Source organism: Carettochelys insculpta, chromosome 17, assembly GCF_033958435.1.
Source record: "Carettochelys insculpta isolate YL-2023 chromosome 17, ASM3395843v1, whole genome shotgun sequence".
NCBI lineage: Eukaryota > Metazoa > Chordata > Testudines > Carettochelyidae > Carettochelys > Carettochelys insculpta.
Window position 1 is genome coordinate 22,752,150 of NC_134153.1, and position 286,118 is coordinate 23,038,267.

The 286,118-nt window shown below is 46.6% G+C and overlaps 6 protein-coding genes across 22 annotated transcripts; 3 read left to right on the forward strand and 3 right to left on the reverse strand.

Moving 5' to 3' along the window:
* Positions 1 to 20,542: 20,542 nt before the first annotated feature.
* YWHAB (tyrosine 3-monooxygenase/tryptophan 5-monooxygenase activation protein beta) lies at positions 20,543 to 45,380 on the forward strand. Of its 4 annotated transcripts, none has more exons than XM_075011443.1 (6): positions 20,543 to 20,627; positions 32,469 to 32,770; positions 33,343 to 33,466; positions 36,074 to 36,237; positions 37,770 to 37,865; positions 38,386 to 40,262. In XM_075011443.1, the coding sequence occupies exons 2-6, from the start codon at positions 32,477 to 32,479 to the stop codon at positions 38,440 to 38,442; spliced, it is 735 nt and encodes a 244-aa protein (XP_074867544.1). In that variant the 5' UTR covers positions 20,543 to 20,627; positions 32,469 to 32,476; the 3' UTR covers positions 38,443 to 40,262. The 4 variants fall into 4 exon arrangements, with proteins under 4 accessions (XP_074867544.1, XP_074867547.1, XP_074867543.1 ...); XM_075011446.1 differs by lacking the exon at positions 38,386 to 40,262 and adding an exon at positions 44,573 to 45,380 and having other exon boundaries at positions 20,588 to 20,653; XM_075011442.1 differs by having other exon boundaries at positions 20,588 to 20,653.
* A 2,086-nt stretch (positions 45,381 to 47,466) lies between these two features.
* PABPC1L (poly(A) binding protein cytoplasmic 1 like) lies at positions 47,467 to 71,772 on the forward strand. Of its 12 annotated transcripts, none has more exons than XM_075011727.1 (16): positions 47,467 to 47,505; positions 53,330 to 53,541; positions 55,331 to 55,524; positions 56,112 to 56,227; positions 57,180 to 57,319; positions 58,389 to 58,483; positions 58,862 to 58,999; positions 60,078 to 60,173; positions 60,847 to 61,113; positions 63,005 to 63,095; positions 63,520 to 63,648; positions 65,743 to 65,882; positions 67,601 to 67,694; positions 68,980 to 69,110; positions 70,586 to 70,676; positions 71,059 to 71,772. In XM_075011727.1, exons 2-15 carry the CDS (start codon positions 53,349 to 53,351, stop codon positions 70,667 to 70,669), a joined length of 1,908 nt encoding a protein of 635 aa, XP_074867828.1. In that variant the 5' UTR covers positions 47,467 to 47,505; positions 53,330 to 53,348; the 3' UTR covers positions 70,670 to 70,676; positions 71,059 to 71,772. The 12 variants fall into 12 exon arrangements, 10 of the variants coding, with proteins under 10 accessions (XP_074867828.1, XP_074867830.1, XP_074867831.1 ...); XM_075011729.1 differs by having other exon boundaries at positions 71,071 to 71,772; XM_075011730.1 differs by having other exon boundaries at positions 71,298 to 71,772.
* A 5,598-nt stretch (positions 71,773 to 77,370) lies between these two features.
* Positions 77,371 to 89,077, reverse strand: TOMM34 (translocase of outer mitochondrial membrane 34). Its single transcript, XM_075011739.1, has 7 exons — positions 88,899 to 89,077; positions 87,916 to 88,015; positions 85,888 to 86,040; positions 84,198 to 84,367; positions 80,716 to 80,863; positions 79,678 to 79,804; positions 77,371 to 78,511 (listed from the first exon to the last, which is right to left on the reverse strand). Exons 1-7 carry the CDS (start codon positions 89,017 to 89,019, stop codon positions 78,407 to 78,409), a joined length of 924 nt encoding a protein of 307 aa, XP_074867840.1. The 5' UTR covers positions 89,020 to 89,077; the 3' UTR covers positions 77,371 to 78,406.
* Positions 89,078 to 92,816: 3,739 nt separating this feature from the next.
* Positions 92,817 to 182,258, forward strand: STK4 (serine/threonine kinase 4). The gene is made up of 11 exons (XM_075011821.1): positions 92,817 to 92,914; positions 98,262 to 98,342; positions 104,964 to 105,092; positions 111,538 to 111,652; positions 112,174 to 112,338; positions 112,763 to 112,930; positions 113,989 to 114,126; positions 115,285 to 115,413; positions 119,382 to 119,568; positions 138,544 to 138,701; positions 178,747 to 182,258. The coding sequence occupies exons 1-11, from the start codon at positions 92,883 to 92,885 to the stop codon at positions 178,903 to 178,905; spliced, it is 1,461 nt and encodes a 486-aa protein (XP_074867922.1). The 5' UTR covers positions 92,817 to 92,882; the 3' UTR covers positions 178,906 to 182,258.
* A 15,171-nt stretch (positions 182,259 to 197,429) lies between these two features.
* KCNS1 (potassium voltage-gated channel modifier subfamily S member 1) lies at positions 197,430 to 226,835 on the reverse strand. 3 transcript variants are annotated; one of them, XM_075011643.1, is made up of 4 exons: positions 226,618 to 226,835; positions 219,247 to 220,239; positions 205,878 to 205,973; positions 197,430 to 202,154 (listed from the first exon to the last, which is right to left on the reverse strand). In XM_075011643.1, the coding sequence occupies exons 2-4, from the start codon at positions 220,210 to 220,212 to the stop codon at positions 201,699 to 201,701; spliced, it is 1,518 nt and encodes a 505-aa protein (XP_074867744.1). In that variant the 5' UTR covers positions 220,213 to 220,239; positions 226,618 to 226,835; the 3' UTR covers positions 197,430 to 201,698. The 3 variants fall into 3 exon arrangements, with proteins under 3 accessions (XP_074867744.1, XP_074867745.1, XP_074867746.1); XM_075011644.1 differs by lacking the exon at positions 205,878 to 205,973; XM_075011645.1 differs by lacking the exons at positions 197,430 to 202,154; positions 205,878 to 205,973 and adding an exon at positions 216,332 to 216,584.
* A 35,183-nt stretch (positions 226,836 to 262,018) lies between these two features.
* LOC142022129 (antileukoproteinase-like) lies at positions 262,019 to 267,620 on the reverse strand. The gene is made up of 4 exons (XM_075011646.1): positions 267,530 to 267,620; positions 265,942 to 266,094; positions 263,159 to 263,311; positions 262,019 to 262,496 (listed from the first exon to the last, which is right to left on the reverse strand). Exons 1-4 carry the CDS (start codon positions 267,597 to 267,599, stop codon positions 262,453 to 262,455), a joined length of 420 nt encoding a protein of 139 aa, XP_074867747.1. The 5' UTR covers positions 267,600 to 267,620; the 3' UTR covers positions 262,019 to 262,452.
* Positions 267,621 to 286,118: the final 18,498 nt, after the last annotated feature.

The following is a 286,118-nucleotide window of genomic DNA, read 5'->3' on the forward strand; positions in this document are numbered from 1 at the left end:
TCCTACAGCCTGACCCCTCCCAAACTCCCTCTCAGCACCTGCACTTGAATCCCCAGCCCTAATCTAGAAACTGCACCCAGATCCCAACCTCTATCTCAGCCTGCACCCCAGATCCCCTCCTGCACCTAACTTCCTTTCCAGAACCTGAACCCCTCCCCATCCAAACTCCCTCCTAGAGCCTACACCCCAACCAAACTCCATCCCAGAGCCTTTAGTGGGGAGGGATGCGGGGAAGGGACTTGGACCTGTCCTGGGCCTCACCAAAATTCTACAAACATGCTGCCCCTGTTTAGTAAGATCCCTTTGTAACTCTTTACAATCAGCTTTGGACTCAACTGTCGTAAATAGTTTGGTATCGTCTGCAAAGTTCACCAACTCACTGTTTATCCACTTTTCTAGATCACCAACATCAGTGTGGAAAGATGCATGATGCACAAGTCAGGGTCCGGCTGCAAAACATCCTGGGAGGAGGGGATGAGATCCAGGCTCCTGAACCTGGCTGTCACCAAGATCAGCTGCTCCTTTCACCTATTGTCCTCCTCCTCTTCCTCATCCACCATGTCCTCCTTGCTGTTGCCAGAGGATTTCTGAGGAATCTCTACAGAGGTATCCACAGATTATTTGGGGACAGTGGTTGGGTCACTCCCTAGAATCCCATGCAGCTGCTCATAGAAGAGACATGTTTGTGGCAACGATCCAGAACACCCATTTGCTTCTTCTGTTTTATGGTACTCCTGCCTGAACTCCTTTATTTTCATGCAGCACTGCTGAGTATCCCTGGGGTATCCTTTTCCTCTCTGCCTTGTGAGATCTTGGTGTATATGTTGGAATTTTGGTGCTTCATAGTTTTTCCAGCACATATTAATAACCTCACCCCTTCCCCACTCTCCCCACAGCAATAAGGTCCTGGATCACCTGCATGCTCATTCTGGAACTCATCTGTGACACTGGGAATTCACGGCCACATGTGCCGCTGAGTTGTGTTGCCTGCTTCGCTCACCACTCTGGCCAAACAGGAAATGAAATTCAGTTTTTCGAAGACCATTTCCTGCACACCTGGGCTACGTCTACACGTGCACCCAACTTCGAAATAGCTTATTTCGATGTTGCGACATCGAAATAGGCTATTTCGATGAATAACGTCTACACGTCCTCCAGGGCTGGCAACGTCGATGTTCAACTTCGACGTTGCTCAGCCCAACATCGAAATAGGCACAGCGAGGGAACGTCTACACGGCAAAGTAGCACACATCGAAATAAGGGAGCCAGGCACAGCTGCAGACAGGGTCACGGGGCGGACTCAACAGCAAGTCGCTCCCTTAAAGGGCCCCTCCCAGACACACTTTCATTAAACAGTGCAAGATACACAGAGCCAACAACTAGTTGCAGACCCTGTATATGCAGCACGGACCCCCAGCTGCAGCAGCAGCAGCCAGAAGCCCTGGGCTAAGGGCTGCTGCCCACGGTGACCACAGAGCCCCGCAAGGGCTGGAGAGAGAGTATCTCTCAACCCCCCAGCTGATGGCCGCCATGGAGGACCCCGCTATTTCGATGTTGCGGGACGCGGATCGTCTACACGTCCCTACTTCGATGTTGAACGTCGAAGTAGGGCGCTATTCCCATCCGCTCATGGGGTTAGCGACTTCGACGTCTCGCCGCCTAATGTCGATTTCAACTTCGAAATAGCGCCCAACACGTGTAGACGTGACGGGCGCTATTTCGAAGTTACTGCCGCTACTTCGAAGTAGCGTGCACGTGTAGACGCAGCCCTGGAGAGCAGAGGAGCTGAAAGTGGTGGCCAGAGTGGTCACATTGGGGCACTGTGGGACACCTCCAAGTGGCCAAGGATGTCAAATTGCACATTGCTCTGTCTGCACGACCCTAAGGCTGACCAAGCAAGGTCAAATTTGATGTTAATCCTTGTGAAAAGCAGTACAAAAGCAGACCTTAGGAGCCCTTAAAGTTGATTAAATGAACCCCTTTATGTGGACTGATTCCTTAGAAATTCAACCTAATCTCCTAGCCTGCATGTATCCTAGCAAGTTCTTTTGAAAAAACGGGCCTTTTCCAGAAGAACCCATGAAGCATCTACACACAAAATGCACTCTTTCAATCTGTAATCAAAAGAACACAGCACTTTTTCCGGAGGCCCTCTTCCTCTCCCAGATAAGGAAGAGCGCCTTTTTCTGACAGAGTCTTCTGGAGAAAAATGAGTGTAGACGCCGTAGTCCTCACAGTGCTGGATTTTTCAACCCCTGGCCCATTCTTTTGAAAGAGCGGAGGCTGTGTGGATGCTCTCTATGGGAAGAATGGATCGATTTTTGACCTGCTTTTTTGTGTGTGGATGCGCTCTTTTGAAAGAAGTTTTTTTTCCAAGAGATCTTCCAGAAGAACTTCTTTTGAAAGAGTGCTGTAGTGTACATGTAGCCCTCGTGTCAACCAAGCCCAACATATCTTATATGAGTCTGGTCACTCTGCCCTTTACTATAGTTCCATCCAATCTCCCTGGTACTGAAGTTAGGCTTACCAGCCTCTACCTGCCAGAATCAGCTCTGAAGCTTTTTTTAAAAAAAAAATCACTGTTACACTAGCTTTCCCCCATCCTCTGATACAGAGGTTAATTTAAGTGATACGTTACATGACACACTGAATACAGGTTGAACCTCCCTAGTCTGGCAACATCCATGGTCTAGCATGACTTTAGTTAGCTGGATGTCCACTTATCATGGGTGTGGCCCAGTTTTCCACCCTATAAAATTTGTTTACAGCCACCAGTCCTGGCTCTCAGTGTTCTGTGATGTTATTTAGATCTAATTTACCCCTAAATGTCTTCTAAGAACCCAGTAAACAGTGGGAGTGTTGGCAATGTGCTAGACAATATTGACCTCCTGTGGTCCAGCAAATTCTCTGGTTCAGCACCAGTCAGGTCCCAAGAGTGCTGGACTAGAAAGGTTCAACCTGTAGTTCTGCAATTTCATATTTGAATTCATCAGAACGCAGGTGACTACCATCTGGTCCTGGTGACTGATTACTGTTTGACGTATCAATTTGTAGCAAAACTTCCTCTGTTGACACCTCAGCCAGGGACAGTTCCTCAGATTTGTCATTAAAAAGAATGACTCAGGTGTGGGAATCGCCCTCACTTCCTCTGCAGTGAAGACTGACACAAAGAATTGACACAGCTTCTTCTTAATGGTCTTGTCTACTTCACTCATCAAAACATATCTCACTGTTATTGTTTAGTATCAGAGGGGTAGCCGTGTTAGTCTGGATCTGTAACAGCAACGAAGGGTCCTGTGGCACCTTATAGACTAACAGAAAAGTTTGCTCAAAACTTTTCTGTTAGTCTATAAGGTGCCACAGGACCCTTCATTGCTGTTATTGTTTACTATATCCATCTTCTGCATAACCTGCTCTATACTCAGATCCACGATATCCAATACATCATGCATCTGACAAAGCGGGTCTTTGCTCACAAAAGCTTATGTTCCAAAACATCTGTTAGTCTATAAGGTGCCACCGGACTTCTGGTTGATATCGAGTACGTTCGCCTCTCACCACATGTGGCAAACAGGGCACCCCTTTGTGGCGAATAAGGCTCTGAACACCCCACAAGAGGCCTGAGTAAGTATAAAGGGCCAGTTAACCTGAGGCAGGCTCTACCTGGAGGAGAGTCAGAGCCGACAAAGCTAAAACAAGAAGGTAGCAAGGAAGAAGAGATGGACGGGATTACCAGGAGTTAAGCAGAAACATGCGACTTGCTACTGACTTCCTCATACTATCAGGGTAAAAAAACAGGTAACAAGGTATGTAAGACGAATCGAGAAAACCAAATCTTTTTAGTTATGGGAAATTAAATTACAGCTGCACAGTTAGGTGTTTCCATCTGTGGATTTGGAATTGTATGAAGAAATGATAGAAGGAAAAAGCCATGTTATGGCCAATGACATTTCTGAATTTATTTATGAAAAATGGGTCCAGTTTTGTCAAATCTATAAAGATAAATCAAAAGATGACAACCAAGGAGAATGCAAACAGCATTCTGTGTTCCTTACCTTGGAACCCAGAAATCTAAAAGGCTATCCAATTCCCTGCTCATTCTGATGGCTGAACGAGTGGTGATAATGTTAGCACTAACCTGGATTGGAGCTGTGTGACCGGCAGCAGCTATAATTTTATCTGATTCCTTGTCAGGCAGTATGACAATAAGAACAGGGTCTCTGGAAAGCAGAAATGACAGTAAGTGAAATAATGTTCCTAACTACAGAAATATTACAAGCAAATATCCGTGTAACAACAGCAGGGGTTCTGGCACACACTGGAATATTTGGAAATGAGATGGCTGACAAAGCAGCAAAAGAAGCTCTAAGAAACGAGAAGATGGATATTAAGAAACAGGTAGAACCTCTCTAGTCTGGCATTCTCTGAGTCCCACAGCATCCGTGGTCCAGAATAATTTTTGTTAGCCAGATGTCCACTTACCATGTGTGTTTTCAAGTTTCCCGTGGTCCCATAAAGTTTGTTTACAGCCACCAGTCCTGGCTCTCAAGGTTTTGTGCTGTTATTTAGCTTTAATGTACCCTGAGAGCCCAGTAAGCTGTGGAAGTTTTGATAATGCTGCTAGACAATGTTGACCTCCCATGGTTCAGGAAATTCTCTGGTTCAGCCAGTATCAGGTCCCCAGGATGCCAGGCTAGAGAGGTTCAACTTGTACCTATAGAGTAGACAGAGTTTAAAAGTGTGGTCACTGAGAGCTTGCGAGGGAGAAGCAAAAACAATAGGATCAGCATAGCTGAAGATGAAAAAGGCCTTTCTTGAACACCCAGGATGGGATATAGACTCCTGATAGTGGGTATATAACTGTCTTTGTTCCTATTGAAAGGCCATGAAAATTGAATCTCATGAGAGCCCAAACTATTATAAATGATGCTGGGCATATTCTCCCCACAGGGCACTGATTTATCACATAGGCCTGATAGAATGACTAAGCTCGAAATTGTTGCTAAATATGACGAAATTGTAGTTAAGAAGAAAGACACAGGGAAAGAGAACGATAGATGTTCCTGCCAAGGAAAACATTAATGAATGGCGTCTTAGTGATGGCTTCATTATTCCTCTGCTTGTTCATTCTCATTGCATCCTAGGCACAAAGGACGCTACCTAAACTTTCCATTCGCTAATGAAAGGAAATAAAGGGGAAATAAATAAAACAAAATAAAGGAAATAAAAGCCACCTCTTCAGCTCCCCTCTTAGGTTGCTCCTTGACCCATCTATTTCCATCTAAATCTTGCCTATTGGATCACTGTGTCCTCACCCAGAAGAGGAGAAGAATGAATAACCTGCAACAAGTTGTTTTCTGGATCAATGTAGTCATGGGTGATCGGTGAAGGCTGGGTTTGAGGGAAGCGAGTCCCAGCCCCCAAAGGGCCAGTGCTCTTCTTTCAGGCTATTATATCACCCCACCCCAGTGCTGGACAGTGCCAGGTTAACCCAGACCCTGGTCTGCAGCTGTAGCCAGATAAGCAGCCCTGCAGTCTCAGCCCCAGCAGCAGCCAGGAAGCTGTGCATCCCCAGCCTGGCTCCAACCCATCATGGGTCCAGCCCTGGGGAGCAGCTGGGCAGCTGCAGTGCAGCCCCCATCCTTTCCAGCCGGTCACAGTGTAGTGGGCGTGGCCAGCCAGATATTTTTGTGAAGGCAATGCCTTCCCTGGCCTTTCTTACCCACCACCCATGAATGTAGCCTCCTTTCTGACTGGTGCCAGATGAGAGAATTTGTTGGATCAAGGGAGATCAATATTTTCTAGCACATTACCAACACTTCCACTGCTTGGGGGCCTCTTAGAAGACATTTGGGGTTAATTACAGCTAAATAAAAGAACACTGAGAGCCAGGACTGGTGGCTATGAACAAACTTGAAGGGACCACGGGAAACTTGACCACACACTTGGCCATAAGTGGTCATCCAGCTAACTAAAATCATGGATGTTGCCAAATGAGAGCACCTCCAGATGTTTGTTAAAATCTCTTTTCTGTAGAACACAAACTCTCAGGTCTTTAACAGAATGGCCCACTCCCTGAAAGTGCTGGTTTACAGGTTTGCATACTTGGGAGATTTTTGATGTCTGCTCTATGTCCATTCCTTCTTTGGCAAAGAGTGTTTGCAGTCTGTCCTATATACAAAGTATGTGGACATTGTTAGCACATGCAAGCATATATGACACTGGTTGAGGAACAGGCGAATGTACCAATGATTCTCTAATTAACGTGGTTAGGTCCAGAGATGGTATCTCCAGAATAGAGATGTGGACAAAGTTGGCAAAGGGGCTTGTTGCTAGGAAAAGTTCCAAGATTAGTATCATTGTGGTATAGCCTGCGGTTGCTAGTGAGAATCCTCATAAGTTTGGGAGCTGGTCTATAGGCGAGAACAGGCCTGTCACCTAGTGCCTTCTGGCTTTCTGGAAAGGCATCATGATTTAGGATAGGTTGTATGTCTTCAATGATGAATTGCAGTGGTTTGAGTTGGGGGCTGTAGGTAATAACGAGTGGTGTTCTTTTATTGTTTTTTTTGGGCCTATCTTGGTGTATTTGGTTTCTGAGTGTTTGTCTGACCCTGTCAATTTGTTTTTTTACTTCTCCTGGTGGGTGATTAAGGTTTATGCATGTTTGGTAGAGAACTTGTAGTTTTCGGTCTCTGTCAGTAGGATCAGCCAGCGCTTTAATGGAGTGGGCCATTCTGTTAAAGACCTGATAGTTTGTGTTCAACAGAAAAGAGACTTTAACAATCGTCTCTAGAGGGAATGTTCAGTACTAACATTCATATTCAAATTTGACACATTTACACGTGGTTTGTACAGGGACAGCAATTACCTGGCCCATTACAAGGACTCTTTTACATACTTTGATGTTTGATCTAACACTTACTTCCCCACCCCACAACCTCCCCTCTTGCTCTTCTATCTGATTTGCCAATAATGATAATATTTTTTCTGATTTATGAACCTAGATAAAAATTCTTGGAGCGCTGTTCTTTATATATTGACTCTGTTCTGGTAAGACTGTGATCTGAAGAAGTGGGTCTGTCCCATGAAAACCCATCACCTAATAAGTTATTTTGTTAGTCTTTAAAGTGCTACATGACTGCTGTTTTGTTATAATGAATGATAGTGGAAGAAAACAGATATATTTTGAGGATGCCGAAATAGTTCTGAAATAGAACATTTAAGACAATATCATGCAGCTAAGCTGTTCTTTAAAGGACTGTAAATTTCTCAAGCTGGGGATGGATCTGATTTGTCCTCTCATCCCTCTCACTCATGCTTTCATGTGCTCTCATGGGGCAAGAAGCATTAGTGGCTCCATTTCCAGTGTACTTGGTAGCAAGAGAAATCTCTAGCTTCTGAGCCTTTTTTGTTTTCCTCCGGTTTGGTGAGTTTTTCTCCCACCGACACATGGCTTTTGCATGAGGGTTCATGAAAGCAGGCTCATCCTTAAAAGCAACTGAGCCTTTCTAATCAATGTGCTAAACATAAATGCAGGAGCAAAGAACTGCGGAGATATAAGAGATGTACCAGGGAGCGTATCACAACAGCTAACAACGAAATCACAGATTAAGCATGTAAAATGCAAAGCTACAGAAAATGGCATTTTCCATGTAGCTCAACACTAAGCATTGCACACGGCTGAGCTGTGATAAATTATCTTTACATCAACCTCCTGCCTGCTCTCCTTTGCCTCATGCAAGGGCACCACTTAGGGAGGGCGGTGGTGGGCTAAGGCGACAGCCCTGGTATCGGGATGCTGCTTGCTCTTTATCCTGGTCCCCTGACTACCTGGGAGCAAGGGGAAAGAGCAAAGAGTCTGTGAATTATTCCTCTACCTCCTCCCCTCAGTGGCCAGGAGTGAGGGGAACACACACAAGCCACGTACGTTCCCCTCGCTCCTCGATATCAGGGGATGGGGAAGATGAGCAAGCAGCATTCCAGTATGCTCAGCTGCTGCCCCCACTCGCGCCCTCCTGATATGATGCCCTTGGTTTCACCTTGCTTTCATCTACCCGGCTAAATGCTGAGGATAAAGGTTTGCAGGATTCAACTATAATATGGGGACACCCAGTGCTTGAGCTCATTATTGCATGTCATTACCTGATCTGAGTTCTTGCCCTGCCACCTACAAGGAACAAGACAGGAAATGAACTAAAAACTTAAATTAGCTCACTCCTTGAGCCATTGAAAATAAGGCCAGAGATTACATCATTTCTAGACCCTACATATTTAGGGGGTTTATATCCTTTTAAATGTTAAGCTTTTCTAACTTGGGGTGGGGGGATCTCCCACGGTACATTTGATTCTTTACCAGTTGCTTCATACACCTGTATTTCTAAGTATCACCAACGTAGCTGTGTTAGTCTGCATCTTCAAAAACAGCAAGAAGTCCTGTGGCACCTTATAGACTAACAGAAATTTTGGAGCATAAGCTTTCCTGGGCAAAGACACGCTTCATGAAGCAGGTCTTTGCCCACGAAAGCTTATGCTCCAAAATTTCTGTTAGTTTATAAGGCACCACAGGACTTCTTGCTGTTTTTGTAAATGCATTAACAAATGCAATTTGGTAATGCACTAGCAGTTCTAAAGGTAAAAACTTTAATTCTTTCACATGTACTGTTCCAAGCTTCTCCGCCCCGTGGGTTCTGACACCTGGTCCCTGCCTTCTTCTCCCACTCCCTCTTCTTCATTTAATTGATTTAATTGAGTTACTGGTACATAGCAAATGCCTAGGAAATGAAATGCTCCAGGGGGTTGGATTCTGCCATGCTGGCTCACATTGAGTAGTGCCCTACTTTGTGAGGAAGCCCATTGAAATTGATGGAACCACCTGAAAAGTTAAATATTTTTCAGCCTAAGGCTGGCAGAAATGCATCCTATGTGAACAGGTTCTACATCCCTAGTCCAATGTAAATGAGAATAAGTGTTCCAATAGCTGTGTCTACACTTGTATTCCTCTTTCAAAAGAGGCGTGCAAATGAAGGAAATCATAACTGCAAATGAGGCATTGATTTGCATATCTTGCACCTCATTTGCATAATCTCATTTCAAAATACCTTCTTTTGAAAGAAAAAAAGCACTGTAGATGGGGCTCTTTTGAAAATAAACCTCATCTACAAAAGAACCCTTCTTCCTATTTTGTTTCAGGAAGAAATGCCACAGGAACATTACTCCACCTCTCTGAGCAGCTTCTGAGAGCTGGAGAGGTGCCCAGAACCATGCTTGGTGCAGCACTACGGACTCACTGCCTTTGGCCCCGCCCCTTTTGTTTGAGGCTCCACCCCTTCCTGGGGTAGGGAGTCAGGCCTGCCCACACCTTGACCCCAAGTCTGCAGTAAGCTGCAGAGCTGATCTCTGGGCAATCTAAGGTGTGTCACTGGCTATGGGGTGAGTGGCTACTGCCTGATTGGTGGGATGGCTGAACAAATCAACTCTTAAACCCAGCAGCAGTCTGGGGCCGAGACAAAGATGGATTATGTGGGGTGTGCAAGGTTCAGGAAACAGCTGATCATTTTCTGTGGAAGTGCAAAGAGAGTACCTTTGAAAGAAGATATTTACATAAAATACTCAGGCCTGAAAGGTCCCTCTGTGGCAATTAGCCAAGAGGGTCAGAGACACGACCCCATGCTCTGGGTGACCCTGAGCCTCTGGGTGCAAGAAGCTGGGACTTGAGTCACTCGATAACTGGATCACTCAATAATTGTTCTGTTCTGTTCATTCCCTCTGAAGCACCTGGCATGACCACTGTCAGGAGACAGGTTGCTGTTCTTGGTGGTGGGAGTGAAAATGTGGGAATCAAGGGTTTTTTCCATTTGTGCCAGAAATACAAATATTATACACGTTTGAAAATTATTTTCTCTTTCATTGTCAATGGCTTGCCATTCAATATTCCCACCACATGTTAACCTGAATCTTAGCTCGAGATTATTGTTGTCAGTTTACCAGCACCACTTTGCTTTAGAACTGTGCAAATTGATCAGATCTTGTTTTGCAAATACTCACATGAAAAAACCTGAAATTTTTTTAATGAAATATCTTGTTAATTTGATCCAGGACAAAGCAGTAAAATTTCCACTAACATATGCAGTTTTGCAAGTGAAATCTTGCAAAGGTCAATGTAGTGCGTTGTCCTGAATTTACCCCAGGGAGAATTTGTATCATCTTTCTAGCAAAACAGATTTTTAATCAGGAAACAGCAGGTGGCCAGGGTAGAAACAGTCATTCACTCTCAGAAAAAAACAGCAAGAAAAATTCCAAGAAATCCTAACAGCCCCAGAAAGCAGTCAAAGATCTGGAGCCAGATTCCACTTTCATTTATAATGGTTTAATGGTGGTGTTCTTGTATTCACAGCAGTTTTAATTAATTTATGGCTGGGTATTGGATCTCAGATACAAGAGTTTAAAAACCAGAGACTAAAAATAAAATAATAAGGAATTTTCCTACTGGGTTTTTTCAGGAAAGCTTGAGAAATCCTATCCTGGAACCACAAATAGGCTATTCTGGATCAGATGAAGAGTGAATTCCTAAGTTCAGCAGCCCTCACAGAGAATGCCCTGCGAGCAGCTTCCCCTCATTTATATTGACAGGCTGCAGCCCAGTGGGTCTGCGGTACTAAAGTATAGATCAAGGAGGATCCAGATTCATTAAAGCTTAGTAGCCCCATGAAAGTTGCATCATTCCTGCCAACAGCCTGGGTCCTTCTCCAAGTCCTGAGTTCTTGAATTGCTTCCCCAGTAAAGTAATCCAGGTAAGCCACCCCCAAGAAGCTGTTGGAAGTGAAATACTTACCCATAAAACTAAGGCGATAAACTGTTACGCCCAAGGGAAGAAGTGTAGAAGAAGAATGTATTCTTTCCATCAGACACTTTTTGGACTGAAATTGCATTTCAGAGGTATTTATAACAACAGATGATTCTGCAAGCAAGCCAAAGCCCATTTTCACAGAAAGTTCCAAACAGCCTAGATTTATTGTATACACTGTCTCAAAAGATCTTGGATCTATGTTAGGATCGTTACTGGAGACCAAGACTTGAGAGAAATAAGACCAGCGTGCAGAACGCTACTGATACTTCTTGACAATAGATACATAAGACATCTCTCTCTACGTATCTCTTGTCATGCAACCTCATAATAAGGGGTCTTGCCAGAACAACTAGTAAATAAAGTATACAATTTGAGAAGTTCCCCCTGATTCCCTCTGCTTCCTGTGGTTTGGAAGTTTGTTTGAGGTGCTGCCTTGGCTGCTTTGAATAACACTTGTACATTTCACAGTTTAAATTTCCCCAAGCATTACACTGGGTGGTTTGCACATAATGTCATCAACCATAAAAGTTAGGGTATCTCTTTCGCTGTCATTCATCTTTCTGTTTCACTGAGGGCTTTTGCTTGTTAAATACAATGATACTGTTTAGCAACTTGAACATGATTAGTCTGATTTAACTCATGGAGATGAGCCAACCAAACTTCCTCAGAATCAATAATCTATCCTTTCTGTAAACCTCCTTTATCAACAGTGCTCTCCAAGAGCTGACTTCTTTCTTATCCTACCAAGAAAGCCATACCACTTCCATTTCCTATCATTACATTGTTTTCTAACTGTTTGGGTCACTTATAAACCCATACTCTTGCATCTATTTCTGCCATCAGAGTGTTTGATTAAATTATGCTTTTAGCACTGGTCTATTAAGGCACCTTCAGGCACCTCCAAATGACAACCATGGTTTTGCTTCAGACCAAGATGTATTTGGAATAGAAACTACTAAGTAGTTAATTGCATTACTGGGACTGAGTACACTCCAAACATCAACTATTCTGTTATTATTTTGCTGCCCAGATCCATGCTCTTAGATAAGATCATTGAGAGTCACAGTGTTAGTGTATCTTTAACTGAAAGTTAAAAAACCCCCCACAAAACTGTAATGTACTTGGCCAACTTGCTAATACTATACCATCCCATGTGGGAAATTTATTTAGAATCTTAACTCATAATCAGTCTGTGCCTGGAAGCAAAAGTACCTGTATCTTCACAATTCATATCTTAACTAGTCTGATTCCAACATTATCTCTGCAACAACTACCGGCTGCAATGTTAAAAGTAGTTTCTACACAGTCAGAAAACAGGAGACAAATATGGAATTTAGAACATTTCCCTTGGGGCTTTTTCTAACAGCAATAATAGTCTGAACATATTTTACATTTGGTGCTGCGTCCTTTCATTCCCATTCCTCTCTCTCTTGCACAACCCCAACCTTCACCATTGAATGACACTCCAAATGTACCTAACCCACCGTCTGCTAGACACCTAATTCATTGATCCCAAAGGAGACAAGGTAGCTGTAATGACTGCCATTAGCCATTAACTCCATTACATTATTTAGTGACCTGTGAGATCAAACTACAGAATGAGAGCACTCATGAAACCTAAAAGACTGTGGACTGCGGCAAGAAAAGCATGCAGAAGGGACATATACAGGCATGTGCTGGAAGTGCTGTGCTGAGGGAAGAGTGCAGTAATTGAGAAATAGAATACATGTAATAGAAAAGTATCAAATAATGGAGTGGTGTCCGTATTTTTCTTACGGCTGTGAAAAGGAAACCCTTTCCACCTCACCTATTCAAACACTACTGAAGGTCCCCAAAGGTTTGAAGAAGTGGGTCTGTCCCACGAAAGCTCATCACGGAATAAATCATTTTGTTAGTCTTGAAAGTGCTACATTTCTGCTGCTTTGTTTTATTCAAACACTGTTAAGTACAAAGAGAGCATGACAAACTGGGGGTTTCATTCATCTTGTTATGTTGCATGTGATTTCTGTTGTCCTATAGCAGCCCCCAGTGTGGGTCTCAGTGTCCCTGGGCACTGCACCCATACCTAGATGATGATCAGAATTTTGAAAGAGACTCCTACTGAGGGAGGTTGCCTATGCCTCCTGCACATCCACAATGGCTGATACTTTGAAACCTGAGCCCAGGAGGGGTACAAACAGCTGACACCTTTTGCTTGGGAAGCTGAACAAAGCCCAGAAGAGGAGCCTGGCTGGGGGTTGGGACCAGGAGCTGGGGCTGAGTCACTCTCTACTGGCTTGGGGTGCAAGGGGAGGGACAGGTCCTTGGACTGGTCAGGTCCCAAAGTGGATTGAACTGGCTGCTTCTGATTTCTGTGCTGACCAGTTTGTTCTACACTGCTCACTGTTGGCTAATAAAACTTCTGTTCTAGCTTCTGTCTAAGGCTTTGTCAACACTACATCAAAAAGTCAATTTAATGCACTTAGCTCAATTTTGCAATGTGACTGTCTTCACTGCAAATACTATTAAGTCAATTTTAAGGGGAGCTAAGGCTGACTTTCTTGTCCTGTCCCTCACAGGTGGTATAACACCAAGCTCGAATTTAAAAGGTAGTGCGGAAACAGTGTTATTTTAACTTGATTTTGTTGGCCTCCAGAGGTATCCCAGAATGCCCCACAGGTGTCTGTTCTGGCCACTTGCACCTCCGCTGCTCTCCAGGTGTGCAGGAAGTAGGTAAACAGAAAGCCTGGGAATTGGAATTCTTTTTCTTTCTGACCAGCATGGGTAGAACACCTCAGGAGCAATCACAGCTATCCATCATGAGTTCTCAGGGTTCTAGTTCTGATCAGAGTTCTCAGGGTCACAAAAGAGCCCCAGCCTGGATCCATCAGATCCAGGATCTCATTTTTATGTGGGGTGATGAATCTGTCTTGAGCAAACTCCGAACAAGCAAAATAAATGTGGACATTTATGAGAAGATTTCCCAGGGCATGGTGGAGAAAGGGTATACAGGGACACTCAGCAATGCCAGGTCAAAAGCAATGAGCTCAGGAAGGCATATCAGAAGGTAAAAGAAGCCAACAGGTGATCTGGGACATTTCCCAAAACAAGCTGCTTTTATGAGCAGCTCAATGCGATTCTTGGGAAGGACCCAACTACGGTCACCAAGAATTGCATGAACACCTCAGGAGACCATGTTCAGCAAGGGTGAGGAAGAGATGGAGCCCAGTGAGGAGGAAGACATCACCAGTCAGCAGATGCCCGAGGAAGCTGACCCTGCCAACCAGATCTTCCTCTCCCTGGAGCCAGTTCTTTCATCAACACCCGATACTCTGGACTCCATCGGTGCTGGAGCAGGTTCTTCTGGTGAGCCCAGTGACTTCCCAACACCTCAGTGAGAGAGAGCACAGATTATAACACATGATGTATGGTCTGTCTATCAAGTGTCTGCTTTCAGTATCTGTATCGTCTGTGGTTTTTTGTTTAAAACAAGCACCAAAACATTAAGGTTCCGTTTTTGGAAATGCAGCTTTACCCAGTGGTGTGCTAGAAAGAGTGGCGTTTATATATGCTGAAGCAATAACAACATAAGAGTTTGATTACACTAAAGCAGAATTTTTTTCACATGGTCCAGGTAAAAATTTAAATATGACAGATTTTATTCTCATCTGCTTTTTATTACCTGCCACACACCAAACCCAGCAATAACACAACCAAATTGCAACAGTGCTATGCAAAAAGAGAAGGAAAAGAAAAATTCTCACAATCGAGTTGCAACAGCTTTGCTTCATTTGTCCCTGCCCTTTCCTAGACAAACAGCTTTTGGATTACACATAAAGCTAACAAAGAAAGTAGTCTGCAAGACTTGCCAGTATAATCAGAGCCCTGGCACTTTCCCTATTATCTCAACCAAAAGATGTGCCACAAAGGCCTGTTTGTAAGAGAAAGGTGCATCATTTTCATTAACATAATTTTAAAAGCAATGTAGTTAGTGGACACAATTGTGTAGGTTCTCTTGCTCCAATTAAAACAGAGTTATTTTCAGTTATCTGAAGTAATTTCCTAATCAATTTAAACTAACCCCAATAAATATATCCCACTTAGCCATTAGCAGTAGTCGAACTAACTCTGTTGGAAAAAAAAATAACTTTTTCACATAGCTCACTCCCCTGGCTTATAAACCCAGCTTCTCTTTTTATGCAGCTCACAATCTCATGTAGCTAATGGTTAAATGGCAATAATCAGCTTTCTATTATGAACAGCTTCACGGCGTTCCACTTGCAAATCCTTTGATAGTTGTAAAAGGTGGACCCCCCGACTTGTGGTTAACTTCCTTGCAGCAAAGTGCTCCTGCCTCTCTGTGGGAACGGAGCAAGGGAAGGTATGCATTGCTCATGAAGATGTGAGGAGAGTGTAAGGCAGTTGCAGGGCACTGGGACATTGCCAAATGCAACTGTTCATGTTCCTGACCCCTCTGTGTGAGCTTCTGTTTAACTACAGGAAGTTTGCAAAGCAGCTTGTGGAAACCTATTTGGGAGGGAATTAAATTTGTCTTGTCCTGTCTTCATTTCTACAGTTGCCAGCATGATGGAGCCAAACCTGGGATTTAGGTGTTGACATCTGAGACATAAATGAGAGTTAGGCACGTAGCCCAGATGCACAGAAATACTTAGGTGCCTAAATCCCAGCACTCAGTAACTAAGTCTCAGATGTAGGCACCTAAATCCTAGGTTTGGCTCCACTATGATCCATAAAACTACCCTTAAATTCCATAGAATTTTTACCTTGCTTGTTTCCTAAAGTTTCCCTGTAAAACTTCCCTGACTACCTACGGGCATGTTCACTCCCAGACCTTGATCTTCCACCTAAGCCCCAGGGCATTTCACAAACCGAGGAAACTAGATATGGCCACCTAAGTCTCCTGTGGGTCTAAGTCTAATAGACATGTTCATAAGCTGCCCACCGACCAGAGCCTGTTTAAAATCTTGCTGGAGTATGAGGAGCTGCTGCTGTCAACTACCTTTTCACTTCCCTGAGATGGGGGACATTAAGGTTTAGTTTCCATTTAATTGGCAAAAAGGTTTTTAAAAAGTGTCTGCCACCTCTCAGGATAGAGCTGTAACCACTGATTTCTGGGACCAGGTGCCTGGTATCTCCTGCAACTCTTATGATGAAGCTGTTGCACTATGTATCAAATAAATAAGTAACCAATGGAGAAGGGGGATTGGAAGCACGGCTTTCCTGCCTCCCAACTGAGTGCCCTGACCACTAAGTATATAACTCAGTCACAGCACAGACAGGCACCTCCCTGCAGTTCAGATAGGTGCCTTAGGTTAGGACATACCCCTCTTGTTGCTATCTCCAATTGGCTAATTTAGGTGATTCTCCACCTAGCACACTGATGTCCATCGATCACACCATAAAGTGCCTCTTTTCGCCTTTTATTATACAGCTGGGGTTGGGAACCTCTGGCCTGCGGGCTGAATCCAGCCCCTTGCTTAATTTAATCCTTCCTGTGTCAAGTCTCCACACCACGGGCTGGAAGCCCTGAGCCTTGCTCCTCCTCACTCACTGGGCTAAAGCTGTGAGTACAGTTGCTGGTTTATGGGGACCAGGAGAGCTCTGCACTCTGCTTGTAGGCTCTACCCCTGCAGCTTAGGGCAGTGCACAGAGCCATCTGCCCACTCCCATGGACTTCAGGGACATGCTGGCTGTCGCTGCTTGTAGGAGCAGCAGTGGTTGGGGGTCAGGGCTGGCAGGGAGCTTGCCTTGGCCCTGCTATGCCACCAAATTGGAGATCCCTGATATGTATCCAGCACTATATCACTCCTACACTAGGATTATCCCCTTTGACCTTTTAAAATAGAGGACACCCCTGTGATGAAGTGTGTCTGCATCATCAGTATCTACCAACTCACATTGGATTAACGTACTATATAACACTACAACACATTACTACAATGTGACTTGGCAGAAACCGATACTGATACACGCCCTCACAGAGGTGTCTTCTTTTTACATGGTAACCCCCTCCTACACCCAGCTATGGGCCCCCTCAGACTCCCACCCAGACCCAGCACTTCTACCCCATCCTCCTGCTCAGAGCCTCCTCCTGCCTCCCAAACCCCTCATCCCCAGCTCCCGCCAGAGCTAGCACACCCTGTTGGAGCCCTCACCCTCTCTCACACCCTAGTGTCTGCCCCAGCCTGGATCTCCCTCCTGTACCGAGTCTCCACACCCTTCCCCTTGTGGAACTGTATGTGGCCTGGGACTGATGTTTTTCTGGAGCTCAGTGGCCCCTGATGGGAAACAGGTTCCTCCTCCCTGTTGCATAGGAAACCTAGGTGCCAAAATCTGCTTTGGAACTGCTTTATTTGTGTGATTTTCTAAGCCCCTACCACATAGGTTGGCAACTTTCTGCATATGGTCCATCAGGGTAATCAGCTGACAGGCGGCCAGAGGTTGTTTACATTGACCCTCTGCGGGCAGAGCATCCCCACAGCGGAGTGGCCACAGTTCATCATCTCTGGCCCATGGGGGCTCCGGGGAGTCCCTTGTTGGCTCCTGCCCCTCATCGGTTATGAAAATCCAAACAGGAGCCTATCTACTTCTTTACACATCTAAATAGTTTTAAAAATCAGGCCTAGATCCTTAGAGGTAAAGATCAGGAAATTGAATTAGTGGCAGAAGTGAAGGCAGAGCAGGGACTAACAAGGTTTGAAATGGTCAGAAGAGTGGGAGAGGCAGATGAGCTTGATAGTGCAGTTTTAAACGGAATGGAGGAGTATGAGAGGTACACTGGGTGGGCCAGAGAGGGGCATAATTTAAAAACAGATTAAAAAAAACAAAAAATCCATCAAAATAAAAAAGCAAGCAGTGCTGTAGCAATGTAAAGACTAACAATTTTATTTATTGGGTAATGAGCTTTCGAGGGTAAGACCCACTTCATCAGATTCTTGTTAGCCTTAAAGGTGCTCCAGGAGTGCTTGTTTTTTTTGCTGTTGTTGTTGTTTTGAAGCTACAGACTAGCACAGCTATCCCTCTGAGATGATTACCAAGTCAAGGACAAAAAGAGTGTTTGATTCTTTTGAAAAGTGTTTTAAATTTCACTGGATGACCTCTATCCATTCCACAGCAGGTAACCACGCATCTAAAGAGAAATAGTTTAGCTCCCAAGCAGGTAGATAAACAAATCAGCTAAGGCAAGGATCTGGGTACTCTGCTTATGGGTCTTGTTCTCCACAAATACTCACTTTGGCTAACAGGATTCTCTACACTCTGATGGATGATTCTCTTCAAGTTCTTGTACAGTGCTCAACCATAATACCTGAGTAAACAAAAACTAAGATTATTAACCAGTATAGGTACAGTGTTCTGCTCTAAACTGCAGGCTCATTTTTACACCTTCCGAAGGCATTATACTTCCTCAAATGCCTTTTGTTACTGAGAAAGGTCAGCACAGATCTGATTAATGTATAAGACACTTGTGCCATCTGCTGGAAATCGCATGGATCAGCAGTACTGCTTACAAACACTGTGTATCTTCTTTACATATGATAGCAACCTACCTATGATTACAGGACTATTGTGTAATTTGATCATTGCTATTGTTAAGCGAAGTTAGTGACAAGGAAAGGCACTAAAGATCCTGTAGACTAACAAAAATAGGTTACATTACTGGCAACAAAAGAACAAATTTCTGTCCACCTATACCACTACAAACAAGTGTTTTGACCATTTCCTGAGAAAGGGGTCAGAGGTCTGACATTATATACAGTTACTTGGAGCACCACACAAAGGTATTTTCAGGCATACAGGTATACAATGCTGAATTGCTCTACTTTAGTAAATATGCAGATATTATTAATACTGTATGCAAATTACGGATTAATATCTTTCTTGATGTACTGCTTTCACAGATGAAGCATCTGGGGGCATGTGGGGTCACGTGTTTGCCTAGATAGGTCACACGCCCCCTTAGATTTAATTGCTGAAAACTTCCTCTGTTTTGTATGTCTTCTGACAGTTACAAATTGCACAAAGTGGGAGGCGGCCCCCCTAGGGGTGGGGAAATTTAGTAAGCGGGGTCCAGCATGGTTGGGTGCTGGGTCTCAGGCTCATCCATCTCATTAAAAATGTTGAAATATATTACTGTTTTTATGTGTGTGTATTCACATTCATATACCAATTAATAACATTTTTACATTCAACATACTTATTTTCTTACTCATGCCGAAAGGGTTTTTTTTTTTTAATATGAACATAACTGATATTTCCATCAGTTTGGATGATATTGGACAGGTTGGTCGGACCCCCCTCAACCACAGGAATGAAAAGTTGGGCCCATTGATGTAGACAATTCATTCCAGGCTGAGAGGAGCTGCTTCTGCTACAACTCAGACAGTGACATCCCTGCCATCCTCCACACTTTTCCTATACTTCCACCCCATCTTGCTATTACTCTTATAATACAGCAGTGGTCAGGAGCCCTGACAGAATCAATGCTCCTCTGTGCTGAATGCAGAACAACCATACAGGACATAGAGTTTACAATCTAAACAGAAGAAAGACTGTGTATGTAGATGAAGAACATAATGGAGGTAGGGAAAAAGGTGACTACTAGGAACATAATGTTGATTGTAGCACAGTGCTCAGTTTGAAAAGTTTAAAAGAAATAGCAAGAGATGTGATGTTAGTGAATTGCTAAGAGGACACCTGTCTAGCCATTATCATTAGGCAATTTACCAAAGGAGTTGCATTAGAAGGATTTGGAAGGAAAATGGCTACACAAATCAATCTGAAGAGGGCTGTTTATACATATAGGGCAGCATGGCAGACTTATGGGAGAGCAGACAGGCAGCTAATGGAGTTTGCTAGCTCTGATGGAGTGTATGAGACAGTTATAAATGAGCTCAGAAAATAATAAGTGGGGGAGCTAACTTGTGAAGAGCCTTGAAGGTACAGACTTTCAACTTGTGTTTTTATTTGATGGAAACGGGGAGCCAGGGGAGGGATTTGAAGCTTGGGGGAAGGGAAATAAAAGAATTGAACCAGGAAGATGGTTGAGCAGCAGTGATCTGCATGGAGTGAGAGGAGTAGGGCTGAAGAAGGGGAGGCCAGATAAGAGGCTAAGACAGCTGAGATGGGAGAGGATGAGGAGCATAGGCAGAAGGGAAAGGCCGGAGACTGGACACACTATTAAGGCACAGGGAAGTGGGCGGGGGAAGAGCGTCGGAAACAATGTCCAAAGCGCAGGTCTGAGTTTTGCAGATCAGTGATGTTGTCACCTCCTTTTGACCTCCACAGTGTCTCAATCACCCCAGCCCTTCCCAGCCCCCCCGACTACCCACTCTTCTCTACCACCCCGCTACTCCTTCCACATTGACCCCTTTCCACTTAGCCTCCCTAAAACCCCATCGCTTCCCTGCTCCCCATTGTCCCCCCTCCTACCCCACCCCTCAGCCTCCCTGCCCCCCTTATCCCACTCCTCTCCCCCACTCAGCCTCCCTGCAACCCCACCTCTTCCCTGCCCCCCATTCCCCCCTCCTACCCCACCCCTCTGAGCCCCCCCAGCTACACTCTCCCCGGCCCTCCCCCGTTGCCATAGCTGCCGAGAGGTTTCCTCCCCACCCCTGCACGCACCCAGCACCGCGGTCCCGACAGCCCAATAGGGAGAAGAGGGTGTGTCCCGGCACCGGAAGGGGCGTGGCATGGTACCGGAAGTGGGTGCAGGAGCCGCAGGGTGTGTGTGGGAGCGCAGCGGCTGCCGCGCTCGGAGTCTCCTGAGCTGCTCGGGACCGAGGTGTGAGCCCTCCCCCCCCCCGCCAGGTGAGGGTCTCGGGCCCATCTCCGGAGCGGCGCACGGTGGCGGGGGCCACGAGGACATCTCGGAGCCTCGCCCCTTCTCCTCACCCCCCGCTGGGGGAGGTGGGTGTAGCGTGGCCCGACAGGCCCCGGGGCTCGCGGAGGTAGGAGGGGGCCGGTCCCCCAGCCTCGGCCGGCCCAGCTCCTCCCTCTCCGGGCTGGAAGGGAGGGGCAGGCAGCGGCGGAGGCCTTCAGCGGGCGCGGAGCTTCGCAGGCGCCCCCCGCCCCGGGTCTCTGCGGGGAGCCGTCCAGGTAACGGTGTGCCCTGCTCCCCCTCCCCCAGACTGCTGCAGGGCCGGAGCTGGCACTGGCGGCACCGCCTTCCGAGTCCAGCCCCACCCAGGCTGAGTCACCCTCTCCCCCGAGGGCGAGGCTGGGCTGGCTTCGCACACCTGTGTGTGTGCAGCAGGCGTCGCTGGCAGGGGCTGTTTCCTTGGCCGTGATTACAAAGGCCCTTCGGCTCCTGCCGGCTGGGAAATGAGTCTCTCCCTGGCAGGGTCAGTCCCGTTCTAGGCCTCGCCTTCCAAAGGCTTTCTGCGATCTCTCTGCCGTGGGCCGCGATGCCCAGCAGCGTGCGCAGGCAGCCCCCCTCCAAGCTGCTCCACCCAGGCAACGCCTGCAGCTTAGGAATCTGATCCCCCTTAAATAAAATATTCCTGCTGTGTTGGGGAGATGGAAATAATTTCCGTGGCACTTCATAGTATCCTTTTTACGTAGGTACTTATGGTGTTGTCAGCCAAATAGGGAGCAGGTAAGGGTGCTATCCTGGCATTTTTATAGACTCGTGGGCAGGTGTAGATGCACAGATGCTATGCCTAGTCCTGTGGAGTCCTGGTTCTTGAGTAAGTCTCCTAGCTGCTACAGTAATACAAATAATAAAGATGGTATGTTATTTATTACTAGTCTCTTCTGTAGCACAAAGCAGAACAAAATATGGGGAGGGCAGTAGGAGGAAATAGTGGGTCAGGCATGAGGCACAATTTGTAAGACTCCTTAGATAAAACCTATAAACTGCTTTGATCTAGTCTACAGATGTTCTCTTACAAAACACAAGTATCAGTGATGCATCACTAATGTGCTAGAAGTAAGAGTATATATCCTGAGTGAAATTCCAGCTAAACTATTAATGTATTTCATTTGGTCTTTTTGAAGTTCTTAACAAGGAAGCAAATTGAACAATATATAATATTTTAAAAGCCAGATAATACTGCACATGTAACTTCAGTAGTTTGCAAACACTTATAAGGCTGTAAAACTTTTATAGCTTTAGGTGTGGTTAGGTTACCTAAATTAGAAATCTCACAAACTGCCTCAGTGCACTTGATTTAGAGGATGTATATTTTTGATAGTTCTCCAGGACAGAGTCCATTTAAAAACAAACAAAACTTGAAGGTATAAATTCATTCTCCCTCTTATATTCCAGGGGGAGACAATACCATTTATTTTTGTGTTTTAGATCCAAAAGCAGTAGGCACTTTGCAAAATAGCTGATTGCAAATGAAGTATTCTAGTCATATCACCATATTTAGATTAGATTTTGCATTTGCGATACACAGCTTTTGAATTTGGAATGAATGAAGTGTAGTGGCATTAAAGCAAAAGTGGTCCAGTGCAGACTTGCACGTTTTTGTTCGTGCACCAACTCGTGACCTGCAATTTTGGTTCTCACAATATTTGAAACAGAGGACGTTGTATGTGGTTTTTGTTGTGTGTTCAGACAGACTAGGAAACTGAGTTGCAACATAAGTAAGGTTTAGAACTACGTTCTTGGTATCTAAAGCTAGGACTCCAATATACATTACATTAAAACTAAAGCATTGTAGCGTTATGACTTTATTTTTCCCTAGTCTTATCCCATTCTGTAGTGTAAATACTTTTATGTTCTTATTAACAAAGGTGATTTATTGTAATATGAAAATATTTATTTTGGTATGTTTACACCTGAAGGAAGAGGGATTTGTTGTTGTTTTTTGGAAACTTGCTGCTTTCATCTGGACTGTAGTCAAAAATGATTGTGGTAGTTGGAACGAAAATCTAATGATGTTAAGGACACTGTATGCCTTCCTCTTTCCACTTGCAACTGTACTTTATTTATCTAGCACTACAGATATGCATGATAGTTTGGACAAAATGACTCCAAGGAGTTCTCAATCTACAGATTTGGCTGCATGGGGAAATAGCCTAGAATAGCTAATGTACAGTATCTATTCTGCGCTAGCTCCACATGTGAACATTTTTACTGTGTTGATGGGGTGCCTTTGTCCAGTTTTGCTTAATTGACTTTGGAAGTACACACACAGCTGCAAAAAGACACTCTTTTTGGTTACACTTACCAAGTGCTGGAGATATTTGGCTGCAGCACATGTAGCCATACCTGGTTCTAACTGACTTATTAAAAATAACAGTGAAACGGCAGTGAGATGGGATCATCACTTGAATGCGTATCTAGTGTCTTGGAGGGCTTGCACTCAATGCTTAGCCTATGCTGACGTGACTCTTTAGCTAACTAGCTAGATGAAAACTAGTTTGAGTATGCCTGTACATAGAGCCCTGCAAATCTATGGGTATATCTGTGGATATCCATACCTGTGATGTGGATATCTGTGAACTGTTGCTGTAGGTAGCGTCTGGGTGCGGATACAAATTCTGTACCTGTGTAGAGCTCTTGACTGTAAGAGTTCATCAGGCAGTTCTGAAGAACTGGGGCTTGTATCTTCCCCTTGCCCTGGGTGGGCCGCCTGGGGGGCAGGTGCAGGAGCTGGGGGCTGATTGGGCCCTATGCACAGAGTAGGTGGATGGTCTGCAATGGCTCCCCAAAGCTCTTACTGTGGCCAGGCTGCAGCTCTGAGCACTCCTTTCTCCCTCTGACTCCATGCCAGAGTTAGGATCTGGGAGAACCATACTAGCAGTTGTAGGGTGCCTGGGTCCCTCCACCTCCCATAAGTGGTGGGGGTAGAGTTGATGGTCTGCCACTGCTTCACACAGCTGCCTGTATGGTTCTTATTGTGGCTGGGCTGCGGGTCTGACCCACGTCACCAGAACCTGCTTGGGGAGAGCTGTATTGGGAGCTGGTGTCCCTCCACTTGCGGTAGACAGAAGTTTGGAGTGGGGGATGTAGGAACATGGCGAGGGATTGATTAGGCGCCCCCATCCAGAGCAGGTGGAAGGTTTACCACAGTTCAGCACAGATGTCTGGCTGGCTCTTACCAGGGATGAGCTGCAGTTCCCAGCAGCCCCTGGTCATATCCAGATTGGAGAGAGCTTTGATGCCGACTATGGGATCTAGGGTGGACCTTCCACCTGCCCTGGGCTGAGCTCAAGCAACCTCCTGGTGTTTCCACAGGTCTCCCCTATTGTCTTCTGTCTGGGTCAGTGTGGAACCCAGCCAGAGAACTGTGGGGGAGCCACGGAGGACCTTCCACCTGCCTCTGGGGTGGGGAAGGGGTCCAAGAGCCGTCCCCACTCCCCAGACTTTCTGCCTGGCTGAGAACAGGTGAAGGGTCCATGACTCTGCATGGATTGTCCACATGACTCTCCCTCTCAAATCCCCATGGACACCTACTTGCTTGTAGGCTCCCCCCCCCCCCCCATCGCTCCCACTGACTGTGAATCGTGGCCAAGGAGAGCACTGGGGAGCAGTGCCTGTAAGTGTGGCGTGGTGTGGCACAACCTGTGCCACTGCCCCACTTTCTCTGGGAGTTGCGCTGCATAAGTGCCTCAGTACCCTTCCTGCAGCCCACTCCTGCTCCCTCTCAGCTTGTTCCCTCACACTGAACCCCTCCTTTTTGGCCACACCCCAGAGCCTATGGAGCCTCACCTAATCTACTAGCTCTGCATCCCCAGAAGAGCTAATCCAGCCATGGTGTAAGCCCTGAGCATTGGCCCTCCCCGCATGGGGCTGGAGCTTGAGAGGAGTGAGGTGAGTGTATCTTTATTTTTTTCCTCTCACTTGGGGGCCTGATCAGTGAGGGTTTTGGTCTAGTTTTTTGCTTCTCATGTGTATCACCTGGGTCAGTGGCACCTGATCCAAAGGTTCCACACTCCTGCCCTAAGTGGCGGTCACATTGCAAAGCTAGCTGAAAGAAATGGGATTTGTTGAGGGTTTTGGAAGAGTGAGGCTGCATGACACAAGGTTGAGCAAGATATTCCGTGTGTTGTGCTGCCTGTTGAAAGTGGTGAGGTGCACAAATTGCATCTTACTGGTCAGTTTGACTTTGTGATGATAGAGGAGAAGTGTAGCTTTCTGTGCTTGAGTAAAATCTTCCTGGGAATGTACAATTTCCTGTTATGTCACATTCTACTAGTATATAAAAAGGAGCACTCAATTTTGCCATTAGCTTGGAATGATGAATGGAGATTTTTCGATTGTGGAAGGAAAGGAATGAGAAATGCTGATGTCAGAGCGTAACCTATATTTAGTTTCCAATGTTCTTCATCACCACTCCTACATCTCTAGGCCAAGATAGAGAACACAACTCTAGCTAAGGAAGAAACCTGGTATTAAAAGGCAAATGAGCTTTTGTATTTAATTTGTTATAGATGAGGAACACGTTGATTCCATTCCCTTCAAAGAGTACCCATCAGCAGTGATGCTTGTTTTGGGAACTGCATGGTGGATGTCATCTGTATCATTCAGACTCTCTTGTCAATACTGCAGTTGTTCTTCCATTAACCTGAACATGACTGACTCATGAAGGAAACTTTTCCATTTGTTTTGAAGGGAGCTGTCTCCTTTTTGAATGCACATCTAGTCTCCAAATTTATGGAACTGGAGTGTGGGATGTGATGTAATTAATACACTTTATGTTGGGGTGAATTGCCACGTTAGTGTCACTAGTTAAAAATCAAACAAGATATGGGGAGGTGCTGTTTGCATTTGGTAGACAGACCTGCCAATATCTTCAGTATTAGGCTGCTCTTCTTGTCCTAAATCTCATAGGAGTTTTGTGATGAGAATAAATGGAGATGAGTCTGAAACTAACAAACCTACACGGTGATCAAATATGGATTGAAATGAATGTCTCCAAAAGTGAAAGGTTAGTGCATTAACCCAGAGGTGTGCAAACTGGGGAGGCGGGGGGGAGCACACACACACACCTGGGGGCCCCCTGTGCTGCTTCCCCATAGCTTCTGTGCACAGCTGTGCTGTGCTCCTGTGCTGCACTGCCTGCCTCCCTGCCCCAGCAGTCTCTGTCGTAGCCAGTGGATCAGCATCATTTTCCCCCACTGCCCTACCCTGTGCTGTGGCTGCTGCTGCTTCCCTTCATGGCCTGCGTTGGCTCACTTGACCTGTGCTGCCAGCCCTCGAGCTCCCTGGGGTCCACCATCCACTGGGAGCACTGGAATATCCCAGCCACATTCCCAACCACATTGTCAGCGTCTCCCAGCAGGAGCAAGATGAGACTCATGTTTCAGAGGCACCTGAGTGGGATTAGTTTTTACTGGGACAACCCCTTGTTTCAGCTTCCTGAGAGAGAATCTCAGCGGCTTGCTCTTTTTTTTAAGTGCAATTATGTTGATCTTTAGTTCAGCTTTAAAGGGCTGCCTGGAGCTACTTGGGACTGCTGGAGAACTAGTTGGGTGGGTTCTTTAAGCGTGAATTTTCTGTTTTAAAGGTTACCTGGTAGGGCAGGTTGTTCAAACAGCAGCCCCTATTCTCAGTAAACCACTCAGTTCAGCGCCAGTCCTGTCATTCAGGGTTCTTTGGATACTTTTACATAGGCAGTCACAAAAAACAAGCATCCCTGTAGCATCTTACCACAATTATTTATTAGGTAATGAAACTCTACTGGCCTCCTCAGGCCCCACTCCAGAGCCTGCACCATTAGCCAGAGCCCTCACAGCCTTGCACCCCAACCTTCTGTCTAAGGCCTGAGCCTCCTTCCACACTCAGAACCTCTTGACCCTATCCCCACCACGTGAATTTTGTTATTTGCACCATTATGAAGGTGGCGCGTCATACCTGACCTCCATATTGTTGCACATAACACAATTAATTCTGAACAGAGTTAGGAAAGATTTAGACGGAACACTGTGACTCCTTATTGACACATTTGTCAAACCAGTTATTGCATTCCTTTTTTCCCCCAAATCTCTTCTGATAGAGAAATGTTTGTCTAATTATTTCTAAATACCAAGCATTAAAACTCTAAAATATGGATCACTGGCCGACTGAGTGTTAAAAGAAGTCATTGAAAGCAGACCACAACAATGAAGAATTATTGCTGTTTTGCCAGTTCAATATGTTATGTAAGTTAGATATTTTTTAGTGCCAGTTTTTTTATCTTCCTTCTAAAGTGTTTAAATGCAGTTACCTCTGATCTGATTTGATGGTTAGTCTCAACTAGCTCCTGAAGACTGAAAGCTGTAAAACCTATAAGTGCAGTAATGATTGCTGTCAAGTAGCTTGGGCTCAAAATGTAGTTTATCGCAGAGCTGTCGTAATCTGGTGACAAGTATTGAGTATCTAAATGTTTTCTCACAACTGTCATTACAGTTTACATAAATCCAAAATTCCCTGCTTCTGGCCTTGCTTGCAAGTCCTGTGGGTTTACTTTGACCTTGAGTGCTCTTTTTAAAATGCTTGTGCCTTTCTCCTTCTCACTACCCTCTCACCCAAAGGAGTCTGGGGCAGCTACAAGCCAGTGCATTTTACGGATGCCTACCTATGGTAGTACATTTATTAGAAAGAAATCCAATCCAGCTCACGTCTCCATGAGCAAGAAAACGCAGCTGAAACCTTTTAATTGCCTCGTAGACACATTTCAGTTCCTTTGAAATCTTTTGAGATGGTTGTATTGTTGGAGCCTAGGCTAGGCAAGATGTAGATGTTTTCCTCAGCTCGCAGGAATGGGAAGTGGATGATAGCTTCAGTGGTTAATACATGGGAGTATTAGATTCAAAGTTCTGGTGTCTGAGTGCTTACTGGCTTTAAAAACACAGCTTGCTGGCATTCTTGGTCAGAGGCAGTATCCATTACCTTTTGGAGGGGTTCTAAGCACTGGTTTGTCAGGCTCTTAACTCAGAATAGCAGAGTCTTGAATATGACCACTTTCTGCTAAGAAATAGCAAGCTTTGTTCTCAAACTCTTCCATGATCATCTTGCGACAGCACCCCTCACTCCTCCCGTAAAAGTACAGGAAGGTCACAACATTTGTGAATTTAACAATCGCAAATTCAATTATTGAATCAGTTTCATTTTTCCTGTGCTGGGCTCTGAAGGCAGAGCAAGCTTCTGAACAGCTCTTCTCCCCGTCTGCCCAACGTACTGTTGAAGGGGCCCACATGGGGTCACTGACATGGCAGAGGGGTGGAGGCCGGGGACCCCGGACCCACCAGGGCTGTAGGCGGAGTGGAGCAGCATGGCGGGGAGGCTGGGTCATGAGGCTGTGGTATCTGATCTGGAAGTCGACCTGGCTTATGTAGAGCAGAGTGCCCAGCAGTGTCTCCAGCCGGGGGTATGGCCCAGCCATTGAATGGCTCCCTGCAGCCCTGCCATTGGGCTCTGCCTCCCCCACTGCTGCCCAGAGCCACCCGCATACCAGAGCCTGGGAGCCTGCCAAGTCCCGCTCCCCTGGTCACCCGTGCTGCAGGGTGGGAGAGATGCTGGGCAGTGTTGGGAGCAGCTCTGGGGCCCATGGACCTTTGAGGTGGGGACCTGCAGCAGGGCCAGGGAGTATCCTGAGCCCCAGCAGGTGTTCTGTATTCGTGAAAACTGAACATTTGCGAGGGTTCTCAATGCTAAACCCTTGCAAATGTCACGACCCTACTGTATCAATGCTACCTAAGGCGATTCCTGTCACTCCCACTATAGTTGTTGAATATACTGCTCTTAGTTTCAGATAATTGCCACTGGTGACTTCCACTTGTAGCCTAAGAAAAAGTCCAGCTTATTTTATAGGCATCCCAGAGATGCATGTTTCTGGCTATGGTATGCTAATCTATTGTTATGAAGACATAACTTCCATCTCCTTTCTGGGAGGGACCAGCTATAACTGCTAGTGGCTCTTTTTTCAAATATCACTCCTTTCCTTGTGTCTTTTTTCTTTCTGGCAAACACTTCCCTCTTATGGAGCCCAAGTCATCATAGCTCTGCAAAGCCCTTCTCCAAGCTTCAAACAAGGTAAGCAATGGAGAATCTAGATATTGTGTTTCTTTATATAGTGAACCCTTGAATAAGAATAATGGTAGGTGTGTACTGCCATAATACTCACATTTTGTGCCTTTCTTACTGGAAGACAACTTTGTGGTTTTTGAATTATGTAAAATTTGATTCATCGAACAGCACTTCATACTTTTGTAGCAACCCTATGAACAATGACAGGTTCTAGGACAAGTAGAAATAGTCAAATCAATGCATAAATTGAGTCTCCTGTACTAGAATCCCAAATGCTGATGAAATATGCACAATTAATGAAGTTCTTCCTGAGGAAGTGAAACACTTTTAGTGAGTAGTGTGAGCTGTCTTTAAGGTGTATACGCAATTTTTTCAGTCAGATAACTAAGAACAGATAACATGTTCTGTGGGTCTTGCCCTAGTGTTTGAGCTGAACTGTCCATATTTTCAAAGTTTCTTCTGTACTTGTCTATGTTCCCTTCTTTGCTTTCCCTGGTGTGCCCCAGGTGAGCCCACTGACTGGTGCGCAGGGAATTGTCATGTTGGCATCATGTTAATAAACTCTCCTTAGTTCTTAATCTGAACTCTGCACAGGTGATTTGTTTTGTGGTTCACAGTGCTACTTGTGCTGTGCTACTTGGCAAGTACAGGCAGAATATAACTCAAAAATTTTAAATGACAATATGGAAACTGCCTTACTGATTGACTTGTCCATGAGAAGGAAACTGGCTTGTCCCTAAATTTCAACATGCAGTTTATTTTTCAAAACAAACACTTATATTGTATGATAACGGTATTGTGTAAACTGCTTGAAAACCAAGAGGTGCCTGCAATGAAAATGTATCAAGAAGCAGTGCTGGTTTTGAGGATATTGGAGTCATACAGTTAAGTGAGGATGTTTTAGTACTTATGGCTGGCTTTCATAGAGTATAACATACTATTTTATAGACATACTTTGATCTTCAAGGTAGCTGAAAGTTTTGGGAATTGGGTAAAAGCATGGATCTCCAGTTATGAACTAGTTAGTTACTGTGTTGTGCATGTGGACTGAATTCGTCATTTCATAATTAAAGGTCTAGCAGTTCGGGATGTTGCAAGAAGGTGGTAGATGGCTGTTGACTTGGAATACAGAGCATTGTATCTCTTCATTGCTTGTTTTCCTGAACTGGTTCATGCTGGTAATAAATATAGGTTGCACCTCCTAGTCCGGCACCCTCAGGATCTGAGTGGTCCCAGACCAGGGATTTTGCTGGACTAAGAGAGGTCAGTGTCCATTGCTGGCCTCTAACCATGGGCCCACCCCTAGCCTCAGCCATTTCCTGGCTTCATCTGGCTCCCTGGCCACCAGCCTGGCCTGACTGCTAGCTAGCCCCCACTCAGGCCACCAGGGCTCGCTGGTGCAGCAGGACCATGGATGTTGCTAGAACAAAGAGTACTAGATTTTAGAGTTGCAACCTATAGTGACCAAAAGATGTTTCTATTTGAATAATCTGTCTTTTCAACCTACATTTTTACTAGGCAGTGTATTTATGAAAGCTGTGTCTACACTCCGGGCTTAGGGGTATGATTCCCTGGCTCATGTATTCATGCTTGTGCTAGCCCTTGTCAGGCTAGGACAAATATAAACAGCACCAGAGCTGCAGTAGAATGAGTGGCAATGGAGGCCTGGTTTAGCTGTTTTGAGTACAATCCATCTGAACCTCATGCATGCCTCATCATGGCTAAGTCATGCCTCTGCTGCCGTTATCCATGCTGTGTGTACTCAATGAGAGCTGCTCATTCTCCATGCAGGTATATTCAGTGAAAGCTAGCAAAGCATGTGTACGTGAGTAGGGAAATCACACCTCTAGCTTGTGTGTGCATCCCCCCCACCCCCACAAAAAAATCCCTCTGTTGGCACCTTAGTTGTCTTTTGTGTTGCTTAGGTAGGTAGCCACAACTACAAATTTATAGCTACATTTGATCTCCTGTGAGATGTCATGATGCAATTCAATCTGCATCAGTCTTCTGACATAAATCAGGCCTCACTGGTTCCTTGGGAGGTTCAGGGACAAGCTCTCTTGTAGTCTGCAGTAGCCAGTGATACAAACCAACTATTGTCTCTCCCTAGAGCAGATTCTTCCTGGTAAAGACAGAGCTATGATGATGAAGTAATGTGAGTGAACTCTGTGCTGCTACCTGTTTGTCTTAGGGGAGAGTGGCAATCTTAATATCAGTTTGGAACCTTAAATCAGTGGAATTTGTCACTTTTTAAAAAACCGTGCTGGAGCAGAACTAGACTTAATGCAGAACTTTAATTACATGTGGGCAAGAAGACTTCCTTGTCTAGGGTCAGGTCTACATTAGGAGCTAAAATAGAGTTTAGATACGCAAATCCAGCTGTGAGAATTGTGAAGCTGGAGTCGACTTATCTAAAATCAGTTTTTGCCACCATCCACGCAATCTGCAAAAAAACTCTCCTGTCGACGCCTCCCTTACTCCTAAATGGGGGACGGGGATATGGCACAGGAATACTGGTGCTGGTGCAGGTGCTCTCAAAGTTGGATTTAGCGTGTCCCTGCTGGGTGTACTGAATCGAACTGCAGAAGATGGACCACAGCAAGGTTGATCTTCCCTGTAGTAAAGACATACTCTAGGATTGCTACTTTCAGCAACAAATCTGTATAGATCCAGTGGCTCATGGAATAGAAAATCCATAAGGTGTCGGGAATACACCACGCAATTCCTTTGCTCAGACTTAGGTGTGTGCATGTCACCATATGCTTTGTATAGAACATAGCAGTGAGGAAAAGCAATTTTCCTTATTAATTCAGCATCTACTGTTTTCAGGCATATGTTCTTAAACTGTGCTCAGTGGAGAGTTGGATATGCCTGACCTTTTTCCAGCTGCTAAATTGAATTTCAAAAGAGAGGAATGTCTTTGTTTCCATATAAGCAGTTATTTCACAATTGCATGCTAGGATGGGGCCGATGTGACATTTTCCTTCCATATCTGTATTAAAATGTGATTGACAAGGAAAATGTTGCAGGATATCAGGGTGTTTGTCTCAAAAATCTCATTTGTAGAGGAACACAGATATAAAAATAATGTTCCTGGCATGGCAGTATAAAAACATTTTTTCTGATGCCAAACGCTCTTACTTTATTTTGTTGTTTTCAAGTATCAGCCAAAACATTGCATTTTACAAAGTGAAGAAGGGCTGGGCTGTTCCAGGACACCAGGAGCTGTCCAGGATTTCAGATACTCTTACTCTAAGAACATAATTTCTGTCATGAAGAGTACTGGGTGATAAAGTAACATGAAAAAGTTCTGGCTTTCTTTTTTGACAAGCGTTTGAATGTGAGTATTGTTAGATGTTGTGGTGATATGAGGACTGTAGAAGTCTAACCAGATAGGTCTCTCTCCCAAACAGACATTAATACTGATGTTATGTCCCATTTGAGAGGATAATGATTGGTTGTGATTTGTAAATGCATGAGAAGATGCTGCTTTTAGTGAAATAACCAAAATAGAAAGTTAAACTCCTGCTAGTAACTCGCTACATTGATCAAGAACACAACAAACATCCCACTCATTAAAGATCAGGACTTATATCACATACCTTACATTCATTTACTACAGCCTTTGCAATCAAGACAAATTATTTTTTCTCTCCTTTTTAGGAATAGCCATGGATAAAAGTGAGCTGGTACAGAAAGCCAAACTGGCCGAACAGGCAGAGCGCTATGATGACATGGCTGCTGCTATGAAGGCTGTCACTGAGCAAGGACATGAACTGTCCAACGAAGAAAGGAATCTGCTCTCTGTTGCCTATAAAAATGTGGTTGGTGCCCGTCGATCTTCCTGGCGTGTGATTTCCAGCATTGAACAGAAAACAGAGCGGAATGAGAAGAAACAACAAATGGGGAGAGAGTATCGTGAGAAAATTGAAGCTGAATTGCAGGATATCTGCAATGATGTTCTGGTAATAATCCAACATCAAAAATAATAGCAATTAGCATTGCAGCAATTGCCAGGGAGGCTTAAGGATATCAGGGCTGATTGTCTCAAAAATCTCATGTGTAGAGATCAATATGCAAGCGCTGTCGCCTCTGCTATTCATAGATGTAGACAACTTCATTGCTGTCCACAGTTTTAAACAGCAGCAGTGAAAGTCCTCGGACTTATGTAATGCTCCCTGGCAAACGGCAGCACAGTTACGACAAGCAGCGGAGGTGCTGGAGCACTGTACCTGCAGACTCCTGAACACAGCACTGCATCAGTTAACTTATGAAAGGTTGTCCTCACAATCAGGTGGTTTGTCAGCTTTTTGAGAGCTGAAATTCTGCAGAAATGAATTGTATAGGGCCAGTTTTCTGCTTCCTAGTGGATTTTTCTCCAAACATTGATAGCACGTAACATGCTTTATGTGCATACACTTACAAGTTGCATTAACATGTTAAATGCTCTGCTTATTATGGTAGTTAAAGCTTTATCATGCCTATGATTTTTCTAGACAAATACATTTATGTAATTCTGTGATACTTCCTCTTTCAGGAACTCCTGGATAAGTACCTTATTGTCAATGCCACACAGCCAGAAAGCAAGGTCTTCTATTTGAAAATGAAAGGCGATTACTTCAGATACCTTTCAGAGGTGGCATCTGGGGACAGCAAACAAAGTAGGTGGACTTAAAATATTTTTATATATATATATATATATATATATATATAAAAATATTTTATCTATATACACACACACGCACATAGCAGATCAGAAGTCAAAGGCCGCAAAGCAGAATGAAGTATGAAGAGAAAAGTTTGCCCATGTACAGTGGGGATACTCTTGTCGTGCTGTTGGGAGTCCCTTCTACAGGGCAGACTGTCTAAAACCAGGGCAGACGCCTCAGGCTGGTGGTATGTTCTATAATTAGATTTCATCAAACCAGTGACAAATGTGAGCTACTAGGTCACTGTAGAATCTTACCATGGAGTTACAGATAGACTGGAGAGCCTAAAGGGACTATCTTATCACCCAGAGAAAACTGGACTTTGTAATAGGAGGTCTCTAAAATCAAAAATCACACCACATAATCTCTGCTTTGCATTTGATAAACTTCCCTATACTAATTCAAACATGCAAGATCTTTCTATCAGTCCATAGTTACAGCTTCTCACAGAAAACACGTTGACAGTGTCACTACCCATGCCTCTTTTTGGACATTGCGGAATGCATTTTAACTCTCTGATTGCTGATCATCACACACAATGATCACTTGCTTTGGGGTTAACTCTTTTCTATTAGTTGTTCGTTTGCATTCTAGCAGGCTTTTCTCATTTGATGGGTCATTGAGTTACAGCGGTATACACAATGTAAGTGTTTGCTACTACCCTATATCAGGCTACAGATAAAACAATGTCAGTAGCAGCCATAGTTCCCACCCCTGCTTTAATGCTTCTGAGATGGTAACATCCAAGACTAAATATCCTCTTGTACTTTTAACAATCACTTTGAGCTATGCTAATATATAAGTGAATAGGCCTGGCACTTCAGCATGAGCTGGTGCCTAGTCTGCCAGTGTCATAGCAGCGATCAATAGCCTCACATGTCCAAAAAAAGTATTAGCTGGGTCTCCAAATTACATGCCAACCACACTGCCATCCCTCAGTCTACTCTCCTCACAATTGTCTCTCACCCCATACCTGAAAAGGCTTTGCCAGCTGTCTGAAAGTTCAGTAGATCCAAGGTCTGGTAGCCTGAGAAGAGGAAGACAATATTTTCCCATGGAAAATGTCCTACCAGTAGCACCCTCCTAATTGTATTGGGATCTAGCTGAAGTAACTTTACTGATTGCAAATGTGGTATCATAGTTTGATAGGTGGATTCTCAAGTTCTACAACAAGTAGAGTTCTCTAGGTTAAAACTAACATCTTGAACTCTGCCTGGAAGTCAGTGGGCAGTCAGTGGAGCTCATGAAGCAGAATCAGAGGGCTAGGCATTCATTGTAGAGCTTGCTGTGCTACCCATCAGATTGGGCAAAGGGAACTCACATTTCCAGTGTGCTCACAATTTTTAACCCAAGGAGCTTAGGACAAGAGGTTGCCTCTTGGATGCTTCCTTGTTAGCAGCATTAAAGCATGGGTGGGAAACCTGTAGCCCACAGTGAGGCTTGGAGCTCAGCACTGGCACTCCAGCCATGTCAGGGGCGCCATGGCTGGAGCACCTGCACCAACTGTCTTGTGCCACTATGGAGCAGGAGCCCCAAGGCTCATGGGCCAGATCCAGGCAAGGCATGGATGGATCCAGCCTACAGACTCTGCCTGGTTGGGGGCAGGGAGAAGCAGCTCCTGAGCTACCAAGAAGCACTTCATGCCAGAACTCCTCTCTCTCCCTCCCTCTCCCCCATATGTCCTCCGTTCCTATTGGTTGAATCGCAGACAGTGGGAGAGGTGGGGGGCGGTGCTGGTGGGAGCACTTTTCTGAAGCATGGAGAACCATGCAAAGCAATGTGCATTTGTTCCAGTCCCCCTTCCCTTCCAGACTTCACACCCCCCAAACTCCTCCTGTACCTTCCTTCTCCAGCACCCCCTTTCAGGCCCCACACCCTCATCTCAAGCCTGCTCCCGCAACCTATGTCCTACCCAGAACCAGCACGTTCACTCTCAGCCCACTCCTGCATCCTGTCTCCTGCCAAACCCTACATCCACACCCCAGCCCACTCCATGTTACCCCATCTTGTGCACTGACCCCTTCATTTTTTATATCATACCAGAGCCCGAGGGGGCTGAGATCTCTACTAGCCCTGGCCCCTCAAGCCTCTGGGGTGGAGCTTGAGGTGAATGTCTCCTATTTCGGCTTTTCATTTGGGGGCCACATTTGCAAGGTGGAGTTTTTTTTGTATTCATTTACCTACCACACCTTTCCTGTCCCTCTGTTGGCATCTAGTTTTTAAACAAAGGCGGTTTGAGTTCAACAGGAGTAACTACAGGACTTATATGATGATTTTTTACTCTTTGTGTAAATTATTGCATTTCAAATCTTCTGAGCACTCCTGCATTAATAGCTTAGTTTATTCAGGGACATTTACCACTAAAATTATTGTAGGTAATCCTTCTGTGCTTGGTTTTTCCATGTAGATATTTATTAAATTCTAATTGTTACCTGATGTCCAACGTTTCTAAATTGCACAGGCTAAGGTGTTAATAAACCTTGCTTTAAACACAAGAGGCTAAAGTAAGAGATGCAGTGACTTACCATGCATTAATCTTACTAAAATCTCTTTTTGCAGCAACGGTATCAAACTCTCAGCAGGCTTACCAGGAGGCATTTGAAATTAGCAAGAAAGAGATGCAACCTACACACCCCATTCGGCTTGGTCTGGCTCTCAATTTCTCTGTCTTTTACTATGAGATATTAAATTCCCCCGAGAAAGCCTGTAGTCTGGCAAAAACGGTAAGCAGACTCATCGATATTTTTGTCTGGGGGAAGGGGAGGAAACTATTGAAGGTGACAGTTATTAAAGGTGTATAGTACTACCTCTGATGGTAGATTTGAGTGATCTGTTTTTGTAAAAGCAATTAGATTCTCCCTCAAGAGTATTCAGTCGGGGGCAGGGTGCCTGCCTCAGAGGTGCTGGCCTCCTTTCATAGTCATATCTGTATCTTAATATTTTTTCACATTAGGTAGCAGAAACATAATACTCAATTGACTGTTGAAAGTGGCCCACTGAGGATTAAAACATGCCGCCCTCTTCACACTCACAGGATTGTCCCAGGAAGTACTTGCTTTGGAAATTTAATCTAGAGCTCCCAAACCTGCAATTAATAAAGTGTCTTTAGTTGAGCATACTTCAAAAATGTGATAGGGCCACTTTTCCAGCATGACTTTACCAGTACTCTTGCATAACATCCAATTTCTCTTTCGAGGCCAAAACCATTTTGGCTTGATTGGTGTTAAACTATTTGATGGTTCACTTGTGCCCAAATAGATGGTAAGTGAGTTAATTTTGTCTTTTACTTTTTCCTAAGGTTAGACCGAATCTCTTTGTGAGAGCTGAATAGCTTCATGTAGTACTTTTGCCACTTCACCTCTACCTGCTTCTTTTGAAAACCTGTCAAATAATGGCTTGAATGATGATGGCATTAAGAGTTAGTTAGCATATATGTACAGTGTATTTGCTTAGGGTCCTAGTGTGTTGTAACAAGAAGAGATTTTTCTCTTGCATAGCACTTGGTGTTAGTTCCGCTTTTGAAGTTATTGGGCTCTAAATCAATCTGCTTAAGAAATGTGACCTGCTAGAAATAGTTACATAGAAAAAAGGTGCCTAAATTTATGGCAGCTGTGAAGCATACCACTTCAACAATGATACAAAATTGTATAAAACAAGTTGATGGCAACTGTGGTCATATTAGTCTTTAGTGAAAAGTACATTTTCTCCCACTGTCAGACTGTTTGCTATTTCTTTACTCACCTTTCTATATGCAGCAGATACGACCCTGAAGATGCCTTCGGTTTTATCCTTACTTGCCCCCATCACTAACTCAAACCTTTGCACACTCCATTTTTAGTGAAAACACTGTGGAACTTGTCTGACAATGCTGCTGTGTAATTGCCTGGATTGTTTTTGAGCCACCTGGAACAGTCCATTCTGTGGGAGTGAGTGCACTCACTTCTTGGGTGTTTTAAGCTGACTTGGAAATTAGGGCTGGTTCAAGAATTAATCTTAAAACTCATGTAATGAATCAAATATCAACTGGAAGAATTCATTACAAGTGGCCTGGTCTTCACCTTTTTGTGGTTAAGCCTGGGTGCTGCTGTTCTCTTTTGGGTGCTGGAAAAACACTCCTAGTCAGTGTTTTTGTCACTGAATTTTAAATGAAATATCAGCGAAAAAATATTAGTGTAAATGAAATCAAATGCAGATGAGCGCAGAATGTGAAAATCTGGTGCCTTTGTTCTTTTAATCTGTCTCTTGCTTATTTCAGGCTTTTGATGAAGCCATAGCTGAGCTGGACACACTGAATGAAGAGTCTTACAAAGACAGCACTCTGATCATGCAACTACTTAGGGACAACCTTACTGTAAGTATCATTGGAACCAGCTACTATGCTTTAAACATGTCACTGTTATAAATGTTAGACTTTCAGGGTCCAATTAATAGGCTTTGTCGTGAGAGTTTTATATGTTTCTCTGCTTTACAAGCCACTTCTGTTCTGAAGAAACAACCACACCAACGTGATGTAATTGGACCTATCTGAGAGCCAAATCCTTTGTTACACCAAACAGCAGTTGCTGTACTAGCACTGGTCCCTGTTCCTTTTTTCAATAACAACTGATTGCAGAGAACCCTTTTGTTGACAGTTCCCCAAAAGCAATCTTTCTCCAGTGATACTGCCTATGAGTTTCATTTGCTTCCTGTTCCTAAGCCTCTATCCAGCCTTCTGTGTTTAGTTCATTATTATTTGCCATTTAGTTTATCATGTAATACTCTTCCATTAAGAAAACTGCACAACTTACAGCTAATTACCCCCATCTCCCCTTTTCTGACAAATGTAATTAACTGCATGCTTTCAGCATAAACATGTTTGTATTTTCTTACAGCTATGGACATCGGAAAACCAGGGCGATGAAGGGGATGCTGGGGAGGGAGAGAACTAATGGCTGTCACGCTTCACTATATGTTCAATGTCACTCTGTATCCTACACATATATCCCTTTGTGCGACAAGCAAAAAGAATAGTACATCGACTTTCACAACCTCAACGTAGCAAAAACTGTCTGTGGGGTAAAAACAATTGGTTGGTGTTCTGTGTACTTAAAACGAAGATTGGTCATACAACTTCATTCTGAACTTTCTGATTATGAACATTTGCAATTATGATTACTGTCTCTCTATTTTTAACTCAGCACTGTGATTTATGGGTTTTGTGATTGCAGTTGACTTTACAAAACTCTTCCTGGTAGAAACTAGACATTAAGTATGTAACTCTGGAAAGCTTAATCTGGCTCTCAAATAGTCGAAGTACAATTCTGTTGTAAAGTTGTACAGAAAGTTATAAAAATTATATTGTGACACTGGAGCATGGAAGGAAAACAGTCCATTGTATGGCATTCCAGTTCAGTAACACACTTCGGTGAGTTAGTTTAACATGCACACTCGGAAGACATTTTAATCAAGTTTTGTGCACCACTTCAGTCAAAAGCTCACTTTAATTAAGCTTACTCTTTCGAGGGTTCAGTTGTTGAGAGGATAGCAGCTTGATTTCTAAACTCTACATTGACAAGTAATTGGGGTTTGACTTTGAAAAATGGTCCAGTGCAGTGCTCCTATAACATGCATGACTTAAAACCCCTTTCCCACAGCAATAAATTACCTAGTTATTACTTGGACTGTTCTTTAGTAGTGAAATTCCTTAGTGCACTACTGTCAGTTTGCAACAGGAAAAGACCAATGTTGTATAAATGGCCTTATAAGTTTTTGGATTACACTGTTTAAAGTAAAAGCATGCAAAGATTGCATTTCGCTTAGGAGAATTAAAAACTTAACTTGGGTATTCCCACTTTGAACTCTGAGAAAAATTTCTAATATTTGACTGTCATCTTTGAATTCACTTTATAGATATCTTCCTCCCATTGAATTGATGTTCATCCTCACCCTCTCACCTGCTTTTTAAACTTCATTACAAATATTCTGGACTTCTACATATGTTCCATTTTTTGTAGGTTATAGGTGATGTGAGGGTGATGGAGAGACATGAGTGTGCTAGTGAATGACAGGTGTCTCGGACATTTGAGAGTTGCCAATGCTGCTGTAATCTTCAGATCTTTGTCTGCCACTTTGAGGTAGTACCAGGATCTGGCTTAAATTTTCAAGATTTCCCATTACTTCTTGCTGGAATGTGGACCGTACAGATTTATAAGGCATATTAGGAACTTGTGATATCAAAACTCAATGTTCTCATTTAGTTGTGTTCCCAAACAAGTCAAATTAAATAAGACCTAATAAGAGTTGCATGAGTGATGCAGTGGAAAAGATTACGATTAGTCATCTATCAGTCTCGCAGTATCATCCCTCTACCACTTCACCTAGTTATAGAAGCCATCTGTTTATCCATCTTTCTGCTGGAGAGAGAATTTCATGCACTGATTTTACAACTCCCTTCTACTAGCTGAACAAATAGTGCAGTTAATACTTGGCGCTTGATAAATGCAGTAGTGATGAATGTGGAACCGAGCCTGTCTGTATATCTGGTAGCTCTTTTCGCTTTGTTTTTACTGACCAGTATTCTGCCTAAAGTTTGCTTCTGTGATGGTTATATTGCTAGCACACGTGGTTGTAAGAATAGTATAGCAAAAAGAAATACCTGGTTATTGATGTACTAGATTTGTGTATGTCTTTTAAACAGTTCTGGTTTCACCTTACACAAAATAATCAGGAAGTGTAAAAATTCAAAAGTGAATAAAAAAATTTTCAGTTCCTTTTGGTCTGTTATCTCTGTCACATTTGTGGCAACAGAAAATTGTGGTAGCAGAATCACCACCTCATTATAATTATATCCAGAATTTGAACTCTATGTGGCCTGTTGACTCTTGTGGAATTAAGTAGTACAAATACTAAACTCATTCCTTTCACTAAGAAAATGAAAAACTCTTCTACAGCACTCGCGTTGTAGTAGAGATCACTGTTAGGCTCAGGCCTGTGCGTTTTCATGCTGGGGGGACAGAAGGGTGGAAAAAATGGAATTACAAACATCCTTATATAACTTACTGTGAGTCATTGAATACGGTAATGGTTGAAAACACAATATATGAACAAAATCTATTGCAATAACCTCTTCAGTTGATGGCTAATACACACAAGATACTGCCCTGGGTACTAGTGTTAGGTTGCTATCTGACTTGTAATGACGCTGGCATAGGAGATGCTGAGAGCACTGTATGCCCTTATGAGTCAGTCTCTGGGAATTTCAACAATATATAATCTCCATCACAAAAGCTCTGCAAGACAGAGCTCAAGAGTTTTGGAAGGGAGGGAGAGGTCAGTCAGTCGAGGGTATGTTTATAAGTTGAACTAAGAAATTAATAGTGTTGCTTTTCCTTATGTTTCACATTTGTGCTAGCTTGCCTGAATGCCTGGGTGTAGTGTAATTCTTTCTTTCCCAAATTATATTATGTCACATACTTTGCAATTACACTACTTCGTACTGTGCTAACCTAATGATCTCTCAGGATAGACGTTTGTACATGGAGTTTGAATCTCTGGTCCCAAACAGTATGTATTGGGATATTCATAAACATGATTAAGCATTTTTGATAATTGTATAAAAGCATAATTCACATTTTCATAATTCATACTTGTCATGGTTCACCCAATCTTATAATTGTCACCCAAAAAAGAAAAAAAATCTTTCCGTTTCTTAAATCCCTCTTCTGCCCACAGTCTCCTCTACTCATTTCTGGTGTGATCAGTAGCATAAGGTCAATTTTTCAAGTGCCTATGTGACTGGGGCATAAAGGCACTTATTTCTCTATGAAAGAAACTTGAGCTCTCTACCCAAGTTACTTCAGCACTCCAGACGTTTTTTCTGGTATCTGGAGATAAACAATTTCTGTTAAGGCAAATGGCCTTCCTTCCCCTCCTCTTTCCTCACGGCTGACTAGACCTATGAAGCTTTATATTGCGAATAATCTAAAACTCGTAAATGTAGGGCGTGCTTTCCAACTGGGCCTCAACCAGGCTTCTGTTTGCATTTTTGTACATTGTTAGCTGTGTGCACATCTAATAAAACTTGCAGTACACGCAGGCATCCGTGGTAATGCATGAAAATTAAATGTGCGGGTGTATGCACAACATTAAATGCAAATGGAGGCCACTTTCTGAAAATGTGATGCTTTAAGTCCTACTGAACAGTAACAATCAAATTATTTTATGATCTGGAAACTCTGGAAGTAGCTTGGCTAGGAATGGAAAAGGCAGTCCATCCTACTTTATCTTCATAACTGTTGTAACAGCCTTTTTGCTATATAAAAGATGGAACTAATTTGGTGTTTACAGATGCATGTGACAAAATTGTGAAGGGCAGAATGTCTCTTGGCAAGTTTTTCCTGAAAGCAAGGTATAGTATTAGTGCTGGAGGAATTTTTGATGTTACAGCTCAGCATGTGCTACTTTGGAAGTATCAGGGGGTAGCTGTTAGTCTGTATCCACAAAAATGAGAAGTTCTGTGGCACCCTATGGATTAATGGAATTTTTTTTTTTTTTGAGCCTAAGCTTTTGTGGGCAAATACCCACTTTGTCAGATGCGACTCTTTTGAAAGAGTATTGGCATATAAATTCCATCCACGTACAAACCATCCGTTGTATTTGTACTGTTCTAATGTTTAGAACATTAGGGAGAACAACAACTAATGGGAGACTCAAGTTACCTCAGCTCCATTTAAAAAGAATTCTGTAGGTGTATGAGTTCGCAAAACAATTCTCCCTCAAGTCTCTGAAGGTCCCTTTCTCAAAGTGCTGTCTCAACATACATTCACACTCCAAAGGGGAAGAACACTAGTGAAGTTTATTCTAAATCTTTTATCCTTGTTTCTTCCCTTAAACTTCAAGGAAATTGAGTTGACTACAGGGGAGAGCTAATGTGGCTACTAGTGCTGCCATGTACAAGTTTTTCTTTTGTGTCCTTGAGGATTCGATATAGTAGATTCAGTTGTAACCGCTGTAGTTATAACTTTAACATAAGGAGAGGTTTGAGAAGATGCAGAGAACTCCATACATTTACTTTTTGAGGTTCTGTACGCCTTGCCCATTAAGATAGGCAGTCTGCTTTAACACTTTCTTGTCACACTAATGGTACTGACCTGTCTTTCCCTCTCCATTCACTTACTCTACCTTCTCTACTAGAGAAGCACAGTGTTAAAATCTAGCTATTTGTGGGCCAAGCACTAATTTTGCTTTGAATGATTTAACAGTATGTGTAACTGGAGTTTCAGGTATTCTGTCAGTTTCTTCACCCTTTATAGGTACGTCTGGGCTTACATCCCCAACTCTTGCTGCAGCATTTATACGGTCTACTTCCTACTTTTTACCCAGATAAGTGTAGCTATTTTTAAGTAGATGGCAGAGCTTCATAAGTGTCAGCTACTGCTGTTTGCTGGTGCTGATCTGCCTGTCTCATGAATGAGACCTTCCCAGCCTTGCCCCTGGGAATCTGAGACAGCCTTGTGAGGGGAGGCAGTGGAGCAAACAGGTATGTGGTGGGGACAGGAAAGTAAATGTATTTCAATGGCTGTTAGCCAGGATGGGCATGAATGGTGTCCCTAGCTTCTGTTTGTGAGAGGCTGGAAATGGGCGACAGGGAATTGATCACGATGATAACCTGTTCTGTTCATTCCTTCTGGGGCACCTGGCATTGGCCACTGTTGGAAGACAGGATACTGGGCTTGATGGACCTAATGACTTGACGCGGTATGGCAGTTCTTAAAGTATGGGAGGAGAAACCGGGGGGGGCGGGGGAGCCAGCGGTATTTTCCTTGCTTTAAGTCCGTAGACCTGCAATGGCTTTCAAGAAAAGGGAATTCCATGCGTCATTAAACCATAGTGGGAGGGCTTTCTTGTTACATGGCCCCACTGATCCCTTGGTCCTTGTACACCAGCCTAGGTCATGGTATGAAAGTGGAGATGTGAGCAGCTCGGGCTGCTCTGTGCTGAGCTTGAAGGAGAAGCCGGTTGTTCTGCTGCTATGGCTCAGAGGACAGGAGATACCCTTGCGGAGCCCATACAGAACAGTTAGGTTGAGGATGTAGGCAAGTGCTAATGCACCGCTGTCATCCCTCCCTCTCCTGCCTGCTTTTGATCATTCTTAACTGATGCACCTTATCGCTCAAATACTCTCCAGCTTCACAGCCAGCGGCTCAAATTCAGAATACCAGTTACCATGCACACTAAGTTCTTCACTGCTGAGCTCAAATGCACAAGATGAACTTCACTCTCAGTGCTGGATTAAGATGTATTACCTGGAGGCGTAAAAGTAGGGGGTAAAGTCTTTATTGTGTTTATACAGGAAAGGTATGAGATGAAAGGGAAATTAGGTTGTGTATTGTGATCTTGCACATACCCAGTTCATGTGTTGGCTTGTTGCCTGGAAGGGAGTTAGTTATGAAGCAGAGGTGTCAGATTGTGTATAGGTGATAAGGTGTAAATTATGTATTGCTACCTGGGTTTAACCACTTCCTCTCTGGAGTTTTAATGGCTGTTCTTACTGGCAATGCATTTGAGGAGTTTTACCTAGATATTGTACATTGGCCACAAATATCAAGCCGTGATAGAATTAAAGGTCAAAGGATTGTCATGATACGTACCTAGTCTGATGAACTCTGCATCGCAGGCCACAAAACCTCACCTATCCATGCCTGTAATAGACGCTTACCCACTAGCTTAGTTACGGCTATCATTACTGCAGTGTGAATGGGTTGGACTGCAGCAGTACCTTGTCTCAATTTTTCTTTTAAGAAGGGAAGAATAACTCTTCAACCGAGGAGGGACAGCTCAGTGGTTTGATCATAAGCCTGTCAAACCAAGGGTTGCAAGCTCAATGCTTGAGGAGGGCCATTTAGGGATCTGGGGCAAATAGATTTAAAAAAAAAAAAAAAAATGGTGGCAGGGAGAATGCTGTTTGGTCCTGCTAAGAGGGCAGGGGACTGGATTTGATGACCTACCAAGGTCTCTTCCAGTTCTATGAGATGTTTATCTCCATTTATATATTTAATCACTCTCTTCTTGTTCTGGCAGTCACTTAATAACAAGTACAATGTCTTCATGTCACCCTCCTATTTGTGAGTCCATTGATGGTTGACCAGCCCAGTTCTGAGGCCGCATATCTTATCACAGAACTTCCAACTGCTACTATAGGTGCAATTGTATCAATACTGCACATTCAGTGGCAGGACAGAGTCACGACCCTGGAAGTCCGTGACAGAGCAGGAACCACAAGTATTGAAGGCATCATTCTGAAACCCCAGCTTCACTGGACAGGGCACATCATATGAATGGAGTCAAGAATCCCTAAGCACCTCCCCTATGGAGAACTCTCCCAAGACAAAAGGAATCGAGGTGGGCCTTGCAAGAGGTATAAAGACTCCATAAAGGCCAACATTGCTCATGTTGGATTAAATCCAAAGCAGCTAGAGCAGTATGCAAAAGACCGAACAAACTGGCGTGCTCTTGTATGGCAGGCGTATGACAACTTCGAAGAGCAGCAACTCATACACCTGATTGATGGACGTGCGAGGAGGAAAGCAACAGCAGCAGCTGCACTGACAAAGCCAGGACAATTCCCTTGCCTCTACTGTGAATTTCCATGCTTTTCAAGGCTTGGACTCTTCAGCCACATGTGAGTCCACAACCGATGAGCCTGTGCAAGCTCAAGATGTCATCGTGGAACATGACGGACTACCAAGACTCTTTTCAAAAGGCCTTTAGGATCTAATTACAGGTGCTGAGGAACTTTGTGTATGACCTGAAAAATGTAATTACTGCCTACTAAAACCATGTAGTGTTAAATTTCTTGTTTATACTATTAAAAATGGGAAGAACACTGCTTTATATTACCAGCGCCTCCTTCTGCAGCGTTTGGGCTTTCCTTGTCATGTACACTGCAGGCTTAAACCTTGCTTATCAGCTCTGTCAGTGTCAGAGGCCAAAGCAAGATTTGTGCAAGGAAATTTAGCAGCAAAAGGTCACATAAAATCCCTACAAACTTCATTCATCCCAACCATGTTCTTCCAGTTTTTCAGGTTGAGAGTTTCCTTCCTCCACTGCACCATGGCAGACAGCTACAGCCTTGGAACAATATCCTTGCATCTAAGGTGAAGTCTTGAAGTAAACTCCCAAGATTTTTTTTTTTTTTGTAGTTGCACCTAAGAGCCCCACCTGCAGACCCGGTCTGCCCAAACCCAAAACAAAGACAGTTTCTGCCCTAAAGAGCTTGCAATCTAAGGAAATAAATATTGGTCTTAATAAACCTATAATTCTCTATATGCCTTTTCTGTGACAATTGAGAGGAGAGTGTTCTTTTTGCAGCTGTCATTCACATTTTCTCAGTCTTAGCAGACTGTTGTCCCTTTTCTTCATGATCTTAGCGAAATGTAACCCAAAATTTGATTTGGAGCGCCAGCTGCTCCCATTGATTTCAGTGTTTTTGGTATCTTCTATAAAGGTGTTATATTTAAATGTGGATTTTCTGCCCTGCTTTGTTTGGTTTCTCAGAATATCTCTAGTCATACATGGCCTTCTCATGAAGGAAAGTACACACAAGCCAGTTCCGGCAGTGGAGTCGATGGCTCAGTGTCAATGGCACATTAAAGCTCTGCTGGAAGAAACTCAGATCATGTGGTTCAGTTTCATGTTTCCAATATCTTGGTATGTCATTTACAGTTGACAAATGTGAAATGGCTACTGAGAAAAGATCAGCTGGGTTCCTAACTGTTTTATTTGTCTCATATATTTAAAAAATATGGCTCCTCTCACCACTGTACCTAATGCCCTGTTACCACTCAGTACAAGAACAGAAAAGGGGTATGATCCTTGTTTTACAGATGGGGAGCCAAAACACCAGAGGGAGAGCTGACTTTCATTAAGGTTGTGGTGTGTGAGATAACATCTTTGATTAGATCAACTCCTGGTGGTGAGAGAGGAGCTGTTTGGGGTCTTCTGTGCTGTATTTCTCAAGATGAAGCAGGATTCCTGGGGCATCAGGTGGTAGAACCCAACCTCTTCCGCAGCTCGATCAAAGGAGTGGAAGGAGCCCTGGGAAGTCATGGAGTCCAGTCCCCTGCAGTCATGGCAGGGCCCAGCACCAGCTTGATCGGGGTGTGCAAAGTAGGGGGTGGGCTCGCTGAGGGAGTGAATTTTTTAAGGGAAGGGAGCTCAGGCTATCCATGCCATTCAAAAGGCTGAAATATGTGAGGTTTTTATGCCTGTGTATTCACTTTTGCACACCAAGTAATAGTTTTTGCATTCCACACCCTTCTTTTCTTACACCTGCCGCGAGAGGTTGGCTATTTTTTTTGCCTTCTCATACGGGTGTAACTGACATTTCCATGGGCGTGGATAACTGCAGGGATGAAAAGTGGGACCCCAGGTAAAGAGCTCGTTCACCATTAATCTAGATCACCCCTGACAGGGGTTTTTCTTACTGGCTCTTAACAGCTTCAATGACCGAGATCCCACAACCTCCCTTCCTTCTGACTGCTCCCCCCAAGCCTCTCCCCGTAGCATCAGAAGCCCTCCCGAGCGCTGCTCCCCGGCAGCTTTCCCCTTCATTTTCACCATCCAGGGATGCAGTACGTTTTGGGGTCCCGGCCGTGTAGGTCTGTGCTACCACGAGACGCACACTCTGCTGGCCGGCGGCGCTCTGCCAATCAGCCGGGCAGCACCGGAATCTCTCTGGGAACCCTGGTTGCCAGCCCAGGCTCTCCGACCCCGCTCCCTCTTCCGCTCGCAGAGCTGTGACCCGGGCGGGGCTTGGAGCAGCGGGCGGTGAAGCGCCACGCAGCCCGGGGAAGGGGCGACCGGGGGACCACGTGCAGCTGGCAGCGGCCAGGCGGGGGAGTGGCCGCCGGCCCCGCCTGGGGAAGGGGCGGGGCCCGGGTGCCCTGAACGCTTCGCTGGCTGCCGGCCGCTGCCGCCTGCGCTGGAGCTGCTGGGGGAGCTGACGGCCGCGCGTGAGTGGGGGCGGGGTAGCCCAAGGGCTGGGCTGCGGGGGGAGGCGTGTGCCGGGGCTCCCGGCGGCCGCTGCCACGCGTGGGAAGAGGCTGCACGGGACGCTCCCCCCCAGTCTATTGTTAGGAGTACAGAATTCCTCAGCGCCCCCCCTCCCCGGGCACCCGCCGCTCCTTGGGGAGCCGGCGGCGCCCTGGATGCTGAGGCTGGGCTGGGGGCTAGTGGGCAGGGGCGGCGTTGATCCGGGCCTGGAGCTAGTGGGAGGCTGCTGCTGAGCCAGCCAGCCCGAGGGAGGGGCGCGTTTTCAGCCGGAGCGAAGGGGTGGGTGTCCCGCGTCCCGCCCGGTCCCCTCCCTCTTTCCCCGCGAGAGGCCTTTACCGAGTGCAGAAACGCGCCCCGGTGGGGCCTCCTCCAGAAGCGCCGCTTTGCAGGAACCTCATTGAAATGCCTCAGAAGCTGGGGAGAGTCTGAAAGCAGCAGCAAAGGAGGTTTCTTTGGTTTCCTTGCGCCATAGACCAGTGGCTCTCAACCAGAGGTGCCTCTGCCCCAGGGGTACTCAGAGCTCTTCCAGGGGGTCCATTAACTCTGTGTTTCTCAGCCTTTTTATGAATGAAAATGACTTATTTTAATCTGATTTTTTTTAATTTATGCTTTTTGCACAGCCATAAGTATGTTGGCAAGTTTTTTGCTTATAGACTATTCCTTTGAACCTGCCAGTAACAATTACTTTTTTTTGTGTGCCTGAACATTGTAGGTATTTTATTTTATTTTTTAAAGGGGGTACTTTTATTTTAAAAAAAGGGCTGAGAAACACTACGATAGACTGTAAGAGAATGAGCAGCACAGAAATGGGAGGCGAGTTTTGGAGGTGGGGGCTGAAGTTATTAAAAGCGCCTGCTGCTGCTCAGCTATCTGAGATTTTTTTCACAGGCAAATTAATTGCTTCTGAGGCTTGAGTGGTCAGAAACAGGTAGGAACCATTCTGTTGAACCACACCCATTCATTATTAATAACAAAATCTTGACATTAACGCAAGATTTTAGGGGGAAAATGTCAAAGGCACAAACAGAGGTTGGGCACAGTTCTGACTGAATGTCGGTGGAAGTTGTATATCTAACTGCCCTTGTGACATGGATAGTTTCATACTTTTAGGAACCGTGGGTCAATTCTATGATGCTTCATTCCGTGTGTGATTCCCCCTTAAGGTACATCCTGGTGTAAAATTTGAACCTTAAATCCCACAGTGGGCCCTGTGATGGGTTGGTGTATTGAGCAAAGGGTTTATTACAAGGATGTAATATCGCAGAAAATTACGTTGAACCTGGTGTTCTAACTCCTCAGACCTCTCCTTGAGCTATAAAAATTAAACTCGTATTATACTATCAAAAATCTGGCAGAATCTCAGATTCTTCAACAAATCCACAAATATGAAGAAGTTTCCTTTTAGACCTGGTTGCCTGAAGATCCTTCAGAAAGGAAGAAAGCCCTTGGAGGGAAGCCATGATAATTGAAATGGTTCAAACAGTCAAATAAATAAAAACTTGTGTGCACAGAGATGGTAGACATCTCTGTCTCCAAAATGGAGGTTGTCTAGGTGCATATAAACTTATCTAAGTTATGAAACCACAAGGCGGGTGGCTGGTCTGCAGTGAGTGGATTTGAGGGAGAGAGAATGCAACTGGCTTTGATGAGCCCTTGATGTTGAGAATTTAAGCAAGCTGGCTTTGAGAGTCCCAGTCCTACAAATCACCTATGCCAGGCTGAGGTCGAATGAGAGTGTGATGCAGACCATTTTACAAAAGTAAATTCTAGCTTCGCACAATGCTGGGTTATACCCCGTCCCTCCAGACACTGCTCCTGGGCCAGGCCCTGTCCAGTTCTCTACTGGAAGAGTTGCGAATGTGGCTTTGAACTCTTCCCTAGCTGACTCACTGTTTCGTTTCCACCCTTTAAGCAGAGAGTGATTTCTGCTAGGCCTTCCTCCTCTACCAGAGGTGAAATGTTCACTGGTTGGAATGTTAGCACTTGAGCATCCTATCCCCAGCTATGCCACTGACTTGCTCTGTGTCTATGAGCATATTAATCTCCTGAGGTTTGCCTCAAGTGATAATACTTCCCTACCCCAGAAGGATGTTGAGGCATAACTCATGGTTTTATAAAGTGCTTTGAAATTCTCTGAGCAAAAGAACCAGAGAAGCACTGGGGACATTTGTTTTGCCTGCCTGCTAGGCAAAACAGAACCGTATTTCTAAGAGTTAGCTCTTGTGGGCTGACACAGGGGAAAGGACAACCAGGGGTTTAAATGCGATGCTCAGTGGATAGGCAAGGCCAGAGCGAACTTCCACTTCTGGGATAGTGAGGGTTGGGATCACGGCTGGAGACTAGAACTCCAAAATTAGTACATGTTGTAGTCTTAGTCTATACTGCTGTTTCACTGTGGACTAAAGACCAATTCTGAAGGCATGCGGGCCAGGTTTCTTGTTTCCAGATGAAGATTCTTTCCTGATTGCCTGATCTTCCAGCATGGCTCTGTTGTTTTGATGGCATGGGAACCCAGTCTCCGCCATCTTTAACTTACTTGTTGGAGGGGTGAATTTTAGCTGCTGGCTCCACTTATAGGGCAAGAGGATGGCAGACTGACTTTTTTAATGGTGCAAAAATGGTGTTGGCTTGTTTATTCATAACATTCTCAGGCAAAATCAGTGGGTTTGGAAAGGCTTTCTCATTGCCTTGCTTTTCTCCCTGTCCCTCTTTCCCTTCCCAGTGTATTGATTTATTTGTTTAGGCCATGTTTCCCAGCTTCAGCCACACAGGCAAAGAAGCTTGGGCCAGTGTGGCTGTCTGCAGAATTTGAAGATTGAACTGTCATAAAGTTCAGGAATTGCCATTTACTTCCTCTGCTTCTTGGGTATCTCAAATGTGCTTTCTGCATTCCCTTTTCCCCTCATTGCTGAAGGCCTTTCAGAAAAGCAGCCTTCTGACCACCTATAGAGGGTTGTTAACACTTCCTGCCTGCCATGTACTTGGAGCTGGTGACCATGTTAGTACTGTATGAGGGCCAAGGGAGGTACTTTTCAGTTACTTCAGATGTTAGAACCTCTTGGTAGGTCAAACCCTGGCACTGAGTTTTGGAGCTGATGCAAACCTCTCCGGAGATCAGCATTTGGCTATGATTCAAAAGTATTTAGCATACAGTAATCCTGGTGTGAACTATGTACATATTTATTCAGACATCAGTTTGGCACCCATCACTGTGTTATCCTACAGAGCCTTGTAATATTCAAGATGGGCCCTAAAAATCTCAATGAGCAAAACCAACATAACTCTCCCCTGTGGTTCATATCTTTAGCAGACAACCAGGATATAGTTGAGTGGGAAGGGTTGGGCCAAGGCACTTATCTTGCAGCTCTGGGGACGAGGTAGGCTGCAGGGATTGAATACCAGAAACCTGAAAGTGCCGCCAAGGAAATTCTGCCACTAGCAAGAGTTGGTCATCAATTTTTTTCAAAGTCCACATTTCCCAGTCGAGGTCCAGTCTTCACAGAAAGTACCACAATAATGTAAAGTAGATAAAAAAGATTTCAGTCCATTCAAATGTTTGACAGTCTGGAGTTGGCTCACAGAGTCCATCTGTTGATTACATCTGCTCCAGAGGTGCATTTGCAACTTGGGTGAACATCCCCATAGCAAATCTGTATTGTCATCACTTCATTCCACTGCTGCTATGCTTGTCTGGGATATTTCACGTGACTCTTTGTGCTCAGATGCTCTGATTGTTTCCCAGTCAGTTGCAGGAGAGCTGGTCTGTTCTTTGGGGAGAACTGTGGGAAGGGGTTTGAAGGTCTATCAGCACTCCAGTGATTTGGAGTCGCAGGGGGGGGGGGGGGGCGGCGTTTGCATTCTCACTGGCTATACCTCTGTTCCAGCCAGAGTTAAAGCAGAGCTCAGCTCTTTATGCCCAGCCAGATTAGCTAGCCTCGGTTTACGACACTGAAAACCGATATCAGAGTAAAAACAATGAAGAGTCCTGTGGCACCTGAAAGACTAATGCATTTATTTGGATGGTAACAGAGAGGTAGCTGTGTTAGTCTGTACTCCAACAAAACAGCAGTAGAAATGTAGCACTTCAAAGACTAACAACATGATTTATTTGATGATGAGCTTTTGTGGGACAGACCCACTTCATCAGATCCATTGATTTATTTGGACATAAGTTTTTGCAATGAAATGAGCTTTGTAATGAAAGCATCTGCTTGAATAAATTGGTTAGCCTTTAAGATGCCACAGGACTCCTCCTTGTTTTTGGTGAAACAGACTAACAAGGCTACCCTTCTGAAACTTGTCGCCATGTCCCAATGCTTTGTGTGGCTGGTAAGCAGTGAAGGTTAACACCTTTGTAAGAGTGCAGGTTAACCATGCGGTTGAAGAGAGACCCACCCCCAGACATCAAAATTCAAAACTTTTGATCAGAATAAGTGATGTGATAGATTGGCAGTGAAGGGTTTCATGCAACTGAGAGCTTCCTTCTGTTCATGCTGTAGAGCACCATGATACCTGGATAGATGATGGTTGTACAATGTCTAAAATGATTGGTTATCCTGGGTGGAGCCTCATCAGCCATTTTTGTCTCTTCTTTTTTTTTTTTTTTTTTTGCTATTCCTCCTGAAAGCCCTCTTTTCCTTTTGGCTAGTGTCTGAGTGGTACGTGGAATAGCTTATTTGGGCCCGAGTCCTGTGAAGTGAGGGGCTGGGGTGTTTGCGGCACTCCTGTGACTTTTCCTAGCCTTTTCCATTAAGGATCCCTCTTGGATAGGGCAGTTTTAGTCACCTCTGTTATGCAGCAGGAGAAGCACAGAGTGTGTGACTCACTCAAGTTTGTACAGGCTTTGGCAGAGTTCAGAGTAGACCCTCAGCATCTTGACTTCTAAGTTCTGCCACTTTGACCTACTCCCCACATCCCTTAAGAGGTCATTGCCCAGCTTCTACAGCATTTGTGTCTGTCCTATATCCTCCCAGCTCTCTGACAAAACATGCATGCTGGCTCCCAATGCACTCTTGTGGGGACTTCAGCAACACTGAATCTAGCAGTGTAGTGTCACCCTGGGACAGTACAACATATGGGGATACCAAAAGGGATGCTGTCATTGTACGAATGGCAACACCATTGTAGGAAATGTCTATCGCAGGAAATGGTCTTTGGATTTTTGTCTTCTATCTGAAGGAGCAGCTATATAAGGGGTTATAATATAAATGCACCGAGTTGTTTTGGTTACTGTGGAACGAAATTCCTTTTGACATCTCTTAATAATCACAAACAACATCCCACCTGAGGATCTGGTTGTCTGTACAGTTTGTTTGAGATGGGGGATGGGTTCTGGTAATGTACATAAACCCTTCAAGCTTTTGATTATCAATATAAGTGGGAGCAAAGTCTTATTGAAAATACTGGATCTGTGGTACACCTGGAGGGCAGTTGGAGGAATTTTAACCAGTTAGCCAATCAGTATGAGTTTGCAGTACGCTTCCTGGTTTACTGACCCTTTGCAGCGAAAGCTGAGTTAGAACAGTTAACTGGCCGAGCGAGCACTGTTCTTTAACCAGTTAACTGTTTCGGTACCCTTAGGCAGTTCAGTCCAGATGTTACGAGCAAGAATGTTATGGATTCTAGTCTCTGCACTTCAGCCAATGTCTTCCTAGGCAACCGGGGGTTTGGGATGAAACTTTAGTTGGTGGTATTGCGTGTAATAAAAAATCCACATTCTGTTATCTTGGCACACAAGTATCCTTAGTGCCGCAGTAAGTAACTAGGTCTTGCTTCGCTTTAAAGTTAAGCTTTGAGGTCGACCATGAATGCTAGTGGCCCTGGATATCCATTAGCTTCTTTGTATGTGGGAGATCTGCACCCAGATGTGACCGAAGCCATGCTGTATGAGAAGTTCTCACCTGCAGGACCGATCATGTCCATCAGAGTTTGTCGGGATGTTGCTACACGTCGATCACTCGGTTATGCCTACATAAATTTTCAGCAGCCTGCTGATGGTAAGCCTAATAAAACTGAACCCCTGGAAAGTTGTTTTTTATAAATCTGGGTTGGGATGTGGTGTGAGAGCTGATTATATAGGTCATGTTAAGGCTACCAGGTTTAAAATAAATACCGATTTAATGCTTAATGTTTTCTCTTGAATTTGGTCTAACCCTATGCTGGATTCTTACATGGTGCCCATAAGCGTGGCATCTGTGTCTCGCATTATGTGTATGTCTAGATAGAGGGTTGGGGGAGACATCAAGGGCCCTACAGTTGTTTTCTAGCCAGGGGAAAAAGTCAACATGCATGAATAACCTTCCTCAATGATACATTTGCCGTGACCAGCCTCCTATGAGAACAGAGCAGGGAAAAGCATTGTAGCTGTGTCTGTTCAGGAAGGCCAGGATAAACTATAGGGGACTTTGATTTTTGAATCTGGCATCAGAACTGGTATGCAGGAATTTCTTCTCATTTTAACTAAAATGATGCTGAAGTCAGTGGCAAAACCTCCAAGACGTTTTTTGATTTTTTTTGTAAGGAGGTTAGACTTAGCAGCAGGTCGATAGCACTGGAGACTTGTCGTGAATGAGTGCAGGTAAAGGGTTAACTCTTAGAGGGTCTCTGTGGTGGGCAGCCAGCTAAGCCAAGGGGTGGGGAGAAATCCATTTTGTGAAAGGGCACAATTGCAGACTGAGAGGTCTTTATCTGGGTTCTGCGAGAGACCAAAAATGCTGATTAATCCAGTAAAGATCCTGGCCACACCATAATCAGAGCATGGATATGTAAGTAAAAAGGAAATGTTTAGTTAGATGCAATCTGGTTATTTTTATTTTGGGTCTGGTGTGGAATTTCTCAGGCTGGCTGATGATTTTTTTCCCCCCTCTATTCTGCAACTTCTAAGCTGAATTGCAGGGAAGTTATTCTCTGTGCTCTAATATTAGTAATCTTTAGTGGTTATAATTACATCTAGCAACTAAGTACTCTAATTTACTTTCTTGGTATTTTTTCCATCTTTTGTGAATAAATTATCTTTTTTAAGGCAATGATATGATTTCTGTGTCTTGTGCTCTCCGTGTATGCCTGCCTAAAGCAAGGTCAGCTATCAGATTACAGCTCTTTGTTTCCAGGCTATCTTCTAAGGGAGGGGTGAAGCTAGGTGTTTACCCCACAGGAAGATATCCTGTTTCTGTCTGGTTTTAAGGGAGGGCTTTTCTCACTTGGCAGCGGTGGCAGTTTCCCCAGGTCTGGGGATCTGTGACCTTGGGGAGATTTTTTTAAAGCAGAGCCTGTAGAGGCAAGGTGTGTTTAAGGGTTTTTGCAGGCCCCCACTTTTGCACTGGGAGTGTCAGAGTTGGGAGGGAGCCCTGCTGACACTGTACTCCTCTGTTGCTCAAAGCAGAACCACCACGGGAACCACTGTACTGTGAATGGCACATGGGGAGTTTTCTTCAGCTCTGTTGAGCAGAGGGATTCCTAGATTCCTGCAGATGAGCTTTGGGTGGCGATGTGAACAGAGCCCCTTGCCTGAGTCCTCCATTGTACATGTCACTAGAGGACTGTCTGCTGGGGGCTTGGAACCTGACTTGCAATATAGGTTCTTGGCAGCTTCTCTGGTTGTGGTCTATTTGGGGTCTTTTTGCCAAGTCTGGGGCTAGAAAATGACACTTCTCTGCTCCTTGTAACAACCTGATCGTACAGACAGCTGGTGTTACAGTAGGGGGAATACTGGGCCATGTCACGCTTCTTCTCTCCTTGGAATTGTCTCTTCACTTGTTCACAACAAATGTGCATGTTCCCTGCCAGCTGAGAGGGCCCTGGACACCATGAATTTTGAAGTGATCAAAGGTCGGCCTGTCCGAATCATGTGGTCCCAGCGAGACCCTGGACTCAGGAAATCAGGGGTTGGGAATGTCTTTATCAAGAATCTGGATGACTCCATTGATAACAAAGCCTTGTATGATACCTTCTCGGCGTTTGGAAATATCCTTTCTTGCAAGGTATGTATGTTTTTGCTTCAAGAACTAGATTTATCCTACAACTTGCCTGCATTTTTTCTTCACTAGGGAAGTCAAAAGGGTTGGTATCTAGATCCTGCTTGCATCGCTTTGTCCCCGTTTCTTTAAATTTCACTCATTAAATGAATAGAAGCCCATGCTTGATGGGCTGTTGGGGAGGATCTTGGCTATCTTACTTCCGCCAGCAAAGGAGGCTGGATGGAGCTGCCTCCAGAGCTGACACATACTGACTCAGCTCGCAGGGTCCCCTAGGAGCAGTGCTCACCCCTTCCTATCCCAGGGCCTCAGCATGTTTCCTCTGTGGTGTATCAAGCTTTTATCAACCCTGAGAGCTGAGCTTCTGACCTACACACTCATCTCCCTCTACGTGGCAGCATGTCATGAGCATGGGGATCTAGGCATTATAGCTGGGGGGGTGGGGAAAGCAGATGCTGGTGAGGCTGAATGTTCCTTGGTGATGGGATGTGGGTGGGTGCGAGGGAAGTCGGCCAAGGCCGGAGGAAAGGGGTGGGCTGCCTTCTGTTTATCAGCGCTCTTGAGCGCCTGGCTCTGCGCCTCTCCCTCGGCAGGTTGTCTGTGACGAGAATGGATCCCGTGGTTACGGCTTTGTTCACTTTGAGACTCATGAGGCAGCGAATCGGGCTATTGACACCATGAACGGAATGCTGCTCAATGACCGCAAGGTGTAAGTGTGTGTGCCGGCGTGGGATCCTCGTTTTGTGCTTCCCTTCTGCATACAGCCGCTCAGCTCTTGGTTACCAGTGTTGGCTCGGCGTGGTGGTGTGTAGTCAGCGGTGTGTTGGTCACTCTGCTCAGTGGGAAGACGTGCTTCTTGTTCGCACCAGTGCTGTTCTGCCCTTTTTTTTTCCACTGGGCTTTAGAAGTATGGCAGAGATCCTATGAGGGCTGCATTATGGAGGCTGCGAACTGCTGGCACAGAGGGAACACATCCCTAGTCTGGGCACAAGCAGGCATAGAGATGCAGAGCTGCCGATGTCTCTAGCTCTGCCTGGTCCCTGACAACCTCAGAACGTGCATTCGGATCATGTAGCGGAGCGAGGGGTTAGCCTTCTCCAGGCCTCCCCTTCCTCCCTGTGGAAGACCTCCGTGTTCTTGGATCCAGCGAGCTGTCTCTAGATTGCTACCTGTGCCACTTCCCCCCCAGCTGGGGTGCAAGGGTGTGGGTCCACTGAGGATGGAGCTGGCACTGGTGGGAGGAGGGGCAGACCATGCTCCATCTAGGAGGGAGAGGGTGTGTAATTCCTTAGGATCTGCTTGAGTGGGTGGGATCCCCCTCAGCAATGCCTGGCATGGGATGGCTCTTAATTGCAAGCTCTGTGAAGCAGGGACTGTCCGTTCTGTATCTGTACAGCCCCAGCAAAGGGGGGTCCTTGTACTTAGTCTGGCCTCTGGGTGATGCTGCCTCATTAACGTTCAGCACCAACAGCCAGTGTCTCAGTGGGATGTGGTGGTGGGAGTGGGCGAGTTGGATCTGCTCAGGTCTCTGAGATGTAAAAATACACCATTGTGATGACGGTCAACATTGGCGTGACTCTGCTGACCAATTGGCAGCATGTCTCTCCTCTGCCCACTGGATGGATAGTGAGGATTCACGTTCCTCCATTTACTTCCCGCAGCTTTGTCGGCCATTTTAAATCCCGCAGAGAGCGGGAGGCAGAATTTGGGGCGCGTGCAATGGAATTCACCAATGTCTATATCAAGAACTTCGGGGATGACATGGATGATGACCGACTGCGGGAAATATTCTCCAGGTTTGGTGAGTTGTGTTCTATAGCAAGATCTGCCCAGTGGATGGTGAATAGGAGGCCGTGAGACTGAGGAGCACATCCCCGGGGGGAGAACCCGAGTGATGAGTTAGATCTGTCTTATTCATATAACTGGCTTAGTGTGAGCACCACTTATAGCACAAACCCAGCGGAGAACCACACCAGTCATTCCAAATGCCTGCAGTGGTTTAGAGCAGCTTTGCAGAAGGGTCGCTAATTTCATCATGGATTACCCACTCTTGACTGTGACGATGGTGGGTGACTGCTTGCTTGCTTGCTTGCTTGCTTTTCAAAACAAGAAACAGTTGCCTTCCCCAGCCAAGTGAGCGAGTAGGACGTCTCAAAGTTGTGCCAGAGCATGGAAGCCTGTTACCAAAAAGTAAAAGGCTTCTCTCAGTTTAAAAGCAAAAGTTATTCTTTCCTCTGGGTCTCCCAGTGGGTTGTGACTGTCTCCTGAAACAAGGTCTGAGCTTGCTGTTGGGGCTTGAGAAATACTAAATAGTCTGACATTTCTGCAGTGCCTCTCAAAGGCTGCATTTCTGTAACTAGATTCCTCACACTAAGCAGACAGGGATACTTGTTCATCTTGGTTTTATAGATGAGGAAACTGAGGCCAGGGAACATGTGCCTTACCACATAACCTTGGGTGTCAGGAGTAGAACCCACATCTGCTGTGCCAGCCATAAGTTACATTGGGTCGTGACTCACTGGCTGGATAGGTCCTGTGGGGACCTTGCTAGGGGGTGGGCTTAAGGAAGCCAAACTAGTAAGCTGAGGAGCCGGTATACCTGCTGCCAACACTGTCACACCTGTAAGTCTGGATGTCTTTGCTGGCGGGGGAACATCCACGCTGCAAATATACTGGTGATTGTCCTGAATCAGTGCCCTTGTATTTTTGGAGTCACCTCAACACCTGCCATTGCTGCAACATCACTGGCTAAACCTCTAACGAAGTCTTTGTTAGCCAAAGCGGGGGATGTTGGGGCATGCTGTGAACAGAGACCTTGGTAGACGGTGTCTTTCTGGTAGTTCTCAGGCACGGCGCTCTTCTGTTTGCAGGCAAGACGCTGAGTGTCAGAGTTATGATGGATGATACCGGTCGGTCTAAAGGGTTCGGGTTTGTCAACTTTGAGAAGCACGAAGAAGCTCAGAAGGCAGGAGGGTCTTTGCTTTTGTATCGTATGTTGAATCGGGGACATTCAGAACCCTTTGCTCTCATGAGCAGGGGCAGACTGGTGCCAGCTTCTGAAAGGCAACTGACTGATCTGTTCATGTGAAAGATGCATAAGTCCCGTTGCTGTCGCGGCTTGTGAACACTGTGTGTTTGGGTCGCTGGGGTGCAGGCACAGGCAATTGCCCTATGTAAAGAGAAGTTCTTATCTGCCCTGGAATCTGAGCTGGGAAGCAAAGGCTGCTTTTGTACCTTTTATTGGGAAAGTTCTCTAATAGCAGTGGGGGGAGGGGAAGTGAAGTCTGCCCAAAGCAGGGCTGGGAGGCTGCTGGTGTTCAGACTTGGGATCATCTCCTTGCAGGCTGTGGCAGACATGAATGGGCAGCAGATCAATGGCCGGATGGTGTACGTGGGCCGAGCTCAGAAAAGGATGGAGCGTCAGAGTGAGCTGAAGCGTAAATTTGAACAGATCAAACAGGAGAGAGTGAGCAGATACCAGGTAATGGGAAAGAAGTGGAGGGGCCTCAGGCCGTGTGCCTGTTCATTCTCAGACAGGCCCACCAGATGGGGTACCAGCGTGGGAAGCCTCTGCTGAGGCAGGTCTGTGCTACCCTGGAAAATCTAGGATTGAATTAGATGCACATTTGTGCATGCATGGGTTTGGGAAATGTATCCCTTTTTTATTCCTCCTCATGGGGAGTCCATACAGCCTACCTCTTTGAGATGAGGTCTACCTATTGTATGTAGAGTGCCAGTCATTCTTCAAGCTGAGGAAGTGGGTCTTACCCTGAAAGCTCATTACCTAATAAATTTGTCAGGGAGGTTTACACTAGACCTGAAAGACGATCCTAGATACACGATCCCAGCTATGCCAGTTTTATAGCTGGAATCGGCTTATCTAGGGTCAACTTATTTGGCCGTCCTCACTGAGGGAGGTTGATGGGAGAAACTCTCCCATTGACCTTCCTGACTCACGTTAATGAGGGTACAGGGGTTGACTGTTGAGTCCTGATATTTCGATTTCATGTGTCCATAAGTGCGCAAACTCAAACCCGTAAGTCTCCCAGTAAGCGTAGATATACCATCTCCCAGTCTCAAAGGGAAACTTTCAGACATCCCAGTACAAAGGCCTGACCACTGCTAAGTGAGAACAGTTGCTAATCCACACTGCAGCCAGTGCCTCTCTCAGGGAAAGAGCCTCCTTGCTTGCCCAGCGTGCTGGGGTTTCACAGAGCTGCATTTGTAGGACTGAATCCTTAAAGGGGCCAGCCCGGTTCCTTGCATTTACACGCTCCTCTGGGAAAAGTCTTAAAGGCAACAGCTACAAGAAGGAGCATGGAAAGCCAGTGTGGTCCTAAACCATGGCTGTGTCTGCCACATTCTTTCATGCCCCTGAAAAAGGTGAATTGGTAGGAACAGAGTAGTTTGCAAATATGGTCTTTGGGGGAGGAGTCGGTAAGACCCAGCTGAGCAAGTTCCTGTGCAATGTTTATCGTTGGCCTTCTGTAGTCCCCTGAATTTTGGGCCCCTTGCTGTGCTTTTTGGAGAAATCTAGTTCGTGCCCTCTCTCTCCTTAGGGTGTGAATTTATATGTGAAGAACCTGGATGATGGTATTGATGATGAGCGGCTGAGGAAGGAGTTCTCGCCGTATGGTACCATCACTAGTGCGAAGGTAAGACAACTGGACTACCACGGGGAGTTGAGTTCACAAGGCATTAGATCATAAGCAGTTACTGATCTCTGGGTCTGGCTGGGCTTCATGTGGCACTGGCACTGAACACGGGAGGTCCCAGACCTCAGACCTTCAGGAGTCTGAACCTCCTGCACATGAGCTGTGACTTGCATTTTCCACCTGTAGCTTTTCGGGTTGTTTAATCCATCACTGCTGATACTCCCAGCTGCTGTGGGAGCCTCTTATCTGCAGTGCTCGCAGCCCCTGCTAGTCTGGGGAACTGGGGTCAGGAGCCCAGCTCTGATATATCCCCGCACCACCCTCAAGCGGCAGCATACTGGGTTGCTGCTAGAACAGTTGTTGTGTTTTTGAAGTTAGCTGGGAGGTGGTACCTAGAAAAAAAACACCCTAGATTATTACATGTGACTTGGCTTGTATGAGGGGAGCACTGAGGGCTCCTGCCTCCCACCTTTCTGGAAAGAATCCAGTCCCATGCAGCCCCGAGAGCCTCATGCCACCATGTTGGTAGCCTCTGAGTCTGGAGGCTGGCAGCTGTCCACTGAGCCGGTCGCCCTCCGGGCTCATGTCCCCACCTGTGATGTCTGCTCTGTGTGATATGCAGATGGTGTGCCTGGCATTCAGTGGACTTTGTTGTGTTCTAATCTGATTTTAGGTGATGACAGAGGGTGGACACAGCAAAGGGTTTGGGTTTGTATGTTTTTCCTCCCCAGAAGAGGCTACCAAGGCCGTGACAGAAATGAATGGGCGGATTGTCAGCACCAAGCCTTTGTACGTCGCCCTCGCTCAAAGGAAGGAGGAAAGAAAAGCGATTCTCACCAACCAATATATGCAGAGACTGGCCACCATGAGGGCCCTGCCTGGCCCTCTCCTGGGCTCCTTCCAGCCACCCACGGGGTACTTCTTGCCTGCCATCCCACAGGTGAGGCCCCATTCAGCCCTCTGAGAGATGGATCAATATGGAGTCTGAGGAGCTTGCCTAGGTCCAGACCCTCCTGTCTTAGAGGATGAAGAAGCAGAGTTATTTGATTCTTTGGCACCTCCAGCACTGAGAAGATTTGAACCCAATAACTTGTTTTGGGCCCTTAGAGGGGAAAACCTGACGATTGCTATTCTGGGGATGTCAGAGCTGCAGGTATCATTCTAAGTGCTGCATGGCTCTGTACGCTCAGCCCCTCCATCGTTCCACCCCATGATGCAACCAAGCTGATGCAGAATCAGTTACTATTAGAATTTGTCCTGATCATTGTGATGGGGTTCGGGGGTCCCCCAAGCTCTGCACCCCGTCCACAGGCAGGAGTGACTCTCACTCAGCAGGAGAACAGCGGGTTTATTAGCCGACAGGACACAGCGTCGTACAGAGGAGTCAGTGCAGCCGGCAGAGACAGCCAGTCCCATCCATGCTGGGGAGAGGAGGCCCCGAGGGGCCCCTGGAGCTGGGGTCTTGCCCCCTCCTTTGTCTTTCTCTTTCTCCCAGCCCAGACTCACTGCTTCCAACTCCCAGTTCCAGTTTAAACCCTTCAGGCTCCACCTCCTCCTTTGTTTGCAGTACAAAGGTGTTACCTGGTCGTCAAGGTTGCCCTCAGCAGGAGCCCCACAGCCTCTGTGAGCCACTCACGTGTACACACACACATCTCCCATTCCATCACAATCATCTGTCCACTCACCTGGTGGTCGGATGGGCTGTTGTGCCACACTTCAGCTGACTCATCTGCTTGTGGCTAGTTGAGCATCCTCAGCATAGCCGGCGTTGCAGACATCAGTCTCTGCCCCCAGGAGCTTACAGTCTTCACGCTGAACTGTGTGCAGTTAAACACAATGGGCAAGCTTTTCTGAACAGGGGGTCTAAAACTGACTCTTGAGTCCATGTGTTGGCCCTTAAACGAGCAGACATTGGTCTCCCCAGACGTGCTGGGAGCTGCTGCCTTCTCAGTGCTTCTGAATATCAGGACGTCTAGTTAGGTACCTAATGTCAGGCACCATTTCAAAGAAGTTTTGGCCAATGTGTATAGACAGGGAGGTTTGCAGGGATGACAGGGGCAATATATTTGCCAGGCCCCTGCGCAAGGTGAATGGGGTTGGTTCTACACCCCTGAAAAGGGCAGGTCCTGGGGCAGAAGGGCTGGGGGCTGGGGGCTGCCCTCCCACCCCCGGCCGCCTCAGTGCCGCTTGGAACATGCCATCCGAGGTCCAGTGGTAAGCTGCGGCTCTGGCTGCCACAGCAGTAGAGGAGCAGACGAATGGGATGGCTGGAACAGGGGTACAGGCAACAAGAGGGGAAGCAGCAGGAAAAGGGGTCTGTAAACTCCCCAGGAGATGGCACTGCACGTGGGATAAAGGCCGAGTTCCATTGGCATGATTGGCATTCTGCTGAGACGCTCGCTGATTGCATCTCTAAATTGTCACGGGCCAGTTCTCTGCTTTGGACCCCAGAGCTGTGAGCCCCTCTGGAGGCTTCACTGGATTTGCATGTGGGGTTTTCCCCTTTTGTCATTGCGCAGAAGTTAGTCATGACTCCAGCCCCTCAGGGTTTCCTTGTCCTGCCTGGGGTCCTTACCTGAGTACTAATATTTTTCTGGGCTCCAGACTGGGCATTAATAGGTCCTGGGTCTACAGACTTGCTTGTAACTTATGGAGGTGTTTCGAATCTTGCTGCTGCCAGTTTCATGGGGGGATGTCTTGCGCTCTGCTTCAGTCCACTCACCCTATTACGCCTGTGGGTGCCTTGTCACAGTCTCTGTCGCTGCTGCTAGAGGGTTGTAATAATTGGCTCAGGCTGGCGAGTTGGTCACTGTGTTCTGCTCCTTTCATAGCCGCAAACCAGAGCTACTTTCTACAGTCCTAGCCCAATTGCCCCGGTCCGTCCTGCCCCTCGGTGGAGCACACAGCCCTCCAGACCTCCCTGTGAGTGAGTCAGAATCTACTGTGCCGCCTCCTGCCCCCACGGTGGGCAGGCTGTGTATGGTGGAGGGAGCGTCCCTGTGCTTTTGTGTCTGCTCTGAGCAGCCTGGTGTGTGGTTTTGGTTTTTCCCTTCTGGTGCTGGGATAATTTTAGGACTGAGTGTTCTCTCAAAGAAGCACAAGCCATGCAAGGAGGGGGAACTGCTGTTCCAATGTTGCTGGTTTGTGGGGCTCCTGGAGGCAGTGCGCACTGGGAGGCTAACCGGTTTGAATTGCACAGAGTAAGAGAAAAGGCCTGTCTGTCTCCCAAACCCTTTGTCCTCTCACCCCACTAGTAAACGCTGCTTGTATGGGCTCACTTCCCAGCACACGTGTTCTTTACTGCTCTTCCCCATTGGGAGGCTTACAACATGTTCATTTGTTACAGCCGCCTACCACACGGCTACCCCAATCCTGAGAGCCGCTGCTCCACCCCGGCGCCTGCTGTCCAACATCAGCACCATGAGACAGGCATCCACCCAGGTCCCACGAGTGCCACCGCATGCTCAGAGAGTGGGTAAGTCAAGGAGGCAGTGGGCTGGAGGTATCTAGTGAACATGTGTCCAGGAGGGCATTCGCCAGTATCTCTCTCTCTCTCTGGCTTGTATGGTTGTTTAGGGCTTGGAAGGATTCAATTTTTGTTGGTAAATCTCGATTTCACAGCACACACAGACTGTCGGAGAAATTGCACTGATGCCGATCCAAATTTGCAGAGAAGCAAACAGAGAAATGCCACTTGAGTGCTTATTACAATTTTATTTCCAGTTACTGACTTTGTCTGGTTTGACATGCAATGTTAAGTTTGTGTTTTAATGGTTATAAAACTTTGAATAGCCGCATGTATTGTCATTAAATCCCTGCCTGAGGGTCCTTGTAACTTCCCCCACCTCTGCAAATTTCACTCTTTCTCGGTAAGCACTGATGTTACCTGTCACCATTATGAAAATAGAAAATTGTGAACATTTTACCCTCTCCCCCTTTAGGTTGGAGGGTGGGTAAAAAACTTAACCCAGCACGCTACAGCATTCTAGTGAATGCTTTTAGGGGGCAAGGGACTTAAACACTTCTAATGTTGTGCAGTCCGGGCACTGCCTACACTAAAGCACCCTGACTCTGACCAGTCCACTGTGTGCTGTTCAGTAGTAATGACAACACCAAGTCCTAGATGGCCTGAAAGTTTGTGTGTTCCAGGCAAAACCAGATTGGAACAGATTCCCTGGACAAAGGAAACGATTCTTCCCAGCTCCAGTTAAACAACAATAAAGGTTTTGATATTCCAAGTGAAGCGCAGCTTGCCAGTGCTTGTAGTGGAGACAGGCAGGAACTCATGGGCTAACAATGCTCCGCACTGATCTTGTGCCTGTAGATTTGATTTGGCTGTCACGCTCAGGGTTTCCGCTAAGCAATGGCTTCCTGCCCCTGTCTCCATCTGGCTCATTCCCTCTGGGCTCATCTGCTGACATGCAGCTCTTGCTTCTGCAGGGCTGGAGAGTGGGGTTTGACTGTCTTGGCCTCTTGTGCTAGGTATTCAAGTCAAAGGATACCTAGGAGAGAGACTCAGTGGCTTGGCAGTCAGTTAACCTACTCGCTTTTCACTAGCTGAAGTGATGTGGTAGAGAATTGAGCCAGTTCAACAGCAGATTCTAAGGGCCAGATTCAGAGGTGATGTGTGTGCAGGACTTAATTGCCTTCCCTTGCTGCTCTGTCTTTGACTCCTTAGTGTGAGAGTTACACCCAGTTAGTCTGTCTCAGTCAGATTTACCAGCTCGGATCCTCGGTGGTGTGGAAAGGGTGAGGCAGCAGCTGTAAGTTGGTGCGAGGCTGAAGTTGTCTAAGACATGTAATTTTCTGGCTGGGGGTGCCAGGAGAGAGAATAAATCGCAATGGCCTAAATTCTCTCTTGCGCTCTTGTTTTTGTGGCACTTAAACCTGCTCCCTTGGTCCGTCCTGTGCTTTAAATGAGCAGGAGGGGTGAAAGGGTTGGTGGCAGAGAGCCTGTGTTGAGCCCGGCTCTGCTGAGCTGGGTTCTGGGGCTTGCGGCAGCCCATAGCTGAGGGGAAGGGAAGTGTTTCCCCTGTGGCTTGGGAGCAGGCTGCACTGAGAAGTGGTAGTGTTGCTCCCATGTGGTGAAGAGGGAGTTCTGGTGGCCCCGCAATGTGTGTGGAATGGGGGCACAGCCCATGTGCATGGTGGGACTTGTCGATCCGGTCTCTTTAGTTTCCTCTTGCCTTTTTTTGGTTCTTTCCTTTGTGGAGTTGTGCCTGCTGCTCCTGCCCGAAAGGCTGCATGCTGTCTGTGGCGCCTGCTGCGAGCGAGCGAGCCCCGGGCAGTCCCAGCTGATGCCTTCACAGTCGGAGTCCTGGAGTAAGCTCCTAGGGCCCACTGCTGTCCTTCAGCTGCTAAGCATCAGTCTGTGGGTGGCAGGTGGGAAAAGATGGGTTGATTTTGTGGAACCCCCCCCCGACTTTTTGAACTTGACTGGTGCCTGCACGTTGTCGTGGAGGGTGTGTGTTGCCTGCCCTGCTTGGCTCTCCTGCTCCTCGCAGCTGTAGTGCTGAAGTACCTCTCCTACCGGCACATCTTTCTTGCCAACGTTCCTCTGTCTCTCCAGCCAACATCGGGACCCAGACGCTTGGTGCCCGTGCACCCACCTCTCCATCCCTGCTGCGGGGAGTGCCGCAGTACAAGTACTCCTCCGCGGTGAGGAACGTCCAGCCGATAGGCAGTGTGGCACCCGGGCCGGTGCAGCAGGTGAGCCATTGACAGGAGGTGCTGGCGGCAGGGCCAGAGAGTTGCAGCAGGGAGAAGTGCAATGGGATATTGAGAAGCAGCCACCCCAAACGTAGCCTGTACTTCCTGAGCCCCTGAAGGGCAGACATGATGGCCAAGGTCTGACAGGCCTTTTGTGGTACCCATCCGCATTCGATGAGAGCTCTGCTGCTGAGAGAGAGAGAGTTTCTGGTGGGCGTGGAGGAAGGATGGAATCACACCATTCGAGAGTTGTTATCCTGCATGGCCCTGTTAGAGGAGGGGTGGCTATGGCTTTCCCCACTGAGCACTGCTGTCCGGCTGTTCCACCTGTGAATGGGAAAGTGGAGGGTCTCTGGGGTTGGCAGACACTCAGTCATATAGTGCTGCCCCTTGACCTCACCAGCCAGGCAGCTCAGACCAAGTCAAAGCACTGCATGCTGTGTCCAATGCCTTGCATGGAGGCCTCCTCTACGTGTTCCATTTTGCTAATGTTGGTGCGGTCCTCACCCTCCATGGACCAAAGCTGGCCAGCCCCGATACCAAGAGCCCTGAGGAAGGGTGGGGACAGGAGATGGAGTTTAGTCTCCCTCCTGAAGCAAGTCTATTATCTGCTTGTTCGGAAGCTGCCAGGCTCTTGGCACTTAGCAGAGTTGGTTCTTAATGCTGGTGGCAAAGCTGGAATCGAGCAGCTCCTCTTCCATGGGAATGGGGAAGCTCCTCCTCAGGTGTCAGACATGGGACTCCGCAAATGGGGTTCAGAATTGCTTAAAAACAAGTCCTGAGCCTTTTGGAGGGAAGCTGTGAGGGAGCCTCTGGGCATGAGTGGCCCTGAAGGGAGCCAGCGATTTAACGGCGTACTCCAGCAGGAAGCTGCGTGGCAGGAGAGGGCAGCAGGCAGAACCCTTCACCCACAGACAGGCACTCAGGCTGCTGCCGGGTAAGCTGGTCTCCCCTTGCTGCCCCCCTCCCCCCACCTCCACCTCTTTGTTAAGGGAACAGGCTTCTGTTGCTGGCCCTCGTGATGGGGCTGATAGGCGAGCCCTGTAAGGGACACAGGTAGTGGCACCGTCAGCTGCCCTGGGCCCTGAGGCAAGGGGTGTGTGTGTGCGGGGGGGCGGGCCTGGCTTTGTGCCCCAGAAGGGGTGTGGCCAAGAGAAGTCAGTCCTCAGCGGCACAGGGACCCCCCCAACCCTGACAGCCTCAGGCAAGCAGAGCAGCACTGCCGCAGCATTTCAAAGGAGCCAAAGTGGCAGTGGTGGCAGCTAGCACTCCCGGCCCCTTTGAAATGCTGGGTCCAGGGGCAATTAACCCCTTTGTCACCCTCACCTCCCTCCACACCCCCGTCAGCAGGTCTGGGCACAGGCCACGTCCGTTCTGCAGCGGCACAGGAACAAAGCTGTACTCTGCAGCACTGGAGTGCAGAAGGGGCTTTTTCCATCCCTGAGTGACCCAACTAGGTCAAGCTACATTCTAGGGGCAGACCAGGCCTCTGTGTCCCGCTGTGCCGAGTCCCCGGATTGCCTTACTCCAGCCCCGCCATGCCTTCCAAATGGGTAAGGTTAGTGATGAAAAGGGGCTGTAACTACCAAGCCTTGTTAATAGACCACGCCCTTCTTCCCCGACTCCATACTTCTAAAACAGGGACTCATGCACCTCGATTAACCCACACGCTACTTCCTCGCCTTTCTGGGTGACTCTGTCTCTTGTGCTTTGCTCAGGTTGGAGAATCCGCTGTTCATATTCATGGGCAGGAGCCACTGACTGCATCCATGCTCGCTGCAGCTCCTCCGCAGGAGCAGAAACAAATGCTAGGTGGGTGCCAGTGCAGCTGTTCCTTTACACCCGGGTAGGAGGAGATTAACCTCCTGGAGCTGTTGCTGGCTGTGTTGCTTCGCTGTGTGTGCATTGCATGTCAATGAGCACAAGATTTCTTCCTACCCCCCTATGTGGCACTTGAGGGATTTTCACAGCCCTGTGACTATTTTCTGTTGCCTTGGAGACTAACTCTTGTCATGTCTGGGCTGTGTTGTAAGCTGCTCTTGCCTGTAGTCCTGCCTCTCCACGGCCACACAAGGCCCTTTCATACTGTCACCTGAGGGAGTGGTACACTGGATCACCGCGTCCTGGGCCAGGTTAAGGGAATGCCTGAGAGCTCTGGCCGGGAAGGTGGGCCAGGCTACAGTGGGGACAATGTTTCAGGCTCCCCTGAATTCAGAGACACTTCACAGCAGGGGCTTAGCTGGGACAGGAAGTGTGGATGGGCCCAGCTGTCAGGCAGACAGGCAATGAGCAGGGTGGGGGAAGGAGGGAAAGGTTCTCTGTAGAGATGGTGGAGAAGTGGGGGGGTCTGGGGCCCTGGCAAGATGGGGCAGGAGAAATGGGAGACCTGCCCGCCCCCCCCTTGCTGATCAGGGGCACCTGGAACACCCGAGGAGCAGGACACGCTGATGGGGAAGTAGAGGCGGCTTGATATCCTCCACCTACCCCCTCTAACCTCAGCTCGGCGTGGGCCAGCCCAGCTGCCTTCCCCCTCCTGGTGGTGTGCCATGGTCGGCTGCCCCTGACTTCCCCCCATGGGGCACACCTCAGGGCTCGCATGGGGCCAGAGACCGGGGCAGCAGGGAGGCACATGCTGTGCTTGGCACTGAGGGGGTATTGGCAGAGTTGGGGAGGGGAGCACTGACTGGTATGGATGGAGCTGGGAGTGGGTGGGGGACAGACCTGTGCAGCACCTGCCTGATGAAGAGTCTTTGTTCCTGGCCCCTCATCTTTTCATCAGATTCCCTCTCTCTAGTTCAGTGTAAAGAAAGATGTTAGTGATTGTGCATCTGCACCCCACAGTGAGGGCTTGTAAGCTCTCTTGGAACAGGGCGTCTGCATGTAACTCTGCAGCAAGACATTGGTGTGTGCGTGGGAGGCGGGGGGGAGTTTGTCCTTGTTCTGCCCTGCTCAGGCTTGGAGGGGGCATAGATGACAGCTGGGACGTGTCCTGTGCAGGGGCAGGAAAGGTGGGACTCGGAGGCAAAATATTGAAGTCGTTTGAAGTCACCTTGGGTCCTTCTGTAATGTGCGAGGCTGTCCTTGCTGCTGTTCCCAGGTGAACGCCTTTACCCCCTGATCCAGGCCATGCATTCCTCGCTGGCTGGGAAGATCACAGGAATGCTGCTCGAGATCGATAACTCGGAGCTGCTGCTTATGCTGGAATCGCCAGAATCCCTCCACTCCAAGGTAGGCAGTAGCTGGCCTGCTGAAGAATTAAGACTTATGTATGCAGGGCTATCCTTAGAAAAGCCACTTGGTTCTTAGTTATTTGATGGGTGCCCAGAACCTGTTGCTGGTAGGTACTTGGCAAGCCACAGAAAGCAAATGGGCAGAACCGGTTAGAGAGAGAGATGGGTATGTGGTGGGCTGCATATTCCCTGAGCAAACAAAGTAACTCTGAGGTCCCATCTCCTGAAGATGAGATCATTCTTTCACCTTGGAATCTGTTTGGAGATTCACGGTGGACTTGATGCTGGTTTAAATCTTGGATTCCAAGGTCCACAATCGTGGTCAGACTGATGCTTGTATTTGTGTAGAGGTGAGTTCCTAGAGATGCTGTGACTCTGTTGTGCTAAGAAGTGCCAAACTATTGTCAGTTTGTAGTAGTACAAGATCTTGGCATCTTTTCTTGTAGTCATTGAGCAACATGCTCTCCAAAGGCAAAGTGTACTGTAAGTTATTCCCTTTAGCACTTTTTAGAAGCTGTAGGTCATGGAAATCTACATATTTTGCTTTCTCCAGTCCTGTATCATCACCCTCACCCCCTTTTCCTGCACAATAAGAGAGAACCCGTAAAGGAGGCTGGCGAGCATGAAAATGAATTGGCTAAACCTGAGGTTTCTGCAAACTCTGCTCCTGTCTGACACATTCAGTCTGAGCAGTGACCCCCCTGTTCTGAATTTGAACTGGTAAAATATTGTCCCTGTAACTTTTTTTTTTTTCTTGCACATCTGGTTTGTGTTTGGCCACTGGGTCCCACAAAAAAATTCTGTCCTGAACTGATTGGCTCTATTCAGTTGCAGCTGGAGGCAGGATTAATATTTTTTTAGCTGGGTGTCTCCATTTTTAAAGTAACAGGGGCGGGTTATCAGGACAGATTGGACTGCTGGTTCACCTACTTAGGAAGCAAGTCTCTGTGGTCAATTCTAGGCACTTTAGAAAACATCAGTGTGCCCCTGATGCACCTGGTCAACTGCACAGAGCTATATGAAGAGGGAGGTGGGTTGCTGTCTGCTGTGTAGATCACTGGGTATGAGGGATGCAGGTCCTGAGAGCTACTGCATTCTGTTCAGTTAGAACTGATGTTGACTGTTCACATTGTGCTCTGCATCGTTTGCGGGGGGGACTCCTCTGAAGTTATAACAGATGGCGGAAACTCCATGTTGGCCTTGGACCTATCTACAGTAAGGCTTATCTAGAATCAGTAAGACGTCTGGGGTTTAGAGGCACTGCACAGTCAGACTTGCAAATAATAATACTCCAATCCACATGCAATGTTGGTGGACCCCAGCAGCCCTGTTGGGTAACTTGCCTCTTGGAAAGGACATCTGTCCTAGGATCAGGTTGGCGTCAGCGTGGAGTATCCCGACTGTTGCCTGGGTAGGAGTTTCCAGATATCGGAGCAACTAAATGTCTCTCCACCTTGTGTTTTGTCTTGTGAGATCGAGGAAGCAGTTGCTGTGCTCCAAGCACACCAGGCTACTGAATCGTCACTGAAGAGCAGTGCTGCCACATTCCTCCTGTGAGACCCAGGTAGGTGTGAAAGGCTGTGCAGAAGCTGGTCTCCTGGCAGGGTCCCTTCCTGCCTGAAGTGTGAAAAGTGGAGAAGTCTTGTCTCAGTCAATTAAGTGGGACTTGGGAGAGCAGTGAGCGTGTTATGTGTTTTTTTTTTGGTTTTCCCCCCCCCACCTCCTGGACCTGTACTTGAACCTTAATTCCTATATATGAACCAATACCTCCTGCCATTTTCCAAAACTTGATGATTGTACTGGGGACAAATTAATGCTAAGTGGTTAATGATCATGCAAATCTGGGGAGGCGACTTGGAGGTGGAAAACAGAGGAATCTGCCTTTCCTTATAGCCCTCCTGCCTCCACATGAGAGTGCAGAATATCTTATTGTATAATTCTCTTAGAGAATCTTCAAGCCTCTAATCTGGAACTGTTGGCTGTAATCATGTCCCATCCCAGTACAACTCCTGCAGAAGCTTCAGCTGGGCAACAGAAAACAAATGTGCAGAAACTCCGGGCATCCCTTTGTAAGATGAAGTTTGGTCAGGCAGTTTTCCTGTTCTCACTGGTTATTTAATTCAAGTTCAATAAGTGCGAACATCTAGGCTAACTTACTGAGCAGCTGTGTGTAACTTGTCTACAGTGTGTATTTGTTGTAGGGGAGGGACTCTGAAGAACAATTGGCTCTGAAGATAAATCAACTACCACCCTGGCATGCATCACCATGTGTATTGAAAGTGTTTATTTTCTTCTGGGTACAGATGGAGACATTGACTTGCATTCAAAGCCCAGCCTTACTTTTCCTTTGTGCATCAAAAATCCTGCAAAATGATTTTTTTCCCTATAAATCAACTGCATCTGTGAAACACTATCCATGTGAGCTCTCTTCTGGCAACCCTCATCTCTGAGAGTAGGAAGTGAAAACATTAACGGGGTTGGGGGGAGGACACAGGGTAGAATGAAAACCTCTCCTTGTGGGGGAGATTTGACTGGTTCAGTTGTAGGGTTCCATGAGAGGAGTCATCAGAGCTTGTTGTTTTAGTATGTTCTTTGGGTTCTGTAATGTCTTATTTGTTCCTGTATTCGACACTGTAAACAACTGATGATATCCACCACCACTATGTGCTCTTCGGTGTCTTTCTTTCAAGAAGAAATGCTTCCTTCCGTACAAATGATGTCATGGAGTGGTGGGGGGGGGGGTCCCCAGGCCCTGCACCCCCTCTGCAGTCAGGAGTAATTCTCGCTTAGGCGGAACAGAAGGTTTGTTAGGCGACGGGGACGCAGCTTAGAGCAGACTTGTCAGTAGAGCAACCAGAAACGGTGCAATCCATTTTGGGGAGAGGAGGCTCTGAGGGGGGTCCCTGAACCAGGGCATTGGCCCCCTTTTGTCTCTCTCCCCCAGCCCAGGCTAATTGCCTTACAACTCCCTGTTCCAGTTCTAAATGCCAAGCCCTCACCTGCCCCCTTCATCCTGTTTCCCAGGGAACAAAGGTGTCACCTGTGAGTTCATATTACCACTATTCCTGATGCTGCCTTAGTCAAACTTAGGGGAACTACAGGGCATCAGAAAACGCACACCATCTAACCATAGGAATAAAATCCCCACCCACCCCACTTTGTCACAGGCCATAAAAGTGATTTAGATCTAAGACTGAGCTGTAGCGAAAATGGAGGGATGAGTAGTTGGAGACCTGTAATGTTCCTAAGAAATTGAGAGAGAGGAAAAAAAATAGGAATCGTCAATTTTCATCAAGGCACAAGGCTGACAGTGGGCTACCCCAAAGGTCTGTGTTAGGTCCAGTGTTTAACGTAGCTCAATAATGATTTGGAAAATAGGGGGAGCTCTCAAGTATTAAGTCTGTTCTGGTGTGGCTATGGTCTGAAGAAGTGGGTCTGTCCCATGAAAGCTCATCACCTAATAAATCATTGTTATTCTTTAAAGTGCTACTGGAATGCTTTTTTATTTTGATAGTGTATAGACTAGTACGGCTATCTCTGTTACTCTGTCAGTATTTGTAGATGACAGTTGTTGGTTAAGTAAGAACTGGGAGGAACTTCAGAGACATAAGTCAAGCTAGGTGAATGGGCAGCTGGAACTCAGTGTTGACAAATGCAAAGGTAGACCCAAGTAAGATAGTGATTTAGTTTTTGCCCTTCTGGCATACATCACTTTGCATCTCCTATCTGGAAAGGGACCTGTCAGTCAGTGTGTACTGTTCCATGTAGAGATGTCGTCAACCACCCCCAAAAAATATGGAAAATATTAAGGTGCCATTATTAAAAGGAGATCAAGCAATGCTGCCTGTAATTAGGGTTGCTTGACACATTCCTGCAGTTTGTGTAACTTTGTGAAGCTATAGCTCTTTGGTCATGTTCCATGCTGCGTGTCTGCCTCTACTGAATGCAGTTTGGGGGCGGGTCGGATCAGGTACTTGACTAATAATCAGCGTGGACTGATTTAAATCAAGGCTATTTAATTTGATTTAAATTAAGTTACTTAAAAAAAGCTAAGACTGTGCTTAGAGTGGGATTAATTTTGGAGTAAGCCCCACTGATTTATTGGCACTTTTGTTTTTTGAGAAAAGTATAGAATGTGGTTCTCTTGCAAAAGCTGAGTTATCCTGAAGTAAAATAAGGAATAGAATAATAGACTCCTAGGGCTAGAAAGGACCTCTGGTAGGTCATTGAGTACAGCCCCTGTCCAGAGCAGGATCAACCCTAACTAAATCATCCCAGCCAGGACTGGTCAAGTCAGGACTTGGAAACCTCTAAGGATAGTGAGTGTCTCACCTCTTTAGGTAACACATTCCAGCACTTCACCACCGTTCTGCTGAAATTTTTTTTCTAATATCCAACTTACACCTCCCACTCTGTAACTTGAGACCATTGATCCTTGTTCTGCCAGGGGTCACTACTGAGAACAGTCTGTCTCCATCCTCCTTAGAGCCTCCCTTCAGGAAGTTGAAGGCTGCTATCAAATTGCCCCAACTCTTCTCTCTTGCAAATTAAATAAGCCCAGATCCTTCCACGTCTCCTCATAGTTCATGTGCTGCCAGCCCCTTAATCATTTTCATTGTTCTCTGCTGGACTTTCACCAATGCATCCACATCCTTTCTACACTGGGGAGCCTAGAACTGCATGCAAAACTCCAGGTATGACCTCACAAGCCCTGAATAGAGGGGAATAATAACTTCTATAGATCTGGTGGAAGTGGTCCTCCTAATACACCCCCATATGCTGTCAGCCTTCTGGGCTGTGATGGCACACTGATTCATATCCAGCTTCTCATCCACTGCAATCCCCAGGTCCTTTTCTGCTACACTGCTACTTAGCCAGTGGGTCCCCAGCCTGTAACAGTCCTTGGGAGTCTTCCATCCCTAATGCAGGACTCTGTGCTTTGTCCTTGTTGAAACTCAGTGGATTTCTTTTGCACCAATCCTCCATTTGACTAGGACACTCTGGACCCTATCCTGTCCCCCTAGCTCAGTGTCATCTGCACATTTGCTGAGGGTGCAATCCCTCATCCAGGTCATTAATAAAGATATTGAACAATCCCAGCCCTAGAAGTGATCCTTGAGGCCCTCCACTTGAAACCGACTGCCAACCAGACATAGCACCATTGATCATTACCCAGTAGGCCTAATCATCTAGCCAGCCTTCTATCCACCTTACAGTCAATTTATCAAGTTCACACTTCCTTAACTTGCGGGCAAGACTATTGTTTGAGACTGTAGCAAAAGCTTTGCTGAAGTCAAGGTGTATCATGTCCGCCACCTTCTCCCCCCATTTGCAGAGCCAGTTACTTCATCGTAAAGCTAATCATATTGGTCAGGCATGACTTGACCTTGGTGAATCCATGTTGATTCTGATGACTTTCCCCTCTTCCAACTGCTGCAAAATGAATTATTTGAGGGTTCTTACCATGATTTTTCCAGGGACAAAGGTAAGGCTAACTGGTCTACAGCTCCCTCTGGATTGTCCTTCTTTTCTTTTTTTAAAGATGGGTGCTGTACATGGCTTTTTTCCAATCATCTGGGACCTCTCTATCTCCATGAGTTTTTAAAGACTTTAATTCCCTCAGAACTGGGAGGGAACTTAAAAGTTCATCAAGTCCAGTCTGCAGAACCTATCAGCATTATAGTCTGTAGCCATGATATTCAAAAATAAGGAGCAGGTATTATGTAATATAAAACTAGAAAATGACATTCACTGGCAAGTCTAGATTTCTTACTGCAGCTTTCTTCTTTGTATACTTGACTGATAGATTGTAAACCTAGTTAACTAATCAAATGAGCCATAAGGATTAAGTAAGCTACAATTTTTTTTTTTTTTTTTTTTTTCTTGTCCAGCAACATCCATTACAGCAAACAGCTTGGGAATTTACTTTGCAAATCACACTTTTAGTACAAGGTGTAGAGGAAGCTTTGAAAAATGATGCATTGCAAAGTGAATTATTTAAGTTACTAACCTGTTGATCCATTTAGCCATATCTACATAATTTTTTCCTAATAAACAGTTTTCCTTATTTCATTCTTGTAACTAGGTCCTGCATCTATTTCTTGTGCTGCTTGTACTTGATACATTTTCCTTTTATTTTTAAAGCACAGACTGAATTTCTTCAAAATATTCCCAGCTATAGTCTCTTACAGCCACATGTCATGACACTTTTTGGCTGTGTCTACACTAGCTCCAAACTTCAAAATGGCCATGCAAATGGCCATTTTGAAGTTTACTAATGAAGCGCTGAAATACATATTCAGTGCTTCATTAGCATGCGGGCGGCCACAGCACTTCGAAATTGACACGGCTCACTGCTGTGCGTCTCGTCCTGACGGGGCTCCTTTTCGAAAGGACCCCGCCTACTTCAAAGTCCCCTTATTCCCATCTGCTCATAGGACTAAGTGGACTTCAAAGTAGGCAGGGTCCTTTCGAAAAGGAGCCCCGTCAGGACGAGCCGCATGGCGGCGAGCCATGTCAATTTCGAAGTGCTGCGGCCGCCCACATGCTAATGAAGCGCTGAATATGTATTTCAGCGCTTCATTAGTAAACTTGAAGTTCGGGGCTAGTGTAGACACGGCCTTTCTGTAGCAAAATGTTGAAGGAATATAGGAAGCTATGTGTATATTGTCTCTATCTTTAAGACAACGTCTTAACTAACTCCTCTGTGTTTGACCAAGATCTACTACCACATAGGCACAGAATAAAGACAATCCTATCCATCGTGTCTGTTTTTTTGCACCTGTTACATTTTAGTCCCCTGAGAAACAAATTGAAAGCCTGGAACTTTTGAGAAGCAAGAGCCTGGTACTTATGGCTCTAGTCTCTCTACCCTTAATTCATTTTTTGAGGCTAAAGTGCTGTGTACAGTACAGTTCCCTGTTTAAAGGGGAATGCAAATAAAGTGCCAGTTTACATCTCATGCTTATTTGCATAATCACAAGAAAAACAGTGTAGAGAAGGTTCATTCAAAATGAAATCCTGGAAGAATGGTGCTTTCCAAAGAGGGGTTTCCTTTTGAAGGAATACTATGTACACATCAGCACTTCCAAAATGGTGGGTAGCTATTGTGCAAATGAGGCACTGACTGTGCAAAACATCTCACTTGCATTTTAATCAATCATGTTTGCCTGCCCCTTTCAAAAGGGAGGGTCAGTGTAGACATGGCCTAAGTATATGTATAGCATATTTGTGATGAGATTTAATTCTAACTTATTTTAAAATTAAACCTTTAGGCCGTGTCTACACTGGTCCCAAACTTTGAAATGGCCACGCAAATGGCCATTTCTAAGTTTACTAATGAAGTGCTTCATTAGCATGCAGGCGGCTGCAGCGCTTTGAAATTGAAGTGGCTCGCTGCTGTGCAGCTTGTCCAGATGGGGCTTCTTTTCAAAAGGACCCTGCCTACTTCAAAGTCCCCTTATTCCCATGAGCAGATGGGAATAAGGGGACTTCAAAGTAGCCAGGGTCCTTCTGAAAAGGAGCCCTGTCAGGACGAGCTGCGTCAATTTTGAAGCGCTGTGGCTGCCCACATGCTAATGAAGCACTGAATATGTATTTCAGTGCTTCATTAGTAAACTTCAAAATGGCCATTTTGATGGTTGGGGGCTAGTGTAGACATAGCCTTAGTATTTTACTTTTTTTTTTTTTTTTTTTTTTAAATCTGATTTGAATAGATAAACTGATTGTTTCTTCCCCTCCTAACAATGCATACTGACATGGCTAAATTGTCAACCCTAATTCTGGAGTTCTTGATTCTGCAACCTAAACCACCTTTCAACTAATTGATTTTCCCTGTAACATTTTACTGGGGGCAGGGACAGCCCAGTGGTTTGAGCATTGGCCTGCTAAGCCCAGGTTTGTTAGCTCAATCCTTGAGGGGGCTATTTATGGATCTGAGGCACATATTTAATGTAATAATTAATCAGGGATCATGATAGGTCCTGTTGGGAGGACAGGGGCCTGAACTTGATAATCTCTGAAGGTTTCTTCCAGTTCTATGAGATTGGTAGCATGTGCAAGCATCAAAGGAGAGGCAGGATTAAAAGGCTTGGCAGGCCAGGTGTGGGCTGTAGGCTGTATCTCACCTGGCCCTGCCCAAGGCTCTAATGACAAGTCAATAATACCTTATAGTAGTGGAAGCTTGATCTTCCCTGTCAACCATCACACCTGTAGTACCAACATACACACCGCTTACTGTTACATACCCAATTCTAATAAAAACACACTGCTGTAACATATGCTGGCTTTTAATAGAAGTTGCATTGTTCATACAGTAGCTTTGCCAAACAAATCCTCTTGATACCTCTGTCTCCATATTAACTCATTTCCACCACCAGATGGGAAGCAGCAGCGTATAACATGCTCTACAGCTGTGATAGCAGCAGACCATGTTTCACAGAGGCCCCATGTAGGATACCATTGTACATCCCTCTTGCCTGCACCACTGGTAATAGCAGCTGTCACCAAGACACAAACTAAAGCTAAAATGCTTATTCATATAGAAGTTGTGAGGGTTCAAAGCACCAGGGCCCCTAACTTCAGCAGTGCATTGACAATAGTCCACAACTACAGTATCAAGGCTGTTTTAAGTTAAAGGCTGGGTGGCTCTTTTGGAGAAGGATAAGAGCGATATGAAAGCAGCTGCAAGCTTCTGAACAGTTATTCTATACAAAAGCTGCTCTAGTACAATAGAAAACCCCTGAGCCACTGATTATTGTGGAGGTCTCACTCTCACCTTTAAAGGGGCCTGGAACTGTACTAAGGCAATCCTACCTTTAGTTTCTGGTGTACCAGCCCTTGTAAGTGGCTTGTTTATGCAAGTAGCAGCAGTATACACACAGTAGGGCTGCTTCTCTCCAGTCTGAATACATTGTACCATACATTTAGGTTACTGCTCTTGAAGACAACCTCAGCCATGAGAGGGGAGACCTGTCCCCCATGCACATCTTTACAAACCGATTAACTTAAATAAACAATGGGCTTACAAATAATTGCTTTATACCAAGGTAATTAACCTGAACACTTCTCCAAGACAGGGTTATGCAAAACTTTAAAAAGATCGTATAAGGAAATAACAGTTTTAATATGATATAAGTTAACCTACATGTGAGTAAGCAGCACAGAACTAGCTACTACTCAGCAAATGAGGATGGGGAGATTTCAGAGCTAGCCCTATGGTGTTTGGCTCCATAGCGGTATTGAAATGAAAGCCTGTCTTCTGCAGTAAAGAGCAGACAAATCTCATGCTCCTTTTTATTTTAAGTTCCTGTTCAATTCTTGCAGTAGCTTCTGTGCAGCTGTATTCTTTGGTTCAATTTTCAGGAGGCTGGTGATGTCGGCCAGGCTTGATTTGTAATCCTAGGAGCAGAACACATTTATAGCCCAGTGAAAATGCAGACATTTTAGAAACTTGGCTTTTAAAGGTGCACACTGGGAAATGGGTCTTACCAGTTCAAGTGCTGTGCAACTGTGCCTGTCCCTTCTACTTCACATGTGCTTCTCACAACTACACAGCTGTTTTGTAATGTGCATAAACAGGGGACTGGAAAGGCACTCAGTTTATACAGGAGGTGCACTCAGGAGACTGATGTTTCTGTGTTAACCTGCTTCAGTCTCAATTATTCTAATACAGGTTGAACTTCTCTAGTCCAGCACCCTCAGGACCTGACTAGTGCCAAACAAGGGAATTTGCCGGATCACAGGAGGTCTAGCAGCATTACCAACACTTCCACTGCTTACTGGGCTCTTAGAAGATATTTAGGAGTAAATTAGAGCTAAACAACAGCACAGAACACAGAGCCAGGACTTGGGGCTGTAAATAAACTTTATGGGACCATGGGAAATTTGGTCATGCTAACTAAAATCATGCTGGGCAATGGAGATGCTGGACAAGAGAGTACCAGACTGGAGAGGTTCAATATGTATCACACCAAGACAACATACAAGTAATTTAATACAAGCTGCTTTAATTGATTAAATATTACAGAACCTCACAATTAGCTGTAATTGAAGATGTAGGCTCTTCACCAAAACTTTTGGCTAGAGGCATTTGCAGTCCCAAACACAGGATCTAACTGTTTCCAGGAATTTCAGGCAACTCAATATTGCAAGAGACCTGAAGCTAGCAAATGACAAATCCACATGAAGGTGAAGGCAGCTGCTCCTGACTTAGTAAGGACCATGACTCTATGTTTTTGGTAATGTAAGCATTGTTTCCAGAAAATCTGACTTGCAGAACAGCTACAGAAAGAAACACCCTGATTCAGGTTTCCTTGTTCTCCCAAAGAGGTGAACATCGTTTCCATGCAGCTGTTAGCTACTGAAATGACAAGGAATCTCCCTTTACTATGCACCAGACCATAGCCTAGCCAGGTAGCAAATTTGAAGTTATTTTGCCCACAGGTGCATTATAAAAAGGCTGTGGAAATTCTACAGTCACTGTTTCAATATTCAGTGATACTGGTGAAAACATGGCTGCTCTAACCCAGTTCTGAAAGGGATATGAAAATTGTTTTTGTACTTACCTTTAGTTCTTTAAATGCTTGAGCACGTCTGTAAAATGCCTTAATATTTTTAGCATCTAACTCCAGAGCCTCTGTGCAGTCTTGTATTGCTTCCTTGTACTGCTTCAGAGACAAGTAACAAAGAGCTCTGGAACAGAGACAATAGTGGTTAAAGGTATTAGGCATCAAGTGGTGAGCTCCAATGATCCCTGCTTTGGTGCACTTTATTCAATCTTAGCTAAATTTCTTTCTTGGAATGAGTCACTGTACAAACCCTTCACTGACTGGGCAGCAGACGGCTGTAAGCCTGCCATCTAATGCCCATGCAGCTCGATGTGCGGCACATGTATCCTGGGCACATAGCCTGTGCCCAGTCACAAACTGCCCTTTAATGAAGGGGAAAAAAAAAAAAAACAACTTTATAAGCTTTGTTCATTTCATGTACTATCAATCAAGGATCTTCTCGTTTCCTGAACTCAAAACTGGTTTTGGTTCAAAAGGGAGAATAATTGCTCCACATATCTGCAACAATTAATATTTTTCTCAAAAGTTTTTCATTCCCCCAGCTGTCACTTTAAGAATTTCTAAGATAGTAATGTTTACGTATACATGCACTGGAAAGTTCTCTACAGCTGCCTTCAGATGCACCACAAGTAGTAAAGGTTTCAGGTAAATCGTTATACCATGGAAAACAGGACAGTCTTAGCAAAACCAAAGTTTTGAGGGGTGGGGAAAAGCAAAACAATTTTAAGCTTTCAGTTTGCATACAGGCTCTTCAAAGCCACTTTGAAAGCAACACTTAAACAGCAAACATCTGTTATGCAGAGAAAACTGGCCCCCAGACTCCTATAAGCATGTACAAAGCTATATATTCTGATCAGAGGACAACAATGACAGATGTTAAAGGCAAAATTCTACCTCATGCATGCATATGGCTATACGTGGGAGCTATGTGTGTGCATCAGACAGCAAGAGTTGGTTCCTATTTGGAAAGAGTTACAACAATTATTTAAACAATGTGCCAAAGGCAAATAGGGTAAACAGGTGCTTGTACTTTACCTATTGGTGTAAGTTGCACTTTCCTGATTACTGAGTTTTAGACTCTCGCTGTACTTTTCAATAGCTTTTTTGTAGTTCCCTGTCTTCACAAGTTCATTTCCTTCTTGCTTCAAAGTTTTTGCTCTTTCAATCATAGCAGCAGTAGGCACTGGAAGTTGTATTTGAGAGAACATAGTGCTATGTAAAAAAGAGCTGAGCAGTCACATTTGTTAACAACTGTGATCAATACAGTTAATAAAAGCTTGGGTTTGTAAGTATGACAACTTAGGTAACCACAGAAATGCTTCAGTTCTCCCAGAAAACTCTGCACTTTGTGAAGTTTATCTTTGGATAGAAACTCACCTAGATATCTGAGTGCTGCCGCTAGGCACCATACATTTACTAACAACGAGATGACTAGACATGCCTGAAGGGCTGATGCCACAGGACAATGATCACAGAATCATAGAAGAGTAGGACTGGAAGGGATCTCGAGAGGCCATCGAGTCCAGCCCCCTGCCCTCATGGCAGGACCAAGCACTGTCTAAACCATCCCTGAAAGCCATCTATCTAATCTCTTCTTAAATATCTCCAGTGATGGAGATTCTACCACCTCCCTTGGCAATTCGTTCCAGTGTTTGATCACCCTGACAGTCAGGAACTTTTTCCTAGTGTCCAACCTGAACCTCCCCTGCTGCAATTTAAGTCCATTGCCTCTTGTTCTATCCTCAGAGGCAAGGAAGAACAAGTTCCCTCCCTCTGCCTTATGACACCCTTTTAGATACCTGAAAACTGCTATCATGTCCCCCCTCGATCTTCTCTTTTCCAAACTAAACAAGCCCAATTCCTTCAGCCTTTCTTCATAGGTCATGTTCTCTAGACCTTTGATCATTCTCGTTGCTCTCCTCTGGACCCTCTCCAATTTCTCCACATCCTTCCTGAACTGCGGTGCCCAGAACTGGACACAATACTCCAGCTGAGGCCTAACCAGCACAGAGTAGAGCGGGAGAATGACTTCTCGTGTTTTGTTCACAACACACCTGTTAATGCATCCTAGAATCATGTTTGCTTCTTTTGCAACAGCATCACACTGTTGACTCATATTTAACTTGTGGTCCACTATAACCCCCAGATCCCTTTCTGCTGTACTCATTCCTAGGCAGTCCTTTCCCATTCTGTATGTGTGACACTGATTGTTCCTTCTTAAGTGGAGCACTTTGCATTTGTCCTTATTAAACTTCATCCTGTTTACCTCAGCCCATTTCTCCAGTTTATCCAGATCCTTTTGAATTATGACCCTATCCTCCAAAGAAGTTGCAACCCTTCCCAGCTTGGTATCATTTGCAAACCTAATAAGTGTACTTTCTATGTCAATATCTAAATTGTTAATGAAGATACTGAACAGAACCAGTCCTAAAACAGACCCCTGCGGAACCCCACTAGTTATACTTTTCCAGCAGGGTTGAAAACCATTAATAACTACTCTCTGGGTACAGTTATCCAGCCAGTTGTTCACCCACCTTATAGTAGCCCCATCTAAGTTGTATTTGAGTAGTTTATTGATAAGTATATTATGTGAGACCGTGTCAAATGCTTTACTGAAGTCTAGGTATACAACACCCACGGCTTCTGCCTTATCCACAAGGCTCGTTATCCTATCAAAGAAAGCTATTAGATTGGTTTGACATGATCTGTTTTTAACAAAACCATGCTGGCTGTTCCCTGTCACCTTACCACCTTCCAAATGCTTGCAGATGATTTATTTAATTACCTGCTCCATTATCTTTCCTGGCACAGAAGTTAAGCTGACTGGCCTGTAGTTTCCCAAGTTATTCTTGTTCCCCTTTTCATAAATGGGTACTATATTTGCCCTTTTCCAGTCTTCTGGAATCTCTCCCGTCTCCCACGATTTCCCAAAAATGATTGCTAAAGGCTCAGATACCTCTCCTATCAGCTCCTTGAAGATTCTAGGATGCATTTCATCAGGCCCTGGTGATTTGCAGACATCTAATTTTTCTAAGTAAATTTTAATTTGTTCTTTTCTTATTTCAGCTTCTAAACCTACCCCTTTTTCACTAGCATTCTCTGTCAGGCATTCCTTCAGATTTCTCAGTGAAGACCGAAACAAAGAAATCATTAAACATCTCTGCCATTTCCAAATTCCCTGTTACTGTTTCTCCCTCCTCACTGACCAATGGCCCTACCCTCTCCTTGGTCTTTCTCTTGTTACCAATGTATTTGTAAAAAGCCTTCTTGTTTCTCTTTATGCTTGTAGTTAGTTTGAGCTCATTTTGTGCCTTAGCCTTTCTAATCTTGCTCCTGCATGCTCGTGTTGTTTGCCTATATTCTTCCTTTGTAATTTGTCCTACTTTCCATTTCTTATACAATTCCTTTTTTATTTTGAGATCATGCAAGATCTCCTGGTTGAGCCAATGCAGTCTTTTGCCATGTTTTCTGTCTTTCCTACACAGCGGGATCGCTTGCTTTTGGCCCCTTAATAATGTTCCTTTGAAAAACTGCCAACTCTCCTCAGCTGTTTTTCCCCTCAGTTTAGCTTCCCATAGGACCTTACCTACCAGCTGTCTGAGTTTACCAAAATCTGCCTTCCTGAAATCCATTATCTCTATTGTACTGTTTTCCCTTCTACCCTTCGTTAGAATTGTGAACTCTATGATTTCATGATCACTTTCACCCAAGCATCCTTCAACTTTCAAATTCTCAATAATTTCCTCCCTATTTGTTAAAATTAAATCTAGAACAGCTTCCCCCCGGTAGCTTTTTCAACCTTTTGGAATAAAAAGTTGTCCGCAATGCAATCCAAGAATTTATTGGACAGTCTGTCCCCTGCTGTATTAGTTTCCCAACATATACCTGGATAGTTGAAGTCCCCCATCACCACCAAATTCTGGGCCCTGGATGATTTTGTTAGCTGTTTAAAGAAAGCCTCATCTACCTCTTCCACCTGGCTAGGGGGCCTGTAGTAGACTCCTAGTAGGACCTCATCCTTGTTGAGATGGCTTATAGACTCACATGTCTTGTTTAAGTAAAATTCAGAGACTAAAATCAGGTGAAGCTGCAATTTCGTCCATTCCTTGTTCAGCAGAGTTCAAGAATCCTGAGGTGGTGGCTCGTCAGCAGTAGGACATAGGTGGAGTAAGTGGTTTATTAGGACTTATTACATGTATTAAAGCTTACACATACCAAGCAAAGACAGTACCCCACTGTACAAGCTCATTGTAAGAGGCAGTCTTTGCCTGAAAGAGCTTCCTATTATAGACAAATGGTAGAAGAAAGGAAGTATTATATTATTCCCATCATAGAGCCAGAAAACTGAGGTACAGTCAAGTGACTTGGCCAAGGCCATATGGGGAGTCTGTGGCACAGCCAGGAACTGAGACCACTTTTCTTGAGATCAAGGCCAATGCCTTACACAGCAGACGCCGTGTACTTTACTTGTCTGAGTCCCACAGCTCCACAAGCCACTGAAGATAGGAAAAGCTTACCTTGTTTTTCCAGAGATGCGGGTTCATTCGGCTTGTGTTTTTGGGCAGCCTCCTGGCTTTCTGCAGGAGGAAAGTCCCATCTTCGCTGAGCAGAAAGAGGAACTGGAGGGATTGGTGGGAGCTTCTGGCGCCACTCGAGGCCATCCTTCTCCAACAGGGCTTTTGTCATTCTGGAAATAGAGGTATAGGCTATGCAGCTACCAAGGCTGCTGACAGAGCAGGCCATCTTTCCAGGACTGTCAGTTTCAATAGGCAAGCTCCTAACTTAACATTTGCAGGGAATTACTGCAACTGCTATGCTTGTCACCCGCTAACGGCATGCAGCAAGGAATATGTGCTTTTAGGGTAAGCAAACCTGTCATTTCTGTCTCAGTGGGTTAGCTGTGTTAGTCTGCATCTTCACAAAACAAAGCAAGCAGTCCTGTAGCACCTTAAAGACTAACAACTTTATTTTATTCAGTAATGGGCTTTCGTGGGAAAGATCCAGCTCAGGTCTGCTCCAGAATCTAAAGAAGTGGGTCTTTCCCATGAAAGCTCATTACCTAACAAAGTTGTCAGTCTTTAAAGACTGCTTGCTTTGTCATATTAGTGCTTGCCATTGAGTAGTTCAGTTATTTAATGTCTTGAGCCTCATGTACACATATGCACAGGTGTCTCTACATGAGGCTTTTTCCTTTACAAGTGGGAAAACTGAGGTCTTGCAGTTAAATGACTTGGCCCCAAGGTCACATAGTGAGCCAGGACTAGAATCTAGGCCTCCTGACTCTCAGTCCTGAGTCTGAACCACAAGGCCGTGATTCTTCAAAAGGAGATCTAGATATTCTGGGAAATAAGTAGATAAACAGAGAATGTTTGTGGCTGTAAAGACATTCAGAAATGATGCTTAAAAAAGAGAAGACCATTCAGTTACCACACAGAGCAGTTTTTAATCTGCTGGTTTATACTCTTTCACAACAAACAAAATACCTTTACAACAAGCTTCAGTCTTTACAAATTCTCCATATTTCCTGTCCAGAGCCTCTTTTGCCAGCTCAATTGCTGAGGAAAGTTTCTGTCTCCTTTTATGAAAATCAAAGCTAGGGTCTTCCTACACGAAGGGTTTCAACTAGAGTCTCTGCTCAGTATCGACAATACGAAAAGCAGGAAGATATGGCCGGAAGGGAGCTATGAATTTACTAGAATACACCAGTGCTGTGAACGATAAGAAGATATGGAGCAGCACAGAGGCTTAGATGCCTTTTGTTCCTCACAAAACTGATTTAATAGAACATACTGTGTTCATTAGGATCCCATCACACTTGGGAACAGAAAAGTACCAAGGAGACTTCAAATTTCAATGTGGCCACTTATAATTGGTTAATTGACTAAATAGAAGCATTATGCAAAACATGTGAAGACTTGCATGGCCAAATGGAGTCATCTCCCAGCTATAATAAAGGGAAATAACAGCTTGATGGGAACAGACAGCTCTAAAGCTGGCAGCAAATATTACCAAAGAACTCACACCACAGAGGTAGTGTTTGGCCACAAAACAATTGGATCTGTGCCATGTGTGAAGCATTCTAATGCACCCAACCTGTTCACAGGCAGTCATCACAGTTAAGTGGGACTGAGATTCAGAAAGGCAGTCGAATGAGTTCTGCTGCCTGTTCAAGGCTTCATTCTGATCTGTGTAACAATAGAGTGTTACCTGTTGACACCATCATGTGCAGCCTGTACAGTGCAATCAACCTGTAATACAGTCTTGTAGTCCACATATGCCAGCTGGTACCTCTCCAGGGCTTCATAGGCTGCTGCCCGCCTCAGTAGGGGTTTGATTCCAAAAGGGACCAGGTCCAGTGCACTAGAACAGTGGCAAGAAAGCAACACAGCTCACTGGGCCACTTGAGCCAAACTCATCAAAAAGGTAGTCAGATAGTCAAATTTTTTAAGAGCAAATTCCCCCAAATGGGAACCATATCACCGTATCAAGTTTCAACTTCCTATGACCCGCATTTTCAGAGGCACAGTCTTGAAATATGTGACAATATTTCAAGCTGTGTTCATATACTGCATTGTAGGGAACAAATGCTGCAGTATTGGAGATGCAGTGAACTTTTCCATTTCTAATTCTTGTGATGGTATACCCAGTGGAACAAAATATTCATCTCGTCTCTCAATAACTGTGATAAAGGCCCATTTAGGGACTATCCTAATTCAAAAAAGGGCTAATGCCTGTTTAACAAAGAAAGGTTATGCTAAAACCATAATTCTGCTCCAAATAAAAATTAAAGCCTCACTTCCTGCTGCAACAGGTTCTCGCCATACATGAAATAATTCCATTGTCATTATAAAGTTTTTGAACTTTGTTCCCATGAATGCATATAACTATTTGGTTGCATACTAAACACACTAGGTTAGGCAGAAAGCTCTTAATGAATCCACACCAGAATATCTATCTGAAAAACACTGGCTCCACTGTCATATTTTAAGTTTAGAGAAACAAGGTAGCTACTATAATTAATATCTTTACTAAACCAACTTCTGTTGGTGAAAGCGACAAGCTTTCGAGCTACTCTATGTGTAGTTAAAACAAAAAGCAGTCAAGTAGCACTTTAAAGACCAGCAAAATAGTTTATTAGGTGAGCTTTCGTGGGACAGACTCTGTCCCACGAAAGCTCACCTAATAAACTATTTTGCTAGTCTTTAAAGTGCTACTTGACTGCTTTTTGTTTTGATAGTGTATAGACTAGCACGACTTCCTCTCTGTTACTAAGTGTAGTTAATACACGTTGTGTGCTACATGCTTAAGCACAAGGTGGAACAGATTGTTAACTGTGACTCTCAAAGTACCTTTCCCATACTTGAAAAGCAGCTGTGTGTGGCTTGAAAGCTTGTCACTGTAACCAATAGAAGTTGGTCCAATAAAAGATGTCTCCCCTCACACGTAGCCTCTCCTATATCCTGGGACCAAGATGTCCACACCACCACTTCAAACTTTCCATTTCTAAGATTTACAAAGAAATCTTGATGTGTCAACCAGAGAACCACTAGCTGGGTAGTAAGCGGTTTCAAGAAGAACCTTTTGTTACACAGGTGTATATACATGTAGTACACTGTTGGTGCTATGCAAACTGTTGCCTAAAAACAAGAACCTCTGACTATTGTTTTCCTGTAGAGTTGGAGGAGACAGACTAGGATCATGTCAAGCTGCTGTGCAATCACTGTTACTTTAAACCAGAGTTAACTCAGGTTAGCTAACCCAAGTTACTTATAAGCACTTTATTGTAGCAGAGCAGTGAAGGCATAACCTAGCTGAGCCATGTGGGCTTTTCCAAGCCTGCCTAAGATCTCAGGGCCTTAGTCTTAAATTTCCTACCTTCCGAGGAGGAAGTCTCTGCTATATCATATTCCATTACAAATGTGTATCTGGGAAAGAGGCACTTGGGGACGTGACGCAACCAGAATCCTTGGCCGAACTCTTCATATATTATGGGCCAACTCTAGTTTGTGGTTATTTGCGTGTGTATACAGATTCACACCAGTATAACAGAGAACAGAATCTGCCCATACTTGACCCAACTGGGTAAAAATATTCATAATGGATTTGAAGGAAGACCAATGAAGACTAATTAACAGCCTTATACCAGGACACAATATCATCAGCCACTAACAGGGGACATAAGCATCGTCTATCACTCAAGACAAAAAAAGTTCTCTGTATATAGAAGACACTTACACCGAACAGTCCTTAACACAGAGACTACAATTTCCATCCTTCAAATAGCAGGCAGCTCGATTTGAATAAAGGACGCTCTCTTCCTCAACATTCTTCTCTCCTAAGAGCACAGACAGAAAAATCAAACTGAAATGTGGCACAGAATTCAACAGACCTTAAAGCCACCTCATTTGAGGTTTCCACTTGCTGCAAAAAAAACAAAACAAAAAAAACACAAGACTCCAGGGCTGTGGAGATCAGGTACTGAAGTCATGGCTGGAGAAAGAGAACAGAAAGGTTTATTGCTGGTATCACTACCAGTACTAGCAATAATACTCAGCATTGTTCAGCTCTACAGTATTAGCTAATTAATCCTCAGGGCTGCTGAGAGGTAGAAAAGTCTCATCGTCCCTGTCCTGAAGATGGGGCGAGGGAAGGCGAAAATGTAGGGTCTGATCGAGGCTTGGCACTCAGGCCGGCATCTCTCCCACCTGTCCATAACGGAGCCCCTCCGCGGGTGCAGCGGGCACTGACGCCACGTGGTGGTAGCTGGAGTTGGGGAAATGCCCTGGCTGCAGAAGAGTTTGCAGAAGCACTAGTAACTTCACGACAGGGCACGGTCGGGCCTAAGGAGCTGCAGCTGCGTTCCTATCCCGCGCGCCACCCCAGCACACACGCCCGGCCACAGTGCGGGCGCACAGAGCTGGGCTGCCCAGTCTGGGGTCACCCCGGCGCTTCAAGCGACGCCCATTTGCAATCTGCGGGAGACTTATTTTAAGCCACGCGGAGCGGCTGCAGCCCTGCGGGCGGGCGCCCGGGTAAGCCGCGCCGCTGGGGCTCGGCTAACGGGGTCGCAAGGCAGGGGCGGCCTCCCCTCGCCAGGCACGTGGGTCAGCGTCTTGCCCGACCCGCGGCCGCAGCAAGCGCCGCCGCCACTCACGAGCTAGCGAGAGCAGCTCTGCGCGGGCGGCGGCAGTTGTACCCCTTCCCCCCGGGCCGGGTACCTGCCGCCTGCAGCAGCCGCAGCGCCTGGCTGTAAAGCGCGGCCGCCTGGCTGTACTGCCCGTTGCGGAACTGCTCGTTCCCGGCGCGGCGCAGCTCGGAGACCCGGGCCGCGGGGGCCATGGAGCTGGGAGAGCGACCGGCTCCGCTCCAGAGCTTTCCACCGCTTCCTGCCGGCCGGCCGGCGCCGCCGCACAGCACCGCGCCACGCCCGCTCCCCGCCTCCTGCGCCGCGCAGCCCGGCCCCTTCCGCGGGCCGCGCCGCCTGGAGGCGCCCGGTGAGGGAGAGAGACCCGAGTTCCGGGCTGTCACCGCCCCCCCCATAGCCAGAGCGCCCCGACCGCCTGCCCCCAGCTCCAGGCTGTCACCCCACCCCCATAGCCACAGCGCCCCGACCTCCTGCCCCCAGCTCCGGGCTGTCACCGCCCCCCCATAGCCACAGCGCCCCGACCTCCTGCCCCCAGCTCCGGGCTGTCACCGCCCCCCCATAGCCAGAGCGCCCCGACCTCCTGCCCCCAGCTCCAGGCTGTCACCCCACCCCCATAGCCACAGCGCCCCGACCTCCTGCCCCCAGCTCCGGGCTGTCACCGCCCCCCCATAGCCACAGCGCCCCGACCGCCTGCCCCCAGCTCCGGGCTGTCACCCCACCCCCATAGCCACAGCGCCCCGACCTCCTGCCCCCAGCTCCGGGCTGTCACCGCCCCCCCATAGCCACAGCGCCCCGACCTCCTGCCCCCAGCTCCGGGCTGTCACCGCCCCCCCCATAGCCACAGCGCCCCGACCTCCTGCCCCCAGCTCCGGGCTGTCACCGCCCCCCCATAGCCAGAGCGCCCCGACCTCCTGCCCCCAGCTCCGGGCTGTCACCGCCCCCCCCCATAGCCAGAGCGCCCCGACCGCCTGCCCCCAGCTTCGGGCTGTCACCCCCCCCCATAGCCACAGCGCCCCGACCTCCTGCCCCCCGCTCCAGGCTGTCACTCCCCCCATAGCCACAGTGCCCCAATCCTCTGCTCCCAGCTCCAGGCTGTCACCCCCCCATAGGCACAGCGCCCCGACCCCCTGCCCCCATCTCCGGGCTGTTACCCCCCCCCATAGCCACAGCACCCTGACCCCCAGCTCTGGGCTGTCACCCCCCCATAGCCACAGCACCCCAACCCCCTGCCCCCAGCTCTGGGCTGTCATCCCCCAGCCACAGTGCCGCCAAGCATTCTGACATCAGCGACAGCACCCAAAGCCTCTTGCCCCTAGCTTGGGACTGTCACCCACCCAGCCACAGCACCACCAAGTTTCCTGCCCCCAGCCACTGGGCCCCCAAGCCCCGTGTCCCCAAATCCAGGATGTCACTTGCCCGTCACAGCACAACTGAGCCTCCTGCCTCCCAGCTGAGGGCTGTCACCCCACAGCCACAGTTCCCCTGTGTCTCCTGCCCTCAGCTCTGGCTCATCCCCTCAGTCATCCCCAGCTCCCCTTACCTCAAAATTTGGTCAGGGTGTGGCAGCAGCAGCTACTGGGGGTCACCTTTCCTCATTCTCTCCTCCCCTGCACTCACCACACCGGAGGAATGATCAGCAGGCTGCTTTGCTCTGTTGCATTATGCCTAGTCGGCCTTCTGAGTCCTGCTACTCTGAAGGCATCGGGGAGCAGAGGTTGCTTCCCGCTGCCATGGAGAATGGGGCTCAGCAGGCCGGGAGGGGGCTGCAGAGCAGGCTGCCACTTGCATGGTGAGTGTGGTGGGAGGTGTGAGGGGAAATGACTCCCTGCAGTTGCTGCCGCTGCTGCCACACCCTGCTCCAGGTAGTTCTTCCCCCCTTCTATCTGTAGAACAACTGGGGTGACTGCTACTGGTTGTAATGTAGCTGCCCCAGTTTATTCTATAGAGAGTTTGGCTCTGTGCCCAGCACTCACCAGCCCCTTCACTGTTCCCTTGCTACCTGAATACCATCAGCCCTCTTGCCACATCTTGTGGGTGCCCAAAAAAAGCAACCCATTCTGGCATCGATTAGCAGGGTTGTTGTAAACAAGACATAAGAGAAATCATTCTGCTCTGCTCTGTATTTATTAGGCCTTAGCTAGGGTACTATGACCAGTTCTGGGTACCACATTTCAGGAAAGATGTGGACAAATTGGAGACAGTTCAAAGAAAAGTAATGAAATTGTTTAAAGGCCTAAAAAAACATGACCTAGGTGAACAGTTTGAAAAATTGGGTCTGTTTAGTCTAAAGAAGACTGTGGTGGTGGTGGAGGGACATGATTACAAACGTTTTTAAGTACATAAAAAGTTCTTACAAGGAGGAGGGAAAAAAATAGCTCTCTTTAGCCAGGCTGGCATAAGAACCTCTCCTGAGAGGCCACAGAAGGGCACATCTCACAAGGAACAGTACTTATGGGCAGCATCCACTGACTACTTAGACACCTTAAGAAGCATTGGGTACTGCTAGGAGTTCTCTGCTCAGGCTGCCCTTCCAGTGCCCTGACTTTTAATCTTTAACCAACTCCAGAACACATTTTTTTCATTTGATGTTCCCAAAATATACTTGGGTTCCATAACCCCTCCACACTGGTTGAGTGCCATTAGCTCTTGGCAAACTAAGGTCCCATGTTCCTCTGCTCCAGTAACCATAACCATAACCATGTACAGCAACAGTTAAAAAAGAAAACAGTTAAGAATAATTAAGAAATGGGTAGAAAATGGGATGGAGAATATTTTATTGCCTCTGTATAAATCCATGGTGCTCCCACACCTTGAATACTGCATGCTGATGTGGTCTCCTCATCTAAAAAAGGTATCTTAGCATTGGAAAAAGTTCAAAAAAGGGCAACAACAATTTTTAGGGGTATGGAATGGCTGCCTTATGAGGAGAGCTTAATAATATTGGGACTTTTCATCTTGGAAATGAGACAACTAACAGGAGACATTATAGAAGTCTATAAAATCATGACCCATGTGGAAAAAGTGAATAAAGAAGTTATTTACTTCTCCTAGCACAAAAACTAGGGGTCACCAAATGCAATTAATAGGTAGCAGGTTTAAAACTAACAAATGCAAGTACAAGAAGTCCTGTGGCACCTCATAGGCTAACAGATATTTTGGAGCGTAAGGTTTTGTGGGCAAAGACCTTCACACAACACACAGTTAACCTGTGGAATTACTTGGAAGTGGATACTGTGAAGCCCAGGACTAAAACAGGATTGAAAAAAGAGCTGGATAAATTAATGGAGGATAGGTCCACCAATGGCGATTAGCTAGGATGGGTAGGAATAGTGTCCTTCGCCTCCGTGTGTCAGAAGCAGGGTATGGGTGACAAGAGACAGATCACGCCATGATTACTTATTCTGTTAATTCCTTCTGGGGCACCGGACCTTGCCTACTGTCAGCATACTGGGCTAGATGGACCTTCGGGCTGTCCCAGCATGGCCAATCTTATATTTGGATGTTAACAGGTTGGAGGCTTGGCACACACTGCCGGGAGGGTTGACACTGGTGGGGAAATCAAAGGCCTGGGCTCTACGTCCAACTCCCTGGGCACAGCACAAAGGGATGGGGGCAGTTCGTCGGGCAGAGATCAAAAGGGGTTTGGAGCCTCAAAGGGATTGTCCAATGCAATCAGACTAACACGCACTGGATCGGATATTTAAATATATGCAAATTAGTATGCAAATAGAGGGGAGGTGGTGGGGCTGCTGGGAAGTTGTGGCCCCAGCTCTCAGTACACGCACTGCCTCGGGGCTCACGCCAACGCCTCCTATACGGCGGAAACTGGACTTCTGAGCGGGGTGGGAGGGGGCGGAGCCAGTGGAAGGACCCCGCCCTTGCTGCCGCGGAAGGCGGGCGGTGCCGCCAGCTTCTAGGAGTCCATCCAACGGCGGCCCCGCCCCTTGTGCAGGGGAGGCGGAAGTGAAGCGGAAGTGCTATTGGAAAAGCGCCGAGAGTGAGCGGCCGGAGCCCTGGCGGAATGAGTGTGTCCCCTGCCCGGCTTCGCTAGGGTGCCATGGAGACCGTGCAGCTGCGCAACCCGCGCCGGTGAGAGACCCCGGCTTGGGGTGTCGGGGCTAGGCTGGGGGGGGGGGGGTCGGTGTGGAGGTGAATGAGGGGGTGTGTTGATGTGGGGGAGACTGGGAGATGAGGGGGTGGGTTGGTGGGGGGAGGCTCGGGTTGGCTCATGCAGGGAAGCCTGGGGGTTGAAGGTAGTGGGTTGGTGTGGGGAAGACAAGGATGTGGGGTTGTGTGGGTGTGGGGAAGGCTGGAGGGAATGGGGATTTGGTTGTGGGGAGGCTGGGGATGAGATGGACTAGCTAGTGTGGGGATGGTGTGGAAAACGTAAATAAAAATTTTGCCCACTGAAAGGTTAAACCCACTAAAATCAGCCCAGGTTTGGGGTGACTCATCCTTTAGATATACCAGCTTTTCCCAGGGAGAGCAGGGACCCGTGGGATGGGTGACATAGCAACCAGCATCACAGGACTCTTCTCCACAGGCTAAAAATCCCTTGAAGCCGCATGTGTCACTATAGCTTCACTAATATTGGTGCACTACCCTACTGTAGTGGGGGTGTTAGAAATTGATGGAGAAGGGATAAAAAAATGGTGGGAAATAAATGGAAAGTGAAGGGAGCCCAAATGTAATAATTACATGGGTAAATGATAAAAGGCTGAGCTTATTGAATACATAGCAATGTAGGGTACATTGCATCCATTAGGGGTAGAAGGGAAAGATTTAGATAATGGAGTAGCAAATTCTATTGTTTTTCCCTAAGGTAAAGCATGCAGCATCCAAAACAAGGTGTAGGAGTTTGTTCTTTACAATCTGTGGGAAGAAATGTCATTTTTGTCAAATAGATTTGTGTGTGGTTTCAAAGACAACAGTTGTATTTATGAATTTTGTTGAGCCCATGACCAGCACTAATGTCTTCTAAAATATTAGCATCACAATTTTCAATCTTTAATATCATGTTTTAATACATTAATTTCCAAAATTTCCTTTTCTTAAAGAGGGATTAGCTACATTTAACATTAAGCATGGGTTCCGTCAATTTACTCAGACTAGTAACAGCATTATTTTAGGAACCTTAGCAAAACTGTAAGTCCCAGAAAGCTTAGACTAGGATCAAGCTGGGAAAGAGTTCAAGACTTTTCAGTAGGTAAAATATTATAAAACAAAGATGCAATCTAGAATAACTGCAACTACTTGATGATGTAAATGTGGTAAGCATAATAAAAGAGTGGCCATATCAGGTCTAGTCCAGTATCTTGTTTTCTGATTACTGCCGATCCTTTGTGCTGCAGAGGGAACGAACAAAACAGGTAATCAACAAGTAATCCAACCCATTGCCCATTCCTAGCTTCTGGCAAACAAAAGTTGAAGACACTATCCTAGCAGACTGGAGACATGATAATGTAATCTTGAAAACAAAAGCCATATGTCTTTCAGACATGACATGTATATTAAAATTGTAACTATCTTCATTATGGTAGAAGAATCAAAAGTCTTGTCCTGAAGCATTTACAGTCTAAACAGACACCCAAAATCACAGTGTGAGACCAAATAAATTATCTATAACACCTTTTGAGAATGTTTATTGTATTAAAAAGAAACTAAAAAAAAATCATAATGTTCTGATTTAGTGGGTACCAAGAAAAAACAATTTCAAATACCCTGGGCGCAATTATATAATGAAACACACTAAAACTGGTATCTTATTGTACCCTTTTGTTGTAATCCAGTAGGAAGACTATACTGGCTGGCATATTGCTATGTGTATAGTCTTTCTCTTGTGCATGGAACATCAGTTAATTAGGAAAGTATTTTGCTTGGAATTGCTAAATTATTTCATGGAGGACAACAAACCAAGAGACTTTCCTTTTGGTGTTGAATTCTGTGCTACACGATGGAATAACTGGCTATGTCTGTCCTATTGGTTAGTCACAAGTAAATTTCAGTCCACATTTCTGTGCATCGTGAAACTGAAATTCATTTTCTTAAGGGAATATCTGGAGGATTTTTATTGTTAGACATTTGTTCCATCATACCTTTCATAACTGCAATGTTTTGTCAACAAGTAAGCACTTAGAAGTCAAGAAGGTAGGCACTTTAAAAATAACTTGGAAACAATTCTGCCAGCTTGTTGTGGTGGCCATTATGGGTGATGTGGTAACTTGCTGTTTCCATGCCCATCTCCCCCGAGATATCACACAGGTTCATCTTTTAGCCCAGATTTGCTTGGTCTGCATACAGTGTTCTTATGGCCATTTGAAAGATTAAGAACCTTAGACAAAACAGAGAGATCTAGACTACCTGTGGAAGAATACAATCAATGGCAACACTTTGAATGAACAAGGAGCATCCAGTTGCTTTAAAGAGACTCCTGTGGGCTGAAGTCTGAAAGTATTAAAACGTTGACTTTTTTTTTTGTCAGTAGATTAGTTCAGTGGTGGGCAGAGAAGAATTCATGAAAAAAACTTTAGCATAACTAGGCCTCCACCCTTTGAGGAAACCCTATCAAGTTGTGGAAAAACAAATGACTCAAACCTTTTTTTTTGAAAAATGGTAGCATATGTTAGACACTCAAAAAAAGGCTCGTGCTAAAAGATGTCAAGTTTGCTAGTGTGCTGTCAGGTTGCTTTTTAATGGATTTGGGCGGTGGAATTGGGCATAATTAGTTAATAATGAAATAGATGTCTAATTGCTAGTATGTCTTTCCTTCCTAACAATGAGTCATACATCAGTAAATGGTTGTGTATTTGGCAAAAAATAAAATCATGTTAATTCTTTGCTCTCCTGGCTGTTCAATTTAATGGTCGAAATGTTTAGTTGCATTGCAAGCTAATTAGCATGACAAGATATTTATTCTTAACAGCTGTGAACAGATCCCCGTATTCTGTTACTTATGTCCCTCAGTGTTCTTTATCTTTCTTTTGTCAGGTACAGTCATGCCTGTTGGGTGTGAAGGCTAGTTATATCTTAGGAACTCAGTGAAATCATTGAATAAAGGTGTTATCTTCCTATCATTTCACTGCAGGCTGTACTTGAGCACCCCAAGATAGGGAATAATTTAGCGGCATCCCAGCAATTGAATGAAGTTTCAGTTTGTCAAAATACTATCGGTGGCTTGCAGCTGCTTCTAACGGTATATTTGAGTGATGGACCAAAGAGGCAGCTTCCTTTGTTCTGTGGCATAGATAGTTGTTTTTTTTTGTTGTTTTTGTTTCTTTTAAAAACGAGAGAGTAACATTTCTATCAGTACAAATGTGTCCATTTATTATATAACTGTTTATGCAAACATTTAACTGTACTTGACCCAGACTGGAGTGTTCATGTCCACACAGGGCTACTAGTTTTGTAGTTCTAATCCTCTCTAAAATTGCACATGGTAAAGTACAGGGATGGGATCACTCATCATTGACTCAGAGCTTTTTAGTAATGCTTAAATAAAACTTGAATTTCTGAATTAGTTCAGGATCTGAGTATTTTGGTGGTGTAAGTGAAATTAGAATTTGAGTTGGCTTCTTTTGAGCTTGTGAAGTGCTTGGAATTTCTAAATTTCTATCTTGATGTTTTATGGCTTGGCTAATATCAGACACTTTTATTATCAAAACAAAAAAGCAGTAAAGTAGCACTTTAAAGACTAACAAAATAATTCATTAGGTGAACTTTCGTGGGACAGATCTGTCCCACGAAAGCTCACCTAATAAATTATTTTGTTAGTCTTTAAAGTGCTACTTTACTGCTTTTTTGTTTTGATAGTATATAGACTAGCACGGCTTACTCTCTGTTACTAATCAACATGCAAGACACTTCTTTTATTATATTATCTGCCCGTTAGATTTCCATATTTCACACTGCTTGGAAATGGTGCTTTAAGTGGTGACTATCTACTGATCTCCCCCACCCCCTTAGAACAAGTAACATGCTGTTGGTTTAATGCTTATCTTTACAAAGAAGCTAGTGACTACTTTCAGTATTTCGCCATTTCCTGAGTCTGCTTGTTTGTAATATTTTCTTCATTTCAGGAAGCCATTGTACGTAACACATGAGCATACTGCTATATTACGTTTGTATATAAGTATACATAACTCATGAGCTGCTATATTTCTTTTTTATATAAACATAATAGAAATAATAGAAAATGAAAATGAAAATAACTATTCCTTGTTATCAAAAGCTTCATCAAAGCTTTTACAATTTTTTTAAATAGCGACTGATGAGCGACATTAGTTACACAAATACAAAACTAGTATTTGCTGTCTTGATGTCGATTAACCCCATCTTATAGAAATGAACAGATCTCTGTGTAAATTATAGGCATGCTTTTCATTACCATGGCTCCAGCGGGAATCAAAATTGGCTGATAACTGGGGTCATGCTTGTCTTCTGGGACCACAGCTGTGCTCTTTTAGTTTGCAATGGAGGCAATGTATATTTCCTTGCAGGGCTGTTAAATGTTACTTAGTGGACTGTGAAGGATCGGACTTTGGAGCTTATGTCTTTAAGGACAGTTTGGAACCTCATAGAGGTTGTATGTGGCTTTTGGTAAAGGTAAACTGCGAAGATCAGCTTCGTGTTTTTCTTGCTGCATTGTGATGAATGAAAAGTTTTTCAAAGGCCTTTTGGAATCTTTTACAATGGCATCTTTGCTCCTAAGTGTTACATCTATAAGTGTTGTACCTTTTTTTTGAAGAGGAAACTTAAGCTAGTCTGATTAAAAAAATAATTTTCTTGCTCCGTTCCACTGATTTTCTTTTTTATTTGAAGTCACTATCCTAGCAATTTTCCAGTGATTTGTAATCTTCAAGATGTACAAGAGATGAATTTCTAATATGAAAAATAAGCAAGGAAAAAACCTCCCTACCATCTAACCTTTTTGTGCACCACAAATAACAACAACAATAAAAAAGCATAAAATATGTTAGATTAAGATATTTGTCTGTTTGGATTCTTGCTACAAACTTCTTTCTAAATTGTCCTGGGTTACAAGACTTCAAGCTTGTTGAAAATTTGCTCAATAAGTGTTGATATCATGGTGTTCAAATTAGTGCAGAAATGATCCTGGATATATTCGGATACTTCAGGCATTTGACTGTTTCCTGCCACTGAGAGGAAATGTAGATCTTTGTGATAAAACCCTGCCCCACTGTTAGACTCGGACCTTTTATAATAGTAAGCCCAGCCAGGCATTTGGATAGGATTAAATGCAGTTTACTTCATGGTACATCTAACCACTTATTTTACTCCTCAACTAGATTAAATTGTATAATGTTAAGATAAAATGCATTTTTGTAAATTTGTTAATTTTACTTTAAAGTTCTGTTCTCATAAATAATGAAATTACAGAATCTTAAATTTCTTCATTTCTACATCCCTATTTGTATAGGCAGCTAAAGAAATTAGATGAAGATAGTTTGACCAAGCAACCAGAAGAAGTATTTGATGTACTGGAGAAGCTGGGAGAAGGGTGAGTCTGGACAGGTTTATGTTCTTTGCATTTTCTAAGAACAATTACATGTAATGGCTATTTGTGAAAACCATTTAAAAAAATCTTGTTTGGATCGGGGGCAGGTGGAATTTTAATGTAGTTCTTGGCATTGGAATACATCTAAATCTAAAATCTAAGGACTGTAAACTCCTGTTTTAAATTGAGGAACAGTAAAAAATGGTGACAGGAAGTAAAATCTACAATTCTTTATTCTAGCTTAAGTGTAGCATATTTCTTTGGATGATCGAGCCCTAATATAAACAATTTTTTTCTTTAATTCATTTTGTTAAATTGTTAAAGGAAAGCATTTTTGGTTTTGATTGCGTTAAGACTTTTCCACATGAAAACAGGAGTCTAACAATGTGGATTTGCTTAGGCTCAAAGTAGCATTTAAATACCAGTTTTTGTTGGAGATGGGAAAACACCTCTTTGTGGTGTAGCAGTGACCCCACTGTTTGAGCTGGAAACACCTTGCTTGTCAGGATTAAGCAGAGAAGGAGTGAAGAAGGAAGCAGCACCAACTGTTAATAGAAACTAATAATAGCGGTGCTGCAAAGTAAAGAGTTGAAAAATAGGAAACCATACCCTTTGCCTTTCCTCCAATCACTCACCTTTTAATGTCTCCCTTAAGAAGTGTGAATGGGAAACTCCCAGGAAATACAATGCCTTCACTAGCTAAATATGGCTGAACCATCTTTGTTTTATTTAATATCAGAACGAGTTTTAGATATACCTACAGCTGTTTCACTACAGTAAACCCTCAATTTAACGCATACCCCTTCCCCCATTAGTCTGTTAATGCCAAAAGTCCGTTATATCTGAATGCTTCTTATGTGTGATGGGGCACTGACCTTCCCAGCCCATCACTCACTCCTGTCTTCTGCCCCCGCTTCCCTTCCCCTCACACCTCCATCTTCTTCTCCCAATTACCAGAAGAGGAGCTGAATTTCGACCTGGCTCCTTCCACCTTCTGCAGCTCTCAGCACTGCGGCTCCTCCAGCCCCTCGGGTCCGATTTGCCTGCATAAAGGTAGAGTGTGGCTGCCCCAGCCAGCCAGCAGGCAGCAGCAGCCTCTGACACCATGGCTGCTGCTCAGCACCATTGCAGGCAAAAGCGGTGGCTGGGCACAGACATGCGCCACGCACTTGGGGCTGGGGTAGGAGAGCTCCTGCATCCTGCCGCTGCCCCTCCCCCAGGTCCTCTGGCCCCAGTGGCCCCAGCTGCTACAGTGGCTTCTCCAGCCCTGGCAGCCTCCGCCATTCTGGCAGCTTTCTGAGGCCCGGCAGTGGCGCTAGTGAGTCCCTGGCATTTATTTAATGGGGATGGGGGCGGGCAGACAGCGTCTGTTATTTCCAAAGTCTATTATATCATGGTCCGTTAAATCGAGGGTTTCACTGAATGAAGATACAGTAAAGGGACTGTGGCTTTGGAGCTGCATTTTTAAGGATACTTTTCAGCAGTGATCTAACTGTGAATCAAAGTAGACAGAACTAGGGATATAAAATCTAGTTTAATTAGTTAACCAGTTAAATGTGAAGTGTAACGAGTTAATTGATTAAACGAGGAGGGTTTCCTGGTTTAGCTGCAGATCAGGGCAGCCCTTGCCTGGCTGGAGCACATCCCTTCCCTTCCTGCCTGTGGCGGGCCCCATGGCACTGAAGGAGCCACCTACCTGCAATGATGGTTAACCATAACTGGTAAGCCTCTGTTTAGGATGAGGCTTGCTGGCTGACTGTTACCATTTCTAGAAACAGCGACTGTTCCTAATGGAAGTTATTGGAACTCAGAAAACATAAGCTGTTGTAGATTATCTGACATTTTTGTTATCAGCTCTTAGTCCATGCATTAAAATATAAAACATAAAATGAATAAAAGCAGAATGAAGCTATTGAGAATAAAAATGACCATTTCAATTGTTGGATGTTATCCATAGTAACCCTTTTTGTTTGCCCAGTTTTGAATATACAAGCCATCGCTAGAAAACATCACCTCCTTATTGAGGGAGAAAAACGAGCAATTAACTGTAAATGAGACAAGCAAAACATACGTAACACTAGCATAACAAGAGTGGGAGAGGCATATTTCCCACAAAGTGTAGGATGGAAAAAACATTCTTCCCTGCTCCAAGTGGAGAGTTTTGGAAGAACTTTATTGATGCTGAATAATGAAAACTGAAATTAAAACATTCTCCTTTTTGTCTTAGACTCTCTTGTTAGAAGTTCAGTGGGACATGAGGTGAAGATGCTAACTAGAAGTAACATAAAAATTGAGTCAAGTATCGGAGGGGTAGCTGTGTTAGTCTGGATCTGTAACAGCAACGAAGGGTCCTGTGGCACCTTACAGACTAACACGCAAAATGCTCAAAACTTTTCTGTTAGTCTATAAGGTGCCACAGGACCCTTCGTTGCTGATAAAAATTGAGAAATAACAAGCGGTTCTGTAGCACCTTAAAGGCTAACAAATTTATTAGATAACGAGCTTTGGTGGGTAAGACCCACTTCTTCAGATAACGCTTCATATTCTTCAGGTCTTACCCATGAAATCTTATTATCTAATTAATTTGTTAGTCTTTAATGTGCTACTGCTTGTTATTTGTGAAGCTACTGACTAACAGGCTACCACACTGAAGCTATAGAAATTGAGATTGGCTTGCATTTTGATGCTCAGGCACTTTTTAAAAATCTTATACTGTGCCTATATATGTGTAAGAGATGTTGACCAAATCCATGAGAGACAAATATGCGACTGAGTTTAGAGAAACTATTTCAAGATGTACCCAAGAAACTAACACTACATTTGTGCACAGTAGCAATAGGTAGTTCTGGCACAAGTAATGGATTGTAAATTCTTACTAACTGGCCTGTAGTTAAGTGCTGTGTAAAATTCTAAAACTGTAATAATTGTCAGGAGTTCAGAATTCAGCATTGTGTTTGATCTAGAAACTTCTGCTTGAAAAGTTTTTCTTCATCAAGATAGCTAGAACAGAGTTGGTCTATTTGAATTACAGTATATCCCTGGAAATGGACAAGCTTTAGGGATACTATGATAGCTGTTGTGGGCACTTAAGTGCTGGTGGAGAAATTTGGAGATGAAAATGGAAAGCCTCAGAGAAGAAAGACAAGTGATAGGCTTTTTGTGATTATTTACAGTTTTATAAGACATTTAAAACTTGTTTGTCCTAAGCCCTTCTGTTTCAAAGGAAATATTTTTTTCAGCTCCTTTTCTTTGTAGCAGTAAGTGATTTAATTTTTAGTGTGAGAGGCTTAACAAAATACCCTGATTTTGTAGAAAAACTTAATATTGGTGTATAGGGCAACACATCTCAGTTCTCATTTGTCTTTTAATTTTACTTTATCTCAGAACGGCCTATACAGGGTCCACCTCTCTCGGGACCTGACTGGGTCCGGATGAGGGAATTTGCTGGATGAAGGGAGGTCCCCTGCTCTGGCCACCCAGTCTGCTGCTGGCTTCTCTTTGCCCCCCCCGGCCCCGCCAACATCCCTAGTTCCAGCCCCAGGGCCCCCTTACCTACTGCCTGGACTTCAGGCCCTGCTGGGCTGACACTGACCTGGCTGTGGATATAGCTCCAGCTGCCCGGCCAGCCTGCCAGACGTGTCTCAGGCCCCGCGAGTGCTGGATCCAGACACAGCCATGGCCAAGGCCATGTGATGCTGGCTCAGCCCTGACTGGGCTGCTGGCAAGGCCCCCCAGAGCCAGTGGCTGGCTGGCTGGCTGACTCTGACTGCAGCCTTGCAGAGACCAACCCTGGCCCCGCAGAAACTGGCTCTGGCCCCAGCCAGGCCGTCAGCACAACTCCAGTTCCACAGGTACCAGGTGCAGACCCGGCCCTGTGGAGGCCAGCTCTGGCTGGCTGTGCCTCTGCTAGGGGGACAAGCCCTGTTGGGGCCCCCTGCCCAAGGCAGCCAGAATCTCCCTACTGACCTCCCACCCCAGTATCTCTGGTCCAGTAACATCCATGGTCCTGCTGGCCAGATGAGAGAGTGCTGGTTTTGGGAGTCTCAACCTGTATAATGTTTGCTGTAAGGTAACAAGAACTCAGCTGTGAAATGCAGAGACTTGCTATGCTATGTCTTCACCAAGCCTTGAAGATTTCTCTATATTAAGGTCGTAGCATTATTTTTTGGGAATCCTTACTGCTTTTCATTCATCTAGGAACAAAGCCCTTTACACGTTATCCTATATTTCCTGCATTGTTGAATTGGCTGCAGTGCTTTACTTCAGTCTGAGAGAACCTGCATACCCGCATAGTATTTAATGAATTAGATCTATATAAGCAAAGGGTTGGTTTTCTCCCTTGTTCCTGCAAGTTTATTGCCATGACATCCATTCATTTCTCAAGAGCTATTCTGCATGCGTTACAGGAAATTGTAGCTGTACTGTATTTGCAAAAAATTAAAACATAATTTTAAGCATAAAAATATAAAACTTATGTGAAACTATGTGCATATATATAAAAGTACGTAGTATAATTCAGGGTTATCTAAACTCTGGGATGAGGACTGTGGTTGACAGCTTCCCACCTCTGCACAATGGAACTCTCCAACAATAAGGATAAAATTAATTGATGGGAGATGGAGCTGTCTCGTCTTAGTCCAAGACACTGGAATCAATTCCCTCAGACACTAAGGGCTATCATAAATCTCACCATCTTCTGTTCCAAGTTCAAGGCTTATTTATTTCACCTTGTCTTTTCTAACATAACCATGTAGCAACTGGTTATTTAAACAAACAGAAAAATATAACCAAAACAAGAGACATTGTGTGTGAGCTGGGGAGAGGATGAGGGAACTAACATGTGACAGAAGTTTAGGCATGTTGCACCAATATTGTGATGACGAGCAAAGTATAAAAACCTACGTAGAACCGTGTTCTACTTTTTTCATCCTTGGGCAGAATGAACTTCATGTGCACTGAGGCGTGTGCAGCTGTGCACCGCCAATAGAAACACATGATGCCCAAGGTGGGTGGCTGTGGGTGCTCTGCTAATCAGCTGGGTGGCACCTGACTCTCTCCTGGCTGGCTACCCAAGCGCTCATCTAACAGGGAGCACTGATACAGGCCAGTTAACATAGACTATACCTCAGTTAAGGGTACGCCTTCAGAGGACCTAACCACATCAGCCCCACCATCAGGGGCTCATACACCTGTGCGTCCACTGATGTAGTATATGCCGTCATGTGGCAGTAATGCCCCTCTGCCATGTAAATTGGACAAACTGGGTAGTCTCTGCACTATAGGATGAATGGACATAAATTTGACTTCAAGAATAACTACAGCCACATACCTGTAAGTGATCATTTTAACCTCCCTGGACATCAATAAAGGATTACAAAAGTAGCCATTGTTTTACTACAAGATTACAGAGAGAGCCACCTGACTTGGAATTCATTTACAAGTTGAACACCTTGGCCTGAATGGAATGCTTAACTGGCTTATTTATCACAAGGCCAACTTCCCAATCTTTGATATTCACAGGAGCAAGACATATCCAACTTAATTTGCTTCATTAACTGGTCCCACTCGTGATCGATAACTCCCTGCTCTGCCCACTATAGGAAACCTGGATTCTGTTTTTCCATTCCATTTCCATCTGAAAAAGTGGGTTTTACCCTTGAAAGCTCATGACCTATTAAGTTTATTTCTAAGGTACCCTAGTACTGCTTGTTGTTAGTAAAAGCTGTGTTATCCAGCCCTATACCAACTGAAAAGCTTTGTAAACCTCATTTCTGATTTACAGTGACAGTCAGGTTGTCATTGTAGTCTAGATGGTGTGTGTGTCGGGGGGAGGTGGCTACTTGGAAGTGGCGACATGTCCTTACTCCTGGGTAGAGGAATGGCCATGGGGGCTCTGTATACTTGTCCTACCTTTTGCCCTGAGTGCTGGCTCTGCAGTTTCCATTGACTAATTGGATCTGTGGGGACAGCTGCTGTGGCCAGAAGCAGTGTGCAGCGCTTGCATGGAGCTGCTTGAGGTGAGTGCTGCCTGGATCTGGCTTCCCAAAACGTCTTCTGAGCCCTGCACTCCAAACCCCTTAGCCTGGAGCCTTCCACCGCACCTCAAATCCCTCATCCCTGGGTCTACCCCAGAGCCTGCACCCCCAGTCCAGAGTCCATCCCCTGCCTTAGCCCCCAGCCCCTCATACTCTAAACTTTTATTTAACCAGAATATTTACCTAACCAGCACTCCCCATTCCCCCACCATGCTGGATACCAAAGGTTTTATTGTATTTTGAAAATAAAATAGAGAAATGAGTTCGATGGAGTTTGGGTAAAAAGATACTTTTAAGGTTATAAGGAATGTGGTGATTGACATGTCTTCTGTTTCTTTCTCAGTGTTACTAATAACACCTGTAGGTTAACAGATTTTGCAAATACTCCTCTTTTTCATGTCTAAGTTGTTCAGTGTTCAAAAATCACCTAGTAAAATATTCTTAGCAGGAGAGGTTATTAAACAGCATTCCTCCCCTCCTCCCCCCCCCCCCCCCCCGATTTTGATGTACCTCTAAGCGTAAACCAGAAAGTGCCAGTTTCTAATGCTATATTGGTTGTATTTATTATTTCACATTTTGATTATTACAGATCGTATGGCAGCGTATTCAAAGCTATTCACAAAGAAACAGGTCAAGTTGTTGCCATTAAGCAGGTTCCTGTTGAGTCCGACCTGCAGGAGATCATAAAGGAAATATCCATAATGCAGCAATGTGATAGGTAAGTGCACGTCATGAATCCTGCCTCAATCCCTTAACTGCTTGTGATCTGCTTGGCAGTTGAATCTAAGAAATACTGTGTGGTATTAAACACTTCTCAGAAGTGAGGTCAGACACGGACATCTCTTAGTCTGAGGTGGACTAACCAAAAGTTATTAAAGAAACATGATTTACTTTGTGTGTTTTTTAAAAATATTTCTCTTCCCAGTCTAGTTTAATAGATGATAAATTTGTTTACAAGAAGTTCACTTGGGAAAACCAAAAAGCTGTGTGCGCAGGAACACACACACACCCCTCATTATGTGTTTCATGTCACAGATGCACAGGCTAATGTGTTGTCTTCAAAGGTGACAGAATTATCATTTGCAGAGCCATCATCAGCACTTGCAGAGTTTAGTGCATTAAAATGCCAGACTAAAAGTCTACACTGGAAAGTTACAGCCCAGTAAATCAGCTCCCAGCACTGTAACTCCTGAGGTGTCCAGTCTGGCAAGGCATTTACTGTGCACTAGCTCTGCTGCTTCTGTGCTCTAGGTAATTCACTTGAACTCGGAGCATAGAGCTTACTGCACTCTGGATCCACCACTGGGGTCCCAGGGTGGACACTTGAATTGTCTGCTGTATTCAGACTGGCCTCCAGAAATGGCACATAATTGCTCAAGTCCCCTCTGTTCCTTGGTTTGAACTCAACTGTCTGGTGTACAGGCATGAACACCTCCCCTTTCAGAGCTCCGTTTCAGACAGCTGCATGCTCTGCTGATTTGCTCCCAGACACAGATCAAACCGGGTGATATGCTGCTGCTCTTTAGCACAGAGGCAGGCACCTGTGTGTATGAGTGAAAGTGATTGCTATGCAAAGAGCAGGGGCGGGTTGGGGGTGGGGGGACGAAATGTCAGGGGTTTCCTGCTCTCCCTGCCTCAGGACAGGTTCCCTGCCCTGATTGAACTTACAAAATAGCATGCTGACATCTCCCAAAACACACTGGGCTTGTCTACACTACCTTGGAAGGAAGGATGGCAATTAGGGTGTTGGGAGTTTACTAATGAAGTGCTGCCGTGCATTGGCAGCACTTCGTGAAGCAAATTGCGCCCCGCGGCAACTCCAACGTTTTAAACTTCGAAGTACCGGCATGCGTCTAGCCGTGGTGCACCTGCTGGTACTTCCAAGTGCTGGGGCCACTTCGAAGTCCCCTTACTCCTTGAGTACGCGTGCTGGTACTTCGAAGTTTAAAACTTCAGAGTTGCCGCAGGGGGGAATTTGCTTCATGAAGTGCTACCTATGCACGGCAGCACTTCATTAGTAAACTCCGAACACCCTAATCACCACCCTTCCTTCGAAGGAAGGCGGTAGTGTAGACAAGCCCAATGTGTGTGTCTTCTCCTCTTCCCCATCCCCCGGACTTCTGTTAAAAATCAGCTGTCAATGTAACAGATTGGGAAAGCTGCATCATGTGACACTGACCCATGTGGCATGGCAAACCCTTCCCAAAGCTCCAAGGGGCCTGTTGCATAGTGAGATGCTACCACAATGCACTGGTGTCCGTGGTATTGCAAGAGCTGCTAATGTGGACATGCTCCACCGTCACCAGGAGCATGGTGTGGACATGCAACACCAGTTTCCCTGTAGTGCTCTGAGCAGCTCTGTGACTGTCAGCACTTTAAATCTGCCAGTGTAGAGATAACTTAAGCTCGATCACCCTCAGAATTACTCTTGCACAAGTGGAGTGGTTGTATTTTGAAAGTCAGGCCTTGTGTGTCCCTCACTGATTTTACTTGTTTTCTTTTTGAAATGTTGTCTGAGCAGAAAAGCTTTGAAGAGATCCCATACACAACTGCCCTCCTGCTACACAAGGGTTTCCTTTGGAAAATATTTGAAAGCTACATGCCATTTCCAACTCCTTACTAATTCTAGTGTTTAGCTTCAAGCCTGAAATGTTATTTCGTTAAACTACAAGCAAGTAGAGACGTTCATATATCTGGGGAGCAACATGATGTATGTGATCTAGACTGTAAGAAGGAAATAGTGACTAGAATAGTAAAAGCAAGAGTGAGTTTGAAGGTGATGGATAAGATCTGGAAAAGCAAAGCAATTAGTTTAGGAACAAAGTCGAGTGTGTTTAAAAAGTGTTTATTCAGCAGCATGTTGTATGGATGTGAGATGGGTGATAAATTAGAAGAGAAGGATATTTGCGTTTGAGAGGAATTGTTCTAGAATGATCCTGAGATGAGGATGGACACAGAAGGTCACTGATGAGGAATTATGTAGGAAGATACAGCTGAAAGAGAACCTACTGCAGAAGGTTATACAACAGAAGTTACAGCTATTTGGGCATATTTGCAGAATGAACAACGAACAAAAAATCAAGACCCTGGTATTCGGCATAATGAACGGTTCGAATAGGAGAGGAAGGTCCTACAGAAAATGGGAAGATGATATGGTAGATTGGTGTGGAGCTAATCTACAGAAACAAAGCCACTTTGCACTGGACAGGGAAGGATGGAAAGAAATAGTGAGGAGGCATCAGACACCAATGGATGCTGAGCCCATGGTGGTTGATGATGATGATGAAGCAAAAAAGCTTAAAATGAATGAAACTTGCAGTACTAAAACATGGACCCAATGATTTATAATTAGTGTTGCTGGCTTTCTAATTGCACAAAACTGAACACACTTGCCCTGCCTCTTCTATGAGGCCTGCTCCCAGTCACTTCAACGCCCCTTCTGCTGTCACTTGCTTTTTCCCCACCTTCCCTCACTTTCACTGGGCAGGGGATGCGGGTTTACGTTCCAGTTGTGTGTGTGAGATCTGGAGATGTGGGGTTAGGGATGCAGGAGGGGGACTCAGGACTGGGGTTGGGTGTGGGGGATGCAGGCTCTGGGAGGGGGCTAAGGATGAATGAAGGAATGTGGATTCTGAAGGGGAGTTAGCAGGCAGGCTCTAAGAGGGAGATTGGGTGTAAGAGAGGGGGGTCTGGACTAGGGCACAGGGTTGGGGTGCGAGCTGCAGAGCTGGCACTGGCAGCAGTAAGTGGGCCTTCCCTAATTATGCCTCTGCCTAGGAGGCACAGGGACATGCTAGCTGATTCTGGCAGCTGTGCAGAGGCAGGGCAGGGCAGGCTGAGAACTTGTCTTAGCTCTACAGCACAGGCAACTGGAGTTTTAAAACTGGGCACCTGGCAACACTGTATAATGCTGCTGAGTATATTTCTACAGCTGTTCCCTTTTCCTTTTGGAAATTATCAGTCTAAATAAAATACAACCTTTTTAGAATCTGGTCATAAAAGTATTTTGTGAAATAATTACAAGCTTCATTAGGCTTCTTCGAGCATTTGGTATGTTAAGAAGGAGTAGAGGGCCTAAAAAATGGGACCTTTCCTTTTTATCCAGTTGCACAACACTTGGCAATGATCTTGGAAGAATTCTGTTCTTTGCACAAATATTTTAGGTGACTCCTTCACGGTGACTAGTTTTTCTGATGTCAAAATTTAAATCAGGCATGTCGAGCTCAAAGCCTACTGAGGGCTGAACAAACAAAAATTGATGGCTATCAGGGTCACCAAAGAAAATGTACTTCTACCAGAAAGTCATGATTATTGATGATTATTAGATCATAAATTAGATATATTTTTCAGGTCTTGTTTGAGTGTAATACAATAAGTTTAATTGAGAATTTAATACTTAATATGAATTTTGTTTATAATGTTAATATTTCATAAAATCTGTATAAAATTATTTGGTCATATATAATTTTTAATTTAAATATGCATTTAAGGTACTTTTAAATTATTTTGATATGATACGTAACTTGTTTTATTGAAATAAAAACCAGCATAAATGTACTTCATCAAATAAAGTTTGAGATTTTGCATAAATATATCATTCATGCAATTGCAAAAATGGACATACATTTATTGATATAAAAATCACAATGTTTTATGTTAATTTTATTTGGGAAGAAATAAAAATAAAATATAAAATCCCATTTTTTTAAGTATTCAGCCCTGAGAAGCAAATACAACAGTAGCATATGTATAAAATATAAGAGCGTTAAGTTTCCAAATAAAACCTGCAGCATTTCAGTCCAGCGTATTCTTTCCAGAGAACTGACACCACTTTTGTGATACCAGTTAGTTTTCAATATTTTTATAGCACATAAACCAATAGAAAAGACACACGTAGCAGTGAGGGAAGAAAGAAGTTGAAGACACTGATGATAAAAGCAGATAAAGGAAAAAAGCCAAAAATATCTCAAAGGAAGAAGGGACAGGTTGTTTTCCAGTGAACATGCAAAGCCAGGTGTCAGGATGGCTGCATTCTACGGTTAGCTCTGCACTCTCTGTGCTGCCAGTTTCATCATCTCCAAAAGTGAGGTTAAGCTACCACACAGGAAATTCATGAATTACCAACCTGAATGAATGGGCTTTGAGATTTGTGGCTGGAAGGAACAACAGTGAGAGTTAATTTAAAGAAGTGGTATTTGAGGGGAATGGAGCTGTACAGACTCAGAAAATGAAGATTAGGGTTGAGAGAAACTGATCACCACCGACGCCCCCGATGTTATGTCGCTAAAGTTGTACTTAGGTTTCCATTGTACTGGGTTTGCATTGTCAGTCTTTGTGACTAGGTGATGGTTTGGCTCTTATGTATTTCTCTCTCACCTTTCTACAGGGTGGGTGCAACACCCTTGAAACCCCTTCCCTGCCCCAAGAGCAGCCTCTCTCCCCATGTGGAAGTTTGCATATCAGGGGGGCCATAGAAGACATCACATGCCAACGTTTTTTTTCCCTGCATACAGGAAGCAAGGAGAGAGAAAAGGGGTACAGGGTGGGACTGGGTGACCCCGGTAGGGGTGATGAGGAGAGAGACCAGGTTGGGATCTGTGGCTGTTGTCCAAAGTCTGGAAAGGAGATTTCCTTTCAGTTCCGCTGAAGGGGATACATTGCACTCCTTTCCTCTTAGACCCCCTACCCTCAAGTTTACACTGCACCCTCCCAGCCCCCCAGTTTTTCTGCACTTCCTTCTCAGCCATTCTGGGGTTTATCCTGCAGTCCCCCGTTGCACTGTGTTCTCTCACGCCTTTCAGACTCTTTGGGGCTCGCACTCCCCCCGCTGCAGTGCATCCTCCATTGCACCACCCCCTGGTCTCCTGAGGCCTGCACTGTTCCCCAGTACAGTTCAGGCCTCATTGCACTGCCAACCATTGCAGTGTAGCCCCCAGTGCACCTACCCCCGGCTGCTTGAGGCTTGCACTGCCCCCCTTCCGTGCACCAACCCCAGGCCCTTTGTGGCTTGCACTGCCCCACAGAGCACTACCCTCAAGCCCTATGAGGCATACATTGCACCCCCTTATGCCCTCCCCATATGGTTCTGGCTTGCACTCCTCGGCTGCCCCTTGCTCCAGCCCTCCTCCCTCCCCGTGGGTCCCTACCTGCCGCTGCCCAGGCAAATGCCCCTCTTTGCCTCAGCCCATGTGTGTGTCACTGCACTGCCCACATACTCCTCCCCATATTACTGTGCCTTGTGCACCTCAACTGCCCCTTGCTCTGCTCCCCTCGCCCCCAGCTCCCCACCTGTGGCTGCCCCAGGCAGGCACCCATCTCTGCCTCAACCAATGTGGGTTTCACCATCCCTCTTACAAGGGTCATACAGCTTTCTCTGGCATGCACAAATGGCAGGGGAGGGACAAACACCAGTCCCTCATCCTTGGGCTGTCTGTGTCCAGTGTGTGCATATTAAAACCCTGTAGCTCCCTGGGATTCGAATATGCACATGCTAGACACGGACAGCCCAAGGAGGCAGGACTGATGTTCGTCCTGCCCCCTGCCACTCCTGCATGCCAGAGAAGGGTGTGTGACTGGGCGGGCCACACCAAGATGTTTTATTAACATGTAGTCGCGGGCTGCAAAAAATATCCAGGGAGCCTCATGTGGCCCCCTGGATGAGTGTTTGAGATGGCTGATTCAAATTCTTGCATTAGAGAGAATGTCATTCATAGAGTACAGTGAGTTTATTTTTGGTCTTATAACTTCAATTTTTTAAAGCTTTCGGCTCTGTCCAAAGGACAGAGGGTCATTTTTATAATCTGATACATTAATACAGATTAAGTTATTGCTTCTTTGGCTGCCAGGCAGTAACTGTAGGTAAGATAAAATGACCTACTGTACTGTAAAGACCTAATTCTTGTTAAATGAGTAAAATGCCTCATGTCACAGAACTAAATTGCAGAACTAGGAGTAATGGTTATTATGGTATTTTAGAGGAAATCGCCAAATGGAGGATATGAGCACTTCCTGCAAACTCTTAACCTTGTAATATATTCAGCCTTAAAGCGGGGATACCAAGTCTGACCCTGAACTCCTAGCATCTTTTTGAGCTATGCTGCGTGCTCCTATTTATATAATTGCTGTCACCAGCAGGATCTGAATCTTTCTCTAATTTTTCATAGTCCCCATGTTGTCAAGTATTATGGCAGCTATTTTAAAAACACAGACCTGTGGATAGTCATGGAGTACTGTGGAGCTGGATCAGTGTCGGATATAATTCGATTACGAAATAAAACGGTATGTCCTTTCTGTCTTACCATCTATATTTGTACTATGCAAAGATTGAAATAGCCAGTCTAATTATTGCTTATTATGTGAAGTAGCTTTGTAGCAGTCTATGTGTAGTTCTTAGGTCTGTTTTCTGGTTTTTAGAGCATCCAGAGCTCTCAACTGTTCATGAGATGCAATTGTCCAGCTCTCCTGAAAATCAGGATGTTTAAATAGATAGCTAACTTGATCCTTCAGGATAAACATACTCCAACTGCAATTACTTTTCCGATTAAAAGATATAGTTGACCTTGTTGCGTTCTTTCATTGGTCACGTAATCGCAAGTTATCTCTGAAAGGGCATGCACACGAAATGCACAATATCTATGAAGTAAGACTGAGTAACTCAGTTGCACTGTGTATAGATAATAGGGTATCTTGGCAAGTGAAACTGTATTTTATTTTCTGCTAGTTCGTTGGCGACTTTTTGTATTTCAAGAAAATGTTAGTCTTCAGCCTGAAATGCCAGTCTAACTGCGTTTTTTCTTCAGTTGACAGAAGAGGAAATAGCTACAATAGTACAATCAACTCTCAAAGGACTAGAATATCTGCATTTTATGAGGAAAATACACAGAGATATCAAAGCTGGGAATATATTACTAAATACAGAAGGACATGCTAAGCTTGCAGACTTTGGGGTAGCAGGCCAACTTACAGTGAGTAAAACTGTTACCTAAGCCGTGTATGTAGAAATTTCTCATTCAACGTACAGTTACAAGTGAAAATTTACTGGTGTGAATTCAGCTGTTTAGCTCTTACATGAAAGAGTCGCATGTGCAGTGGGGCCCAGAAGAGGAACAAGCAGACTGACACTTTCTGGCTTTCTTATTTACAGAACTAAAGCACCAAAGTAGCTGGTTGTGTGGTAGCACGTATGGTAGAAGCCCCTACTGCTTTCTGTTGAGTCGTCCACAATTCTGCCAAAGCATCTCAGTCCTGATATGCAAAGTCCCTAATTTCAGTCTAACTTTTGTGTGTGATCTTCAGGGACGGTGTTAATTATTAATGAATAACTGGCAGACTTGTTTCTTCAGCTTTCCAAACTTTGCTCTTCTGCTTCCCCTTCCCCTCTTGTTTTAGGATACCATGGCAAAACGGAACACAGTCATCGGAACTCCATTTTGGATGGCTCCAGAAGTGATCCAAGAAATCGGGTATAACTGCGTAGCCGATATCTGGTCACTGGGAATCACTGCAATAGAAATGGCTGAAGGGAAACCACCATATGCAGATATTCATCCAATGAGGGTAAGGGCCAAGGCCTCTTCAGTTACAACTTTTGTAGAACGCAGGAAGCCTCTGTTGGCAGTTAGTATCTTCTACGATGCTTATTCAGCTGAATAACTTTTTAACCTAAAAAAATGTGCAAATTCTTTCTTTTTTTAACCTGTGCTTTTTAATATTTAGTGAAATGGAAAAAAAAAATCTTTGCAGGAAAATCTGCCAACTGGATTCTTTTTTTGCCAAGGCATATGACATTACCAGGTTTGTTCAGAATATGCCCGGGCAGAGATGAGCAGCCTTATATATTTGATCCAAAGTAAATCTTTTAGTCACAGCCACCACCAAGCAGTCTTATGGTCCTCATCATAGCTTCTTGGTCCAAAATCTGGTATTATCACATATCTTACCTAATTTCTTGGGAGCACATCATCTCAGCATTCCAGTCTTTTTGCTTAGGGCTTCCACAGTCACCTCTGTGGTCATTCCTCAGCTTCCATTTGTTTTTATTGTTTCCATTTTTTGTCAACCTAATTTTCACTTGATTTAGTGCACACCAGTGTTTTTGTTCAAGGTCATTTCCTGTAGGAAGATATTCTGAAGGAACCAGACTCTCCAGGATCACTGGTGATTCCTACCGTTTTGTTACTCCATAGCTTTCCACCACAGTATTCTTGACTAAGGGATTTTTCAGAGACAAAGCTCTTTGGGAGTCCTACCTCTTGAGTGGTGGAATGTGGCCATGCAGTGAGCATCCTGTATTATGCAACCATTTCTCTCCCCTTTTTAATAAAGGACTTTTAATAATTTAAAATGGAAAAATGTCACTCTCTGAACAAAACAGTGGCTTTGTCTTATGAAGAAACACCTCTGCAATGTGGTGTACAAACCTCTTGTTCTGTTTGGAGGGGAATATACATAGGATTAACGCAAACACTCAAAGTCACAGAAGGGCTAGGTACATGAATAACTTTTCAAATGTCTGTTTCTGTGCTTTCAGTAAATGTTTGTCTGTTCTAAGTTATCTTAAAGATTTCCAAAATCAATGAGCACTAGAATAATATTTATTTTGTTTTTATTCTCAGGCAATTTTCATGATTCCTACAAATCCTCCTCCCACATTCCGGAAGCCAGAACTCTGGTCAGACAACTTTACAGACTTTGTAAAACAATGTCTTGTGAAAAGTCCTGAACAAAGAGCCACTGCCACACAGCTTCTCCAGGTCTGGTGTTTGTTATCTGGCGTGCTCTTAGCGTACCTGTGTTTAACTAGACAAACCGCAGTGCAGGCAAGGAGTATTTGTGCAATTTGTGATGCTGGTTCCCCTTCATACGTTGTAAAATCCAGTTGTATGAGGTTTTTAAACCTTTTAGTTTTTTCTTTAGAAGTTAGAGTAGCTCCTCCTGCTTTCTGTTCCCATACTTAGTGTTTCAGGATTTCAAGAGGAAAATCCTGACACTTAACAGTTAAGCCTTAGCTGACTCTGTGCTTAGAAGAGAGCCATATTTAATTATATTAATGTCAAAGTCCCCCGTGTCCTAGTTGTCCCAGTTTGTCTCTAGTCGCTCTGTTACCTCAGAGGATACTACTTGCAGAGTTACAAGCAAAGCTAGTCTATTTCTAAAGGACTCTCTGGGTTTTAAAAACTAATGTTCCATGTGCTCTCTTTGAGCTGCCAGATGTTACCTGCCATTTGCACCAGCTTAGAAGAGCCACAGTGCTTTCCTGTAAAGCACCTCTTCCTTTGTGTAACAGAGGTCCATCTTGGTTTCTGAAGCATTGTCTGAGGGATTGGCTCTACAGCTTCTCAGTTCATCCTTAAAATGTCAGAAGCAGAAAGCAATAAGTGAGACAGACTGTTGGCCTCTTATTGGAAAGTGCGAGCCGTGATGTTATCTTGAGTGTTATGAATTTACCTCATTTTTAGATTAGGGATGTAAAATTCTGTTTAATTAGTTAACCAGTTAAACATTAGGGGCTGCTCCAGATGGCTAGAGCACCCTGTCTGCAGCTCTGTTGGCATGGTCTACCTCCATGGGGCTGGAAAACCCACCTGCTGCAGGCAGTGGGGGTTTGCTCCAGTTCCTACTGCTTAACTGTCACCAGTAAGCCTTGTCCATTTAGGGTTAAATGTTAACATCCCTATTCTAGGTATGAGCATTCAGAAAACAACTATGAGTGTAGGGTCGTATAGCAGTGCCCTTTTTGTATGACTCAGTACAGGTCTCTCATTTGCAGTCACTAAAATAATAAATTAATGAATAGAAACTTAATTATAAAACTTTTCATTTTGTTGTGTACACCAACTGTAATTCAGCAGAGATAGGCATAGCTCTAAGTAATAGAGTTTTACTGCTTATATAGCTACTTTTTTTTTTAGCATCCATTTGTTAAAAGTGCCAAAGGAGCATCAATCCTGCGGGACTTGATTAACGAGGCAATGGATGTGAAACTGAAACGTCAGGAAGCACAACAGCGTGAATTGGATCAAGATGATGAAGAAAACTCAGTGAGTGTTTAATGACTGTAATACCTTAAAATGTTGGTACTGATATATGAGAAAGTAGGTGCCTTTCCCAAGCTCTTCTAAAAGAGTCCATAGATTTGGTAGAGTTAATAATTCCTCTCTTGATTATTGTATAAAGGGAGGTTTAAGATGGACTTTAGGAAAAACTTCCTATCAGGGTCGTCATACACTGGAATTAATTGCTGAGGAAGGTTTTAGAATCTCCATCATTAAAGATTACACAAACACAGGTTACACAAGCACCTGTCAGGGATGGTTGGAGGGTACTCGTTGCAGGGGACTGGACTTGATGACTTTTTGAGGTTGCTTCCAGTTCTATGATCTATGATTGTTGTTTATATTACCGTAACATGTGGGAGCCCTAGCCTTAGACTGGCTGATTTAACACACAGGTGAGCAATACTGAGTAGCGCTTAGCTCAGCCACTGATCCCAGCTTTGATTCTGGGATTTTCTAGCTTAGGACTGCTCAAATCCTGTCCTAGAGCTGCTCTCTATCAGCCCGTTCCCGCCTGCTTTACGTTCAGGTGGGGTATCGGGCTACTGCCTTAATGTATCAGTTGAACATAAGGGCCACACTTGTCACAGCACAGTTACTAACTCAGCAAAAGTACTTTAAGGATATGTACTACATCTGTATAAGATTTTAAATACATTTGCCCAGCTGGATCAAATTTTGTTGTTTGTATCTTGTTTTCTTCATACTATTTTCCTGATTTAGAAACCCCTTTATAGAAACTTCATACTGTACAATAGAAACAGACGCAGATTTAAGGTGAGGGGATGTGTATTTAAACTTCTTTTGGCAGTATAGTGCTGTGAGTTTGAGTTCTGTGGGGTTTTTTTTAACTGATGGACCAAGATTGCGGAGTTGCAGACCAAGTAATTGCTTGCTCATACATTATGTTTTGACTTTTGAATAAGTGTTGCAGTGTGTGTGTGTGGTATTTTTTCAATCGCATGTCAAAAGCCAACTTGAAGCATGCTTTGTCAATTTCAGCCTGACTGAATAAACTGGACAACTGATGGTCATTGTATAGAGCAGTGGTTCCCAGCCTTTCACTGGTGCAGACTTGCAATCGCCTTCCCCAAACCATTCGTGGACCCCCATCAAAGCCAATTCTATTTTCTCTGATAATTTTTATTTATCTTTTCATGGACCCCCTGCAGTACCCTCGCAGACCCCAGATTGGGAACCACTGGTAGACAGCAAGCCTATTCTGAAGATATATTTGAATAGCATACTTTGCTGTGAAATATAGGGATGTTAAAATCAGTGTTGCCTGACTATTAAGTTAAGGCTGCATGATGCTTTGGAGTGGAGTGATCTTTACTCATGTTTTTAACAAGATGTTGGCTTTAAGGTTATGTGCTGTTACTTGTATGCTTGCGTTTCGATAGCATCACTGAGAGCTGGTTCCAGATTGTTGGAGGGGTTTCTCTAGGGTAAAGGTTTTCCCATGGCCTCTCTGCCTTCATGCATAACCACTGCTAGCAGGAGAGAGTTACCCAGAACTTCCGTGGTGCTGTAGGGTTTCTGATGCAGACTCTCATTGTACTGGAAAGAGGGTTCATTGCCCCGCAGAAACTTTCTGTAGTTTGTCCTTTTCCCAGTTTTGGTTTGGTGTTTGTTTGCTGGCAGCCCCACAGCCAAGGGGATCCCAAGCCAGGGCACCTCACCAGCAGCCCTGCAGCCCCAAGCTTGGGCCAAAGGGGACCCCAGCTGGGGCTGGGGGGAATCCTAATTGGGCTGGAGGAGACTGTAGCACACGAGTGGGTAGCTGGCATCCCACAGGTCCTGGCTGGGCTGGGAGAGACCAGTGGGCCCAGGGCAGGGAGCTGCCTGGGGCACAGAGCCCTGCCAGCAGCCCCAGGACTGTGGCTGGGCCAGAGCAGACAATGGCCCATGGGCAGGAAGTCCTGCCGGCAGCCCCCAGACAACCCCCTGTCCCACCATCAGCCCTGTAGCTACCCACCACAAATCCCTCTGTCCTACAGACTGCCCCCCAGCTGCCCACGGCAACCCCCCCACCCCCTCGGCAGCCACCCACCACAGACCCTTCCACCCTACAGGCAGTCCCCTCCCTTCCCTGCCCTCAGTGACTCTTACTGATCTCCACGTGGAGCAGGCAGGAAGCATGGTGAAAGCACAGGCGCTGTGTGTGCCCCTCCACCAGCTCAGAGGTGGAGCTTGCCAGTCCCTCTTTGCTTTCCCCCTGCATGGGGGAAGGAAGGGTGGGGCTGAGCTCTCCGGCGTGCCACTGAAAAGTGGCTCATGTGCCAACCATGGCATGTGTGCTGGGGGTTGCCGACCCCTGTGCCGCCACATGTTGACAGCTGTGAGCCCTTGCATTGGAGCTCTGCAAGAAGTATGTGCCTTGTGACACTAAATCAGACCACAGACTACCATCACATACACACAGCACCTGGGGACTCACAGTACATGGCTTGTGAACATAGTGGATTATGTTTTAAGTGGATGGCAATGTTGAATATTGATTTCTTTTGTACAGAATATATCTGCCTGTTGAGTTTCCCCCAGCCCACCATGCATCTGCAATTTTTTCCAACAGCCGGGAGACAGAAGCAGACATCTTTATTCACTGGTCTCTTGCTTAGTGCAGCTCATAGCACCTGGCAGGCATTGTGCTGGAGCAGTAGTTTGGGGATGGGATGGGACTTGATGATCAGTTTTATGCAAGGTATAAAACTATTGTCAGCACCACAGCTGCTTAGCTCATGCGATGTGAACCACACTGAGCACAAGGCTGTACATGCCCACTTCTACTTCCTTGCGATCAGAAAAATAGAAGCAATTTGTCCTTGTCCTGCTCCCTTCTTACAAGTGGCTTTAAGGCTTTACAGCTTGTGACCTTACACTGTGATGTACACAGCAAGACAGCCTGCCTATGGACCAGTGCCTGCCTGTTGCTTTCTTTCCAAGGGCTACAAAGACCATATTGCCAGCAGATACAAGTTAACACATAGTTCTTTCTAAGCAACCATCTTTATTCTTAAGGTAAAAGCATTACAGAGAAAACATAGACGTTTCTATGTGCATGCTCCAAGCTTACCAGAGGTCATACATTAGTCTTTCTGGCCTAACAAGGGTCTATGTCTTTCCCCAAGAGTTGGGCTGCCCCTTTCTTAGAGAGTCCTGTCCCTTTGCTGGATCAGAGAGAAGGCCAAGAATCAGTTTAAACACAGTGTTATAACAAAAGCCCTTTCTTTGTTTGGCCTCTGGAATACCCACTTTGAACTAACATCTGCAAGCCTTCCCAGGGTTGGTACCTCTTCAGTGCTGTTTACAGTCTGAGTGACTTTCCCCCCTTTAATTACCCCACTCCCCCCACCACAAACACTGTTTTTAGTTCCTGGTGACACTACGCAACCCTCTTGCCCTCTGGAGTTGTGTACAGTCCCTTGCCCACAATGATACATGATCCAGTCATATCCATTGTACCATATGTTTCCCTCAAAATACTGCATGGGATTGCGACATGTGTCACAATATTAGCATGGTAAGAGGGAAGAAAATACTCTCTGAAAAAGATGACAGGTTTTGGATTTTAATGTACAATTCTGTTTTGTTTTAAAGCCTTGCAAATTCAATTCATTCTAATTCCTTAAGAGATTGATTATTCCTAGATATAACCTATTTTAAATATTAGCTTTTAAAGACATTATCCCCTTTGGTCTTCAGCATACACATACACTGAATAGTGCTGCCATCTAATATTGGTCAGTGATTTCTAGATAATGAGAATGGGATTTTAGTTCAATGTTCCTGTCTGGCAGAATTTGTTACGTGTTGCTGACTTTATAATATTTCTGTAAGATTCTCAGATGCTAAAGAAATATTGGAAGCTGATACCACTTCCCCTTGAATGTGACCACTCTTCTAATAAGATTGCTGTGATCAGTAAATGCATTTCTTAAATCCACCCACAGGAAGAAGAGGAGACAGACTCAGGTACCATGGTTCGAGCTAGTGGTGATGAGACTGGTACCATAAGAGCTGCTAGTACAATGAGTGATGGAGCCAATACTATGATAGAACATGATGGAACCCTGGAATCCCAGCTGGGTACAATGGTAATAAACACTGAAGACGAGGAAGAAGAAGGAACCATGAAGAGTAAGAACACCTTATTTTCAATCGTTATATAGTCATTAATTCACATGGCGGTTTAAATACAGTGATAGAACAGGGGAAAACAAAACAGGTGTGTGGTCAAAAAGTGCAGTGAGGCTATACCAGGAAGAAGTGTTGTCAGCAGAAGGGAGAAAGCTAATGTAAGGGAAAGTTAAGACATTTATTGTAATAACCTTCTCTATGGCAGCTAAGGATGTTTTAATTAAAGTGAGTAATAGTTTTCAGCAGGCTGGTCCGCCAAGGGGAGCTATTAGTTTTATGGTAATTTATGTACTTTCACTAAGCTATTTATTGTAGCTACTCTTAGTGTTGCTCTAAATTCCCTTGACAGTACTACCAAATAATTATAAATTACCAATTAAATCCCAACCTGGGTTTACTAATTATGAATTCACTTGGTTGTTTTTTCTTTTGTTGTGGCATATTTACTTCACTTCCTGTTTCTGAGGAGTTGCTATTTGTGCTAGTGCTGCCGGATAGCACCCACAAGACATGCTGTCTGAAGTTAGGAGGTGCTCTCTGTTGTTATAGCTCCACTCAGCTGAAGAGAGAATTGACTTCTAGAAAATGAAATACTATTGATTATAGGTTATTTGTATTGTGGTAATACTTTGTGTTCCCATTCATGAGTAAGGGTGCATTGTGCTAACGTTTAACAAGATTCCTGACCTGAAGAGTTTTCAGTCTGAGTATAAAATAAGACAACTGGTGGAAATAACATACAGGGAGAACGCAAGATAATGACAAAACCAAAACTGGTTAACGAGACAAGTGGTCACAGCATCTCTGGAGGGGTGGGGGCTGAGGTAGCGGTTTCTGTAGGTATTATGGCAGAGAAGCGATTTAAGGAGGACAATGCAGTGGCTTTGTAGATGTTTACAGGGAGTTCGTCCCAGACACGGAGATGACATAGGAGTAAGTGCATCGGTGCTTGTTTTTTAAATTAGACAATGAAGGTTGGCATTGGTGAAGGAGCAGAGGTGGGGGGTCTCTAGGTTGATAGTGTGATAGATAGGATGAGAATAGGCCGTGAGGGCCACCAGTGAAGATGAGTAGCTTGTGTTTCAGCAGGGAGAACCAGCGGACTGGAGCAAACAGGTGTGAGTGATTGGGGTGAAACAACAAAGCAAGAAAACTACTTTTGCATTCACTTTTTTTCAGTGGGTATAAATACAGATAGATTGCATTGACCTAGAGGCTGAAGTAGAAATGTAAGATGTGGACCTGGATGAGGAGATTTAGCTGTGGTTAGGGAGAGGAAAGGCTACATCTTCATGAAGTAATGTGAAAAGGGCTGGCAGTTCCTTTTTGCCTACCTTTTTAAATTGGTGTGATGATGCCAACTAATATTTAATTTCTTGTATGCTTGTATTTAAAACGTGATGGTTTGAGAAATCCTGGTTCAAGTGGGTAACACTTCTAGCATAATCAGGAGTTCTGGAGGTTCAAACTCATGCAGGCCTGTGAAAGATTTCTCTGTTGTGGGGTTTTATGGCCCGAGTAGAAACCTGTCTTCATCACCTGGAAAATATTTCCCACTCCCAAGAATGTTTACCAGGCTTAGCAATGCAGTCCGTGAAGGAGGTGTGTCCCAGCTTGCTTGTGGCTTTAAAGATACACTGATTCTTCATCATCATCAACAGCCACCATGGGCTCAGCACCCATTGGTGTCTGATGCCACTCATGATTTGCTTCCATCTTTCCTTGTCCAGTGCAGAGTGGCTTAGTTTCCAAAGACTAGCTCCGCACCAATCTACTATATCATCTACCCATTCTCTGTGTGGGGTGGTCTTCTCCTATTTGAATGGTCCATTATGCCGAATACCAGGGTCTTGATGTTTCCTTTGTCATTCATTCTGCAAATATGCCCAAATAGCTGTAACTTCTGTTGTATAACCTTCCGCAGTAATACAGTATTTAGTAGGATTTTATTATCTATTTTGACTTACAATTGCACCAGTCAGTTCTTAGGAGGCAGTGGCTACTGCATGTTGCGTAAGCTTCAAATTACAGATGGCCCCAAAATTAGCACTAGGTAAGGTGAGCAGAAGTTATACCGCACAGATACAAGTGATGGGGAAAATTTCTTCCTATTTCAACTGGCATGATGAAATTTGTTTAAAATGCAAATCATCTTTGTAACATTCACATGTCTTGTGTGTCATTGTCACTTGTTCATGACAGTAATATGAGTACCTGGAGACACTCAGAATGTGTAGTAATGTGTATACTTAACATTAATGATGCTGGAGACCTATTTATTGTGGAATCAGTTTTGATTTATATAGTAGCCTGGAGCCTCAAACCATAAACTGTCTTGCTACAGGGCCTATACTTCAGTGCCCTGATTGTGTAGTCATTCTTAAGTTACGTCCTTTCCCTGTTGCATATTATCTGTGTGCAGATATTTTTGTAAAAAACTTAAACTATAGTACATGCAATTCCTGTGGCATAACAGATGCTGGAGGCTGAAACAAGCATTTTGCAATGTACCTACTGTCAGCTTACTGAATTTTAGTTTACCCTATTAACTTGCATGGGGAAATGAGTAGTGCAGTTCCATCTCTAGCTATTATGATGAGGACATATTGTCCAGCCCTTCCTTCCATCCTTCCTTACAGTTCTTCAATAGATAGTTTATCAGACAAGAATGATTTTGACTGCTACTGTGTAACTTGTAACTCTGCATTTTAACCAAGTTGGAAGTCTGTCTGATTTGTTTTGTTTGAGAAGTTCATCAGCTGATCTGTTTTTATTTCACGATGTTTAGGAAAACCTTGGCCAGCATTTGAAGTAACTCTTGTTTGAACTGTAGATCATAGCAGCAACTTCACTTACGCTAAGCTAAATTGGCATTAGGGCGATCTGCAGAAAGTGGATTGATTTAAATCAAGACAGTTTGAATAACTGACTTAAATTGTGATTTAAAACACCTATATGTAATATGTCAAGTTACCAAAAAAAGCTAATACTGAGTGCACTTAATTTTGAAGTAAGCCCTGTTGAACTCATTGGCACTTCTGTATTTTTGAGAAAATCAAGTATAAAATGAGGCTCTCTTGGAAAAGCTGAACTACGCTGCAGTAAAATAGGAAATAGACATGTGGCATTACCATTATAATCTGTGGCCATGATGTTTCAAAATAAGAGGTATGTATATTCTGTAATATGAGAAAATGACACTCAGTGGCAACTGGCAACTCTAGATTTCTCTTACTGCAGCTTTCTGTACTGTTTACTTGGGTGATAGAGTCTGAACCTAGTTACTTAATTAAAGGAGCCATAAAGATTAGCTAACTAAACATTCCCTCCCTCCCCCAGCAGCATCCAGTACAGCAAACAGGTTGGCAATTGGCTGTCAAAATCAGTTACACTAAGGGCTTGTCTACACTAGCTCCCTCCTTCGAAGGGGGCCTGTGAACAAGCCCGAGCAGTGAATAGCAATGAGATGCTGCGCTGCATATGGAGTGTCGACGCACATGTTTTTTGTCGACAGAGCGTCGACAAAGGTCAGTACTTTCGCCGACAGCATTCTGCCTCTCTGCGATGAGAAATAACGCCTTTGTCAACGCTTTCTTTCAACAGAAAGCTGTGTAGAAGCTCTGGGGTAGGGTGCCCCCTCTGTTGACAGACAGGGCTTCTGGTTCACAGGGCAGCCCTGTTTGCTGAGCTTCTGGTTGGTTGTTCTGTCAAGAGAGGGCTGGGGAGTCTGGCCGCTCTCTATCAACAGAGCAGATTGCATTTGTGGTCCACTTTTGTGTGTAGGCATGATCTGTCGACAGAAATTTTGTTGGAAGATCTCTTCCAACAGTAACTTCTGTCCACATATCTCTGTAGTGTAAACGTAACCATTATGAACAGGTGGGCAGTGGTGCTTTTCTGCTTTTGTAGCAATTGATGGAAAGAAAGGAAACTGAGCCATCAAAGCTGATTTTCATCTCAGTGTTGTGCATGACTGAAACAGGATACCAGTCTAATAAGAAAAGAAAAGGGAAAACAGGCAACTATTTACAGTAATTGCTATGATGTAAATGGTTGCCCAAAGAAGATGGGCCAAAAGCTATTTAAGGTGAGAATACCAGTTATTCACCAACAGAAAACGTTGAACCTTTTAAAGAATCTGAGTAGTATGGCTTTTGAAATTTTAAAGGGAGCAGAAATCAAAAGGGTTTTTTAACTTTTGTTTATATAAGAAAAAAGCCTATGATAATTCTTTCACTTGTATGTCTCCAGATCTTTGCTATCTCCTGTTATCTTTTCACTAACTTCACACTGAGGAAAGAATGCTATCAAAATTCTGCTCAAACTTGGATGAGAGAGGGCATTGCTCTTAATTGATGCATTAACTCACAAAGTGGAACAGGCTAAATCATTTTGGCTTACTTCAGTTCACTTATCTTCTTACCTTCAGTTATATTGCCTCCTCAAAAGTTTGTGGTCCTTACCAACTGAGTGTAAATAATTCAGTCCTTCAGTGGCTCTCTATAAAGAGGGTGCATGTGGTAATTTTACTTTCACAAAGAAAGCACCCAACTTCAAACCAACATTTATTTTGTGGTTAGGGATGTCCTTGCATGATTACTGCAGTTGTTGGATATGTCAGCCTCTAACCAGAAGAGGGAGCTCCAGAACAGGCTGCTGGAAGCTGCTGTTTGAATTGGAAGATGAGCTTCTAAACATTTGAAAATATTGCAGAACTTCCTCGGGGAATGTATTTGAGGTTCCAGATGCAAGTGCCGTGGCAATGTCACAGTTGTGCACATTACTTTCGTGCACATGTACATTTAGTGCCATAATTTCAAGAGGACCCAGAGCAGCTTGGTTTCATTCTTCATTATTACGCTTGCTGACAGAGGCTTACATTCATTTAAAGAAAAAGTCTACGGCACATTTGGTTTATTGATTTTATCTTTTGGAAAATTTACCATATCAGGTTAAAAATTCAGTTTAAAGTTTTTTCTTTCCTCTCAACCTTCTCCTCCAGTAGAATAATATTAAATTACTAATTGCAGGTGACTGTGTTGTCTATATTAATATTCCTTTATACAGTAAACACTTTCATATCTGGCAGCCCCAGGACTGGGAGGTTGCTGGATATTCAACTATTCTGGATAATAGAGAAGGATACCTAGCAATGCATAACACTAAAGAAAGACAAGTTTGGATATTAAGAAACAAACAAAAATGTATGAAGAGTACTTATTTACCAACAATTGTAATATTGTACACTGTAAACAAACTGCATTTGTATTTACTTTCACTATACTGTACTTATGGAAAACTAACTAAAATCTACTTATGGTTAAAATGTCGGTTATGTGAAAGTTCCAGAGGATAGAATGCCCAATATGTAAGCGTTTACTGTATATTTGTTTCTTGGGGAGATGGCTCTTAGCAGCTTGCAAATGCTGAATTGCTTCAAATGCTTCATTTTCAAATTATTTCCATATTAATGTTCTGTTGATGGTCAGTTTAATTGATTGATGTGTAAAAAAATACTCATCAGACCAGCGGCAGAAATTGTTTGAAGAAGTAGTTTCCAAAATCAATTGAAATAGAGTAAGCCCTTGAGATACGCACAACCAAGTTATGAGTGTCTTGGGTTAACGTGACTGCTGCCCCTGACAGGAGCGATGAAACCAATGGCTCCCCTCCACTGCCTGGAGCCAGAAAACTGACCAATGCAGCTGCCCTGCTCAGTTTCCCCTCTCTGCAAGCGGAGGGGAGCTGGGAGCCAGGCTGGTCAGTTTCCCAGGTTCGGCAAGCGGCAGGGAGACGGGAACCAAGCTGCCCCTGGCTCCCGGCTCCCTGCCACTCGGGGAGCCAGAATACTGACCAGCCCTGGAGGGCTAACAGTTTCACTGCTGCAAGCACAGGGGAGCTGGGAACTAGGTGGCAGCCTGGTTCCTGTCTCCCCTCGACTTGCACGAAAACTTGGCTTACGCAGGGGTTGCAGAAATCCAACCCCTGCGTAACTTGAGGGTTTACTATAATGGTATTTTTACCACACTGGAATTGGAGAATTTTTGTTGATTCATATGTTAAAAGTGGTCTTCCTTTCAATTGGTAACTGGTGTTACAATTCAGGTGACTACAGTACAAAGATCAACAGTCTTTTACATAGCAGAAGTGTCAGGGTACAATCTTTCCAGGACCCTGTTACTCTTAGGTACTTATAATTTGAGTCACTGCAAAATTGCATCACAGTTTCTCCATGTGCTGCCCTCCATCCCAAGTACTGGCTCCATACTCCCTTTTGGGTGGGAACTGGGGTCAATGGGAGCTTTGTGGACAGTGCCTGCAGGCAAGAGCAGCTCGTAGAGCCACCTGGTCCCCCCATTTAGGAGCCAGATTTTCTGGTTGCTTTCGGGCTTCAGTGCAGCCACTGAAGCCACCTGAGGTAACCCTGTACCTGCCCTGGCTCTGACCCTCCTAAACCTGGGGCCCCCTCCTGCACCACAAACCTCTCCTCTCTGCCCTCACCCCCTCCCATACCTCAATCCTCTGCCCTAGCCTGTTGAAAGTGAGTGAGGGTGGAGAAGAACTAGTTACTGAGGGAAGGAGAAATGTGGGCAGGGGGAAAACCTCGTGGAAGGAGCAGGACTAAGGAGTTCGGTTTTATGCATTTAGAAAGGTGGCAGGCCTAGTGATGGTAGATCCCATTGAACATTGTGTTTTATCAACTTCTTGTTTAATTAGTTGCCAGTAGAATGGGTAGGACTTGAAATGGTGGAAAACCTGGTACCTTGGTTGTTTTTAGGTCTGAAGAGTAAAAGCATACTTTGAATGGCAGGTACAATGACTCAGCTGCCTTCCTGATCTATAATCAGATCTCATAAATGAAATAAAAGCTGTCTTGGTCAGTACTTAAATCTGCCCCTGTCTGTCTTAGAAGGGCTTGTTGCTGTGGCATGTAAGTACCAAACAAAACATATGAGGAAACTTGAGTGTCCCAAGGGGGTTTGGATACAGATAAGTGCCGCTCATTACTGTGGCACTTATCTTATGTAAATCATTAGCGTACAAATGCAACAATGTGGAATTAGCAGCTTTGATAGCATAATACACTCTGTGATTTGGATTTAATGTGAAATATGTCTTTATTGATTGTTAAAATATCCTATGCCTCATCATAGACTAGGTGCATTAGCCTCTAGCATTAGCGAGATTCCAAATCAAACAATTACATTAAATTCATTTGGTATTTCCTATTACATTTGAAGTCTCTTCCTGTATCCTAAGTTGGTAACCGATTGTGGTCTGTTAAGCCACTACCTTTCATCCTAGAGATGGCAGCATTTCATTTCTGAGTGAAATGTGGGATATGTGTCTGCCCGTCTGAGTAATGTGTGCTCTGTACTTTTTTCAGGTGAGAAGTGCCATCTGAACATATTTTTGGTAGCCTTGTGTTAAATGTACAATATAATGATACTTTAACTTAGCTGAAGCAAAACCATTTAAATGCTAACATTCAGTAGACCTTTTGCTAGTCAGAAGTTTGATTTTTCATATAAAGTAATGGCTTTTCTCTGTAAAAATAGTAATTGAAAATACACAGCATAATTAAATGTGGGTGGTTTAGAAGGCATCCCTTAGGCATTATACTGGCTCATTGTTGCAGATGAATGAACTGTTATTCATCTATGGTTATAAGGCAGCTCTAGGTAGTCTGATGACAATCATTTATCTGAAGTTATTAGTTGTCTGCTATTGAAATGTATGAAGTGGTTATTGCAGAAATATGTCATTGCAATTTTTCATCAACTATTCTCTGAAAGATTGCTTTCCATAACACTACCTCTAGATCATGTATTAGATTAGTCAGAGTCTTCCATGGTATGGTTTTATATCCAAAATGAATTGTACTATTTAAAAGTAATTGGGACATAAAACACTACTAGCATTATGTCCTCTGATGCTATAACAAGCATTGTATAACTACCTAGATTGACTAAATGCTTCCTTCCCCACTGTAGCATTACACTGCTACTGTGATGCATGGTGAATATAAATGTCCTCAAATGAAAACATTCTTCCAGTATTTATTTCCCTGTACACTCTGTATTCCTTTTCACCTTCACCTCACCAGTACTTCTGGTGAAGATGACTGCTGTTTACTTCCCATCATGCAACAGAAATATTATCATGTAGCTGAGTGTGCACTTACGTAGACTAGCAATAACACTACATGTATTGCCATTTTGCTGTTGGCAAGAAAGCAGTGTGTTTTTCAACAGTAGGGTGAGGAAGTCGTCTAAAACACGCCCTGGGAATCTGAAGGAATTATCCAAGAGAGCGTTTGCTTGTTTTTTAAAGTGGCTTATACAGCAAACCCTCGCCTTGCGTGTCTTCAGATTGCGCAAAACTTGCTTTAACATGAGTTTCACACAACTTGAAGACGTGTGGGTGCCAGCCTGCGTTCCCAGAGCAGCGCTTGGCGCCGCCCTGGGAAGGTAGGGGGAAGGCTTTTAGCTCATCTAGCTGCGTGCTGCTGCAGGCAGGCAGGCGGGCTAGCTAAAACCCCCTTCCCAGAGCGGTGCTGTTGTGAAGCTGACAGGAGCCTTACTCTGGGAAGGTGGGGAGAAGGGTTTTAGCTGCCCCTCACCCCACCCCCCCGATCAGCCTGCCCCTGTGGCCCCAACTCAGGCCCAACCCATTGGGGGGGGGTGCCCCCAGCCCCAGTCCATGCACAGGGCTCCCAGCCCCTGGTGCACTACAGCCCCACGTGGGGCTTGGGCTCCTGGTGCAGCACACAGGGCTCAGGCTCCAGCCCCCTGCCCACCACCCCCATGGATCCTGCTCCAACCTTTGCAGACCTGGCTCCAACCCCTGCATGCCCTGGCTCAACTCCATCTCCTACCCACCCCTGCAGCCCTAACCCACCCCAGGCTTAACCCTCCTGGCCCCAACCCACCACCCAAGCCCTTCCGACTCACCCAGACTTTGGGATATGCAAGGCTTGCATGGAACCACAACCCTTGCGTATCCCAAGGGACTACTGTATTTGGAATTTGAGATACACACTTAAGCACTTTCAGTTCACTGCATGCCGAATTTTCTTGTACATATCCACTTAATTAATAATGGTGAGGCTTATTACATGAACAAAAATTGCATCCAGCATTCTGAAACTGGAAGCAGACATATACATGTGTTTAAAGCAGCAATCTTAGAAAGTGCACTTTCATTAGCGTACCTATGAACAGCAGTGATACGAACCTAGGAGAAGTTTTCTGCACATGAGCAATGGCTTGATCAAATGGAAAGCATGAGTAATGCAGCACTGGGTCACATTACAGTAAGCCATATATCACGACAGCATCTTGAAAGATGTGGAGGAGAGAGTTGAATCATTTATGATTAGACACAACTTTATCCCAAAATAGTAAATCTCATCTGCAGTAGAGCTCTGACCTATCGGTGTCCTCTAAGAATAATTAGGAATTTATGTCCTGTGAGGACCAGAATGAACTGTGACAGAAATGTTCTCCTAGGAACAAATAGTTTCTCAAATAAAATCTTAAACTTCTTTGATCAAGGAGAGAGCCACCTCTAAATTGGAAGTCTTCTTACTTTACTGACATTACTTATGCAGTGGAGGAGCTTTCTCCCAAAAGAAGAGCAAACACTGATGTTTGCATATCAGCTTCAGTGTTAAATGAAGAGACTACAGCACTCCAAGTAAAGCTGCTGCAGGGTGAGAGTATAATGGAGCTAGGAACAAGTTATCCAATCAGAACTTGTCACCGTTTCCTCTTTTTATGCTTTTGTCTGCAACCCCAATACCTCCATGTATTGAGTCCACTGATTAAAACAAACAAGCTAAGAGAGACTTCCCTGTTAGAAAATCCTGTGGTGATGGATGAGGAGGAAAGGGACCCCTGTCCCAGTGGTGTTCAATCAGTTCTGTAGCAGTGGCTACTATAATGGCTACTGCTGTAGTGAACTAATCACATTATTCTGAAAATATGTCGTTCAAGCCAACTAGCCACGCTCAAGTGGCCAAATAGTCACGGCTGCGTCCCCTCATTTGCTTGTGGGCTAGTATAATAGTGTCAAAGATCTTAATGAACTACAGTAAACCAGATGTCAGAAAGAGTGGTGGTAGATTTAACTAGCTTTCTGGTATCGCAGAACATGCAGAGAACCTTTTCTCATTTTATAGAAAAATTTCTCTATCACAGGTACCATAGACTTTTTGTGTCATTTAGAACAAATATTCTTTCATTGAATTAATATAAAATACTTTATAATTTACAAAATAAACTAGTTTGGATGCTTTGAATTAATTGTAATGAGCCTCTGTTGCTTTACCATGGCGGCAGGACCCTCCAGGCATACTTTAGGTTTAATTTGGTACTGCGACAAAGTTTCTCATAGTCATGGGAAGACTTATCTAAGTAAATTTAAGATGGTGTGAAATGCTGCATGCCTTGCACTTCATGTGGGTGAATTCTAGTTCATGTTACTAAAGGCTAGGAAATCAATTAGTGGTGGAGTACTTCCTTACTGTAGCTGAATAATTTTGCCTCTTTCCGCTATGCTGTGTCCAATAATGCAGTTCTGTTAAACTCTGTTAACATCTGTACAAAGTGGCTTTTAAACCTCAGTTGTGGTTCTCTGTGAAAAAGCTTGATGCAATTAGAAGTACAATAGCATTTATTGGGTATAATCAATGGGCACGATTATAGTTAAATCCTTAGTTTAGACCTGTGAATTTAACTATAAGAGACATTAATGGCTGTTCTGATTTTTAAGCTTAAATTAACATTATTTGATACATCCTTGCAAAGTTTGATCAGGAGCTTTTCTTCAGAGGGACTGTATTCCTGAATGTATAGCACCATGGTCCTTATATTGAGTCTCTTTGTGTTATCTTAAAACAAATAATAAATTATTTCCAAAGTCTGGTGTACATGCTCCTGTCACCTTCTACCACATTTTCACAAAATCATGCACTCTCTGGAACTCGGTTTTAATCTATTAGTAGCTAGCTTGTCTACATGCTGCATCTTCCAGGGCCATGAGCAAACTAAAATCTGTCCAGCAAAGTTAATCATGTTTTTTTTCTAATGGACACGTGCCCAGCTACTCAGATTTTTGTCAAACCTTTTCTCATATTCTCAGTGAACAGGCATATCAAGTAGTTTGTTACAACAAAGCTAAGCAATGGTGGAGTAGAATAAAACATACTTAAAATTTACAATCTTTTATCCAACGATTTCAAAGCATTTAACTGTGTGTAGTTGGTGAGAAAACTCCTAAGACAATCCTGTGTTGATAGGTACGTCATATAGAAATTTGTAATCTAACTGGCTGCTGATGATACAATTTGTCACCAAAGAACACTGTCTGACACAAGAAACAATTCATGCCCTGGCATTTTATGCATTAGCGTAATGTTTGTGCATTTGCGCTTTCAGCACTTGATGCTTATATTTAAAGCCAAATAGGTAGTTTTAGCTTGAACATTTTTAATTGAAAACCTTACTATGGTAAACCCTCGATTTAATGGGCTAATGGGAGAAAGGGTTGTCCATTAAATCCTAAAGTCTGTTACATCCAAATCTGCAGGACTGAGGCACCTAGCAAGGCGCGCTAGGGAGCGCTCTGTCTGACACCTGGGAGGAATGCGGCAGACTCAGGAGAGGGGACTGGGCTGTGGCAGCCTCAGTGGCCCCAGCCTCGGCAGCAGCCCCAGCCACTCCTGTGGCCCCACCCCAGTAGCAGCCCCAGCAGCTCTGGTGAGTCGCTGGTATTTATTTGAGGGTGCGGGGGAGAGGCTGGCAGACTGTCCGTTATTTCCAAAGTCCATTATATCGAGAGCCGTTAAATTGAGGGTTTACTGTGTTAAGTTTATAGGAAAGAACGAAATTTTTGTTTTAATAATCTTTAGGCATCTTCTAAGGAAAATGCAAACATATAAACCCACACATCTATGGGCTGTGGGTCCCTGTCCTGTGTCGTATCACCTAGATTTCTTACATAGCAAAAGAATGAGTCTCCTTTACAGCCTTAGTTGAGAGCCAGCTGGCTTTTAGCCCAAACTTTGGAGGCTCCAGAGGTCCCAGGTTCTAGTCCTCTTGTCGGCTGTTACCCATGCTTCGTATCTAATTTCTCTAATATAATATTGCTCACCTTATAAGTCAGCACTATGATTTTAGGTAGAATATTAGTTTTGTACATGAATGTGTCCATTAGCAAAATGGCAGTGCTGCCAGTAAAATATTGATTTTAACATCTTCAGTGTTAAGTCCATTTATAGTACAAAGATGAACTTGCAATGCAAGTTTTCCACTTGTTTCCTAGCAGTTACCTCAGCTCTCATGTGGAATGTGGAAGATCTATATGCTTCAGTTTAGGTCTCTTTAAAATACAGATTTAAAAACACACAAGGGATTATGCATTGTTGAAGGTACAGCAACTACATAGCTAGTAACAGCTCTGGAACTTGATTGAGGAGATGTGAGGCATCACTATAAAGAGGGGAAAATAGTAAAACAAGGGTTTATTTATTGCATTGGTTTCCGTTTCCCATGTATTTTAGTTGGAGAGAAACATTCATGTTATGTTCACAGTTTTGCTACTCAACAGGTGTTCTTGACTAATAGGGTGGAATTTTCAAAAGCGTTTTGCTTTGGCTTAATTCGTCTCCCATTGAACTCTTTTTTGGCTTTAGACAATTCCACCCATGAAGTCCACTTGCTATTGCTATTAGAGTTAATGGGGCTTTACTAATGAAGATTCAAAGTAGTGGCATTTATTGGACAGGAGCCTATGTTTAACATTAATTCTGAAATTAAGGTTAAGAAGAGTCTGGTATAGCACTGTTTTGAGATTCACACCTCTGAGTGTGAGGGGAAGAGCTTGTCGTACACAAGTTGTGATCTTCTCTTTGCCTGGGAAGCCTTGACAGTGACATTTCACTCCTAAAGATATTATAACAACAGCACATCTGTTTTCTTTTTTCCATAGCTCTTTTTGGGCAAGGAGTCTGATCTTTGTTCTTCATTTGACACACTTGTCAGTCAAGTGTTCTGTGGACTGTCGATGCTAAATATACTAAATGTAATAAACTGGAAAAGCTCCAACAGGGCTATTTTTCCATTTTGTAATTAATATGGCTCCTAAAATGAAGACAATATGTTTAAATGATGGAACATTTAATAGTTCCAGAGATATCTTAATTTATAAGAAGCTCCATAAAAAGCTGTTTTTTTAAAAAGGGTACTAAGTACATGCTTGCATAAAGAAGCTATTTCAGTTTTACGTGCATAATGTCCACATAAGAACTCTTCTACCTCTCTGTACACTTTCACTTCTGCTAAACGTTAATATTTTGATACTACTCTTCATACTGGGCAACTATATCTCTACGGCATAAGCGGACAGACTCATCTAGTCTAGTGTCTTCCTCCAGTAGTGGCCATTGTCTGACTCCCTTCTTTACAGAATCAGAATAAGTTTTTCATTCCTTCTTTGGTTTCTATCAAAATCTTAAACAGAATTAAACACGAGAACTGGCTATTGAATTAGTAGCAGATGACCTTTCTGCAAAGCTGGTACAAAAATAAATCTAGCATGCCAAAATGATATTGATTTGGTGTATTGCTTTTCGTTCTCAAGGAGAATTTCTGTCAGTCTTGCTAAATAAACAGCCTGACTCTGAAATTAAGTAGCAATTAAAATTTATGAAAATGCCCCAAGCTGTGCTAGTTTGGTCATTTTATATAGTCTTTTTTCCTTTCATCATTTCCTTGTCAATTAGCAAATCTATATCTTAATCGGTTTAATAAATTATTCTAGTAAACCAATATTTAAGGTTAAAATGTGTCCTATACAAATGCACTTAATTGGCGGCTATTATAGATGGAAGGTTATTGTGTACTTCAAAGGACAAAGCTGACTTCATGGTTATTGGTGATTGGTGTAATGTGGATGGGAAATATAGTACATGCTTTCTTTGGATCATTATAGAGTTATCAAAAGCTAACCCAGAAAGCGCTTCGAGTCATTTGCCTTTTCTTTTCCCCCTTATGTTGTCCTTCCGTGTGGAGGCAGAAATTCAGCTTACTCATCATTAGACTGAAATCAAATTACAATTTTCTCTGAATTTACCAAAGGGCCCTTTTCATGACCAAATTAACTAGTGATGCGATTGACTCCACTTATCCATGGATATTAGTGTGAGTTGGTGAAGAATAATATTTTATTGTTCTGGGAAGAGGGGGTGATTTGCTTTTTAAAATGGTTACTTTCTGAATTACTCTCTAGAGCACAACTCCTACATTTGAGCAAAATTATCCTTCAGGAATTATATAAGCTCAATTACATGTTGAACCTCTCTAATCCAGCACCCTTGGGACCTGACCAGTGATGAACAAGAGAATTTGCTGGACCACAGGAGGTCAATGTTGTCAAGCATTACCAACACTTACACTGCTTACTGGGGTCTTAGAAGACATTTAGGGGTAAATTACAGCTAATTAACAGCCCAGAACACTGAGAGCCAGGACTGGTGGCTGTAAACAAACTTTATGGAGCCATGGGAAACTTGGCCATGATAACTGGTGCTTCAGCTAACTAAAATCATGGGGGGTTATGAATATTGCTTGATGAGAGAATGCTGAACCAAAGAGGTTCAGCCTGTAGTACTCTATGTAAAGGAGTGTTTCAAAATGATGTTTTATAACCACTGAGCTCTAACTTGACAGTTCATTATAATTCAGATTTTAAAAAAAGACACCCACACTACCCAGTAGTGGGTGTGTTCATGCTGCTGCCTCTTCTTATAATTTCCCTTATTTGGGGCTGGCAACTCGTTTAACCTTTTCCCAAAAGTCCTAACCGTGCACCAGGCTGTCATGCAGATTAGTCTTTTTGGAGTCCACTAATATAAATTGTGTGTGCAGAGTCTTTGATCTCCCTCTTAGCCACCTTCTGTCAAGAGCCATCCTATTGATATAACTCTTGGGTCTCCACTGGGTATACCCATACCACGATCGTCCAACATCCTTCACCTTGTCTTCCAGTGGAACTACTCACATTAGGTCTCTTAACCCTCCCCCCCACCATCCTTTTTTCTTTAAACTATCATGGACTGATCCAACATGTGTTCATGCCTATTTTGCAAAATTCCACCACATAAACATGTCTGTGTATTCGCTGACTATAATAGAGGTTTTCAGACTGTGTTCTGGTCTCCATTCAGGTGGTCTGTGGATAGTCCCCTCTAAGGCGTAACCCTGGGCAGCTGCACATGAGAGAATGAAGGGCTATTCATCTAATTAGAACAGGGGCAAGCAAGACCCATCCCATGGGTGGATCCAGTCCACCAAGCCTTTTAATCCATGCCCCCTCCATTGGAACCCCCAGGCAGGCTCTCTGCCTGCTGCAGCCTCAGGCTGATCAGAATGGTTGACCATACCCTCTGTGCTCCTCTAGGCGCTGTGCACCCCTTGGGAGTGGATACTCTGTGTGCTGCCCCAGCCTAATCATCACAACTCCCATTGGCTGGAAACTGCCTCTGCACCTTGCCTCCCTCTTGCGCCAAGTCACACCTCCCTCTCATACTCTGCGCCCCCCTCTATGCTCCTTGCCCAGGTTAGAATCCTCTTCTGCACCTATACCCCACTCCCAGACCCTGCTTCCCAATCCCCTGTCCCAGGTCATAACCCCCTCTTTTGCCCAAATTCCCTCTCAGACCCCACATCCTCTCTTGTACCCTAATCCCTTACATCAAGCTCCCTTCTGCACCCAACCTCTGTTTCTGACCTCACGTCCCCTCCATACAACAGTGTGGCCCTTGACCATTTACAAAATCTTGGAGTGCCCCCCCATCAAAATTATTGCCCACCCCTGAGTTAGAGGCTTACAGATGTGGCTCCACTAATTAAGTGCCTGGACCGTCGTGTGTAAGGTGAGATGGTGGCCTTGGGAGAAATGGGGGTAGGTGGGAGGGGGCAGGGATGAGACAGAGTAAATAGGTGTGTGTTCAGGGACAGTGTGGTGAGAGGAGTGGGTCGGGGGGCAGGAATTTGGGAAGTACAAGGTTGTGGGGCCAGAGAAAGAGGCGACTTATCCATGCTTCCAGGCTGTGACTGCTGAGGAGGGATGGCCCTCCTTCCCAGCCTCAGCTGTGTAGCGGCTGTGGTGGTGGAGAGACCCCTACGGATATTAAAATATGAGTTGTGTGCATTTTATTTGTAGAACAAAAAAGTGTTTGTTTCTAAAGGTTTTTAATATAGCACTTTTATCCAAAGCGCTGTACAACGGTGAGCTAATGGTGCAAACACTTGGAAAGATCAGCAGTTTAAGAGGTTCGTGAAAAAAAGTTTGAGAACTATTGTAATATTTATAATGTGCCTCTTGCTTGTAACAGTAGCTATACTTGCAGCTGCACAGAGTGCGTATGTGTGGAGTATCTTCACTCTCTAAATAAAGATTTTGTCTCTGCAGTGCTAATTAGATTTCTGTACTACTTCAGTAATTGTCCTCCAGTTGCAGTGTTTCTTAACTTTGCAAACTTTTCTAGGCTGACCTTCATGCTGTCTGTCTGAAGGTGGCTATGTTGATCTGATTCTATACAATGAGGCTTTTTAACAGAGTAGAGTCTTGCCAGCAGTAGAGTAAAATAATTTGTCTTAACATCTGTTGTTATGATGCTAATGTGTAAGCCTTTTTCATCCTTCAGCTGTTCGCTGGCTTAGGAAAGACCACAAGATACTTGAAGCATTAAAGTATTTTTTTACAACCATCTCTGTGTCTCTTTCAGTGTCAGAAACGAAGGATCATGCTAAAATATCTCACTGCTTTATGGAAGTTCACTTTACTTTATTTAATACTTCTGTTAACCCACAAGATGACCTTAAGTTGCAACATATCTTAAGTTGCTGTAAGAATTCAAACCATCATGTCTATTAATAATCAGTTGAAATCTGGAAATTAAGTTCTGTAATGAAAGATGTCAGTTTAAGTTGAAAGAATAATATTTTGTGACTAAACATGTATGGATTTCCAGCGTACCCATTATTTTGTCAAAAACAAAGCACAGATTAATAGGATAGAGTCTTCTGAATACGTAGATCTTTGACAAACTTATCTGCTACATGTGAAACTCTTTGCCAAAGTTTGACTTATGGACATCTGGAAAAATCACTTGAGACTACTATGTATTTTTAAGTTTCATTTTAATTTAGATTTAGCAGTTAACACTTTAATCACTTGTGTTGCACTTGATGGTGTATAAGAGTCTAGATTTGGCTTATGTTTGGCTAATATTGGTGTCATTTATAGTAGCACTTGACTTAGCGTAACTCTAGTGTAAAATTGAGTTTGAGTAGGGGGCTTTTATGGATATGTGAGACTTTACTTCTGAAATGGCTAAAATGTGCTTAGACATGATAGATTTATTGCATTGTGTTGAAAACTTTTTTTTTCCACGATGAAATAACATTACCTTTTGAAAACAGGATATTCAAAATAGGTTAGCTGACTTGTTCTTACAGAATTTAGGTGTAATGAGCACAGAAAACATGTGCAGCAATTTATCATAAATGAGAGCAATGTTGCATTTAACTGGGAATAACCTTTGTAAATACAGTTGCAACTTTCATGATTCTAAGATGTAGCTTGCTTCAACACTGTATCTTCTGTACAAACATATTTTCTTCTTGTGCTGAGACTCTTTGCAAAGCATTCGCTGCATTAAATCTAGCTTGTCATCATGCTGGATATAAATGAGAGTACATTTTAGACATCATCTGAAGCTGTGCCAGATGCATTAGCAAGTAAGCCTTAAATTTGACAGTCCTATCCTTTTGTGCTGTCAAGAATCCACATTGAAATTTTCAGTATCTGTTACTTATAAAAGTTCTTATATTGTCTGATTTTTTCCCCCTCCCTGAGGTGCTTTGAGGCTACAGTCTGTTCTATTTCTTTCTCTTCCTAACCCTGTAGTCCATATGGCATCCTAATCATCCTCCAGCCAAAGGAGGCTTGGCTCCCTCAAGAGCCCATCTCATCTATAGTTCAGATCTTATTTGTGCTTTCAACAGCATTATTCCAAATATTGAATGTATGGCCCCACACTTCTGCTTTTGACACAAAATTCACAGGTGTGACTGTAGTTGAGGAGATTGGCTGGGTGAATTCATGCTTAACTGTACACGTATCCAGGGATGCTGGAACAATTTTTATAGTGGCGTGCTGATGATGGAAACCATGTATTTGGTATTTGTTATTACCACTGTAAACCAGGTGGTGTGGCAGCACCTCTCACACCCTTAGTTTTAGCACCTGGCACAGATCATATTAAACTGTATTCCAAATGTAAATGTGGCTGAAGGAAGGTAGGACATGTTACCATCCTTATTTCTAATCCAGTCTAATGACAGGGTGTGTAAACTTTATGCAAAGCAATATACTGGAGTTTCCTTGAATGTGGTAGCAGCTGGTCTCCTTTACTCATCCAGTGAAAAAGGAAAATGTACCATATTTCCATGTGTAAAACAAAAATTCGTTCTGGTCTCATAAGATTGTTGAACTTTAATTTATATCCTTTATGACGTACTGTGTAAAGCATACAACCTAGTTTGTAACAAATAAGCTGTCGTACAGCTGCCTGAAGTCTTTTTGCAGCTTCTAATGGCTCAGTCAATCATCAGTGTAGTCTGGTGGACTCAGCACAGGTCCAACAACCAGAATCTGTGCACTTCTGATGCAACTTGCTTTGTGGTCCCTTAACCACTCTTACGGATCAGGAAACAGAGGCAGATAGGGATAGTATATGTCTCAGAGCAGTGGTGTGACATTAGCTGTTTGTCTGGTGCTTTTCAAATAATAGTGCTAAGCACTATTATTAACTGCTCGGGACAGATTCTGTTTGTTGTAATGTAAAATGCGCTAGTTTTCTTTTACAGAAGTGACCATTGTTTACCATTTTTAAAATATTTCCAGGGAGGGATGAAACGATGCAACCAGCCAAACCATCATTCCTGGAATATTTTGAACAAAAAGAAAAGGAAAATCAGATCAATAGCTTTGGGAAGAATGCATCTGGCCAGACAAAAAATTCCTCTGATTGGAAGGTGCCACAGGATGGAGACTACGAATTTGTAAGTATATACTTTGAAATGTAATGTGGCCATCTTACAGGTTTTCTCTTAATCTTATTTGGGGAAAGTATAGTAGAACCTCAAAGATGCAAACACCAGACTTACAGACGTACCAGTAAACTGGACTTCCTGGGGTACTGGGAGTAATCCAGCAGCAACAGACACACCCTCCTGTCCCCACCAAAAGCAAATACTTTACTGCTCTGGGGCTCATGACAGTGGGCGAGGGGGCAGCAGTCAGGGCTGCAGCCACAGGACAATGTGGGTAGGGGCTCCAGGCAGGGAGCAGAATGGAGGTCAGGGCTCTGGGATGCGGGACTTCAGCCCTGCAGCTCTGTTCTTGGCTTCAGCTCTCAAAGGGAGGGTGGGAGCAGTGGTACTGGGGCTCAGGGATTAATTAGGAGAAGACTTTCACCAATTTCAGCTCTAGTGCTGCTGTTCCCCACCGCCCCCCAGTAGCTAAAGTCCAAATCCTTGGTGTGCAACACCACCACTCCTACCATCACCCCCTTCTCCAACTGAAGCCAGGTGTGGATCTACTGGGCTAAAGCCCTGGGTTCCAGCACTCTCCCAGTCTAAAGTGCTGAGCCCTGGAGCTCTTGGCTCCTCCAGTCCCTGGAACACTGCTCCCACCACCTTGTGGCCTGGGGGCAAGGTGGGAAGGGAGCTCTGGTCCTTGCACCCAAAAGAGGTGTGGCCAAGGATGGAAGGGGTGGGGGCTTTGGGCCGTTAGCCGTACATGGAAGTGGCAGCACAGCATTCCGTGTCATTTCAGAGGGGATTGGAGCTAGTTCAGCAGCCCCAACTGCCCCCAGTGGCTGTCTGTAACATCTTGTTCAGACTTATGAATGTTATTAAAGTTGTGGACAAACTCCATTACCAAAGCATGTGTGATGTACAGTTCTTCTGAAACCCTGAGGTTCTGCAGTAACAGAAAATCAAGGAGAATTTCTATGTTAACTCATATTGATTGTCACTTTCCTTTTTAGTTGTCTGAGTTTTTAAAGTCTCTGACTGGGTAGGTTTTTCATGTAAGAACATCTAAGACACTAAGGTGAAATCTTTGCAGTTTTACTCTTTTTTTTTTTTAATTGAAATTGCATATTGGCTAAAGTAAATTCCTCATGTCTATTGGAAAATATTAGCCCTTGCCCTGTAGCGTGTGAAGGTCAGTGTTACCAAATCTCATGATAATTTGTATATGTTTTCTTAAAGCTTTACATTTAGGAGTAATGTTGTTTGCAAATCTCAGGGTTTTTGTTTTGTTTTGTTTTGTTTTGTTTTGTTTTGTTTCAAGAAGGCTGTGTTTCGAGCCTTCATAGATAGCAGTGGAGAAAAACTGAAAACTTCCAACTTTAAAGTCTCAAAACTAAAATGCAGAACAGGACCATATGTTTATTTTAGTTAAAATCTCATGAGGATTCAAAGCCAATCTCACTTTTGGGGATCACACTTATGATTGTTGAATGATTCGGGAGTTGGCAGTACTATAAGATGGATAATCCACATTAACATGCTATTTTTCAAGCTGTCTCTTGAAATGATATTTCAGTGCAAGTTCTTTCTGCATTAGCTGCTTTTATTTCATTGTACTCTTTTTTTTTTAACTTATCTTGAATCTTGGGTAATGTGAAGGAGTCACATGGAAAAAAATTCACTGTTGAAATTTACTCCAGCATCAGTAAGCCACACTGGAAGCAAAATTCACTGTTGGGTCAAGACACGGTGTTTCAGAGGAGGCTTTCCAGCCCGAGACTGGAATAGTAGCTACAGTTCTTCTGTGCCTCTTGCGCAGATTTTTAGGGCCACTAACACCATGGAAGCACTGATCTTGCATCTCTGCGCTGTAGCCTAAATAGGACCATTGTGGAGACTGCACTACAGAATGCACCACGTGTTCATCCACAAGCCATGTTTTGTCCCTGCACACCACTGCTAATGTTTAGGATCACTTCAGGAGTGCATTTTAGAAGAACAGTATGTAAACTGCAAGCCAACTTACCAGCCTATGCCCCAAAGAGCACTCGGGCCATAGAATTTCAGTCCTGTTTCTTCAAGGACTTGAAAATAACAGAAGTGTATCAGAGGTGTCCTTTCCCACTTAACCCAGGGTCAGCACCCGACAGCTACCACGGGCCTGGGGGCAAGGTGAGAGGGGGAGCTCTGGGCCTTGCACCCAAAAGAGGTGTGGCCAAGGATGGAAGGGGTGGGGGCTTAGGGCAGTTAGCCATACATGGAAGTGGCAGCATGGCATTCCGTGTCATTTCAGAGGGGTTGGAGCTAGTTCAGCAGCAGTGACAGCTAGAGCTCCAGACGCCTTTGAAATGCCAGGCCTGGGGGCAGCTGCCCTGTTTGGCACCTGCTCCCCCTCCCACCCATCAGCAGGCCTCTCCACAGTTGTCTTCAGGAGCCTGTCTGCCCTCTACAGGATTATACTCTGTAGGCATCTGCTGGGGAATCAGGGCAAGTGTCTGTTCTCAGGGCGAGCCTCTGTTCCTTTTTCCTTCCCAGCTTGTTCCTTTCCGATTATGTCTGCAGACCAGTTGTCCAAGAGTTTTATGTAAACTGGGCTCTTCCCTTGACCCGAGAACTGACTACTGCCAGAGACTTCCTACTCCCTGTATCTCTCCACCTAACACGAATGACTTATTACCTGTTGGTTTTTATGAGAAGTGGATGATCTTCAAGCTGATTTTAGTTAGCTAGACAACCACTTATTGTGGGTGTGGCCAAGTTTCCTGTGGTCCCACAGAGTTTGTTTACAGCCCCCAGTCCTGGCTCTCAGTGTTCTGTGCTGTTATTTAGCTCTAATTTACCCCTAAATGTCTTCTAAAACCCCAGTCGTCAGTGGAAGTGTTGGCAATGCTGCTAGCCCTTATTGACCTCCCACGGTTCAGCAAATTCTCAGGTTCAGCACCAGTCTGGTCCCTGGGGTGCTGGACCAGGGACATTCAATCTGTGGTTAAACATTTTTCTCACCTAAAGTCCTGTATGCTTTCTCCCTCCTGGCTTATGTGAAATAGGGATGTAAAATCCCGTTTGATGAGTTAACCAGTTAAATGTTAAGTTTAACCAGTTAAAGGGTTAAATGGGGATCGGGGGCACTGAGCTGAAGTGTCCCTGCCTGCCATGCTCCCAGGCCAGCCTGCTGTGGATGAGGGCTGCTCTGTATGGTCTGGAGTGCCCCGCATGTGGCGTTCACGAGGGCTGGACTGTCTCCCTCCACGCAGTGGGTGGCAGGGCTGCTCCAGTCCCCAACAGTTAACCATAACCGATAAGCCTCATCCTGTGAGGTTGAGGCTTATCAATTAATTGGTTGACCACTTACATCCCTACTGTAAACTAGAGACCCCAGTTTCCAAGCAAGCAACACGTAATTATAAAATATATTTTTCCCTTTTATGTTTTAGAAAAATATTTGTCCTTCTCTTGGTTGGGCTAGTTCCTCTGAAGCAGGCAAACAAGAAGTTGTTTATAGTAATAGTATAGGAATGTCATGTTGGATTAGGGTTCCAATATTTCCTTCTAGACCTCCTGTTACACGTTAAGTGCTGATAATGTCTAGGCACTGCACAAAAAATGAATATATTCCTGTCACCCAGTTTTAGTAGACTAAAGTTTTCAGCTCATTTGTGATCGAAAAGAGAGAAGTCTGAAGAGGTTAAAATGAAATTAGAATGACAGCTATCTGACCAAATCTTCTCTAATGGGCAGTTTGATTGAGTCCTCTTTGCCAGTGATTCCTAAACTTAAAACATTCACGTATGTCTTTTGGGTCTTCGGCCGTATCGGCGTACCTCCTCTCCCAGCGTTTATCTCCTGATTTTTAGTAATTTATTTTCTGCCGTGAACCCCTTCAAATCTTTTCAAGTGACAACAGGGGTACACGTACCACACTTTATTCTATGCTATGACTACTCAGTGTATACTGTCGCTCTACTAGGTATTGTTTCATAGGTTCTAAAGCTATTGGAATCATTGAATGACCTCCTGTATAACACAGGACATAGAACTTCCCTGTCTTCCTCAGACCTCCAAATAATCCCTAGACTGGAGCTTTTAGGAAAACATCTTATTAGATTTAAAAATTGCTGGTGCATGGGCCTCCACCACAGCTCCCTGTAATTCACCGTTGAACAGTTTGCTCTCGTGCTGAACAAAGTGTACCTGCTGGAATTCGTCTAACTTCAGCCTCCAGCCATGGGATTGTGGATAGATTGAATAGCTCATTAGTAAATATTTATCATCTTTCTGGAGAAGATTTAAGAGCAGGTTAGATAGTTTTCTTGTTTTCCTTGCGCGGCCTGTCTTGTAGCAGGTGGCTTCTGGGTACCCATCTGGCTATATCACCTGCTACAAGACAGGCCTCGCAAGGAGAACAAGAAAACACCACTGACCATCACATACAGCCCCCACCTAAGGCCTCTCCAGCGCGTCATCAGTGATCTGCAACCCATCCTGAACAATGATCTTTTACTCTCACAGACCTTGGGCGGCAGGCCTGTCCTCGCCTACAGACAGCCTGCCAACCTTAAACAAATCCTCAACAGCCACTACAGATCACAAACCAGTGACTCTAGGCCTGGAACCAGCCCCTGCAACAGTCCTCGCTGCCAACTCTCCTCACATATCTACACCAGAGACATCATCATAGGACCTAACATCAACCATACCATCAGGGGCTCCTTTACCTGCACATCTACTAATATAATATATGCCATCATGTGCCAGCAATGCCCCACTGCAATTTACATTGGCCAAACTGGACAGTCTCTCCATAAAAGAATAAATGGACATAAAATCAGACATCAGGAACGGTAATGTACAGAAGCCTGTGGGTGAACACTTTAATCTCCCTGGACACTCAGTGGCAGATTTAAGGGTGACAGTCCTGAAACATTTCAAAAATCAAATGGAAAAAGAAATCTCTGAGCTGCAATTTGTTTGCAAATTTGACTCCATTAACCAAGGATTAAACAGAGCCTGGGAGTGGCTCACAGCTTACAGAGGCAGCTTCTCTGCCCTGGGTGTTAAGATCTCCCCATTAGACTCTGACAAAGGCTCACAGCCCCCGGTCCCATCTGACTTGTTTTTTCCTCTTTTGATAAGTACTGTTGATACTGGGCCATTTCCACCTTGCTGAATAGACCTTGTCAGCTCTGGCCCTCCCTCTGACTGGGATCCCACTCTTTAAATACCCCTTTGAAACCACCCTCCTACCCCACTCATGCATCTGATGAAGCGGGTCTTTGCCCACGAAAGCTTATGCTCAAAAATATCTGTTAGTCTATAAGGTGCCACAAGACTTCTTGTTGTTCTCGAGACTGTAATTAAGTCACTCTTTAACTGTCTCTGGAAGATAAATAGATTGAGTTCCAATAAGGCATGCTTTCTAATCCTTTAATCGTTCCTCTGTATCCTTTCTGAACTCTCTCCAATTTGTCAACATACTTCTTGAACTGTGGGCAAAGAACTGTGCACAGTGTTTCAGCCATGATTGTACCCTTGCCAAATATAGAGTTCAAAAAAGCCTCTCCTTTTAGTTGAGAGTCCCCTGTTTGTGTGTCCTAGAATCGCATTAGCTCTTTTGGCCAGAGCATTGCACTGGGAGTTCATGTTCATCTGACAATCCATCATGAGCCCCTGTGCCTCCCAAATCTCTTCCAGTCTCTGCTACCCAGGAGGGAATCTCCCATCTTGTAAGAATTTCCTGCACTCTTTGTTCCTAACTGTATTAAAACGTGTATTGTTTGCTTGCTTCTAGTTTATCAGGGAATGTAGGTCAATCTGAATCAATCTTCATTATTTACCACTCCTCCAAGTTTTGTGTCACCGGCAAGATTGGTGTAGAGCTAGTCTACAGAAACTAAACCACTCTGCACGGGATAGGGAAAGATGGAAGGAAATAGTGAGAGAGGCATCAGACACCAACGGGCGTTGAGCCCCCTGTTATTGATGATGATGATGATGAGCTAACTTTATGGGTGATAATTTAAGTTTTCTTCTAAGTCATTGATAAAAATGTTAGTGTGGGGCTGAGGGCTGATGCTACTGGAGACAAATGTGCTCACTAAGAATTCCTTATTTACAGTTACATTTGTAGACCAGTGAGTTTTTAATTTCTTTAATACGTGCCATCTGAATTTTATAGTGTGTTTCATTTTTAATCAAAAGTAACAGTACCAAGTCTGCCTGACAGAAGTCTCAGTATATTACATATACATTATTACATTTATTATCCAAACTTGTCATCATTAAAAAAAGTCACATTACACAGGATCTATTTTCTGTCAACCCATGCCAATTTTGAATTTATTATATTGTCTTTATTCATCAAGTTCTGTATCAGCTGCTTCATTATCTTTTCCAGTATCATTGTCATGCTGACTGGCCTATAACTGTCTGGTCATCCTGCTGATCCTTTTTAAAAAGGACATAATTGCTTTCTTCCAGTCTTCTGAAACTTCCCCCGGGCTCCTAGACTCACTGCAAATCAGTACAGTAAACTTACCAGCCAGCTCTTTTAGAACTCTTGAATGAAAGTTATGTGGTCCTGCTGTTCGAGAGTCTGTAGGAAAGTGGTGAGAATAAGCTGGGAATAATTTTCCTTTTCTTTTTTACTGAATCTGTATCTTTTTGTCGTAAGGGATTTTCTGTCTAGTTCTAACTAGCCCTGTATAGTAATGTTGAGCTTTTGCTTTATATAATAGCGTTTCTCAGTTTTTTATAAAGTGCCCTTTAAAGAAAAAAAAAAAAAAAGAGGATACCCACTACCTACAATTTGCAGGCACACAATTTTTTTTCCTAATATTGCAACACGTTTGTTAGAACTCCTGGAAATATTTTCTGAATAAATGCCTGAATATTACAGAGCAGTGGATCTCAGAGTTTCCAGATAAGTGTAGCCTTTCAGCAGTCTAATGGGAATATGCAAGACCAAAGATTCCCCTTGCTTTTAAAAACTACTTGCTTCCAAAATCAGACCTGATAATACAAAAGTATTAACACGCTAGAGCTGCGTCTACATGTGCACGCTACTTCGAAGTAGCGGCACCAACTTCGAAATAGCGCCCGTCGCGTCTACACGCGTCGGGCGCTATTTGGAAGTTAACTTCGAAGTTAGGCGGCGAGACGTCGAAGTCGCTAACCTCATGAGGAGATAGGAATAGCGCCCTACTTCGACGTTCAACGTCGAAGTAGGGACCGTGTAGACGATCCGCGTCCCGCAACGTCGAAATTGCTGGGTCCTCCATGGCGGCCATCAGCTGGGGGGTTGAGAGATGCTCTCTCTCCAGCCCCTGCGGGGCTCTATGGTCACCGTGGGCAGCAGCCCTTAGCCCAGGGCTTCTGGCTGCTTCTGCGGCAGCTGGGGATCTATGCTGCAGGCACAGGGTCTGCAACCAGTTGTCAGCTCTGTGTATCTTGTGTTGTTTAGTGCAACTGTGTCTGGGAGGGGCCCTTTAATGGAGCGGCTTGCTGTTGAGTCCGCCCTGTGACCCTGTGTGCAGCTGTGCCTGGCATCCCTATTTCGATGTGTGCTACTTTGACGTGTAGACGTTCCCTCGCTGCGCCTGTTTCGATGTTGGGCTGAGCAACGTCGAAGTTGAACATCGACGTTGCTGGCCCTGGAGGACGTGTAGACGTTATTCATCGAAATAGACTATTTCGATGTCGCAACATCGAAATAAGCTATTTCGATGTTGGCTGCACGTGTAGACGTAGCCTAGTAGTGCAGCACCCTATAACTGACAAATTGCTTACCTTTTCATGTTTACTGTAGAATTTTAAAATAAAGGAATTAGTACATAAATATTGTACTTAAATCTGGGTGTGTAAAAGACAGAGCTGTACAAACGAGTCATTGTATGAAATTTGTTTGTTTGTACTGACTTCAGTAGAGCTTTGTATGTTGTAAAACTAGGCAAATAGCTAGATGAGTTGATGTACCTTGTGGAGTACTTCAAGGAGTACAGGTACCTGTGGTCGAGAACCACTGATATATTACTCCTTTGTCTCACTACTGGAAGGGTTGGCCACAAATTCTAGGTAATTTCTCATAAGTGAGTCAGATTGCCCCAGTATTTAGTGTTGGACACCATTGCAAGAACCTTTAGATATCACCTTGTGTTTCCTTACATGCAACTGTAATTATGCCATTTCTATGACAGAAAGTTAAGATTTAAGGAAATTTCTCAATATTTATACAGGTAGTAGTAATCTTTCAGAATGTGTTTATTATTATTATTATTATTATTATTATTGCCAACTCTTGTAGCAGATTCCATCCTTAGGGTGACACACTGCCCCCCCACCCGCTTCACCCCTACTTTGTCTGCTCCCCGTATGCAATGCTACCTGGGGGATTACCTCAGGGCCTGGCATGGGGTGGGAGCAGGGGTCAGCTGCCCCACACCCACCATTGTGGCAAGAGCTGGAACCCTGCTGCCTTCTCCCATCCCAGAGCACTCTGCTTTTCTGCAGCGGCAGAAAGCGGAGCACACTGGGAGCCAGGGTAGGTGGAGCACAGTGGGCTGGGAGAAGGCTGCTGTATTCCTTGGACTCCTGCTACTGTGGTGAGTGCTGGGGGAGGTGCTGATCCCTGGTGATGCTCTACACCAGACCCCCCCAGGTAATCTCCTAGGTCCCATCCATAGGCCAGTTGATGTGGCTGACACAGGGTCACCCTCCCCGCTCCCCAAAGTGCAAGCCCTGGGGTGGTGACCCGAACTGTTCTAGGAACAGGACGGCTCTGCCTGTAGCCTTAACATCTCAAATGAGTATTTTGGTGGTTTTGTTTTTGGAAGCCACCTGCACCACATCCGTGCTTTTTGGAGGCCTGCTAGTAGCGCATCCCTTAACAGTTTGTAAATAGCCTAGCTGTGTTTGGCCATTCGTGCTGCTTCTAGTTTCTAGTGCTGGCACTGAATACCTGGCAGAAGTCCAGTTGATGAAAATGGTATGTTTTTGCATACCAGGGATCCTAGGAGAGCTTTACTAGTTGCCTGCTCACTCTCATTAAAACTTCTTTAAATTCTCTCAAACTATAAGCAATCAGGAAATCCTGTACTGGCAAATGTAGCTCTGTGGCCGGGCAAGAAGACAGCCATTCAGAAACAAAATTCATGGCTCTTCCTTTCAAATAACCCAACTTCTGTGGGAACAGTCTGGTTTGGTTCTTGCCTGCAGATTGGGGAATAAACCCTTTCCCTTCCCTGCAGTTATTGAAAGCCAATGTCTTCTACTCTTCTGTGCCTCACCCACTGAGGTATCTTCCTTGATAATCTCCATGTTTTCCTATGAACTCTGCATCTGTTTTATGTGTTCATTTGTTTTATAAACCAAGTCAGTCATAAAACTGCTGTAGGTTCCCCTGGAGCGTAAGTGCATGGTGAGAGAGAGCAAAGTAGCAGAGATGACTTTTGGTAATCCTCCCTTGGGCCTCCTGTGGAGATGTTTTGTGCAAGAACTGTGAGTCTGTTGCTCTACACAGCGTTTGTTCATACATTTACTGTCCTCCATTCTGCATCAGACGCACACAGCTTTCAGCTGCATAGTACTCCCATATTCTCCATAGTAAATGTTCTCTGTCCAGTCCCATCTGAGTAATGATTAGCAATTAGCTGCTAATCAGCCTCTACTATGTGCCCATCATGGAAGATAAGAACTAATTTTTGTTCAGTAAATCAAAAAAGCAGTCAAGTGGCACTTTAAAGACTAACAAAATAATTTATTAGGTGAGCTTTTGTGGGACAGACCCACTTCTTCAGACCATAGCCAGACCAGAACAGACTCAATATTTAAGGCACAGAGAACCAAAAACAGTAATCAAGGAGGACAAATCAGAACAAAATGATAAAGGTGAGCAAATCAGAGAGTAGAGGGGTAGAAGTGGGGGGGGGGGATCAAGAATTAGATTAAGCCAAGTATGCAAACGAGCTCCTACAGTGACTCAGAAAATTCCCATCCCGGTTCAAACCACGTGTTAATGTGCCGAATTTGAATATAAAAGACAGCTCAGCTGTCTCCCTTTGAACAGTGGTGCAAAAATTTTTCTTCAGTAACACGCAAACTCTTAAGTCATTAACAGAATGGCCCACTCCATTAAAAGGTTGACTAACAAACCAGGGGCTCGTTTGCATACTTGGCTTAATCTAATTCTTGATCCCTCCCCACTTCTACCCCTCTACTCTCTGATTTGCTCACCTTTATCATTTCGTTCTGATTTGTCCTCCTTGATTACTGTTTTTGGTTCTCTGTGCCTTACATATTGAGTCTGTTCTGGCATGGCTATGGTCTGAAGAAGTGGGTCTGTCCCACAAGAGCTCACCTAATAAATTTTGTTAGTCTTTAAAGTGCTACTTGACTGCTTTTTTGTTTTGATAGTATATAGACTAGCACGGCTCCCTCTCTGTTACTGTTGCCCATTAATTGTTAGACTCTGCAAGCCCCAGCATAGATTCTTTCTATTGTCCACTCCGGGCTGTCTAATTTCATTTCTGGATGTCTCTCGGGGGGTTATGAATTGCAATCAGGACTGTTTCTTTTGCTCTGTAGAAGTTGTAGCAGTAACATGAGATGATACTAACTACTATTGGAGTGGAAAGATTCCAAGATCCAACTTGACTTCCACTTGGCTGTCAAAGTTTCTTTCTAGGCTGCTTTGACTAGGTTGCTATTTTGCATTCCATTAACATTTACAGGCCCTAATGAAAATCAGGGCCCCACAGAGGCAGATACTGTATAGACACAAAATAAGCCCCACCCCCAGCCTGAGAGCTCACAGTCTAAACAGATGAGGTAAGGATGGGAGAAGAAATGGAGGTGCAGAGGTGAAGACTTGTCCCAATTTACACAATAGGTCAGTGTTAGCGAAGTAATTTCCTTCCATGTCTCTGAGCCTTAATACAGCATTCAGTTCTTTAGATCATGCTGCCTTTTTGTTTATGTCAGGCTGAGCTGAAAGATTCACAAAAACAATATAGAAGAGAGAGCAATGTGTCACAGCTGATTCCTCACCCTGGCACTTTGAGTGAAGATAATGGGGGCTGTCTTACCAAATAAAACACTACTAGACTCTGTCTCTGCAGTTCCAACAGACACAAAAGTTTTCCTGATTTCAGTTTCACCTAAAATCAATCACTAGCTGCCACCACCAAGTGTGCCAAGTGTGCAAAGTCCCTTTTCCAAGGAAGAAATTATTTGGAATCTCTTCCCTGAGGGCAAAACCCCCAAACTTCTTTTTCCAAGGAGATGGAAAGAAGAATTAAAAAAAGAACACCCCATAAAACCATACAGGGAACTGTGAGCTCCCTAGTAGCTTGTCTGTGGCCAGGTGTGTAGTTTTATGTTTATGTAGGACCCAAAGGATCAATCAGCACTTGTTAAGAACAACAACAACAAAAAAAGCACTTTTTTTTTTGTAAATGACTTAGTGTAAAACAAATAAACATGAATTAAAGCAAAATATAGGGGTTTTTCCCAGGGTCAGATTCTTGGTTATAGGAGAGAACAAAAATAACCAGCTCAGACATAATTTCCAAATCCCCAAACAATAAGAACAATAAACCTTTCCTTACTACCTAAACTTTTGCTTACTCCCACTTTCTGATGAGCCCAGGGGGATATGTTTTGGAAGAACTCATTTCTTGCCCTGTTTTCTCTGTATTCAGATGAAGGATGCTGCAGTGATTCAATTTCAGATTTGACAATTTTCTCTAGCTTCCATTGGCTTTTTTGCCACTTTCCCCCAAGTCTCATCCCTCAGAGGCAGGTTAGCTTAATGCTTTCCTAGCTCTCAAGGTAAATTTAGGCGTTCTATGGTGTTATAAATGGGAGCTGCAAAGGAAAAACACACTCGTACGAAATTTTCATTTGTTTAGATAATGCACGAAGTAATGGAAGGAAATCTGGCAAACAGTTGAAAGAAAAGTTATTGCAACATGTATTTGCTTTAACTAATTTAACAAATGTACCTGCAGCTGTTGTGACTCTTAAAAGCTCCCTGCAATGCATTGGGAATGCAGTTGGCATCAGAACTGTAACTAACACATAATCTGAAAACAATTAATGGTGCCATTTCTGTTTCCTCATTTATATTACTTTAAAAGGTTCATATTCAGATAAGGCAATCTCTACAGAGCAAATAGTAATGCTCTTCTGTTGGTTTTAGAAATCACCATCTCCATTTATGTTTCCCTGATTAAAAGTGGTTGTAATTGTACCCATGTCTGTAAGCTAGTTTCAGTCCAGAGCTTTTAATGGCAATTGCCAAGTCAATTCCCTTCTGCAATACAGTGTAACCCAAAGTCTGCCCTTTCTCGTACTCGAATAGGAATGTAAAACTCTTTCGCTGAACTCTTCTGCTGAAAACATCTCTTCCTGTTTAAAGAGCAAAGCATTTTCCCTGCTCGCTGTGTCATAGCCCGTTGTGGCAGTTTAGTTGTTGATCTTTTGTATTTTGTACCGCCCTAATTTCTAGAATCTTTAAGTCAAAACGAATGAAAAAGAAAAGTTATAATTTTACTGTCAGGGAAGAGAAGGAGAAGCCTTTCAGAGGTTAGTAGCAGCTTCCTCCAGCAGAATTGTTGATGAAATACCACTGTGGATTCTTCTCCATTTTGTCTAGACATGTTAGGTTTGATTCAGTAATATACTGAGTTCTGAACTTGACTCAGATTGAGATGTCTGCAAATAATAAGGTGACTGGAGAGGAAAAGTTTCTTATTTTCAGAACAATCAAAATCAGCTTCCTGTGTATTAGTTTCAGAGGGGTAGTCATGTTAGTCTGTAGCTTCACAAATAACAAGAAGTCCTGTAGCACCTTAAAGACTAACATTTATTAGGTTATGAGCTTTTATGGGTAAGACCCACTTGCTCAGAGGTCAGGAGTAGACATTTAGAATCCAGGGTTTAAAAGCAGGGAGGAAGAAGAGGGAAAAGGGGCAGGTTTATCTGTTGCTAGTAGGACCAGCAGATGAAACAAATTAAGTTAAATAGCATGTGTTGCATTCTTGAGAGCATCAAAGGTGGGGAAATTGACTGTATAATGCATAAGATTGTTGAGATCTCTGTTAAGGCCTAATTTAAATGCGTTAAATTCACAAATTAATTCCAATTCAGATATCTCACTCTGTAATCTTGTGGTAAAATTCTTTTGTAGAAGAATGGTCACTTTTAAATCCATTGTTTAATGTCCAGGGCGGTTCAAGTGTTCCCCTATATGTTTATGTGTACTGTATTCCAGATTGTTTTCAGTCTTTCTGAATGCTGCTATTGGATGGTTTTTGTTAGCAACTTCTTGTTTAAACTTATGGCTTTCCTGCCTTTTGCCTGCATTTGTGGAAGTTGAACTAATCAAAGGCATGAACGTAAGAACAGCCATATTGGGTCAAACTATAGGTCCATCAAGTCCGGTAACCTGTCTTCCGACAGTGGCCAATGCCAGGTGCCCAAGAGGGAATGAACAGAACACGTAATCATCAAGTGATCAATTCCCTATTGCCCATTTCCAGCCTCTGGCAAACCCTCCATGCCCATCCTGACTAATAGCCATTGATGGACCTATCCTCCATGAATTTATCTAGTTCTTTTTTTAAATTCTACTATAGTCTTGGCCTTCACAACAACCTCTGGCAAGGAGTTCCACAGGGTAACTGTGTGTTCTGTGAAAAAATACTTCCTATTGTTTGTTTTAAACCTGCTGCCTATTAATTTAGTTTGGTGACTCCTAATTCTTGTGTTGTGAGAAGGAGTAAATAACACTTCCTTATTTACTTTCTCCACACCAGTCTTGATTTTATAGACCTCTATCATATCTCCCCTTAATTGTCTTTTTTGCAAGCTAAAAAGTCCCCGTCTTATTTATCTGTCCTCATATGGCAGAGGTTCCATACCCTTAATCATTTTTGTTGCCCTTTTCTGAACCTTTTCCAATTGCAAGCTATCTGTTTTTGAGATGGGTAGGGCGACCACATTTGCACATGTGAATATAGGTAAGAAGGCAGATGGGGGGTTGGGTTGAACCAACCTGAGGACAGTAGGAGGATTAGATATCTGGCTCTGTTTTCATTATTTAGGGTTTGCCTTCACATAGAATCATAGAATCCTAGCTCAGGAAGGGACCTCAGCAGGTCTTCGAGTCCAGCCCTCTGCCTAAAGCATAGTCTTACAGAGGTGCAACAGCACCACACTAGTGCTTTAGTGAAGACACTGCTACACCAGTAGAAGAGAGGCATAATCCTTTTCCTTGAGAGTCAGTAGCTGTGTTGATGTGAGGAACTCTCCCATTGACATAGTTCTGTTTATATGGGGAATTACTTACACCCCTGAGCACAGTAGTTATACTGATATAGGTCAATAGTGCAGACCTGGCCTTAGAGGAGAGCTGTCTATCTCAAACAGAGAAAAACCACACCAAGGATGCATTTTTAGTGGTAATAGTACAGACAAGGTTTTTTAAATTACACTGTTATACAGAATTTCTGCTGTATAGGGATATATACAGAGGTATGGAATGGCTGCCATATGAAGAGAGATTAGTAAGACAGAGATTTTTTCAACTTGGAAGAGAGAGGACTAAGGAAGGATATGTTAGAGGTCTATAGAATCATGACTGATGTGGAAAAAGTGAATAAAGAAGAGTTACTTATTCCTTTCCAGAACACAAGAACTGGGGAGTCACCAAATGAAATTAACAGGCATCAGGTTTAAAATAACCATAAGGAAGCACTTCTTCACACAACGCACAGTCAACCTATGGAACTCCTTGCCAGAAGATGATGTGGAGGACTAGACCATAACAGGGTTCACAAAAGAACTGGATAAACTTGTGGAGGATAGATCCATCAGTGGCTGTTAGCCCGGATGAGATGGGATGGTGTCCCTAGCCCAGGAATGGGCAGTAATTTTCACAGAGAGGCCACTCTATGAATTTTGGTACTGGTGGTAGGCTGAATGGACAGAGGGTTGGGGCTGGGGCCTACAGAGAGTGACTATGAAAGAGAAACATATTGTGTGTGAGAGACAGACTTTGTGTCTGACATAGATCATGTGCTGCAGTGTGTATTTTTGTGTGGAGCAGACTAGGTATGTGTGACAGTGTCAGAGTGTGTGCGCTGGCTGCTGCTGGGTATGTTTCTGAGAGAACCCACCCTCTGTTTCCTTAAGGAAAATCTGTCCTGCTCTGTTGTCTCCCTGCTCCCTTGCTCCACACTCCTGAGTCACTTGCCATCCGTGCTTCAGACTGGAGCAGCTCCACTGTGTCTGCCTGTCCTGATCTGTCCTCTGCCGAGATGGGGTACTGAGGCAAGGGAACACCCTGACTAGAGCACTACCCTCTCCCTCCCACCGCCTCCCCCTTTGCACAGCTAGCAGGAGAATCCTAGGAGCAGCTCAGCTGCAGATAGAGCAGGGTGGTGGGGAGGAGCAGCTGAACATACACTGCTGGCTGTAAGTATGCGCACTCTGCTAATCATCTGAGAAATGCATGATGGGCCAGATCCAGCCCCCAGGCGTTTTTTCCTCCCCATCCCTGCCCTGCCCTTTGTCAGAAGCTGGGAATAGGTGACAAGGGATGAATCACTTGATTACCTGTTCATTCTGTTTGGGCCATCTGGCATTGGGCCACTGTGAGAAGGAAGAATACTGGGCTAGATAGATAGACCTTTGGTCTGACCCAGTATGGCCAATCTTCTGTACAATCTTGGAACATGCCCTGCCAACGTGTGAGATGTTTTCGAGCTTGTTTCCCACAACATGGTATGCCCCTGATACAGCCCTTTGAGCTTTATCCCTTTGTATTTAAGAAAGAGGAAGTCTTATTTTGTTGGTTCTTCCCCCATCTTGTGACTAAAATGGCTATTCTGGGCTAATTGCTGAAGTATCAGAATCCAATTTGGTGGTTGGGGAAAGTAAATTCCGATGAGAATGAAAATCCATCTTGCACATTTGCAGGTCTTTTATATGCCGTTTAGTATCCCCAAATTAAACTGAATGGTGAAAAGCATGTCTCAAAGTAATATTTACTCTTTTTTAAAATTTGCTCTATCTGACCCGGAGCCTGATGCAATGAATTAAAGTTCTTTGTATCAAGAATTCACTTGACTTTCTAAAAGTTTTTAAATAGGGCAGAAGTGAACTTCCATTAAAATACTATTTTCTTCAACTGCACTGAATGTTTCATGACTAGACCAAATGCTTTCAGCGAATCTAGAGGGATTTATCTGTCCAAAAGTTTCTCCTTTCTATCTATCATGTGCTCCCCTTTTCCACTGGCAGTAGCTGGAAAGAAAATATAGTTTAGGCACTAACTTTTAAAATAATCATGCTTTCATCATAAGGGGAATTTATTTGGCACAGTTCTCATTGTATTAACTAGTCTTGTATGGAAACAGTTAGGGATATTGCTATTTAGATTATGCTTTGCTTTGTCTCTATTCACAGCTGGAAAAACATAGACATACAGATTATACTGTGTTGAATCCATAATGTGAAAGCTGCTTTTGACAGGAAAACACTAGTGCTGCAACCTTTCTTAGGTGAGCAGTTAAGTTAAGAAACAGGATTTTAAAAAACAGAAAACAAAACAATACAAAACAAATTGGAGAGGCTGGAAGGAACTGTCATTAATTACCGAGACTGAAAATATCTCTCTCTCATTGGTTTGTTCTGTTGAACTAGACCAGGGGTCTGCAACCCACAGCTCCGGAGCTACATGCAGCTCTTTAAGGACCGTGGCTCCCGACGCTATAATTGCAAAGTGTGAAAAAAACAAACAAAAAAACCCCCTCCTGATTATTTTTGATGAATACTGAACACCTAAAAGCCCAACAATGAACAACTAAAGAGCAAATGATATGAGATCTCCAAACACTGGATAACTCCCCCTTTAATATGTGCAGTGCATTGAGGGATATGACAATGTATCTGTGTTTTGATCATGTTGCTAATAAAGTCTTAACTTTAAAAAGGGAAAGGACGCTTGTGGCATTCCTGCTGTGAAGGGAAACATGCACTTTTAAGAAAGAAAACTGAAATTAAATGTGGAGTAAAATTGTCAAAATTTAAGTGGGTTCGGGAGTGTAAGTCAGGAAGATAGTAACACACACACACACGCACGCATGTGCGTAAAGTGTGAGGAAATAGAATATGTAACAAGTTTGTGAACGTCTGGTAGTAAACGTGTATCACATTACAAATCAATGTGCACATGCTGTTCTTAACATAGGGGTTAGAAAAAATGTGATTTGACCTTATTTATTAAGGACCGTCTCATATTCACATACGTTGCAGCCATTGGATTGTTGTGGTTTTTTACCAAATTTGAAAAAAATGGCTGCTCTTGCTATTTTGGTGCCAACCTCTGAACTTGACCTTTCAGTGAAGCATCCTGTAATCTTAACTGTGAAAGTTTGATTATAAAAGGAGACATCTTTCTATTGCAGTACCTTTTTATTCATTGGTTGTGAATGTTACATGTCTTGGCCCAGAAAATTAGCCATTTTCATTTGCCCATCCAGCAGTCCCTGCTCATTGCTTATGATTCTTTTTAAGCAAACTGTGCTGCTACCTTTCTGACATGTTTGTCACATTCGTTCCAGCAATCAGCTTAGTCAGTGATGCTTTTATTAATAGTTGAATATCTTGTCATATATTAATCAAATGCTCTCCTATTAAAAATGAGCTTTGATGAAAGAACATAAAAACAGGCATAGTAGGATAGATCAGTGGTCCATTTAGCCCAATATCCTATCTTCTGACAGCAGCTGGTGCCAGATGGTTCTGAGGCAATGAACAGAACTTAATAAATACCATGTGGTTTATTCCCTGTTGTGCAGTCCTAGCTTCTAGTAGTCTGGGTATGTTTACATTGCGATTAGACAACTGCTGCTACGTCCTGGAGCTAAGAGGCTGTTGAACTGCAGTGTAGATAACCGGAATTGTAGCCCAAGCTCTCGGGACTCCTAGAGCCCAACCTATAACCACAGCTGAAACATAGACTCTGTAATAAAACAGCCCCTTAGCCTTAGTCCCCTGAGCCAGAGTCAGCTGGCATGGGCCAGCTGTAGGATTTTAATTGCACTGTAGACATACCCTCAGAGGGTTAGGGACATCTAGAGCATGGGGTTTCCAACTGATGCTTTCAGATGAACAATAATGGCCAGTACAAAGTGCTGTATGTGTGAACAGTCCTGAATCTCCATCTCAAATCAGTGTTTGTTAAAAATGTATTAAAACTGTTGCGTTACCTGATTGATTCTCCAATAGCGTACATCTATTGTTGAACTTCATTATTGCTTATAATCAATCTCTTGTTTACATGCTGAATGTGACCAAAGTTTCAAGACCATTTATATGAGAAAATTGATCTTGAACCCGCATGGCAAACCTCATAAACAAATTCATGGCTGCTCTAAAATGTTGATCTGATTTACAGCTAGCTCCTTATATGTAGGTTTTATAAATAAATAAAAATAATAATAAAAAAATACCGGAGGGAGCTCTGAATTCCATGTTAAGAAAAATTTTGGATTGAAAACTTTGTTTATGGTGGCAATATTTGGACTGGAAAAAGTCAAGTAGTTTAGTGTCTTGAATATCTTTTTTAATGTCTGCCATGGAAGATAATCATTTTTTCCCCCACTGGGAGGAAAACATCTTGTAAAATAGGGGTCATCATTCATTCATGCTGTTTCACTGTGGCACAAACTGACATTGATTTGATTGCAGAACACTCACTGTAATAACTTATTTTTGCTGCCAAAGTTACATTTTTGTTGCTGTATCGTATGGAGCAATCTTTACTTGATATATAGCTTAATTTTAAAAGCTATCTTTTGGATGAATTAAAAATGCATGGAAAATATATAAGCTGATATTATGGTTTGCAATTAAGTCTTTTTAGACTATGGCTGTACTGTAGTTTATTAGCCCTTTGAAATGAAGTTTGATGAAGCTGACATTGTTTTACAATGTTGTTTACAGGACTAAACCTACAAAGCTATGAATGGATTGGATCCTGGTAACCTTAGCAATGCTTCTTTCACACATGACACTGTAGCACTTGATCAGCTCAAGTGGTCAAGTAGAAAATTCTTTGACTCCTCAAACCATGAGGGATTGGCTCAGGGTATTTTAAGGGGGTGGGAAGGGAGAGTGCTTTAGTGCAGAACCTGTTTACTCCAAGCCCAGGCTTACTGCCCTTAAGGTCATACTTCTTCAAGGTTTACTTGTTCTCTTGGGCTTGTGTGAGTGGTGAGTGGATAAGTTGTTAGGTGGAAATTGTGAAGACTGGAAGCACCTTTGTTTTTGGGACACCTGACTGAATTTTCTGTGAAGAAGGTACTTGGCACAAGTACTCTTAAAAAGAAAAATGAATTAAGTGCTAAAACTATAGTTGGTAGGAGTTGCTCTTCCTCTCATCCTCCTTGCCCTGTTCCCCTCCTCCCCTGCCATGGGACTGAAGTGCAAGGGGAGTAAAGTGTCTCTGTTGGGGGCCACATTAATGAGGGTCGTGTGGGCTTGAGTGTGTGTGTGTGTGTGTTTTTTTTCTTATTGCACTGAAATGTCTCTTTGTTTGAGCTCTCAAAGATTTGTTCCCCTTTCATTGAAGAATGCCATCTCTCCCGTTCCTGGGAACTTAAACTGTTCTTTTTAAAATGCCCTATAAGTTGTTTTTAGTGCTCCTTCAAGCAGCTGTCATCCCTTTTTGCACTCGGATTAAAATATTGTCTTGCCTTAACTAATGTAATGGATGAGGGAATCAGACTGGCATTTCCTGCTGTACTCCAGAATTGCCCTTTTACTCCAGAATGGTCCCAGGGCTACAATTTTCCCCTCTAGTCCAGGGGTCATCCACCTTTCCGAGCCAGAGTGCCAGAATTTGACCTTTTAACCTCTGTGTCCATGTGACGGTGATACTTTTTAAAGTCACTAATAGTCCTACTTACAACAGCTTCATTAATAAATTAAGGTGCAGAGCTTTACTGTTCAGGTGGTGGTTGGTGGCATTAGCTGGTCTTTTGTTACTCCTCAGGCGGCATGGTTTTGAGCAAGCTTCCAGCTGCATGGAGGAGGAGGGGCTGGGCTGAGCTCCCAGCTTGCATGCCAGTGAAATTCATCTCACATGTCACTCTTGGCATGCATGCCTGGGTTGCTGACCCATGGTCTGTACTGTCACTCTGGGCCTAGGGAGCAAATAGGAGGAGGAGACTTAAATGGCAATAACTTGTTACTAATCTATTACCAACACTTCAGGGTAAGTTTGGAAACCCCACTTGCAGATCCAACTCAGGCCCATCTCTAGTGGACGTTAATCTGCTTTTTTCAACTTGATTGCCAGTATCTGGGGAGGAAGAAACAGCTGTGGAAATTGCATTGTATTTTAACTTCAAAGTGGACCAAGTCTTCTGATAAATGACCATAATTCCTGGAAGTTATCCCTTGGACATGGTGTTTTTTACTAAATAGGATTGATTCTAAGTCAATCAAAAACTCAGCACAATTAGAGGGGGTCAGAGATTTGCAGAATCTATCCATCCTTTGGGAGTGGACTGTAGCTGATCTGGTGGTTCAGCGTTGCAGTTCTTGTTTGTGAATTTCTTTTCTCTGCTTTTTCCCCTCTAAGCCAGCCCGGCACTGAGCTTTCAACAGATCTTCCAGTGTTGCCTGTCTTCCAGTAACATTCTCTCAACAGGATATAAGCCATGCTTTTTCTGTATTTAAAAAAAAAAAAAGCTGTATGGCTCCTCGCCTCTCCCCATTCCTCCCCACCCCCCCGGGTTCTCACAGCTGTGGCTGCTGAAGGGGCTGTGGGGACTCTGGCTTCTGGGCCCAAACTGCTGCAGGACCAGCAGTGGTTTTGTCTCCAGCCCGATGGTAGGCTCCCAGCCCCTGACGGGGTCTCCAGCTCCAGCCCCACTCTCCAAAAAGGTGCTGGTACACTGTGCATATGCGTACCATCCCAAAAAAAAAAATCGGATATAAGTATTAATATAGCACGTGTAAATCTCAGCAGAATGAAAACAGTTATATTACCACTTAATTATAGCACTTCTTCAGTACTAACCGCTTTCTGAGTACTTTTCTCACCTAGTGATGTGTGGTAGGTGTGACATACAAACTTTCACTTCATGCGTTTTATTAAACTGTATGCTCCATGTTTAATTTTACGGCAAGCAAAAACTTCAAGGCCCAGGTAAGTGATTTATTGTAATGTGTAAAAAGACGTTGAGGATTCTATTTAAGGAAATCAGACAAAGCAAAATCATTTAGTGGGGGGAGTACATTTGGGATTGCAAGATAAATTGACTGTTCTATAAGTTCTGGTGTTTTTCTTATTGCTGTCTCCAGAAAACAAATTTTCTGGGTAAGCAAGAGGGACTGAATTTTCCTGTGGGTCCAGACAAAATGACCTTAGTATGGTTTGCAGTTGAGTTATTGAAAAGACAGCAAGAACTTCTTTGTGGGTTTTAGAATTAGACAGCTATTTTGTAGGTCCCTGCAGGAGTTTAGCTTTTGAAATGCTTGAAGGTCAGTGCTACAGAACAAAACTATTGACGCAGTTTGACGCTTTGTTTAGGTGAAGTGGTGTGGTGGTAGTTTTCAGATATGAAATGGGCTACTTGTGTTGATACTTAGACCAAAAAAGGAAAGGTCGTGGATCTCAGATGATTCAAATGTACCGATCAAAAGTGTATTTAAAAAAAAAATCTTTTTGATCATTTGTAGCAGAAGGCAGAGTTTTGGAGACGAATTTCCCTGCATGTTACTGCTGATGGGAGTAACAATATGGAAAAGCTTTGTGAAAGCACTGATAGTAGAACCTCTCTTTCCTCAACCCTTTCAGCTATTATCACAAGCAATACTGAAATGGAACTCCCCGCTAATAAGAGCAGTCAGCATTGCTGTAGTTATCGATGTGGAGCTGAGTGGTGTTTCCTCCGTTATGCAGGTCCTTCCTTACAAACTGGATGTGGGTTGGTGTCTGATTTTGCATAATCACGGTACAGTCATTTCATAATAACTGTGCAATGAATGTATATGTCTCAGCCACTGGCCACTGTAATCCTTCAGTAATTGTGTCCTGTGTTTGGAATTTTCTAACTGCTGGCAACAAAGACACATTTTAGTTCCGAACTCCCCTCAGAGGAAATAGAGCGTATTCCAAACGGTGCAAAAGTGAAGAATGTAAAGCTGTCAAAATGGTGAAAGGGAAATTGTGTTAAAAGCTATAAATGCTTTTAACTTTTGATCCTCTCTTTCCTGCCCTGCTCCCAGCTGGCAGGGCCTCGGTATTATTACAGTGAATGGCAGGGAGGGACTAGAATAGTCCCTTAATGACCTAAATAATCCATGAGAAAAGGGCCTTGCTGACCTGGAGGGAGAGAATGGATGTGTATAGATAGGAGGGAAGATAGAAATGTGGTAAGTGCTGAAGTTCTTGCTGTTCTTGGTACAGAAAACATAAAGCCTAAACATAAAGTGGCATATAAAACTAATCTTTTCATATAAGCAGGTGTCAGAAGGTCAGATGTCTAGGCGGTGAAACTGTAGGGACTGTCAGGGAAGACTGAACTCACTTGGGTGTAGTGTAAAATGCCTTCACAAGGGGCTCCCCCAGACAGCCCACAGCCCTTGGTGGGGGTACAGCTGTAAACTCACTGAAGCCTGGCTGCACCACACACAGCCTGCAGGCCACAGGAGGCAGTTGGAGAGGGGACAGCCCCCCAAAGCCTGCCTCCCCCCAGTAGACTGCAGACCGCATGAGCTCAGCTGAAGGGGGCAGTCCCTGGAGTCTGCCCCCTCCCCAGACAGCCTGGAAGTGGAGGACAGGGCTACCCCGGATACTACCCCCCTGCAACAGCCTGCACACAAAGAGAAGCCACTGGAGGGGGGTAGTGTCCCCCCACCCCACCCCCCAAGACTGGGTCCCCACCCAGATAGGCTGCTGGGGTCCAGCTGCATTTTCATTTTTGAAAAATACTGTAATTGAAAACAAACATATGCGTTTTTCATTTCTCTTCACAAAATTACATCAGTGAAAGACCTGAGCAACACCGGGTGCATCTGCTAGTCTTGTGGTGAAGGGCTCCTTGACCCTTGTTGTTCCTTTTTCAGCTAGAGTGTTGTCTGAAAATAAAACCAGATACATTCAAATTAGTAATATAAAATTTCCTTTTTTAAATAAAAAAGTGGAAAACGATTGTTCCAGCTTCTCAGAATACCAAGGGAGGTTCTAGGATCTCGGTCTCTTGAAGTCTTCAGGTCAAGATTGGATACATTTCTGGAAGATGCTTTGGGGCAGATCTTCATTTCATGGAAGACAAGTAAATGTTTTTTAGTTTTAAGCACCTGACTAGCTTAGCCTGTCTGGGAGCAGCCACACTGAAGAGTAGTGCGGGCTATAAAACAAGAATTCAGTTTGTGAAAAAATGTCCTTGTTTCAAGAGCTTCTGTCCTTCCACATCCAGTGTGAAACAAAACCAAGACCTTCCAAATGCGTTTGTAAAACAAGACACAGACACTGATGAGTGAATATCTCAAGCTGGCTGGCCCTACGGTAGGGTTTGTCTACACTGCAAAGAAAACTCTGTGGCACTGTGTCTCAGAGCCTTCATCTCCTGGGGCTATGATGATTTGCCAGCCCCCAGGTTTCATGACGGATTTGGACCCTGGATGATGAGAGTTGGAAGGAAGATGATTTGTTGTGTAACTCTGAGACAGTGCGATGAGTCAGCTGCAGTGGCAAAAAGGCTATATTCATGTACAGCAGAGAACGGACATAAATGTAAAAGTCTTAAATGTCCTGGGTCTCCTGTAATATAATCAGTCTGTCTTAGAAACCATGACTTGATTCAGCGAGGAGTAGGAATGCCAAGTATGCCAAACCAAGTCTTTTTCTTTCCCCCACAGCCAGTAAGGTTTGGTCTCCTCTCCGGTTCTGGCAGGAGGTATTACTTCTTTGCTCTGTTTGTTATTTCAGTTGTTTGGGGATTTTTGGACTCGTTAGTGTTTCACATAGGGAAGAAAATTTCATACCAATATAATTAAACTGGTATGATTCCTAGTATGGACACAGTTATACTGGTGTAAAAGTGCTCATGTCCATGATGGGAAATCAGTTTCTAAACCAGGAGTGTCCAACCAGTTAGAGACAAAGAGCCAAAATAGCTGTGGATAGTGTAAAAAGCCACATATTATAGATTTCGAGAGAGAGAGAGAGAGAGAAATAAATATGTGATACATGATTTAATTCCCTCCCCCTTCCCCAGAACCAGGCACCCCCAGCCCACCACCCCACTCTAACCCAATGCCCATTATGCCTGGGACTCACCAGAGTGACTGCTGCCATGTGCTTCTTCCTCCAGACAATGGGGCACGTGCAGAGTGGTGGTGAGCTGCATTTCATTGTTCAAAGAGTTGCATGCGGCTCTTGAGCCCTGGTTTGGCCTCCCCTGTTCTAAACCATTATAGTTAAAGTGATTCAAAACCTTTTTGTGGAGAAGTCTATGTCTGCTGTTCATAGTCATCTCTCTTGTTCTCTTGGAAATTCCAGCACAAGTGATGTTATGAATCATGTCTTGAGTTGCAGCCTACAGTGTGTGTAGTCAGAACACTACCTAAATAATTAAGCTACATTAAAAGCAGAAGCTTGTGCTGTTGAGATTTTTATTTTTCACATCCTGTAAAAAATTAATATCTGTATTATAATCTTACAAGAAATCCCACAGAGTTTGCATTAACCCATTTCCTTCACATTATTGAGAAACTTCACTGACATTCTAAGGCTTAAAAATCAAGATAATTACTGTTTATCAAATCACTACGGTTTGTGCTTATTAACTGTAATATTTTTTTCTTGGCTGGATTTAGCATTTTTAAAGTAATATACATATGTTTGAGCCCTGTGAAGGCAAGCTGAATAAGATGTTTCACCGTGTTTGTAATGAAATCTATTAGTTGTCCTAGTTTTGTAATACAATTACTTACATTGGCTAACTTGTTCTAGTGTGATAAAATATTTAATGCCTGTTTTCATGGCCCTTGATGTGGCTGAGAATGAGCCCTTAATTTTTCTGTTAGTATTTAATATATGTAGGTGATATTGAGGCAGCATTTCAATAGAAAGTGCTAGGAAAAACAGTTGGCTTTTTTAACAAAGCCCAAAACCATTGTTTCAGCTCGCAAAAGGTTTGTAACAAGAATGGCCTAAGCTCTTACACCTGTCAGCTCCTAGTGCTTGAATTTTTGAGGTTTTAACATACTATTTCATTGTCTGCTATAGCACCCATCTTAACACACCAAAGTCTGGATTCTTGTTAGCTTGTTCAGTAACCTGTTTTTGGGCTAGAAATAAACTGTGTACAAATAGAGTCACATCCGCAATTGCGCCCCAGAACTAAAATTTATGATTTGCAAACAAAGAATGAAAAGCATGAAAATTGAGGTGGATAAGCATCAAAACCAGATTAGTAGGAGGCTGAATAATAAATTTATGGGTACCGCCCCAAGTTTTTTATTGAATGAAAAAACTCCTGATGATATTGGTGACATGGCTCTCTCAAAGCCCAGGTCATTGAAACACAAGACTGAAGGCTAAAAGCAAGACCTCCATGATCTCAATCATGAAGCTCCAGTATACGGATGACAACATGGTTGCTGCTCTTTCTCCTTCAGACCGTCTTAAGTGCCTTCTCTGAAGCACATGAGAATCTTGGCCTCACACTGAACATCAAAAAGACCAAGACCTTCAAAAAGACCTTCTGTTGCAGTCAGCGGAGAACTACTGGAAAATGTGGAGCACTTCCCATACCTTGGAAGTAATTTTTCTGCTTAAGTTGACAGGGACGTGTAAAAATCCAGCATCATCTAAGCCATGCAAGCTCTGCTTATACCTGCCTGAGACAAAGGGTGTTTGAGGACTGTGACATCTAAGGACAAAGCTCCTTGTACACAGTAGACCCTGGACTTACACAGGGGTTGCACTCTTGCGCAACCTCACCTAAGTCAAAATTCATGTAACTTGGGAGAGTCAGGAAGCCGACAAGCAGCAGTGCTGGTGAGTTTCCTGTCTCCTGTGAGCATTGCATAGCCAGAGCACTGGGTACTGGTTAGTTTCCTCCCTCCTCTCAGGGACAACAGCCTGACTCTTGGCTCTGCTGCCCTGCTTCTCTCAGGGGCTGCAGCTGAGAGTCAGGCAGCCACCACTGACAGTTGCAGGGAGGCTGCCTCCCTGACAGGTTTCCCTGCTCCTGTCAGTGGCAGCAGCTGAGAATCACTCTTTTGATCCGTTTTTTTGTGGGTGGATGTACTCTTTTGAAAGAAGTTCCTTCGGAAGAGATCTTCCAGAAGGGCTTCTTTTGAAAGATCTCTGTAGTGTCGGTGTAGACAATGTGTTTTTTGCCTGATGCATTGGGTATGGTAGCCTTGTGTAAGCTAATCAAGTTAAAGAGACACAAGCTGTTTAGGCTCCAAAACCATACAGTCTTGTAAATCTGTGCAGGCAGAGTGGAGTGAATTTGTGTGTCTGTCATATAGAAATCCATTGGCTGAGGATCACCATTCCTAGTGAATGGGACCTGCAGGAAGCAGTGTCTCAGCCCATGCCACTTTCTGCTGCTTCCACTCACCAGGAATGTTTGGATTAGACAGGTTGCGGAGACAGCTAATTGCAGGGATAAAAGGGGTGGGGGGGTGACATAAAAAGTTGCTCACCACTGATCCGAGTCATGCTGCTTGAATTTGCTGGCAAGAATACTGTGAGAGACCCTATCAAAGCCTTGCTAAACTCAAGGTATATCATGCCCATCACTTTCCCCATAGCCGCAGATCCAGTTTATCTCATCATAGAAGGCAGTTGGGTTGGTCAGCCATGACTTGCCCTTCATGCATCTATCCATGCTGACTGTTCCTGATCAACTTCCTCTCCTCTAAGTGCTTCAGAAAGGATTCCTTGAGGACTTGCTCTATGATTTCTTCCTGAGGTTGAAGTGAGACTGATCCACCTGTAGTCCCCAGATTCTCCTTCTTTCCTTTTTTAAAGATGAGCACTACATTTGCCTTTTTCCATTCATTGGGGACCTTGAATTTTCAAAGATGGTCTGTGGCTCTAGAGTCACATCTGCCAACTCTTTCAGCACCTTCAGTTGCATTAGATCTGGCCCTGTGGACTTGTGCATGGCCAGCTATTCTAAATATTCCTCGACTTCTTTTCTGAGGGCTACTGACGGCAGCTCTTCTTCTCCCCGTACTGTGCTGCCCAGTGCAGCAGTCTGGGGCCTGACCTTGTCTGTGAAGACAAAGGCAGAAAAGGATTGAGTATGTCAGCTTTTTCCACGTTACCTGTAACTAGATTGCTTCCCTCATTTGAGTAAGAGTCCCACACTTTCAGTGACTGACTTCTTGTTGCTAGTATATCTGTAGAAATTTTTCTTGCTCTTCACACCCCTTGCTATTTGTACCTCCACTTGTGCTTTGGCCTTCATAATGACATCTCTTCGTTGCTTGAGCAATGGTTCGATACTCTTCCCTAGTCATCTGTCCAAGTTTCCAGTTTCTGTAATCTCCCCTTTTGTGCCTAAACTCATTGCTGGTGACCTGCCATATATGCTCTTCTTTCTGCACATTGGGATAGTTTGTTCCTGCATCTTCACCTAGGCTTCATTAAAACACAGCCAGCTCTCCTGGACTTCTTTCCACCTTGTATCCTGCTCATAAGTCCTCTGAGGGAGTCAGTGTCTGCTTTTCTGCATTCCAGAGTCTGTATTCTGCTGCTTAACTTTCTTCCTTTTGTCAGGATCCTGAATTTGACCAGCTCATGGTCACTGCTGCCCAGTGCTATCTACTTCTGCTTCCTCTACCAATTCTTTCATAATTGTGAGCAGCCAGTCAAGAGGAATATGACCCCTAGTTGATTCCTCCACCACTTGCATGAGAAAGTTCCTCATCACTCTCCAAAAACTTCTTGGATTGTCTGTGTACAACTGCATTGCTCTCCCCACAGATGTCAGAGTTATTGAGGTCCCACAGGAGAACTGGGGGCTGTGATCTGAAAACTTGTATTAGTTGTCTGAAAAATGCCTTGTCTATTTCATCCTCCTGATCGGGTGGTCTATAACAGACACCCATCACAACATCACTTTTGTTGCTCTTACCTCTAGTCAACCTAAAGTTTCTCAACAGGCTTTTCTCCATTTTCATGCGGGACCTCTGAGCAATCATACTGCTCTTTTATATGCAGTGCAATTCGTCCACCTTTTCTTCCCTGCCTGCCCTTCCTGAACAGTTCATACCCACCATGACAGTGTTCCAGATATGAGAGTTATTCCAATCATGTCATAGTGCCTTAACAGTTACAAGACTTCCAATTCTTTGTTTCCCAGGCTTCTTACATTCATATACAAGCACCTAAGATAACTAGCCAATTGCCCTACTTTCTCAGTGTGAATCAGGAAGCTTCCCCTGTTGCAGCCTCTTCATATTTTCTCCTTATACTCCACTTCCCCACTTACTGCAAGGTGCAAGACGTTGTCTCCTGGAGAACCTACTACAAAGCACTACTCACTAGGAAGAGGCTCTGCCTGTCTTCATTAGCAGGAGTCCATCTTTTCATAGCAATCCTTGTTTCTGGACCAGCTTACCATTAGTGAAGAATCCAAAGTCATATCTCTGACACCACCTGTGCAACCACACATTTACCTCCGCAATTCGCTGGGCCCTAGTTGGGTTTTTTTCCTTCAACAGGGAGAAGGGATGAAAACTCGAACCTCAGACTCCTTTATCTTTCTTCCCAGAGCCATGAAGTCTGCAGTGATGCACTCAAGGTCATTTTGGCAATATCATTGGTGCCCACATGCAGAAGTAGAAAGGGTAATTCATAGTATGTCATTTTTGTGTAATCGTGTTAGATTTTAATGGAACAAATATAGGAAACAGGACTTCAGCTGAAAATCCATATCAGCCCTAAAACGTGTTGTGAGAACTTTTTCAAGATACTGTGTATCTCGTAGCATATCATATTTTGGCATTTAGAATAGCTTGAGTAACTTCTTTTTTCCCCTGGAATCATGTCTAAATTTCTCCTGTCTAATACCCACAAACAAATAATCTGTTTACTACCCTGCACAGATAAAAGTCTAAGCTGTTCTGAGTTTCCTTGAGGCATTTTAGGTGGCTGATGGGCATTCAGAGGTTGTTAAATTGTGGTGTGGGAAAAGAAGCAAAAATGGAAGATATTGTATTTTTGTAAGCTTTTATGAAATGTAAGTGAATGCGTTATTAACTCATCGTATCTGGCTCAACTATAGCTTTACCACCAGTAGCTTCCTTCCCTGCATGGTGTAGGATGCATCAGCTTCTTTCCTTTTGTATTTTGATCTTGGAAACTCCCCCTTTGCATAATTAAATGATTTGGAAAACTGTTTTCTATAGTTTCAGAAATGGAGCTTTGACATGGAGTTCTAGGACCATTAAAAGCCTATTAGAATAAGTGGGCAAAATATAGTAGGTGAGAAGTGAGCATGTGAGGGGAAAATGAGTTAAGAACAACTGAAAAGTGTGTCTGGAAAGATGGAAGAGTAAATGGGGAAGGAAAGAGATTTCCCCCAGGTGCACTAGGTACAAGTGCCTTTCACTGAAGTCCCACCAAAAACCCTGGTTGCTGATTTTTGTTTTGTGGGATTTTTCCGTTGTTGTTGTTAGCAATAAATAAATAAAAATAATTTTATAACATATCTTCCTGGGGTAAAAAAAATCTTAATCTTATTAGCAATTAATTTGTAGCTGTGACTACTGAGGTTGGTTTCCTGTTTCCTTATTTCTTGATATTGGCATGAGATTTTAATAGTGCCCTGTTTCTAGCAAGGGGTTTTGCATGGCTGCCACCCTTTAGGATTTGTTACTTAACTCTTCCCTACTGCCTTCCTCCCTCAGCAACTTTGGGAAGAGTTTTGCGCATGGATTCACCTCTTGAAACTAGTTTTTAATGGCTTGGAGCTCAGATGGAAGCGTACCATAGAGTAACAAGAGTGGCAAACTTGTGCTTATTCAATAACACTGTAAAATCCTTGCATTTTCTCAGAAATATTTCTGTGGTTTCATAGTGCCTTTAGGAATGAATTTCTCGTTGAAGAACTCTTTGTTTGTTTACGGTTTCCTGTTCTGTTGCATGGGTGTACAATTCATTGTGTTTTGGCTGCGGGAGCTACAATATAGGGTGTGTTTCAGAGGTGAATTACACTGCATTGTGAAAAAGCAACTGTTTAGTCAATAGAGGCAAAGCCACATAATCAACTGAGAACTTTCTCTCTAACCCATTTGAGAAGGAGTCAGCCCATCCTTTCAGTTAGAAATGTAGCACGCCTGTATTAATCACTTGTAGCCAGGAAGAAAGACAATTTGTTGTGATGAAAGTGAATCAGACTACGTCATGTTTCATTAATTTGCAAAAGGCTGGAAAGTTGATTTTCTAAACTGAATTTTACGCCTTTTAAAAATTTTACACTGTAGTTTAGAGGTTAATGTAATTTATAAAGCAGGAATTTGTTGTTACTGTGGACTAGGCTTTTTTATTTTCCTCTATAAAACTACTCATTCGGCAATTGTCAGTTACTGAAAGTGAAGCGTGGGGAGTGTGGAGCGATGTGTTTTTTGACCTCGGTGGTCTGCTTTTGTTCCAGAAATCAGTATCTGGTTGTGAATTTGAACTACAATACTAAAAGAACCATCTGCCCTTATCAGCAGTTGAATATGGGTTGTGTTCTTGGGGAGCAAATGTAACACCAGCTTATGTAAGGATTTGTGGGATTTGAACCTGGGTGTGTGGGGCTCCACGTGGCAGCATCAGGCAGCTTTGGCAGGGAGAGGCACTATAAGCACACCATCCCATCTGGGAGACCAACCACTGTGGGACGTGCTGCCCCCAGGAGAAGTGACTGGTAGCTTCTCCAATGACCTCCGCTTGGCCCAGGAATGCTATTCTGTGCAAAAAGGAAGATCCCTGACCTGCTGCTGGGAGAGACCACATCTTACTTCTGGTTCCTGCTTCGGGTGACCACATTGCTCTATGGCAAATATGGGACACTCGCCTCTGGAGTTGCTCTCCCATGTCATGGCTCCTTAGAGAAGGAGGCTGCTGCCCCACAGTGAGGCTCTGGTGATAGGGGCTGCACAGCCTCTTGCTGAGGAGAAGCGGAGGATGGAGGCTCAGCAACCTCTTGGCTCTGGGAGAGGGTGCTGAGAATACAGGCTTCACAACCTCTCAGTGGGGAGGGCAGGGAAGCAGGCAACAGTGCAGTTTCCCCGTGTAGGAGCTTCCGGGCAGCAGGAGCTGCCTCAGTGAGGCACAGGGTGCCGGGGAATGAGGCAGCCATCCCATGGAGGGGCTCCCTAGCAGCAGGAGCTGCCTTCTCTAGGCGGAGGGCACTAGAGTACGAGGCAGCTGGCCCATGGCAGAGCTTTGCTGGTATCAGGGGCTGATACCATGGGGTTCCGGGGAGTGGGGCAGCTTCCCCATGGAGGAGCTCCACTGCAGCAGGAACTGCTACCCCAGTGCACAGGGCACCAGGTAACAGGGCAGCCTCCCCACAGAGGAGCTCAATGGCCATGGGGGTGCTCCCTCAAGGCACAGGGTGTCAGGGAACTGGACAGCTGCCTTGCAGTGGGGCTCCCTGGCATCAGAGAACAGACCCCACAAAATACGGGACAATTTGCCCATTTTCTTATAAAAATCGGGATGCCTGTTGGACAGCCTAAATAAAGCCCTGTCCTGGGAAGAACAGGACAGATGGTCACCTTATTCCTGCCAGCCCTTCTTGTCACACAGTTCCTGGCCATTGGTCCTGACTCCTATTTGCTTATGGCTCTAACCACTGGACCTCTTTGCCCATACCCCAGTTCCTGACAGCTTGCTGGCTTCAAGAGAGTATATTTTAAAAAAAATCCTGAACTGTGTGAAACATGGGTAAGATGTTAAGAAAGGCTTTGCGCTTGCTGGAGGATCAGGTTCAATGTTGGTGGATAATGAGACTTGCAAGAATTGGGATTCAGATGTTTTGGCTGCCCTCAGAGACCATTTTGTAGCTGGTTGGGTCTGAATGAGATTTCATACACTGGAGACAGAGAACCAGCTTGTAGAAATACTGGCCTGTAGGAAAAAATGTATGAATGCTGCTGGTAGGTTGCAGCTGCCTCTTTTCTATTCCTGACTTGTATTTAGTCAGTCAGTCAGTCCGTCACAAGATGTGGAGCATTTTTCCATCTGTCCCTAGTTTGGATTTGGTCCATATCTGAAGGGATTTAACCCTGCTGAAGAGCTGTTGGTAGGGGGCATATAAAATAAAATTTGGTCTCTGACCAGCTCCTAGTGACCAATGTCAGCACAATTTAGTTGACACGGTCAGTAGCATTTTTGTCACTAAGGAAAAATAACTATCTCCTCTTGCTCGTAGAAATGATCCCTGAAGACCAGGATTAAGGTCACTTGCCAGGGAAAGTCCACACTATCACTGCTATACCCGTTCTCTGGAAAATAAAAGGACATCCTTATGCTATTTTATACAACCCCTGCTTGCTTGCTTGCTTCTTTCTTTGGATTGTTCCCTATTTTTATTTCTTCAGAACAGTGAGAACGTGTGGCAAGTGTGTGTTTTTAAGGTAAACCTTTTCTACAATTTAAATCTGGCAAGGGCTGGGTAGAAATACTGTATCTGTTTTATGTCTGTCTCTGGAGCTGACAGAATTATGGAGGTATAAATTACAGAGCTCTGTGTCCTTGGACATACAACCTGTGGCTATGTCAAATGTCCTCTTAGATCCATTATTTATTTCATTTTTTCTGTTTAGGTTCTTTTACCTTCAATAAAACACTGCAGTGATACCTCACTTGAATAGCAAATCTTTTCTCTATTTTTAAGGGTGGAAATGAAAAGCCAGTAACTCAGAGAAGGAGATTGCTGGTGTCAACGACACATGGCATTGGATAGAGAGTAATCCAGAAGTCTTTCTGATCCAACTGTAAAGGGATGCCATGAATGCCTGGTGTCTTTTCTTTAGCAAGTGAGGGAGTGGTTATAATTATTGGCATGGTGCCCATTACCTTATTTAATACAGAGAACCAAGGATATTGAAAGGAAATGTAGTCCCATTATTCAGCTATTTGGATTATGAATGGGAGTTTATCAGAAGAGATCAATGACTTCTATACTCTTTACAAATAATGTACACAATTTGAAGGACAAATATATAAATATTTGTGGGACTGGAAGGGCCTCAGAAAAAATTGTCTCAGTGATCAGTCCAGTTTGTCCTCTGTTGTGTACCAGTGTGAGTGTAAAGGTTGTTGGAAATATCTTCATGGGAAAACAAGCTATTACTTTTGAGTAGTTATAAATTAAATCAAAGAACTGGCAGGAAAAGTCCCACAGGAAGAAAATGGGGAAAAAGGGAGTTCAGGAGAGCTGGTAGCTTTTCAAAGATATAACATTATTAAAGGCACAGCTGCAAACTATCTTGATGTGAAGGAAAAATAGGAAGAATAGTAAGAGGCCGACATTATTCCATCAGGAGCTCTTTAATGACCTAAAAATCTAAAAGTAGTCCTACAAAAAAAAAGGAAAACATGGACAAATTGCTAAGGATGAGTATAAAAGACTAGCTCGAGCACTGGCGACAAAATAAGAAAGACTGCAGCATAAATGGGGTGCACCTACCAAGGGATGTGAAAGGCAAGGCAGTTTCCTGAATACATTAGGAGTAAGAGAGAGGTATAGGTTTACAAAATAATGCGAAGAGAGATGACATCGAGAAACCAGGGTTGTTAAAATCTATTTTACTTCAGCCTCCAGTAAAAAGTTCATGGAGACCAAGATATGCAACATAATTAATCCTAACAAAAAGGGGGAAGGTAACAAGCCAGAATGGGGAGTGAACAGGTTAAGGAATATTTAGCTAAATTAGCTGTATTCAAGTCAGCAGAGCCTGATGAAGTTTAATTCTGGGGTGCTTAAGGAACTTGTCGAAACAATCTCAGAGCCATTAGCAATGGTCTTTGAGAACTCCTGGATGATGGATGAGCTCCCAAAGAACTGGAGAAAAGCAAATATAGTAGCTGTCTTTCATAAAGGATGAAACAGACGTAAGAAAACCCAGTCAGACTAACTTCAATACCTAGAAAGATACAGTACTAGAACAAATTAACAAATTAAACCATTTGTAAACACTTTAAGGCTAATAGGGTTATAAGGAATAGCTAGCATGAATTTGTCAAGAACAAGACAGGCTAAACCAACCTAATTTCCTCCTTTGACAGGGTTACTGGCTTATGAGGAAGGGGAAACTGGTAGTTGTGATATGTCTTGATTTTTACTAAGGCTTTTGACACAGTCCCACATGACATTCTCATAAGTAAACTAGGGTAAGTTTGCCTGTATACACTTGTAGAAAGGCCATAGTTATCAGTATCAGAATAGTTATCAATGATTTGCTGTTAAACTTGGAGGATACGTGTAATGGGGTTGTACAGGGATCTGTCCTGGTTCTGGCACTAGTCAATGTTTGTACTAATGACTTGGATAATGGAGTAGAAAATATGTTTATAAAATTTTTGGATGACACCAGCTGGGAGGGGCTGCAAGTATGTTGTAGGACAGGAATAAAATTCAAAGTTACCTGGGTTTAAATTGGAAAATTGGTCTGAAATCAACAAGGTGAGATTGAATAAAGATGTGTAAAGTACTGTACCTAGGAAGGAAAAATCAAATGTGCCATGCAAAATGGAATAATTTTGTAAGTTGTACTACTGAAACAGATGTGAAATTATAGTAGATCACATTCAACATGAGCCAACAATGTGGCACAGTTGTGAGAAAGCCTAATAATTCTGCTGGGTAATTATGTCATACATGAGACATGGAAGGTAATTGTCCCACTGTCCTCAACACTGGTGATGCCTCAGCTGGAATTCTGTGTCCAGTTCTGGGTCTCACACTTTAGGAAGGATTGTGGACAAACTTGGGGGATGGGGGAGGAGGGGGTCGGGGAGAGAGAGAGTACAAAGAAAAAAAATAGTTTTTTTTTTTTAAATAGACATTTTAGTCTCGAGAGACTAAAAGAGAAAAAGACTGAGAGGAGACCAGATAACAATTGTCACCTATTTTAAGGGTTGTTCTAAAAAGGACAGCGATGAGTTGTTCTCCAAGTCCACTGAAGGCAGGACAAGAAGCAATCAGCTTAGTCTGCAGCCAGAGATTAAGTTAGAAATTAAAAAGATTTTCTGACTGAAAGGTTAGTGAAGTTGGGCTCCAAAGGAGGTTTTGGAATCTGTTGGAGATTTTTAAGAATACATTAGACATGCAGCTGTCAGTGATGGCCTAGGTATATGTTGTTCTGCCTCAGTACAGAGGACTAGAAGACCTCAACCCCCAAATTTCTCTGCATCCAGAGATAATTCTTTCCTATCTGGAATTTTTCCTGGAAAAAAAAAATAAATTTGATTAAGCATAAATTCATGAGGTGCTGAACTGTGCTCCTCAAGGACAGATGTGTGTAAGGTAAAAATGTAAGGTGATAGTAGAAAATAATGGCCTGTTTGGCTTGTATTGGTGCTCAAGTTACCCAAACACAATTGGGGCCATGAAATTTTAAGGCAAAAAAACTGTTTATTTTGGTGGTGATACACAATGGGAGTAGAAGACATCCTCAGGAAAACGACCTTTTAGATTACAAGACTTGTAGTGTATTGAAAATCCGTTATAATTACTCGTACTCTACGGACGTATGAAAAGAGTGTACAATAACCACATTGGATCTGAGCAAAAATTATGCAGCTTATATTAATAACCCATATTATATTATCTTAAATAAAAATATTTGGGTGGATGTGATTTTTTTGTTTCATTCCCACCACTCCTGCGGTGCACCTCTCAGTACTGACCTGCAACGCCTTTGCTCCAGGTTTTCACCTCTTTTCAGGTTCTTGTTAGTCTAGCCATCAGCCGAGTGTCTGAGCATCTTCAAGAGATGCATTAAGCAATATGTGCTGTTTACAGGGCCTTTTCCATGTCTTTCCTCTCAGCAAGGGGAGAAATAGTATATGAATTTTGTTTTGTGCAACATACCACGTGTGCTTGTGAAAAGCCACATGAAAAGCACATCCTGATCTTGGTTGGAAAACTGATGACATGCTCTTGGTTTCTGAGGGGGTTCTGGTCCTGGATTGGGTCCAGCACAGACAAACGTTACTCTTGCAGTAGATAGTTGGAATTTATGGCCTTTACCCCAGATTGAGGTTACATAAGTGTTCCAGGCCCCTGTCAGTAAGAGTTTTGAAGATGAGGATGTCGACATCACATTTATTGTGCTCTTAGGGATCAAGGAAGTGCCATTCTGAATCTATTCCTGTGGTCTGCCTATTCCAGCACCCTGTCTCAGGCACTGGCCAGCATCAGGTGCTTCGGAAAAAGTGCAAGAAACCCTGCAATAAACAGGCAAGGACTCCTCTCCAGGAAAATCTCCTAATCTCCAGTGGTTAGTCTGGCATAATCCCTGAAGCATGAGGAGTCATGTCATTTCTAAAACATTAGTGTTTACTCAGGATATTCTGTGGAGAACGACAGCCATTTCAAGGTTTAGGGTGACATAGCTGGTTAGTCTACATACTCAGCATTGAATTAATATTTTCTTCTGTGTGACTTTACTTGACTTTGTTATTCCTCAGACTCCTAAGGGGGAGAGTATTGAGTAATTATAGGTGCCATTCCTCCACTTTAGACTTCTGTCTAATAAAGTTGTATTATGTTCAAAATATATCTTACGGAGAAAACGCCTGTCTTTCTGGCAAACAGTTTTTATGCTAGATAGGCAAAATCACTTTGTGTGCTTGCTAAAAAGCTTTCTTGTGTTAGAACTATTACAATGTACATTTTGATGATCTTAAAGTAATTGCTGGTGAGAAATAATATACTGTCTTGCACAAAACACTAATGAAATTCCAAAAGCTGAGTCATGCTGGATCTGCCAATAGATAATCGTGTGACTTTTAGGAATTATCACTTAATCTAAGAAAAGTATAGCAAAGGAGTACTTAATTTGCTAAGAATTTAAATAACTAGCAGCATCCAGGTAGGAGAGACTGATTTATCGCGATAAACCATTTGTGGGATTCCGAAGCTATACCTGCAGTAGAATAAAAAAAAAACCTGTGTAGATGTCCTTTCAAAAGTAGGATTTCTATGTAAAAAGATGTTAATTGTTTTTCAAATATAAGAAACATTTTATCTGAAACTACAAAATAAGGGAATTGTCTCACACCCTCTCTCCTAAACTCCCTCCCTTTTTCATCAGTGAAAGAAGAGGAATAGAAGTGGAGAGAGAAACAAACTAAATGGAAATTTGATAGATTTCTATTTAAATAGACCCAAGAAATAAAGGATCATTCCATTTCTATTCCTGCAGAAAGAAAATGACCTGTTACCTTTAAAAATATGCGAAAAAAATCTTCTTGTGTCCTGGCAAGCTGGTGTATCACACACTGTGAGGGTCTGTCATGTGTGCACAAATCTATATAATTAAATTAGCCAAATTAATTCAGCAGCCTAAAATAGAGGCTGTGCAAGCTAAAGCTGTCAAGTTCGGCTTCTGAATATATAAGTGTGAATGGGAGTCAGAGTTAGATTTTAAAGTTAATATGCAGCAAATTCAACTTACCAGTTTGATAGGTGTCATAGTCAATAATGGAATGGAATTTAAGATAATCCAATTTTTTTTTACTGAGTCCTGATAGTGTTAGCTTGCTCATTTTAACAGCAGTCTCTTTCATGTCCACTTTTACCAGAGACAGCCTCTCAGCTCAGGGCACATAACCAGTCAAAACATTTATTAATTCATCCCAAGCCATGTAAATATATAATCAATAGATCATCATCCAAGTAGAGGTCTGTACGAGATATACATACAGTCATAACAGCTTCCCCAAGGAACAGTGCAAATCACCAGGATTTCTTATTGCATTCAGTTATCAATTCTTTAGAACCGCAGATCCATTTATCATGTTTCCAGTACTCTAAGAATTAAAAGCATGTACTAGTCTTCAGGCATTTTAAAAGTGCAATCCTAGATAGTTGAATACATAAATGTGAAAGAGACAAACTTAAAATATCAAAAGGAATTGCTTAAAGTTATTTCTTGCATCACTTTCTGGCCAGTTTGGTCTTACAGAGGAGAACATGTAAGTAACGTTACTTACTTAAAATCCAAAATAGGGTTACTTGAGGTTTCACTCAAAGCAGACTCAACAAGATAAAATTCAGTTATTTATACTGAGTTATTCTTTCTGTTCTTTACTTTCTGAAGCAAAGTCTGACCCCTTCTTAGCTCTGTATGATCTTGGAAAAGGAGGAGAGCTATTCCTAAGGCAGGTCCTAAATGTCTGATAGCAGGGCTGAGTTTTGAAATTTCCTTGTGGGCCCCATTAACTCTGCTTCATACTGTAACCCCAGAGGAAGGGAGAGGCTGGCTGTGGCGTTTCGGCAAGCTTTGCAGGTTGTGTGGTAGCCTTAAGTTTATATACCCTCTTTCCAGGTTCTTGGATGAGGGTAATTCTGTTACTTTCTATTGGACATTGGTCAACGGGGCACTCCGTTTGCAGGGCTGTTTCAGTCTTGCTTCTGCCAGAATCCAGTAGATGGCATCTGTATGCAGCAACTTCTTCAATGCTTCTCTTGGACGGAGGGTTTTTATGTTAGATTTCTTTCATGGATTGTATTTCTCTGTTCAGCCCTTGGATGCATCAACATGGGAACTTTGAATAAGAGTCGAGAGGTTATTTTATTTCAGTATTTGGCATGGGCCCTGAAATACTGTGCCCAGTTCTGATTTGCACAGTTCAAGAAGGTGATGATTTTGAGAGAGTTCAGAGAAGAGCCATGAGAATTGTGATCAAAACCCTACCCTATAGCCATAGGCTTGAGGAGCTCAGTCTGCTCAGCTTAAAAGAGAACGTTGAGGGGTGATTTGATTAGTCCATACGTAGCTACATAGGGAACAAACATTTAATAATGGGCTCCAGAATCTAGCAGATAAAGATAGTACAAATACAATAGCTAGAAGTGGATGTTAGACCAATTCAGACTGGAAATAGGGAGTAATTTTCAACAGTGAGGGTAGTTAGCCATTGGAACAATTTACCATGGGCGGTGGTGGCGGCTTCTCCATGACAGACAAGTTTCAAGTCGAAACTGGAGGTTTTTCTAAGAGCTCTGTTCTAAAACCTATTGTGGGGAAGTTCTGTGGTTTGTGTTCTTCAGAATGTCATAGAAGATTATGACAAAGGTCCAGACTGGCCTGGAATCTAGCTATTCACAAGGAAGATGAATGTATTGTTTCTGTTTGGGGATCTGGGATGAAAGATGTCTTTTGGACCTGTTGGGGTGTAGTAAGTTTAACCTCTCAGACATCTGGCTTTTGGGGGTCTTTAACTTAATTCCTTATAGTTAGAGAGGAAGGTGGAAATTGTGGCCACTTACACCTCATGAGAGGTTCCTTTCTGAGGGTTTTGTAATATCTAGGAGCCTAAGCATCAACTCTAGGCTTTCCTGGGAGCTGTGTGATTCAGTTTTCATTTCATTGACACTCCCCAGACAAAATGGCCTGCCTGTTGTGATGGGTATATTGACTCCCATTCTCTTAACTCCAAGAAGCAGCTTCATTTTGGAAGGCGCATGGGGATCATTGGCAGTAACCCTGGCTAGAAAAAGAGAAAGGTGCTTGCTTCCATGTTTTTTAAATGGAGAGGGTCATGGTTATCCACGTTAGGGCATATTTCATCTATGTACATTTACAAGCACGTAATTTACTTGTCCTTTTGTTTCTAACTTAACTCCTCGTTGCTTTTTTCCCTTGGTTAGTTCAGAGCCATTTTTCTCCCTACTGTTAGGATGCTGTGTGAATGTTTATAATCTGTCACAGCAGAATCTCCTGCAGAATTGTTGATTTTCACTGTCAAGAACTTGCCCAGGTTCTGAAGCTGGTATGCATTCTGTTTTCTTTCTGCCAGTTAAAGAGCTGGGGTGTAGAGGAACTTCAGAGGAGACTTTCAGCCCTGGATCCCATGATGGAACAAGAGATCGAAGAAATCCGCCAGAAGTATCAGTCGAAACGGCAGCCAATCCTTGATGCCATCGAAGCCAAGAAACGTCGGCAACAGAACTTTTGAGAGCGCCTGTGGTAAAATGAATGTCCCCCTCTGAAACAATCAGAACCTTGATTTTTTGACTACTAAGCAGATTGATTTCTATTGAAATGTGTTAGCAAAGTAGGGAGCAAAACTTTTGCTCACTTATTTTTCCATAGCACCTTTCTGAACTCAGGAATGCCATTAAGTGGGACATCCTGATGGATGGATAATGGTATGTTTTTAATCTTAGATTTATTTAAAATGGAAAGTATATTATTTCAGAGGAGTTATGTTACTGGTTTTAGATTTAACATGTTTTTAAATCAGGGGAACAGACACAAATAAGACTAGCGAAAGTTGGTTCATTTTCTTTGTGAATTTCAGTAGTCCCTTTTCTTCCTTTTGAATTCAATATGTACTGTGGTGTTTAACTGCTGCATCTCCCTTTACAAAAGCTCAGTTTTGGACACTTTAACTGTCTTGCTACTGTTGAGGTACCATGGAAAGTGTTAGCAAGTTGAAGAGATCACTAAAAAGAACAGACAAAAACATACAGAAACTGTTACCACCCTTGGAATGGAACAAATCTTATTTTAAAAATGCCTGTAATATGCCCCATGCCTTACACTGTGCGCTTTCAACACGTATTTTTTGAGACCGTAGTTTTGTCTTTCATGTTCTGTTTGAATTAATGCTGGTAGATAAGCATGCTGTTGTTCTTCCATCAGAAATGCTGTTGTGCGGTTTAAAAGCCTCATTGACTTAAATCAGAAACCAAGCAGAGTTCTACTATAAAACAAAGCAGTTGCCCCTTCATCTGCATCCTGAGGCACATCCTTCATTTCATTCCTACTAGCAGAGCAGTAAAAAGTTCTGCGTGAGCCTCTCTTGGGAAATTAGATATTTTTTGCTCCACTAGACAGCGGATTTTAAAATATTTCACTAATTATGGTGATTTATGGGGCTTTACTATTTTAAGCTTCCCTCTTTAGATGAAAAATTAATTGCATAATGGTTTACTTTTCTCCTATGAGGCCAAGTATGGCAGAAAAGCTAAGCTGAAAGTAAAGGTGGGTTACCCAAAAGATTAAACAACAAAAAATACATTAATGCCAGAGGAGTTAAGCAACTGAAGTTCCAACTTAATCTGCTCTGTATTTAACATGGCTAAGATCATCCTCTTCCAGTCTTTCTGGACACACTGATAAATAGTCCATGTTCTCTCTGGGATAACTCTGTAAAAGTTTGCCTTTTTCATGGTATTAATGGGCTGTGGAAAATCACCAGATGGTAGATATATGATCAGCGAGAGTCAAGTTACCTTGAAATGACTTAATAAACTTACACTGACATGATAAGCAAAATAGGAAAAATAATACAGATGTCGCCACTCATGGATGCAGCGACTTACCACTTAGCATGCTTTGCAAAGGCATTGGAAGAGCAATATTAATGGTGAATTCTGTTTTAGGATCCAATTTAGTTGTATTCAGTCGTTACACATAAGATGAAAAGTTTGGAAAGAGCAAGTGTTTTAATTATTTTCTTTCCTTTGATAGAGTGGACAGCTTTCGTGTCATTCTGCTGAAACAAACCTTGGTACGACACACACAATTAAATATCAATGCCTCCTGAACTCAGTTGGCTTTAGTAACAAAAGAGTTCCTGTCAAGGCCATTGGAAACTTACAGTTTTAGACCCTTTGCTTCTTGGGCTTGTATCCTCTGCTGCTGTACATCAGTGAGCTCTGATGGCATAGAAGGAATCATACAGTCCATGCTGCTGAGGAGATGACTTTAAACATCTTCATTTTATTCCTCAGGGGCAAATACACAGAGCTACTATAACTGACTCCAAGAGCTCACAGTCTAGTCAGCCAGGCTCTAGAAGGAAAGTGGAGGCAGTAGGCAACATGTTCTGGGACAGCATAGGGACAGTACACACTCTGCATACCCCCAATTAACCAGCTGTTAGGAAGTTATGATTTTGATAGTCTCTAATATTGCAAAAGTTACTAGGGTGAAGATCTTGAAAGAAACCAATTAAATTGAGTTAAAAATCACATTCACAAGCTAAATAATTTAAATTTCATCTTCTGTTAGCAAATGACTAAATCTCTTAGCAGGAAGAATCTGGCAATTCAAATGAACCATGCAAGCTAGTAAGCGCCTGTATTGACAACACAGCACGCTAATGCTGGACACAAACACACCATCTGCAGCACTTATTAAAAATACATGCCATGTGTTTGCTCAAAGCATTTACAAAATATGGTCAAATGCTGATTTTTTTTTAATGGCTAACGTTCATTACATTCCGTTGCTCAAATGAAGCTTCCAGAAAGAAGACACCATTTTTGTCCATGTTAAATACTGTTTCATGGCTTAGTTACTTCTATCACATATGCACTTTGCCTCCAGCGTGATGCACATGTACAATATGAGTGACTTGGTGGCAAGGTAAGTGCATTGCTTACACCTTAAATACCCCATTCGGTGGGGAATGGTTTCTTTGTGTCATATTTACCACTGATAGACAAAACTTCTTCCACCAACAGGAAGACATTGTGAAGCCCATGTTTTATTTAAAACACCAGAGTTGAGTGCTTGGTTTCAACATTCACTTTCAATGCATAACTTGATTGCTGTAATTGGTGCTTACAGCCAAATATAGTATAAGTGAAGTAACTTTCACTGAAATGGTTGGCTAGGAAACAAATCACAGCTAAAGAACCCAAATATGTGAAAGTAAGATGTGGTCCAATAGTTTAATTTTCTTTTAGATTGGTCTTAAGTGCTCATAATAATTTTGAGGCATTTGCTGCTCTTGGAGTTTGAACAAATCTGGGAATGTTTTCACCTTCAAGAATGTATCTCAACTAGAGAGAACCTTTTCAGATCCTCTGCAGGAGTCTGTCATGTGCTTACTCTTTAAATTCCTCCAGCGTTTGACAACTGAGTCTCATATCCTGAGGGAAGGCTATTCAGGCAACATTTTTAAGCAATAGGTTCATTTAATTGTGAAATTATATTCACATGCTTTATGGGTCCATGTGCATCGCTGAAAAGTGTTCTGAACCAATGGTCATCTTCGCTTTCCATCCTGGAAAAATGCTGATGGTGTCAGTTACGTGAGACTTAATAATGTGAAGTTTGTAGCTTTAACTTTTTGTAACAAATTAGTGACATTGGCATAAAGTGCTGACTTGAAATGCTATTTTGTAAGATCTGGCTGTTTGTATATATTAGTATTGTCATTAGTTTGTATATGTATGAAATAGTGACTTATTGCGTTTCCTGTGAGTTTGGTACAGGAAATCTTGTTTGAATGATCTTGCTCAAACATCTTGCCTTATTTGTTCAAAATGGCAAATAAACTGCCCTAAATGAAACTCACAATGCTTCGATGGTATTTTCTTGTGTGGGTCATAATTATCAAGAAGATCAAAACATCCTCCATCTTCTGAAGCAGTTTTATTAAGGACAGATTGGTTCGGAAATTGGTAACAATATGTAGAACCTGTTGCCACTAGAGAACTGGTTCTAATCTACATGTGTTCAGCAATGAGCCCATAAATTAGCCAGGGGGAATGACTCTTCAGTGGCCTAAGAACTGGGAATTCAGTCCAGTTTCTACTGCATGTTTTCCAGAGAGATCAGTTGGCACCTTTTCTTAGCAGTCTCTACCAAAGTCAAGAGTGCACAGGGCCAATACTCATCCCCTTTGAGGGGTACTTTACACTGCCACAAAAGATTGCTGTTCCAGTTCTGTACCTAGGACTTCACTCTCTGGAACTTGCCCTTGGGAAAATGGACACATGCAGTAGAGATATGAAGCCCAGCTTTTAGGTGCTACAACCTCCTGGCTCATGTAGCACCTAAACATGTTTTCTGCCTGCATTTTTGCTGGGCGTGTTCCATTGGTACCTGAGTTTCTGCCCCTGGGTATGGAAACTACTATCTCACTGGAGTCTTCCAGGTGCCTATCTCTCACTGTAACTCCTGAGTGATCCTCCCTGCTGAGTACGTTGGGTTTCTGAGGCACCTCTCTTCTGTGAAGGGGAGATAGGGCACCTAACCATGAGTGCAGCTTTGTCATCTTAATCAATGGAATCTACAAAGCCTAAGTTTGGCCATACTTAGCATCTCAGTGCTTGAGTCCCTTTGCAGTTCCGAGTCTTCAGGCATCAGTGAGTGAGGGAACAGTCTGTTTATCCAACATTAAGCTCCATGCCTTGCAGAAGACTTGGGTTTGCCCTCATTACTTACAGTTTCTGGGGATGGAAGATGGACATGTTAAATGTATGGAGTTGATGACCTACACATTAACCTAGTGGTTCCTCTGTCTCTCTATAGCATGGGACGAAAAGAGTTTGGGAACATCTGAACTCTGGGTCATTTGAAAACATAGGAGCTACTCCTAAGACTTTGAAAATTGTGCCAATGTTAAACAATGTGGCCGTTCTCTGCCCATGCTCCCTGTACTCTATACAATTTCCTTGAACTGCTGCTACAGAGGGAAAAATCTATACCTGAGAAGTATGACAAAGTGAAGCAGAAGAAATTGAATTGAGGTCGGATGCAGAGGAGTTATCTTTGGTTAGCCGTGTGGGAAGAAATCAAATTAAGTCAGAGCATTTATGTATTAGAAACACAAGCAACCAATTGAAAGAGGAGTGAGACACACCATTAAATGTTTCAGCAAAATGACTGCCACCAGGCCATGGGGTATTTGCCTGGGCCTATTCAGAACACAGGTTACTGGCACCTTTTGGAAGGCTAAACAGAAGATAGGATTTGTGCAACTTCTGCTGTAGCACTCTCATTGTGCATTGCCTCAAACACTGAGTCATTCACATGCACATGAGACACACTGTAGAAATAGCTACAGATGGCAAAACACATAGCTAGCAAAGTTCAAGTGCACACAAGAAGCTGCACAAGCCAGAGACTAGTACTTAGACCATATGCCCTTGAGCTTTGTCCCACGTAAATGGGAAATCTCTAGCAAGGTGAGGAATTGTAACATCGGCAGAAGGGCCCTCACTCTGCCTCACTTATGGATACCAATCAATAGCACAACCCAGCAGTTTAGTGAGACTTGGGGGAGCAAGAAGTTATTAAACGTAGGCTCCCACCAGTATTAATGCTGTCCTAAAGGAAACCCTCATCTCTTTTAACCTGAGGCCCCACTTTAACAGCGAGCTGGAAAGTCTTACACAGGAGTCCAGTGAAGGGAGCAGAGCCCAGAGCAAATCCTATCCTGGCTAGTTCAGCATTTCATCTGGTGTCACAGGAGGAAAGGGCCATGACCTGCTGCCATACCCAGCCGTCCCTCCACCGACAACTCTTTCAGCTGGCTCTTGGATCCAGAAGGAAAACAAAGCCCACCCCCTGCTCTGGCAAACAAAGCATGATCAGCAGAGATGTCCTCAGCCTCCCAAAATGCCAGTTGGCTACTTCTGAGCACAAATAGATTGAAATCCCTGTTAAAGTCCAAGCCGGCAGGTAGGTTTTGTATGAAGGGAATTTGGCTCCCGCCTGCAGGCCCAGCCCAGCCCATTCCACTGCACTCCACCCACCACTTTCCTCGTAAAATAAATGCTACACTAAGGCTGCAGGGACAACAGAAGCCCCAGCACCATCCTTTACTGCAGCGTCCTTTGCAGGCTATTTTGTTGGTCAATGCGGCAGAAAGGCATAATCCCGAGCCTCTCTTCTTTTACTTAGGCCAGATCTATACTAGACATTAAAGTTGATTGTAGATACACAATTCTAGATACGGCAATTGCGCAGCTAGAATCGACTTATCTACAGTTGACTTACCTGGCTGTCCTCAGAGGTGATGGTCCTTGCAATATTGAGGAGTGCAGGGATTGACTGTCAACTCCAAATAGTTCGATTTTGTGCATCCCTACGAGACATGCGGAATTAAATCCTGGAAGATCGACCCTGACCAGGTCGATCTCCTGTGTAGTGAAGACATACCCTAAGTGGAGTATAAAGAGTGACTGTCCAGACTTTTGAAAAAGCTGAGGAACTGTAAGAATGACCTATGTGCCAATTTCTATGACCACTTACCTACTATCCACAGACTATAGCAATGAGCCTGCTACAAATAAGCCGGAGACTTACCAGCATTTCTCATTATTAATTTGGAATTGCTTTTCCTCTTGATGGGTGTTAGGAACTCCTAACTCGTGATATGGGAGCATACATGTCTGTTGAAATACAGCGTTCCCTGCCGTCTGCATCTTTGTTGGTATTCTTATAATTGACATGTTTAGCTTCTCATGCAATCTGATGCATTGCACAGCAATGGAAACGGAAAAAAAAGATACCAGTGTTACAGGCATGGATTTCAACAGCCTCCAGCACAGCACTGAGGAAATAGTTCAGAAGGGGAGATACAACTTTAACAAAATTAAGGAGTCCAGAGCTAAGGACAATGGTGTAAAACAGCTTCTCTCATTCATTGTGTTCTGTGGCTGAATTTTCTGTATGCACACTTCTCCACAGACCTACTCATTTATCTGCATGATTGTTACCAGAATCAGTGTGTTACTCCTTTATATGCACATTGCAGAAATATGCAGAAGCCCTGTGTCTACCCTGTCCTCCCTACTATTGTTGTGGTTTTACACCAAGCTTGTCCTATTTATTTTGTTTGCACTCCCCTCTTGCTGTGTGAAAGGCACCCAAAAAAACCCAAGCAAAATCTGACAGGCAACACACACAAAGTTTTCAAGTGTGTAAAACAGGCAGCACGAATATTTTCCTTGAGCAGAATTTTCTGTTAGTGTTGCTAATTCAGAATTTTATCATAAGGCTGGAGAGATCTGACATTTCACTTGGAGAGACATGACTAAAAGAAACTCAGCTTTCATATTTAAAAAAAGGCTTCTGCCCCCTGTAGGGAGCAGGTGTGACCATTCCTTGAGGCAGAAGGGGAAGAAGCCCTCCCTGCACCCGCGGGGAATGGAATTTATCCCAGCTCCCTTCCCTGCCTGTCCTGCAAGGGGCGGGGTTACCAGTATAAAAACCCCAGCCCAGGGCTCAGGAGGGGCCCAGTCACCAAGGAGGCCAGACCAAAACTCTGAGCTCTTAGCTTGGGAGGAGGATCCTTCGCTGTGGGAGTCTGAGGACTGCCCTGGCCCACCAGGACCCCTGCCAGACAACCCTGAGAAGGAGCTCCCCATTGCGGCCAAGGCACCGCAGCCCCCAGAACCAGAGGAGCCTAACCGGTGTTTGACCCCAGGAGGCTGAGGACCAGCCCAGACCACCGGGACCACTGCCAGAAGACCTGGAGAAGGAGCTACAGCCCGTGGTACCTCACCCAACCTAGGGAAGCCGACCAGCATTACACCAGATATGAGGGAGGAGATATGGAAAGTGGCCCAAGGGAAACGCGTCAGCGTGTGTTGGTCTGGAGCCCCGCTGACCCTGGCAGCAGACCTCTGCTGCCAACAGGGCCCTGAGCCGGGACACGGTGGAGTGGGCTGGCCTGCATCCCCCCGCCACCCCTAACCTGGATGAGGCAGTCTCCCCTGCCCCCTTGCTAGTCTGGGCACAGGCCTCGGTGGCCCTGCTCTCGCTGCTTGTGACGGCCTGGGCCTGCTTGGTATATTGACTGGATGTCACCCAGGCCTGGGCTGTTTGGCTTTCGGGGGTGACTAATTGTGGGGGCCTGCCCACGGAGCAGGGTGTCAGCCCACCATGGTCTGAACACAGGACTGAGCCCCAGGACTAAATCATGTAGGGAGCAGGTGTGGCTGCTCCCTGAGGCAACCAGTCTGCACCCCTCAATGGACTGCAGCAGCATCAGACTTTTCTGGACGCCAACTACAACGATTTACAGGCTCAAAAACCAGACAGCAAAGAGCCCCAAATGCGTGAGATTTGCTTGCTGTTCATCTCATGATTTTTAAGACATGAGTTTTTGGAGGGCCCGACTCAGAGTTTGAACATTTGAGGACATACAGTGCTAAAAGTAGGTAATTGAATTAACCCTCCATATAATGTTAGTTTTATAACCTTTACCAAGAGGCAAACACTTATTCTGATTACCTTTCGAGGCAAACTAATCAACTTCATCAATAATTTTTTCTTCTCAGCCAGGAAAGCAGCTTTTGCAGCAACGACTTGATAAAGTGTTTAATTGATTTGCCCAACCGCCCTGCATGCAAATACCATCGTTCTTATGAAAAGTGATTATGGATTTTGATTAGCCAGATCATGACAACCGCACCAGCATGTCAACGTTCCCATAAGGGGCCTCCACGAAAGCGAGTGTGTCTGCTACTGTTCTTACAAATTATGCGTTCAGCCCTGGAGCTGGGGTTTCACAGCCGCCTTTCGTGCTTGGTTTCGCTCAGCGAGGCATTGGTGGTAACACAAGCATTGGCCACAATTGCTTATTCCTTTGAATTGCTCCATCTAAACAGGGCTGTCCTGAGAGGGGAGGTGGGACCTGGGGCAAACCCCTTCGTAGTGCAGCCCCCACCCCTGTGCTGCAGGCTCTCCCCCCGCCCTCTTACCCCCTCCTCCTAGCAGTGGAGCCCAGGGGATTACTTGGGACGGAGGCCCAGTGTGGCAAAGGCAGCAGGAGTCGCTTACCCTTCCTCCACCTCTCACCACAAACCAAGCAGCCGGTGGGAGCGGCAGCCAGGTTTGTCCTGCTGCGCGCACTCCCCTCCCGGCCTGTTGCGCCCTGCGTCTCCACAGGGGGTGAAGATCTGCTCCGCTTCCCTCTGCTGTGGAGAAGCAAGGTGCAGTGGGCTGGGAGGCCAGGCGGCGGAGTGGAGCAGCTCCCTGCTTCCATTCCCTGCTGCCACTGTGCCCACCCCTCAGCCCCAGGTAGCCCTCCAGTGGCTCCCATCCATAGGATGTCTGGGGCAGATGCCATGGGGCCCCCAAAAGTGCAGAGCCTGGGAGAGCCTCCCCAGTACATCCTATGTGCAGGGAAGCTCTGCTTCCAGCCTTTATGCTCTGATTTCTTCCTAGCTCTACAAACTCTAGCAGTGCAGCTGTTCTCGGGTCTACTAGCCATTAGGGTTTCCCCATCGACTTCCAGGCCTGGTACAATTACTCAGCAACACAAAGCTCGGAGCTTCACAAAGAGCAGGAGGCTAAAATCATCCTTAATCCTTCAGTCTCCTTCTTCATTGGGTCTTAGTTAAGCGAAATCCCCTTTGAAGGCAAAAGTGATTCTGCTCAACTGAGGGCTGCAGAATTTGTCCCAATTGTTAGTGGTTTTCCTCTAGCACTAGGATTCAGACGTTGTCCATCGGAAACCCTGGTCAAAGTAGGTTTGTAGCATGGGCATTTCGCAGCACACCCTGGGCTGGAAGTTAGACAAGGCTTTTTATATTTTTTTCTAGCTGTAAGGAAGGTGAGAATCAGATCCCAATTTGGTGCTAATCTTTCAGTTGATTCTAGCTAAAAAGACAGCTTGATAACTCTACAGACAGTAAGGCCGAGTTCCCTCTACATTTCAATTCTGTCCCTCGGGACAGGTGGCTTAGAGGCCAGGAAGGTGATTTCAACATCCTGCAGCAGTCAGAGTATCGGGAGCTGCTCCAGCCCTTCTGTGCTTGTCATTGGAGCTGTCTACCTGAAATATTTCAGGGACAAAGACAACGTCAATGCAGGAGAAACAAGAGAGTTGAGTTTTGGTCCTCGGATCACAGCAATGCAACTGATTGATTCTACCACTGTTAAAGAGGTAGAAAAGCCTTTCTGTTAAAGCAGAAAGTCTTGCTGGGGCAAGTTCCTATAAAAGAGAAAGTGTGCTCCATGAGCATGAGTAGGGGACAGACTCAGAAAGAGGGTATTTCTAGTGCCTCTCCTATCACAGTTAGCAAGTGGGGTTGCTAATGCTTACTGTACATGACCTGTGAGAATTAAGTATTTGATGCTTGTGGAGGTCTCAGAGGGCATACAGCACTGTGTACTGGGTCATTATTCCAAACTGCATTAATGTATCTGGGAGAGGCACTTCCAGACCGACAAGAAGATGGACCCCATTAGGGTTTTCTGACTACTGGGGAAAAGCAGAGTGGCCAAATGCAGCCTGGGAATTACACAACTGGTTCTTACCCTTTTTCATCTTTGATACAATGCTGATACGGAGGCTATGGAGGCCAGCTTGCAATATTGCCACTTCATCATTTATCCTTTTTCCCAGAGCATTGATGAATAGGTTTACCATGATGGGTTCCAGTACAGACCCCTGGGGAACATCCCTGTTGACCTCCCTCCATTCTGCAAACTGACCATTTATTCCTACCCATTGTTTCCCATCTTTAACCCAGTCCATGTGAGGACCTCCCCTCTTACCCCAGGACAGCTTACTTTGCTTAAGAGCCTGTGGTGAGGGACTTTATCAAAGTCTTTCTGAAAATCTAAGTACACTACCTTCACAGGTTCCCCCTTGTACACATACTTGTTGATCTCCTCAGAGAATTCTAGTAGATTAGTAGGGGATGATTTCCCTTTATAAAAAGCACATTGACTCTTCCCTAACAATTTTTGTTCATTGGTGTGCCTTGACAGTTCTGCTCTTTAGTATAGTTTCAAACAGTTTGTCCCATTGCTGAACTCAGGCTTACAGGCCTGTAATTACCAGGATCGACTCTGGAGCCCTTTTTAAAAACTGGTGTCACATTGGCTATCCTCCAGTTGTTTGGTACAGAAGCTGATTTAACTGATAGGTTACAGACCACAGTTAGTAGTTCTGCAATTTCACATTTGAGTTCCTTCAGAACTCATGGGTGAATAATATCTGATCCTGGTGACTTACTATTGTTTATTAATTTGGTCTAAAGACATCTCAACCTGAGAATATTCCTCAGTATTTCACAAGCTACATCTATTCCTCATGTGAGCAATCCTATTGACTTTATTAGAATTGCTTGTCTGAGAAAATGTGGGAGGGAGCCCCAGTGGGCTAAAGTTTGGAGAACCTGGGAGGCATATTTCAAGTAAGGCAGCAGTGTATTAATTACTTGCTCTGTAGTACAAGTTTAAGTTATTCAGCATTTCATTATCCACAGTGACTCCCAGATCAGCTGAGCTTAATATTGAGTGGTGGGAAGCAGAGAAGCCCCAGAAGTAAGATGAAGGCATCTGAATCTAGATGTTTTTCTATCCCCTTGAGGGTGGATTACTTGGTTCCCATGGCTCCTCTGGAGAGGAAGCATATAGTAACAGTGTTTACTGAAATGCCCTTATCAGGTCTGTGTTTTAATTCCAGGAGACTGCCAGGAGACCCTTTTTAATCAGCAAAGTCATTGGCAGCAAACATTTTGGAGCTGAGATTACACTGGAGAACGTAACATGAGCTATCAGGAGAGCAGAGCAAAGCATCTCACTTGCAAAGGTGAGTCTCAGGCTGTTTTACTAGTACTGCTACCCTCCCAAATCCCATTCACTCTTAGCTCCTGAGTGCTGGGTTAATCTTCCAGCTGAGCTAATCGGGTGGCAGCCACAGGGCCTTCTGTGTGGCTTTCCTGGTTGCTGCCAAGGCCAGGCTCTACGCTTGCTGGTTTCTTTTGTCTCTCTGGAGCTACTTACACGGCCCCTGGTGCTGCAGCGTCTGAGCATTTCTGGCTCTGATGCACTTTGCCTTGCAACGCTCCTGTCTGCTGAGCCATGCTATCATCCCCATGACAGCCAGGGAACACTGCAGCGAGGCTGAAGCCTGGAGCTGCAAAGAGAACTCAGTATTGCCCAGCTAAGTGCTTAGAAAAAAAAAAAAAGGCATGAGAACAATACAGCAATGCCCAGTGCCTGGGCTAGGCGGCCAGGCTCCCTGGACAATACTTGGGCAAAGAGAAGAGCCTTATAAGGTGAGCCACAAAAGCCAGCACTTTAGCTTGGGGGCCACCTGACTAACCCCTCCCCCCAGGGGAGGGGAATTGAATGTGGGTCTCCTACAGCCCAGGTGAGGTCTCTGAGCACTGGGCTAAACACCATGTGCATGGCAGAGATGCCAGCAGCAGCATGACCTGCTCAGGCCAGGTTTCGAATGGGACTGGCTCTGCTAAATGTACTCAGCTGGTGCCTACTCCTCGCCTGAGACTCTGGGGATGTCGTCACTACAGGAAGGATGGGTCCCTGCCACGGTTGATCTTCCAGAGCTGGATTTAGTGTGCCCAGTGGGGAAGCGCTAAATCAAACTTGCAGGGCACCCCGATCGACTGTAGTACTCCTGCCCACGTTAGGAATACGGGAAGTCGATGAATCTGCTGAAGTGGGTTTTACCCACGAAAGCTGATGCCTGAATAAATCTGTGGGTCTTTAACATGCCGCAGAACTTGTGTTGATGAGAGAGGAAGCAATTTTTCAGTCGTACTGTGCTGTGACACTTTTTTTGTATGTTGTAAGCAAGTAGTTTAAGGGAAATGACGCTTCAGGTGGGCAAGACAGATCGGGCTTCTGCAAAGGGCATTGTAGTCTGGAAGGCTGAGAGCCACCTGCTTGTATAAAACCCTCTAACCTTTGTCAAGATGCCTTGAAGGCCACTGTTTCAGCAGCTGAACAGTTACGGAAAGCAGCTGGAGTTCTGTTTTTAGATCTAGCCCTTTCTCTTGTGAGGTCAGAAGGTTCCCACCAGACTGGGCCAAAGGCTGATTTAAAAGCAGGGTGGGTTGCTAGGAGAAATGGCTGCACCCAATAGCAGACTTCTGGCACCATAATTACAAGATGGGGGAGGGTGAAGTCACCACCCCCCAGTGTACAGAGGCCCGGGAGTGCAGAGCTTCTAATACCACCCCCTGAAAATTGCTGCTTTGTTTCCAACAGCTTCTGATAGAGCTGGTCTGACTTCACAGGCCTGTGGTGGGTGGAGGAAGCCAGAGACCAAATGGGGTTTGCTTTATGCTTGGGAAATTCAACATTAAAAGTGAACATTGAGGCTCTTTTCTGTGCATGCCTCACACCCACTTGCCTGGCACTCATTCCCCCCGGTCACTAGACTTTGGGACTGCTCAGCCACAATTTCACACCCTGCAGATGCAACACAACAAGTGGATTGAAATCCATCATCTCATGATCGCTGCAGCCCAGGTTGCCATCCCCTTCTATTTCGCCAACTAATTCTAGCCCTGTTTGTGAGCAGCAGGTCAAGCTGCACATGGCCCCTGGTCTGTTCCTTCAGCACTTGCACCAGGAAGTTATCCCCAACATTCTCCAAAAAGCTTCCTGGATTGTCTGTGTGGTGCTCTATTGGTCTCCCAACAAATGTCAGGGTGATTAAAGTCTCTCATGAGAACCAGGGCCTGTGATCTGGAAGCTTTGCTTAGTGGTCTGAAGAAATGCTTGTCCACCTGATCTGGTGGTCTATAGCAGACACCAACCACAACATCACCTGTATTGCTTCTGCCTATAAACTTAACCTGAATGCTTTCAACAGGCTTTCCTCCCTCCATATGCTGGAGCTCTGAGCAATCATACTGCTCTCTTACACGCAGTGCAACTCCTGCTCCTTTTCTCCCCTCCTGTCCTTCTTGAACAGTTTATACCCTTCGGTGGCCGTGATCCAGTTATGTGAGTCATCCCACCAAGTCTCTGTTATTCCAATCACCTCATGCTTTGACTGTGCCAGGGCTTCTAACTCTTCCTGTTTGTTTCCCAGGCTTCTTGCGTTTGTGCATGAACAGCTAAGATAGCTGATTGGACTTTCTCCTTTTGAATCAGGGGTCCTCCTTTGTTGTTCCTTCTTCCTTCCCCACTTACCTCAGGGCTTGTGTCACCATCCCCCAATGAACCTAGTTTAAAGCCCTCCTCACTGGGTTTGCAAGCCTGCCTGCAAGGATGCTCTTTCCTGTCTTCATTAGGTGGATCCCATCACTTCCTAGCAATCCTTATTCCCACAACAGGATCCCGTGGGCAAAGAAACCAAAGCCCCATCTCTGACACCACCTGCACAACCAGGCATTTACTTCCTGATTCAATGATCCCTACCTGGACCCCTTCCTTCAACAGGGAGGATGGACTAGAACACCACTTGGGCTCTATATTCCTTGATCTTCCTTCCCAGAGTTACACCATCTGCAATGATCTGCTCAGGGTCATTTTTTGCTGTGTCATTAGTTCTTGCATGGAGGTCTCTTATGCAGCCTTCTAGGGCAAATAGAGAGGTGCAGTTACTTTAGCAGTTGTAGGGGAGTTCTTTCCATTATACAGGTGTATTAACGCTAGGGAAATAGACAGGGCATTTTCGGAGGAAGGAGAGGCAGGCATGTACGTGTCTGTTGGTTAGCTGGTTATAGGGAGGGAGAGAAAAATGGTGATGTATTAACCCAGATCCTCTAAGCTATGTAGGTGCCAGCAACAGTGACCTCTCTCTGTTCCTCTGTAAATAGTCACAAATGTCGGAGACTGCTTTTAGAGGAGCTTGTCACAGGAAGCCACCTTTTATGGTTTTCTCTCTCTGAAAATTAGGATTCCCACAGGTACACAACAGGGCATTGTCATAAGTCTGCTGCTTTGCTATGTCTGTTAGATGCCATCTGGAAATGGTAAGTTTTCCCCTGGCTATTGAAGTTTCAGGCAACCTAACGGTCCCAGCCCAAAACAAGCCAGTTTAATTTTGCGAAACCTTAAAGCTCTGACCTGCCCTAGAAGGAGAACCAGATTGCACTGTGGGTCTCTTAGATCTTTAATAAAATATACACTTCGCATTCCATGCATAGATATAAAATTACTTTACATGCTTTAATTATTTGCATAATTCTTTCAATAAACACAGTTTCACATTTAAATACATTTTGCTACTGGAATATTTAAGGAGTGAAAGGAAACCCCTTCGTTTATTGTATAGCAGGAGCTGGGAGCAGCCCCCAGAGCAGAAGGGTAATCCCCTCCTTGATCACTTCTCAGTGTAAGAATAAGGTAGCCTTAGATCACACCGGTGTTGATTGACTGATGCTGGAAGACAGATTAATTATATCAGTGTCTCATACCTTTCATTTTTCAATGGCTCCCTTGGAGCCAGTTTACAATGCACCCCATGTTGGCCTCCTTGCAGTGGGTTTGCAAGGGTTAGAACTAAGCAGCTGTTTCTTCTCTAACCCTTCAGCTCAGCGGGGGGGGGTGGGGGAAGGGGGCTCCCAGCTGACCTGCTGCTGAGGGCTGCCAGGCCCACAGCTGCAGGAACATCAGATGGTGTTGGGCACAGATTTTCACACTTGTGCAAGCGTGCACATGCACGTGACCCTTTGAATCTGTAAGCAGCTGTGCCCATCTGCACTACTAGCAGTGTGCACAGTCAGTCAGTTGGGACAGCTCATTGCAGAAATGACACACCTGGTTTATTCACCTGCAGAGATACAACGCCTCAGGCCTCAGAGGATTAGTGACCATATTACGTCCTCGTCTGAGACACTGAAATGATGGCATCTCCCCGTTGTCCTTGAAAAAACTGTATCTTTTACATCTCACAGTTCAAAGAAATAGTTTCAAACTATAGGGCCTGGGCTCAGATAAAACTATCAATGTGATTAACACTCCACGGGGAGCTCTTGTACTGGCAGCCCTGATAGGAAATCCCCCTGGGTGTCTGTCTGATCCTTCTGAATCGTTCAGGCTGCAGCCTTTGCTGTAGTTCTGACCAGGCAGCAATCTGCAAGATCCTAGTCCCAAAGCAATCCTAGGCCTGAGCTCACAGCAGTCAAGTCTGCAGCCCCTCTTGTGGGAATTCTGACATGGCCTGATGCTGTCTCCATGGCACCTGCTCCCAGCTCCCTCCTCTTTACCAGCATGAGGACCAGGGAGGGACGTGACACACCAGCAGTCTCTGGCAGAGTGCTGGAGCTGCCCACCCTGGGATAAGGGGACCAGAGAGGTGTCCCACAATCACCTTGCCCAGCTTTTCATGTCCTGTGCGGAGCCAGCCTCAAAGCTATAGCCCGATACTGACAGCCTTTGTTAGTGCCGAAGGAAAGCAGCCTTTTAAAAGCCAGCAGCCTTGGCCTCTCCATGGAGAGCCCCCTCTCTCTGAGGCACTGCTTGGTTTCCAGGGAAACACCCGCTCCCCAGCGTCAAGGTGCAAAGATACTATGGCGACTGGGGACCATAGGAGAGGAAGCAGATTCCATAGCAGAGGGGCTCCTGCAACAATGGGACATTCACAAGTGTGAGGGTGAGAGCTCACGTAGCAATTGGTCCCGGCTTTGGGAGGGGCCACGGATGTCAATAAGTCAGAATCTCTCTCTTTAACCCCCCCAACCCCATTCCCGTTTTAATTCTAATGCCTCCTGACGTCTCGTCTCGTCACTTTCCCCGTCAGCTCAAACATGCGTTTGGGTGGCTGCAGGGTGATTAAATCAGCACTCAGTCAATTCTGAAGGTTAATGTAATGTAATTTTTGCAGCTGAGGCCATGGAAACATAAATTGGCTGTGGCTACAGGAAATGTGTTGGAGTGTTGACCTTCCCAAAGCCCCTCCCCGATCTCCTGGCCATACTGCAATAGTGGCTCAGACATGATGATTACGGCTCGCTCTGGTGGAGGGCATGCAAGCCTAGTATTGCAATTTGCATATAATTCATTTATAGGCAGATTTGCAAGGCCTAGAGGCTAAATAAGTGGAGGCTTGATTGGCACAGGCATTGCCTGCAGCTCAGCTCACAGCAACCACTCATGGGCAGCTCTGATCACCTGCACAAGCAGTGACCCAGTCTGCACGCAGACACGTTAACAGTGCAGAGAAACGCAGTTACACATACACATCTTGTACAGGCAAGTAGATGGCTGTTAGAAAAAGCAGGCCACACACCATCGTACACTCAGTGTTCAGCCATCACTTTAGCCAGACACCCACACCCAACATGCGCCTTCTAAGCTCTGCATAATACTTGTCGCCTTTGGACAGCAATAGGACAACTAACCTCCCAGCTGTGTGATGCTGCGCAGGGGTGTGGGGATGTACAGCAGTGTAGTTCAGGGACTGCCCAAAAGCTGGATTTGTTTTTTAAAATCTTTGGGATGTTTCCCCAAGTTCTCCTATTTCTGCAGCGCCTGGGCTGCCTGGAAGTGACTGGTACACTCGAGAAAGACAGTTGTCTCTACGTCCAGTGCAAATGTCTCCACCTTGTTCAGCATTAGAATGAAGCCACTTCCATCCATTTCAAGGGAGGCAGCGTTTCCCTGTGGTTACAGGAGGACAGAGAAGTGCTAGAATAGCAGTTTCTGCTCTTAATGACAATGGGTCAGAACCTCAGCTGCTGGAAATCGGCATCATTCTTCTGAACCCAGTGGAGCCATGTCAAACTGATGCCTGCTGAGGGTCTGGCCCTGGGGCTTCGGGGAAATCTTTGTGATTACTTGTAAAGCAAACTGAGCCAAGTTAGCCTGTTGCCCCAGGCTAAAGATTCCTAAATGTTACAAAAGGGCCTGGTTTCTTCAAAGGAAGAATGAACCTTTACTCTGGCCACGAATAAGAAACCAGGATGCTTTTCCGGAGCTGCCAGCCCTGCTGTTTAGTGGCTACCCTTTGTGACAGGTGGGCTCCTCAGGTGGGCAGGGGTGTGACAGGTTGGGATGAGGAGAAAGAGGAACTTCCGGAATTGTAATTCCTGCTGTTGACGCTGGAGACTAATAGCTGAACACGTGGTACGACGCAACCCTTGGCCGACTTCAGCCCAGGTCGAGTGGGCCGGGAGGAATTGCTGCCAAGGACTAAGAGCTCCAGGAAAGGACAGTGCAGGCAGTACCTGCCACGTCTGGGGATAGCAACGTGGGGTCGTGGAGCTTTCTGGGAAGATTTACTCTGGGTCTCAAGGCATCACAGGCAGCAGGGCTGGGTTAGAGCTGAGCCCTGGCAGAGGCATCCAAGCATGTGGTGCACAGAACACAGCTTTGCCCAGATGGCACACTGGCTATGCCAGTGCAGCAAAGGCCAGGCCAGACCTCGTGTTAGCCACACGAAGAGGCCTTGGCCTGCTGCTTGGCTTTCCAGCTGCCCCTTTGCTGCCATCACTTGTGCAACAGCCTCTCCCTCACCAACCGGTTGCTTTGCCAGTCTGGGTTCCTTTGTCACCTTCTGAGGAGGCCCCACTTTCTCCAAGGGGGCCCAGCTTCCAAACAGCATCTAGTCCAGATGATCCCCTACCCCTTCTGCTGCCACTGGGGCCAGACGAGGCCCCTTTTGTCTCTCCTGTCCTGCCCTTACAGCCCCAAACAGTGGCTGCAGGCGCATTCCTGCCTCTGGCTGCCTGGAGCAGCCCCCAGCCCTGACCCCTGTTCTCAGAAATATTCCCAGTGGTAGCAGAGTTGCATGTTAGCACCAGTCTCCTTTGTGAACAAACTAGGCCCGATTTGTTGGGTGTGAGGATCTTTGTTGGGGAACACACAGAATTTATTACAAGTATCGGAGGAGTAGCCGTGTTAGTCTGGATCTGTAACAGCAACGAAGGGTCCTGTGGCACCTTGTAGACTAACAGAAAAGTTTTGAGCATGAGCTTTCGTGAGCACAGACTCACTTCACTTAGACCAGCATCTGATGAAGTGAGTCTGTGCTCACGAAAGCTCATGCTCAAAACTTTTCTGTTAATTTATAAGGTGCCACAGGACCCTTCGTTGCTGTTACAGAATTTATTACAGTCACTCCTGGGCAGTGTTTTGTGCAGCCACGTGGGAGAGCTTCAAATGCCGCCCAGCTGATTAGCAGAGCACCCACAGCTAGATTTTTGTTTCTCCTCGTGATGCACACATGGATGGAAAAGATTAGAGGGAACATTGCTCCGGGGCCTACTGAAGCTGCTGGAGAAACGCCCTTCCACTGCAGTGCGCTCTGGGTTGGGCCCCCAAAAAGGGACAGACATTGGTACCCCTCCATCATTGCAGGCAGCTTGTCTGTCTGAGTGGCTGTTTCCCAACTGCTCCCAGCAGGAAGCCCAGCCTGCTGCTGCTGTTGGAGAAAGCAGAGGCAGCTCAGTGGCTGACACCGTGACCGGCGCAGGGGACTCGAATGTGGCTCGAGGGGGAGCGCTTTTATTTTTAGAAAGACAAATGGGTTATTTTTTTCCTCTGACGTTACCAAGAAACACGCCCTAGAAACTTGAAAGCCATGCAGGAAACAAGGCAGCTGCAGCGGGAGCCCAGCAAGGCCAGTGACAGGGAGGTACATTCACCATAGGGATGCCTCACCGAGTGTCATCTGGGGATTAGCTCTGGGCCAGTCAGATGCCCTCCTCGGCTGCTCACCCTCTGGGCTCTGTCACTGGAGTCAAGCAGGGTTATTCCCTCTTTGTGACTCCATACAGGTCCTCCCCAGCTGGGTCAACAAAGTCCCTCCAGACCAGCTGGCAAGATGGCATCTCCCACAATCTTGAGCCACTTCCCAGTGTTCCAGCTGCTACTCTGGGTTAGAGTGCAGGGACCCTATAACCTGCAAAGCTTGCACAATTCTTCCTCTTGCTGCTGTTTCCCAGGGCTCCTTTCTACAGCACCTCCCACCGGCTCTCTTCTCTATGCCTCAGGGAAAACCCTTCCCTCAGCGCCAAGATCCCAAGGCTTCTCTCTCCATGTTTCCTCTTCAACCCACTGGTTAACTTCCACAGTAATGCACCTTTCTACTGCAGACATCCCAGGCCCTGCTTTTCCCTTCAGCAGAAGACACTTGGCTAATCAGACTCAAACACTTAAGCGCCACCCCCCCTCCCCCAGTCCTCATGTGCTTAATTGTAGGCAGTGTGAATTATCCCAAGGACATCAGTGGAGCTACTCGCAGCCTGCCAAGGTAAATCCTGTCTGCGGCATTGCATTTCAAGCAGCTATCCCAGTATTGGATGCTTCAAAAGCACCAAGCACTCACAAGGGGTCCAATGAAAATCAGCCTCTTCACACAGCTCTGCTTTTCCATTTATTCCTGAGAGCTAATCGTGGGTTGGCTGGTTTTTGCAGGGAACTTTCCTGCCCAGTTTGCACCTGGCTGCTTTTCCATTCCTCCTCATGGCAAACTTCATTTTCTGTGTCTTGACCTAGGTCGTCAGCCGTGGCAGAACCGCACCTCCTGTCGGCAAGCAACTGATTCCATTTTGACAGGCTGTTCAAGATGTTTTATCAACAATTTCTTCTGCCAGCTAGTTAGCTAGTGGGAATGGAAAACTTCTTACATGTGTCAGTGAGGCAGCTCTCTCCCTGGTCTGACTTCCCTGAAGTCACTAGTTCCACCCAGGATCAATGTGGAGTCCCTGTGTGTTTTTAAGTACTTCCATCTCTTCATTCTTCTTTGCTGCTGGCGGTCAGGGCGGAAATCAGGGGTGAGTTTTCAGGGAAGGCTGGAGAACTGATGTCCTTATTCCCGCATCACCGCACCCCACTTCCTGGGAAGTGGTGGCAGCTGGAAAAGGGACACAGCAGAGTTGCAATGGGACGTGTAGGTGCAGGTGAGGATTGCAGAGAATGGATCATCCCCGAATGAAATAGCAGTGGGGTGCAGGGTGGACGTGAGATGCATCAGCAGAGCGGTGGAGTCGTCGTCCAGGGCTAGAATGGCTGAATCAAGTCAAACTTTTCTCAAGTCAAGTCACGTTGTGTCAGTGAAAGGTGCATCCAGACAGAACCTGAAAGGCCACTAAACGCACAGACCACCAGTGTCTGGACTGCCCCCACCCCAGGCAAGTGCTCACTTCCTTCTGCCCCCAGGCGCCAACCTTAACCCCGGGACTGTGAGATCTCCTCACGGACACTCACTGCTGGGTTCTGGGCACTGGTGCTGCCATCTCCCACCCCATCCCCGCCAGTTATTTGGGCAGCAGCTCTGGTGGAGAGCTGGTGAAGCAGAGGCTGTGTGCTGTAGCTTATGACACCTTGTTGCTGTTTGGAGGCAATCAGCTCACTCACTCTGTTCTGGAACTAGCTCCCTTTTCAGTGCTGCTCAGTGGCCACTCTAAGGAACAGAGGGTGCAGGAGCATTAAGGGACAGGAGTCTGTGCTTGCTCACGGGGATCTGGAGGAGGACGGCGATGGTGAAAGAACAGGCTGGGCAGATTAGACCCTAAAAGTTAGGGCTGCAGATAGGGACTAGGATAGGGATAGGTGCAAACCAGGCTTCAGCTGTGTCTAAAAAGGTGACTCTGGAATCAAAGCTGCATCCCAGCAGAGATCTGGGGGTGGATGCTGGGCACGCTGTATGTGGGGGTGGGTCAGGGAGAAGAGCCATACCATGCCAGAGAGAGTTTCAGGATGATGGTGGGTGCTGTAAGGGGCAGGGGGTATTTGAAAAGCCTATCAGGGTAACAGAATTAGGAGGCACTGGAGCAGTCCCAGGAGGGCAGTGGAGAGAAGGGGAGGCTCAGTGAGAGACGGTGGGCTTTGGAAGCCAAACGAAATGTGGATATTTCACTAGCCCTGCCCAGAGACAGCAGAATACCCCATCCAGCCAATCAGGGCAGCTGACTTGTGCTTCACTACGGAACCAGCCTGCAGCCGACAGTCACTGCACACAGCTGACTGCCCAACCTGTGGCAATTTCTCCAAAGGTAGAGGGGAGAAGGGCCTGTCAGGATCACTGTAACACACAGAACTGCAGCATGTGTCTAGGTATAGGCCGTGGTTTATAACTGCTTCAGGGCATCACACAGCAGCAATGACATTGTCTCTTCTTGCTATATCTGTCAAATCTCTTGCAAAGCTGCTCTCTCCTGGGCTTTTCTATCCAAGCACTGACAACCGCTGCCAACACACACATTCTCCGCGCATCCTTTGGGGCAGCTTTTGTGGGTTTGCTGGCTGCCTGGCCAATGCACACTATGCCAGCTCAGTGCCAGGCTGGGGAACACATAGGGAATAATGGCAAAGGAGGAGTCATCTCATGGCCTGAGAACTCGCCTAGGACTTCCCATGTGGTGTCAGTCAGAGAGCCCAGGGCAGACCCAGCCTTCTGTCTGTCATCAGAACAGTGCTTCTTGGGGGATGATGCTCCCTAACACAGCATGTGTGGTGACTGCCTGTCACTAATGAAGGCAAATGCACATGCTGAGATGAGGGAGCTTCTAAGGGCACCGAAGGGTGGCTTCAGCTTCACTAGGAGTAAGACAGCACTTCCTCTGTAATGTGCTCTCTCTTCCTGGTTCACCCCTCACCACGGTCTCTAGGTCCTATTAACCTTATTGCCCTTATTTTTCCTCTTTATCCACTGAGGCACTGAAAGGCTAGGACCACCTTAGGCTCTTCTCAGGACTGATGCTGTAAGGAGGCTGGGACCCAGCGTTTAGCTCAGCTCTGGCTGGATACCCGCAAAGCAGCCAGCCAGCTCTGAGATGGCCTCTCTCACTACACTCTGCTGCTGCAGAGGTGATCTTGGGACGCCTTGAGTTCCACCCCACCTCCTTTGGCTACTTCCCAGTCGTGAACACCATTGCAATTTGGATTTCGTGTCTTCTCTAGGGGAAGGAGAAGAAGGGGATTAGGGTCTGGGCATTAACATTCTGAGGGACAGTGACAGAACGTTACGTTGCAGGATGATTGCCCTTAGCTAACGATGGACCTCGGGAGGCTAGCTGGATAGACTGAGATCTTCCTGTGCATTTCCCTGGTTTCCTCTTCTAAGTCCATTACATTTCATTCCAAATTTCCCGGCACCCAGGTGTAGGTCATTTTTGGGTCACTTACTGCATTGCCAATAGTACAGTAAAGAAGGTGACTGAAGAAGGGGCCAAATGGATACCCTGGTTGTGTGCTGCCCCGCTCAAGATCCTGAGCAGCTGGCACCTGATAGGCATCTTGCTTTGAATGGGAGAAGGGACGAGTACCGTACAAACCAGGCCCTTGCAGCCACACGTCTCCAGGACAGAGGGTGCCAGGGAGGAGCTGTACTCTGAAGCCTCAGTGTGCAGGAAAGGTGCCTCTGGTTAGGTCACAGAAATCCTTTCTGCCTCCCCGACCAAAGGCTTCCCCCAGCACCTCAGAGCCATGGCTCTGGCTGGGATAATTCTGAGAGTCCTTGGGCACCTTCTTGTCACTGTTGCGCACAGCAGCCTCCAGGGCCTTCTGCCTGCGGTAGAAGTGGGAGAACTTGTTGAAGATGATGGTGATGGGTAGAGCCACCACCAGGATCCCACCCAGAATGCAGCCCGAAGCTGCCAGCTTGCCAGCCACGGTCACCGGCACCACGTCGCCGTAGCCCACGGTTGTCATGCTGACGGTTCCCCACCACCAGCAGGCAGGGATTGTGTCAAAACCAGCGTCCTCCTCCTTTTCCGCTGTGTAGGCCACGCCGGAGAACACAGAGACGCCCACCGCCAGGTAGAGCAGCAGGATGCCCACCTCTCTGTAGCTGTGCTGAAAGGCAAAGCAAAGCGGGAGTCAGCCAAGGTCCTGACGCTGTCTGTGGGGGCACAAGACAAGACCGAATGGGAGGTGATACAAGTCAGGTTCGCTTGTGGCAGCCCTCCCTCCTGCTCCTCAATATTCCACCCTCCTGCCTCTGTCTCTCATGTCCATTCCCTGAATCGTTGCCTCTGCCTTGGGGTCACATGGGAGGGCAGGGACCCCGTCCACCGAATGAGAACTAGCAGCCTCCCTCCCCTCACTGGGGCACGTGGGCACCTGCAATAGTCCAGCAAAGGACTGTGGGCTCCCACCAGGTGGGAAAAGGGCCTGTCTTGGGGAAGCTGAGCTGGAGGGCTGCGCTTCCTGGGTGGAGGTGCTTCACTGCCATTCTATTCGTGTGCCCATGGCAGCCTAGAGCCGGCGGCTGAGTAGAGTGCTCTGTCCCAGAGCTGGTGCGAGTTTGAGCTACACATTTCGGCCACTGTGGCTGCCTGAAATCCAGGCCCGGCAGGGGCACCGCTCTGGGTCTGACTCAAACCTGCTGCGGACGCCCACTCCTGCCGAGTGGGGGAGCAACCCACAGTGCCCTGGCTGGTTCCAGCGGATGGAGGGATGAAGCGGGAGGGACTGGTGGCCGTCCTGCCTAGTGCTCATGGAATTTCTACACAGAGCTACGGCAGGAGTCCAGGCGTCCAGCGGCACCTTAGGCCAGACTCTGGTTAATATGCAGCTGAGCTGCGAACTGTCTGGGATCTGAAGCATTTGTCAGGGACACAATTGATTTTCCAGCAGCAAATCAATACCTGTCATCCTCTTCCCTTTCACCGCGGGTAAGCCAGCATTCAGAGGAGGAAGGAATTACCTCCTGGAGTCAAGACCCTGCCAGCCACTTGCAGCTCAAGGGAAGGGCAACAGCCAGGCAAGGCTAGAGTGGCTTTTCTCTCCTCATTTCTCACAGCTGTTTTGTTGGTGGGAGCCTCCATCCCTGCTCCTTGCCACCAGGCCCCAGGAGGGATGGACCCATCCCTCTGGCAGAAGATGAGAGACAAGGTATCCCCCTGGGTAAGTTAGTTTCCTGGGGAGCAATGCAAGGCAGTCTCAGCCCCCGGGCAGAGCATTCTGCCTTGACAGCACTCCCAGCCACTGTTCTATATGTTTTCACCCATACGTAGAATAAATTTTATTGTGTGCACCGAGTCATGTGCAGGTGCGCACCAGCAGTATGAACACAGGCTGTCGGCTGGGGGCACTCTGCCAATCAGCTGGCTGGCATTTGAATTTCTCCTGAGCTGCTGCCAAAGCGCTCGGCTTAAAGGGAACACTGTTCCCAGCTCAGAAGGGCTAGAGGGCGAAGATTCACCTGTCACTTTAGAACGGTGGCACCCCTCACATTGCACTCGATTCCTGGGCTGTGCTGGAGGCTTTGCTTCTTTGGTGCTTTCTGGAGCCCCACAAACAGCAGAACCCTGCAGCTGTTCTGAGGGTCAAACACTCCAAGTCACAGCCTGGCCAGGAGCTGCAGTCGGATGGGGCAGCTGTGTTGGGTTTGGCTAGACCTTGGAGGGGGCGAGCGGTGTAGGCGCAAGTGCGGAGGTGAGAGCAGGCAGAGCTCAGAATAGCACCAGAGAGTCTTTTCCCTGAGCAGCAGCTGAGTTCTGCCCTTACCCCACTCAGTCCAGCTGTACGGTGCGCCCCACAAATCCCAGGACTCCCAGTCCTTCCACACCCCCTGCAGCTCAGAGGCAGGACTTGGCCCCAGGAAGATTAAAAGCTGTAGGCATCACTTCCTTAGTGCAGATAACGCCGACTGGCACGTTCCAACCCGGGGGTCCCCAGTTAGGCTCCCACCTCCAAACGTAGACACTTCCATGTGCCTGGCTGGATTTGTAGAGGTGCAGATGGATACCCATCACTCCCCTGGACATGGAGCTGCTCCACTGGGAGATAATGGGAGGGATGGCTGGAAGCTGACAATGGCCAGTCACACTCGGGCCCACTGTGGGCCTGGGTCGTCGTCTCGGCTGCAGGAATCACAAGGGGCGGTTGAGGTTCAAGGCTGGAGCCTTGTGACTTCCCCAGGCTGAGGGTTTGGTTTCGTCCACAGTTTGGTGGTGCTCCTGGCACCGCTGCTGCATTTGGGCAACAAGAAGCCCAGGAGAGTGATGCAGGACAACTGCCACATGCAAGCCACAGCCCTGAGGTGCTGTCTTGCCAACAGGCCGTGTCCGTAGCCTGTCAATCTATCAATGCCATCCCTGCATGTGGCACTGTCACACGTCGGGTGGGGGAGAGCAGGACTGACTCATCAGAGGGGAGGAATGCGTAGTCGCATGGGGCCCACCAGCAGCCTGCTATTTATAGACAGGGACTCAGTGATAGAGGGGGAGGCGCAGTGGTGTAGCGGCAGCATCTGGAAATCAAAAGGCAGACAGTTCAGAGATCCAGATCTCCATCCGACACCACGCAGAGCTAGAGGGCAGTGGGGGAGGCTCTGACACGGGGAGCTAGTCAAGGCACAGGACTCCAGAGGTCGGTGCGGCAGAGAAAGGATTACAGCAAATAAAATCTGATGTGGATGTAATTTACACCTGGCGCTAATGGGCTGCAACCTCCTGAATCGATACCGTATGCGAACCTTTTTGCAGTGATCGTTACTTTACTTCCAGCTTCTCCTCCTCAGCCTCTGGGGAGCAAAAAATCCCAAAGTGCCCAGTGGGTGGAGGAGAGGAAAAGTATTCTTCCCAGCACAGCTTCGAAACAGCAACAGAAATGATTACGGGGCTGGAGCACAAGGCCTGTGAGGATAGGCTGAGGGACTTGGGCTTGTTTAGTTTACAGAAGAGAAGACTTAGGGGTGATTTAACAGCAGCCTTCAACTTCCTGAAGGGGAGCTCTAAAAAGGAGGGTGAGAAACTGTTCTCAGTGGTGTCAGATGGCAGAACAAGGAGTAATGGTCTGAAGTTGGAGGGAAGAGGTGTAAGTTAGATATTAGGAAAAACTACTTCCCCAGGCGGGTGGTGAAGCACTGGAATGCGTTGCCTAGAGAGGTGGTGGATTCTCCATCCCTTGAGGTTTTTAAGTCCCAGCTGGACAAGGTCCTGGCTGGGATGACTTAGTGGGGGTTGATCCCGCTTGAAGCAGGGGGCTGGACTAGACCTCCTGAGGTCCCTTCCAGCCCTGTGATTCTGTGAGCTTCCCACCCCTTGCCCTGGGCCCCTTGGAATGGAGTCTTCCTCCTTACACCCAGACACGCTCTCCCTTCAGCTTGGCAGGACTGTGGAGCACTTCTCAGGGGAAGTTTCTCCCCTGCCGCCCCCTGAAATGATTTGCGTGTGGTGTTGGCAGGAGAGGAAGCCTTGTGTTCTTGGGAAGGAACCAGGAGGGCGGGCGAGGGGCTGTCCTTAGTAACCAAGGGGCTCTTTGCTTTAGAAACACCTCTTCCTTCCCAGGCTTGCAGAAGCAGCTAATGAGAGCCAGACTGACTGAACTGATGGACCCGCTCTGCTCTTCTAACAGAGAGCAATAACATCTCCAAACCCCTCCCATAAGCTCAAGCGTTTGGCGCAGACTTATCTCCATTCACTTGGCAGCGTTTGCGGCATGAGCCCAGGCAGAGGTGGCAGACAGTAACAGTTTCTTCCCTTTAACAATCTCCTTCCTTAAACACAGGCAGGCGGCTTTTGACAGAAGTATGTCATCTTTTGGCACTTTCCAGCCCCGGGGGATAGTTACCTTGAACTGACCTGGAGTCCTTTCCTCAGTCATGGCAGATCCAGGCAGGGCAGGAAAAAGATGGAAATCTTTCGAGAGGGGATGTTTTCTCAGGAGCTGGTTTACACAGGAAAGCCACAGGGGTGTGATGTCAGGCGTGAATTTAAACTGATCATTAAACCTGTACCAAAGGCCATGTGGACACTCATTTCAGGGTAAGAGCGGCTTAGGGTGCTTAAGCTTAGCTCGACTGGGGTCTGGTTTCACTGAACAGAAATGAAGTGCCGTCCTAGCCTAGCAGTTAGGGACAACGAGGTTTTTTTCCCAAGTACATTAGGAACTAAAAGAACCCTAACAGTGGTAGGGGGATGCTACTCGATGGAAATGGTGATTTATCACAAATCATGCAGACAAAGCAAAAGTGTTCACTAAACATTTCTGATGGAGATGTGGGGAGAGGGATGATGTAGTCACAGCCTGTCCCACCCACTAGCTGCTGTTGAACGTCCCCCCTAACATTAATTATTTTTAAATCAGCAGACAACTTACTGCCCAATTGTAGATACAGTGACTGAGGGGCTCAGTGAACCATTAAATCTCAGAATACTGGGGAAGTTCCAGAAATCTGGAAGAACACTAAGGGTGTGACAATAGTTTTATAAGGTAAAGAGAGTGACTTGGCTAATTTTACCTCAATACTGTGTCTACTTCTGATGCCCACCCTTCAAACAAGAAGTTGAAAAACTGGAGAGGGCCCAGAGAAGAGCCATGAGAATGGCTAGGAAACAGGCCTTGGAGCGATAAACACAAGGAGCTCAAGCTATTTAGCTGGACAAAGAGGAGGGGAAAGGGACAACTTGATTGCAATCTGTAAGTGTCAGCAAGGACACCAGGCCTGTACGCAGGAATTTCTGGTGGGGGGGTGTGTGGGTGCTATTTTTGCAAATATGGATCACTCCACCCCCAGTGGGCTCTCCTTCTCCCTCTGTCCTTCTCCCCCAACCCCCGGCTCTCCAGCTTGCCCTGCCCCCAGCTTCCCTGCTGCCACCCCTCCAGTTTGCACTCCACCAAGCAGCCCCCTCCCTTCTCTCTGCTAGGCTCAAAGACCCCCATCACCCCCCACTTGGAATAAACACTCCATCCTTCGCTCGGCACAAGAACCTCTCCCACCCTGCCCCCGCTCAGCCTGAGACCTCCCCACTTGGCCTGAACACCCCTTCACCCCTGCGTAGACTCCACCCCTCCCTGCAAGGCCCCAACATCCCCCTACCCAAACACAGCTCTCCCAGCCCCAACACCCTCCCACCCTTGCTCAGCCTGACCCCACCCCCCCATCCCAATATATCCCCTGCCTGAACACTGAGCACCCCTTATCCCACCCCCACATACAGGCCTGGAGACAACATTTGATAATGTTCAGCTTAGCAAAGGTATAACATGCGACAATGGCTGCAAGCTGAAGATAGCCAAATTCAGACTGGCAATAAGGGGTACAGCATTAACAGTGAGGGTAATTGAACACCGGCCACAGCACAGCACCGCCCTCCCCGGCTAATCCGGCTCCAACCAGACAGCTCAAGATCACTTAGCAATTGGTTGGTCTCAAAGCACTTGGCCATATCAGGATGGAAAACTGTCTCCCATCCATCAGTCAAATGGGACCATCCTTCCCATGGACCAGTGGCATCTTCAAGCTGAGCCAAGGCCTGAAAACAGCCAGGAACATGTCAGAGACACCTAGTCTGTCCAGATGTCCCTGGCAGTGAGCGAAAGGGCCGCTTGGCTCTCTCTCCACCTGACGCACAAGAACAGAATCGTTCCTGATGGGAAGCTCTCCAAGGGCGCTCCTTGTCCTGTGATGTTTTTACCATCCCCCCATGGTACAGCACTAGCTAAAACAGAGGCAGTTCCCGCCCCCCTCCCACTCATCAGCTTGAGTCAAGTGCCAGGGAGATGTTTCAAGGCCTTCACCCCTCATTAGCTCCTTATTGAAGGTTGTCAGAGGAGAGACCACCCGCTCTGGCTTACTCAGGTCTCCAAACTGCAGATGTGGCACTGAGCAGAAAGTGCAGCAGAGTCTGACCTTACACAGAACTGGCAAGGACTGGATGAGCCGCTGCCATTGAGACAACAGCCGTACGCTCTGCTTCTCCCGGCTGGCAGAGGGCAAGGACAGGACTTCGGTCTGTGCCGTGCTGAGGAATCCATGCAGCCTCACTGCCCTAGCTCCTCAGAGGTGATGGTCTGCTAGTATCCCATGTAGCACAACAGAATCGCTCCTTCAGATGCACCCTGTTATGTCAACACTTCAAAGCAGAAAATCAGTGCTAAGGCAACAGTGCGGAAACACCAGCTGGGGACTGTGGCAGGGTGAGACGTTCCCTGTCGCTTCGTGCTGAACTGAAGGTGTTTGATTTGCCAAGATCAGCGCACAGGCCCACCCAGCATTACGGTTCTCACTCAGACCTAAAGTACAGCCTCGGAGGCTGGTATCCTCAGCAGCTGCAGAAGAATCCAAGGACCCAGAACGGTGCAAACATGCAGCAGCTGGTCTCACATGGTGCACCGTTCATGATGTGTGTCCGTGGATTGGGAAGAGGGCTGGTCCTGAGAGGAAGGGAACAGAAACCACCATGCTCACCTTTGGTGCTGTACGCATAACGACAGAACCACCAGAGCCAGCATCGGAAAGGGGGCTGGAGAAAGAGGAAGCCTTAGAGCAGCGATGGGAACTTCAGCTCGTGGGTGGGCTGCAGGGGTGGCCCACCTTTGTCTCAGGGGGCCACAAGATCATCGAAACCAAGACAGTCTCCTGAGACAGGGCAGTTTTGGTGACTCTGCGTATGTACCCAGAATTCGCGGGGTGTGCTGACTTGATCGGATGCACAGCTCCTCCAAGATATGCCTGCACGGCGCCCTAACCTTGAAATAAGCTACACAATTTGCACTACACAAATTGCACGGCTTATTTCAAGTAGGTTTCGAAATGGGCCATTTTGGCATGTGGCTCTGTCTCAATGGCACCACATGCTGAAATAAAGCCCTATTTCAAGGTATCCCTGTATTCCTCCTGCAGTGAGGAGTACAGGGATGCCAGAAGAGTGCACCTATTATCTTGAAAACTTTCGAGACTACGGGTGTATGTGTTAGACGTGGGCAGCTATTTTGGGACACCTCTGTATCCGAGATAGCGCCCGCCGGGTAAACCTAAGCACCATGTTGTCTGCAATCGGCACCCACGTCACTTCATGTGCCTTTCCTTTACATGCACATCACTTTAATAATAGTGGTAGAAAAAAAACTGCATGGACGGAAGGACTGTGACAACCTTGAATATGGACAATGGTTAAAAAAAAAGTCTCGTGGGACACACAGAACCACAATGGGCTGCAGGTTGCCCACCGCCAATGCTCCCTCTCATCTTTTCTATCCATTTGCATGTTTATTCCATTCATGTGCAGAATAAATTTGTGCTCTGAGGCGTGTGCAGATGCGCACCACCAGTAGAAACAAAAATCTAGCTGTAGTGCTCTGCTAATCAGCTGGGCAGCATTAGAATCTCTCCTGAGTGGCCAAACAAGCACCCAGCTTAGAGGGAACAATATCCACCCCTGCCCTAGAGGTCAATATCAAGTGTTGGGAATTACACACCTGCCTCTGTTGGGCCTTATTGTTAACAGACTTCTGTGCATGACACTAGAGAATAACTCTTTCCAGCAAACTTGGAAACCTGCACAGGCCACATAAGAGCTCACTGCTAAAGCTTGAACCATTTACTAATGTGATTGTGTGACAATGTTACCTGTGACAGCCGGAGCTGGACTTGTGCTCTCTGGATAGCCTCAGGAGTTTAGACACTGGGGAAAACTGACACAGCAGTAACTTCCCTGGTTAGCTGATGCAGTGAATCTGTAGGGATTGCATTCAGTCTCTGTCACTTGTCTGAGCACCTAGCAAGAGAGCTCCAGAATGTTACTGAAGGAGGATGGATTGATGCTGAGGGCTGGTAGGAGAGCCCGAGAGGATGAAAGAAAGGCTAGATGGGTCAGTGATGGCTGGTGCTGATCAGGATTTGTCTGTCAAATTTTTGGAAGTTTTTCTTTTCTTTTTTTTTTTCAAGACAGAAGAGGCTGTTACTACAACACAGAAATGTTTCACGGGATGTCCGGCCAAAAAATCTCAGATGTGCACTCCCAAAATCAACATGGCGACTTTCCTTTTGCCTTAGGCTGATGGGAATTGTCACATTTTGGTTGGTCAAACCAAGCTAAAATGTTCGGTCTGTTTTACATTGATCTACGTGTGCTCGAGTGACTGCGGATCCCCACACCCTCATTCTCCTCAATGGGCCAAGGCTGGGCTACATCTTCCATGGTACGCTGTCATTTTCTCCCACCCCTGGCTGGACTACTGCAGGACAGTTACAGTTACCACTGTACGTCATGGGAGATCTAATCTGGGCAAGTAGATGGCCTGTAGAAAAAAATGGGGACAAACTACCCAGCCTACAACTCTGATGCAGAATGATGATAGTTCGTGAAAACTCAGATTAATGTCAAATCCATCCTCAACTAACATATTTTGATATTTCTGAATCTGATTTTTTCAGGAATTTCCATTCCACAAAACATTTCAGGATTGAAAGTCAGCATCCTGATTTGCAACCAAACCAAAATATCCGCATTTCCTATGGAGCAGAGAAGCAAAAGAATCCAGGAGGGGAGCTGAAGGGTGAGTAATCTGAGGCAGCTGAACCACCGTAGGACTATATTTTCTTTGACTGGTGGTTTGAGACAATTATGGCTCCTGAAGCGGTTTGTCCAGCTACTAATAATGTGCAAAAAACCCAGCGACTCAGAAGGCATGGGTCAGACAGGCAAGACATTTTGGAAGCAGAAAGGAAAGTTAGTGAAGACTTCCCAAACCAAATGAATCTGGAGACGAAATCCTGACCCCATTAGAGCTGACGGGAGTTTTGCCCTTGACTTTAACAAGGCCCAGATTTCACTGTGGGAGCTGCGCTTGCAGGGCAGAGGGCCGCCACTCTGTTCTCTGGCCCTGAGAGAAGGGGTTAAGCCAGTCAGTACAGTAAGGAGAATGCTGCAAAAAGGAAGCCACTTGACTTGGTTTTCTTACCTTGTGTAAATTCCCCCAGTGGCTAAAAGGGACCTGTTTTCAAGGTGGGCCAGTGCAGAGGTAGTGTGAAGGTGGACGGGCAGATGGCAACGTTGGCTCAGGGGCACATTCTGAGTACGCCAGCTACATCACAAGGTAGTTTTGCTTGTGTTATTATATAGACAGGATCACACACGTAGCCTGGGTCTTGTGTGAGCAGCCACATTGCAAAGCCTGCCCTGAGTTACTGCCTCTACGCTGAGAGTTGTCCTCCCCATAGGACAAGGTAGGGCAGCTGCCTCAGGCCCTGCGCTCTTGAGGGCCCTGTGGTGACTGCCCCACCTGTCCTGTGGATGGGAGGGACAGGGCTACCTGGGGCTGAAGGTTGGGCGCGGTGGAGGCAGCAGGGGTCGCCCTCCCCACCACATGGGCAATGGGAGCTCAGCAGCCTGCTCCCCTCTGCACTGCCCTCTGGGCCAGCTGTCCCCAGCTTCTTTGCAGCAGCAGGAAGTGGAGCACCCAGGCAGCAGGGCCTCTGCTTTCTGGCACCCTGGAGAAGTGGGGTGCAGCAGCCCATGGTGTGAGTGTGGGGGCAGCAATCCCCTGTGCAGCATTGCTCTGGGAAGGGGCAGGCAGGGGTGGAGTAGGTGTGGGCTGGGAAAGGGGTGAGGCCTGCAGCATGGCTGGAGTGGGGTTCCACATGCCTGGGGCTCTGGAGGGGTTTGCCCAGGCCCTGCACCCCTTGGGACAGCCCTGTCTGCACTGCAACTACCTCCCCTTTGTGTGTTGCTCGGACATTTGGGGACATAGCCCAGGATTCTTCGTGCTGCAATAAACTGAACTGCTCTGATCTTTTCCCAGTGAATTGTGAGAGAACTTGTCTGTCCCTCTGGACACACCAGGGGAACTGTGGGTAGGCACTGGAGGATTAGCTGTTCTCCCATGCGTCAGCCTGCGTTCTCACTGCAAAGCGGGTAGTTACCAGCCTGAGTGAAAGTGCAATCCGGCTGTGATCTAAACCACCCTGTCAGGTTAGCTTGCCTGTACTGAAAGCCCCATCAAGCTCAGGGCGAGAGGTCTGTGTGTAGACAGGAGGACGGCTACAGGGAACGCCTAGGTAGGAGCCCAAGCTAACTCGGCAGTGAAGCTGTCCACGGAGATGGACAGAACAGGCGTGGATTGGCGCACTGTGAAAAAGACAAACCAACCAGGCTGGTGCTAACTATTAAGTGACTAAGAACTAGCTGATCTAAGAGCTTCACTTCCCGATCTGAAGCTAGTGACAGCAGCCAATGCCGCACATGGGCGAGTTGGTAGCCGTGCTTAGATTCTTTTTATGGGCTGCGATGTGGCTCCTACTAACTTGCTTTTCACCGTTAGATGAAGGAAACCAGAATTCAGGTGTTCGGCTGCTGCAGGATGTTTTACCGGACTGTTTTGTTTAGCCACTGGACAGCATTTACAGATACAGATGCTCCCAATGAAAACAGACATGCAAGCAACTCGGAGGAAGAATGTTCATGGTTAAGATGAAAGAATGAGTAGGCCAACTCCATAGCAGGGCTTATGATGCTATCAGTAACTGTTCAGGTCTGGCCCATAATTTCAAGGAGGAGCAATGTAACCCTCGTCTCCCGTCACCTGCAGCTATGGATGCCATCCTGTGGGAGAAGCTGGGTCAGAATGTGCAATACAGCCTCCGATTTTCATGGGCTTACGAACTGGCTATAAAACACTTGCCCCAGGGTGGAGCGTAGCAGGAACTCAGGGCCGAGCCTGGCAACAATAAAGAGAGCCAGATTGTTTATACATTTGGAGAGAGTATCTGTTTAGCCCCTGGGAGTTACCGGAGGGTTAGAAAGGGAGAAGTCGAGTGATTCTGTATCTCAGATGTTTCAGTCTCACAAACTGTGGCCAGGAGTAGAATACAGCAGCTTGAGGAATCTCAGCTTGTTGTGATTGGAAATTGGCCGCTGCTTGTGCACAGTCATTTTTTTGCTCATTGGTAACTTCATCAGAGCTCAGATGCATCTAGTAAGTGACTGCACAAGAAACTCTGTCAGCTTGGAAGAAATTACTATAATCACTTCAATACCAGCTGCTTCAGAAAACTCCCTGCTAAGCAACTACTGGAGCTAAACTCTGATGAAATCGAAGCCCTGAAGTCACAGAGGTTTTCCCATTGCTGGGTTTCACCTGAGGCAGGCTAGGCCTCTTTTGCAGAACACACAAGATATTTTTCTGTAATGCAATAAAGGAAAATCAGATGCATCTAAGATCATATCTTGGGACAGCAGGGGGATGATTCAAATGAATAAACCACAAGGACAACTGAGTGAAGACTGGACGATGCTCCTTGGTCATAGTCTGTTGTGCCCATGTGGTACAAGACTCTGGTACCATGGTTCCTGTGCAGGCACAAGGGAAGATTAAGGGGAAGAAGGAAGCTCTTCTGGAGAAAGCACTGGATGGAAACTCTACAGACTTGGGTGCATTCCCTGGTTTACTTGTACACTCCCTGTCTGACTGTATGAATCGATCCCTAAGTGACTTGCCCAGGGTATTTAGGATCTAACAATAGTTGCCTACTTGGATTTACAAAAGCAACCGAACTAGGTTCTCCTGCTGACTTTCAATGGGAGTGAGGCACCTCACCTGTGTCTGAGAAGCACGACAGCTGCATCCTATATCCCAAACTGCCCTTCCAAGCAGGACAGGGACTAATTAAGGCACAGAAGTTCTCTGAGTTTGCCGCTACTGCCACGTCACTGGCCACTTCTTCTACAGCAGCGGTTTTCAACCACTGTGCCATGGCACACCAGTGTAACGTGAACTTTTGTCAATTCTCCCCCAAATTTTGTCAAGTTGCAGAGCCACTGTGAGAGGAAATGCCGACCCCACAGGACCCTGTTCACACCAGAAAATGGCTGAAATGCTGCTTCCTGGCTTGAATGAGCTGGCAAGGAGCCTGCGCCCATTCCCTGCTGTAGTAAGCGGGAGGGAAAGGGGAAGCCTGTTGGAGCTGGGATGCGATTTAAAGGCCATGTCCCGGCTCCAGTGGGCTGGTGGGGAGGGGAGCCTGCTTCCAGCAGTTACTCGTGTGCTCAACATCCCTAGAGTGGTGTTCGAGCGGATTTTGTGCTCACTGTCGAAGACGGTGTATTCTGTGGTGGATTTGAAACATTAAAGCATTTAATTCTTGTTTAGCTTGTTTTATGCACTATGGCCGTGTCCACACTAGCCCAAAACTTCAAAATGGCCATGCAAATGGCCATTTCGAAGTTTACTAACGAAATGCTGAAATACATATTCAGCGCCTCATTAGCATGCGGGCGGCCGCAGCACTTTGAAATTGACGCGGCTCATAGCTGCGCAACTCGTCCAGATGGGGTTCCTTTTTGAAAGGACCCCAGCTACTTTGAAGTCCCCTTATTCCTATGAGCAGATGGGAATAAGGAGACTTTGAAGTAGGCGGGGCCATTCGAAAAGGAGCCCCGTCTGGACGAGCCGCACAGCGGCGAGCCGTGTCAATTTCGAAGTGTCGCGGCTGCCTGCATGCTAATGAGGCACTGAATATGTATTTCAGCGCTTCATTAGTAAACTTTGAAATGGCCATTTGCGTGGCAATTTCGAAGTTTTGGGCTTGTGTAGACACGGCCAATACGTTGCAAACCTCTCTAGTAAGACTGTAACCATAGTAAACATAAGCAAATGTGATGTTTGTGAGCAATGGAGTCAGCTGAAAAAAGTGAGTGTGCTGTCGAATTGTTTGTCTCACTGAAGTGTGCCGTGTTAATTGAAAGATTGGGAACCACTGTTCTGCATGTCAGTTTCACACGGGCAGCCACGTAGCAGCATGGAGTGCCAGGGCCACGTGTTCAGAAAGTGTCAATGCACAGGTTGGAGGGCAGTGTTCCCTCTAATTTTTCCATCCATGGGCAGAATAAATTTTGTTACATGCACCAAGGCACACATGGATGTGCACCACCATAGAAACACATCCTGCTGTCTATGGGCGCTCTGCTAACCATCTGGGTGGCACCTGAATCTCTTTGGGGCAACTGCCCAAGTGCTCACCTTACAGGGAACACTGCTGGAGGGACAGAATAAAGTACAATACCCAGGAGCAGACAGTGGTGGAGGGGTGAGACGTGGCTGGGTCTGTCTGATCCTCTTTCACAGGGGCTGTTGTCCCCAGGGTGGGGAAGGCTTAGTCGGAACTAAGATCTGGGTCCAAAAACCACAGGACGTGATTTAGGCTAATTGCTTTAATGGGCTTTGGATTAGGCCATGGATGGTTTGATGAACGTCCACGGTTTCCTTACAATAAGCACAACAGCAGAAATCACTGTGGCACTAATGTTAATCTGTCCCCTTGCCAAAGATACCAACACCCTACTTCCCTCTTAGCACCAGCAGAATGAAATCCCACTGATGGATCTGCTCTCGTAGCACAGAGGAAATCAGTGGTATCAATACTTCAATTGCAGGACCCGCAAACAGACACTTAAATCTGATGCAGCAGTTTGGTGTTTTCAGTGAGGTTTCAGTCTCTCCCACATTACAGCTGCCCTTAATAGGATTGCAGGTAGATCAAGAGAGAGTTTGCTCAGCATCAGTCAGTCAATCAGTGACTCAGGCTGAGTAAAGGTCCATGAAAATCTTAATTCCTCAGGTTTCACCCTCTGTGTAACAACATACAATGAGCCTAAGTCCCTGCTCTGTCATTCCTGCTTAGCTGCGATGCTGAAATAGTTCAGGGAGCTTTTCCCACAGGTGTAGCTTTATTGGAAGGCTGCAACCAAGAAAGGAACAATTTTACACGATGTTTCTAGCCATTCAGTGAGGGGTGATTTGATAGCTGCCTTCCACTTCCTGAAGGTGGGCTCTAAAGAGGACGGAGAGAGGCTGTTCTCAGTGATGACAGATAGCAGAACAAGGAGCAATGGTCTGAAGTTACAGAGGGAGAGGTGTAGGTTTGATATTAGAAAAAAACTCTTTCACCAGGAGGGTGGTGAAGCACTGGAATGTGTTACGTAGAGAGGTGTTGGAATCTCTATCCCTAGAGGTTTTTAAGTCCCAGCTTGACAAAGTCCTGCCTGGCATGATTTAGTTGCGGGGGTTGATCCTGCTTCAGGCGGGGGCTGGACTCAATGGCCTCCTGAGGTCCCTTAACCATAGGATTCTATGGTTCTATAATCTTTTGCCAGATTCCTCTGCTAAATGCTCAGTTTTGACACAGGTTTTCAGAAAGAAAGATATTTTTTAAATCTACATAAGTCACAAGAACAGCTATTACTTTGACAGCAGCAACTCTTAAAAACCACTTGAAAACACGGATCTTAAAACATCCGGTATGTTTCAGGCCTTTATAACATGTTTGAGATTTTAAATCACACTATTTTTCAAGGATGCTGGTCTGGGTCAGGGCCTCTTGACCATACACAGATGAGGATCATAATACAGGTTCCTTGCATTATTTTTGTCCTGTGCATGTTTGAAAATCAATCTTCCCAGTTTCTCAGGTCTGGCAGACATTCCACCACTATCAGTGCAGGTATCCTGACCCCAGACCACTCTTGAGATCCCTGTCGTACAGGAGTGGCCACTATACTGAAAAATAAGAAATGGAAGGAGTTAAAAGCCAAAGTGATACCCTGCCGATCTCTACAAATGCCAAGATTTATTATTTATATTGCAGGAACATCTATGAGTCTCACTCATGAACCATCGCCATGTTGTGCCAGGCGCTGTACAAACATACTATGACATTTTAGATCAGATTGGAATTCTAATACCACCCCAAGTGTTCTGTCTCCGTGGCTAGCCAGGGCCTGGTGCTGACAAGTTAACATGGGTGCATGGGATGGTCATTTTGCATGACTAACAATGGACACCAAACCTGTGAGAACAACTCTTTGCAGATGGGCCCCTCAAGAGGGAATGAGAGAAAACAACGGGGAAGCCTGGTAAGTTTGCACTGGTGAGCTATTCACACGGATGAGGATATTGGAGGATCAGCAGTGTGTGGGAGTGGAAGCAAACATGCATAAGCCTGACACTTGGGTAGCAAGGCCTCTGAATTTTTGCAACATGAATTTTGTCGGACATAGCTGCCAAGGACTGGGGAAAATAGAGGTTGAGATTAATTGCTGTCTCCATGAGTTTTCTAAATTTGTATTTAGTGTCCGACGGTAGGGGGAGGAGGGCGTGTAGTTATCCCCCCAGCTCTTTGGGGACATGGTACTTTACATGAACCTCACTCTGCTGGCAGAAGGGGACTCGGGCTTTTTTGCAGAACATTAACTAGAAAGACAATGAAGCACAACTACAGGGAGGGAAAAAGCTGCCTGGCAGTTAGTGCCTCTGTCCGGCACATGGGATTCAAAGGAAAGGTTTTGGCCGCTGGGCTGGTGTGGAATTTATTTGTTACAACAGGAGTCTCCAGTGTTGCGACTCCGCACAGCTGCTGTTCTGATGATTAACTGTTTGCATTGCTGGAATGCTTGGCAGCTCCGCGCAAGAGGGGAGCTGACCTGGAGGAATTGCTGCAGGACTGAACTGCCTGGGATGGGCTCAGTAGCTGCTAGTCACGTGGCTGTGAGTGGAGAATGGCGGCGGGGGCGGGGGGGACTGGTATGGCCAGAGGCAAAGGCAACTGGTGAGGGAGAGACCTGGGAGGGTGGGGTGTCACTGGCCACCTGACCCCTCCTCCATCCAAGGCCCCGCCTCTCCCTGCCCTTGCTCTGCCTCCACCTCTTCCTGCAAGTGGGGCCATGGGTCTGGCACCAGCAGCAGGGCTCCACTCCCCAGATGCACCAGCAGGGAAGGGGGAAGTGGGGCACCACGACTCCAGCTCACTCTGCTCCTCTGGCCATGTGGGGGCAGTCCCACCCCCACCCACCAGCGACATGGCCAGAGGAGCACTTTGAGCTGGGACCACATGGATGCTGCCAGTGCATGTGGGTTGGGGGGGCTGAAGGGAGGTGCCAGACCCTTGCTGTGGGTGCCAGACCCCCCTGGAAGTACCCCCACTGGCTGCCGGCCGGCCCCTCCCCCACCAGCATTTGGGGGCATATGACCCCCCCACACCCCCCCCCCCACGGTGCCCCTGGCCAGAGGCGAGTGGGTAGGGTTAAAGATTTCTGCCTCACAAGGCTGTTTGTCCTTGCATGGCCACCTGAGGCAGGGCTTGTAATGACGCTGCCAACTCTCCCCCAGCCTCCCGCCGTTCACTGAACAGTAAAGGGCTGCATACCTGCTGCAGAGGGCCCCTGGTGTGCAGATTCCTCCTCTTCCGGTCACACTCGCGCAATGGCCATCTCTTCTGCAGAGCCTGAATCCAGCTCCCCTCACAGAGATCCTGCCAGCCAGTGTCTCAGCCCCTCAGGACTGCTCAGCCCTCAGCATTGCACAGGCACCCCTGTGTGCCAGCCTGAGACACTACAGACCGTGTAGAGGGCGAGTACCGAGACTTCAGTCCGGCTCTTTGTCAAAGAGCTACATTTTGTGCCTGGCTCTGGCCTGAATATTGTGTCCCAGGCCCTGTGATCCTGCATCTCCTCCTGTCTGGCGACCTTCTCTCGGCGCTGTTTGCCACTCCGAGCGATGCCCACCTGAGCCACTCGAGCATTGCGAGTGACAGAGCTGAGCTGGCCCAGCATCTTCTGACCGCCCTAGAGGGAAGGACACCAATGCTTGAGGGAGCTGGCAACACGCTCCTCCCCTCAGCCATGCTGGAGACAGAAGTGGAACCAAGCTGAAGAAGCTGGGTTTGGAGCTCAGCTGTGCATCCTGTTCCCCATGATGCAGGCAGTATTATTAGATCAAGAGGGGGGTTCTGGCTAGCTTGGTCCCTCTGAAGCCCATAGAACATAGAGGACAGCTGAATCCAAGGACCTGTTCACGCCACTGGGGCTATTACGTCTGTGCTTTCTGACCACCTGGGTACTCTATGCGCAGAGACTGGCATGGTGGAGTACCACGAGGCCATTAGCTTTATGTGAAGCATGTCTACAAATCCAAGTGTGGATACCTGTGCATCTTTGGGAGGCATGGGGGTGTAGATGTACAAATGGCTGTAACAACTGAAGACAGCAAACAGTGCCTAGTATACCAGATTATTTTAGTATACCACAAGGTTTGTGACATTCCATAATTTGGGGACCCCAGTGGATGTACGGTAGATACCTCTGCCAGCTACGTCTTACTGCAATCACAAACATTTCACACCTAAACACCACAGTGATAGATAAGGACATAGAGCAGTATTTACCTTCAAGGTGGCCCCTAGTGACCTCAGTCCAGTGGAATGCCGAGCCAGCTTCAGCACCCGGAATATCCTCATGAGCCGGAACACCTGCACCACCTTGCCCAGGTTCCCCAGCTCAGAGTCACTGCCCAGAGTCACCTCCACGAGGAGGGTGAAGTAAAAAGGCAGCACTGAGACCAGGTCAATCAGGTTCAGTGGGTGCTTGAAGAACTTCCTCAGGCTGGGCGCAAGCAGCAGGCGGGAGGACACTTCGAAGGTGAACCAGGCGATGCAGAAGTACTCCAGTTTGTGCAGGACGGGGTCATCCAGCGTGTTGTCATTCTCATCAAGTACCTGGTACTCAGGCATGCTGTGTATGCACATGGTGGCTATGGAAACAAGCACCACGCTGATGGACACAAAGCTGAAGAGCTTGCTGGGGATGGAGTAGCCTGGGTTTTCCATGGTGAGCCAGAGGCGCTTGCGCAAGTTGCCGCAGCGCAGGGTGCTGTACCGGAGCAGGTCATGGTTGAAGTCCAAGATCTCATCAGGGGATGTGTCCACGCTGCTGACCTCGCTCTCCTCATCCCAGTTGTAGTGACGGCTCTCCAGCTTACGCTCATGGTAGCGGTAGCTGCAGCAGGAGTCCAGGAAGAACTCATTGATGCCCCAGTACTCTATTTCCTGGCAGAAGGAGAAGACACACAGCTCCTCCATGACATGCAGCTTCCCGGTCTGGTAGAAGTGCAGCACGTATAGAAAGAAACCAGGGTTTCTATCAAAGTAGAACTCCCTGGCGCTTACATCATAGTCATCACAGAGCTGCAGGATGGACTCCTCTGAGTCACAGGTCAGCAAACGCCCCAGCCGGGTGTTGGGGAATTTCGAGAGAGCATTGGAGCTGAGCCTTCGTCGCAGACCCCCAACATTAATGTTGATGACTTCATCGTCAAAATCAGGATCCCAGTAGTTTAAGGTCTTGTTGACCATGATCAGTGCAGCTGCGGGTGGTTCAGCCTGTAGGTAATACACAGTGCAGCTGAGGCAAAGAAGTACAGTGTCTTTATACAGTGATCTTAAAAAACATAGGGACAATTAATCCATTGCTACCCAGGATGCATCTAGTTCACAACTTAGCTGAACAGCACATTTTTGTTAAGATGAGCTGCAAAGGACTTACAACCCGAAGGGTTTTTATGATGTTTCTCTTTTACCTTGGAAATGTGGGCGTGAGCCTCCGGGTTTGTTGAGGGTTACTGAGACATAAAGCATTTTACCGTGGCTGAAAGGATGGAGAGGTTCCCCTGCTCAAAGTGATCATTAACCATTGAAGTTATGTAGGGTGTAGTCCCCACCCACCCAAAAGAAAACAATTTTAAATGATCTGATGATAAAAACCCTCTTGCACTTGGTAGATTGAAGTTTACACTGTCAGCTCTTGCAACATCACCATGTCCTTGATTCTCCAGTCAGACAGCCTGATGGCCTTAAGACTTCTTTACCTTCTTATTAGATCGGATTGAAAAAATGTCATCGCCCATCAGAAAATAAAGTTTAATCACAATCAGAATGTTTCACGGGAATGTGCTTATTTCAGTGAAAATTTGCCACTAACACCAGAAGTTATGAAAGTGCAGCAATTAATGCCATCTAGACACACTTTTAGAGGGATGGCAGCTGACTTCTGCCTGTGAGCTCTTAAACCTGGGCACCTGCCCTTTGCTGGTACAAACACCTCTGGACACACTTGAAAAGATTCTGGGGGTTCAGAATCTGCACCTGTAACCCACACACCTAAGTGTGGTTAACTGTACCATGTACTGATACCTAGATCATTTCACAGAGAAAAATAAGTGTCCTCTACAGTCTAAGCTGAGAGGTAGCTGGCCTTTACCTCCAGTTGTAGAGGCACTTTCACTAAGCTCCAGAGGGCCCAGGTTCCAATCTACCTGTGGGTGATTTACACACCCACAAAACCCCCTAGGACAAATAGACTTTGACCACAAAAGCTAACACTAGAATTCTGTCCAGTTCTCATTTAAGATGCACACCAGGCTGTCTCAAAGGGGTCCTTCAGTGGGCTGGGTGGGGACAGAGCTGGAGTGGTGACTTCTTGGTCAAGAGACATTAGACTGCCTGAGCAGAGCTGGAATTACACAAACTAAACAACAGTTTAGGGCCTCGGGTTATGAGGCATCTTGAAATACAAAGAAATTACTTTTAGTTGCACCCTCTCCTGTTCACCAGTATATATGCAAATATAAAACTTTATTAGGCTTATTTTCATTGTTCTTCCTGTTAGAATAATACACATTTTTATGGTAATGTTATGGAGCCTCGTCAACTTGGCAGATCTTAGGGTCTCAGCGTGTTTTAATCCAGCCTTGTGTAGTGCTCGGTTTCAGAAATTGAAATTTCCCCCTGGACAGACATTATCTCAGGGTTTTCCCTTGATGGCTTTGATCAAGCTGATGTTTGAAAATTCCCTTTGTGAGACAGAGGAGCAATCAAATGCTGAATTTCTCCAATATAAAAGTTGCAGAAACACAACCCATCACACACAGAGGCTGACGCCATATGCCCCGTGAAAGACAGCAGCGACAGTGACAATAGGGAACCCTGCTGTGCGGCACAATGGTTAGAGCGCTGATCAGGCAGAAATTCCTTTACAGCACTTCACGGTGACTGCAGGAGAGGTTCAACTCAAGGGATATCGCTGCTGAGGTTTTTCCTGCTCTGAACTTTTTTTCCAAAAAAAAAATCTCAGTATAATATTCCAAAGCTCACTGGCTTCAAAGTGGAGCTGCCGAGGCTTTGAGGTTGCCACAAGAGCTGCCAACCTGCGATTTCGCACTGTGAAAGGGATGGAGTGAGATCAAGTGATATCCATTAATTATTAATCCTCTGAGCATGGGGAAGGAGCAAAGAGTTTGCAATTGGAGTTAAAATGCAAGCTCTTCCTTTGACATCTTCCACTCCATTGCTGAGCTTTGCTCACCACCACATTACACAACTGCATCCCCAGGGCATGTGCTTTTTATAACCCGGAGAACTGGATGTTTGTTGGTTTCTAATGGGTTCACAGGTCACTGGGCAAAAATGCAAAAGCCGGGACAGGCTGGACAAAGCATCCACTGCTCTCTGAAATCCAGTGAGAATGTGTTGTCAGTCAGGGAAAGGAGGGATCACTTTTATTCCTCACTTCTGAGGCTGTGCCTAATCCAGTTGTTCTCAATCTTTCCAGGCTACTGGACGCCTTTCAGGAGTCTGAGCTGGCTTGTGCACCCTGGCGTTTCATTTCCCTTCAGCTACTCACTTACAAAAAATCAGACCTAAAAATCCAAAAGCGTGTCACTGCACATTGTCACCAAAACATTGCTGCCTTTCTCACCTTTTGCATCAAGTGCGTCAATTGGAATATAAGCACTGTCTAGGATATAGAGAAGTACAAACAAGACATTGTAGGAAATTTTCATTTGTACTTACTCTGCTAGTGCTTTTCGTGTAGTCTGTTGTAAAACCAGGCAGACAGCTAGATGAATTGGTGTACCCCAGAAAGAACACTGCGTACTCCTGTTTGAGAACCACTGGTCCACACTTCAACTTAGGTCAGCATAACTTATGTCATGCCGGGGTGTGAAGAAGCCACTCCTCTGAGCGGCATGGTAGACTGACATAAGCACACGTAAGCAGAGTGCTATGTTGGCAGGAGAGTTCCTGCCATTGGTGGAGGTGGTTTTATGACACTAACAGAAGAGCTCTCTCATCGGCATAGAGCATCCTCATCAGATTGCTGTAGGGACACAATGCCAGGTAGCCTGGAGTTGAGCAGAGAGCTTGCAACTTTTGCTACAGAAGGATCCTTTTGGTCTCGGATGGGTCATGAAGTGCTGGTCAACTGAGAGACAGAGGCACACACGCACAAAAAAAAAAGAGCTGAGAGGGACTTTGGATGTTCCCCTTTCACAGGTCACACCCAGTCATCGGCAGAAAACCCACAGACAGGTTAGAAATGGAGGGTCTTGGGGAGAGTCCAATGCCAGATTTGTGCTAACCAGCCTGGGGGAGGCATTCTTTAATTTCACGGCCTCTTTGAGCTACAGCTCCTTAAAGGAACATGCACATCAATGCATAAAACAAACTCTCCCATTTCACTATGTCTGGAGGAAGCTATTAGCTGTGATAACCCTCTCAGCTTAAATGCATCACTCTTCTCCCTTTCAAGTCCTCTCAAAATCAACTTTTCATAATGAGGGAATGCTACTTTTAAGGGAGGAACTGGAATTTCCATGACCCCCCTAATCTTCTCCACAGACCACTTCCTCACAGTCCATCAGTGGTGAAGGGATGACTAATCCAGGTTCCTTCCAGAAGGAGGCCTGTGAATTCAAGCTACATTTCATCCGTGAGGAAGAGGCCTATCCTGATGTCACGCCTGAGCGTCAGCATACACCTCATGAAGCAACAGCAGGGAGGCCAGAGCTCACTGAAAACAATGGGAACTTCAATTGACTTCAGTGGGGTTTGGCTCAGACTCTTCAGGGAACAGGCCAGGTACGCAGGCTTAGAGGTTTGCATCTGTAGTCAGGGAGGGTGTCAAAAGCATTTGAATGCTATGCTCCAGCTTCACATTCCTTTCAAACGTAATAACGCTTTGTAGTGAGATCTTCAGACACAAGGTGAAATAAGCGTTTGTTTCCTCATAGCTTTTGGAAGGGCTTTTTTACAGCATAATGGATAGTGAATACGAATGAGACCGTCTGGAACTATGTGTAAATTTGCAAAATTTCCCCATGAGCTTAAAGTATTCCTTCAAAACTCTGTATCATAACTGAAAAAAAAAGGCATTGGGATAATGGGGGTCTCTTCTTGTTATATTTATGTACTGTATTGCAAGTGTTTTAAGGAAACACTCATCAGAATTACACACACAATATAAACAGATCCTAAAAATACTCTGTGCTTTTGAACGAAAAGCAGTGGCATGAAATCATTCACTTTCCAAAACATGTGTCCAAGGCAGTAGATATGTAATCTGAAATGTGTCCATCCACTATGCGCCTCGACCTCACCATGCAGGACCCCCAGCATGCCCAGACCCCATGCTTGGGTCTGCACCTCCCTGCGGGCTGGAGTCTGCCTCAGCCCCAAGGTCTGCGCCTTCCCTTCTCCGGATGGGACGCCCCTGGGGCCTGGGTCTGCACCTCCCCCCTGCCCAGGCCGCCGCCTCCCTCTCAACCATCCCTCCGGCCCGGCTCTGCACCGCCTGTCCTCCAGGAGGGACCGGGGGCTCTCCCCACTACTTCTTTGACAACCCTCTTTTCCCCCAAGGTTTTCAAACAGCAGTTATGAGTGTTTACTCTAAAATGCCGCAAACCTCTTTTGTCTGAAAAAAATTGGGAGGAATGAAATATATATTGAACAGTTGCTGGAAAGCTTAAAACTTGAACCTCAGCCCCAAGCACATGCAGGGAGTGCTTTCGATTACCAGCTTTCAAAGCTCTGCCCAGCACATGAATGGATACGTCCCATGCCCACTGAGCTGAGAAGTGAATGTCCCCACCAGAAGCTGCTACTCTAGCTCATCCAGTAGCTCAGTTTTAAGGCTTACACCCACCCTCACACCTGCAAATTCTGGGAAGACGTTTTTGGCAAATGGCTACAGACAAATCCCACGGATGTGTACATGGTGAGTGAACTGTGATGCACCAGGTGTGAAAGTCACCTGCAAAGCCTCCCTTGCGGAGGGGAGGGGGAAAGTGCTGAGTGCATTCACGCATGGCCACGAGAGCTAAGTGTAGCGTCTGAAGCCAAGGGAGCACGGCTGCAGGTGCTGCTTTGGGGAAAGGCACTTGGGGCCCAGCATCACTCATGGAATTCTCAGCTGTCGTCTCAGTACATGCAAAGGGCCTTTGCAGAGTCTTCTGACGGCTCCCCTGACTGACTTCTGTGTCTCAGAGGATGCCCAACAAGCCTGGGAGTGTGGCCCGGGCAGCTGCAGTTCGCCTTTAATGGGAACTCCCTGGGAAGGGAGAGAAGAGGCAGGGTTCCTCCTGTAACCTTTGCCTTGCTGGGCACCCTCTTTGTCCCTTGGAGGCCTGCTGCCCTCGAGTGAAGCAAAAGATCCCCATTGCTTCTAGTGGGTTTAGCTTGAGTGGGTGTTGGCATCTGGCCCGGGAGGCGCTGTGGTCCCTGGGGGAGTAAGCAGTCTCCTAGGAGCTGGAGCCAGGGCTCAGCCGAGTGCCCCAAAGTCAGGCCAGAAGTGCTCCGTCTGCTGCATTAGCTGGGGAGGAGCAGCTCAAGGTTCTCGGGGAAGTCTCAGGGCTGGGGACGCCCCTCCCTGCCCCCGGAGGCCTCCCCCCTCCCTGGGAGGTGGCTGTGGCCACCTCAGTGCAGCTTTGAAGCGCTACACCTGCCTTGGGACCCCAGCGTCAACTGCAAGATCCCCCAGGGCAGAGCCACCGCCTGAGGCTGCTCCGCCCCTGCTCCAGGTGGGAAACAGCCGGGCCCCAGGCGGCCAATGGGACCCCCCTCCCGCCAGCCTGTGGCTCTGCATGGACCGTGTGCAAGTGGCTCAAATGCCACAGGCCAGGGGAGCCAGAGAGCCCTGGGCAAGAGAGGAGGGGAAAACAGCCTGCCACTAAAGCCTACCTGAGCCTGGGGCACGGGTGGGCATGGGGGGAGGGGCGGTCCCACCCGCAGCCGGGGGACGGGAGGGGGCCTGGTCCCCCCGAAGGGCAGGAGGCGCAGACCTGGGCAGGCACTTGGGGAGGGGGTCCCCTGGAAGCACAAACCTGGGCACAGGGCTGGGGGAGGCAGGAACAATGGCAACAGGGGGTCCCGCTCGGGGAAGGGGAGGTACAGCCGGGGAGAAGTAGTCGGGGGAGCCCCCGGTCCCTCCTGGAGGACAGGCGGTGCAGAGCCGGGCCGGAGGGATGGTTGAGAGGGAGGCGGCGGCCTGGGCAGGGGGGAGGTGCAGACCCAGGCCCCAGGGGGGCCCATCGGGAGAAGGGAAGGCGCAGACCTCGGGGCTGAGGCGGAATCCAGCCCGCAGGGAGGTGCAGACCCAAGCACGGGGTCTGGGGAGGCTGGGGGTCCCGCGGGCGGGATTCGGGGCGCAGACCCGGCACGGGGAGGGGTCCCGAGAGGGGGGGGGTCGGGGCACAGACCCTCCACGGGGGGGTATCCCGCGGGGAGGTCGGGGAGCAGAACGGGCACGGGGGGGCGTCCCGCTGGGGGGTTCTGGGCGCAGAACGGGCCTGGGGGGGAGTCGGGGCGCAGACCAGGCACGGGGGGGGTCACGCGGGGGGGGGGGGTCGGGGCGCAGACCAGCCCGGGGCGGGGGCAGCCCCTGGAGCCCACCGAGGAGCTGGGCACCGCGTGCCGCTCCCTTACCTGCCAGCCCGGCCAGCCGCAGCCGTGCGTGTGCGCTCCCAGCCGGCCCAGCCCCTCAGTCCCTGCGCCCTCCACCGGGAGCCCGGCCAGCGCCCGGCGCCTCCATGCCGGGGCTCGCGCCCTGCCCCGCTGGAGCCCGGGCTGCGCTGGGGGAGCGTCAGGCACTTGCCCGGTCCCCGCCTTCCAAGCCCGGCCGGGAGCTCCGCTCTAGGCACCGGCCGGCCGGTCCCCCTGCTCCATCGCAAGACGGCGGAGCCAGCTGCCAGCCGCCCCTCTCTGCAGCGCCTCCCCGCGGGGGGCTCAGCACCAGAGCGCCCGGAGCCAGCCCGGGCCCTATTTGCACACACCCTGCCAGAGCGCACGTACTCCCGGGCACCCCCGCCGAATTTATCCCCACTCCCTGTTCCCCTAGGGCACCCCCGTCCTCGTGTATCCCCTCCCCCGCCCCCCTGTTCCCTAGGGGCACCCCCGTCCTCGTGTATCCCCTCCCCCGCCCCCCTGTTCCCTAGGGGCACCCCCGTCCTCGTGTATCCCCTCCCCCGCCGCCCTGTTCCCTAGGGGCACCCCCGTCCTCATGTATCCCCTCCCCCGCCCCCCTGTTCCCTAGGGGCACCCCCGTCCTCGTGTATCCCCTCCCCCGCCGCCCTGTTCCCTAGGGGCACCCCCGTCCTCATGTATCCCCTCCCCCGCCCCCCTGTTCCCTAGGGGCACCCCCGTCCTCGTGTATCCCCTCCCCCGCCGCCCTGTTCCCTAGGGGCACCCCCGTCCTAATGTATCCCCTCCCCCGCCCCCCTGTTCCCTAGGGGCACCCCCGTCCTCGTGTATCCCCTCCCCCGCCCCCCTGTTCCCTAGGGGCACCCCCGTCCTCATGTGTCCCCTCCCCCGCCGCCCTGTTCCCTAGGGGCACCCCCGTCCTTGTATATCCCCTCCCCCGCCGCCCTGTTCCCTAGGGGCACCCCCGTCCTAATGTATCCCCTCCCCGCCCCCCTGTTCCCTAGGGGCACCCCCGTCCTCATGTATCCCCTCCCCCGCCGCCCTGTTCCCTAGGGGCACCCCCGTCCTCATGTATCCCCTCCCCCGCCCCCCTGTTCCCTAGGGGCACCCCCGTCCTCATGTATCCCCTCCCCCGCCGCCCTGTTCCCTAGGGGCACCCCCATCCTCATGTATCCCCTCCCCCGCCCCCCTGTTCCCTAGGGGCACCCCCATCCTAATGTATCCCCTCCCCCGCCCCCTGTTCCCTAGGGGCACCCCCGTCCTAATGTATCCCCTCCCCCGCCACCCTGTTCCCTAGGGGCACCCCCGTCCTAATGTATCCCCTCCCCCGCCGCCCTGTTCCCTAGGGGCACCCCCGTCCTAATGTATCCCCTCCCCCGCCCCCCTGTTCCCCTAGGGGCACCCCGTCCTAATTTATCCCCTCCCCTGCCCCCCTGTTCCCCTAGGGGCACCCCCGTCCTAATGTATCCCCTCCCCCGCCCCCCTGTTCCCCTAGGGGCACCCCGTCCTAATTTATCCCCTCCCCTGCCCCCATGTTCCCCTAGGGGCACCCCGTCCTAATTTATCCCCTCCCCTGCCCCCCGTTCCCCTAGGGGCACCCCCGTCCTAATTCAGCCCCTCCCCCACCCCCTGTTCCCCTGGAGGCAGCCCTGTCCAAATTAATCCCCTCCCCCCACCCTCTAGCAAGCTTAACTAGGTCAGGAGGTGCCCCAAGGGGAAACTGCCCAATAAAGGACCTCTGGCAGAAACCCTGTCCTTCCCGCCGCAGCCAACAGCTGCTGCATTTGGCTCTTATTGTACATCCCAGAGAGAAAGAGGCTCCCCACCCTGTGGTGTCTCATCAGCTCCTGGTAAGTGTCAGATGGGAAAGTCAGCTCCAGGGGGGACAGAGCAGACTAGCTCCCCAGCTGGCCCAAAGGAGAAGGCAAGACAGGCAGAGGGACTGACCCACAGCTCAGCCAAGTCCAGGCCAGGTGCTGCCAGGCCATTTTGAAGCAGGCCCTACAGAGATAAGAAATGCATGTAGTGGAGTAGTCATGGGGGAGGAAAATAACCCTGCATCCCACTCAGCCTGTTCTTCAGGGGCCCCTGGCAGCATCTCCAGGTGTGAGGTGGGAACAAACATACAGGAGTTTTGGGGAAATGCCAGGCCCCTCTCTCCCAGCCATGCAATAGAAGTTAAAGTTTGGTGTCAGTTTTCCCAAAGAGGATATCAAATTTTGGCCTGTTCTTGCAAAGTTAGGGTAGATCACTCCCTTTTGGCACAGTCCCCCTGGGGGGGTGTGGGGAGGTACCAGCTGTGAGAGATGTAGTGTAGTCCAGCATTTTACTGCCATCATCTAACCCTGCTCAGATGGACCCACCATCCACACAACAGCTTGTGAAAACCTTGTGCAGCTCCCCCGAGCACCCAGCACTGGGAGTGCTGCCAGAGCCAGGCTGCTCTGAGCAGGTGCTTACCATGCCAGGGGCTGGTCTAGTGCTGGCAGAGGAGGAATTCTGCACCCTTTTTTGCTCATGTGAGTAAATTTATCCTAGGGGAAACTATCTTGACGTCAGTGGAATTGTGCTGAGGTGCACCTGGCCCACAGCGGTCAGGTTGCAGGCACATGGTCGCCTCCAGTGACTGGGGATGTGACCCTGACAGCAGTTCTTGTCCATATTTGTAAATACTTTGTTTGGTGGGAAGCTGATCTCAGAAGAGTTAAGACAGCAGGCAGGCTTCAGAACATTGATGGGCAACCTAGGCTAGTGGGTGGGCTGCATAAGTGGCCCTCCTTCATCTCAGTGGGCCACAAGATTATTGTAACCAAGATGATGTCCCAGGATAGGGCAGTTTTGCTAACTGCGCTTGTGTACTTAGAATTTGCAGGGTGTGTTGACTGACCCATAGCAATGCTTTGGTTGGATGCAGAGGGAGCACACGGCGGCGGCAGTCAATGTTGTGAGCAGTCGGCACACACCTTACATCACCTGTCCCTGCTTTAGGTGCAGGTCAGATCAGTAATACTGAGAGGAAAAAACTGACCAGGGGAATCTGGCAACTCGGCACATGGGCAACGGAGAACAAAATGTCTCGTGGGCCACACATAGAATCCCAGTGAGCTGTAGGTGGCCCTCAGGCTGCAGGTTCCCCACCAATGATTTAGAGCCTGGCAGAACCAGGAGGTTGCATTGTGTATGTCTTGGCAAGCAGGCTGTGCCTCAAGTTAGAGGTGCTCTCTGGACGGGGCACTGCACAGACATCTTCATGACTTGGCATGACCTAGGAGCAGAGGCTTTGATGGCCACCCTGCTCTCTCCTTAAGAGGAGATTGTTGTAGGATGAATGAATCCAGAAAAGGCCCAGGTATGACAGTCAGGTCACTGGGCTGCCTTTGCCACCCAGGACAATCTCTATGACTCAGGAGGGCCCAGCAACTGTTGCAACCCACACTTATCAGAGATCAGTTGCTACCATAGGAGCAGTGATGGGAAAGGAAGAATGTTAGCACTCCATTGTGAGGGCGGGGGTTACATTAGAAAACAACATGGCTCCATCGGTAGGAGAAGCTGTACAGGTGCTCTCTGCAAGTCTGCCCAGGAAGTCTTCATGCTATGGTAGGGATTTTACCCATGTCTTCTGCTCCAGGTCTGGCGGCAGGTTGCTGCCCTCTCTTGCATTTTCCAGGTTTAACACAATTTTCTCTTACTGCTTTTTGACGAAAACTATATTTGCATCTTCCTGATAATTTGAGGAAACCTCTGCTTCCTGCTCCCCTGTGTTTCAGACGCAATTACTGTTAGTCTCTGTGGTGGCTCTGTGATAGCAGCCAGGGGTCCTACTCAAGACCCTGAGGGGGTAGGTGCTCTCTGGGTTTGCAATGAAAAGATGGTCCCTGCTCTAACAGGCTCACAGTCTTAGTAACTGGTGCAGAAAGTCAATCTCTATCAATGTCTCCTGGGTCACGTTTGTTTGTGCCATCTTGCCTTCTGTGCTTTGTGGTCCGCCGGTCCTGGACTATAGCTTTGGGGAGCACCTGTCTGGGGTTTGCACATTTCATTCTGCTGGGTTCCTCACTAGTGTGATAGGGTGGTGCAGCAGAATGAGCTTGGAGGGTCTGTGTGTCTCCATGCATGATGTGCCAGTATCTCTGTGTGTTTCAGTGCTCTTGTTTACGTGGGAAGGAGGCAGCTGGGGGGAGAGTGTCTGCAAGGGAGGCTTCCAAAAGCAAAAGGAAATTCCGCTCTGCTGTGATATGAAGCAAAAGTTATTTATTTTTTATGGCAATTAGGGATGGCTCAGCAGCCTGGGAACTGGGGAGTAACTGTGTGTGAAGTCATCTGAACAGAGAATCCCGGAAGAAATGTGTGGCCATGTAATTAATTACGGTAGCAGATTTAGTGATTTCCTGAGCCCTGGGAGCAGGGTCACAGATGTATTTTAAAATCGGTTTTCTCAGCATTTTCTTTGTGCATGAGAGTCAAGTCGGATTTTCTTTTTCCTCCAAATATTTTGTCAGACAGCCATTTCGTTGGAGAGGAAATTTACCCCAGGGGCCCTGCTTTCTGACCCTTTGAGGGAACGCACTGAATTCAGTCGCTTCACGTCTTTTCTCTTAGTTAGCTGTAAAATATGCACTGCCCAGCAGTAGCCTCTGGTGCATTTACGTGAAAACCACCGTCCAGCAAAGATAACCAACAGTGACAAGAGTCCAGCATAAACCAGAACTTCCAAATGCCCAGAATAAGACCCACCCCGACTTCCTTTCTTTCGCGCCAGCTGACAAATGAGGCACTTACTCTTGTGGAGAGGGGCTGGTCCCTTATTGTTTATTTCTGGGGCGTCCCGGGCACTCACAGGGCTTTACAGGGAAGTGAAAATGTCAGGGGGAAAATCCTGGCCTGGCAAAGTCAATGAGAGTTTAGCCATCAAGATTTCACTGCAAATTGCTGCCATCAGGTGTTTGCTGTCTGAAATGAGGGAACTCGGAGTGCAACCAAAGATACAGCTTGCCTTCCTTTGATCCTTCTAGCTAAGGAGGAGTTGTGGATTCAGACTGGGAAGGGCCACGGGAAGGAACCCTGAGCATGCCTTGACACTTTTTCTTGATGCCAGCCTCCTTGTAGACCCTTTGACCTAAAGAAGTTGATGAAGAAAATGCACATTTGGGGTAAGAGTCACTCTTGTGAAGGCCAGCACAAGCCCTCAACCTGTTCTTAAATATCTCCAATGATGGAGAAGCTACAGCCACCCTTGGGGGCTCCACTGGTATACAGACTTTGTGCTGGGGTGAAATTCCCACCTGGCTGCACAGACTCAGGTATTGGAAAGAACATTCTCCCCGGTAGCCATCCAAATGCTGAGCTCTCCTGTCAGCCCACCCCCCAGGGGCCTGGCTGTGAGCAGGGCTCAGTGACTCCCATTTTCAGGCCCTTTATGCTGCCAGCGCCAGGTCAGAGGGGCCCAGTGTGCTGGAGAAGGAGACCTCCTCTCTGGCGAGAGCTCGCTCGGTTTGCACACTCCAGATGCTGCTGTACACAGCAGTGTGAGTGCGTTTGCTGAGCATGGCTTCTGAACTAACGCAGGCTGATGTGGAGATGGACATAGGCACAAAAGCAGGTCAGCAGAAAATGCCGCGCCCTCTCTCCCGTGCGAGGCTGCTCTCTTCTTCCTTTGGGCACACAGGTGTCTCTCTTCCCACCCGTGCCCACTGGGTGCAGGTACCCCCAGACAAAGGGAACCCCCCTGGCCGGAGGTGAATGAAGCAGCCTTTTCCCTGTGTGTTCGGTACGGTTCAGAAGCAATCGCAGAGGCAGGGATAGGCTGCAGGAAGCAGCCGTCGCAGGAATGCAATGAGTCACTAAAAAACGCACTTGGCTTACGTCGGCCCTCTTGCTGCTCCACAGCCGATGGTAATGTAGCTGGAATTAACACCGAGGAGAGGGTAAAAATGGGCCGAGTGCATCTGTGTAACTCCCTTTGGCACAGAAACATCCTGAAGCCTGTCCTAAGCAACGAATTAACCTGCTAACTGCACATAGAGCCCACGGGAAAACAGCCACCTCTGGGACGAAAGGCCCCCCCCCCTGTGGTTCCCCAGCCCAGCAGCTGATGACCAGCAGTAAAGAAGGGTTCTGCATCGAATTCAAAAGGCAGGAGCATCGGTGAGGCCGAGAGCGATCACCCAACTGGGCTTGAACATCGAGGTGTAAATCATAATCCCTTCCCGTTCAAGAAAGTGGTGATGGCTTTTGCTAGTGTTCTCAGCTCGCGACAGCCAGGCTCGGTACCAACAGACCCGTTTGCCCGCTTTGAGTTGCAGTGAGCCTTTTCCACAAGGGATGGTTCGTGTTCTGTAATGATGGAGAGTCGCTCTGGGGAAAAAATATGGGCTGCACATCTCCTTCCCCCACCATCTGCTGCCTCCTGACAGGCTTGCCTCTCCCTGGGCCGTCAGCTAGACTCGCTTCCTTGTCTCCTGGGGCTGTTACCACCGGAGGCGTCCTGTGCACTAGGCAGCGAAATTGAAGCTTGCAGGAGGTAGCATATTTCAGGCTATACACAGCTGAGCTGCCTTGCTCAGATCTTGAGTTCAGCTCCCCTTTTGCAAGTGCTGAAACGCACAGAAGAGGCAAACAGCTACGTGACAGGCTTGTCCTCAGTGACATATGGTGCCTGTGGTGGAATCAGAGCCCTCATCTCCTGACTCTTCATCTGGTAGTTCACCCCCTCACCCATCTGGCTTTCCAGGCTGTTGGAGATAAAGCCCTGCTTCCACTGATGTCAGTGACAAAACTCCCATTGACACCAGCTGGGCCCGGACCAGGGTTTAAATTCAGCTAGAGATGTCTCGAGTGGAGCTCCAGTACATATATTTCAACCCACAGGGCTGAAGCCCCAAGCCCTGGCACCTCCCCTGGGGGGGCTCCAGGAAATATCCCTTGAGAATTTAAACCATCAGGACTAATGCGTTTGGGCCTCCAAGGTAACCTTGAAACATCAAAGCTGCGAGGATTGATTACCGTAAATTAATGGAGATCCCACAAGCCTAAACGGCCAGGAAATGGAAACAAGCCACAAACTTTAGTAAGTGCTGGAGCCTTCACCACACAGCCCTGCTGGCTCCTCCCTGGCCTGCCCCAGTGTGCTGGGCCCTGGAAGGTGCCTTCAGTGTGATGAAGCTGATGGGATCTCATTGTGCTTAGCGGTCAGTTGTAAAGAGATCGGTTAGCGCAGAGGAATAGGAGTATTACCAGAAACCACAGGAGACCGTCAATACCCCCATTCCGTTCAGGCTCTCTCCCCGGGGTTGTCTATCAGCGGCAGAGCGTCTGCTAGCAGCAATGCCGTTTCTTCTCTCGGCATACAAATAGTGAGATGTGATAGGCATGGCACATCCTTGGGCTTGTTACTTGGCAACTGGCAATTACTGTGACATGCATCACAGGGCCATAAACTTTTCCAAAGTCTGACCCACGTCATATTCTTCCCCTTCTAGCCCCAAATGCATGACTTCCCTGGGCACCTACAGCAATTCCTTGCCTACAGCAGTAACAATAGGAAAGTAATTCGGGTGTCTTGTTTTTCTTGCAATAAGCGTTTTCTCATTTTTTAAAAAATTATGTTGATTGCAATGTCTACGTTTACTCTTCTTCCAGTCTCCTCTCTCATATGTTCTTTCTTGCAGCAGGCGGGAAGGAAGGGAGCCTGCAGCCTGGCCAGTGTCTTTGAAAGCTCTCAGCTCCCACGCAGGCACCCAAAGAAGGGACTAGAAGAAAAATTGTCATAAGTGTTTGTTAAGTGTCTCAGGATTCTGACTTCCATTTTCAATAGGTACAGAGGCACTTCAGAGCCCGCGTCTCACTGGAACTGGGTTTCTAAGTCACTTAGGCACTTTTGAAGATTTTTTAAAAAATCTTTAGTGCTTTTGGGTATTGAGGCCCTTCGAAAATCTGATCGGTAAGTGTCATAATGGGAGCTGCTGAGCCTGTTGGAAAGGTGCAGCCCACTGCAAATCTCACCTCTCCTCACCCAGTTAGCCTTGTCTGCAGCCTGGGGATGCCTGTCAGTGACGATGCACTCAGCTATTTGGCAAGTGGGAAATGCCCCAGTGGTTTTATCATAGAATCATGGAATACTAGAACTGGAAGGGGCCAGTGTTCCCTGTAAGCTGGGCGCTTGAATGCCCACCAAGGAGCAACTCAAATGCCGGCCAACTGTTTAACAGACCAGTCCCAGCACCCCAGCCAGCAGTGTCTGTTTCTACTTGTGGTGCACGCCTACACATTTCTTGGTGCACATAAAATTATTCCACACAAATTAAAAAATATTAATGGGAACATTGGCAGGGTCCTGCTTGCTAAAAATCTATCCAGGGAAAAGCAGCTGAGGCTGTCTTCTTGGAGTCCATGATTGGGTGTGGGGGCTCCATTAATCTTCAGACTGTAATGGAGGGGCTCCTTTAGGGAGGGCAGGAGGGGCTGAAGTCCCATTCCCATTCCTCTTGGTGACGCTTGTGGCTTGGTGTCCCCTGCTATCGCTTTCAGGGAGTGCGGGACAGGGGACAGCATGACTGCCTTCCTGTCCCTCCTGACAGGGCAGGGAGGGGAAAGAGGAACAGCAAGAAACAAGCAGAGTCTGCAGGAATCGGGGAGCCTTCAGTCCCCCTGCCCCTCCCTAAATGTACCCTGCCCCCCACACTCCCCTCCACACACCCCAACCTCATGCCCTGAGCTGCCGCCCCTCAGTCACCCAGCCCCCTGCCTGGATTCTTACGTGCTGCAGAGCCTCTGCAGGGCAGCTTGACAAGGAGGACTCAGCATCCCCAGTCAGCTTCGTGCAAAGCCCAACACCACCAGCGATTGTATCCTCTGCCTGGATCCCAGGGCTGAGGAAGGTCGGGGGGTACTGGGTTACGCTGCCTAAGCAAAACCGCATCAGAGAGCAGCCGCAGGCCGCCACAGGAGGAGTGGAGGGCTGGCAGCGGTGGTCCCCATGTGCTGCTAGTGGAGTTTGCAGCGAGAGGTTGTCAGCCGTTGGCTGCCCTGGGCAAGGGCCACGCTCTGAGTACGGCTGCTGACAGATCAGATCAGGTCTCACTTCAGCGTTCCAAATCTCAAGCCAGGTTTTGTGAGTGCTCCATAACAGGGGCCGTGTGCCAGCAGAGATCCGGCTTTCTGGCACCTGTGTGCAGGCAGCAGAGGGAGGCTCCTCCAGGGAGGCAGAAGGGTCTGCTTAGTGTCAGAGCTAGGGTCATCTGCTCCTGCTGCTGGAAACTGGCTTTGTCAGCTCTGCCTCCCTACCTGCAGAGCTCCCTCCAGAGGGCAGGGAATCAGGACCTCGCTGAAGCCCAGTTGAGTCAATCTGGGGAAGCCTCCGTCAGCTGGGGGCAGCAAGATGGATCCAGCGGAGCTGAAGGTAAAGGCTGGTTTGTGCTGTCCTGCGGCGTGCAGGAAAGGCTTCATGGGTGAGCCCTCATGCTCTGCACACATGGGAGAACATGTGTCCTATGCACTGTCCTATGATCACCCAGCAGCAAACACCTTCTCCTGGTGGGACCCACCCTCCCTAACCGGGAAGAGATCTTGGACATGCCTACCAGCAGGTGGCAGAGCCTTGCAGCCAGCATGTTTCCATCGAAGGCTGATCGCTTGCCCCAGGGTTTGGTCTCAGGCCTGTCTCAGGTTTGGTCTCTCTGTGGCGAGTCATCACTCAGATCTCCCGCAAAGCGAAGCCTGGTACCCAGGAGAGTGGGCTCTAGGGCCTGTTTGATGGACCTGGGGCAAAGGAGTTCTGGGAGAATGTTAAAACGGAATTTAGGTTACGTTTGTTTAAGTGGTAGCAGCCTCTGGAGCTGCAGGTGGTACCAGCAGTGTCAGGGAGCCCCAGAAGAGGAAACTGGCAGCTGCCCACGCACTGCACACGGGAAGGAGAGGTGGAGTAGGGGAGGCCGAGCCTGCCCTGCCGGAGCTGCGCTGGGGAAGAGGAGGAGGAAGCCGGGCAGCTGCTGGCTGGCAGAGAGAGGGTGATGCCTGCCAGTCACACAGGAGCTGCTGTCCAATGCAAAGGGCTGCTCGAACCTCCTGCCACGCTCAACCCCGCACAAGGCCCCACAATCAGACAAAGTGCCTTCAAGAGAGCACTCCAGAAGAAGCTGCCAACAATGCACCCTAAAGATGTGGAAGAACACTGGTGTGAATTGAAAAATGCCATCACTGGAACTTTTGGAGAAACCATTGACTACCAGTCCAGGAAGCATCAGGACTGGTTTGAAGAGAATGATGTGGAAATTGAATGCCTGATTGGGGCAAAAAGGAAAGCCTTTAGGGCCTGGCAAAGTGACATCAGTTGGACAAAGAGGAGAGCAGTGCATGCCAAGGCCAAGGCCAAGGCAGAGAAATCCAATGTAAAAAAAGGACTCTGAAAAAAACGGTGGTGGCTGAGAAGGTGCGAGAACTCCAGCATCTCACAGGCATTAACAATACAAAAGGTTTCTTCAATGCCACCAAAGCTGCTTATGGACCAAGAAACCATGGAATCAATGCCCTGAGATCAAAGGATGGTACCCAGCTCTTTACAAACAGTAAAACCGTTGCTTCTCACTGGAGGGAGCACTGTCAGGAGCTCTGGACTGCCCCTCCAGAGTGTTCTGAGAATCGCTTGACCAAATCCCTCCACGACTACCTAAGGATGATCTTGCAACACTTCCTACCTTGAATGAGGTCCAAGCTGCCATCAAAGTGATGAAGAAACGAGGGAACTTGACTACTAAATAGAGTCCCTGCCCTGGTCTGCAAAGAAGATGCACCAGAGCTCCACAAACAACTCTGCCTCCTGATTCTCAAGATCTGGGATAGGGAGCAGATGCCACAAGAGTTCAGAGATATACTGATTGTCTGTCTCTTCAAGAAGGGCAACAGGGACTGCGGAAACTAATGTGGCATCTATTCCTGGCTACGGCAGGCAAAATCTTAGCTCTAATTCTTGCAAACCAACTCCTGCCGCTCTCAGAAGAAATTCTTCCAGAAACCCTGTGTAGCTTCTGACCATTCCGCGGAACAGTGGATATGACCTTCACTGCCTGGCAACTGAAAGAAAAATGTTGTGAACAAAACCAAGCCTTATCTCCATGACCTCGATCATGGAGCTCCAGTACGTGGATGACAACATGGTTGTAGCCCTTTCTCCTGTAGCCCTTTAGACCATCTTAAGTGCCTTCACCAAAGCACATGAGGATCTTGGCCTCACACTGAACATCAAAAAGACCATGGTGCTCCACCAGCCCTTGCCGATGGGACAATCTCATGTACCTTCTACTGAAGTCAACGGAGAACTGCTGGAAAACGTGGAGCATTTCCCATACCTTGGACATCTTCTTTCCACTAAGGTTGACATTAACATGGAAATCCAGCACCATCTGAGCTGTGCAAGCCCTGCTTTCACCCACCTGAGACCTCTCTGCAATATCACTCTGGCCTGAGAACCCATCTGGTCGAAACTTGCATGAGAATCAATAACGTTTTCACAACACATTGCTTTTGACGCAAGGGGAATTTTCCAGGGAAAAAAAGTTTAGTCAATAAGTTTCCAAACCACTGTCACAGAGGAGTAACAAGTTTGCCACTCTGATTAGACCCCTTGCATATTTCTGAGCTGGATGTTGAAAAAACTGGTGATGTATCTCCTCCTTTTGAAATCATCCCAAGTTTTACAGTAAGTCTGGGCATTGGGGGCAGGACTGTGGAAGTTGTAGTCCCTGCTGCGCAGATGGCCAGTTTTCCTTGCACACTGTAGCTGTGTCCCATAAAAACTCTTCTGTCAAAAATTATTTTAGTCACAGTTCATAAGGCTGATAATTACTTTAATACCAAGCAGTAGCGCATTGATCCAGTGAGCTTTTGAAGACCGGAAAGAATGCAAACACCAGTGATTCATTTTCACAGAGCCAGCTTCCCATTCTTTATTAATAAGAGCAAGTGACAGGAACTCCTGAGGAAGGAAAATATTTGGGCACTGAACCACTGCCAGCATTTCATATCAGCCAGGCTCTGATCACACTGATCTCAGCTTCACATCACGTCTCTGATTTTTCCCAGTATGACCCACATCTCCCTGTTGCTCTGGGAATATAACGGTATCATCCATAGTACAGTAAACTTTGCCCATTTCTTCCCCATTAATGTTAAATCCTGGGTCATGAATAATTCAGGGAGCCTTATTTAATATAATTTTTTCTGACAGCCAGTGGCTGGGAATGGCTTCTTGGGACATGCCGTTTGCAACCGATGAACTCCAGAAATCACAAGCTGATGCTTCTCCTGTGTAAACTGGAAGCATACAGCATAGGAAAGAAGTAAAGAAAGGTGGGCACATACCTTTGGAGTGAATTGCTTCTAGCTCTTTCGTAATGTGATAAAACCGGATCTTGACACAGCATCCTTGTTTTCTGTTTCTTACAACCACATGGCATGTAGTTGACCCATATACGTGTCCGTGACACATTGGCACAAACAGATCCGACAAGAGAGGATTTCCCCCATGTGGTGATGTTGGCAGTTGGGGAGGTGTGAGGGCACATTCAGAAGGAAACTACACATCGTGAATGGAAAAGATTGGACGTAGTAAAAGATCCAACTCAGATTTGAAGCCTTTGAGATAAGAACAGCTGTTTAGGGTAGGAATTTACACAAAGCAAGTTTTATAAACAGCTGGAATGTTAAGCACATCAGAACTTGGACTAAGATGAGGTTATTCATCTCCAATGTCAAATCATTCCTACTGTATGGAGCAGAAACTTGGAGAACAACAAGGACTGTCAAAAAATCCAGATGTTTACCAATAATTGCCTATGTAAAATCCTCCAGATCCACTGGCCATACAGCACCAACAACTAAGACCTGTAGCAACCGACTCACCAACTACCTGCTGAAGGAAAAATCAGGAAAAGAAGATGGTGATGGATTGGACGTACCATTAGAAAACCAACCACCAGCATCACAAGGCAAACTGTAAGTTGGAACCCACAAGGAAAAAAAAAAGAGGGAGCCCCAGACAGACACTAACAAGATGGGTTATACCTAGCCAGAACTGGAAAAGATCACCTGCGATAGGGGTCAGTGGCCTACAGTCCACAAGGTAGGAGTGGAAGAGGCTTACTACTACTACTATGCATTTTCTATTCATTTTAATTTAGTAACTCACTTTGATCTGACTATTTTCATTTGCAACCATTTAAATCCTACCTTTTGTACTTAACAAAAACACTTTTGCTTATTAGATATTTTGGAGCATAAGCTTTCTTGGGCAGTTTCTCCTCCCTTGATGATCACACCTCAACATTAGCTGCTGATAATGGGCGACATCCTCTGCGAATGAACTGACCCTGTAAGCTCTGGCCCTCCTCTCGACTGGGACTCCCTCTTTTTCATGAGCCCAGATATTTAAATCCTACTCTGGAACTCCTTCTTATGCCTCTGACGAAGCGGGTCTTTGCCCACGAAAGCTTATGCTCCAAAATATCTGTTAGTCTATAAGGTGCCACAGGACTTCTTGCTGTTTTTGAAGATACAGACTGACACAGCTACCCCTCTGATACTTTTGTTTATTATCAGGCCCAGTGTAACTACTAGTTACTTAGGGGGAAGCAACCACTGTCACCTCTCTCTCACTGAGGCTTACCTGATGAGTTTTCTCTTTCTAGAACTTGTACGCAGGGTAAGGTGGATTTGTTGGTATTTTTTTTTTGGTCCCATTTGGAGGTTGGTTTCCTGGGAGCGGAGCCCGTAGAACTGAGTCCTTCCAAGCCTGACATGGTTCAGTGTTTGCATTGCTCTGCAGGGGGACATAACCCCAACTCTGTGCTTTGTCTGGGGAAGACCAGAGCATCTGGCCCAGCAGGGCGCAGCAGTGGGGAACTCCGGAGAGCAAGATGGCAGACATCAATGGCATAATCAGCACACTGGGGAGTGATCCAAAGGGGTCTGGTGGAATTATTTCACCCGGTCACAACTACAGAAAATATGCGCTTGTAAAATGTTTTGAGAGGACTCAGTGCTCCTGTCAGCAAATGCCTGGCCTGAGCTCTCTTACCAACGCTCCTTGCAAAAAAACCCATCTGTGGCCAGTGACAAGATGGTCCCATCTCCACTGGTCCTGCTGGCTGAGGGCCCTTCCCATGTCCAGGGTGGTGCAGTAGATTGCGTTGGGCTTATTGTACTCTCAAGTGCTATTTCCGTTTTGAGACTATTACAGGGCACTGATTGTCTTCTGTCTTGTGCCTTTCCCCCTCTTCAATACGGAGCTGCTGTTCTACAGTACATGGAACACAGTGAAATCCCAGCTGCTACTAGCAAAAGAAGGGAGTGGAATGAAGGAATTAGGAGAACTTGCCCCTCGCCAGACCTTGCTAGCAAGGGTGTAATTATAGGGACAGAGGGGGGAGACATGCAGCCTGCCCCTTTCCAGGCTAGCAGGAACAGTCTTCTCCCAGAATCTTTTGGCTGGTTGTGTGGCAAGGGAATCAGGGGAGAAGAAGCTGGACTCCATCTTGGGGTGTCAGTGTTTCTCCACAAAGTGAGGTTGGCATCCCGCCATATGCTAAAGCTCTAACCAAGGCAAGGAGTAACAGCTGTTGTTCACACTCCCCTCCCAAAAAGACTCTTGGAAACTGCTGAGGAGCAAAGACTGAACCGGGGGAAGTGCTGGACCCAGGCTAAAGGGGTTTCTCGCCTGTGTGTGGAACACCCAGAGATTCCAAGGTGCACAGCAAGGGTAGCTGGTGTCTTAAGGATCTGCAGCTGCTTGTATCAGCTGTCGGGGTGAGAGGCTGTTCATATAAACCTGATCTTTCTCGTATGTTAAGCTTTGTTTGCATTTTTGTTGGTTTACTAGGTAATCTGCTTTGCTCTGTTTGCTATCACTAATAATAATTTAAAATCCATATTTTTAGTCAATACATTTATTTTTCCTTTATCTAAACCTGTGAATTTGAGTGCAATTCCTGGGATATCGTAGCTCAAGAGGCAAAGGCTGTTCCTTTCCACATTGGTGCGGTGGGGGAGAGAAATCTATGAGCTTGCACTGGGCAGTGCCAATTGATGCAATTTGGGGCTTATGCTCCAGAGGGAGTATATGCCCGATAGCTGAGTCTTCAGCCTCTTTACTGTTGACTCATGCCGTGGCTGGTTAGGAAGCCTGCATGTAACTGCAGCCAGGCGTGTTCCTACCTGTGTGCATGCTGGTGGCAGTGTGAGACCAGGAGTCGGTCTATAGCTTGGCACCGCCCCGCAGTGGGAGAGGAAGTCCAGGTTGGTGGGTCAGAGGGCTCAGTGATACCCCAGTTTCGGGCAGTGCACTGGAAGGAACTTGTCACAATAACAATTTGAACATTATCAGGTCTGGTCTTGGAGCAAGAGCCTGTCAACCCTCAAAGTGATAAATTATTAAATTATCAATGATCAGGGATTAAATTATTAATATAGTTCTGGTAATACAAAGTCTGAAGACTGAGCAAGAGGTGGATCAGGTGAGCTGCAGCAAACCGACCCATTTCCCTCCTGCTGTTGATTGACCAAGCTGGTCACAGGGTCAACCTGGAGTTGCGTCACTTTCATTTCCTTTGTCTTGTCACCCACCCACAGCCTATGAGATGTACAGGGGCTATGCAAGGGATGGGAAACTGGGAGTCCGCCAGGATCTAGGGCTGACCAGAAGCTGCAATGACACTGAATTCCTGTACAGCCCCAAGTTTAGGCAAAATAAAATAACGGCCCCTCCTCCCCAACTCATTGCAGAACACAGGGGGAGTTAGAGTGCCAGGAAATGAGAATCGAACAAGAGGCCGTGTCTACCCTTAGCAAAATCTTCGAAATGGCCATGCTAATGGCCAAATCAAAGGATACTAATGAGGCGCTGAAATGCGTATTCAATGCCTCATTATCATGCCGGCAGTCGCTCCCGCATGGCTTGTCTACACCAGGGTCCTTTTCGAAAGGACCCCACCAACATTGAAATCCCCTTATTCCTATGAGCTAAGTGTAGATGCAGCCAGTATGGATAAGCCTGAGTCCTCCTCCCCAGCTAATCCCTGAGTGCAGACTCCTGTGTCTGCTTGTGGCACAAGAGGTTGGTAATAATGCTCAGCACTGGCGCTATGTCTACACTAGGCAAAATAAGTCGACTGCAGATATGCAAGTTCTAGCTGTGGCAATTGCATAGCTAAAATCGATGTATCTGTGCTCAGCTTAATTGACTGTCCTGACTACAAGGAGTACAGCTATCGACTGCGACCCCTGAGAGGTTGATTTTGCGTGCCCCTACCAGATGTGTGAAATCAAACCCTGGAAGATCAACCCTGTACAGGTCGATCTTCCATTGTAGTGTAGCCATAGCCTGAGAGAGTGCTTAGCTTCAGGAGAGTACCTTACAGGTGTGAACAGCATCATCTTCTGAGCATGCCTGGCAGCGGGTGATTATCAGCACCAGCATTTTGCAGGAGAGTTCCTGGCAGTCAGGGGCCTTGTTCTCTTTAGTGCGCACAGAGTTTGTATTTAACCCATGGATGATTTGTAGTTAAACATTACAGAACTTTAACTCAACAGTAGCACAGTGCCTTGTGCTAAGTACAGCCCCCAGATGCTGCAAGCCAGAACCTTGTGTGAAGAAGTGGCAATTGTGGAGAGTTTCATAGAATCACAGAATCATAGAACACTAGGACTGGAAGGGACCTCGAGAGGCCATCGAGTCCAGCCCCCTGCCCCAATGACAGGACCAAGCACTGTCTAAACCCTCCCTGATAGACATCTATCTAACCTGTTCTTAAATATCTCCAGCGATGGAGATTCCACAACCTCCCTTAGCAATTTATTACACTGGTTGACCACCCTGACAGCTAGGAACTTTGTCCTAATGTCCAACCCAAACCTCCCTTGCTGCAGTTTAAGTCCATTGCCTCTTGTTCTGTCCTCAGAGGCCAAGAAGAACAAGTTTTCTCCCTCCTCCTTATTACATCCTGTTAGATACCTGAAAACCGCTCTCAGGTGTCCCCTCAATCTTCTCTTTTCCAAACTAAACAAGCCCAATTCTTTCAGCCTTTCTTCATAGGTCACATTCTCTAGATCTTCAGTCATTGTTGTTTTCTGGATCCTCTCTAATTTCTCCACATCTTTCTTGAACTGCGGTGCCCAGAACTGGACACAATACTCCAGCTGAGGCCTAACCAGCGCAGAGTAGAGCGGGAGAATGACTTCTCGTGTCTTGTTCACAACACACCTGTTAATGCATCCCAGAACCACGTTTGCTTCTTTTGCAACAGCATCACACTGTTGACTCATATTTAGCTTGTGGTCCACTATAACCCCTAGATCCCTTTCTGCTGTAGTCGTTCCTAGACAGTCTCTCCCCATTCTGTATGTGTGAAACTGATTGTTCCTTCCCAAGTGGAGCACTTTGCATTTGTCCTTATTAAACTTCATCCTGTTTACCTCAGCCCATTTCTCCAATTTATCCAGATCATTTTGAATTATGCCCCTATCCTCCAAAGCAGTTGCAACCCCTCCCAGATTGGTATCATCTGCAGACTTAATAAGAGCACTTTCTATGCCAATATCTAAATCATTGATGAAGATATTGAACAGAACCGGTCCTAACACTGAGCCCTGCAGAACCCCACTTGTTATACTTTTCCAGCAGGATTGAGAACCATTAAGAACTACTCACTGGGTACGGTTATCCAGCCAGTTATGCACCCACCTTATAGGAGCCTCACCTAAATTGTATTTGCCTAGTATTTTATAAGAATATCATGAGAGACCGTATCAAATGCTTTACTAAAGTCAAGGTATACCACATCTACCGCTTCTCCCCTATCCACAAGGCTCGTTATCCTATCAAAGAAAGCTATCAGATTAGTTTGACATGATTTGTTCTTTACAAATCCATGCTGGCTGTTCCCTATCACCTTTATCATCTTCCAAGTGCTTGCAGATGATTTCTTTAATTACCTGCTCCATTATCTTTCCTGGCACTGAAGTTAAGCTGACTGGCCTGTAGTTTCCTGGGTTATTCTTATTCTCCATTTTGTAGATGGGCACTATATTTGCCCTTTTCCAGTCTTCTGGAATTTCTCCTGTCTCCCATGATTTTCCAAAGATGATAGCTAAAGGCTCAGATACCTCCTCTATCAGCTCCTTGAGTATTCTAGGGTGCATTTCATCAGGCCCTGGTAACTTGTAGACATCTAATTTTCCTAAGTGATTTTTAACTTGTTCTTTTTTTATTTCAACTTCTAACCCTACCCCTTTCCCATTAGCATTCACTATGTTGGGCATTCCTTCTTCAGACTTCTCAGTGAATATGGAAAGAAAGAAGTCATTAAGCATCTCTGCCATTTCCCAAGTTCTCTGTTACTGTTTTTCCCTCCTCACTGAGCAATGGCCCTACCCTGTCCCTGGTCTTCCTCTTGTTTCAAATACATTTATAAAAAGCCTTCTTGTTTCCCTTTAGGCCTGTAGCTAGTTTGAGCTCATTTTGTGCCTTAGCCCTTCTAATCTTGCTTCTGCATTCTTGTGTTGTTTGCCTATATTCATCCTTTGTAATTTGTCCTTGTTTCTACTTTTTATACGATTCCTTTTTTATTTTGAGATCATGCCAGATCTCCTGGTTAAGCCAATGCAGTCTTTTGCCATATTTTCTATCTTTCCTATGCAGTGGGATAGCTTTCTTTTGGGCCCTTAATAATGTCCCATTGAAAAGCTGCCCACTCTCCTCAGCTGTTTTTCCCCTCAGTTTTGCTTTCCATGGGACCTTACCTACCAGCTTTCTGGGTTTACCAAAATCTGCCCTCCTGAAATCCATTACCTCTATTTTGCTGTTTTCCCTTCTACCCTTTCTTAGAATTGTGAACTCCGTGGTTTCATGATCACTTTCACCCAAGCTGCCTTCCACTTTCAAGTTCTCTACCAATTCCTCCCTATTTGTTAAAGTCAAATCTAAAACAGCTTCCCCCCGGTATCTTTTTCAACCTTTTGGAATAAAAAATTGTCTCCAATGCAGTCCAAGAACTTACTGGATAGTCTGTGCCCTTCTGTATTAGTTTCCCAATATATATCTGGGTAGTTGAAGTCCCCCATCACCAGCAAATTCGGGGCCCTGCATGACTTTGTTAGTTGTTTAAAAAAAGCCTCATCCACCTCTTCCACCTGGGTAGGCGGCCTGTAGTAGACTCCTAGCAGGACATCACCCTTGTTTTTTACCCCTCTTAGTCTAACCCAGAGACTCTCAACATGTCCCTCTCCTACGTCCATCTCCACCTCAGTCCAAATGTGTACATTTTTAATATATAAGGCAACACTTCCCCCATTTCTTCCCTGTCTATCCTTCCCAAGCAGGCTGTACCCTTCAATACCAACATTCCAATCATGTGTATTATCCCACCAAGTTTCTGTGATGCCAACGATGTCATAGTTGTATTTATTTATTAGCACTTCCAGTTCTTCCTGCTTATTACCCAGACTTCTTGCATTTGTATATAGGCATCTAAGATATTGATTTGATCTTGCCTCCCTGTTTTGCCCTGACCCTCTTTTTACTCTGACATTGTTGCCCATGCTGCCTCCCATTTCTGACCCATCTCCCAGGTTTCCATGTTCTCCACTTACCTGTGGGCTTTGCACCTCTGCCTCCGTTGAACCTAGTTTAAAGCCCTCCTCACTAGGTTAGCCAGTTTGTGTCCAAATATGGTCTTTCCCCTCCTCGAAAGGTGAACACCATCTCTGCCCAGCAGTCCTTCCTGGAATAGCATCCCATGGTTGAGGAAGCCAAAGCCTTCCTGGTGACACCATCTTCAAAGCCAGGCATTCACCTCTAGGATGCACCTGTCTCTGCCTGGGCCCGTACCACTGACAGGCAGGATTGAGAATACCGCCTGTGCCCCAAACTCCCTCACCTGTGCCCCCAGAGCCCTGAAGTCACTCTTGACCTGCTCAGCATCACGCCTCACAGTATCATTAGTGCCCGCATGGATGAGAAGCATGGGATCGTAGTCAGAGGGCTGGATAATCCTTGACAACGCCTCTGTAACATCTCGGATACGGGCCCCCGGCAGGCAGCATACCTCCCGAGGTGAAATGTCACGGTGACAGATGGACACCTCTGTCCCCCTCAGAAGAGAGTCCCCAACCACCACTACGCTACGTTTCCTCCTCGCAGTGGTGGCAGCAGACTTCCCAGCCTTGGGGGTACGAGGCTTCTCCTCTGCTGTACAGGGTGGTTCCTTGTCTCTTGTATCCCTTTTTTATATTGCATGTGTTTTCTACTGTCCTGTAGCAACCCTGTGTGTGCCTCAGTTTCCTTGGGCTCTGCACGTATACCTAGATGGTGATGGGCGTTTCAGGTGTGAAAGCTTCTTGCACATACACCATGATGGATACTCTTTGTAACCTGAGCCTGGGAGGTGGTAGGGCCAGGTGACACCTTTTGTTTGGGAAGCAAGACAAAGGCTGGAGGCGGGAGCTTGGTTTTGGTTTTGAATTGGGCGTCTAGGAGCGGGGCACTCTCAGGTGGCTGAGGAGGCATGGGGGAGGGCCAAGACCCTGGCTCTGGCCCCTCTAGGGTCCCCTCTCCCCACGATGGGGTGCTTCTGGTTTCTGTGCTGACACATCTATTCTACGCTGTGTCTCTGTTGACTAACAACCCCTCTCTCCTACCTGCTGAATGAGAGTCACATCGGACTGTGGAGGAGGGTGCGGGGCCTGGTGAGCCCCCACACCCGCTGACACCCTGCCACGCAGCTTGGAGAATGGCCTGTGGGCTCTGCAGACACATGCAGCAAGAGCAGCTACGAAGTTTAGTGCTAAATTTCCTGAGAATCCGAAGGAGGAGCCAGCCCTTCTGCTGCTGTAGCTCCCTATCTGCTCCAACAATTCAGGGTCTCGGCTCCGCCAAGGCAATTATGTGTGTGCTATCAAAGCCTCTATTCCAAAGGGCTTTATGTGGTCATTAAAATAATGAACGATGAAGGAGGATGACGAGTGGCAGCTGCTGAGTAATGTGTCTCGAGAGCTGGGCTTGAAGCTTTTTCAATTTCCATTCTCAGCGTGTGCGTTGGTCTCCGATGACGCGACAGTGCTTCATCTCCACCCTAGCAGAGGGCACAGCTACCTTCCAGCCGCTGCAGGAACGGAGCACAAGGAGCCACGAGGAGCGGGGCTGGGAAGAAGCAGAGGTGGGCGAGACATCTGTGGTGCATTGCGAGGCACAAGCCCCACCTATGCCTTCAGCGAAGTCTTTGCCGTACACCACCCAGGCAGCCACCAGCTGCTCACCTGTGGCACAGGAGGGCTTTCGCAGGCATGACGCCAGCTAACGGGTGTTGCTTGGCCAGTCTCTGGCTGGGGGGAGAAGAACAGCTGCTCCTCGCTCTTACCAACAAGTCAAAGTGAGAGCAAAATCCCGTTATTTTTCCCGACAACACCTGCCGTTTCCTGTTCTGGCTCCGGGAGTTCTTTCAGCCCACCCCAGACAGGACGCAAGACTTGAACCGATGCTTTCTACAAACCTGACAAGGCCTCACACACCCAAGGTGCTGGCCCAGCCTGCACCTCTGGAGTGGCACAGAGCTGCTGGACTGGCCTGTAGCCTCCATTCTCTTGTATCAGAGGGGTAGCCATGTTAGTCTGGATCTGTAGCAGCAACGAAGGGTCCTGTGGCACCTTATAGACTAACAGAAAAGTTTAGAGCATGAGCTTTCGTGAGTTAACTCACTTCTTCAGATGCTGGTCCTGGAAATCTGCAAGGCCAGGTATAAATAGGCTAGAGCAAGGCTGGGGATAACGAGGTTAGCTCAGTCAGGAAGGCTGAGTTGTATTGTCATCAGTAGATCTGGAGATGTGAACTCCAAGAGAGGGGAAGCTGCTTTTGTATTTAGCCAGCCATTCACAGTCTTCGTTTAATCCCGAGCTGAGGGTATTGAATTTGCAGATGAATTGTAGCTCAGCAATTTCTCTTTGGAGTCTGGTCTTGAAATTTCTTTGCTGCAGGATAGCTACTTTTAAATCTGCTACTGTGTGTCCTGGGAGATTGAAGTGTTCTCCTATGGGTTTTTGTATATTGCCATTTCTGATGTCTGATTTATGTGCATTTATTCTTTTACGTAGAGACTGTCCAGTTTGTCCGATGTATATGGCAGAGGGGCATTGCTGGCACATGATGGCATAAATTACATTGGTAGATGTGCAGCTGAATGAACCCACGATGGTGTGGCTGATCCGGTTAGGTCCTGTAATGATGTTGCTGGTGTGTATATGTGGGCAGAGCTGGCAACGAGGTTTGTTGCATGGATGGGTCCCTGAGATAGAGTGACTGTGGTGCGGTGTATAGTTGCTTGTTAGGATTTGTTTTAGGTTGGCAGGTTGTCTGTGAGCAATGATAGGTCTGCCTCCCAAGGCCTGTGAAAGTGTGGGATCATTGTCCAGGATGGGTTGTAGATCCCTGATGATGCGCTGTAGGGCTACGTCTACACGTGCACCCAACTTCGAAATAGCTTATTTCGATGTTGCGACATCGAAATAGGCTATTTCGATGAATAACGTCTACACGTCCTCCAGGGCTGGCAACGTCGATGTTCAACTTCGACGTTGCTCAGCCCAACATCGAAATAGGCACAGCGAGGGAACGTCTACACGGCAAAGTAGCACACATCGAAATAAGGGAGCCAGGCACAGCTGCAGACAGGGTCACGGGGCGGACTCAACAGCAAGTCGCTCCCTTAAAGGGCCCCTCCCAGACACACTTTCATTAAACAGTGCAAGATACACAGAGCCAACAACTAGTTGCAGACCCTGTATATGCAGCACGGACCCCCAGCTGCAGCAGCAGCAGCCAGAAGCCCTGGGCTAAGGGCTGCTGCCCACGGTGACCACAGAGCCCCGCAAGGGCTGGAGAGAGAGTATCTCTCAACCCCCCAGCTGATGGCCGCCATGGAGGACCCCGCTATTTCGATGTTGCGGGACGCGGATCGTCTACACGTCCCTACTTCGATGTTGAACGTTGAAGTAGGGCGCTATTCCCATCCCCTCATGGGGTTAGCGACTTCGACGTCTCGCCGCCTAACGTCGATTTCAACTTCGAAATAGCGCCCAACACGTGTAGACGTGACGGGCGCTATTTCGAAGTTACTGCCGCTACTTCGAAGTAGCGTGCACGTGTAGACGCAGCCTAGAGGTTTTAGCTGAGGACTGTAGGTGATGGCTAGTGGTGTTCTGTTGGTTTCTCTCTTGGGCTTGTCCTGTAGCAGGAGGCTTCGTGGCACACGTCTGGCTCTGTTGATTTGTTTTCTCACTTCCTGAGGTGGGTATTGCAGTCTCAAGAATGCTTGGTGCAGATCCTGTAGGTGTTTGTCTCTGTCGGAGGGGTTGGAACAAATGCCGTTATATCTAAGCGCTTGGCTGTAAACGATGGATCGTGTGGTGTGTCTGGGATGGAAGCTGGAGGCATGAAGGTAGGCGTAGCGGTCAGTGGGTTTACGGTACAGGGTGGTACTGATGTGTCCATTGTGTATAAGCACGGTAGTGTCAAGGAAGTGGATCTCCTGTGTAGATTGGTCCAGGCTGAGCTTGATGTTGGGGTGGAAGTTGTTGAAGTCCCAGTGGAATTCCTCCAGAGTCTCCTTCCCATGGGTCCAGATGATGAAGATGTCGTCAATGTAGCGTAAATAGAGCTGGGGTGTTAGTGGATGAGAGTTGAGGAAGCGTTGTTCTAGGTCAGCCATGAAAATATTGGCATATTGAGGGGCCATGCGGGTACCCATAGCTGTGCCGCTGATTTGAAGCTATATATTGTCACTGAATCTGAGATAGTTGTGTGTGAGTATAAAGTTGCAGAGCTCAGACGCCAGATGTGCTGTAGCATCATCAGGGATACTGTTCCGGACAGCATTTATTCCATCTTTGTGTGGGATGTTGGTATACAGAGCCTCTACATCCATGGTTGCTAGGATAGTGTTTTCTGGTAGGTCACCAATGTATTGCAGTCTTCTCAGGAAGTCAGTGGTGTCACGGAGGTAGCTGGGGGTGTTGGTGACATAGGGTCTGAGGAGAGAGTCCACATAACCAGACAGTCCTTCAGTGAGAGTGCCAATACCAGAGATGATGGGGCGTCCAGGATTTCCAGGCTTGTGGATCTTGGGTAGTAAGTAGAATAACCCTGGACAGGGCTCTAGAGGTGTGTTGGTGTAGATCTGTTCTTGTGCTTGTGTAGGGAGTGTCCTGAGCAGACTGTGTAGTTTTTTAGTGTATTCCTCGGTGGGGTCTGAGGAAAGTAGCCTGTAAAATCTGGTATTGCAGAGTTGTCTGGAAGCCTCCTTCTGGTAGTCAGACCTGTCCATGGTGACAGTAGCTCCTCCTTTATCTGCCTCTTTGATTATAATGTCAGGGTTGCTTCTGAGGCTGTGGATTGCATTGCGTTCCGCACGACTGAGGTTGTGAGGCAAACGATGTTGTTTCTCCACAATTTCTGTCTGTGCGCGTCGGCGGAAGCATTCTATGTATAGGTCCAGACTGTTATTTCTGCCCTCGGGAGGAGTCCACGTGGAGTTATTCTTCTCGTGCTGCTGGGAGGTTGTCTGTGTAATGGTGTGTTGGTCAGTGTTGTGTTGAAAGTATTCTTTGAGTCTGAGACGGCGAAAGTAGGCTTCCAGATCACCGCAGAACTGTATCATGTTTGTGCGTGTGGTGGGGCAAAAAGAGAGTCCCCGAGAAAGGGCAGACTCTCCTGCTGAGCTGAGTGTGTAGCTGGACAGATTGATGATATTGCTGGCTGAGTCAGTGGTACCACTGCTGTGGCTCTGTGTGGCAGGCAGGAGTTTAGAAAGTTTGCAGTCCCTTTTCTTCTGTATAGTAGTGAAGTGTCTAGTGTAAATCTCTTGGGCAGTCACACACAGGTGTGAGGGAAAGGGGAACACATTCTGGGTGCTTTTCTCTTCACTTCACTGTACCACCATACCCACAGCCAGGCAGAGCCTGCGGGCCTGCTCTGGACCTGGCTTGTCTCGCTCTGGCCTGTGAGGCAGGGAGCTCCCCTGCCCCTGCAGTGGGAGCTGGTGCTAGTACTCCAGCCTTGCAGGGGAGCAGGTGGGGTTGCAGTACCAGCCCGGGCTTCCTGTGACGACAGGCGGGAGCCAGACAAGCCATGAGCTGTGTGCAGTCCATGGGCCATAGGTTCCCCGTCCCTGCTTTAATGCGTGAGGAACTATGAGATTGTGTTGTATGAGACTGTCCCTAAACCATGTCACAAGCTGGGGAGTCAGTCAGATATTTACTCCACAGAGACGACAGCAAAATAGAGTTGCTGGACATCCCACAAGCTGCAGGACAATCCTCAGTTTTCATGACAAGTCCTGCATCCCGCATTTACACAAAAATGTCCCACAGGGCTGCCAAAGTCACCCGCTCCCTGGGCCCCACCCCTTCTCTCCAAGGCCCCGCCCCTTCCGGGAATGTAGAGCCACCCTTCCAACTTGCCCAGAGGCAGGCAATTCTGTCAGTCCCCCTGCCACCCCCACCCCCCCACCTCCCATCTGTAGCACTGACATAAGCTTATCTTCCATGACGCAAATGAACTGCTTGGCTTAGCATGTTCCCATTTGTTTGGGATCGTCTAGTGACACAAACATTATCAGCAAAAACACATCCCAGGCCTGGCGTTCTGTGCTTAATCAGACCTATTAGTCATTTAATCTTGTTAGAAAGCGTAATTGCAATGCTATCAAATTAAACAGCAGCATGGAAATGCCCATTCACCAGCTACTCCTGAGAGAGAAGAGAATTCTGTGGTCTACAAACATGTGTCCGCAGCGGTTTTCAAATCATATCCGCCTACCCCCAACCATCATAGGAAGTGCCTTATTCGTCCACACCAGGCGAACATCTGGTTCAGTTACTCCAGAAGGAGGTGTGAGAAAGCCCATAGCATCCAAAGTCAGAAGAGACCATTATAACATGTAGTGTGTCCTCCTGCTTAACCACGGCTCGCCACCCAATTTCTCCTGTACTGAGCCGAATCACCTGGGGCTGGCGAAAATATCTCTCCCAGAAAGGCCTTCAGTCCTCATTTGAAGACCTCAGAAGGTAGAATCATAGAACACTAGAACTGGAAGGGACCTCAAGAGGTCATTGAATCTAGTCCCCTGCCCCCTGTTCCCTGCCCCCATGGCAGGACCAAGCACTGTTGAGACCATTCCTGGTAGCTGTCTGTCTAACCTGCTCTTAAATAACTCCAGTGAAGCAGAATCCACCACTGGATTTTGTTTTCCTTTATTTCAAACAGAAAACAAAACAAAAAACTGCCCAAGTTCTGATTTGATTTGGTGGCCTTGGTTCTGGTTCTTGGTCTGCCCAGTATTTTCTCCCTGTTTTAAAAGGGTGTGATCAAATTACCTCTTGATCTTTTTGAGGTCCTTCAAACTCTTGCTAAAAGTCTTTTGCCAGCCATTTGAATAATTCTTGTGATTCGTTTCTGAACTCTTCAATTTTTCTACAATCGTAGGCACCTGAGGAGTAACATGCCCTTAGGGGGAAGTTCTCTCCTAACATTAGGGAGTAAGAGGTTGATTTTTTTGCCTGGGAGCATGAGAGATTTTCTCTCTTCTATAGATTTTACCCTGATTTATCTGTGGATGCTCTGAACACCTAGATAAATATTGCCGCACATTTTCTGAGTCCCGTTAAGCTCTTGGCCTCAGTGATACCTTATGGCAGTGAGCTCCAATGCTTATATTTTAGAGTGTGTCTGTCTGTCTGTTGGTGCTCTGACCACGAAATTTGATATGCAGCTTCCTCTTACCTTAATTTAAACCAAGGTCAGGAGTTGCTTGTGGCTGGAAAGTGGGAAATGCCTGAAATCCCAGGATTTGCCAGAACATGGAAAGGGAGGGGCACCAACAGGAGGGGTGACATACTTCAGACTCACCACTGGGGGCAGCAAACAAGGGGAACAGTTATATTGCAGAATAATCACTGGGGGCAGCTGCATCAGGAAGACAGTGACCATGTGGAGATGGGGCTCCCGACCCTGTCTTCTGGCAGATGGGTAAGTGCCTCCCCACCATACAGAGAGAGCCCTGCTGCCTCCCACAGCACGCCCCCCCAATGATGCTTGTAATTATCTCAGGCAGGATACTTAACATCCCCCATGTCGCACCCCCCTCCTTCAGTCCTATGTACTTGATTTGTCAGTTTCTATTGCAATATTTTTCGGACCTCTGTACTTATAGATGTCAGTCTGTATTGGAAATGACATTGATCTGAAGAAGTGGGTCTGTCCCATGAAAGCTCATCAGTAAATAAATCATTTTGTTAGTCTTTAAAATGCTACATTTCTGCTGTCTTGTTCTGTTGGAGTACAGACTAACACAGCTACCTCTCTGTATTTTTAGATGTCTGTATTGGAAATGAAATTGATCTATAGATGAAATTGGAATTGATTTATAGATGTCTGAATTGGAAATGAAATTGATCTGAAGAAGTGGGTCTGTCCCACCAAAGCTCATCACCGAATAAATCACTTTGTTAGTCTTTAAAGTGCTACATTTCTGCTGTTAACAGTGTTTGGGCTGAATACAGACTAACAGGGCTACTTCTCTGTTCCTTAGGGAGAATCAGTGTTGCAGGACAAAGCTGTGCTGCCCTCTGGCTGCTGGTCCAGCACCAACAACCAGCTCTGATCTGGGGATTCCTCAGATATTTTAAGGCAGCTTTTCAAATGGAGGGGGCCGCAGAGCCCCAGAGCTGGCCACTGGTGTGGAACCGTTGCTGAAGCGTCCCTGACGGCCGACACGGCCGTACAATGCCCCAGAACCCTCTGTCAGCAGCAAAGGGCCACAGAGATGCGGGGAAGTGATGCAATCGCTGACTTTCTAGTCACCGAACAGTGAAGGGCTTTGCTGATGCATGAACAAGTGGCTTTGTTGGCTATAGTGCGTGGGATGCCAGCCAAGCCCATTATATGGTGGGTGAGCAAAGGACGAGCTTCTCAGCTCCACCCTTTGATTGCCCTTAATCTCTTTCCCAGGCAGGGAGAGCCACAGGAGAGGGCCTGTGAATCATCCTGCTCAGCAGCGTGAAAACATGAGGCCTCTGCACATCCTCTGTGCTGCCCATGCAGGGCCCGACGTACAGAGCTTGCCCCCTCATGGAGGGATGGGTGTGGGCGTGGTGGAAAGCAAGAAACAAGGGGCAGAACAGAGCATCTGCTTCCCGAGACACTCCCCACAGGCGCCAGCAGATCATAGAGCCACGTGTCTGACGTGCCCTTCCTTTCTGAGCCCTCTTGCAAGCCAGGATCCTTGCAGTGTCTCTGAGCAGGGTCATGCAGAATGATTTCCTGGAGCTGGTCTCACCACTGCTCTGCTGGCTGATTAGCCGCAAGGTGCATTGGGGACCCCAGCCAACTGGAAAAAATCTGCTGTACCTCAGGGCCCAGGCAGCCAGGGGAGTCCCCAGCATCCAGAACCCCACTGCAGCCCAGTGGCCGGGAGAGTTCTCACTCCCCATCAAGCCTTGGGGCCAGGGCACAAGATAGAGCTTCTCTGGTCTTGGGGCTGCATTGGTGGGGGTGAGAAAGGAGCAAAAGTTCTTGCAGATTTGCAGCAAGGGGATGCTGCTAAAACAGGGGCTTCCTACACTCAGAGGGGCTTCCTACTGGACACCAGTGGCAGCTTGGTCCAGGGGATGAGAGAGATGCCCCACAAAGAGGAAGGGAAGCTCAAGTGTCGTGTATTGTCTCAGGAGGCAGGTTGAGCTGAGGGCTCAGGGCTGAGCCAGGCTGGAATTTAAAAGTCTCACTGGGGTTGGCGGGCTGTGGTGGGAGAAGGGAGTGGAGAAGGAGGTGCCTGGACTGTTGACAGTCTTTGTCTCTGTGCCTTGTGCCATTTCACAATCAGGTTCTTGTGTCTTCCTGGAGCTCTTTGCACAAGAACGTGATTGACCCATAGCTGGGAAGAGTGAAATCCTCCCCTTGCTCAAGAGCCAGCTGCAGAAGTCGTTACAATATGGTCAGGAGGGGCAAACTCACCTGGAGGGGGTGTGTGAGAGAGTCCTCAACGGAAACCTCACTCCAAACAAAACGGACGCCTGTAAACTACAGGTTGAACCTCTGTAATCTGGCACCCTCTGGACCTGACCGGTGCCGGATGAGAGAATTGGCCAGACCACAGGAGTTCAACATTCTCTAGCAGCATTGCCAACACTTCCACTGCTTACTGGGCTCTTAGGGGTAAATTACAGCTAAATAACAGCCCAGGACACTGAGAGCCAGGACTGGTGGCTGGAAACAAACTTTATGGAGCCAGGGGAAGCTTGGCCACACCCATGAGAAGTGCTCATCCAGCTACCTAAAATCATGCCGGATTATGGCTGTTGCCGGATGAGAAAGTACCAGACTGGAGAGGTTCAACCTTTATTGGCTTCTGGCAGGGGGTATTTTGCCTGAGGGAGGGGGCTGCACATCGCCCTCTACTCTCAGCTCATGGGATATGGTGGGCTGTCAGTAGGGTAACCATACCGACCTTTCAAAAAAGAGAACGCCCCTGAAAGGGGATGTATCGGTATCAGTATCTACCAACTCATGATGTATTAATGTCCTATATCAACCATAACACATCGATACCATGTGAGTTGGCAGATGCTGTTACCGATACGCTCCCTCTCAGGGGTGCCCTGTTTTTTATATGGTGCCCTTCCCCGTGTCGCCCTGCTCTGCCCTGCCCTTTGGCTCAGGGGGCTTCAGGGTGACCCCAGCACTAGGCTCATGACTGTTAGATCAGCTGCTCCACACCCATCTCCCTGCTGCAGTGTTGGGCCAGCAATCCCTCCTGGCTCCTCCCTCCTCTCCAGCGGGTAAGGTGTGCTTTGTGCAATGATGATACGCACCCACCAATATCCCTCTGCCGCTGCTGGGTCCCTGCTTGCGGGGTGTCATGTGGGCTGACCCTGGGGCTTGTTTAGGAATGAGTCCCAGCGTCTAATGGAATGGGAACAGCTGACCCATCAGCGAGCGCAGGTGCATCCGCCATGGGGGTTAGAGGATGACGCTGGCCCTTTAAAAGGGAGGAGGGCTTTGCGAGCTGTGCCTGGTCAGCTGACTCTAACTGAGCTTTAAAAAGGGGCACCTGGGCTTGGTGGGTGCCTGAGCTGATGATGGGTGTGTGGCTGGGCCAGGAGAGTGGGGAAGGGTTCATATGGCCTGGGAAGAGGGAGGCCAGGAGCTCTAGGGCTGTCAGAGCCTTCTGGATCTGCAGGGAGGGAAAGAAGCTGGAAATGAGCTGTGGGGAGGGAACTAGCCTGCAGGAGTTGAGCTGAGTCTCTGGGGCCTTGACCTAAGTTGGGTGCAGTAACTGAGCAAGGAGAGTGAGTGTAACAGGCAGCCCCTAGCAAGCTGGGGAAAGCCTGGTCCTGTTACCTCAGGTCTACTCTCCCAGGGGCTGAGGGCTTCTGGGGAGCCAGGAGTTTTTGCCTTTTTGTAAGAAAGGAGCCAGAGACTTGGCCGAGAGCTTTAGGGCTGTTGGAATTTGTCCTTAGGCTTTATCTTCCCCTAGGGAGGGGTGGTCTGGGAGAGTGCTGTGCTCAAAGCTGGGGCTCAGGGTATGAATAAGGCAGGGAGATGTGTGGGAATGGGGTGGTGCTGTGGCACCCCCCACATTTCATGGGGGTTTTTGGCAGCTGCTGCTGGGCCTGAGGACCTGGCCCTATGTCTGGAGCTCTGCTGCCTGCTGGACAACTGGGGTCCTGGCTGCTGCTGGAGGTTCAACTCCCTCTCTGCATCCTGCTACTTGAGGAGGCCTGGTGCTCTCCGGGCCCCAGCAAAGTGGCTGGATGGAGACCGGGGTCTGGGGCTGGCAGCTGGAGTTGGTGCTGCTTGTGCCTTTCTGTCCGGGCAATGGGGCCCTACGTACATGCAGCTGCCTGTAGCGCCACTAAATTTGGGGCCTAGGCAGCTGTGTGTTCTGCATATGCCTAAGGCAGGCGCTGCCCCTTGGCTGCTCTGGTTCTTGGTGCCCTGCTGCCTCCTGGCTCTATGGGAGGGGCGTTATCCCAACAGCTAAAAACAGCTCCTCAAAGGGACAAAGCTGAAGAGCCCCAGGCCCTCCTGTGTGCTGCCCTGGCTCCTGCCCTGTGTCTGTAAGGGCCTTTCCCTCTTGGCCACCCGACCTCTGCTTTAGCAGGAGCAGCTGGCCTGCAGGGCTGTCGCTATCCCAGCGTTGTAACCGCAGACACGCTGAGCCGTCCTGCGGCGCCTGCTACACTAGCATTTGTTGGAGCAGAAGGTTTGTGGGCAAAGACTGACTTTGTCAGGGTGGCAGCTGGGGAATTGTTTCAGGCTCAGCACCAGCCTCTCCTCAGCTGCCACCTGTGTGTGATGAGGGCTGGGGAAGCTTCCCTGCTCAAGGGTGGTGCTGTGCTCCCCGGTAGGAGCTGGGGTTTGATCTCAAGTTGTGCACTAACATAGCATTTCCTGTGGGCAGAGTACTGGCTCTGCTGCAGCAGGGACGGCAGCTGGGCAAGGCCCTGAGAGAGAGCAGGAGACTTGACCTGCTCTGAAGCTCCTGGGCAGAACATGTTTCCTCCCACAGAGAGTCCCCCAGCGCCTCCTGAGCCCTAGCGGTTGGTGTTCAAGGTGGTAGCTCTATGGGGGATTGTACAAATCTCATGTGAGTGGTTCTTTGGCTCCTCCTCCCATGTGAGCCCCAATTCGGTGTCCTTTCCTCCCCTGGGGCTGGCAGCCTGGGAGTGATCTCACCAGTGTCCCCTCCATTTTTTTAATCCATGGGTGGAATAAATTTGATGTGCGGATGTGCACCACCAGTGGAAACACAGGCTGCCCAGGGTGAGTGGCTGTGGGTGCTCTGCAAATCAGCTGAGCATCACCTGACTCTCTTCTGCCCGGCTGCCCAAATGCTCAGCTTACAGGGAACACTGGTCGTCACCTCGATCTGCTCTCGTTGAGCTGGCCCCTAGCCCTGTTGTCCCTCTCTCCTCTTCCTCGGCCTCCTGGTCCGTTTGTCTGCTTCTTGCCTTGCCCACACAGCGGGGTATTTTCAGGATGAGTGGGGATGTGAATTTAACCTATGAGAATACTGTTCTGCCCTGACCTGGGCCAAGCAGGCCGTCTGTTCTGTCTGTTTAGCTTAGGCCACTTGGGAGGGGGTTGAGCTGTCACCCTATGAGGTGAGATTGCACCAGCCGCTGAGCCCAGAGCATGACAGATCCCCGACCGGTGATGAGGAAAGTGTCCACTGATTTCCTGATGCAGTCCGGAGCCAGGCTGGATTTAACACTGGTTGAGGAGGAGAGGGAAGGACCTGCACTCATGCCCCTGTGTGGTGGTTTCCTTGTTCTGTGTCCTCACAAGCCAGCTTGTGCATCCACCCCTGAGCTTTCTGCACTAGAAAACCATGACATTGACCCACTGACAGGGCCATACCTAGGGAGACAAGGATCTTGGAGGCTCCCCCACTAGTACTCCAGGTGCAGGGCCCAGGGCAAGACCTTCCCTCTCCCCCTCCACCCACTTGCCCAAAGCCCTCTCCCCCATGCAATGTATGCTGGGGGTTGGTCAGGGGGCTTGGCAAGAGGTGGAAGCATGGGTTGTCCCCTCACCACTCTGCTCCCCATTGCCCTTTCTCAGCCTGCTCTGCTCCACTTCACAATAAGCTCCAGGGTGCTGTACCTGGGATCTCTCCAAAGAGAGCGGCCAGAATATGGAATAAATTTTATGTGCACCGAGGCATATGGGATGTGCACCAGAATTTCTTCTCATCACAGTTCACAGCTTTGTGAACATTTTGTGAAGAAATGACACAAAAACAAAGTGATTTTGGATCATCCATATCAAATCTATACAGAAACCAGCCTGTCAGACCTTGATTTCAGTTAGTTCTAGGCCCCTTGGCTGAGCACTAGCCCCAGGAGAGTATGCTGGGGTATGAGCTATTGCTCCTTCCCTGAACAGAGACCACCATCCTCCTCCAGAAGATGTCTAGGGACCCTGCAACTTCAACAGTGGGCTCTGCTCTCCGCTGGGGCAGCCAGCTGGGACACCTCTCCCTGCTCCAGTTTTTGTTAGGTGACTTCTCCCTGTGAGCACATTAGCCTGTGGGGTTGTGAAGGGCTGCTCTCTGGGATGGGAGGCCTGGGTACCAAATCCCGTGGCCCCTGCTTGTTCATCACAACCCACATGTTAGCGGTAGCACAGTTTGAGCAAGATTAGGTATGAGTTTGGCCTAACAGCAGCAGCTGAGACAAACAGGATGGAAACTGACATGCAGCAGCTCTTGTAGGAACCTTAATGGGTAGGCTGCCAAATCCACAGCCATGTAAAATATGTCACGGACTGTGAAATCAGGTGTTCTATCTGAAGTCTGGCCTTTTGTGAGCTTTTAGCCTATATGGTACAGATTTGCCCAGGGGAGACAAGTGTTGCTCAACTTTGGGGTCCTGACCCAAAAGGGAATTGCGGGGGAATCACAAGGTTGATTTAGGGGGGTCACGGTGTTGCTACCTTGTATCTGTGCTGCCTTCGGAGAAGGACAACTGGAGAGTGGTGGTTGTAATGTTAGCCAGGTGTCCAGCTCTGAAGGCAGCACCTGACGAGCAGCACTACAGAAGTAAGTGCGGTAATACTACACCCATGTCGTCCTTGCATCTGTACTGCTGCTTTCAGCACCGGATGGCCAGAGAGTGGCAGATACTGATAGAGGGCACCAGTGCAGAAGTAAGGGTGGCAACACCATACCAGGCCATCCTGCTACACTGCTGCTGGCAGCTGTGCCTTTGGAGCTGGATTACTGGCCAGCAGCCACAACTCTTCAGCTGCCCAGCTTTGAAGGCAATACTGCTGCCAGCAGCTGTGCAGAAGGCAGGGTACCAAAACCCTACAGCACCAGGAAATTTCAGATTTAGACATCGGAACTCATGAAGTTCATCATTTTTAAAAGCCTGTCTGAAACTGACCTGAGTGGAGGATGGATTTGGTAGGGCCCTGCTCAACAGGCTTTGAAGTTTACACAGAGCTCTTCTGGGACAGGAGCTTGGCAGCCTCACCCAGCCCCAGGCTTAGGTGGTGGGGCTGGGCAGGGCTGCTCCATGACTCCAGAAAGGGTGGGGCCTCAGACCGAAGGGGCGGGTCCAGGGCTGGCTTATCCAGGAAGCATCAACACTGCCTGGAGCACATCTTACGGGGTTCCATCAGCTATTTAAAGCAGCCAGGAATCTGGGTACTTTCCCTGTATGGTTGTCCCATCCCCGTCAGTGGTCCTGGACAGAGCAAAATGCAGGGCAGAACAGGCCGTTTTGCACATGTGACAAGCACATATTGTAAGGGACCATTCAAGGTAAAGTGGCCTGTTAAAATCTCTGCATAATATTTGGGAGCAGCTGAACTTGCAGGGCTCCCAGTAACACCTAGACCCCCACACCCATGTCGCTAGCCCAGGAGAGAAATGGTCTCTTCCATCCATCACTGAACCAGGACCTCTGTTCTGAGTGGGAAATGGCGTTATCCCTCAGACCCACAGACTGTGCCCTGCTTCCCTGGAGACCTGCCAGCTCGAAGCGTTCCCTCCCCTTGCTGAGCACAGCCCTGCTGCAGCTTGGATGGCTCAATACCTATAATTGCCGATCGTGGCTCCTCCCTGTACCCCCGTCACCACGGAGGCAGCATGTGGCAGGTTTCCAGCAGGCACTTAGGATAATCCTCTCAGGCAGCTCTCAGAGTGCTCAGCACGTGGGGGTTGGCTGGGCCAAGGCAGGGTGCTGAGGCTGGTGGCATTCAGGGTCGTGGTGCTGGGCAGATTGGGCAGCAGGGTTCCCTCGAATTGTTTCCGTCCATGAGCAGAATAAATTTTGTTGTGTGCACGAGGGCAATTGTGGATGTGCACCACCAATAGAAACATACGCTGCCCACTGTGGGTGGCCGTGGGCATTCTGCTAATTAGCTGGCCTGCCCCTGGATCTCCTGGGTGGCTGCCCAAGCGCTCAGCCGACAGGGAACTAATGGGCAGCCCCTGTGCATCGCTCTGAGGCCCTGGGACAGGGACCCAGCAAAATAGCTTCTAGCCCAGCCTGCGAGGGGCAGCTCCCCACACCATGAGTTAGAGAGATGGTCGGGGGAGCCAATCCGCTGCTGTCACTGGGCTCCTCTTCCCCTCATTTCAGCTCCCCAAGGCTTTCTCAGAAAGCGACAGATCGACGTCCCAAGCCAACAGGGGCTGCTCATGGGGAGCAGTGCGAAGAGCCTGGCTCCAAGCCCCCTGGGGAGCTAAGGGGGCCTGCGAAGCGACATGGGGGGAGAATCGCTCTCGCGCACTCAGAAGGTGAGATCAGAGCCCCTCTCGAGCAAGCGGGGAGAAAGGCTGATGGCCAGGTTGGGATGGGCCTGACCCATGAGACAGGAGGGGCCGAGACAGGGTGGGGTGGAGCCTCCAGGCAGAGGTGACGCACGGCTTACAAACGCTGCGTGAGCAAGCGCCTTTATTTGCAATTGGCTGCGCGAGACCCCAGGGATACCAAATTCTACAGTCAGGGCAAGAAGAAAGAGCCCCCCCCTTGCCTCCAGCCCCCACCAAAACCTCCGCTTCACGGCAAGGAAAAAGGCAAGGCAAAGGGCTCGTGATTCACGCTCCTCAGGTCTCTTGGGGGAGGAAGGCTCAGCCCAGCCCCTTCTGCGCTATGCAGGCAGGTGCTGAAATCCCACGGCAGCCCCCGATGGGTGACAGCCCGCCTGGCTGGTGCGACAGGTGAGCTGCATTAGGAGTGCAGGCGCTGGTTGTGCAGGCGTTGTGCAGGCCCATTCCCTCAGGCAAGTCTGTGTCACGGCCACTTCTGGGGAGGCCCTCGGACTGCGGGAAGAGGGTCTGGAGAAAGGGGAAATGGTCAGAGGGGCCAAGAGGAAATCCTGGTCTGTACAAACCTCTGTTTCACCCCCATGTCCCATGAACACAACCCAGTTTGGTCCAGCTCAGCCCAGCCCCGCAACTGCCATGGCCTTGTGCCAGCCTGGGGTACAGAGGAAGGGAGGATCCTTCTCGGCCTTGAACTGACCTCGTGTTAGGAACAGTGAGAATAGGGATGTTGGAGACTCGGCACCTGCCTGTCTGCAGCATCCCAGTGTGACAAGCGCTGGGAAGATACCAAGTGCCCCAACTGCTCCCTGGTCAGCCAGCCTGTGGAGCCGCTGGAGACAGGGCTGCTCAGAGCTGATCTCGGCTGGAAGCCGTGGGTTGAAATGCCTTTCCCTGCAGGGCCGCTGAGGCTGAGCTGAAGCAGGGAGCGATCTCAGTCCAGAGCTCACAGAGAGGATCAGGCCGACACCTTCACTGAGGTTCCCTCCATTTTTTTCAATCCATGTGCAGAATAAATGTTGTTGTGGGCACCGAGGAGTGTGCGGATGTGCACGCCCTGTAGAACCACATGCTACAGGGTGGGGGCAGCTGTGGGTGCTCTGGTAATTGGCCGAGTGGCACCTGAATCTCTCCTGGGTGGTGGCCCAAGCTCTCAGCTTGCAGGGAATACTGACCTTTATTATGCTGCTCAGGAGTCACACATCTCCTCCCACAGGAAGATTCACAGCACTTCTTGAATCCTGGACACTGGTGGTCAGAGGAGCAGCTATTTGGAGGATTGGGCAAAGCACACCTGTAGCGGACTACTGGACAGGTCCCAGCTTTCCCTGCAAGAGAGGATCACTGCAGAATTAAATCTTGTTGCACAGCGTTCTATCAGCTGTAAAGTACGTGGGACAGAGACAATGAAATCTGTGCAGTGCCCAGCACTAAGGATCCCCCAAAACACCAAAGGGAATAGTTCGGAGGCCTGGTGGCTGTTTCAGGCTGCAGTGTAGCCAGGGTGAAGGGGAAGATGTATTGGCCTCTGTGTTCTCCACAGGCTTGTTAGCACCCGAGGCAAGAATCTAAAATTGCATCCCCTCATATATTCATAGTAGTTATCGCTTGGAAAAGGGGAAAATACAGAAGCCATACAGTGTTTGTTTGTTAGAGTTATGAGATTTGCATAAGCAATTGAAACATATATATCTTAACACTTAAAATAAAGGAGTTTATTGAGCAAATGTTTACAACTAATGAATAACCAAATTGTGTAGGATAACAATTTAAAGCACATAAAATTCATGGGTGGTGCAGAGGTGGTTTACGGCAGTAACAAGTACTGAACATGGTTAACGATGGTGCATCGTAACATGCCTTGCCCCAGAGACATTGCCCTGGAAGACTACCTTTAAGTCAATAAGTGGCCCTTACGCAAACATCCATAACACAGAGTAGAATTTTTGTCCGTCAATTTCACTAAAATTGTTAATTGCAGGGATTTGCCCTGTTGAGGGATGAGATTTTTAAACAGGGAGATGTGGATCTCTGATAATCACCATGCATTTTCTACACCGATTTTAGTGCATTATTCTAAAATGGGAAATAGTCTCAGAGGGGTGGACAGGTTAGTCTGTAGCTTCACAAAACAAACAAGCAGTCCTGTGGCACCTTACAGACTAACACTTTTGTTTATTAGGCGATGAGCTTTTGTGGATCATGAAGAAGTGCGTCTTGCCCAGAAAAGCTCATCACCTGTCAAAGGAACAACAGGAAGCTAAGGACCCAATTCCACTGAAAGTCTATGAGAGTTGATACCTGACTTCCCTTTATGACTTTTTAAATGGGGGAAGTTTTAAGCCATGTTGACAGATGAAATTGACAGGTTAAAGAGTGGAATGGAAGGCCACAGCAGCAAGTTTACACAATGCAAGGTTTGCCAAAAGGAGATGGTTTCATTGGCTGGAATTCTGCCCCTCTCCCTCATCAACTTGTTTGCATACTGCCTACAAAACATTTACAGCAGCAGTTAAAACTATGATTTGGTGCGTTATTTCACAGTCTGTCCCCAAGGTCAAAGTCTGTTTTTTCCACCCTCATTCAAATATGGTCCCACTTTAGAAGCCACGTAAGAGTTTGACAAAATCAAGCTCAGCTCGAGGTAAGTGCTCTCTTTAGAAATATGTACCTGAAGTTCTAAGGCACATGGGCACCGTACAGCCAAATTACAAAAAATGAGCAGAATAACTGAAGTCTCTGCTTAAAAAGACACACACCCAAAACTGTTTCCTCTTTTTACAAAGACCCCACTCAAAAGCACAGTACTGCCATGAAACTTACCAAACTTAGGTTCCAGCAGACCTCCCACACGCAACAGGTTCCACCCCCACCCCACCCCACCCCACCTGGCTTAAACTCCACTTCCTCCCCCGTCCCCCCCATCTTAAACCCCACGCAGGTTTAAACTGAGGCTGTAGTGATGACAACCTTCCCAGTGCTCTGCTAGCACTGTCCAGATGGCTGCTTCCCCCTCCCCTGTGGGCTCTCAGTGGGGGCCGGGTCAGTGCAGCTGTAGCCATGTCTGACACGCGGAGGTCCCCTTGGTGTTTTCTTCCCTGTGTTTGGATCACTGAGTGTTAATAAAGGTGCCTCAGTGCGGCATCGGAGATGTGCCTGGCTCTGTGGAGAGGTGAAGGGTTGGTTTTGGGGGGACCGTCACGACCGAGATGCAGCTGGCTCTGGGCTGGGGGTGGTTAGGCAGGAGATCCCTTGCCCAGTGCTGAGAAATTGTGAGGAGCTGGTTATAGGACGAACTCTTGCCCAGATCTGAAATGCGGCTGCTTCTGGTGTGGGGCGCAGGGGATTTTCTCAGACTTAATCCCCTGGACTCCCCCAAGTTCTCCTAATATGAAGGTGTCTTTCCCAGTCCCTTCTCCACGGATGCTGTAAGTTTCCCAACTCCCTGAACCGCTCTCATGATCCATCTCAGCCCTAAACTGATGCTGTCTTAGGGACACTGTGAATGGGAATGTTGGAGACTCAGCACCAGCCTGTTCGCAACATCCCAGTGTGACAAGCACTGGGGATGCTTGGAGGATACCACTGCTCCCTGGTCAGCCAGCCTGTGGAGCCGCTGGAGACAGGGCTGCTCAGAGCTGATCTCGGCTGGAAGCCGTGGGTTGAAATGCCTTTCCCTGCAGGGCCGCTGAGGCTGAGCTGAAGCAGGGAGCGATCTCAGTCCGGAGCTCACAGAGAGGATCAGGCCGACACCTTCACTGAGGTTCCCTCCATTTTTTTCAATCCATGTGCACAATAAATGTTGTTGTGGGCACCGAGGAGTGTGCGGATGTGCACGCCCTGTAGAACCACATGCTACAGGGTGGGGGCAGCTGTGGGTGCTCTGGTAATTGGCCGAGTGGCACCTGACTCTCTCCTGGGTGGTGGCCCAAGCTCTCAGCTTGCAGGGAATACTGACCTCTATTATGCTGCTCAGGAGTCACACATCTCCTCCCACAGGAAGATTCACAGCACTTCTTGAATCCTGGACACTGGTAGTCAGAGAAGCAGCTATCTGGAGGATTGGGCAAAGCACACCTGTAGCGGACTACTGGACAGGTCCCAGCTTTCCCTGCAAGAGAGGATCACTGCAGAAATAAATCTTGTTGCACAGCGTTCCATCAGCTGTAAGGTACATGGGACAGAGAGAATGAAATCTGTGCAGTGCCCAGCACAAAGGATGCCCCAAAACACCAAGTGAAATAGTTCGGAGGCCTGGTGGCTGTTTCAGGCTGCAGTGTAGCCAGGGTGAAGGGGAAGATGTATTGGCCTCTCTGTTCTCCACAGGCTTGTTAGGACCTAGTAGAGGTGAAACAGACAAGCCAAGTAGAAGAGCGACATAACCCTTGCTTCCAGGTGTGTTTTCCAGACTGATGCCCAGGTGCCAGAGCTCACAGATCCAACTGCCAAGACCCTGTTCTTTCTCCACCCAACATGACTGCCACCATAAAGGGGTTAAATTCTGTCTCAAATGCTTCTTTTCAGTTAGATTGACAAGTCAACCACCCTGCTGCACGCACAACGTTAAGGAGAAGACTTTCACTGCAGCTCACTGAGGGAGCCTCTCTGGCTTCTGCCTGGGAGGGATTCTAAAACCTGAGACCCACCTGACCATGAGCCGAGCTACCTGTGCCCATCGGTGCTGTCTGTGGTCCCTGACGCTGGGGCCCAGGCCTGCTGGCTGGGGCAGGAGCTGGCAGCTCCCAGTACTTTACCTCTTGATACTACCAGGAAAGGTTCAGAGTCCTAAAGACAAAAAATCCCTGTACGCTCCCTGCCAACCCACAGACCCGGTCAGGGCAGGATGGTTCCTTCCTCTGCACCGATTAGAGATGTGTCTGATTGGCTTTAATTATCCCTAGCAATAGGGCTCCTGAGTGAGCTTAGCCATTTGCGGGCCGGAGCGGGAAAGTGCTTTCAGTAACTCCCAATGCCCCTCCCACCTGTGTTCCCTGTAAGCTGAGCCTTTGGGTGGCTGCCGGGGAGATTCAGGTGCCACCCAGCTGAGTAGCCGAGCACCCCTGGCTGCTAATGCGTTTCTGTTGGTGGTGCACAGCTGAATATGCCTTGGTGCACATAACCTTGACTCCACCTCAGGATGGGAAATACTAGAGGGAACACTGCCCCTATCATCCAGCCAATCAGCAGAGCCAGAGAAAGAAATTAAAAGAGCATCCTGCTTCCAAGCTTATGTTGGGAGACTCATCGCAGCCGGATACATCCCACAGGCAGGAAGATTCGCCTAAAGTTCACCCAAAGCTTCCCTTATTTTACCTCACCCCATTAGGAGCCCCCGCCGCCCCCACCATCTATGCCTTTGCTTCTGTTAGGGTCCACACCCTGTGAGAGTATCTGCAGGAATTTGCCTTCCTCTTTGACCTATCTTCTCCCAGGCTCTGTGGGCTTCACACTTTCCACCTCTCCTCCCTCCACCAGCCTCTGAGCCTTTCAGCTGCTTTCCCTGAACCTGAACTCCTCCAGTTTGTCTCTGACAGGAGACAACCTACCAGCTGTTGGCGGCAGCTCGGCCCAGAGGAAGACGAGCCCCAGAAGGAGGAAGACACCCACTGACTTCATGGTGCTGTTGTCTCAGGAGGCAGGTCTGAAGGTCCAGAGTTGCCTCAGGCTGGTGGTTAAAATCTGACCCTTGTGAGGGGTGGAGCAAGAGAATGGAGTCGGGAAGGAGGTGCCTGGGCTCTTGAAAATATTTCTGTCTGTGCCTTGTGCCATTTCACAATCAGTTTCTTGTGTCTTTCTGGAGAGCTTTCACAAGAAAAGCAAGCAATTGACCCAGTGATGGTCAGTGCGAAATTCTCAACTTGCTCAAGACCCAGGTGCAAAGGAAGTTGGCAGCGTTGGCAAACTCACTTGGAGGAAGCGTGTGAGAGAGGCCCCAACGGAAAACCTTCTCCACACAAGACAGAAGCCAGTAAACCAAAGGTTCTCAAGTTGTCCTTTGCAGACACCCTGTGGCGGGCGATCTCCAGGCAAGTGCACCACACTCAGTCTCCTCAAAGGTACACACCTGGGCAGCCACACATGAAAGAATGAAAGGCTACCCAGCATAGACAGCCAGATATATGAGCTGGAGGTGCTCAGGCACCGTGAATATTCCAGGCTGGGGACTCAGCTCCAGCAATGTTAACTGCAACACAGCTTGAGTGTGACCATGACAAACTTGGGAGCAGCACAGCCTTTGCGGCAGCTGAGTTTGTGTCTAAAGAGAGGCAGGGTGATTAACATAACAAAAGGCTTATCATTAAAGTGAGCCCTGGATCACTAGCGTGGATTCAGCAGTATGTTGTAGCAATGTGAGACGTGGGTGGTAACAAAAGATTCAAAGAGAAGGATATTGGCGTTCGAGAGTACTTGTTATAAAAAGATCCTGAGTCTAGGATGGATGCAGAAGGTCACCTTCGAGGAATTATATAAGAAGATATGGCCGAAAGAGAACCTACTGCAGAAGGTTAAACAATGGAAATTACAGCTATTCGGGCATATTTGCAGAATTAACAATGAGTGAAAAGTCAAGACCCTAGTATTCAGCATAATGGACGGTTTGAATAGGAGAGGCAGACCCCACAGAGAATGGGCAAATGATATCGTAGATTGGTACGGAGATAGTCTACAGAAACTCAGCACTCCTCCCTGGACAGGGAAAGATGGAAGGAAATAGCGAGACAGGCATCAGACACCAAGGGGTGCGAGCCTATCATAGAATCATAGAATAATAGAGCTGGAAGAGACCTAAAAAAGCCATCAAGTCCAGCCCCCTGCCCAAAGCAGGACTAAATCCATCAGATCAGCCCAGCCAGGGCTTTGTCGAGGCAAGACTTAAACACCTCCAGGGATGGAGTCTCCACTACTTCCCTGGGTGGAACATTCCAATGCTTCACCACGCTCCTAGTGAAAAAGTTTTTCCTAATGTTCAACCTGGACCTTCCCAACCACAACTTGAGACCATTGTTCCATGTTCTGCCATCTGTGACCACTGTGAACAGCCTCTCTCCAGCCTCTTTGCAACTTCCCTTCAGTAAGTTGAAAGCTATTATCAAGTTCCCCCTCAGTCTTCTCTTCTGCAGACTAAACAGTCCCCATTCCCTTAACCAGCCCCCTAATTATTTTGGCTGCCCTCCGCTGGACCCTCTCCAGTGTATCCACATCCTTCCTATAATTGGGGGCCCAGAACTGCACACAGTACTCCAGATGCGGCCTCACCAAAGCCGAATAAAGAGGAACAATCACTTCTCTGGATCTACTGGCAACGCTTCTCTTGATGCAACCTAATATGCCATTAGCCTTCTTGGCTACAATGGGACACTGTTGACGCATGTCCAGCTTCTCACCCACTACAAGTCCCAGGTCTTTTTCTGCAGAGCCAGTCGGACCCCAGCCTGTAACAATGATTGGGATTCTTCTGGCCCAAGTGCAGGACTCTGCACTTGTCCTTATTGAACCTCATCGGATTTCTTGCAGCCCAGTCTTCCAATTTGTCTAAGTCACTCTGGACCCCATCCCTACCCTCCAGCGTATCTACCTCTCCCCCTAGCTTAGTGTCATCCGCAAACTTGCTGAGATTGCAATCCAACCCCTCATCCAGGTCATTGATAAATATGTTGAACAGAACAGGACCCAGAACTGAACCTTGGGGCACTCCACTAGAAACCAACTGCCATCCCGACATCCAGCCGTTGATCACTACCCGCTGGGCCTGACCTTCTAGCCAGCTTTCTATCTATCTTACCATCCATTTATCCAATCCACATTCATTTAACTTGCTGACATGAATATTGTGGGAGACTGTGTCGAAAGCTTTGCTAAAGTCAAAATAAATCACATCCATTGATTTTCCCTTATCCACAGAGCCAGTTATCTCATTGTAGAAACCAATCAGATTGGTCAGGCATGACTTGCCCTTCGTGAATCCATTCTGACTATTCCTGATCACTCTCCCCTCCTCCAAGTGCCTCAAAATAACTTCCTTGAGGAGCCCATCCATGATTTTTCCAGGGACTGATGTAAGACTGACTGGCCTATAGTTCCCTGGATCATCCTTCTTCCCCTTTTTAAAGATGGGCACTTCAGATGGGCCTTTTTCAAGTCATCCAGGATCTCTCCTGCTCTCCATGACTTTTCAAAGATAACAGCCAAGGGCTCTTCAACGACATAACACCAACTCCCTCAGAACCCTCAAATGAATTAGGTCTGGGCCCATGGATTTATGTTTGTTTAGCCTTTTTAGATAGCTCCTAACCTGTTCTTTCCCCACCAAAGGCTGTCCACCTTCATCCCACAGTGCATCCCTTATCGCATTAGTCCTTGTCTGTGAGCTGTCCTTGTCCGTGAAGACAGAGGCAAAGAAAGCATTAAGTACTTCATCTTTCCCTACATTATCTGTCACTGGCTTGCCTCCCTCATCCAGTAGGGGCCCCACGTCCTCTCTGATCACCTTCTTCTTGCTAACATGCTTTAAAACCTTTTCTTGTTATCCTTCACATTCCTTGCAAGTCGCAATTCCAGTTGCGCTTTCGCCTTCCTGATAACTGCCCTACATTCTCAAGCTATACCTTTATATCCCTCCTTCTGGTGGTGGTGGTTGTTGAAGATCATGATGGATCACTAAATTATCCCAAGAGCATTGTCAGGTACTCCAGTCAAAAGGTAAGGAGCAAGAGGTGGTCTGGCAGGAAATGTTTGTGATGTAGTTTAGAGGCAAAGGTTGAGGAGCATCACAGAAACTTCGAGGAATGAGGATCATCAACGGGACGCAGTAATACCAGGGTATTCCCAGGCTAAGCACCAGGCTAAGATCAGGGTATTCAACTCCAATGTCAAATCAGTTGTCCTGTTTGGAGGAGAAACTTGGAAAGCAACAAAAAGGATTGTGCAAAAAATTTCAAACTGTTATCAATGACTGCCCCTGCAAAATCCTCTGACCATACACCATCAACAATCAAAACCTGTAGCAACTTACTCACCAACTTCCTGCTGAAGAATAAATCAGGGAGAGAAAATTATGATGGATTGGACATACCCTCAGAAAAACAGCCACCAACACCAGAAGACAAGCTTTAGGTTGTTCTTACAAGGGAAAAGGTTCACCGGGGGGATGGGGCTGGCAGCTGAAATTGGTATATAAAGACACCATAATCGAGGCTCAACTTAAATGTGTACCCCAATTTAGGAAACACTTTAAGAAAACCAAAAAAGTGCCACCGTGGTTAAACAGTAAAGTAAAAGAGGCAGTGAGAGACAAAAAGTCAGCCTTTAAAAAGTGAAAGTTAAATCCTAGCAAGGAAAATAGAAAGGAACATAAACTCTGCCAAGTAAAGTGTAAAAATATAATTAGGAAGGCCAAAAAAGAATTTGAAGAACAGCTAGCCAAAGAGTCAAAAAGAAATAGCAAAAAAAAAAAAAAGTTAAGTACATCAGAAGCAGGAATGCTGTTAAACAGCCAGTCGGGCCACTAGATGATCGAGATGCTAAAGGAGCACTCAAGGACAATAAGGCAATTGCAGAGAAACTAAATGATTCCTTTGAATCAGTCTTCACGGCTAAGGATGTGAGGGAGATTCCCAAACCTGAACAATTCTTTTCATGTAACAAATCTGATGAACAGTCACAAATTGGGATGTCATTAGAGAAAGTATTGGAACAATTGATAAACTAAACAGTAATAAGTCACCTGGGCCAGATAATATTCACCCAAGAGTTCTGAAAGAACTCAAATGTGAAATTGCAGAATTACTAACTGTAGTTTGTAACCTGTAATTTAAATTAGCGTCCGTCCTGGATGACTGGAAAATAGCTAATGAGATGCCAATCTTGAAAAAGGGCTCCAGAAGTGATCCTGGCAACTACCAGCCAATCAGTCTGACTTCAGTACTGGGCAAACTGGTTGAAACTCTAGTAAAGAACAGAATTGTCAGACACATTGATGAACATATTTTGTTGGGGAAGAGTCAACATGGCTTTTGTAAAGGGAAGTCGTGCCTCACCAATCTACGAGAATTTTTTGAAAGGGTCAACAAATATGTGGACAGGGGGATCCTGTGGATGTAGTATACTTAGATTTTCAGAAAACCTTTGACAATGTCCCCCACCAAAGACTCTTAAGCAAAGTTACCTGTCATGAGATAAGAGGGAAGGTCCTCTCTTGGACTGGTAACTAGTTAAAAGATCGGAAAAAAGGGTAGGAATAAATGGCCAGTTTTCAGGATGGAGAGAGGTAAATAGTGGTGTCCCGCAGGGGTCTGTGCTGGGATCAGTCCTATTCAACATCTTTATACATGATCTGGAAAAAGGGATAAACAGTGAGGTGGCAAAATTTGCAGATGACACAAAACTACTTCCAGTAGTTTAGTCCCAAGCAGACTGTGAAGAGCTACAAAAGGATCTTAATAAATTGGGTGATTGGGCAACAAAATGGCAGATGAAATTCAATTTTGATAAATGCAAAGTAATGCACTTTGGAAAATATAATCCCAACTATACATGTAAAATGATGGGGTCTGACAGCTGTTACCACTCAAGAAAACTCTTGGAGTCATCATGGATAGCGCTCTGAAGATATTCACTCAGTGTGCAGCGGCAGTCAAAAAAGCTAACAAAATGATGGGAATCATTAAGAAAGGAGTAGATAACAAGACAGAAAATGTCATATTACATTTATATAAATCCATGCTACGTCCACATCTGGAATACTGTGTACAGATGTGGTCGCCTCATCTCAAAAAATGTTCAGAAAAGGGCAATAAAAATGATTAGGGGTATGAGGCATCTGCCGTATGAGGAGAGATCCATAAGGCTGGGACCTTTTAGCTTGGAAAAAGACAGTTAAGGGGGGCTATGATAGAGGTCTATAAAATCATGTCTGGTGTGGAGAAAATAAATAAGGAATTGTCATTTACTCCTTCTCACAACACAAGAACAAGGTGTCACCAAATGAAATGAATAGGCAGCAGGTTTAAAACAAACAGTAGGAAATGTTTTTTCACACAACGCACAGTTACCCTGTGGAACTCCTTGCAGGAGAATGTCGTGAAGGCCAAGGCTATAGCAGAGTTTAAAAATGAACTAGATAAATTCATGGGGGATGGGTCCATCAATGGCTACTAGCCAGGACGGGCATGGACGGCGTCCCTAGCCTGTTTGCCAGAGGCTGGAGATGGGCGACAGGGAATTGATCATTTGATGATTTCCTGTTCTGTTCATTCCCCCTGGGGCACCTGGTATTGGCCACTGTCGGAAGACAGGACACTGGGCTCGATGAACCTATGGTTTGACCCAGTATGGCCGTTCTTATGTCCTGGCAATGGGGCCCAAGACACATGCAGCTGCCTAGAGCACCACTAAATTTGGGGCCTAGGCAGCTGTGTGTTCTGCATATGCCTAAGGCAGGCCCTGCCCCTTGGCTGCTCTGGTTCTTGGTGCCCTGCTGCCTCCTGGCTCTATGGGAGGGGTGTTATCCCAACAGCTAAAAACAGCTCCTCAAAGGGACAAAGCTGAAGAGCCCCAGGCCCTCCTGTGCGCTGCCCTGGCTCCTGCCCTGTGTCTGTAAGGGCCTTTCCCTCTTGGCCACCCGACCTCTGCTTTAGCAGGAGCAGCTGGCCTGCAGGGCTGTCGCTATCCCAGCGTTGTAACCGCAGACACGCTGAGCCGTCCTGCGGCGCCTGCTACACTAGCATTTGTTGGAGCAGAAGGTTTGTGGGCAAAGATTGACTTTGTCAGGGTGGCAGCTGGGGAATTGTTTCAGGCTCAGCACCAGCCTCTCCTCAGCTGCCACCTGTGTGTGATGAGGGCTGGGGAAGCTTCCCTGCTCAAGGGTGGTGCTGTGCTCCCCGGTAGGAGCTGGGGTTTGATCTCAAGTTGTGCACTAACATAGCATTTCCTGTGGGCAGAGTACTGGCTCTGCTGCAGCAGGGACGGCAGCTGGGCAAGGCCCTGAGAGAGAGCAGGAGACGTGACCTGCTCTGAAGCTCCTGGGCAGAACATGTTTCCTCCCACAGAGAGTCCCCCAGCGCCTCCTGAGCCCTAGCGGTTGGTGTTCAAGGTGGTAGCTCTATGGGGGATTGTACAAAGCTCATGTGAGTGGTTCTTTGGCTCCTCCTCCCATGTGAGCCCCAACTCAGTGTCCTTTCCTCCCCTGGGGCTGGCAGCCTGGGAGTGATCTCACCAGTGTCCCCTCCATTTTTTTAATCCATGGGTGGAATAAATTTGATGTGCGGATGTGCACCACCAGTGGAAACACAGGCTGCCCAGGGTGAGTGGCCGTGGGTGCTCTTCAAATCAGCTGAGCATCACCTGACTCTCTTCTGCCCGGCTGCCCAAATGCTCAGCTTACAGGGAACACTGGTCATCACCTCGATCTGCTCTCGTTGAGCTGGCCCCTAGCCCTGTTGTCCCTCTCTCCTCTGCCTCGGCCTCCTGGTCCGTTTGTCTGCTTCTTGCCTTGTCTACACAACTGGGTATTTTCAGGATGAGTGGGGACGTGAATTTAACCTATGAGAATACTGTTCTGCCCTGACCTGGGCCAAGCAGGCCGTCTGTTCTGTCTGTTTAGCTTAGGCCACTTGGGAGGGGGGTTGAGCTGTGTCCAAAAGTGACTCCTGTAGTGGGTGGGGATCATCCAGAGGGTCTGGCTGTAAGCAGGGCTGTAGGTGTGTATCAGTTTAACCAAAGTTTGCCCTGCAGACAAAATCTCAGGAAGTGGGTCTTAGCCATGAGTGCTCATTGCCAACTCAACAAAACTGTCAGTCTTTAAGGTGCTGCAGGACTACTTGTGTTGGCTTTTTTATGAAGCCCTAAGAGGTGAGATTGCACCAGCCATTGTCAGCCGCTGAGCCCAGAGGATGAGAGAGCCCCCAGCGGTGGTGAGGACAGTGTCCGCTGACTTCCTGATGCGGTCTGAAACCAGGCTGGATTTAACGCTGGTTGAGGAGGAGGGCGGAAGGAGCTGCACTCATGTCCCTGTGTGGTGATTTCCTTTCCTGTGTCCTCACAAGCCAGCTCATGGCCGTTCCTTCCCCCCCTCCCCCCGAGCTTTCTGCACCAGAAAACCATGACATTGACCCACTGACAGGGCCACACCTAGGGGGTCATGGAGCTAGTGCCCACCAATGCCCCAGGTGCAGGGCCCTCCCCCTGACCCGTCCCCTGCCACAGCTCTGCTCTGTCCCTCCCCCACTCCACTCACTTACCCAAACCCCCTACCCCAAGAACCACAAGGTAGGGGATGACAAGAGGGCCTGGCGTGGAGTGGCAGCATGGATTGCCCCCCGCCCCCGCACTCTGCTGCCCATTGCCGTCTCTCAATCCACTGTGTTCTCCTTCACCAATGGGTCCCATTTATGTGTTTCCTATGTAATCAGCTCCAGGGTGCCGTGCTTGGGAGCTCTCCAAAGAGCGCTGCCTGCCTGCAGAATAAATTTTGTTCTGTGCCCCGAGGCATGTGGGATGTGCACCACCATTTCTTCATATCCCAGATCACGGCTTTGTGTCCAGTTTGTAAGTAAGAAATGCCATAAAAAGACCCTAAAACTGGATCATGTGCTAAGGAGGTCCAACAGCAATTTAAAGGGGCCAGGGCTCTGGTTCTGCCAGTGCCACAGCGGCAAGGGTGGAGGAAGCCAGGAGCCCCAGGCCCTTTGGAATGGCTGGGTTCCCAGGCAGTTGTCCCACCCCGATCAGTGGTTCTGGACACAGCAAAGTGCAAGGCAGAACAGGTCGTTTCGCATATGTAACTCGCACAAACTGTAAGGGACTATTGGAGGGAAAGCGGCCTGTTAATATGTCTGTGCTTTATATGGGAGCAGCTGAACTTGCAGGGCTCCCAGTAACACCTAGACCCCCACACCCATGTCGCTAGCCCAGGAGAGAAATGGTCTCTTCCATCCATCACTGAACCAGGACCTCTGTTCTGAGTGGGAAAGGGTGTTATCCCTCAGACCCACAGACTGTGCCCTGCTTCCCTGGAGACCTGCCAGCTCGAAGCGTTCCCTCCCCTTGCTGAGCACAGCCCTGCTGCAGCTTGGATGGCTCAATACCTATAATTGCCGATCGTGGCTCCTCCCTGTACCCCCGTCACCACGGAAGCAGCATGTGGCGGGTTTCCAGCAGGCACTTAGGATGATCCTCTCAGGCAGCTGTCAGAGTGCTCAGCACGTGGGGGTTGGCTGGGCCAAGGCAGGGTGCTGAGGCTGGTGGCATTCAGGGTCGTGGTGCTGGGCAGATTGGGCAGCAGGGTTCCCTCGAATTGTTTCTGTCCATGAGCAGAATAAATTTTGTTGTGTGCACAAGGGCAATTCTGGATGTGCACCGCCAATAGAAACATATGCTGCCCACTGTGGGTGGCCGTGGGCATTCTGCTAATTAGCTGGCCTGCCCCTGGATCTCCTGGGTGGCTGCCCAAGCGCTCAGCCGACAGGGAACTAATGGGCAGCCCCTGTGCATCGCTCTGAGGCCCTGGGACAGGGACCCAGCAAAATCGCTTCTAGCCCAGCCTGCGAGGGGCAGCTCCCCACACCATGAGTTAGAGAGATGGTCGGGGGAGCCAATCCGCTGCTGTCACTGGGCTCCTCTTCCCCTCATTTCAGCTCCCCAAGGCTTTCTCAGAAAGCGACAGATCGACGTCCCAAGCCAACAGGGGCTGCTCATGGGGAGCAGTGCGAAGAGCCTGGCTCCAAGCCCCCTGGGGAGCTAAGGGGGCCTGCGAAGCGACATGGGGGGAGAATCGCTCTCGCGCACTCAGAAGGTGAGATCAGAGCCCCTCTCGAGCAAGCGGGGAGAAAGGCTGATGGTCAGGTTGGGATGGGCCTGACCCATGAGACAGGAGGGGCCGAGACAGGGTGGGGTGGAGCCTCCAGGCAGAGGTGACGCACGGCTTACAAACGCTGCGTGAGCAAGCGCCTTTATTTGCAATTGGCTGCGCGAGACCCCAGGGATACCAAATTCTACAGTCAGGGCAAGAAGAAAGAGCCCCCCCCTTGCCTCCAGCCCCCACCAAAACCTCCGCTTCACGGCAAGGAAAAGGGCAAGGCAAAGGGCTCGTGATTCACGCTCCTCAGGTCTCTTGGGGGAGGAAGGGTCAGCCCAGCCCCTTCTGTGCTATGCAGGCAGGTGCTGAAATCCCACGGCAGCCCCCGATGGGTGACAGCCCGCCTGGCTGGTGCGACAGGTGAGCTGCATTAGGAGTGCAGGCGCTGGTTGTGCAGGCGTTGTGCAGGCCCATTCCCTCAGGCAAGTCTGTGTCACGGCCACTTCTGGGGAGGCCCTCGGACTGCGGGAAGAGAGTCTGGAGAAAGGGGAAATGGTCAGAGGGGCCAAGAGGAAATCCTGGTCTGTACAAACCTCTGTTTCACCCCCATGTCCCATGAACACAACCCAGTTTGGTCCAGCTCAGCCCAGCCCTGCAACTGCCACGGCCTTGTGCCAGCCTGGGGTACAGAGGAAGGGAGGATTCCAGCTGCCAGATCAGTGCATGTTAGCATCTCTCTGTGCCAGCCCCTTCTGGTCCATGGAGCAGAGGTGAGAGCATTCTAGCTCCATTCCCACTTTGCCATCCCAAGGGGCGTCCTAGTGACATCTCCCTGGCTCTGCCACTGGGCATTGATAAGAACTGCACAGTGTGCCTTGAGATTGTTGGCAAGCCCTTTGGTGGCCTTCACCATTGTGCACAGCTGAGAAGCCCCAGAGCCCAGCCAGAGCTGCCATGGGTGCATGGAGCTAGGCCTGACTTGCTTTACATCTTTAGCAAACAAGGTTACTGGGCCTAGCGGTGCCTGTGTTGTGCATTCACAAGAAAACACACAATAGCCTTGTACTTCCTAGAGCCTGAATGCAGCCTGTGGGTGGGGCAAAGGCAGGTGTTACCAATGGACAGTGTGGGCACAGGACCACAAAATCTATCAGTAATGTCACCCTCCCATTTCCTGCCCCCGCCTTCCCCTGCAGACAACCCATCCTAAAGATTTCCCAGTGCTCATTTACTCAGTTCAGCCCCGCTGAATGACCCTCACCCATTCCCCAGGTGGGAACTTTTATCGCCTTGGGACACCACAAAGTTTTCTTAAAATGAAGGCGTCTTTCCCTTTCCCTTCTCCAGGGATGCTGTAACTTGTCCACTGTCCCAAGCTGCTCCCAGGATCCCTCTTGGCCCTGAACTGACCCCGTCTCAGGGACAGTGTGAATGGGGATGTTGTAAACTCAGCACCAGCCTGTCTGCAGCAACCCAGTGTGACAAGCGCTGGGGAGGCTGGGAAGATACCAAGTGCCCAAACTGCTCCCTGGTCAACCAGCCTGTGGAGCCGCTGGAGACAGGGCTGCTCAGAGCTGATCTCGGCTGGAAGCCGTGGGTTGAAATGCCTTTCCCTGTAGGGCCGCTGAGGCTGAGCTGGAGCAGGGAGTGATCTCAGTCCAGAGCTCACAGAGCGGATCAGGGTGGCACTTCACTAAGGTGGCCTCTGATTTTTTTCCATGCATGTGCACAATAAATTTTGTTGTGGGCATCAATGAACGTGCGGACGTGTACCACCAAGAGAAGCACAAGCTGCCAGCTGTGAGCAGCTGTGGGCCTCTCCTAATCAGCTGAGAAGCACCTGCGTCTCTCCTGGTTCAAGTGCTGAGCTTACAGGGAATACTGACCTTTACCACGTCCCTTTGGATAAATACACTTCCTTCCACAGAAAGTCTCACAGCACTTCTTCATTCCTGGACACTGGCTGTCAGAGAAGCACTTATTTGGGGGATTGAGCATCGCACATTTGTAGATGACTCTGGGACAGAATCCAGGTTTCCCTGGAAGAGAGGATCACTGCAGAATTAAATCTTGTTGCACGGCGTTCCATCAGCTGTAAGGTACCTGGGAGAGGGACAAGGAAATCTGTGCAACACCCAGCACAACGGATCCCCCAAAACACCAAGTGAAATAGTTCGGAGGCCTGGTGGCTGTTTCAGGCTGCAGTGTAGCTGGGGTGAAGGGGGAGATGTATTGGCCTCTCTGTTCTCCACAGGCTTGTTAGCACCTTGTGGAGGTGAACCGGGCGAGCTGTCTGTGGAAAAGAAAAGCAATATAACCCTCCATGCTTCTCGGTGTGTTTTCCAGCCTCATGCCCTGAGGCCAGAGCTCGCAGGTCCAGCTGCCAAGAGAGCGTCCTCCTTCAACCTAAGGCGACTGTCACCTTGAAGGGGTTAAATACTGTCTCACATGTTTCTTTTCAGCGTGATTGACAGGCGACCCACCCTGTAGGAAGCACAGAGTTATGGAGATGACTTGAGCCCTTTCACAGCAGCTCACTGAGCAGGATATCTCTGGCTGCTGCCCTGGAGGGCAGGACCTGGAACCCACCCTACAACCAACTAAGCCACCTGTGCCCATCAGTGCTGTCTGTGGTCCCTGACGCTGGGGCCCAGGGCTGCTGGCTGGGGCAGGAGCTGGCAGCTCCCAGTACTTACCTCTTGCTCCTACTGGGAAAGGCTCAGAATCCTAAAGACAAAAAATCCCTGTACGCTCCCTGCCAACTGACAGACCCGGTCAGGGCAGGATGGTTCCTTCCTCTGCACCGATTAGAGATGTGTCTGATTGGCTTTAATTATCCCTAGCAATAGGGCTCCTGAGTGAGCTTAGCCATTTGCGGGCTGGAGCAGGAAAGTGCTTTCAGTAACTCCCAATGCCCCTCCCACCTGTGTTCCCTGTAAGCTGAGCCTTTGGGTGGCTGCCAGGGGAGATTCAGGTGCCACCCAGCTGAGTAGCCGAGCACCCCCGGTCGCCAATGCGTTTCTGTTGGTGGTGCACAGCTGAATATGCCTTGGTGCACATAACCTTGATTCCACCTCAGGATGGGAAATACTAGTGAGAACGCTGCCCCTAGCATCCAGCCAATCAGCAGAGCCAGAGAAAGAAATTAAAAGAGCATCCTGCTTCCAACCTCTTGTTGGGAGACTCATCGCAGCCGGATACATCCCACAGGCAGGAAGATTCGCCTAAAGTTCACCCAAAGCTTCCCTTATTTTACCTCACCCCACTAGCAGCCCCCGCCGCCCCCACCATCTATGTCCTTGCTTCTGTTAGGCTCCACACCCTGTGAGAGTATCTGCAGGAATTTGCCTTCCTCGCTGACCTATCTTCTCCCAGGCTCTGTGGGCTTCACACTTTCCATCTCTCCTTCCTCCGCCAACCCCTGAGCCTTTCAGCTGCTTTCCCTGAACCTGAACTCCTCCAGCTTCTCACTGACAGGAGACAACCTACCAGCTGTTGGCGGCAGCTCGGCCCAGAGGAAGACGAGCCCCAGAAGGAGGAAGACACCCACTGACTTCATGGTGCTGTTGTCTCAGGAGGCAGGTCTGAATGCCCAGAGCTGCGTCAGGCTGGTATTTAAAATCTCACTCTTGGGAGGGGTGGGGCAAGATAATGGATTTGGGAAGGAGGTGCTTGGGCTCTTATCAGTGTTTGTCTCTGTGCCTTGTGCCATTTCACAATCAGGTTCTCGAGTCTTGGAAGAGTGAAATTCTTCCCTTGCTCAAGACCCAACTGCAGAGAAAAGTGTCAGCGTTGGCAAACTCGCGTGGAGGAGGCACATGAGAGAGGCCCCAACAGAAATGTTATTCCAGAATAGACAGAAGCCAGTTAACCAAAGGTTTTCAAGCTGTGGTCTGCAGACCACCTCTGGTCTCGCTATCCAGCCAGGTGCACCACACTCAATCTCCTCTAAGGTACACACCTGGGCAACCACACATGAAAGAATGAGGGGCTGCCCAGCATAGGCAGTGAGATATATGGACTGGAGGTGCTCAGGCACCATGAATATTCAAGGCTCAGCTCCAGCAATGTTAACGGCAACACAGCCTGAGTTTGACCATGAGGACGTCAGAAGCAGGGATTTTGTGTATAAACAGAGGCAGGGTGATTAAAGTAATAAAAGACTTGTCATTAAAGTAAACCATGGATTACTAGATTATCCCAAAAGTATTGTAGTCAAAAGCTAAGGAACAACACATGAGCAGGCAGGGGACTTTTGGGATGCAGCTTAGAGGCAGCGATTGAGGAGCATCACAGAAACTTGGTGGAAGGAGGATCATCAATGGGATGACACAACTGTACAAGGGTATTTGTAGACTAAGCACCAGACTAAGATCAGGTTATTGAACTCCAGCGTCAAATCAATACTCCTGTATGGAGCAAATACTTGGAGCAAAACGAACAGGACTGTCTAAAAAAAAATCCAGGCCTTTATCAATTCCTGCCTCGGTATAATCCTCCAGATCCATTGGCCATACACCATCCACAACCAAGATATGTGGGAACTGACTCACCAACTTTCTGCCGAAGAAGGAATCAGGAAGGGAAGACAGTGATGGATTGGATATACCCTCAGAAAACCAACCACCAGCAGCACCACGCAAGCCATAAGTTGAAACCCACAAGGAAAAAGGAAAAGAGGGCACCCAACAAACACCTGGTGTTGGGACCTGAAGGCAGATGCTGAAAAGATGGGATACACCTGGTCAGAACTGGAAAAGATCCCCCAGGACAGGAGATGCCAGCAAATGATTGTCAATGGCCTATGATTCAAGAATGGAACAGGCTTACTACTACCGCTACACACACACACCTGCTAGAACTGGAAGGGACCTCAGGAGGCCATCTCATCCAGTCCCCTGCCCTCTTAGCAGGACCAAGCACCATTTATTTTCCCCAATCCCTAAATGGTCTCCACAAGGATTGAACTCACAACCCTGTCTTTAGTGGGCTAATGCACAAACCACCAAACTACCCCTCTCACCCTTTCCTTTAGTTGCTGTTCCTGCTGGACTTTAAGATGTAAGATGAGGTGGTGGCCTGGGAGGCATTAGAAGGTAGGTGGGAGGGAGCAGTGGGGTGAGAAGACTGGGTGGGAGGATTTTGGGATGTGCACAGCTGCAACAGCCAGAGAAAAAGGTACTTTCCCCAGCTCCAGGGCTGTGGTTGCTGGGAAGAGACAGCTTTCTTTCCCAGCCCCAGCTGTGTGGCTGCCGTAGTGGGGGGCAAGACCAGCCTCAGCTGTGTGGCTGCCGTGACGGGGGAGAGACCCCTATGGATATTAAAATACGAGTTGTGTGCTTTTATTTGTGGAACAAAAAAGCATTTATTATTTTTTTAAATATAGCACTTTTATCCAAAGCGCTGTACAGCAGTGAGCTAATGGTACCAACAACATTTGGAAAGATCATTAAGTCATCTGCTGAGACTCAGGAATTTTCAAGTGATCCATAGGGGGAAAAAAATCTTTTGAGAACTACTGCAATAAACTATTGACTTCTGGGGAAGGGCCTGTGTCTGGCAGAGGGGGTTGCTTGCATCCTTCAGCGCTCAGCTCCCAGGACAAATAATGCCAGCGTCAAACTGTGACTCTCACCCCACCTCCCACTGTCAAGTCTTTTTCAGGCCCCACCTAGGCTGGGGGTGGACTTCTCCTAATTCCAAACTGTGGAGAAAAAGCCCAGAGCAGGGCTCTGGGTTTGGCTCTGACTGCGTGTGCAGAGGCTGGGTGTGGAAATCAGGGTGGATGCAATGGTGCAGGCTTTGGAAGCACAGACAGCAAAGATAAGGCATGAAAAGCAACTCTTCGTCTGGAACGTGTCCAAGTGCTTCTAATCAACCCCATGAGCAACAAGTTCGGGCAGTGGCAAGGGAAGGGACGGCTCCAATCCGTGGGCCCCACACCCAGGGAAGTCTGACTCTGCTCAGGAACATTTATGGAAGCACCATGGATTTAAAAAAATAAATAAATAAAACCTCCGGGATCTCATAGTTCGATGCTCCTGCAGGTCGTGCTTGTTGTCTAGGCAGCATCTGAACCTGCAAAGGAATCTCCCCAGCGAGGTAACACGTGATGGTGTCTAAAAGTACCTTTCCCTTGAGTGGGGTCAACTCACTCAAACGGTAAACCCTGTGTATGAAGAAATCCCCTTGAAGCAGGGCGTGTGGCAGCTCCCATAGGTTCGGCTCCCCCCGATGTCAACTGTATATCATCGTCATGCTGGACTGCAGGGTGAACTGTAAGGTTCTGTCTACTTGACTTGATTTAAACCCTTGTTCTCCGTGTGGAGCATAGGTCAGCTACAAGTCTTCGCTTCACTCTGTCTCAGGACAAAACTTCCAGCTGACTCAGGAGTACCCCACTTGTTGTCCTTCGGTCTCAGTAGATCTTCTCCATGTTGTCCAAGGTCTTCCTCTTCTGCGTGGTCCCGGCGAGTTCCATTGGAGAGCTTGACGGACTATGCTGGATGATGGTTTTCTGAGAGTGTGACCTAGCCATCCCCACTTTCCTGTCCAGCACAGCAGCGTTAGTCCTGAATAAGCTATTTGGGAAGAGGCATTCTGGAATAGTTTATTTTGAAATAACACAGCGACACACAAAATGCCTTTTGAAATAGCACTCGGTCCACACGCAACAAAGCCTGTTTTGAAAGAGACCCATTGGGCGCATTCACTGTCCACACAGCTCCTATTTTGAAATAGATAATTCAACATATGCACTATTCTCCATGCCATGCGGTTTACCAATTTCAAAGTAAGGCATCCGCTACTTCGAAATGGTTTAGAAATAGCGGTAGCAGTGGGTAGACGTTTTCATAGTTATTCCGAAATAGCCGCTGCCGTTTCAAAATAACTTTGCTGTGCAGATCTACCCTGAGAAGCTTTGCTAAAAAAATAGCCCTTCATGTGGGAATAGCAGCTTTGTTTACATCACTGTCTCATTTCAGGGAGGCGCATCTCTGCTCTTCTGAGCGCATTCAGATCTGCAGAGTCCACTTTCTTTCTAATAGTTTATGTGGTGAGCCAGAGTCATATGAAGTGATTTCCTGCTTTGGTCCTGGTGAAATTCGGTGAGGTTCATCTGCAGGGATATGGTGGTGTTGCTGCTTCTGCGATGCCTCCATCCAAGTGAAGCAAGTTACACTGGGAAAAAAAGCAAAGTGGTCAGAAGCCATAAGGGGAAAGTCCAGGTCTGTATCAGGTGGGAAGCTGTGTTGTTAGACTGAGCAGGGGCCGGGAGCCCAGACTCCTGGGTTCTATGCCAAAATCTTGGCCATTTCCTATGGGCTGCAGTGCTTTCCATCTGTATTTTCTTTCACCTGTTTCCTACCACAGCTCTGCTACTCATCTGGGATCTCACACGCCTTGCCTGTTACGGGCCTTGGGCTGATCTCTGCTGTGGCCAGCATGGATGGGGATGTTTCAGGCTCAGTACTAGTGTAACAAGTGTAGGGGAAGCTGGCAAGTCCCCAGGCCTTTCCCTGGTAAAGCAGCATATGGTGCTTCTGGACCTTAGGTGTGGGCAGGGACTCCTAGGGGGCAGCCCCTGGCTCAGCTGGAGCAGGGCTGGATCTCACTGCAGAGGTTGGACACTCATGACGTAAACGTGAGTGGGGGCAGGTAGCTTTCTGTGGCTCATCACAGTCCGGCCCATGGTTGGCGTCACTATTCTTCTCATTTCCTGGACGCTGCCTGTCCTGTACACACTGAGGATGGTACAGTGAGAGACACCTTATGCTGACAGCTGGATAGATGCCAGGTGTCTCTGCAACACAGGCAGATTGTTGTGTAAGTCACCCCCTGCATTACAGGCTGGGGCAGTTAAGGCAGGTGGTGCTGCCTAGTGTTAACTGCAGCTCTCCATCATCAGAGCAGTTTCTGCCCAAGTGGGCTGTGATCTCTGGGGTCCAGGGACTGAAAACCCAGCACCTGAAGTTCAGAAAGGTGACTGAACTGGGCCGGGGTCCCTGGATACACAGAGCCCCGGCCTCCTGCCATCAGGATAAAGGCAACCCCGGTGTGCAGAGACCAGTACCTCCCTAATGCAGGATGCAGTCTCTCCCACAGCCAGTTTCACAACATTTCTGTGTCCCCTGACAATGGTGGTCGCGAGCACATCGGTTGGGAGGATTCATTACAGGACACTTCACAGTAACCACCGGACAAGTCCCGGGTTTCACTGCTAGAGACAAAGATGGCAGGATAAGCAAACTCTATCATAGGATAATAGCCCAACTCCAGGCACTGCTCTCTGCCTTCCGAGGGCTCAGCTCCAGTTCCCAAGAGGTCCTCTATCTCAGCAGTTGGGACCTAAAAGGACAGACCCACCCCAGTGATTTTTTCAGGCCAGCTACAGTTCTGTGCAATTCACACCCCCGGTGCCCGTGACTATCTGTAGCCCTGGTTCCATCACGCCTCATTGCAAGGGACCTTTCAGCAGCAAGGAGCAGGGATGGCCCAACTGGTGGAGCAGGCAGGTATACCACTGGGACTAGGAAGAGTGGCACCTGGCAAAGGGGGAGTGGCTCACACAGGGAGAGGGAGGTGGGAGAGGCCTGCTTGGCCGCACAACACTCTCCAGTCCTGCCGTCCCGATGGGCTGGGGTAGGGAGCGATCTCACTGCAAAACGAGGGGATAGGGTTAGAAATACTGGCCTGGTGCGGTGCCTTGGTTGGGCGGACAGCAAGGCTTTGTGCAAAGGGGGGCGTGCGACGTTGGGCCAGAGCACTCACGCTCCTCCCTGCACTCATTAGAAGGACCTACCCTGACAGGGTTATTCTCGATCACTGGGCAGGTCCTAGGTTGCACTGTCTCACGCTAAACTCCTAGCACACAGCTCTCTGGCTGCAGTGCTGTCCCCGCCCCAGCAGAAACAGAGGGAGAGGTTCCTGGAACCAGCACACAGAGGTTAGAAACAAGGAGGCAGGTACCTTGTTTAGCTGGAACACAGCCCAGTCCACACCCGGTGTCGCAGCACTTCTCTGCCCCGGCACACTGGCTGTCTGACTCACAAACATTCGGGGGATTGTGCATCTTGCACCTAAAAGGAACCGCTGGGCAGGTCCCAGGTTTCACTGCAAGAAAGAAGTGCCCAGGATAAAACCACCCTGTTCGGCTGGGCAGCATAGGTGACTCATGGGACTACTCCGGAGGTATGTTACCTCCTATGTCCTCACCAACATTTTAAGGGCTAAATGGGGTCCCCCCACATGCCCCTTCCCTGCCCCATTAGGTGACCTTTCCTGCACCCCACCCCCCAGCACCCATGCCAGGCAGCATGGTGAGCTCCAGTGAGAGGCTC

Bases quoted from the DNA above. Each gene is read 5' to 3' on its own strand.
- YWHAB (XM_075011443.1), top strand. From the start codon at position 32,477: ATGGATAAAAGTGAGCTGGTACAGAAAGCCAAACTGGCCGAACAGGCA. The intron at 33,467-36,073 runs GTAGGTGGACTT...CTCTTTTTGCAG, and splicing joins ATCTGGGGACAGCAAACAAA to CAACGGTATCAAACTCTCAG. The intron at 36,238-37,769 runs GTAAGCAGACTC...TGCTTATTTCAG, and splicing joins CCTGTAGTCTGGCAAAAACG to GCTTTTGATGAAGCCATAGC.
- PABPC1L (XM_075011727.1), top strand. From the start codon at position 53,349: ATGAATGCTAGTGGCCCTGGATATCCATTAGCTTCTTTGTATGTGGGA. The intron at 58,484-58,861 runs GCAGGAGGGTCT...ATCTCCTTGCAG, and splicing joins AGCACGAAGAAGCTCAGAAG to GCTGTGGCAGACATGAATGG. The intron at 59,000-60,077 runs GTAATGGGAAAG...CTCTCTCCTTAG, and splicing joins AGAGAGTGAGCAGATACCAG to GGTGTGAATTTATATGTGAA.
- TOMM34 (XM_075011739.1), bottom strand. From the start codon at position 89,019: ATGGCCCCCGCGGCCCGGGTCTCCGAGCTGCGCCGCGCCGGGAACGAG. The intron at 86,041-87,915 runs GTAAGTGTCTTC...CCACTGTTCTAG, and splicing joins TGTGTTAAGGACTGTTCGGT to TGCACTGGACCTGGTCCCTT. The intron at 80,864-84,197 runs GTAAGCTTTTCC...TACAACTTCCAG, and splicing joins CGCATCTCTGGAAAAACAAG to TGCCTACTGCTGCTATGATT.
- STK4 (XM_075011821.1), top strand. From the start codon at position 92,883: ATGGAGACCGTGCAGCTGCGCAACCCGCGCCG. The intron at 112,339-112,762 runs GTGAGTAAAACT...CTCTTGTTTTAG, and splicing joins GGGTAGCAGGCCAACTTACA to GATACCATGGCAAAACGGAA. The intron at 138,702-178,746 runs GTAAGTATATAC...TCTTTCTGCCAG, and splicing joins AGGATGGAGACTACGAATTT to TTAAAGAGCTGGGGTGTAGA.
- KCNS1 (XM_075011643.1), bottom strand. From the start codon at position 220,212: ATGGTCAACAAGACCTTAAACTACTGGGATCCTGATTTTGACGATGAA. The intron at 205,974-219,246 runs GTAAATACTGCT...TGTGTAAACCAG, and splicing joins CACTAGGGGCCACCTTGAAG to CTCCTGAGAAAACATCCCCT. The intron at 202,155-205,877 runs GTAACTATCCCC...TTTGCCTTTCAG, and splicing joins GGACTCCAGGTCAGTTCAAG to CACAGCTACAGAGAGGTGGG.
- LOC142022129 (XM_075011646.1), bottom strand. From the start codon at position 267,599: ATGAAGTCAGTGGGTGTCTTCCTCCTTCTGGGGCTCGTCTTCCTCTGG. The intron at 266,095-267,529 runs GTAGGTTGTCTC...CCTCTCTTGCAG, and splicing joins CGAGCTGCCGCCAACAGCTG to GGAAAGCTGGGACCTGTCCA. The intron at 262,497-263,158 runs GTCAGTATTCCC...CCCTTTCTCCAG, and splicing joins TCCTGAGCAGCATAATAAAG to ACCCTCTTCCCGCAGTCCGA.